Genomic DNA, 243,793 nt, shown 5'->3' with positions numbered 1-243,793 from the left:
GCAAGGCAGTGGTCATCTTGGAGGTGTGTTTGGGATCGTTATCATGTTGGAATACTGCCCTGTGGCCCAGTCTCCAAAGGGAGGGGATCATGCTCTGCTTCAGTATCTCTCAGTACATGTTGGCATTCATGGTTCCCTCAATGAACTGTAGCTCCCCAGTGCCGGCAGCACTCATGCAGCCCCAGACCATGACACTCCCACCACCATGCTTGACTGTAGGCAATACACACTTGCCTTTGTACTCCTCACCTGGTTGCTACCACACACGCTTGACACCATCTGAACCAAATAAGTTTATCTTGGTCTCATCAGACAACAGGACATGGTTCCAGTAATCCATGTCCTTATTATTCTGCTTGTCTTTAGCAAACTGTTTGCAGGCTTTCTTGTGCATCATGTTTAGAAGAGGCTTCCTTCTGGGACGACAGCCATGCAGACCAATTTGATGCAGTGTTTGTCGTATGGTCTGAGCACTGACAGGCTGACCTCCCACCCCTTCAAACCCTGCAGCAATGCTGGCAGCACTCATACTCATTTTTTAGCATTGATCACTGTATTAGTGTCAGTGGTCCCCAAAAAGTGTCAGTTAGTGTCAGAATGTACGCTGCAATATCGCAGTTCTGCTATAAGTCACTGATCGCCGCCATTACTAGTAAAAAAAAAGGCAAATCCACTTTGCACTACAAGTGAAAGGTGCACTTTAAATTGCACTGAAAGTGCACTTGGAAGTGCAGTCGCTGTAAATCTGAGGGGTAGATCTGAAATCAGGGGAAGCTCTGCTGATTTTATTATCCAATCATGTGCAAGCTAAAATGCTGTTTTTTATTTTCCTTGCATGCCCCCCCGAATCTACAGCGACTGCACTTCCAAGTGCACTTTCAGTGCAATTTCAAGTGCGCTTTGCATCAATATACGCCTATTGGGATTTTTTTCTTTACCAAAAATATGTAGCAGAATTTAGATTTTTTACTTTTTTTTATTGGATATGTTTTATAGCAGAAAGTAAAAAAATATTGTTTTTATTTTTGCAAAATTGTCGGTCTTTTTTATTTTAACGCAGAGGTGATCAAATACCACCAAAGAAAAGGACATACATTTTATATGGGTACAGTGTTGCATGACCGCGCAATTTTCAGTTAAAATAATGCAGCGTTGTATAAAAAAAAATAGCCTGATCATGAGGGGGGGGGGGTAAATCTTCTGGAGGTCAAGTGGTTAATGTAGCAACAGAGTTGCTTCATGTCTTTAAAATGTTAATTGTTTTCCTTACACTAGGTGGAGACAAAGTTCTCTTTTTTACACTCCTGTATAGTTGAAGATATTTTTGATCACATTAAAGATGTTTTTCACTTTCATCAACATCCCAACCAATCAGCTGTTTTACAGTTACTTATTTCCGAGTAATAATTATAACTCTTAGACCCCTTTCACACTGGGGCCACGGCGCGTTAGCAGTAAAGCGCCGCTTTAGTTTTAGCGGCGCTTTACCCCGTTTCAGTGACGCTTTTCACCCGCTAACGGGGCGCTTTTAACCCCTCGCTAGCAGCCGAAGAAAGGGTTAAAACCACCCACGTAGCGGTGCTTCCAAAACGCTTTGGAAGCGCTGCCCATGCATTCCAATGGGCAGCGGCGGTTTCCTAAACCGCCCCAAAGATGCTGCTCACAGGAGTTTATATAACGTCCGCCAAGCGCACTGCCACAGTGTGAAAACACTCGGGCTTCCACACTGGGGTGGCATGGGAGGCGTTTTTCACTCGCTATTTTTAGCACTAAAAGGCCTTCAGTGTGAAAGGGGTCTTAAGACTCTCTTCACACTGGTGTGATTTCAGATGTGACTTGAGTCGCAGAGAATAACATGACAATGGAAATTACTTTGTTTTCCATGGTGTCTGTTGCCATCAATGCGACTCAGCACAGTGCGATCATGGAAAAGGTTCCTGTACTACTTTGCTGAGATTCCAGCATGATTTTGGCCCCATAGAATATACAAACCTTATCCAAGTAGCACTATGTAATCGCACTGAAAGCCGGATCAAAATTGAATCACAGCAGTGTGATCCTGGCCTAAAATGTATGTTACTGCAACAAACACTAATGAGCTTGTCAACAACAGTATTTCGGTACATGCAAAGCGAGGTACTGGCCGTGGCCGGAGATATCATGGAGCTTTTTAAATATCTTTGATGTAATCATCCATTCGTCTTGAATAAATAATCGCTTGTTTTAATGTACTTCACCATGGGAGGCAATTTTATTTTATTTCCTATTTGAACCGGAGCCTTGGGTTGGTATATTAACCACTTCAGCCCCAGAAGATTTTACCCCCTTCCTGACCAGAGCACTTTTTGCGATACGGCACTGCGTCGCTTGAACTGACAATTGTGTGGTCATGCAACGTTGCACCCAAACAAAATTGACATTCTTTTTTCCCCCACAAATAGAGCTTTCTTTTGGTGGTATTTGATCACCTCTGCGGTTTTTATTTTTTTGCGCTATAAACAAAAAAAAGAGCGACAATTTTGAAAAAAAAGCAATATTTTTACTTTTTGCTATAATAAATATCCCCCAAAAACATATTTAAAAAAAAATTTTTTCTTCAGTTTAGGCCGATATGTATTCTTCTACATATTTTTGGTAAAAAAAAAAAAAAAATCGCAATAAGCGTATATTGATTTTTTTGCGCAAAAGTTATAGCGTCTACAAAATAGGGGATAGTTTTATGGCATTTTTATTATAATTTTTTTTATTAGTAATGGTGGCGATCTGTGATTTTTATTGTGACTGCGACATTATGGCGGACACATCAGACACTTTTGACACTATTTTGGAACCATTGTCAGTGCTATAAAAATGCACTGATTGCTGTGTAAATGACACTGGCAGTGAAGGGGTTAACCACTAGGGGGCGATCAAGGGGTTAAGTGTGTCCTAGAGGGATGGGCTTCAAGTCACATAGCAGCGATTACCGCTCCCGATTACAGGGAGCAGTGATCTCTGTCAGGTCACTAGGCAGAACAGGGAAATGCCTTGTTTACACTTCCCCGTTCTGAGGCTCCGTGACACGATTGCCAGGAGACTGGCGGACATCGAGTCCGCCGGTCCCGCGGGCATGGTCACGCTGCATGTGGCGGGCGCGCGCGCCTGCTATCCCCGACTCTTATAGGGGACGTACAGGTACGCCCATTTGCCCATCGCTGCCATTACTTCACCATGGGAGGCAACTTTATTTTATTGCTTATGTGAACCGGTGCCTTGGGTTGGTACATTAAGAGAATATTAAGAGAATATAGTCTGGAGATTGGATATCGTTATTCCCTGCATGTGTCCTAGAGGCTGATCATTCACGGCAGAGTCTGTAATTTGGAGCCTGGAAGTTGGATATCGTCACCACTTTGGATCCTAAAGGCTGTTTATTCACTATATAGAGGTGAGAGTTCTGTGAGCATTGAGCAGTTGTGTGAAGGCACAGGATTTATTTTGTGGATGGAAGTTCATTAACAAGGACTTTTTTCATTCACTGACACTAGGACAATTGATTGGGATTCAGTTTATTGAGATCACCATTGCACTTTTTTATTACTTGATTTATTCATTCACAGACATTTGGACATTTGCTTTTGTATCATATATTATTGTTTTATACTTTATATCATATTGTGAGGAACTGCACAGATCACTATTTATTTCAACTGGTACTTCGCTGCCTGTTTCTGGGTTTAGGGCGTGCACAGCCCCGCCTACATCCACTGTGATTGTACACAGCAGGAGTCTGCCAGCAGGCCCTGGCCAATCACAGCCACTCTGTACAGAGAGAACGGTCTCTCCGTATATTATCCCTGCAAGGCAGGGATAAGAAACAAAGAGATCTTTAGTAAAAAGCAGCATGCACTACACACATTAAACATTGTTAGGCACACATTTAACTCCTTGATCACCCTAGATGTTAACCCCTTCCCAGCCAGTGTCATTAGTACAGTAAGGTTAGGTTCACACGTATGCTAATTGGATGCGCTTTAAACAGCATCCAATTCGAATGACATGTGAAAGAACATTTTTATGAGCTTGAAAGAGCTTTTTATTGTGCCTGTTCACCTATGTCCGGTGAAGCTGGAGTGTAGATTCAGTGTGAATTGAAAAAAAGTCCTGACCTGATCCTGATCAAAAACTGACCTGAAACACTGAACAACTACTTTGTCAATTAGCTGTGAAAATGGAGATTCAATTCGCACTGCACTGTGTGAACCCAGCTGGACAGTGTATAGTATTAGAGCTAGTTAGTTAGTTGTCAGTTAGTGTCAGATTTCCTGCCGCACTCATTTCCTAGCACACTCATTATAAGTCACTGATCACCACCATTAGTAGTATAAAAAAATCCACTACATATACCATATTTTGTAGACGCTATAATTTTCATACAAATCAATTAATTTACACTTATTGGGATTTTTTTTTTACCAAAGACAAGTAGCAGAATACAGTTTGGCCAACTTGCAGAAGGCACATGAGATGTGCAACATGCATACTCTATAGTGGAAGGTGAACAGGACTGGAGAGAGAGGACTGAGCAGCGAAGAATCAGCAAAGTTAAGGAACTGGAGCTGGAGAAACTAGCAGAAGTCACACGTGGTGCACAGCATTAGAGCAATATAGCAGGAGGTGAGCGAGGACCGAAGAGAGAGGAGGATCAGAAAAACAGAGGATCAGCAGAGCTGGGGCTACTACTGAGTGGGGGATCAGCAGAGCTGGGAATACTACCAAGTGGGGGATCAGCAGAGCTGGGAATACTACCGAGTGGGGGATCAGCAGAGCTGGGAATACTACCGAGTGGGGGATCAGCAGAGCTGGGAATACTACAGAGTGGGGGATCAGCAGAGCTGGGAATACTACTGAGTAGAAAAAGCATCACAGAAGCATCAAAAACACATCAAAAAAGCATGCTGAAGTGGTAGGCACTTTAATGTATGCTAAAATCGAAGTAACTGTAAACAAGCACTTAGGATGAAGATCCGCTTTATCCCTGAAAATCCTCCTCTCCAGAGAAGCCTACCCTATCCACACCTAACAACTGTATTTTTATTTTCTTCATCAGCTCATCCCCCACAGATATTACCTTTTGTATCACTTGATCCTCACTTCTAGACTGTAAGTTCTAATGAGCAGGGTCCTCTGATTCCTCTTGTATTGAAGTGTATTGTAAGTGTAATGTCTGCCCTCATGTTGTAAAAAAGCTGCGCAAACTGTTGGCGCTATATAAATCTTGTATAATAATAATAATAATGTTACTTCAGTACCATGCGATTTGGTGTTGTGTGTTTTTAAAAAGAAGTGCATGCACTACTTTTACTGCATTCTGGGGCACCGCACAGGAACACAGTGTGCGTTGCTGTGCAATTTAGGTGTGAACCGGCCCTCACATATTATTTAGTTAACATGCGTTCACAGATACTATAGTTCAATACTAACAGACTCATAGCACTGTTTTTTTTAACCTTGTAATCACAGAATTCCCAAATAAAAATACATCTGCCATGATTGTAATGTTTGCATAGTTTATTGATTTGTTACAATGAAAAAAAAAGTATTTTTTTAAGGAAAATACTAAAAAGACATTGTAAAAAATGGACGATAATGACATAAAGCATGTTTGTAATTCGATGTATAATTAACGACATTAGGTGCCTGATCCAACTCGTAAGATTACATATATCAGCTTATTTTGTAAGGCAAAGTACAATCTGCAAAGTGCTGTAACCTTTTGCAACCCAGCAGAATTGATCTTTCACTGGTAAGCTGAGATCTGATTGGTTGCTGTGGGTTGCTGCATTTTGTACATTATTGCTGCTCTTTGCTTTGTTTAAAGAGACTCTACCACCAGACCATTCATCTCAACATGCATATTTAATGCATGGTATTTACCTGTAAATGCCACCCTTGTGTAGACATCTAAAAGCCATGAGATTGCTGCTGGGTGATGCCATCTTGGGTGAGAAGTCAGCAGCCCCAGCAGACTCATAGCTATCACTCAAGTGACACTCTCTAAAAGCAGCTACTTATGCTTACTATTAGATCACCACTTCTGGGTCTGAGTGGCAGCCGGGTTCTTCATAGAGGCAAAAGCACTGATTGGTTGTTTCTGTTGGAACAGCCAGTCGGTGCTTCTGTCTGCACTTGAGGCAGGGTTCACACTATTGCGAATTGTATGTGGCTTTCCCCGCATCCAATTCGCATGTCAAGAACCCCAGATTGGCTCTCAATGGAGCCAGTTTACACCGCTCCGGGAAGGCTGCGGAGCAAATTGCACAGGAGTTCTGTGCGCCTTCTGTTCCGTTTCAGGTCCGAATTCAGCCAAAAATTCGGCCCGAAATCAGACCCGAAACAGTAAAGAGGGACGCACCGGATCCCTGCTGTGAGCCACTCAGCACAGTGATGTGAACCCACCCTAAATCCATCAGTCAAAAGAATCCAAAAAATAGTGACCCACCAGTACTCAAAAGAAGTTGGAAGCACCTAATAGACAAAAATTCATGAACATTCAGGTGAGCCTAGTGTTAGCTTTGGTTAGGGGCCAACAGAGGGTAAGGGCATACCTATAGAGTAAGGAAATAGTGTGCAGCACAAGGTGCATGGGAGGACCTTCAGTTTAATGGAAACCCAATAAATGGACAGCACAGCATGAATCTTGTGATACAACCTAAATGGGTATGGGGGGAAAGTCATGGCTTCTTTCCCTTATAACAATACATCAGCAAACTACTGGCAAGACTAAATATGGTTGGGGCGCCGATGTGCAAATGTTGACTTTCAGAAAAAGTGTGCACCATAAGATGTACAAGAGGACCTTCAGTTTACTGAAAACTACAGTATGAGCCTTGCGATACAACCCGGATGGGTATTTGGAAGAAAGTCATGCCTTCTTTCCTATCTAATGACGCCTCAGCAACCTATTGACAGATTCAAATTTGGTTTGGTTGGTATTGACTTTCACAAAGTCAATATTTGCATAGGATATTTGGGGTGTTCTGCCTGTGCGTTGAAGAGGCTTCCAGGAGAATGCTCACACACTTTGAATAATAAACAGGTTCAGTTTTCTGAGCCATCTTGTTCTGCTTGGGCCTGATCCATGTCTGTACGTTGGAATTTGCGTGCAGGCACTAACTGGCTGTTTTGATAGAGGCAGTTAGGCTATTCCTCCACTAGAACACATATTTCAGCAGCAGCTCAGACCCTGAAATAGTGTTATTTCTGTAAGATAAAAATTCCAGAAAGGTATTTTTGCAGCTTCCAGTGAGCTTCTCACTAGGTTGGATACCAGGGGGAAGGGAAATCAATATAGCTGTAGGGACCGACTTTACATGCATACTACATAACAGCTCAGTTTTGATCTCAAGTACAGGTTTACTTTGAAGCAGTCGGAATACTAATTAAAATGTTGAGTTGCTTGGTTTATAGCCACACACAGAATTTAATTAGTCAGGTCAACCTATGTTACCAACAGCCATGTAATAAGAATGCCATGCCTGTTACATTTAATAAACAAAGTTGCGCACAAAATACTAAACTAGTAACACTTGTCAGGCAACAATGCAACTGTGCTTAAAGTGTATCTAAAATCAAAACTTTTTGGGAGGATAACGAAGGATGATCATGCTCTTTGAGTTCATCCTAGTAATCATTCTCATCAGAAAAGTATAATGTGATGGGAAATCCAAAATTTTGAGTTGCTATCAGATCAGGAGAAGATGGGAGATCTTCATATAGGAAAGTCTCTTCTCAGAGGGCATTTTCCTCAATTTGAATACATTTCCTCTAGCTTCATGTTGCACCCATAGGCCAGTAGGTGAAGGGAAGTCTTTCCAAAGTGATTAAACACAAAACATTTTTTTTATTTGTTTATTTTTATTCTCTTTAGGTCCGAAGGTCCAAAAAATTCACCTTTGTTTAGCAGTTTATAATCCATATGCAACCAGATTTTCTGACTCGTTCACAGAGTCCCTAGATGGCAAGTGGTGAGGTGGGGCATACCTGGCCTATGTATTCACCTTACTCAGATTACTAGCAATAAAAAGATGTCAAAAGCAGAGAGGCCTTGTTCTTCATTGGACCTTGTCTCTGATACTTCATGGCAGAGCTAGGAGCTTTAGATCCCCTGGGATGGCATTCTTGCAATGGCCTGGAGTTGATTGGCATGGGATTTTGAGCTCCCAGCGCTTGCAGAAGGCATGATAAAATCACCCAGAGGTTGGGTCAAGGTAAGCATATATTTTTTTCCTGGTGAATGATTTGATAAAAATGGCTTTTTAAAGCTATTTGTGTCGAGGGACAGGGGCCTGGCCAAAAAATGGACCCTAAGTTTAACATGAAAGGTCCTCTTTAAACCAGCAACTGCGAGTAAACTGGTGAAACGTATCCATCAAAAATTATAGAGCATGACAAGTCTCTCAAAGCCTTCTTCCTGACTAAACACTAGATTGTACCGCTAACTTATACGTATGTGTGTATTGTGAGAACAGAGCAAATTTTAAGGGTATGTCAGGAGCATATGCGCTCCTGCTCCATCATTGCTGCTGGTTCCAGCATCCTGGTTTTGGCTATGGCATTCTCCTTGTCTGTTTGTCCACCAGCAATGTGGTTAATTGTGGCCAGACACTGGGTGGAGACCAGATCTGATATAAGTCAGCCAAACTGTCAGTCTCATGCTTGTGATATTGCATTTGTAACACGTTGTCCAAGCGCCATGTCTGTCTGCTTTGCTAGATTTGATTTCCCTGTGTATTACCTTGGACTGGATAATGACAATTCTCTGAACTCTGCCTGCCTTTTACCTGGACTGTCGTTGAACCACTCTGCCTGTCTGCCAACAGCAAGTACCTGTTTGCTTTGCTCAGTTCGTGGCTGCCCTGGCTTGGTGGCCAGGCACTATAGGATTGTGTATAAGTCCTGGGGGTAACTGGGTACCTGTAGGCCTGCTTGCCTTATGGGAAAAGGGGCCGCTATGGGTGAAGAACAAAGAAGCTAGCTATAGCGTCTGACTCTCTGCGTTTAGGGTAGGTGTGACAGGGTACAAAAAACATTTCCATTTATTGTTTAAAGAATATGCTCTGTAAACACGATGGACTATAGTATGTCAAAACACTAAGTTGTACCGCTAACCTATACGTATGTGTGTATTGTGAGAACAAAGCAAATTTTAAGGGTATGTCAGGAGCATATGCGCTCCTGCTCCATCATTGCTGCTGGTTCCAGCATCCTGGTTTTGGCTATGGCATTCTCCTTGTCTGTTTGTCCACCAGCAATGTGGTTAATTGTGGCCAGACACTGGGTGGAGGCCAGATCTGATATAAGTCAGCCAAACTGTCAGTCTCATGCTTGTGATATTGCATTTGTAACACGTTGTCCAAGCGCCATGTCTGTCTGCTTTGCTAGATTTGATTTCCCTGTGTATTATCTTGGACTGGATAATGACAATTCTCTGAACTCTGCCTGCCTTTTACCTGGACTGTCGTTGAACCACTCTGCCTGTCTGCCAACAGCAAGTACCTGTTTGCTTTGCTCAGTTCGTGGCTGCCCTGGCTTGGTGGCCAGGCACTATAGGATTGTGTATAAGTCCTGGGGGTAACTGGGTACCTGTAGGCCTGCTTGCCTTATGGGAAAAGGGGCCGCTATGGGTGAAGAACAAAGAAGCTAGCTATAGCGTCTGACTCTCTGCGTTTAGGGTAGGTGTGACAGGGTACAAAAAACATTTCCATTTATTGTTTAAAGAATATGCTCTGTAAACACGATGGACTATAGTATGTCAAAACACTAAGTTGTACCGCTAACCTATACGTATGTGTGTATTGTGAGAACAAAGCAAATTTTAAGGGTATGTCGGGAGCATATGCACTCCTGCTCCGTCATAGCTGCTGGGTCTAGAATCCTGGTTTTGGCTATGGCATTCCCCCTTGTCTGTCTGTTCACCTGCAAGGTGATTATGGCCAGACTCTGGGTGGAGACCAGATCTGTTTTAGGTTAGCCAAACGTTCAGCCGCATGCTTGAGATATTGCATGTTATCCAAGCCCCGGTTTGTCTGCTCTGCTAGGTTGGATTTCCCTGTGTATGACTTCGGACCGGATAATGACTATTCTCTGAACACTGCCTGCCTTTTAGTTGGACTGACATTGAACCACTCTGCCTGTCTGCCAACTGCAAGTACCTGTTTGCTTTGCTCAGTTCGTGCCTGCCCCGGCATTGTGTATAAGTCCTGGGGGCAACCGAGTATCGGTAGACCTGCTTGCCTTATGAGAAAGGGGGCTGCAGGAACACAGTAGCCAGCTATAGTGTCTGACCACCTGCGTTTGGGGCAAGTGTAGCAGGGTAAAAAAATTCTATTTTTTAAAATGTATGCTCTGTGGACAAGATAGAATATAGTATGTTGGTTTTTAAAACGGACAATCTTGAAATGACATAACAGACCTCTCTAGAACTATAGCCTCTGACACTCAAACACCACCCCATCCACGAGGGCCATAGCCATGAAAAGGCTTCTCAAATACTGTAGAAATCCTATTCATTCCTATGTGACTAGTTCACATCTCTGCAGTGCAGTTTGGTACGTTTTTAAATGTTTTTATATTTTTGTGCATTTATTTGTGTTAAGCGGGTCTAGCGGAATGAATGGTGAATACATTAAATGCATGCTTACAAAATAGAGACAGGAAAAAGCACAGGCTTTTTGTAGGGTGACCAATTAAATTGCAGCTGTCATTTTCTAGTATAGGTTACAAAATGAAATCTGAAATTTGACTAGTCGCTGTGAATAGAACGCTTTTCTGTCTGACTGTTATTACAATTCTGTCCTTTTACTGTTTTGCTAGTCCAAACCTATAGTGGCCCATCACATGTTAGTTTAATTTTCCAACCCATATTACAAAAAAAACGACATAGGAAACAAGAAGTTTATAGTTTATAGTTATAATGGAGATACTTTGGCTCAAGTTCAGGTGAAACAAGTTAGTTTCCAACAATTCTTTGGGACACAAACTCTGGAGTTAAATTTGGTTATCATGTAATACAATTTGTAAATCAAGGGTTTAGGTTTTTGTTCACAATGTCTGCTGGTTGTCTTTTTTTTAGTTACAGTACCTCCTGTTGCTGCATAGAACAGTTGAGAGCTGTCCAAAAAGATTAGAGGATGACCATAGTCTTTATACCTATCACTAAAGTTTTGTCTACAGTGATCTTCAGTCAAGCTGTTATGTTCCCTCTCACCCTTCCGGTGTCGTGGCAGCCCTACTTGGGGGTATTGTCATCTATTTTTGTGGGTAAACCATGTCTGAGTCAGTAATCAGGTGGACTACTGTAGTACAACTATATTTTTTTGATTGTCTCTTTCAAAGGTTAAAATTGAATTTAAATCATTTTAACGCATTCCCAACAAGGGGCCAGAGCCATGTTTTGCCACATCTATGGTGGCATGTGTCTTATTATTGTCTATTATGGTTTATATTTAATGGTGTTGGGTCGGTGTATCATGGGGTTCTACATTCCTATGTGTAAGAAGAAAGCAACATTGGTCAGCGACCCATTTATCGTTGCGTCTGACTGTTTTGCCTTGTTAACGGTAACCAATCAGATTTCGACTATCCATCCTAATTTTGATATGTGAAAGATTAGACAGTACACATTTTCTTTTTACTAAAACATCTTTTTCAACACACTACAATAAACAGGACATAGGTGATATAATAAGGGTATCATGGAATTGTGGTCATTTTTGTGACATCACGGTCAAAGTACCAAAGGACAAGGAAAAGTACAGATCTAGCCATGGGCCCAGTCTAACACTGCCTCAAGATCAGGATGAATGGCATAAAAGGACATATATACAAGGCACGTTATGTATCTACATATATACAGCGCGTACCAAAAAAGGACACAGGGGAGGCCTAGACAATAGAAATGGTGAGGAGGGCATACAAGGAATGATAGGACAACATGGAGCAAATTATTGATTATTGGTGTGAAATTCTAGCTATGAAATATCTACAGTCACAAACAAATGTTTTTGTACGGATCGAGAGTCCTGTCCAAGATGTTTGGACCTTGGCTGTTGCCCAACTCACACGTATCTTTTCATGCAATATGGCTTATTGGCGGTGGGGAGGCCATATTGCGGCCGCATGATCTGGAGACTGGACCCCGATCTGATTGTCGGATACATCACAGCGTCTTCTTGCAGTATCAGGAGCTTTAAAATGGAACCACAGTCTTAACAATTTTTTTTGTTGCTGGTGGCCATAGGCTCAACTGTGGCGTGTCCAGCACACCCCTCGCCTCGTGGCTTGGAAATAGTCTCCCATCTATCCTGCCAGGCTTCAGTTAACAGTGGAAACCTGGCTGTGGTGCAGACTGAACTCCTTGGCTTTAAGGCGAAGGCTGGCGATGCTGTCGGCCATGTTGACTCCCTGGGTGGGCAGTGTGGTTGGTGCAGAGGTGGTGTTTGGATTGTAAGGCGGCAAAGCGGCACTGTAGGAATGAACAAAGAGGACACAGTTTAGTCAGGAATGTGAAATACAAAATCCCTTTTAAAAGAAATTTGCTGGGAAAAATATAGAGGATGCCATTGCTGATCTCTTCTAGTTACTTGGCAGTTACACTGAACCAGCGGCTTTAGTACTTTCTGAGCTGCTGACCAAGTATGCAGATCAGAAGTTCTGGCTACAATTGCTCCATGCTTGCTCCAGGTCATTCACTCAGAAAGTAATCAATCCAGGGACAGCAGCCAATAAATTAGAATTTCCAATAGGATAGCACCAATGACACCCAATAGAGATATGCCTGTAAAAAAGGCTGTAAATATTTAATGCCAATCATAGGTGTGCGCAGCCTATTGCATTAGGTGTGCACCTCAAAGCTCCATGTGACATATTTACCGGCCTCTTCCCAGCTCTCCATCCTGAAACAATGGGGTGGGGGGAGCAAGGGAGCTCACAGGGGGACCCGGGCAGCAGAAGGGAAGGAGGGGTGGCATATATTGGTACCAATCCCCTGTATTTTCCCCCTGTGGCAGCTGAATGTCGGAGAGAGAGGAGGAGAAGCCTACTTTCAGCTGCTGCAGGAGGAAAATGCAGATCAGTTCCACAAAATTCCACCCCTGCCGCCCCTCCTGTCCAGGTTCTGGGGGTCAGCAAGGAAGGATTGCAGTTTACCTGTCACCTGCCCTCGATCACTGGGGAGATCGCGATTGAAGGGTTGCCAACCCCAGGATTAGGGTGTGCCCAGGCACACTTGGCACACCTCTTGCACACGCCTATGATGCCAATCTCCCTGCAATGCTCGGTGGTTCCTCGTTTCGACCTCCACGTCACAACTGTATTGTGTACTGCATCCTGTAGTGATGTAGGGGTCAGCAGAAAGAGTCCTGCTGGGGAAACAGGAGATCTCCTTCAAATATACCAACAACTAGGTTTCTGACCAATTTAAAGGAGTGTACATAAGGTATACAATTGTAATGTGTGTGGCCAGCTGTGTTTCATATTAGAAGTGTCTAGGCAAGTCCACCAACTGTATTAAAAACTGCTCTGGTACATGATATTTGGAGAAAATGCTTGAATCTGGTTAATTGCTGGTTGGCAATAAATTGCGTTAACCTATTTTAGTTCATATTTTAAATGTAACCCATTGCAGTTCATTACAGATATACTTTTTTTTTTAACCATAATCCATTCTGGATTGTTCAATAGACAGTGAAAACAGCAAAATGCACAACAACAACTGATTGAAACCTAGATCATAGATAAGTACAGTGGCATCTGTGTATTTCACTGCTCTGTGATTTATTTTTTTCTTTTTTTTTTTCTTTTACATGAACCAGAAAGTGCAATCTTATGTCACCTGTAGCTGTTAGAATTCCAGGACAGAAATTCTGGGGCCAGACTGGTTGGTCGAGGGGTGATCTGCTGCTCTACAAGGGGGTCTTGGCTGTACGATTTTAGCAGAGAAGACGATCGGCTGGCCAGCATGGCCCGCTCATTCCTTCTGAACTTGGCTCGCCTGTTCTGAAACCAGACCTAAAAAAGGACAAACTGTTAGAAGGTGTTTTTTAGATCTTCTACTATGCAACATGTAAATATACACTGAACTCAAGGCTACACTTTGAGCAACATTATCCACGTAATGGCTCAGGAGCCACATGCTACCTCTGATATGCATCCCAGTAACTCAGATGAGTTAAAGGCTGAGAATCTCTGAACTAGAGACTAATGTGCATAACCTATAACACTAGGAAAAGTCAACCTAACATCATCCAAGCTGTTCTTTTCGAACTGCGGAGAGGTTACTGCAGATATATTAGTGGATGACATGGGTTTTTGTATATTCAATTAAGAGGGCTGGTGGTAGACCTCGGAGGGCTTCAAGGGCAATGAAGACCCCTAATGCAATATATAAGACATGGCTCTAAGTGTCAATCCGAACACACGATTAGTACTCATCTTTCTCAGCCCCTATAATTCCTCTTGCAGCTAACATGTCCACCCCATTATTTCCTGTGCATAAAACTCACAACTCCTATATCCCCTTCTTCACTTTGCACGGTAGGTTTCTTCTCCTCCAGGCAAAGTAATTTAGGTGCACACTTGCTCTAGGGCAGTGGTCTTCAAACTGCGGCCCTTTGCTTGCCTTTTAACTGGCCATTGGGGTACTTTTTCTTTCACTGATACAAGACACCATTCCTCCCACTGAAACCAACAATGGGGCAATATTGTTGCTACTAACAAACAATGGGGCACTATGCCTACCATTGATGCCAACAATGGGCCACTCCTCCTCCCACTGACACCAGCGTTGGGGCACTCTTCATCCTCCTAATGCCAACCATGCATTGTTTATTACATGGACGCCGGGACAATATCTGCTCCCAATGGACACAGTCTGGCCTGCCTAAAGGCTGGAGGACAGCAAACTGGCCCTTTGGTTAGAAAGCATGGAGACCCCTGCTCTAGGGTAATAGGAACATTGGGGGTGTTTGGATATGACTAGGTAGGCACAACAGGCTTGCATAGGTTAGCCTAGTTGCAACAGCAATCGCCACTATCCCCATTCCAAATCCACTGAAGCAAACTATATAGGGGCTACCTGTATTGTCCTTCAATTGGCGTCATTAATTAGGACATCAGCTGTGCTTACAACTTCTCCTCAAACATAGTAAAACTTTTTCCAGCTTTATTGGATCCTTGTACTAATAAATATATATAAATAAATATATATATATATATATATATATATATATATATATATATATATATATATATATATATATATTGTGTATGTATATATGTGTTACAAATGCCCATTTCTATATAAACTGCTGCACTCATCTTTTGACCAGAAAATAGTCTTATTCATTACTGCACTAAGCAACTTAACTCATAAATTCTGCCCCTAGTAGCTTGATGCTGAAGACCACTCTGCTCTTGATATGCATTGTTCTATCTAGAAGTTGAGCTTTCTGAATGCATGAGACAAATCACCACATGAAGATGTAATAGGGTGAGAAACTGGGCATGCATCTTCTGCACAGTTTAAAGCCTAAGTGCAACCCTAATCACAAACCGAAACATTAACACAAGGGACATACAGTCAGTAGGATGTGTCCCTTGTGCTGATTCCTCTTCTGTTAGGGAAAATCTTCCTCTGTCCTGCCCTAGCCCAGCCATGCTGCTGTAATCTTCTGGTGTGGCGGGGTTTAATACAAGCAACAGGCTATCCCATGCTGTCATTGAAAGCCTGAGTATGCCATCACCTTCCACCCTACTGCTCCATTCATAGAAGCCATACAACAGTTTCTGTGAATGAAACAGGATCTCAGAATGGACATGACAGACCTATCAATCATCCACCCATCTGCCATGCTTGGATTGTTTTAGTTTTATAGAAGCTTTAGTACAGCTTTTATGAATAGAGAAGCTGGGCAGATAAGGTGGGCATGTATTACCCCCCCCCCCCCCAGTTCACCAGAAGATTACGGCAACTGGGTGCGGAGTTGGGGAGGAGGGTTTTCCCTAACAGTCAGTAGGATTTGTTCCTTGCGCCAATTCATCTTCTAAGTTTATGTCCCTTGTGCTGATTTTTCTGTTCTTGGCTATACTTGGGCTTTAACTGTCACACCCCAGTTCTAGGAGGTAAATGAACCCAATGTTTGCAAGAGCAATGAGGATAATCAAATGAAACAACCACTGATAAGAGAAGGACCACTCCAACAGGGACAAGACTTTTTTTTTATAGAAGTCCCTCTTGGCTTGATGTATTAAATTGTATTAGGAGAGGTATGGACTCCATAAAAAGAAATATAATTTTGCCCCTGTACAAATCATTAGTAAGACCTCATCTGGAATGTTTTGGGCACCAGTTCTCAAAAAGGATATTGGGGAACTGGAGAAAGTGCAGAGAAGGGCAACCAAACTGATAAGAGGCATGGAGGAGCTCAGCTATGAGGCAAGATTGGAGGAACTGAATTCTCTTGAAGAGGAGATTAAGGGGGATATGATCAACATGTACAAATACATAAGTGATCCATATAGTGAACCTGATGTTGAGTTATTCACTTTAAGGTCATCACAGAGGACAAGGCGGCACACTTTGTCTAGAGGAAAAGAGATTTAATCTCCAAATACGCAAAGGTTTCTTCACAGTAAGAGCTGTGAAAATGTAGAATAGACTCCCTCCAGAGGTGGTTCTGGGTAGCTCAGTAGATTGCTTTAACCACTTTAGCCCCGGAAGATTTGGCTGTTCAATGACCAGGCCATTTTTTACGATACGGCACTGTCGCTTTAACTGACAATTGCGCGGTTGCGCGACGCTTTACCCAAACAAAATTGATGTCCTTTTTTCCCCACAAATAAAGCTTTCTTTTGGTGGTATTTGTTCACCTGTGGGGTTTTTATTTTTTGCACTATAAATAGAAGAGCAACAATTTTGAAAAAAAGCACTATCTTTTACTTTTTGCTATAATAAATATCCCAAATTTTTTCAAAACAAAACTTTTTTTCCTCAGTTTAGGCCGATATGTATTCTTCTACATATTTTTGGTAAAAAAAAATCATAATAGGCGTATATTGATTGGTTTGCGCAAAAGTTATAGCGTCTACAAAATGCGGGATAGATTTACGGCATTTTTATTATTATTATTTTTTTTTATTAGTAATGGTGGCGATCAGCACTTTTTATCGGGATTGCGATATTGCTGCAGACAAATCGGACACTGTTGACACATTTTTGGGACAAGTGATATTTATACAGCGATCAGTGCTAAAAAAAATGCACCGATTACTGTATAAATGACACTGGCAGGGAAGGGGTTAACAGGGGTTAACAGGGGGAATCAAGGGGTTAACTGTGTTCCCTCACTGTGTTCTAACTGTAGGGGGGGATGGGACTGACTAGGGCAAGAGAGAGATCGGTGTTCATACTTAGTTATGAACACACGATCTGTCTCCTCTCCCCTGAGAGAACCGGGATTTGTGTGTTTACACACACACACACACACACACACATTCTCGTTCTGTAATGAGCAATCGCGGGTGCCCGGTGGTTATAGCGCCCGCCGGGCACTTGCATCAGCTCTGGGGGACACGCGCCGCCGGAGGCGTCTTAAAGAGCCGACGTACAGCTACGACGGCTCGCGCAGGGGAGCCAACCTGCCGCAGTAGAAGAGGTTAAAAAAGGTCTGGATTCTTTCCTAAACGTACACAATATAACTGGGTACTAACATTTATAGGTAAAGTTGATCCAGGGAAAATCCGATTGCCTTTCATGGGATCAGGAAGGAATTTTTTCCCCTGCTGTAGCAAAATGGATCATGCTTTCCTGGGGTTTTTTGCCTTCCTCTGGATCAACTGTGGGTGTAGGATTTTATTTATTATGTATATGGGATTGTATAATTTATCTTTTTTTTTTTTGGTTTAACTAGATGGACTGTTCTTTTTTCAACCTAGCTATGCAACTATGTAATGAGAGATGCTCGCATTATTTTATGTTACTCTTTAAAGATATGAAATTCTTACCTGTACTCTGGCCTCACTCAGATTAACCCTTCTTGCCAAATCTTCCCTTACGAAAGCATCTGGGTAGTGGGTTCTCTCGAACACTCTCTCCAAGGCTTGAAGCTGGCTGCTGTTAAAGGTAGTCCTGTTCCTCCTCTGCTTCTTCTTAATCCGCGCACTTTTTGCACAACCAGAAATAGAGCTCTCACCTAGAACAAAAAATATAAACTGCATTAGAGAGTGCAGAAGCTGACTACAGAGCCATTCTTCCCACCACAATAGTACATTAGAGTTTGCCACAGCGCCACCATCAATTAAGGTCAAAATCTTGGAGACTTTGTATTAGGACCACACAAGTACCAGCTTTTTTTTCTCTTTATTTTTTTAGTGTTGATAAATATAATGTATAAGGAAGCTGACTATATCGAGGATGCACTCAGCGTAAAGCACCAAAGAAAGTTAGTGTGTGTAAATCCAATCAACTTCTCTTATTTTGTACTATTTGGTCTGTTTAATATAGAGTTAAAAGGTTTGTTATATCTGATAAGAATAAAAAATACTTATATTTTGCCAGAAAACCTTTGTGCCAACACCCCATTCACCCTTGTGCGACTTGTCATACGACTTCGGACATCAAAGTCGTATAACCAGTCGTACCCCATGTTTTCCAATGATAACCATTCATAATACTGTAAGTGCGACTTAAAGTGTTACTAAACCCAGGACCCTGCATTCACTATATCTGGTTTCCCACAGTACACAGAACATGGAAATGTAATTATATTAGTAAATATAAACTGCTAAATAATAGTTAATGAATTACTTTTGGTCTGACTTTCATGCAACTTGAGAGCCATAGACCTCAATGTTAACCCTCAAAGGTTGCATGAAAGTCATACCTGAATGTTTTACATGCAACAGTGGGTCCAACTTTGCAAAGGGACAAGTCGCACCCATCCAAAGTTGCATCAAAGTTGCACTCCAAAGTCAGTAGAGCATTGCTGCTTTTCAACCATGAGTATAAAGAAAAGTGGAGATTAAGGGACATATAGTTACATAGTAGGTGAGGTTGAAAAAAGACACAAGTCCATCAAGTCCAGCCTATGTGTGTGATTTTATGTCAGTATTACATTGTATATCCCTGTATGTTGTGGTAGTTCAGGTGCTTATCTAATCATTTTTTTTTTTAATGATCGATGCTCCCCGCTGAGACCACCGCCTGTGGAAGGGAATTCCACATCCTTACCGCTCTTACAGTAAAGAACCCTCTACGTAGTTTAAGGTTAAACCTCTTTTCTTCTTACATCTACATCAAAATCGAAAGTCTTTAATTTTTTTTTTTTCTTTATATAAAAAAAGTGTGATATTTACCAGATTCAACCTCTAATAGTATATACAGAATATCCCTTCTGTCTGTTATTCTCAGAGTGAATTAGAAATTTAGCTCCCTTACCATATATATTTTTTTTACCACTGCATATAGATATTGAAGAATACATTTTTTTAACTTTACATAATAACTAAATTATAAACCATATTATTATTTTTTTTTTTATTATTATCGAAACAATAATCGGCCAACTAATTGATTATGAAAATGTTAGTCGCAGCTCTAAATTGCTTCATACAGCTAATTCACTGAGTTCACCTTTTGTTTGCTGCAAAAGACCTGATGGAACTCTTTTGTATTTGGAGGAACTTCACTTTAACCTATGCATGCAGAAAGGGTTCTTTACTGTAGAAGCCATGAAAATGTGGCATTGACTTCCGCAGAAGTTTAGGTTGCTTAAAAGTACTGGATGTGATTCTAAATGCACAAAATGTAACTGGCTACTGATATTTATGAGAAATAGTATTGTGGAATGTTGATCTAGGCATTAGCCGATTTTTTTTTTTTTTTTTTTCTTTTCTTTTTTTTTATTGGGGGCCAGGAAGGACTTTTACTACTAATACAAATACTTTAAATTATTTTTTGCCTTTCTCTGAGTCAACAGTGTTCGGAGGATGTAACTCGATGGATCTGCGTCTTCTTTTTAACCTGGGTAAGTAACTTTACATAGAACTCAGTCCAATGTTTGGCAAAGGTAATCACTCTATACATAATAAGCTATGCCCTATCTGTACAGTTTGTTTTTTTGTAAAATGAATTTTTTTTGCTAATCGTGACAACTGTGTGTTTCGCCTGGCACTAATAGTGTCCTACTTTATTATTTAAAAAATGTCAAGGGACCTTTACATAACTAGATCATAAAGTCTTGTTTACTGAAATCAGTACAGAAGTATACTTTATTTCTACCAGTAGAGGGCAGTAGACCTAGCTCACGGAATGCCACATTTTTCTATAACAAAAAGGTTTGGTTTTCTTTGTTTCCCAAAAAGACAAGAAAATTAAGATGAAATTTGAGCTGTAGCCAGAGCGCATTCATTTCCTGTACCACGTTATATCCTGGCTTGAAACATAAATGCATTTAAAGGCACTGTAAAAACACAAACTGCAATCATTTTGTGCTCTACGTGTCTTTCAAGGGCCAATAAACCTGAAACACAAGTTGGCGTATATAAAAGAACTATTAATAACATGTAGACCTAGCTAATAAACACATCATGATGACGATTCAATCTGGGCAATAAAGGCTGAAGAGACAAGTATTCTCGAATCAAGGTCAGAATGCGGTCCCCAGGGGCCATGAACCAAGTTGAGATATCTGTAGTTAGCAAAGCCCCAACAAAACTTTCAGCAATTTTAAAGTGAATCCTCCAGCCCTTTTAAACATCAAAGTCCTCTTTGGAGCAGGCACTTTAAGCAGCCAGATAAGCTGCCTTTATTGACCAGAAAACCTTCCGATATTTTTTTTATGAAGATCCCAAATTCTCCTACTTCAAGGCAAAGCTCTGCCACCTGACTTGACTGGCCATTGAGGCACTCTCAGGGGAAATGGCAGTTCTGGAGTCAGGTTCTTGACTATGGTATAGCCTATGCAAACCCCTCTTTACCTCTTAAATGCATGACCCCCCAACTTAACCTAAGTAACCAAACCACACCTGTTTTTGGAGTAAATTGGCCGCATCGGTCATTTTATTAAAAGTTTCAACCATAACCTTTTATTACAGAACACAATAATCCTTCAGATACATTTTAAACTAGTGTTGAGGATCCTTGGATAAAAGAGCCTTCAAACCACACATACACTATATTATCAAAAGTATTTGGACGCCTGCCTTTACACGCACATGAACTTTATCCCAATCTTAGTCCATAAGGTTCAATATTGAGCTGGCCCACTCATAAATAAATGGACACTAAATTCTAAAACATTCCAGTAACCCCACATATGGCAAAATAGCACAAGCACATTGTGAAGCACAAAAACCGTGGACAAAAACTTTTTTTTGGGTTTGTTTTCTTTGCACAAGAACAGGGCCAGGATAGTTGAGGAGATTTCCAATGCACTGCTAAAACCACCAAAAAAAATTTTTTTTTCCCATTGGGGAAAATTTTGTCAATCTTTCAAAAGTGTTATGTATTGTATGAAGACTTTTAACTTGGCCTCCTAATCCTAACCCTGATCTTCATCATTATGACTTGTACTTCCGTCGTATTATTCACTATCAGTACATGTGAAATAATGCTGTTCTTCACACAACCACAGAAAAACTGATCATTTCAAATATTTTTGCAGCTATTCAACTTCCGTTAACCATATACTGTATGTCCTAATGAAAAGTGTTGAATAATAGGGAAAAATGGACTTTAACGGCACATATAGAAAAATAGCAAATTTTTAATGGTTCACATAAATTACAATACAGTACACATTTAATAAAACACATAGTTTATACAAAGAAAAGGACCCCATTGATTGGCCCAAGGGGAATACCACTTGTATACTTCCTGTGGGGCTATACTATTTGTATAAAAAAAAAAGCCTGCACTGAGATACGGCATTGACTGTTGGGTATTCAAAGGTCCTTGAAGAGTTCAAAATTGCTCTACATGTTTCGCGACTGTAGTTGTCGCTTCTTCAGGAGTTTCTGTATTTCACGAATGGTGCTAACCAGGATTTCAATGCTCACTCATACCGGTAAGACACAGCAGATGAACAACCACCTTTCCAGGAGGAGAGGGAGACCACGGGACCAGGCACCGAAACAGCAGGAGACCAGCACATAAATTGGGATATGGGGGTGCACCAGATAAATAACTAGCCTTAGAACTGTCCATAAGCACTTAGGGAGCCTTATGTAGGGAACAGGCCTGTCTTTAATTTATCACAAAGTTTTAGGGCTATCTGCCTAGGGGGAAAAACAGCTTAAACGGCCATGTGCTGGATTCGCAATGTTGGTAACGTATCCTGAGAAGAAAAGTGTTGCTGCTGGTAATGCCACATAAGGGGTAACTGGTCGGTTTGTATGCAAGGTAAAGCTGGATGCCTCCATCCCACAGAGCCTAATGAAAAGTGTGATAAAATGAGGAACTGTTGAACAGATTAAATATAACCAAACTGCCATTTTGACCTTCATCACATGTCATATGGCATTTAAAAAAAAAAGTAAAATAATTGCTCTCTGTTGCTCACCATCTCAAACCTTTTCTGTACCCACCTACCTCCAATACATGTTATGTAACTGAGAACACTGCTCAGGCAGCTTTGGACAAGGAAAACCTTCTATATTGCACCATAGGAACTGAATTTCTTTGCAGGTTCAGGCTGGCTCCACTATCATATACTGAAGAGGAGGTATGTACACGCATGTGGGATAAAGCTCTAATTTGTTCTCTTTACATCATGGGTTGCGAGTTTCTGTACTGATAAGAATGGGTTTTTTATGGAGCCATTTTAGATACAATCAATGCTGGCGGGCCATACGCTGGTAGAACTTCTTTAGAAAATGTTCATTTTTAGAATATTCGTTCAACTTTCGAATGGTTAACGGGGTCAAATTGCAACTTGTTTTTGACCACAGTGACAAGAAAATTTGCAGGATGGAAAAGTATTTAAGAATGAACAAATTTTTAACAGTGAATGTGGTTTTCATCCAGGAAAGTCCATCTACTCAAAAATCGATTGTTAAAAGCAAGCTTTTTCTGATGTTTTTTTGAACGTCATTCATATATATCAAATATACTGAACGAATGAATGTTCGGGCAAAAATCTACGAGTGTATGACCAGCTTTAGTCATTACTTAGGAACTGATGTTATATTATTGAGGGTGCTAAAACGCTTGTACGCGGTGTAGGGGATGCTTAGGGAGTGATTTATTACAACAAATTGGACTGTGTAGTCTTTATTTTGCTTTTTTAAACTTTATTAAGTGTCAGAAAATGTCACTTCCTTTAACTATATGCAGTGACGTGGTATGGTGAGGTGCACTGCATAAAAATGCATACATGCTGCATTACACAAATGCACATGTATGGTGTAAAAAGTGAATAGAAAAACCATGGTTTTCTATGTGCTATTGTGTTAAAATAGTTCTAAAGTCAATTTTTTGTTACCTTAATGCGTTTATGCATTAAGGTAAAAAAATCTTCCAGTTCCTGTCCCCCCCCCCCCCAATACTTGCCCGAGTCCTACATCGATCCAGTACTGTGCCCACCTGCAGGCCTTCTCTCTCCATTCTTACAAGCTTGGCTAAGAGCAGTGGGAGCCATTGGCTCCTGCCACTGTTAGTCAAATCCAGTGAGGGGGGAGCATGGGGGAGGGGGGGCGGTGTGGCTGAGCTGCTGTGTGTGTCTACGGAGGCACACAGCCATTCGGAAGTGCGTGTGACCCTATAGTAAGCGGGTTCCTATGGCGGCGCACAAAGAGGTGAAGCAGACAGCACCGGTGGGGGAACCCCAGAAGTGGAGGTTCAGGGCTGCTCTGCAAGTGCAATGCTCTTGCACAGAGCAGGTAAGTAGAAGATCTTTATTTTAGTTTTGAAAAATGTACTTTACCGCCTCTTTACGCTTTGCCTTGATCTATGCAGGTCAATGCAGCTTAACAGACATGGTGAGGATGAGCCCTGAATCTCTCCCTTTCCAGCAACATATACTGCTCTTCTCTCACTCTTCTCCTGCTCTGTTTAGTTTGAGAAGAAAATATCAGGTACTTCCAGGTATGGAGGAGCATGTTCATCATTCCACGTGACAGCTTTGGGCCAATCAACATGAGCTCTGTGCATACTACAACATAAACTACTCATAGCTCACACAGGGTGGATCCATCTGCTCCCAGGAACCAAACCATGGGATAGAATGGTGAGTATGTGTGGCTAGAATTTAAGTAAATCTATCTTTACCATGCACAGGCACAACATAGTACTTTTTTATCCTCAGCAATGCCTGAACTGCCACACAGTTATATGAATCCTTGTGAATTGTCTCCTTGCACTGTGCCTCAGGGATCTGGGGATATAAAGCAGGGCTGCACAGACTCCCCTCTCATCTTCTTATCTCGCTACACAGGAGGTTTGTGCAAAGCTGTGTCAGATGTCTGCACTTAACATGTGCTATGTATTATTCACAGCCAGGATGCAGAGAGGAATGACAAGGGGCCTCCCTTAAAAGTGTCTGAAATATATGAATTACCTATAGCAACCAGCCACATCCCAATTGTCTTGCAAGTTAGATGAGGGGAAAAAAAAGCAGAATCTTAGTTTATGCTAATGCACTGGTCTGGATCTGATAGAGCATGAGTGGGAACTGGTGCCTGCCACCACTACAAATTTCCTCTGGTTGCTACTGCCAATATCTCCTATTCCCATCCAGTTTTCATAAATGAGGCCCAGCATGTCACCCAGAGCTTTCTCACCTGGGGTAATAAACAGAATAGAGATTCCTACTGAAGGGCTAAAAACCTTTCCATGGAGCCCAAAGCTGCCCACTGTAAGGCCAACCGTGAGATCCCATGAGGAAATCCCGTTGCTTTATGACGATTCTGTAAAACAATCATGGCATTAATACGCACATATCTGATGTGTGTGTGTGTGTGTGTGTCATAATGCTGGACAGATAAAAGTGAGCATTGGGTGTTACTGTGGGAGGGATGGGGTTTCTGGAGGGGGTTAGGGAACTCTACAGTAGACTTGGTGACCCTGTAGAGGATAAGGTTTCTGATGGGGTTGGGTGGTTTTGCAGGGACACTGTTGGAGACTGAAGGGGCTAGGAGGCACACTAATTGGGAAGCACTGTGGGACACCGTTCGAGGTTGGTGGCAATATAGGGTCTGAAGGCTCTGCAGCAGTGTGGGGTCGAGGAGGAAGGGGGGGGCATAGGACAGTGAGGGAAAGGAAGGAAGTGCTATGGGAGCTGGGACTGGGAGGCACTGTGGTAGGTTAGGGGAACAGAAGATGGCAGGAAATGGGGGGCCAAAGTTTGGGAGTGGGCCATGGCCTGTGGTTGAGAACCACTGCATTAGGAGATCTTTGGTAAGGCTTGATAAAGACTAGTGTCTCCAAACCGCACTAAGAACAGCCAACTGTTTTTGGTGCTGTTAAGGGACTCTGTTCTTTATCAAGTCTTAACATAGGTACTCTAGTGTAGTCCATAGTCATTCCAATAACGTCCACTGCTCAAACCCTAAAGACGGGGAAGGCATTGACTGTATAACTTTTTTAACCACTTCCGGACCGACTCACAATGATATACGTCGGTATTTTGAAGAGGAATGTCAATGATATGGCAGCAGCTAGCTGCCATAACCCCAGTATCTTCTTCAACGAGCGGTCCGGTTTCGGATAAAAGTAGTCTCTGTGGCGGATTCTCTGCAAGATCACTTTTAATCGGGGGTGGGAGAGGGCAACCCCCCCACCCCACTCCGGTCGTCTCCGCCACTTACCGAAGCCACCGGTAGCGTCGGAGGCGATTGGGTCCTCTTCCCTGCTTGGCTGGCTGCCGAGTGAGGAAAAGATGGCCCAATGCTCTTAAAGGAGAAATTTTTAAATTTTTTTTCAAATGACTTTTTTATTTTTTTATTACATTTTAGTGTAAATATGAGATCTGAGGTCTCTTTGACCCCAGATCTCATATTTAAGAGGTTCTGTCATGCTTTTTTATATTCCAAGGGATGTTTACATTCCTTGTAATAGAAATAAAAGTGACCCAAATTTTTTTTTTTTAAAGGGCAGTGTCAAAATAAAAAATAAAAAGTAAAATAAATAAGAAAAAAAACCCACATATGAAAACTGTGTTCAAACCACACATGTGAGATATCGCCACGATCGTTAGAGCGAGAGCAATAATTCTAGCCCTAGACCTCCTCTGTAACTCAAAACTAGTAACCTGTAGAAATTTTTAAATGTCGCCTATGCATATTTTCTAAGGGTAAAGGTTTGTTGCCATTTTACGAGCCGACGCAATTTTAAAGCGTGACATGTTGGGTATCAGTTTACTCGGTGTAACATTATCTTGCACAATATAAAAACATTGGGCTAACTGTCTTATTTTTTTTTAAGGTCACAAAAGTGTTATTTCTTCCAAAAAATTTGCGCTTGTAAGAGCGCTGCACAAATACAGTGTGATAGAAAGTATTGCAACAACCGCCATTGTATTCTCTAGGGTGTTAGAAAAAAAAAACAATATATAATGTTTGGGGGTTCTAAGTAATTTTCTAGCAAAAAAAAGGGGCTCAGGGCTGAAGTGGTTAACCAATAAACATCTCAAACACCTCTGAGTAATATGAATATTTGTACTGGGCATTCCTCACTACACATACATACAATGTACAGTCATTTTGGACTAGCATGCATATTTAAGCACCAAACATACACCCATGGCCTTATTTTGGAGGAATAATGTTTTAGTAATCTTTCCTTTTCTCCCCAACGTCAGCTGGACACTGGGGAGAGGTATTTACTAAAACTGGAGCACTCAGAATCTGGTGAAGTGGAACTTTGTAGCCAATTAGCTGGTAACTTCAGCTTGCTCAATTGAGTTTTGACAATAAAACCTGGAAGCTGATTGGTTTCTATGCACAGCTGCACCAGATTTTGCACTCTCCACTTTTAGTAATTCTCCCCCAAAATGTCTGCAAAGGTTTCAGAGTGGAAGTAGACAGTACTGTTTTCCAATTTGACTCTAGTTTGCAAGATGAAGTAAGTCATCTCATGTCTATGACTGGCCTAATCGAGAGCAACCATCTATTCTTGCATTAAGCTGGAATCTTGGGCTTTGAGTGCTTAGGTCAAGCAATTAGCCACTAGACCCGAGAACTGTCACAGCAGAGGATGTCTTGAACTCCTTCAAATCTAGAAGTACTGGATAGTGTTTCCAGCTGTGAGAAAGAAACCAGGTGTGTAGAAGGGCAGTTAAGGTTAGTATAAGGAGGTCAGGGGATGAACAGATTCTTTACACCAGAGGCCTCTACATTTTCTAAACAAAGGAACAGTTTACTGTTCATTTAGCCTTTCGATGGGCTGGACTGTGGCCAGTGGAAGTAGAAGATACCCTATTGCGGGAGAAAACAATGCCTCAGGCTTGGTGGTCAGCAGGAGTAAAAGAAAAAAATACTACTTCTGGTCAGTAGGAGGAGGAATAGTGGCCCACCAATGGCATTGGTGTCAGCGGGAAAAATAGTACCCCAGCGGCCAGATAAAGTCAAACAAAGAGCCACATCTGGCCTGAGGGCCATAGTTTGGAGACCACTGCCATAAACCATCACTTTTTCCTGTATGGGCAAAGTAACAGTGTCTACTTAAAGTGATTTTCACAGTTTAAGGCATTTTGTGAGATATCAGCCAATTGGAGTGCATTGTTTTCATAAATTTAGCTGATGCAAAGTCACACTGTGAGAAAAATAAGTCAATCTTGTAGCACTGCAAAGCAACCATCAGCCTACAGAATGTGAAATGTACTTTATAACAGGTAAGTTATATGGTTACAGTTAAAATGTAGCTTTAAAGTGTTACTAAACCCACAACAGTAAAATCAGTCTGTATTCGCAGTAAAGCGTGCTTGTTATACTCACTGTGGAACCTAAGGGGTTAATCCTGTGCATAGTGTAAAGAGGCTGTTGGATCATGTCTTCTCTGATCCTCAACTTCCATTGTCCCAAATCCATCTACTGATAGTACGGAGCCTTGGGAGTCCTCTGCACATGCTCAGTTTGGAGTGTATTGCTAGGTTTTTTTGGGAGGGTGCATGTGATCAGCACAGGGCCAATCAACACTGTCCAGGCAAAGTCAGGAGTCATGCAGCCTCATAGGATTGTCAGAGGGGAATGAAAACTTCTCTTACAAGCTTTACCAGTGCTCAGTCGGAAAATGATAGAAGTCACAAGACTGCTAAATATTGCTGATGAGAAAAGGTATTTGACAGTTTACTAAAATAATTGCATTTCCATGTTCTGTGTACTGTGGGAGACCAGATATAGTGAATGCAGGGTCCTGGGTTTAGTAGCACTTTAAGCAACACTATATTAAAGATGATTTTCACTGTCAAACATCAAAGTGGAAGATCTGTCGCCACCAGTCCTCCATGGCTGACAAGCAGAGGTTCTACTTCTATCTGGAATAACAGTTGTTTGGATAGAACCATCAGCTAGGTCAAAGGCCACCAGTGCTTGAATGCCAATAGGATTCCAAGGTAGGGCAGAATCATTCTGAAAGAAGACTACCATCTATAGATAGCAAGAAGTAGAACCCCCCGCTAATCATTCTTTTTGCTAGCAGTGTCACCTTACCTTTTAATTTGTTGTCTGTTACAGTGGTAAACTTTGAATGCTTATTTTGTAAATGTAAAGTGCTATGCTGATACCATACACGTTGTAATAATGCTAATGTAATTGAAAATAAAAGGTCAAATTACAATAGAATGCTAAAAATGTTTTCTATTTTTGGATAGATAGGGAAGGGTTAAAACCTGTCAGTTTATTTTTGGTAGCTGTGCCTAGGGTTGCCACTTGTCCATGACTCACCCAGACATTCTGGGTTTTGAATCATGTGTCCAGGTTTCTGGCGGACTGAAACCCGGACACATTATTCAGACCGGATTGTGGCTCCCCAAGTAACCAAGATAGTCACACACAAATCTGTTACCGTCCAGGAGCTGTGGGCAACATCACTGGGGGGGGGGGGGGGGCAGGGCGATGATGTCAGCAAGAGCAATTTGACCACACCCACTTTTCACTGCAGCATGCTATGCCCAGCGCATTACTACTTTCCTTGGGGCACCCAAAGTTTTCCCAGGTCACTAAAGTTTTCGGGTTTGGCTTGAAGAAAAGGTGGCAATCCTAGCTGTGCCCTGTTGTGGGAATTTCCCTTCGATTTTTTTTTTTTCTGGTACAAAGTTTTTATTGATATGTAAATTCCCTTCACTTTTTGTTCTGAAGATGCAACAGGAAGTGAGAAAATCTGCCAAAGGTAGCGGAATCACCCTCTAAAGATGACTTTAGAATTATGGATTTCACATCAATATCTGTCTCACCAAGACAAATAGAGTGGGTGACTCCCCCTAGTGGGGACAAAGCTGTACAGCAACACAAATCTGAAATGGGTTCTTGTTTTTATAGTTTATCCAAAACCTGGAAAAAAAAGTTCTGGCGATATACAGTATACACTTTAAGAAGGCTGGTGCTGATTTACAGTATAATACAGAAAAGGTACCCACAGATCATCACATATTTTGTTCAGAATAGATATATATATATATATATATATATTTATATATTTCTATATTTCGGGAGCCTTTTGATGCTATTGGCTAACACTTCATAGGGTATTACATGATTGGACAAATTAAAAATGCTCTTCTACTGTTTACTCTGGGATAAGCCAGCTCCAGGGGTATCCGCGTGTATGCCTCTCCATATGCACCTTAGTGTATGTGGCCAAGTGATTTCCCTATGGTTGGTTGGATCATGTTTGCTCATATGACTTCATTCTTAAGTTTCTCTAAAGCTTAGCCTTTAGCAGCCTGTAAGATTTCACCTTAAATTGGAATATACAGGATAATGAGAGAAGGTTGCAGACTGGTTGCCATGGTTTGCTTCAGTTTGGAATACAGCAATGTCTGGAGCCCATTTTGGGGGACTCATTTGACTGTATGCAGTGCTATATTCTTTGTCATTACTCTAAAGCCTCATACACACGATCGGATTGTTGGCCAACAAAACCGTGGACCTTTGTCCGAAGGACATTGGCCCAAACTTGTCTTGTATACACACGGCCACACAATTGTTGGCCAACAATTTAGCACCACCCTTTGGGCTCCTTCTGCTAATTTTGTGTTAGTAGAAGTTTGGCGAGTGTTGATTCACACTTTTCAGTTCATTTCTGAACGGCCGTTCGTCAACCAGACATGTTGCGGAATCGGAGGAGATAACGTGTTATTTATTATTGGCCTTGGAGTTATTGCTTTGATATTATTTTTTTGGTTGAATAATGATTTGATTTGGTATATTTTCTATAATTTTGGATGAACAGAACGCACTTTTTGGTTAATTTCTATTGGCAGATAGCATGTCTAATTTTATTTGTTTTCTTTTTTTAATGCACAATAAAACAATTGTGTAGAATAATACTTGGCTATGTGTTTTACTTCAAATGACAGTTTGGGAGTAGGCAGTTACAGTAAAAAAAATACAAAGTAAAATTGACAAGGGACACCAACATAGTTGAATCTTTGATCTTATAAACTACGGGATAATGGTGTTGTGGTAACTTGCCCAAAAAAAAAAAAAAAAAAGCATAATAATATTATTCTTGATATCACTAGAAAAAAAAGCCTTTGAAAATTTGTTTGCAATAACTCCATCAATATCACCAGCAAAGCAGCTTCATTTTTATCCCATTAAAGAAGAAGAGAATGTGCACTGCATTTGGAGATTTCATAATTTGCCACGTCACGAATGTTAATTCTCCATTATGAACGCTAGTTTACAAGACCGACCGCCTCTGGCTCGTCCTTGCTTCCGAGCATGCGTGTTTGTACTTTGGACTTTTGTTCGACGGACTTGTGTACACACGCTCGGAAAATCCAACAACACACATTTGTTGGCGGAAAATTTGAAAACCTGCCATCCAACATTTGTCTGTGGAAAATCCGACAACAATTGTCCGATGAAGCATACAAACGGTCAGAATTACTGCCAACAGCCTGTCATCACACATTTCCTATCGGAAAGTCCAATCGTGTGTACGAGGCTTTAATGCTGTTAGTTGCAAGCGTCACATTTCTGTTCCTTTCTATACTTATTGGTCAGCAGCTCTATCCCCCACTGTAGAATACTTCCCCCATGATAACGCATTGACTGACTGATTAAGCAAAAGTTTGAGACACCCTTGAAATTCTGGGTCCTGGCTTCCAATCCCACCTTGGATACTAACTACATGGAATTTTTTTCTCTTTTGTTTGAATGGGTTTCTTACCGTAGTCCAAAAACTTACTGGACATGTTGCATAAGTTACTTTTCTTTCTCCAATATTGGTTGTAGTTTGTGTGGGACAATGGTAGGGACATTAGACTGTAAGCTCCTTTAAGGGACAGGGGCACGTTTGAAAGGATTTATGTACTCTCTCTCTCTATTTTGGTGCTATATAAATACTGGAAATAAATCAATAAAATAGACAGAGAAGAAAAATGGTCTCCGCCCAGGAGAGACACCTTGGCTCAGTCTTTGAATGGCAGTAGTACTGACAGCTTGGCATTGATATAGGAAGATGGCAATATTATATTCGAGTTTCCTGGAAGCCCTTCGCAAGTACCATGCTGCAATTAGTAAAAGCAACAAGACCCACAAGTATCAATTTTAAAAATGTATACAGAAGATGAATACTAACTTGTTGGTTGTAGTTCTACCTTGGCAGCATTAACTATGGGAATAACAGTCTCTAGTATTTGCCTGTATGCGGTTCACGGAGTTGGAATGGCTAGAAAGTCATAAAAAAAAGAAACCTGTAGGAGTGTGATTGGAATGACTACTATGTAGAATAACAGACTACCTGATTAGATACAAATTGAAAAGATTGTTTAGGTAGGTCTCCGTATTATATTCTATGGTCAACTTTTAAACCTAAGTAGCCAATTACAGTTCTCAGTTGAATTAAAGCAGGCCTGCTATATAACTAAGATACACCCCCATGCTAAGATTTACACAGTTCTTCAACCAACAAAGAAAACAAAAAATGGAAAACCATCATATATACAACCCTTATTCAGGGTTGTATATATGAAAGTATTGGGACGCCTGCCTTTACACGCACATGAACTTTAATGGCATCCCAGTCTTAGTCCGTAGGGTTTAATATTGGGTTGGCCCACCCTTTGCAGCTATAACAGCTTCAACTCTTCTGGGAAGGCTGTCCACAAGGTTTAGGAGTGTGTCTTTTGGGAATGTTCGACCATTCTTCCAAAAGCACATTTGTGAGGTCAGGCACTGATGTGGACAAGAAGGCCTGGCTCGCAGTCTCTGCTTCAATTCATCGCAAAGGTGTTCTGTAGGGATGAGGTCAGGACTCTGTGTAGGCCAGTCAAGTTCCTCCACCCCAAACTCGTTCATGTCTTTATAGACCTTGCTTTGTGCACTGGTTTGCAGTCATGTTGGAACAGGGGCCATCCCCAAACTGTTCCCACAAAGTTGGGAGCATGAAATTGTCCAAAATGTCTTGGTATGCGGATGCCTTAGGAGTTCCCATCACTGGAACTAAGCCCTGAAAAACAACCTCACACCATAATCCCCCCTCCACCAAATGATTTGGACCAGTGTACAAAGCAAGGTCCATAAAGACATGGATGAGCGAGTTTGGGATGGAGGAACTTGACTGGCCTGCACAGAGTCCTGACCTCAACCCGATAGAACACCTTTGGGATGAATTTGAGCGGAAACTGCGAGCCAGGCCTTCTTGTCCACATCAATGCCTGACCTCTCAAATGCGCTTTTGGAAGAATGGTCAAACATTCCCATAGATGCACTCCTAAACCTTGTGGACAGCCCTCCCAGAATTGTTGAAGCTGTTATAGCTGCAAAGGGTGGGCCAACTCAATATTGAACCCTACGGACTAAGACTGGGATGTCATTACAGTTCATGTGCGTGTAAAGACAGTTTTCCCAATATGTTTGCTTACTGATGGAGAGCACATATATCATTTTTCCCAAATAGGCTGACAAATCTAGAATTAATGCAAAAAGCCCTAAACACACGAGCCAAGAAAAGTGATATTAATTAATCCATATTAACAAATCTTCCATGTGATAAACTTTTCTTTAGGGCCAAATCCAATGTCCTCAATGTATGTCTAAATAGCAAGAATGTTCACATCAAGGATCTATCCTGTGCATTAATTTGTATCCTATACATTTACCTGGAGTTCAGCTTGAAATGTTTGTACGGTTTTTCTGCCATATATTTAGCCTGGTAGTAGGCTACAGTGGACACAGTGAATAGTAAGAGAGGAAGGTGGTCTAGAGACCCAGAGAGTAAAAGATGTAACAGATGTAACATGTTGCAATGTAAACTCCAAGGTCCTGTCACATGGGTTGGAAAAGCACCTATTAATCAGAATGTCAGGAGCATGTTGAAAGTTTTCAAAGGCCTGTTGTTTTAATTGGTATCCTCAGCCCTGAAATGACCCATATGACACCAGCCTACTATGCACGTGGTTTTCAGAACCTCCAGCACATCTACTACATGCTCTTTCACAAAGTCCAACATTGTTGAGCTGAAATATGTCTACTGGGCTGCAAGTCAACAAGACCCATCACAACTCACAGATCCTTTGACAGAAAGATTAGAAAAATATATGAACCTTAATAAGATTAAAGCCCCGTACACACAATCGGACTTTCCGACAGGAAGTGTTCGATGACAGGCTGTTGGCGGTAAATCCGACCGTGTATACGCTCCATTGGACAATTGTTGTTGGACTTTCCACGAACAAATGTTGGATGGCAGGTTTTCAAATTTTCTGCCAACAAATGTGTGTTGTCGGATTTTCCAAGAGTGTGTACATAAATCCGTTGGACAAAAGTCCAAAGTACAAACACGCATGCTCGGAAGCAGAAGCGGTCAGTCTTGTAAACCAGCGTTCGTAATGGAGTATTAACATTCGTGACGTGGCAAATTATGAAATCTCCAAATGCAGCGCATAATTCTCCTCTTCTTTAATGGGATAATAATGAAGATGCTTTGCTGGTGATACTGATGGAGTTGTTGCAAACTAATTTTCAAAGGCTTTTTTTTTCTAGTGATATCAAGAATAATATTATTATGCTTTTCTTTTTTTATTTGTGCAAGTTACCACAACACTATTATTCTGTAGTTTTTAAGATCAAAGATACAGCTATGTTGGTGTCCCTTGTCAATTTTACATTGTATTTTTTTAAATGTAACTGCCTACTCCTAAACTGTCATTTGAAGTAAAACACATAGTGAAATATTATTCTACACATTTTTTTATTGTGCATTAAAAGAAATAAAATTAGACATGCTATCTGCCAATAGAACTTAAGCAAAAGGTGCATTCTATACATCCAAAAATATAAAAAATATACCAAATCAAATCATTATTATTCAGCCGAAAAATAATGTCAAAGCAATAACTCCAAGGCCAATAATAAATAACACGTTATCTCCTCCGATTCCGCAACATGTCTGGTTGACGAACGGCCGTTCAGAAGCAAACTGAAAACCACGAAATGAAAAGTGCGACTCAACACTCACCAAACTTCTACTAACACGAAATTAGCAGAAGGAGCCCAAAGGGTGGCGCTAAATAGCTGAAAAACCACGTAGTATGTCACTACGTTTGTAATTGTTGGCCAACAACTGTGTGCCGTGTGTATGCAAGATAAGTTTGGGCCAACACCCTTTGGACAAAATTCCACGGTTTTGTTGGCGGAAAGTCCGATCGTATTTATGAGGTATAAGAGGTGCAGAACAGAATCTTTATTCGTGTATTTGAAGGAAGCTAATTACAGACCATTATATAAAAAAAATGAAATGACATGGCCTTTGAAAGTTGAGAACAAACTAATAGATCTTTGGAAACACCATGCTAATAGATAAGTAAATTATAAAGGTTTACATTTTAATGGAATATAGGAAAAAATGCCAAATTACCAAATGAAAACGGTAAAATAGGTTGAAATTTGACATGAGAAAAAACACCAAACCAACCATCTCAGACCTTTAAAATAGACTCCAGTTATTTGCTTTGGTTTCTTACTAACCCCTCACTTCAAATGTGAGTTTTGGCGAATTCAAATAAGCAGCAAGATACAACAACGATGTGTTCACCATAAAACTCCAAAAGGAAATATCCAGATGACTTCCTCCAATGAGATGCAGAAATGCAAAATCCACGGTATGTTACATGGCGGGTATAAAAGGATTGTTTGGCAATATTGGCATAAGAAAAAACAAAAAATTCAGTGTGTGTGGCCTCGGAGCTTTGGGTTAACAAATAATATTGGTTTAAAGCAAGAGCCGACAGGGCTGTCCTTAAAAAAACATCTCATTAAAGCGATACGTTTCCTAACTATACCCATTAGCCTATGTGCGGAAGTATAACATGTATACACACCACACAATAAAATCAAACCCACAAAGCGATAATATGCACTTTCCCGGCTAGGGTCAGATAAACATAGATCTGATCTATACAGATTGACGAAATGGGAAGTTGAGTTCAACTTTAAATTGTCATTTTTCTAGTACAGGTTAGAGTAAATTAAAGCTCATTTTGGATTGGTTAATTTGGTAATCTCCTTACTATTTCCTTTGCTTTAGCATTTTGCAACAGATTTAGGAATTCATATGTAAAAATAAAAAAAAAACAAAAACTAGATGGTAGAAAAAGAGGTGCCTAAGAGGTAAATCAAGGATTAGAGATAATTATGTAATCTGCTAATGACCGATAGATCCTAAATGGTTGCTACAGGCATCCAGGAGCATACAGTGCCTTGAAAAGGTATTCATACCCCTTGAAATTTTCCACATTTTCTCATGTTACAACAAAAAACATGTATTTTAACAGGGATTTTATGTGATAGACCAACAAAGTGGCACATAATTGTGAAGAGGAAGGAAAATCATAAATGGTTTTCCAAATTTTTTACAAATATGTGAAAAGTGTGGGGTACATTTGTATTCAGCCCCTCTGAGTCAATACTTTGTAGTACCACCTTTCACTGCAATTACAGCTGCAAGTCTTTTTGGGGATGTCTCTACCAGCTTTGCACATCTAGAGAGTGACATTTTTGCCCATTCTTCTTTGCAACATAGCTCAAGCTCTGTCAGATCGGATGGAGAACTTCTGTGAACAGCAATTTTCAAGTCTTGCCACAGATTCTTAATTGGATTTAGGTCTGGACTAACACGTGAATATGCTTTGATCTAAACCAGGGGTAGTGAATTAAAATTCGAGGAGGTCCAGTAACTACATTTTTCGGGCCGAGGTCCAAATCACAAGTCTGTGCCATTAAAGACTGTACGTGTCTTCTTTCATTTTTTGGCGCAAGCCGCACTCTGGCGATTTCTTACTGTTTCCTCCACACATTCTGGTAATACTCTGTAAATGTAAATGTTACCCCTTACAGGTTCCCCTACCAGCATAATTCATTACATTGGGTGCCCCCATCAGACTACCCCCATAAATCAGTTGCCCCATCAAAGTGCCCCCTTGCGTCAGGTGTCTCCATCACATCAGGTGCCTCCACAAATATATGTGCCAATCAGTGTGCCCCCTTAACATAAAATGTGCCCATCAGCGGGCCCCTTAAATTATGCCCCACATATGCGGGGTGAGCACGTGACATCACGGCTGGCCGGGAATGAGAGCCGCGGTCAGGAGCAGGAGGTGATGTGCACACACGTGATGTCACGGGTTGCTGGGCAACCCGTGGTCCCAGCAAACCAATGACTTCTACTACATTGGAGGTCTGGGCAGGCCACCATTTAGTGATGGCTGATCTACACCATTCCATTGTAGCTCTGGCTGTATGTTTAGGGTCATTGTTCTGCTGGAAGGTTAAACTTTTGTTTCAACAGTGGTTTACTTCTTGCCACACTTCCATAAAGGCCAGATTTGTGGAGTGCACGACTAATAGTTGTCCTGTGGACAGATTCTCCCACCTGAGCTGTGGATCTCTGCAGCTCCTCCAGAGTTACCATGGGCTGCTTCTCTGATTAATGCTCTCTCTGCCCGACCTGTCAGTTTAGGTGGACGGCCATGTCTTGGTAGGTTTCCGGTTGTGCCATACTCTTTCCATTTTCGGAATATAGATTGAACAGTGCTCCGTGAGAAGTTTAAAGCTTGGGATATTTTTTTTATACCTTAACAATGCTTTAAATTTCTCCAACTGTATCCCTGACCTGTCTGGTGTGTTCCTTGGCCTTCATGATGCTGTTTGTTCACTAAGGTCCTCTAGCAAACCTCCTGAGGGCTTCACAGAACAGCAGTATTTATACTGAGATATAATTACACACAGGTGGACTCTATTCACAAATTAGGTGACTTCTGAAGGCAATTGGTTCCACTAGATTTCAGTTAGGGGTGTCAGAGTAAAGGGCTGAATGCAAATGCACGCCACACTTTTCAGATTCTTATTTGTAAAAATTTGAAAACCATTTATCATTTTCCTTCCACTTCACAATTATGTACCACTTTGTGTTGGTCCATCACATAAAATCCCAATAAAAATACAATTATAAACACAAAGGAGGAAAACAACCCTATAACCCAAACACACTCCCTCAATCTCAGCGCTATGTGTAAACAGGTCTTATAATACTACAGTCAATAATTGTTGATATAACCTAGAATGTAAAGTGATATGTGCAGTAAACACCATCATAGAAATGAGTACATTATAGAGGAGGTTTCCCTCAGCAGCCACTAAAATCAATAAAATAGTAGAAAAAATGTTAAAATTAAAACCTCAACAGAGATAAAAATAAAAACATCAAAGCGGCGCTTCTATCAGGCAGCAAGAGTAAATCTGATAGATTGGTTTGTATAAAAAATACAAAACTATAATAAATAAAGAGTCTCTGATGAGTATAGATGGTATATCAGGCAGTATATTGATGGGTGCACCGTTCACCAAACACTTCACCGCCGTGTGTTCCACACACACGCAAGGGGTTTGTACTCACCAGAACCTAGAGGTAAATAGGCACAGACCAGCATCCCATGGACTATATATCTGGATATCCCAATGGGGAAGTTCAGCCTTATCTCCGGAATCCTCATATATAAAAGAGACTCACATAGTCTAGTTCCGTTTTGAAAATGTATTCACACACAGTAAAAATCCAATAGCACATTGAAGTGGCAGTCCGACTGTGGTAATGTAGCTTAAGATCTTTAAGGTAGAGAGCTAAAATCATCCACTAGCCCTGTGTTTATCCCGGGAGGAGTGGGATGTACATCAGTGAGGACAGTGAAGCTCTACATCCACCACGTCTTCCTTCCTCCTACCTGGTTGTAATACTAGGGCTTTGGAGCGCACAACGTAGTGACGTAGTTTCCAGTCGCTGTAAGGTCACGCCCTAGGGCGTGACTTTACGGCGGAAGGAAGAAGTGGTGGATGATTCTAACATTACAAAATGTGGAAAATTTCAAGGGGTGTGAATACTTTTTCAAGGCACTGTATATTCAGATATTCTATCTTCCATAACAATGTTTCATCACTCTGTTAACAGAAATCTGGAAAAAAAATTATAGTATGCTTTCGATTGTCATAATGATGTGATTACTTATAGTAATTCCAGATATGAAAACAAGGACAAATATGAGGGCCATACCTAAAGTAACTATTATATTAACTTACATAGGTCATTCAAATTTCACATTGGTATGGTAACTCCTCCTTTTTCATTGCAGGTAAATAATGGATTCCAAGCAGAAGCAATGTGCCATCACTGAGTTTGTGATGAAGGAATGGTGCAGGCTGTCCAACATCCACATAATGCTACGGAATGTTTTATGGAGCTGACACCATTGACAGTTGAGCATTGTATTCCTCAAGAACTCAATGACACCACATTGCATCTGCTTGATGTTCATTATTTACCTGCAATGAAAAAGAAGCGTTATTAGAGAGGAAAAGTTACCAACATGTGACATTTGAATGACCTAAGTAAGTTAATACAAAACGTATGCCCGAGTGTGTGGGCAATAGGAGACCAACAAGCTCTAGTCTTTATGGTTACTTGGGTTCAGTATATTTTGTATAGTTTCTAATATTTTTTTCACAAGTGTATTGACTTCCACAATCAAACTACACAATCTGAAATACACTATATTGTCAAAAGTATTGGGACGCCTGCCTTTACACACACCTGAACTTTAATAGCATCCCAATCTTAGTCCGTAGGGTTCATTATTGAGTTGGCCCTCCCTTTGCAGCTATAACAGCTTCAACTCTTCTGGCAATGGTGCTCAGACTGGATGCCCCACATAGATGTACACTCACCCTGGGTGTTGTCCAACTATCGCTAGTATGGTCTCTTAAGCATGTGAGGATAACCCTGGTGAGCCTGTTGGGATGACTTCTCGTGCAAGAATGTACCTCATAGGGATGGATGGAAATGACAAAGGAAAACCTTGATTGTGTACTCAATAAACCCATTTATTGCGCAAATTAAAATAATTCCACTCACATTTATAAGGGGCTTATAGCCGTGGACCACTTTCTGATGATGGCTTCAAAGGTTACACCGCGTCATTGCGTCACTTCCACCCATACGAAACTACCTGGGAATCAAGCAGAACGCAGCGAGCGGCGGCTTCCCTTGTCAGGGCCGATTACCCTCAATAATTGCCTGCTTTGCATGCCGGGTGCCAGGACTATAAGGCACTTATAAATGTGAGTGGAATTATTTTAATCTGTGTACACAATAAACCAGTTTTAATGGCATTGCGCAATAAAGGTTTTCCTTTGTCATTTCCATCCATCCCTATGAGGTACATTCTTGCATGAGAAGTCATCCCAACAGGTTCCTTACATGCTTAAGAGACCATACTAGTGATAGTTGGTCAACATCCAGGGAGAGTGTACATCTATGTGGGGCATCCAGTCTGAGCACCATTGCACAGGAGATGTTAATTCAAGCACCAGCACTTTGTTTTATCACCTAATGGGACTTTATTAATGTTTGTGTGTTCTGCATGTTTATATGAATTTGATAAACCCTAAGCGCAGCAAACTGTTGTTTACAAAATAGCGTATCTGATTATTACCCAATCGTATATTGTTCAACAGTATTTGCACGGGCTCTCTTGTTTTTATACATTAAATGAAATCAAATCTAATAAACATTGGAAATTAAATGAAAAAATGTAGGCCCACTTTTGCATTACTTCCAGTACTACCCTCTTATATTTAAAGCGGTTGTAAACCCTACTTTATTTTTACCTACAAGTAAGCCTATAATAAAGCTTACCTGTAGGTAAAATGAATATCTCCTAAACCTACACCCTGCATGCTGACATGAGTGGCGCATGCGCTCTGAAGGTCTAATGTACCGTGCCGGTGTTCTGTCAGAATAGTGAACCCGTCAGATTAGGTAACAGAAGTGACATTCCATCAGCTTGCGCATGCATTCCACTGCTACCAGGTTTGCTTATATGACAGAACACTTGCCTGTAGTCAGAAGAAGGCAGCGGACATCTTACTACACCCAGCTACGTATTGAATTTCAGAGTAATTTTAGCAATAAAGTGAGTGTATATAAATAAATATAGTATATTATATTATAATATATAATTTTGAAAGCCTAAAGGTTTAGCGCTGAGCAGTGCGGGGTGCACCAACATGGCGTCCACCACCTTCCTGTTGCTGGCGTCCAGCTTCTTTAAAAAAAAAAAAAATCTAAAGTAGAGCTGGAACTAGTGAATCACTCACTAGATTATTATATATTATATAGGCTTCAATGGCTAGATGTCCGCATATCCACATAAGTTGTCACCCTTGTCACAGCCACACTTTGCAGTTATTTGCTTATTTATTAAATTACTCCATCAGGTGTGACGATATTATTTGGCTGGTTTGACTTGTCTGCATACAAATAATAAAAAAAATATTTCAGTTGGACGAAGTTTTGATTTTTTTTTTTTAAAAAAGGTTACAGCTATTACACCAACAAATACTGTACATTCTACTTCTGCCCTTGGGCAAAAATATATATGGTTATATATAACATGTCAAATAAAAAATGAACAGTAAACAAAACATTTTACATTCTACCACCAGGGAATACTATACATTTTAAATTGTTTACGTGTAAAAATATATTTGATGTACCAAAATACATTTTACAGAACTTAATAAAATGGAATGGAAAATAAAATGTGAAAAAAAAAAAATATATATAAAGAAAAGTAATTGTAGCTTTCTAACACCAGAGAATATTGTACATTGTGCTATTAAAATATTTAGCAAATTTATAGATTAACCAAGCTACCTTTCACATTGCTCCACTTCCTGACCACACCTGTATTAAACAAGTCCCCCACTATACAGCAATGCAGCTGTAAGGAAAACAGAAATACCACAGCCTAATTTTACCTCCGCAGGCTATTTGTCAAATTTTTAAAAAGGGAGAAAATGGCCTGAAAATAAAGGCTAATGTACTTTAAATCAATACATTTGTTAGCAATTTCTCTAGCATGACGTAATGATATAATTGCAAGAGCTTTTAAAATGAGCAATTTTTTTTTGTAACTTTACGTTTTTTTTTTTTAATGACAGCTGCTCTTTATAACCAGATAATTGGGTCTCACACCAAATAAAAAAAATTCCTTGTACTTAAAAAAGTCTTTAAGTGTTGGTGGCCATTCTTTTACTATTTATTTATTTTTTTTATTTAAAGCAAGATGCTAGATAATTGGGTCTTACATCTTTTTTTTTTCCATGTAGAAAAAATAAAGTTGCATTTGGATAATGGGTATTCATTTTTCTATTCTTTACCTGGTTCATTAAATAAAATTTAAAAAAAAAGCAAATGTTGGTGGCCTCTTTTACTATTTGTATTTTATTTTAAGCAAGATGCTAGATAATTGGGTCTTTCTTTTTTTTTTTTTCATGCTTAAATAAAGAATTAAACGTAACCTTTGGAAAATAAGTATTAATTTGCTACTGTTATTTAGCTGGCTCTTTAAATGTAAAAAGTTTAATGTAGTTTATAAATGTAAAAAAAATAGGAAACATTTTGAAAGTCAGAGGTTGAAAGGGTTTAAATAAAGGTGTAAAATTTTCTGTACCTATAGAATGTTATGGGGAAACAGCGTATGAGAGATTTTGGTGTATAAACCGGTAATACCTTGAAAGTGTAGCTATTCGAGGCGGCTATGTTAACACTTGAACTCAATAAATAATAGCTAATCCTTAGGAATTATCACTTCAGTACAACACTCTAGCGAGGCAGCCTGTGGAATAACTGTGACATGGAGTCCCCGTACAGGGGCTTAGGGCAATACAATATGGAAGAAGGGGTTACACATACCATTTACAGCTCTTTAAGGCATACTTTTTGTCCTGGGAGAGAGAGCAAAAAGGAAAAAAAGAAAAAAAAAAAAAGATAAATCTTCTCCAAATATATAAATAAACATAGGCCTCGCTGAGCCATGGGAGTGTATTTCATTGTTTATTATTCTGTCAGAGGTGATGAGGGTATAATGCGTCCTTTCGGTAGCCCCCCCACCTCTTTCCCCGTCACCAGATCAGCCATTTAATTAATTAACAGCTCTGCTGGAAAATAAACTGGAAATTCGATCGGGGACGATGACAGGTGAGGAAAAATAAGCTAATTCAAATCCTTCCCTCCGTGGATTTTACAAATTAACGCTGCAGAGCTCGGAGGTGAGGAAAGAATAAGAGCAGGGAGGTGACCACGTCACCGAACGTCGGTGACCAGCAGCAACAAGGCGAGGGGCGATCTGTCTCACGGCAGTGTGTAAATAATTAAAGCTGAGAAATGGATGTGGGTGCTCCTGAAAAAAAAAAAATCTTATTAGACTGTCTGGCACCCAAGGGTGCCCCAATATGCCAATCCACAGCAGCTGGAAGATATGGAGAAACAATAAATGAAAAGGCTCATGTGATCTCTCTCAACATCTGTCAAACATAGCTGGGTCATGTGTCTTCTAATCAACTGTCACTAAGTCCTGGTTTACACAGAAGGCTAAACAGGATGATTGATGGATATCTGTAGGGGTGTAGTGAGGACATGTGTGTGCAGAGTTGACAACTTGTGGTGTCCCAGCTTGAATGCTTAATGCAGCATTTGGACGGTGGTGGCCCATTCCCTAAACTGGACGGTGCTGACCCATTCCCTAAATTGGACGGCGGTGGCCCATTTCCTAAATTGGGCGGCAGTGGCCCGTTTACAAAATTGGACAGCGGTGGCCCATTCCCTAAATTGGACAGCGGTGGCCCATTTCCTAAATTGGACTGTGGTGGCCCATTTCCTAAATTGGACAGCGGTGGCCCATTTCCTAAATTGGACGGCGGTGGCCCATTTCCTAAATTGGACAGCGGTGGCCCATTTCCTAAATTGGGCAGTGGTGGCCCATTCATTAGACTTTTTTTATACAGAGCAGTTTGACCATGTACAGAATGCCACGAAATGCAACACAGAGTTGGATGCTCCTCTGTACTTACTGCCTATGTGAACCTATCCCATCCTCAAAAAATGGGGTTGGCTTACCAAAGGAGTAGCAACTGTTCACTACTGCAAAGTGAGCTTTTACTGAGCTCAGTAAATAAGGTGAAGCTTTGTCCACTGTAGCACTGAGGTCACCAGTTTGAATCCCAATCATGACACTACCTGCATGCAGTTTGTATGTTCTTGTGCATGTGTGGGTTTCCTCCAGGTACTCCGGTTTCCTCCCACACTCCAAAGACATGCTGGTAAGTAAATTTGGCTCCTGTTTAATATGGCCCTAGTATGAGTATATATGAATGTGGGTTGGGGACCTTAGATTGTAAGCTCCTTGAAGGCAGGGGCTCATGTGAATGTACAATATATATATATATATATATATATATATATATATATAAAATTTGTGTGTGTGTAAAGCACTGGGTAAATTGTCAGCAATATACAAAATACCAAAAATAAATAAAAATAAATGGTGTAAGGGAAATAAAAAACAGGATTTTTGCTTGCATATGATTGAAGTGAATACACTTCATGTGACAATGCCTAGATAAGGCCTTAATGCGCTGGGCTTTGGTTTGTGGGATGTGATGCTGGACACCCCTAATTTCTTCTACCTTCAGAAGTTGCAAGAGAACCCCAGGGGGCAACACCGAGTTGCAGGTTTTGAATCTGCTTCTGCTAGCAACAAGGCCGCTTTTAAGCTAAACTCCAAACAAACAACTAAATACATAAATGTCAACTGTTTTATCTACAAAAAATGTGAAACTTTATTGAGCCAGTCAAGTTATTTCGATCCCCCCTATCATAATGCACAGCCAGATCTTGCTCCCTCTGCAGAATACACTCCAGTTTGTCAATACATCCTGGTCCAGGACCTTCTCTAACCTGTTATTGGGCCATGAAGGAGCAAAAGCAAACTGATGAGGTCATCCCTCCTTCACACCTCCCAACTTTTTGAGAAGAGAACGAGGGACACCTACGGTATTAGCAAAAGTATGTATGCATAGGACACACCCCCTGTCACGCCCCCTTAAAGGAGAATTGTACAAAAAAAAATGATTAGTTAAACCCACAAGTGCTCTTTTTAACCATTACTATTCCTTTATATTGGCTTTTGAAATGTACAAATGCAGCAATTTAGAAATTGGATTAAATGTTTAGCACTGGGAAACACTTTTTGAAAAGGTAAAAAAAGTGCATTTTATATACAGCTATATAGATCAAACTAAAATGAGGGGGAAAGAGGGACAGAGGGACTTTGCTCCAAATCAGGGACAGTCCCTCAAAATCAGGGACAGTTGGGAGCTATGCTCCTTTCATCTGGTAAACATTTTCACAAACATGACTGATAGCACAAAGCAAAGCAATAACATCCAGATTGGTTGTGACCCTCCTTTTCCTAGTCTGATTGAAAAAGACTGATAATAAAACATATCCAGGTCTATATAAAGTAAATGTAACAGGGATTTAAAAGAATAGCCGTATGTATAGTTCACGTCCCAAATGTACACAGTCTATAAAAACTCACCATGCATAATCAACAAACTCGGTTCCAGTTTTTTCCCAGAAGCCCGGCTATTCCCCAAATGGTTTACCGCCATCTTGCCTAGCACATAGCATAGAGAAGTCATGACGTTTATCAAAGCCCCACATTACAGACACCCCCCATACCTTCCAGTGACAGTCAGGCTTTTTTGCCTGAATCAGCTGCCAGGGGTGTGGTTAGAGAAAAAGATGAGGTCTTACCCAAAGACAAACATTTATTATATTGCAGCTTACCAATCATTAGATGTGGTGGCTGCATTCGTTTACATTTTAAGGCTTTCTTTCCATTATTTTTTACCTGGTGATCTGGCCAGTAAGTCTGTTGCTTTTCAAAAGAACAAGCTATCCTGCAGATGTAGCAGTTAAATGGCTGAAACCATTTCGTACTTACAGGGGTGCTTACAATGAATTTATTTATATATAACCTTTTTTTTAAAAGGAGAGAAAAAATGGTTGCTGTAATCGATTATGCGGTGCGATCTGGAGTTTGGCTTCAGTTTGTTAGTGTATCTAAATCTGTTAGTGCATCTAACACTCCCCTCCCCTGAGATGAACAATGCTACTGTCCAAGGGTGCCCCTGTGATCCTTCATCCAGAGTGGGGACATTTAAATACAAGCGGTGTTACTGACAGGATCTCCAGGTGAAAATAGCAGTTAAAAAGCCTGAAAAAGAAAACTAATGCTGCCACCACGTTAGTGCTGGTAAGCTGCAATAAATGACATTTTTTTCTTCGGTACAGATGGACATAGATTTAGCGGCTGTTGAATTTGTCTAACATATAGGATTTTACTTTGTATTTCCCTAAATATAAAAATAATGTAAAAAAAAAACCTATTCAGAATATTATTTTAATAAGTTTTGCTTTCTTTAGACACAAAAAAAAAAAAATCTAAAGTCTTAATAATATTCAACACTCACTGTTTCAATATGCTGTCAGTCATTGGAATACATTTTGTGAGCTTACAAGCTTGCTGGCAGACTTGGGATTTTTTTATGCATTCCATTAAGAGATGTATGTCACTCATTGCTTTCGTTCTACGGCATCCATATATGTTTAGTGTCGCTTTTTTTCATACATATGTATTCTCCTAGATATTTAAACCCCAAATAAAGTATCTTCCAGCTTAAAGTGGATGTAAACCACATTCATGAAATTTGACCTGGGCACATAAATCTGTAGTGTTTACTGATCTCTCTTTAAAGCTCTGAGTGTTGTGATTTTTTTTGGGTGAAAAGCCGTGTCTTGTGAAATGCACCCAAAAACTCCACCCGGTGCCAAAAAAAGAGTGAAACAGAAAACGTGCAATGGGTGTTACACTGGTCCTCCCTAGGAAGGACCTTACCCTGATCCCCCAGGGTGTTAGGCTCCTGACGGGGACTGAGGTACTTCAATAGGTCCATCTGGCCGAAACCAGACGGACCCCTTTCTCTGGAGGGTCTGCCGAAACAGACCCACCCACTTACTCGGTGGGACTCCCTCAAAGGGAGACCCGATGAGAGAGGGCGAACCAAGCCAAAAGGCCTATGTCCCCACCTTCCAAGACTTTCAGGGTAGGCCCGAGGACCCGATCCCTACTCATCACACAGTGACAAAAAGTGTACACACCAAACAAAAGAATACAAAAGTGACAAACACAGGGTTCGAAATAAATAGGAAAGTGGGGAGAAGGAAGTAGGAGAAGTGAAAGAGTGACCATTGTGCAATACAATGGCCAGGCCCTTCAGCCAGGAATAAAAATTTCCCCTGGTCCTAGCCAAAAGGCTCGGCCCTAGAGGCAGGTGTGAAAAACGTGTGTATGGTGAAGTGACCGTGGTGCCATAAATCAAAGTGACCGTCACTCACAGTGATTGTACGGCACCCCTGAACTGCCACTTCAGGGGCACATTCACCACAGGCTTTTCGTCCCAACCCTGACCAACAACCCAGACCAGTGCAGCTCCCACCCCAGGCAGAAAGGCATGAAGTTCTGAGAGCTTAGGGAGAGCCCTTGCCATCAGGCTCAAACGTCGCTCCCATCACTCCTACCTAATTACATTCAGGAAATACTAACCGCCCCCCCGGTGGGAAAGGGGAGCCAGTATTCCCTCCCAAAAAACTGATCAGAGCTAGAACTACCCCAATCTAGGACAGAAGGCCAGACCCAATGCAGCACCCATCCTCACCAGGAGCACCCTTCCGGACGGCTCAGACTCGATCCTGACTGACGTCTCTTAGGGCGCCCAGTCACAAGTCCCTACCGAAACTGCCCTTCCAGGTGCAATAACACCATTGGATTTGCATCCGCCCTCCCCACACTTGGGAGCAGCATAGCACCTCCTCTGGCAACTAAGAACAGATGCTACACTTGATCTTAGCCAAAAGGCTGAGACGCTCTGAGTGTCGTGTCTTTCTGCTGCTCCGTTCCTCTGTTATCAGCAGAATCACTTCCGACACGTTCACCGACACAGGAGATAACCGTAGCTGGAAATTTTGTCAGGGAGAGAGCTTAGGGAGAGATGAGCAGAGAGCTTGTCTATTCACAGTACAGGTCTGCATGTTCCTTTCTTTCTCTGCCTATTTGAGATAGGGGTGTGTCCCTTTCCTCCAATCAGCTCTCACACAGTGTAATCCCAGTCTCCCCTCCCACTGCTGGAAGAGGAAAAAAGATGTGTTACACGACCTTCACTTTCTAAAGAGTGTAGAAAGGGAAAGACCACAGATATACAAGTAAAACTTGTGTAGGGATATTTGTTTTATCTGTGTATAATCTGAGGCTATTCACTTCACTGGGTTTATGAGAGGGTTACAATCCACTTTAATTAAGAAGACCTCTTAGTAAACCTTTAAAAGACTCTCCGAGGTGCACATATTCCTGGAGCAGCTTACAGCAGACTTTAAAGTGATTGTAAAGGCTTGTTTTTTATTTTTTTAAATAACAAGGGCACGCTCGAGTCCAGCATGTGCGTCCATAAACACGAATGCTGGACTCGGCCCCGCCTCCCCCGGTGCAGGCAAAATTGGATTTGATTGACAGCAGTGGAAGCCAGTGGCTGTGCTGCTATCGATCTATCCAATCAAGAGATGGGACCCTGTGGAGAGAGGGACAGCGCATCCTCGCCGAGGGAAATACGAGGCTCAGGTAAGTAAAAAGAGGGGGCTGGGGGGCCCGTCACTGGCAGGTGTTTTTTCCCCTTAATGCATAGGATGCATTAAGGGGAAAAAAAGTGAGGGTTTACAACACCTTTAACTTTGTAACTTTTTAGCACGCCACAAGGTGCGAGTCTGCAGCTTGAACAACTATGGAGCTGTCCTACTGATGGGAAAAGCAAAACTATGGAGCCGTCCTACTGATGAGAAAAGCAAAACTATCGAGCTGTCCTACTCATGGGGGAAAAGCAGAACAAATATGGAGCCGTCCTACTGAGGGGGGGGGAAAGCAGAACAAATATGGAGCCGTCCTACTCATGGGGAAAAGCAGATTCAGGAGCATTGTCTGGGGGGAACATTGTGATCTTTGAGAGGCTATCAATGTTTGAAAGTATTGCACATATCACACAGCATGTGTGCACGCTTCTAAGGAGGAACCAAAGATGATAGATCCTCTTCTCTCTAACAGTCCAGGTCCCTCACCCCCAAAATAATCTTCTCCCCGGGTGCCAATCTTCAGACATCTACATTGGCTTTCACAGGATGACGTCACTTAGGAATTATTCATCCTAGTGCGCAGGGATTTTGCTTACAATCTAAGCTGAGCTGTACATGCACAGCTCAGTTTACATGCTACAGAAAACTGTGGGCAGGTAGGTGTATTTTATTACAGAACAGATATTGCAGTCTCTGCTGCGATAATGGTCTGCCTGCTCACAGTCTGTTCTAAAAAGTCTTCAGTTCTACTTTAACATGAGAAATTATTTTTGACACTAGGTCTACTTTAATGGGTCAGTCCTTCCAGTCCACTTTCAGTTGGAGGCGCAGACCCCTTCCAGTAGATGGCTATAATAGGTTCTCCCAGCCACATACACCAGTTCTGTTGCCACCAGTGTTGCAGTTTCCTCCATTTCTTACATCAAGGGTGTTTGCCCACTGACAAAGGAATGATCAGGCTATAATTTTAATGATAGGCTTATTTTAACAGTGAGCGACAGAATAACAAAAATATCCAGAAAAACGCATTTCAAAAAAGTTATAAATTGATTTGCATTTTAATGAGTGAAATAAGCACTTGACCCCTTTGCAAAACATGACTTAGTACTTGGTGGCAAATCCCTTGTTGGCAATCAGAGGTCAGATGTTTCTTGTAGTTGGCCACCAGGTTTTGCACACATCTCAGGAGGGATTTTGTTACACTCCTGTTTACAGATCCTCTCCAAGTCATTAAGGTTTCGAAGATGACGTTTGGTAACTCAAAACTTCAGCTCCCTCCACATTTTGTATGGGATTAAGGTCTGGAGACTGGCTAGTCCACTCCAGGACCTTAATGTGCTACTTGAGCCACTTCTTTGCTGCCTTGGACGTGTGTTTTGGGTCGGTCATACCGGAAGACCCATCCACGACCCATTTTCAATGCCCTGGCTGAGGGAAGGAGGTTCTCACCCAAGATTTAATGGTACATGGCCCCATCCATCATCCCTTTAATGCGGTGAAGTTGTCCTGTCCCCTTAGCAGAAAAACATCCCCAAATCATAATGTTTCCACCTCCATGTTTGTGGTGGGGATGGTGTTCTTGGGGTCATAGGCAGCATTCCTCCTCCTTCAAACATGGCTAGTTGAGTTGATGCCAAAACTTGATTTTGTTCTTATCTGACCAACATTTTCACCCAGTTCTCCCCTGAAACATTCAGATGTTCATTAGCAAACTTCAGATGTCCCTGTACATGTGCTTTCTTGAGCAGGGGGACCTTGCGGGCCCTGCAGGATTTCAGTCCTTCACGGCATAGTGTTACCAATTGTTTTCTTGGTGACTATGGTCCCAGCTACCATGAGATCATTGACAAGATTGTCCCGTGTAGTTCTGGGCTGTTTTCTCAACGTTCTCATGATCATTGAAACTTCACGAGGTGAGATCTTGCATGGAGCCCCAGACCGAGGAGATTGACAGTTATTTAATTTTTTTTCATTTGCGAATAATCACACTAACTGTTGTCACCCTCTCACCAAGCTGCTTGGCGATGCTCTTGTAGCCCATTCCAGCCTTGTGCAGGTCTACAACCTTGTCCCTGACATCCTTGGACAGCTATTTGGTCTTGGCCATGGTGAAGAGATTGGAATCTGTTTGTTACCTGTATAAAAGACACAGAAGCAAACTGAGCACTCCCTTTAAGAGTGTTTCCAATCTCAGCTCATTACCTGTATAGAAGACACCTGGGAGCCAGAAATCTTGTTGATTGATAGGGTATCAAATACTAATTTCACTCATTAAAATGCAAATCAATTTATAACTTTTTTAAATGTGTTTTTCTGGGTTTTCTTTGTTGTTATTATGTCTCTCATTGTTAAAATTAACCTACCATTAAAATTATAGACTGATTATTTCTTTGTCAGTGGGCAAATGTACAAAATCAGCTGGGGATCAAATACTTTTTTCCCTTACTGTAACTGCAAAACTGGGTTTTGTCAGCGTTTAAAGGATTTTATCTTACAATGTAAATAAAAAGCAGGACATCCTACAAAGCTCAGCCCTTAATAGGGGGCCTGCATGAAGTCGGTCTTACTGCATACCAAGCTTGGGCGCTACTGCTGATGTCATTGTTTGCCCCTAATGCTGATCTCACATGCACACAGCAATTTTCAGACCATTTCCACCACATTCAATAAATCTTCCACTGCAAAAACCATAAAACCGAGGAATGCAATCTTACTGCTACACAGTTTCTACTGAAGCCATACAATAAAATTGTTGCGAGGTTTCTTCAATCTATTTGGTCATTTTTGTGATTGAAATTAGAGTATTTCAAAAGAGACAGAGGTGGGTTGACATTTTTTGAATATTTTAATATGTTATTAATAAACTTATAACTTTATAATACAGTAATATCTGTCCTGTGCTAAAATGTCAGTTCTTTGTCCCCTACAAGAGTTTGGTTAAAAACACATTAAAATTGCTTGAAAGCTGTCATGGGCATAAGCCCAAAATAAAAAGTGCAAAAAAGCCTGCCCCCAGGCAAAAAATAAAATATATATATATATATATATATATATTTCTGCAATACAAGCATAATTTTTACAGGTTTTTGCTTTTTAAAAATGATGCAAGTGCAAAAAAAATGCACATTGATCCTGCCAGAAATTAAGTGAGTTCCTAACTTTCTGTGGTGAGCTGAAAATGCTGCTTCTGCTGCTCTGAAATGCAAGGCAGGGTTATACACCCAGGTTCTCCTTTGCAGGACTACAGGCCACCTCCCTTATGTTAATGAAATGTGGCGAGAGAGAGGGAGCAGCGTTCTGTAGATCAGCTGACAACACTGCTTAGGATTTCAGTGCACAAAATTCAAAAATTTTGGGTTGTCCCTAAAAAAGTAATAGAGGGGAAATCTTCCAATGGGGACACTAGTTCTAAAGACCTGGGAGGGGGGGTCCCCAAGGAATTCCTTCAATTTCCTCTCACTTCCTGTTTGGCTATGGGACAGGAAGTGAAGGGAAATCTCCCCAATGCAAAATAGATGGTGAAGAAAAACCTTTCAGGGGCTATAACCCTCCCTTACTCTATCCAAAATAAAAATAAGTTTTGCCTATAGTTCTACTTTAAACGCATTTAAATTGAATTACATTTTAAGCTAGTTTGCTAGTTATTAAGCTGACCTTTTGACATCACATCTTTTTTTAGGCAGGCCAGGAAATTCAAAGGATAGTCCAAAATTCTTATCAGCATATTTGCTCTGGGTCACAGACTCAGGGTATGAAAACGAGAGGACCAGAATGGCAGCAGGAGAGCCCGGCACCCTCTGCGCTTCTCCCATGACATAGCTCCCAACTGTCCCTGATTTGGAGCAATGTCCCTCTTTCCTCCTCATTTGTCCCTCATTTTGGTCTGATCTATATAGATGTATACAAAATGCACTTTTTATCTATTAAAAAGTGTTTTCTAGTGCTAAACCTTTCATCTGATTTCTAAATTGCAACATTTGTAAATTCCAAAAGCCAATATAAAGGAATAGTAGTGGTAAAAAAAGCACGTGTGGGTTTAACCAATCTTGCTTTTTTTTTTTTTTTGTACAATTCTCCTTTAAGGGGGCGTGGCAAGGGGTGTGTCCTATGCCTACATACTTTTGCTGATAGGTGTCCCTCATTCCCATCTCAAAAAGTTGGGAGGTATGCTATGAGATGTTTGCTTTCAACATACGTATAAAATCCTTTGATGGCATACCCCATTTTTGCTTTGTATGTATACTTATGTGTATAAAATTCTGCTAATGATTAAAAATGTCACACCAGGAAAAGTAACTGATTCTTCTATTTGACATCTTGAAGAAACAATCCATAATTTTTGTGATGTAGATATTAAAGATATTAAAGCGGAGTTCCACCCAAAAATGGAACTTCCGCTTTAAGTTTTGGTGACCCCCTGACTACCCACATTTGGCATGACATTTTTTTTTGGGGAGGGGGTGGGTAGCCTATTTTTACGGGCACCAAGCTCCCACTTCCTCCCCTGGCTCCGCAGTGCCAGAAGGAAGATCATCTCACCCCCCTGCAATCTTCTGGGACACGTCACAGATCCCAGAAGATTGCCCGGCCAATCACAGCGCGGCTCGCCCACAGTTTGAATGCCGGCGCCTCGGAGAGGAGGGGGAGAGGGGCGGGGCTTCGTACGCCCGCATCGCTGGACCGTGGGAAAGGTAAGCGTCACTATTAAAAGTCAGCAGCTACACTTTGTAGCCGCTGACTTTTAAATGGGTGGAACTCCGCTTTAATAGCCAGTAAGTTTCTCGTAAAGTAAATCACTTGTGTGACTTTGTTCTGAATGAAGCAAGCAGTCAGTTGGTTCCCACTATAGCGCACACATTAGCGGACACTTAACATGGGATTTTAGGATGCACTGCAATGCGTTTTTTACACGTCTTGCTGTGGATTTTTAAACCTTTTTCTTTTTTTATTTTTTAACTTTATGGTATAAACTGCAGTGTCTAGCAAGGTGTTAGGCTAGGTTCACATCTATGCATTTTTTTTAGTGCGTTTGCTGAACTGCAGAAATGCTCACAAATGTATTATTTCCTATGGGATCTGTTATCTATGCAGTTTCCTGCAGTGTGTTTCATGGAAAGTTGTAGGGACTTTTTACACACAGAATGGTGCTTTTTGGGTCCATAGACTTCAATGGAAAAATAGATGTACATGCATTTTTGGTGAGGTTTTGTGTTTAACAACCAGTCTCCTACAAAAAAAAAAAACACATGAAGCAAGAAAACACATAAAAACAAGCTTCAGAACCCCCCCAAAAAAACGCAGCAATAAATGCATCAACTGCACACGCACAGATGTGAACCTAGCCTTATGCCCCGTACACACGGTCGGATTTTCCAAAGAAAAATGTTCGTTGGGAGCTTGTTGTCGGAAATTCCGACCGTGTGTAGGCTCCATCGGACATTTTCCATCAGAATTTCCGTCACACAAAATTTGAGATCTGCATCTGAAATTTTCCGACAACAAAATCTGTTGTCGTAAATTCCGATCGTGTGTACACAATTCCGACGCACAAAGTTCCACGCATGCTCGGAATCAAGCAGAAGAGCCGCACTGGCTAATGAAAATTTTTCTCGGCTCGTCGTACGTAATGTACGTCACCGCGTTCCTGGCGATCGGAATTTCTGACAAGATTTGTGTGACCGTGTGTATGCAAGACAAGTATGAGCCAACATCCGTCGGAAAAAAACATGGAATTTGTTGGAATGTCCGATCGTGTATACGCGGCATAAGAGTGCATAGGAATGTGCTACACAAAAATGCAACATTTGTTTTTTTTTCAGCACACACCTACATGTTGGTGTGAACTGAAGCCATAGGATAGAAGGGAAACTGCCTTGTTCTTGTGTTGTGACTGTATCCACTTCAGCTTTGGAAGGTTTTACCCCCTTCATGACCAGGCCATTTTTTGCTACTTAACACTGTGCTACTAACTGGCATTTGCACAGTCATGCAACGCTGTGCGCAAATTAAATTTATGTAACTTTTTTCACACAAATTGAGCTTTCTTTTGGCAGTATCCCACTGAATCACCACTGGGTTTTTCATTTTTTATTCTATAAATGATAAGAGACAAAATTTTGAAAAAAATATTTATTACTTTCTGCTAGAAAACCTATTCAATAAAGAAATCTTAGAATTTCAAATTTCTTCAGAAATTTTCTGTCTCTGATAAAGAAAAAAAAAAAAAAAAAAAGAATCCCAATATTTGTATAATGGTTTGGTGAAAGTTAGTGTCTACAAATGATGGTGTGTATACATACTGGAATTTTTTAATTTTTATTTTTATACTAGTGATATATGGCGGAGATCAGCGATTTTATAGTGGGACTGTGATCCTGCGCTAACTGACACTTTGTGCGAACTGACTGATACTGACATCACCAGTGACATTAATATAGTGATCAGTGCTAATAATATATACTGTCACTGTACTAATAGCACTGGCTGGTAAGGGGTGAACATTTAGGGGGCAATCAAAGGGTTAACTCTGTACTCTCTTTACTAAGCAATGTTCCGGCTTTTACTACCTGCTTTGCAGGGAAGAAAAAAATGTTACATCGCTGCTGTCTGTAGAGAGCTTTGTGTTGATCACTAACACAGAGCTCACTTTTGTTATGCGCTCAGCCGATCAGTGGGTTTTCGACCATAGATTATTGGCTGGGACGTACTGATCGGCTTGTGCTGTAGCGCATGGACCTAATGGATCGCATACATGAGCATGATCCAACGCAGGCAGGCTGCCCTGTAGCCGTACATCTACAGTGAGTGGTCCGGACGTGGGTCAATGCTGCCCAAGGCTGATGGTATAAATGAGCCCAGACTTGTGTACTGCATGCTAAACATGAGTCAGTCAAGCTAGGCCTATTTATTATCCCAGTAAAATTTATTGTGGCAGATAATACTGCAAGACAGAGGAGCTGACTTTATCAAATACCTTCAAGCAGCTGCTTGAATATATTTATAATCCTCAGAACTGCTTAGGAAATTTTTATCTGAGGCCAAAACTCCACAGGAAAAATAAAGTTTTGCTAATTGAAAGTGAAATTCTACCCAAAACTTTTTTTTTTTTTAGTTTAACATTTTTGGTGCAGTGATGAACGGTTTGATCACCTGCCCAGTCTTTATTGCCGTCTGTTACCCTGGCAGGAAGATCTTCCCCCATCCCAGGGCTGGACATAACAGCCAGGGCTCTTTGATGCGAGCTGAATTTCCAGATCCTTCACTCTGGAGTAAATTTTATGTATAATGTACACAGCTATGCACAATCTACCAGGGACACTGGTTAGCATTCTGCTGGTTTCTCCATTGTAGTGTGCAATGAAGGCTTGAGTACTACGGAGATTTGGGTTACAACTGATCAGGTGAGGCTGGGAGTAGGTCTGATCACCCTACACAGGAGTTTCTAGGCTCGAAGATTGGCTACAGAAGACATACCTCCCAACTTTTTGAGATGGGAATGAGGGACACCTATCAGCAAAAGTATGCAGGCATAGGGCACACCCCCTGCCACGCCTGCTTAAAGGAGAACTGTACAAAAAAAAACAAGATTGGTTAAACCCACAAGTGCTTTTTTACCACTACTCTTCCTTTATATTGGCTTTTGGAATTTACAAGTGCAGCAATTTAGAAATGGGATGAGAGGTTTAGCTCTGGGAAAACACTTTTTGATAGATAAAAAGTGCATTTTATATACATCTATATAGATCAGACCAAAATGAGGGACAAATGAGGAGGAATGAGGGACAGAGGGACATTGCTCCAAATCAGAGACAGTTGGGAGCTATGCAGAAGGGTCTTCTCACACTCCCTGCAAGTTTTTTTTTTTTTCATCTAAAAGCATGATGTTTTAATGGCAAGTGAGACTTGGCAGTGGTGGATACTTTGAGAGAGACACCTCACAGAAGCATATGATGTAGGTAAGTTATCTTCTACATCGAACATTATTAGCTTTGGCCCTTGAAACCAATTGCGTGCTATAGAATAAATAAACTGACCGTATCAGCCTGCCCAAGCTTCAAATAAATGTTGGTACTTTTTGAAATAGCAAGGTTCAGTGTGTTACAGAGCCATTCAGACATCAGGAGTCATAACTCGAATTAAATTCATTTAGCCATTTTGGACATCCACGGAATATGAAAATGATAAGCAGGAATATCCAGCCGCCTTCAAATTTGGCTGCACTTTGTGGATTTTCCTAAGACTAGGTTTCACAAACTCACAATAGATTAAAAATGTTATCCGAATGATTCTTGTTTGGGAACCTACCTGCTTATGGTTCCATTACAAAGTTAGTCACTGAACAACAACCTATTATGATCTTCCTTAGATGTCCATGGAACAACCATAAACCCAATGGACAGTCTTTTTCAACCTCAGCATGATTGTTAAACTATACTATTTTTTTAACACCACAACCAACCTACTCTGCTCTCGTTTGAACTTTCTAGGACAGCTGTTATTTTACTTAGACATTTAAGAACCCTCTGGAGAAGGCATTGCCTTCAATTTGACAGTTTAGACCACTAAGGAATGCTAAGCATAATGAACTGAATGGATGAGCCAACTTTAGCCTCATTGGGTTGTTTGGGTCTTCACAATATGCTTATTCTCCAACTATAATACATACACATCCACTACTTAAAGTGGAACTAAAGGGAAGCGTTGCGGCCTCCTTCCGCTCCAACGTCTGGACTTTGTTTGGGGGGGACCTGGTTTCTGCTCCCCCCTTTGCCCGCAGCCTTCCGTGACATGTCACAGGGCCCAGGAGGCTGCAGGATCATTAAAGCGGAGTTCCACTCAAAAATGGCAATTCCGCTTTAAGAGTTGGTGACCCCCTGACATTCCACATTTGACATGTAATTTTTTTGGGGGGGGGCGGGTACCCTGTTTTTTACAGGCACCCAGCTCCCACTTCCTCCCTTGGCACCGTGCCGCCGGAAGGAAGATCACCTCTCCCCCCTCCCTCCCTGCAATCTTCTGGGACATGTCACAGGTCCCAGAAGATTGCCCAGCCAATCGCAGTGCGCGCCCACAGAATATCGGCGCCGCGGAGAGAAGGGGGAGAGGAGTGGGAGTGGGAGAGGACCGTGGGACAGGTGAGTGTCTGATTATTACAAGTCAGCAGCTACACTTTTTGTAGCTGCTGACTTTTAAATAGGTGGAACTCCACTTTAACAGGGCGCAGCGTGAAGGAGTCACAGCCGACTTCCCACATTTACGATGACACTAGATGCAAGATCAACATTAGCAAAAAAAATGGAATTTGGAGCTTTGGAGGATGCTGAGAGCAATGGAAGAGTTTACTGAAACTTTAAAAGCAAAGAATGTAACATTCATTTTTTGTCCATACTAACCAATCACATTCTCTGTTTCATTCTTCCAGTGCAGTATAGAAATCAAAATGAACCTGAATTGATTGGCTCTAGGTGAGAACAGTGGAGCCATAATTGTTAGATAAAAGTGTCAATATGTGCTTATGTCAGCTGGGCAGTGTGGACCTCTCTGGGGTCGAAGACGTCATAAAGCAACTGAAATAGTTTCCTAAAACTCCAATTCTTACTGGGAGAGAAGGAGTTACGTTGGGGCTTTCAGACTAGTGAATCAGAGAGGAAGGGGATGTGGGTTAGTGATCATGTTGCATAAAAATGTTCTCATGGATTTTTCACCTCCTTAGCTGTGAAGGGAATGGAGCCGCTGACAGGAATGACTGCCCTCCCCACTAAAACCTTTGCTGCCACCACAGCTGCTCTAAGGGAAACACAGCTTTTATTATACCTGGACCACAACTGATGCCTGTAATACACTTGATGATAATTGCTTTTGCTGGAACTAGTCTCCAATTAGCAAAAGCAACATTTACAGACCTCTTTTTTTTCTTTTTAAATAAAAAGTTGCCAGCCATGAACCGTGGCGGAAGTGGCAGCCGCCAAGGCTGTAGTAACACTAAGTTTCTGTACTAGGCCGTGCATATGTGCAAAGCTCAGAAAGGTAGCGGCTATTTTTAAGCCAAAACCATACTATGGTCTCAAAAGGGCTTTCTCCAAAATGTATGTGCTTCTATTGATTGGTTTAGAGGTCAGCAGGGACCCTTAAATCTCATTAGGCATGTACGTAGGCCAGATTTATCCGACAGCAACAAAATCGATCGTGGCTAGAGGGGAAACCTTCCAATTTTCCAGGCCCATTTTGTTCTACCACCTAGGACCATCCACTTTCACCTACCAAATCCGGAACACTTGGTAACTATTGGTCAACACAGAGTTTAAATGGAAACAAATGGCCTAAGGCTAGGTTCACACCACTGCATGTCAGAAATGGGCGCAAAATTGTGACATACAGAGAAATGCGCTTCCATAGCAGACCTGCAGCAGTGCCATTAATTGCCCAACCTCGGTGCAGCATGTTTTTGAAAGAGTCTGGGACCTTTTTTTCTTGCATGTAGTGTAGTCCATTGATATGAATGCACCTGCTCTTGGTCGCATTTGTAGGTAAGCACTATGCCCTACAAATAGAAATGTATGTAACTGCTGATGGTCTCAGACTCACAGCAACAACCCGCCAGATCAAAGACTGGGATATGATGGTATAAAATTATTTTATGTAAGGTAAACAGCTCTATCTTGGTCATATGCCTAATTACATGTGGAATTCAGCAGTTGGTATTGCTGCTGAGAGCTCTTCAGACTAGTGGTGGGGGGGGGGGGCAGTTAAACCCCATCACTGAACTGCACTTTTAGGCCTCCTGCACCCTTAACCACTTCAATACCGGCCACTTATACACCTTCCTGCCCAGACCAATTTTCAGCTTTCAGCGCTGTCGCACTTTGAATGACAATTGCGTGATCATACAACACTGTACCCAAACTACATTTTAATCATTTTGTTCCCACAAATAGAGCTTTCTTTTGGTGGTATTTGATCACCTCTGGGATTGTTATTTAAAAAAAAAAAAAAAAAAAGTTTTGTTTTTTTTGTTTCTGTTACAAAACTTTGTAAATCAGTAAGTTTTCTCCTTCACTGATGGGCACCGATAAGGCGGCACTGATGGGCACCGATGAGATGGCATCGATGAGGTGGCACTGATGATGAGCACTAATATGGGGCACTGATAGGCAGCACTGATGGGCACTGAAAGCCGGCACGGATGGGCACTGATAGGCAGCACAGATGGGCACTGATAGGCAGCACAGATGGGCACTGATAGGCAGCACAGATGGGTACTGATAGGCGGCACTGATGTACACTCATTGATGGTACGGATGGATGCCAATCAGTGCCAAACAATGCCTGCCAATCAGTGATGCCCATTGTGGGCACTGATTGGCATCCATTGTGGGCACTGATTGGCATCCCTGGTGGTCTAGGGTGGCATACCTGGTGGTGACATCCCTGGTGGTCCTAGTGGCATCCCTGGTGGTCCAGTGTGGGCATCCTCGGGGGGGGGCTGTGTTGATAATCAACACAGACCCCCCTGTCAGAGGAGCAGCCAATCGGCTCTGACAGAACGAGTGGGGAAAAGCCGATCACCGGCTCTTCCTGTTTACACTGTGATCAGCCGTGATTGGATATGGCTGATCACGTGGTAAAGAGTCTCCGTCCTTACCTCGATTGGCCACTGCATGCCCCCGAGGCGTGCAGCAGCTTGATATCCTGGTGACGTCATATGACATCCGGTTAGGATATTGAAACCACTTTGCTGCCGTCATTTTGCTATATGGCGGGCGGCAAGTGGTTAAAGAGATACTAAAGTCTTGTTTTGTTTTTATTGTTTAAAAATAACAAATATGTTATACTTACCTGCTCTGTGCAGTGGTTTTGCACAGAGCAGCCCCAATTCTTCTCTTTTTGGATCCCTTGCTGGAACTCCTGGCCCCTTCTGAGTGCCCCTATAGCAAGCAGCTTGCTACGGGGGGCAGCTGAGCCACTCTGTGTGTCCATTCAGACACGGAACCGCAGCTCGGCCCCACCCCTTCTATCTCCTCATTGGCTCCCTGACTTTGATTGACACCAGTGGGAGCCTATGGGGCCACACTGCTGTCTCTGCCAATGAGGAGGGAGAGTCCGGGACAGCCAAGACTCTTCTACAACATCGCTGGATCGAGATGGGGCTCAGGTAAGTATTAGAGGGGCTGCTGGACATAGAATGCCTTAAGAATGCCTTAACCTTCTGAATTTGGAACCACTTTGCTCAAAGACATCTGTTGTTCAGGCATTTAGAGGCAGAAAAAAATGTAAAACGTCCCTCCATCTTAGCCTATGTGTCCATGCACATATAAATGTTTACAGGAGTTTGTAGGCAGAAAAAAAACATTACTTGTGCATTCAATAAATAGATTAAAAAAAAGCCAAAATGCACCTTAACCGCTTCAGCCTTGGAAGATTTTAACCCCTTCCTGACCAGAGCACTTTTTGCGCTTCGGCACTGCGGCGATTTTACTGACAATTGCGCGGTCGTGCGACGTTGCAGCCAAACAAAATTTACGTCTTGTTTTTCCCACAAATAGAGCTTTCTTTTGGGGGTATTTGATCACCTCTGCGGTTTTTAATTTTTGCGGTATGAACAAAAAAAGAGCGACAATTTTGAAAAAAATTCAATATTTTTTACTTTTTTGTTATAATGAATATCCCCCAAGAATGTATAAAAAAACATTTTTTTTCCTCAGTTTAGGCCCATATGTATTCTTCTACATATTTTTGGTAAAAAAAAAAATTGCAATTAGCATATATTGATTGGTTTGCTCAAAAGTTATAGCGTCTACAAAATAGGGGATAGTTTTATGGCATTTTTATTATTTTAAAATTTTAAAATAAATATAATTTTTTTTGTTACTAGTAATGGCGGCGATCTGCAATTTATATTACTGTAAAAATGTCACTGTCAGTGAAGAGGTTAACACTAGGGGGGCGATCAAGGGGTTAACTGTGTTCCCTAGAGTGTGTTCTAACTGAAGGGGGGGAGGGGACTGTGTAGGGGAGATGACAGATCGTCTGTTCATACTCTGTATGAACAGACGATCTGTCTTTTCTTGCCTCAGAGAACCGGTTCTCGGTGTGCCCCGAGCGATCGCGGGAGCCCGGCGGTGATCGTGACCGCTGGGCACTCGCATCGGCGCAGTGGGCGCACGCCCCTAGTTGCCAAACTAAGCAATGTAACATGACGCCGATTCGCGCAGCCGAGCCATGTTGCCGCCGTATAACTGCGGCGGCTGGTCGGCATGCGGTTAATATGTGCAAACGTCCCTAAGTTCTAGGCGTGTTTATTCATTTCAATGGGCAGAATATATTTTGACCAGTGAAATGAATGAACACCCAAGAGCTGGACAAGCCTAAATGCACTGACAAAGTACCAGGAGAAAAGTTTAGACGAGTCCCAGTCTGCATTGGGCCTTACTGCCCCCATCCACTACTACTTTTAGCTACAGTGGCATCGGCTGGGGGTGTACGCATGCAACAGTTGCAATGCTTTTGCAGCTGCAGCAAAAATTGTAACCCCTGTCATTTTTGGCGGGCATAGTGCCCACCAAATGCAACCCATTCAAATGAATGCAGTTGCGGCATGCTGGTGCAGGGGTTCAGGAGATCAAGCTCTTCAGAGAGCACCATTAGTGTGAGCGAGACCTAACAGAGCCCCGTTTTGCAGTACAACCCAGCAGAGGTTCTAATTATTCTTAATTCCTCCATTCATGTTACAGCATGGATGGGGAACCAAGAGATATCTGTTAGTCCACGGGCTGAACAAGAGAACTGCAAGAACCGTGATGTCTAAAACACATTCTGGAGATAAACCTATAGCTCCTATAGCTGCTGCTCTTATGTTACTGACAACTGACACATCTCCATACCTCCCAACATTTTGAGATGAGAATGAGGGACACCTACTTGCAAATGTATGTAGGCATAGGACACGCCCCCTGCCACACCCCCTTAGAGGTGAGTTAACCAAAAAAAGGTCAATTAAATCCACAAGGACTTTTTTTTACCACTTCTATTCCTTTATATTGGCTTTTAAATTTACAAATGCAGCCATTTAGAAATTGGATGAAAGGTTTAGCATTGGGAAACTATTTTGAAAGATAAAAAGTGCATCTTAGAAGCAACTATATGGATCAGACCAAAATGAGGGACAAATGAGGGACAAAAGAGGGACAAAGAGGGACATTGCTCCAAATCAGGGACATCTCCTTTTCTTTTTATAGGTGCTGACAGGCATGCGCCCAAAGACCGAACTATTACAAATTCTTATTCAGCTTGAGAGGGCTCATAAAAAGATCCTTTCAGCAGATACTCCGAGAACATTCTACGAAGGTAAAACATAATTCAACTCTTTATTAAATTGATGCTGTTTACCGATTTAAAAAAAAAAAAAAAAAAGACAAACATCGGGTCTATCTAGAGGTAAGTGATTCAGGGAAATTCCCGGTGGAGTCAAGAACCAGAGGGTTATGACTACATTGAACAAAATTAAAGACCCCGAGGGCTCCATCAAATATGAAATACTGGACATTCTAAAAGGATTCTCTATATTCAGCAGCAGGCTGTAGAACCCAGTTTTTAATAAAAAAAATCAATTGCATATTCAGAACTTTCTGAACCAGATTCAAACTCCAGTTGTACATTCCACCATTCGTGGCCAGTTATAAAAGTTGCTTACGCAAGAAAAGTTAAGTCTAGCCGAAGCCAAAACCTTTTCCCACAAGGTAGTCAGTAATGGCAGCCCTCGTATTTCAGTCTTGACAGGTCCTGTTCCAGCCAATACTTTTTTTTTTTTTTTGGTTTAGAGGGGGAAGAGAAGAAGAGACCTCTTTTAGGTTTTTATGTTTGGACTTTATCTGGAAATTTCCCTTTACTTCCTGTCAGGACAGGATGAGAACTCTCTCCAGTAGGGACACAAACTGTAATAAAACTTTTTAGTTAAGTTTATTATTACCGTCCTTGCCTTCTTGGTTAAGGGAGAACCACTCCCCTCATTTCTTCTTCTGCTTTCACAAGGACAAGAAGTGAGGTGAAATCACTGTGGTGAGGAGACAAATCGCAATAGAAACTTGACCGAGATATTCAGGACCGTCTTTAATATTGATTGGACCCTGAGCAAACATTTTCTTGGGCCCTCCCGAATCCTCTTATCAACTATGTGAGGGTTGTGCGGGCTCAAGGGGCAACTGTTTTGGGCCCCACAACAATGACTGGGCCGGGGGCAGCTGCCCCTTTTGCCCTGTGTTCAAAACGGCCCTGGAGATATTTCATAGTTATATAAGGTTATCATAGATTATAAGGTTGAAAAAAGACACAGGTCCATCTGTCCATCCACCTATGTGTTTTTATATGTGATTTTTATTCTCTAACAATTCCCAAAGCTCTGTATATTCTGTTTCCTGAGGAAAACAGTTTTTTTGAAGCTGTTGACACCATGGGTGTGCCAGGTGTGCATCACTATGTGTAATCACTACATGCGGTGCCAATTTCCCCTACTGCCCAGGCTCCCCCCCCCACGGCAGTGCTGCTGGCTTCACTCCCCCCCCCCCCCCCCCGCTGCTGCAGGGGATGTTTTAGGATGGAGAGCAGGGGAAGGCTAGACAATATGTCATTTACCAGCCCCTTCCTTTTCTAAATGAACATAGTGAACACACTGCGTTGATTCATAGCTAAAGCATAGTAAACTGTGTTTACTATGCTTCAATTTGTGAATGACCAGGAAGCTGCTCAGCTCAGAGTACTTTCCATTCGTTCACGGTCCAGTGAGGCTGCAGAAAAAAGCGTGCGTTTGACCTTTGGGGTGCACACCCTAATGCAATAGTCTGCGCACACTTATGGTCGACACTATCAGCTAGCGCCACTTCCTGGGGGAGGAAGTTCTACATTTTTACTGCTCTAACAGTAAAGAGCCCTTTCTTCAATCTAAAGTTAAACCCCCTTTCTTCAGGGACCTCGGAGTAAACAGTTCATTACACTTACTGGAGTTAGAGTTGATATAGTTGTATACTGTAATGATCTCCTTTTAAAGTGGTTGTAAACCCTAGCAAAAAAAAACCTGCAAGACAAAGGCATAATGAGCTAGTATTCATAGCATACTAGCTCATTATGTATTACTTACCTTAGATCGAAGCTCCCTCAGCGGTCCTCGTTCACTGCCCCGGCCAGCGACATCGCTCCCAAAGTTACTTCCGGGTATCTGCGGGCCCTTGGCCGGAGCCGCAATGACGTCGCCGGTAATGGCACGGTCTAATTGAAGCGACGGCACGTACGTGCTTCAGTGCGCATGTGCCGATGATGTCGGCACATGCAAATACAGGGATATCTCCTAAGGTGCAGGTTTAGGAGATATCCAGGGTAGCTTCAGGTAAGTCTTATTATAGGCTTACCTGTAGCAAAATGTGTGTTGTAAGGGTTTACAACCACTTTAAGCACCTCTTTTCCATAGCAAATAACTGTAATCGATCCTCATAACTGAGATCCTCCATCCCCATTCATTAAATTTGTTATTCTTTGTTGAACTCTTTCTAATTCAACAACATCTTTCTTGAGGATTGGTGACCAAATCTGAACAGAATACTCAAGATAAGGCTGGACCAGTGTTTTGTAAAGGAGTAGAATTCTTTACCTTGGAATGTATGTTTTAGGCTCGGTCCACACTGTGCGATGTGGGGAAACCCTGCAAACCGCTGGAAGTGTCAATACAAAGTTAATGACACCCCCAGACTGGTTTGCAGATCGCAGTGCGAACCGTGAATTCGGACAGCAATCAGATCGCATTGGGTGTGAACAACTATGCGATGTGATTATAGTACAGACAAAAAAAAAAAACGGGTCCTGTACAAGTTTGGCCTGAATGCGATGCAAATTCAGCCATAAAGTTTGTATGGCTGAATTCACAACGCACAGACATCGCATGTGATTTGCACAGCATTGTGGTGCGAATCACATGCGATGTTTGGCATCACACCAGTGTGAACCGAGCCAAAATGCATGACGGTATTTTAGCTGCTGTGTGGCATTATGCTATTGGTAAGAGACTCGCCTGATCAAAGATCGGAATAAGGGGTTGATTCCGACCCCTAACCACGTGATCAGCTGTCAGCCAATGACAGCTGATTATGTGATGTAAGCAGAGCCGGTAATTGGCTATTTTTCCTTCTCACGCTGATAGCGTGAGGAGGAAAAAAAAAGCTGATCAACGGCGGCTGCGAGAGGGACATGAGTCCCGATCCTGGAGGTACCATACCAGTGCCACAGTACCACCAATCAGTGCCCACAGTGTCACCTCACAGTGCCACCTATCAGTGCCCACAGTGCTGCCTATAAATTAATCAGTGTGTCATTACCAGTGCTGCTTATCAATACCACCTACCAGTGCCACCTATCAGTGCCATCTGTCAGTGCCACCCATCAGGGCCCATCAGTGTCATCTTATCTGTGGCTATCAGTGTCGCCTTATCATCAGCGAATATCTATGTTGGAGAAAAATTACCCGTTTGCAAAATTTTATAACAAACGATGACACTTTTTTTTTTTTTTCAATTTCTGTCTTCTTTTGTTTGTTTAGCAAAAAATAAAAACCCAAGTAGTGATTAAATACCACCAAAAGAAAGCTCCATTTGTGTGAAAAAAATTATAAAAATTGAATTTGAGTACAGTGCAGCATGACCGCGCAATTGTCATTCAAAGTGCGACATCGCTGAAAGCTGAAACTTGGTCTGGGCAGGTGGGGGGTTTAAGTGCCTGGTAAGCAAGAGGTTAAACAAACCTGTGTACATGTACACATAAGATAACATTGGATGAGTTCAGGAACAGCTGAAAAAATCATCCAACTACCTCCGAACGTCCGTTTACCAGCAGCCGTGTACATGAGGCCTTATTAAGGTTAATTTCCCACATTTGTGGCTTTTTAAACTCACAATTAGTGTCTGTGTAAGTCGTGGCTGAAATCTTTCTTGATCTACCTGACCACGGCTTGGTATCAAGAGATCCCCCAATTTTCCACTTCTTATTAAATGACTGAACAGTACTGACTGGCATATTCAAGGCTTTGGATATCTTTTTATATCCTTTCCATCTTTGGTCTTTTGACTGTTCTTTTCTACCTTCTTCTGGCTCAGTGTCTAGCCTGCTCAGTACATCCATGAGAGAGGCTGAGAGCTAACAAACTCATTGACTATTTATACACAGACACTAATTGTGATTTTAAAAAGCCACAAATGTGGGAAATGAACCTTAATTGCCATTCTAACCTGTGTATGCCACCTTCTGTGTCTGTATCAAGGCCAAACATTCCAGGCCAGGGTATGTAAACTTTTTATAAGAGCCATTTGGGTGATTTCTGTTTTTTTTTTAACCTTTTTAAATAAAAATGATATGTGATAATAAATGGCTTCATGTGATTACTAGCCTTAAATAAAAGACAGTTTTTTGGCGTGATCATATTTTCAATATTAATGCCAAGATTTCTCAATTTTTGCCAGGGTATGCAAACTTTTGAGCACAACTGTAAGTACTTGTAATAAAAGTTAAGTTCCACTTTGTCATCTTCCTGCCCTCCTCTAATGCCACGTACACACGGTCGGATTTTCCAACGGAAAATGTTCGATGGGAGCTTGTCGGACATTCCGACCGTGTGTAGGCTCCATCGGAATTTCCGACAAACAAAATTTGAGATCTGGATCTCAAATTTTCTGACAACAAAATCCGTTGTCGTAAATTCCGATTGTGCGTACACAATTCCGATGCACAAAGTTCCACGCATGCTCGGAATCAAGTAGAAGAGCAACACTGGCTACTGAACTTAATTTTTCTCGGCACGTCGTACGTGTTGTACATCACCGCGTTCTTGACGTTCAGAATTTCCAACAAGACTTGTGTGACCGTGTGTATGCAAGACAAGTTTGAGCCAACATCCGTCGGAAAAAAAATCATGAATTTTGTTGTCGGAATGTGCGATCATGTGTATGCGGTATTACACTTTTGGATTTTTTTTTTGGGGGGGGGGGGGGAGTTGGTACCTACCACTGGATGTTCAGTCTCCCCCCCATCCCTACCTACAGCCTTCTGGGATACTTCACAGGTCTCAGCAGGCTGCAGGTCCGTTCACACTGTGTAAGGTGGCTCACGTGTGAACAGTGGGAAGTCGGCTGTGAAGATACATAATTAAGCTCCATGCACACTAGCGTTTTTTTTAAAGCTCCTAGAAGCGGTTATTAGCATCTTTTTTTTTTTTTCTTTCTGCTCCTAAAAGATAAATAGTGTTATCCTATGTGTTCATGCATACTACTTTAGGCTTTTAGCATTTTGTGAGCTTCAGTGTCTAGCAGCAGAAAAAAAATGTTTTTGTAGAGTTTCCTGGAGCGTTTATCCAGCAGAAACGCTCCTAATGGAATTTTTTGAGCTTTCTTTATACTACAAAAATGCCAATAAAATGCTAATGCTCCTAAACGCTCATAAAACGCTACTACAAAAAGCTATTACCAGCGTTTTTTTATCCAGTAAATTTTCCAGCTTTTTTTAGCGTAACCACTTCCTGACCGCCTCTCGCAGATATACTGCGGCAGAGGGGCACGTACAGGCAGATTAACATACCTGTACGTGGCCCTTTAAGAGGCAGCCGCGATCGCGATCGCCTCACGGTGAGGAAGAACGGGGAAATGCTGATGAAAACAAGCATTTCCCCGTTCTGCCTAGTAACAGGACACTGATCACCGCTCCCTGTAATCGGGAGCGGTGATCAGTGTCGTGTCACACGTAGCCCCTCCCCCACAGTTAGAACCACTCCCTAGGACACACTTAACCCCTACAGCGCCACCTAGTGTTTAACCCCTTCACTGCCTGTCACATTTACACAGTAATCAATGCATTTTTAATTGCACTGATCACTGTATAAATGTGAATGGTCCCAAAATCACGCCAAAATTGTCCAATGTGTCCGCCATAATGTTGCAGTCACGATAAAAATTGCTGATAGCCGCCATTACTAGTAAAAATAAAATTATCAATAAAAATGCTATAAAACTATCCCCTATTTTGTAGACGCTATAACTTTTGCGCAAACCAATAAACGCTTATTGCGATTTTTTTTTTTTTTTTACCAAAAATATGTAGAAGAATACATATCAGCCTAAACTGAGGAAAAAAAAAATGTATATATTTTCGGGGGATATTTATTATAACAAAAAGTAAAAAATAATGTTTTTTTTTTTTTTTTTTAAACTGTCGCTTTTTTTTTTGTTTATAGCGCAAAAAATAAAAACCGCAGAGGTGATCAAATACCACCAAAAGAAAGTTCTATTTGTGGGAAAAATAAAGGACGTCAATTTTGTTTGGGAGCAATGTTGCACAGCCGCGCAATTGTCAGTTAAAGTGACGCAGTGCCAAATCGCAAAAAGTGCTCTGGTCTTTGGCTAGCCAAATTGTCCGGGGCTGAAGTGGTTAAAGGGGTTGTAAAGGTTCGTGTTTTTTCACCTTAATGCATCCTATGCATTAAGGCGAAAAAACACCTGGCAATGACCCCCCCCCCCCAGCCCCTTACTGACCTGAGCCCGTTCACTTGCTGTGCGCGTCCCCCCGTGTCCTCTTTTCCACGGAGTCTGGTCATTGATAGGATAGATTGATAGCAGCGCAGCCATTGGCTCGCGCTGCTGTCAATCACATCCAATGACGTGGCCGCCGGGGGGGGGGGCGCCGAGTGATACACTCTGTGTTTATGGACGCAGCATGTATGACAGGGAACGTGCCTGCAAGCTAACCCAGAGCTTCCCAGAGGGAGGGTTAGCTATTGTGGGGAGGAGCCGAGACAGCCACCGAGGGACCCCAGAAGAGGAGGATCGGAGCCACTCTGTTCAAAACGAACTGCACAGTGGAGGCAAGTATGATTGTTGTTTAAAAAACAAAAAAAAAAACAAAAACAAACCCATACAAAAAAAAACGCTAGTGTGCATGGAGCCTAAGCTGGATACACACTATACAACTTTTGTTCGATTTCCTTTAGATTTACCTTGAACTATGTAGTGCAAGGGCATGTCTGATTGCATACAAATTGAAAGTGCTTCGGTTTGACCTCATATTATAGGGTTTTGGTAAATCTAAAAAGAAAAAATCTAAAGAGGATTATAAAGTGTGTATCCAGCTTAAGGCAGGTTGGAAAAAAAAAAAAAAAGGGCCATCTAGTTCAACCAATAAGAAAAAAAAAATAGAAAAGTTGCAAGGAGTCACAGCCAGCTTCCCACAGTAAAACATGGCAGCGCCGGGAACCTGAAGACCAGTAAAGAACCGGCTCAGGTGAGGACGGCGCTGGATCCTTGGATAGGTCAATTTCCTTAGCTACGATGCTTGTGTTTTTTTTTTTTTTGTTTTTTTACAAAAAGGCTGAAGAACTTCTTTAGTTCTCCCCAAAACTAAAATAAAAAAGCAGATATAAAAACCTGGATGCGATGACTTTAATACAGAATTCTATTTCATTTTTACTGTGAATTGGGCACTGTATAACTGTATATGGTAACATTTTTAGCACAATTTACAAAACTTTTTTAAATGATATGAATGCGTCTTATTTTACTTTTATTTATTTTATTTTAGAAAACTACAGAAAGAAGACAGGGACTCTACTGAATGAAAGCCACATAATTCCCATGCCAATGAAACATCCTCTCAGCATTCCATTTCATGCATCATTGCAAAGAAAACAAAAAATTTGACACAGGGGCAATTTTACTGCTCCTGCAGATCTTGAAAATCCTTTGACAGGCTGGTCTGGACTTTTTTTTTAACTATCTGCTTGTCAAATACGGCCTATTGGACCTTATCTGAAAAACGTATACTTTTTTTGATAATCCTTGATACGTGTCTACCCTGCTTTTATATTTTGCATCTTGAAGTTTTAATAAATGCACTCCTGCAGAAACTTCCAAAAAAAGAAAATGAATTGGTTTTATCTTATGCAGACGTTTTATTGTTTACTTTGTAGTCTTCTAAGATAACCAATGCTAATGAATTTAGCAGATCCATTTGGTGCTGTTAAAGTGTATCTAAAACCAAGAAAAATAAATATTTATTGCAGGTTATCAGTTCTTAGATGTGTTTTAGCCTAGGTTCACATTGGAGCGATTTGTGATGTTAATTGAGAGATCAGATTGCATGACAAGTTGCAGCCTATTGGAGGCAATGGCACTGTTCCAATCAGTGCGACAGTGATTTTGGGGCGCCACACCAATTTGCAAAAGTAGTTTCTGTACTACTTTTGCCCCCCCCCCTCTTCTGATACCGAATCTGGGTTTGAGATTTAAGCCTTGTACACACGAATGGATTGTTGGCCAACAAAACCGTGGACCTTTGTCCGAAGGGCGTTGGCCCAAACTTGTCTTGCGTACACACGGTCACACAATTGTTGGCCAACAATCATGAACCTATCAACGTACTACATGGTTTTTCAGCTCTTTAGCGCCACCCTTTAGGCTCCTTCTGCTAATTTTGTGTTAGTAGAAGTTTGGTGAGTGTTGATTCACGCTTTTCATTTCAGTCTTTTCATTTAGCTCTTTTCATTTCGTGCTTCTCAGTTTTCTGAACAGCCGTTCGTCAATCAGACATGTTGCGGAATCGGAGGAGATAACGTGTTATTTATTATTGGCCTTGGAGTTATTGCTTTGACATTATTTTTTTGGTTGAATAATGATTTGATTTGGTATATTTTCTATATTTTTGGATGCATAGAATGCACTTTTTTGGTTAAGTTCTATTGGCAGATAACATGTCTAATTTTATTTGTTTTCTTTTTTTTAATGCACAATAAAAAAATTGTAGAGAATAATACCTGGCTATGTGTTTTACTTCAAATGACAGTTTGGGAGTAGGCAGTTACATTAAAAAAATACAATGTAAAATTAACAAGGGACACCAACATAGTTGTATCTTTGATCTTAAAATTTAAGGGATAATGGTGTTGTGGTAACTTGCCCCAAAAAAATAAAAAATAAAAAATAATATTATTCTTGATATCACTAGAAAACAAAAGCCTTTGAAAATTAGTTTGCAATAACTCCATCAATATCACCAGCAAAGCAGCTTCATTATTATCCCATTAAAGAAGAGGAGAATTGTGCGCTGTATTTGGAGGTTTCATAATTTGCCGCGTCACGAATGTTAACTCTCCATTATGAACGCTAGTTTACAAGACCGACCGCTTCCGAGCATGTGTGTTTGTACTTTGGACTTTTGTCCGACGGACTTGTGTACACACGCTTGGAAAATCCGACAACAGACATTTGTCCGTGGAAAATTTTAAAACCTGCCATCCAACATTTGTCTGTGGAAAATCCAACAAAAATTGTCCGATGGAGCGTACAAACGGTTGGATTTTCCGCGAACAGCCTATCATCACACAATTCCCGTCTGAAAATCCGATCGTGTGTACGAGGCTTTAGAGTTTTATTTCAAGCAGGGACGATGTGGATGGGATGGCGGAGTGACTCCATGTGACAGGGTCTTTCTCATTTTTGAAATGGATTTGGACGATTTTATGTATGTGCAATTGAATAATGTAAGTCAATAGCATTTTTCCTTATGGGTAATGCGATTTGGGTTAAATATGTTAAATTGATTGTTGACTATTTGTATCTCATAGATTACATATTTCCTGTTAAACCCTGATAAAGGCGACTACACTCATCTCAGAAACGCGTTGGGTACAGGATCTCTGTATCATCAATTTGCACAATTTTGATGTCTCCATGTCCAAATTTTGTCTAATATTACATGTATTTTTCTATATAGTTATTAAATAAAATTATTATTATTTTTTTATATAACTTGTGTTGGTAGTGCCTTAAAAATCCCACCCCTAGGGGTTCCTCTCTATTGCATTTGCCGATTTCAGGTGCAACTTCAACAGACATCTGTGTATGAAGCCCCACAGATGTCTTATCAAGTAGCACCTGAAATCGCGATGACCTTGCTACTCTGAAATCGCGCTACTTCAAGTGAAGTAGCGCGATTTCAAAGTAGCATCAATGTGAACCAGGGCTTACTGCATTTGTTTATTTCAGACTTTTTTTGTTTTCTTTTATTTCAACCTGATGGTTCTGCAATCTACTAAAACAAGTGGTTAACTTGTAGGATAAGTGGTTACTTTACATCAGGAGTAGCCACTCCTTTGTTTTGCCTAGAGTGCAAAATCTGGTGCAGCTCTGCATAGAAACCAATCAGCTTCCAGGTTTTTTGCCAAAGCTTAATTGAACAAGCCGATTGGATACAATGTACAGCTGCACCAGATTTTGCACTCTCCAGTTTAAACTATATTCACACTGAACACAGCTTTGAAACCGTGCGAGTTTATCTAGACTGTTGTCTATTGAAATTGCCCCCCAAGTCGCCAAAAGTAGTGCAGGAACTACTTCTGGAAAACGGTGTGGCATCGCACTGATTTGGACGTTTTAATCAGTAAAATCGCGCCAATGAAAATGGAGAGTGGAGAGGAGATCAGGGAGCCGCAGCAGGCATACCGGTTCTTCACACATGGCAGGAGATCCGAGGTGCACTGGAGTGAGGGAGAAGACGGGAGATGGAGGACATGGGGCCACCTACTGACCCTAGTCAGTCAGCCCTGGCCGGGGAAACATCTTGCAGGCAGGGTGATTATGGGCTCCATTACATTGATAGGACCCTGGGCAGCCCCCCCCACCAATGTGTGGCACATGGGGTGATTAGAACACCTGTCAGTTTACTAGTTCTGGTGACCTGGGAGTCCCCAAGAAATTGCCTTAAATACAGGTATTTTGCTCCCATTTCCGGGCTTAGATACCCGAGCCACCCACGGTATCTACGCCATTTCAGCACCCCCCCTCGCTATCTTTATAGGAGACACAGGTCCCAGAAGACAGCAGAGACCAGTGGGATAGCGCAGCACAAGACAGTGCAGTAGGGAACCAGCAAGGCTTCACTTCCTGATTCCCTTACCGAAGATGCCGGCGGCAGCACCCGACAGCCGAGGGATAAATCTACTTCGGGTGCCGACATCGCGGGAGCCCTGGACAGGTAAGTGTCCATATTTTAAAAGTCAGCAGCTGCAGTATTTGTAGCTGCTGACTTAAAAAAAAAAAAAAAAAAACATCGGCGGACCTCCGCTTTAATTTGCAGGGATTTTTGGGACAGGAAGTGAAGAGAAATCTCTGCAATGGGACACAGATGGAGGAAAAAAATTGACAGGGGTTAACCCTCCCTGGCTCTAGCTAAAATGAAAAAAAAAGTTTTGCCTATAGTTCTACTTTAAGTAAATCAACCCCTCAACCCCTAAGGCCGGCTATAGACGGTGCAAATTTTTTTCCTGCAACTATGTGTTGCAGTAAAGAAATTTGCAGGATTCCCCCATCAACACACAGTGCTGAGAGTCATTTGAAAGTGCAAAGCACTTGTCTGCTGGTGGGTGGCGGGCTGGGGAGGACGTCCCTACCTGGAGAAGACAGTGATTATTTCTAGCGGCTATAGCAGCTGCTAGCAATAATCCCAAGTGAATCCAGCAGGCTGGTTGTGACCAAGTTGATCTATCAACTTGGCACATTCAGCCTGCCCTAGCCTAAAGCTAGGGTTGCCACCTCATCCCTTTAAAAGCGAACACATATCTAGATAGCAAGAATAACTTGCCACAAATTTGTGGCAGTGTTGAATTGTAAGTCTTGTTAACTTGCTGCAACATTTTCAGTGGCAAGTTGTACACTTGCAGAGCACTTGAAGCACAAGTTCCAGTTGACACTTTTCCAATTTGTTGCAAATTTGTGTGGAAGAGTAAAGTTGCAGTAGTGAGTCTACAGCAAGAGCACTGCAAGTCAGTGACCCCTGTGGTGGGATGACTATTGTACAACATAACTGAACCAGAACTTGTAGAATGTTTGCAAAGAAAGTTGATCGGGAGTCATGCAATTGTGCAACAAACTTGTGAGGCCTGGAAAATCTAGCAATAGCTTAGCAAGTCATTTTTACACATTAAACAGCAGAATCGGTTTAATATGTGTTCGGTTTTAAAGGGGTGAGGAGACAACCCTACCTAAAGCTTAGTATACATGGTCCGAATGTTGGCTGACTCAATAGAAACCGGCCGCTATTCAGCCCGTGCATATGGCAGCCGGTCCTTCGTTGAACCCGCTGGTGTGTACGAGGCTTCAGTGTACTATGACCATAGAACACCCCACCTACAGTTATGTAGGGCTGATAAGAATGCTTGAGATTATGCTGCACTAGGAGTCCCCAACTCACTAAATTTGTGGCAGGATTACCAGTTGGAATGACAGTTGCGCGGTCATGCAATGCTGTACCCAAAGTAAATTTTTAATCATTTTCTTCATACAGATAGAGCTTTCTTTGGGTGGCATTTAATCAGTGCTGAGTTTTTTTATTTTTTACTAAAAAAAAAAAAAAAAAAAAAAAAGAAAAAAGGCCGAAAATGTTGAAAGAAAGAAAAAAGTTTTTCTTAGTTTGTCAGTAAATTTTGTAAATAAGTAATTTTTCTCCTTCCCTGATGTGCGCTGATGAGGAGGCACTAATATGCCACACTGCTGATAGGCGGCAGTGGTGGACGGGCACTGACTGGCATCACTTATGGGTACTGCTGGGGCTTTCCTGTAATCAGGGCACTGATGATCAATGCCCTGGTCTCCCCCTGCGAGGAGATACCACTGATCGGCACTCCCCGCCACATACTCTGTGAGAGACGATTCACGGCACTTCCGCATTTACATATGATTGGACACAGCTGATCACATGGTTAAAGAGCCGTGTCATCGGCTCTTTACAGAGTTTGGGGTAGGCGCTGCAGGCACAGGACAGCAGATGTTCTGGGGCGTCGTCAGATGACGTCCACCCACCAACGAGAGCCGCACCACTCCTCCGTCATTTGACAGTGGGCAGGCGGCAAGTGGTTAATCAAAAGTTTTTAAAAGTACATGGGATGAAAGGTACGTTAACAAATCATGATTGAAATTCCATGTACCATGACTTCTAGAAAACTATATTCAATTTATAACCAAAAACAAGACCAAGGGTGGGGAGGTTACAGTTGGAAAAAAGTAGGGAGGAGAAAGCAAAAGGTAAAGGGAAGGTAACCATTGAAAACAGAAGAGACTTACAGAAAGGTTGATGTTCCTAATCAGGAAATGTATAGAGAAACCAAACAAAACCTCCAAAGAGGGTATTGTATATGTGAACATACATTCAGGGGGGAATGAGCTCATATTAAAAAAACAAATAGCAGTTAAGATTGTTAATGAGTGAAGGAAGAGGAACTCATGCATAGATAAAGTATGGAAGCTATCAGAATCTCTATGGGCTCACCAACACATCCATATAGTGCAGGTTTCATGATCGCTTCTTCCAATTTTTGATAGTACTACCTGATCAGCAATTTACTTGTCTCTAGAATAGTAATAGGGCATAGACATTATTATAATAAGAAAAACAATATTATTTCCACAAAAAATGTAATGCCCAAATGGTACTAAAGAATTTATCAGCACCTCTCACAGCTACAGCTATTTAAGGATCTATTGACTTACAGATGGTACCACCCACCCAACAGCAGTAATAAAGGATTCAGCAACACAAACCTTTTCAAAATGAATTACCACATGGTACCACCCATTATCGAGGGTTTGGGTATAGGAAGCACCTGTCTAAGGCTTCACAGTGTGGGCACAAAACTAATCATAAAGACACTCTTGCAAAAAAAAAAAAAAAAATGCAGTGCCACTTCTAAAGCTGCAAACTGGCCAAAGCACAGAACCAACTTTATTATAGGTTTTAACATTTAAATTGGCCCACATTTGAGTTTCCAGATTGAAAGTACAGTCAGCAGTTTGGGAAAAGACTATATCTCTTTGTTGTGATGAACAGCAGGAAGAACGATCCCAGCACTACTTCCTGAATATTTTTATATCATTATTATTCTCTGAAAAGCGTATTTTCCATATTGAATCAAAAAGAAAATTATAATTATCCAATATCCATTGCAAATCAATTTTTTTGCAATTTTATTAAGTTTTATGGTGATTAAGATGATCAAAATAGATCAAATGAAAATGTTTGCTGCATTTTGAAAAAGTTGGAAAGGAAAAGGTTACAAAATTAGAAAGAAAGTGATGAAAGCATTTTGAGACCAGAAACCAGTAATAGAAAATCTGCATGATGTAGGAGATACCTTCTTGTTTCTTTGTTAAATAAATGGTTTAATGAGACAGATCAAAAACAAACTAGTGAGAGCCTCTAAAACTCTGGATAAAATTAAGGGTAGTAGCATTACCAGTCATTTGTTTGTTTCCATTTTTTAACCTATAGTGAAAAATGGCAACTGAGTGGTTATTGTGGGGAACATCTTTATGCTTAATGAACTACTCATTTATTTTGTATGTATGTTAAATTTATAGAGATGCCTCCTTAACATGAGTGAGTTAACTCTCCATTAGCGAATAAGCTCTGTACTCATGAAGAAAGGCCTGGAGTAAAAAATTAAAAATAGGCGAAGGGCAGGCATGACTAGGCTAGTAGGGTAGTTTGGCCATTAGAAGGTTAATAGATTGTCAGGAGTGGTACAACATGTGGAGACAGTGATTGGTTGAAAGTAAGGTAGGGAGGGGTAACATAGATGGGGGTCGTGAAGTTGGAGGGGCAACAGATGAAGAAGCTTCCCACCCGTGTGGATGGTGGACTTGTTGGGTGGTTTAGTGGTATGGCGGTTGGGGTCCTTGGAGGTGTCCAAATGTTTTTGTGTAATATCAGAGTAAGGACATGTCTATGGTATGGTGTCCTATGGTTAATCCCAGTGGTGGTTTAACAGGAATTTGTGAAAATGGAGGTGTCAGCGGAAAATTTGGTATTGTCCTCGAGCCGGTGTTCTGCGTCTGAGGACCTTTAAGTGATTCCACAGATACAATTTTTGTGTTGGTTTGGTAGTGCCTCCAAGGATCGGCAACCTGGGAGAGTCATTATTATTCTATATTTCTGTTCTAAAGAATATTTATGTGTTAGGGTTAATAAATGGCCGCTAGGGTCAATTTTACTCCAACAGGTGTGTCGATCGTATCATTTTAGTTATAAGTTGTAAGTGAGGTCAGAGGGCTATAGCGGTCTACGGGAGCACATTTGGCACTACCTCTGGTATGCCTTAGTCATGTCAAAATTAGGCATTTAATGTGTGTTCTTGACACCTACCCAGTGCTCCCTACCCGCTCAAGGCTCCCTACAAAAGCATAGAGCAAAGCATTTGCTTTGTTGTAGTGAACTAAATGCTGGTTGCAGCTTTCTGGGCTTTGATATTGCTGAATACCCTCTCATAAATGCCCTCAACAAAAGGGTGCCACTGCTTGCTATGTTCAGGAGGATTACAAAATAAATCAAGCCACTCCAGCCCATGTAATTTAATCTATTCAGGTTTATTCACAGCGAAGAGCTGAGTGAGTCAGATGAAGGACACATCCCCTCCCTGCCTGCTTATACAGACCTGCATGGTTTTCAGTTAGACAGAGGCAGTCAGTAAGTGAGCAGACAATGCAGAGCTTTCTTAGCATGCTCTGTGATTAAACTGTCATGGGTGAACCCTGTATGAAATGTTTCTTGCTAAATATCCTATGCATCTATTGAAAAAAAAAAAAGATCAATTTAGACATTTTTTAAATGTTCATTTTGTTTTTAAATAAAATTGTCCAAAATCAAAGTTTTTTGTTTACAAACTATTTTTATTGGGTACAAATAAGTGGTACAAAAAGCTTTTGCCATATGCCATAAAAAGTACAATACAGGTAGTTTACACATAAAGATTATCAAAATATATTGTGTGATTGTTGATAGAAATATATATTATTATTTTTTAAAATTTTTTTTTTTTTTTTGGTATGTCAACAAGTTAACAATAAATGCTACGATTTATTTATTTATATATATATATATATATATATATATATATATATATATATATATATATATACACACACATATATTCGATTGTTCTTTGTACTTCGATACTTGGTAAAGTCAATCAGGGTTGAAAAAGAGATTGGCATGGTTAAGCCATGGGTCCCATTTTTTAATTGTAAAAATGGTTAGTATTCTGTAGTATATTTTTTTCCATAAGATTGATATGGTTGATTCTGGTTTTCAAATGTGTTAGAGGGACTGAAGAGGATTTCCAATGGTATGCTATCAACCAGTGTATTGCTACACATATTGTGTGTATCAGTCTCATATTATGGGTGGTGAGTCCAATGATAGGGGAAAATAAGAGACAGTTGTGGAGAGTGAGGTTTATAAAACTATCTGAAATTTTGGATGCAAAATCAAAGTTTTAAGTGCTTGAAGCGGATACATGTTATTTATTAATAAACATATTAACCATACATAACACAGCTTGGAAATAATTATTAGTGCCCCAAGCTATTAAATTAGTGCCCTAAGAAAATTCATAGCAACGTGCACCTCCCAGATACTGACCTTTACTTCTTCTTCTCTAACAATGCCATTTTATAGCTCGGGAAATGTATTCTCCTGAAAAAGGCACAAAGTGCAGCTAATAATTCAGGTCAGTGGGCATTCAGGGAGTATCCATGTGCCATTTGTTCGCAGTCCAGTTTGTCATTCAGAGTTGGGTTGGCACTGCACAAAGTGTTCCCTAAACTCTACAGGGAGCACATGTGCGTATGAGATATAGAATTATATTAGTCAATAAAATATGTCCTATGGATTGATATCAGCTAACCCATAGCTCCCACGGAACACAGCAAACAGGCACATAATCGCTCTGTAAGGTAAATACATAACCAGACTTCACTGACACTTTGCCAACTGCCTAAATAAAGCACACTATATGGCTAACAATTTGTGGGCACCTAATACTTAAGCCCCGTACACACTTCTAGTTTTGTCGTTCAACCCAGTGTGTTGAACAAACAAAAAAAAACCTGATAGCTAATGTCAGAGCCGCTGTACTAGCAATCCAATGTTAGGACAGCGATCTCCCCTGCTGTGCTATTGTGTTCTGATAGGGGGATGGACCCCCCCGCTAGAACACTCGGGAGTCCTTTTTAGGTCATGAGCCTTCAACAGAACTGGCCGAATGGCTGTCAGACCGGCTGCCATACACACGGGCTGAATGTCAGCAAGTTTCTATTGAACCAGCTGACCTTCGTCCCGTGTGTACTAGGCTTTACACGTACTCTATATGGGCAAAGGTATGTAGACACCCCTCCATTTTACTGGTTCAGGTGTTTTCATCAAAGGTTACAACAGCAACAGTTGGGGGAAGGCTTCTTTCTGTTCCAGCATGACCGTTGGCCTGTACAGAAAGCCAGCTCTATAAAGACAAGGTCTGATGAGTTGGTCTGGCAGAACTTTACGTGGCCTGCACAGAGCCCAAATCTCAAGTCTACCTTTGAGCCTAGGTTTACATTGGAGCGATTTGATCTCTCAAAAGTCGCAGCCTATTGGAGGCAATGGCACTGTTCCAGTCGGTGCGACACCGATCTTGCGGCGCCACACCGATTTTGAAAAGTAGTTCCTGCACTACTTTTGCCGATTTCAGGTGTGACTTCAATAGACATTTGTACATGAAGCCGCACAGATGTCTATCAAGTAGCACCTGAAATCGTGCTGACCTTGCTACTTTGAAATCGCGCGACTTCAAGTGAAGTCGCATCAACGTGAACCAGGGCTGAAATCAATTGGTATGCAAATTGTGAGCCAGATCTTCTCATCCAACACCAGTACCTGACCTCACAAATGAGGTCAGTACCTGACCCAAAAGTCTTCTCAGAACTAAAAAGATCCAGGGGCAACTCCATTTTAGTACCCATGGTTTTTCAATGGGATGCCCAACTAGCTCACATAGGTGTAATGGTCAGGTGTCCACAAGCTTTTAGCTTTATAGTGTGTTTTAGATTCTTCAAACAAACAGCAAGGTGTCAATGGGTACCAACAACGGCTTTCAACTGAGAGCCGTTATCTCTACAATGTAATATTTGGGTACTGGTCACATTATAAGTAAGGAACCCTCAGACTTTGAATATAAGCATGTCCAAGAAACAAGTAACATCCATTGATGAACTTCTAATGCCATCAAGAGATCACTGCAACAGTATTTGTTATCTCATCTGAGTTGTATATAATACATTGCAGCCATATTCAGTGTTTTTTTTTATTCTTTCATTTTTCTTCTGGAGTTACTTCAGTGTTAGGATGTGCATTTATTGCTTCTGAGCGCCTAGGAACATAATGGCTTTCAATTTTTCAGAAAATAAAGAAAATGGTGAAACCAGCTTAGCAAAATAAATGCCAGGACAAAATTCCATTATACTCAGCAGGCAGGCTGGAAGATCCCCCCCCCCCCTTTCATTTTTGTGATGCGGCACTGTGTTGCTTAAACTGACAATTGCACAGTCATGCAACGCTGTACCCAAATACATAGCTCCCAACTGTCCCTGATTTGGAGCAATGTCCCTCTGTCCCTCGTTCCTCCTCATTTGTTCCTCATTTTAGTCTGATCTATATAGTTATATATAAAATGCACTATTTCTCTTTTCTATTTGAAGTTTTCTTTTACTTTTCACTTTTGGAGATAACAGTAAACATGACAAATAGGATGAATCTCCCTGACGGGGACACAGACAGCAATAAATCCCTGTCAGGTATTCTAATCCCTCTCCACTCTATCCAAAACGTACAAAAACAAAAATGCCTTTTGTTTCACTTTTAGCCCTCATTGACATTGACTGCGGCTTTAAAATCATGTGATTTCATCTGAAATTGCACGATTTCAACGCTGAAAGTCAGTGCGACTTTGATGTGATTTGGAAGACATCTGTGCGGCTGTCTAGGCAAGTCGGACCCTAAATCGCCAAATGCAGTGCAGGAACTACTATTTCAAATCAATGTGGCACTGCAAAGTCAGTGTCACATCAATTTGAACAAAGCGATCGCTGGCGATAGGGTGCGACTTGTCATGCGATTTGACCTGTCGATCCAATGTGAACGAGGGCTAAACCTTAAACATGTACACCATTGTATCAAAGCACCTACAGGGCAAACCACACAACCCAGAAGTATGCTCACAGTATTTACTATGCACATTGCATAGTAAATGGCCCCGATCATCGTCTTCTGGGGTCCCCCGGCGGCTCTCGCGGCTCCTCCCCACATCAGATAACCCCCTAGGAAAAGCGCTCTCCCGAGGGGGTTACCTTGCAGGCACGCTCCCCGAGTCCAGCATTTGCGTCCATAGACATGAATGCCGGACTCGGCCCCGGCGCCCGCGTCATTGGATTTGATCGACAGCAGCGGGAGCCAATGACTGCGCTGCTCTCAATCTATCCAATCAAGACCCGAGGCAACGGGCAGAGAGGGACAGCGCGTCTACGCCGAGGGAATTACAGGGCTCAGGTAAGTAAAACTGGGGGGGCTGGGGGCCGATCTCTGCCAGAAGTTCTTTTACCTTAGTGCATAGGATGCATTAAGGTGAAAAAACACAAGGGTTTACAACCCCTTTAAGAGGGGATAATATCACACTATACAAATTTTCAATCACTTCAGCTCCCCCTTACCACCTTACCCCCCTTCACGACAAGCCCATTTTTTGCAATTCAGCACTGTGCTACTTTAACTGGTAATTGCGCAGTCATGCAACGTTGTACCCAAACAAAATTTATGTCATTTTTTTCCCCCACAAATAGAGCTTTCTTTTGGTGGTATTTGATCACCTCTGGGTTTTTTATTTTTTTGCGCTATAAACAAAAAACAAGACTGACAATTTTGAAAAAAAAAGAAAAAATTTTATTTTCTGCTCTAAAACATAATCAATAAAAAAATGTAAAAAATCTAATTTCTTCATACATTTAGGCCAATATGTAGTCTGCTACATATTTTTGGTAAAAAAAAAAAAAAAAAATCCCAATAAGCGCCTATTGATTGGTTTGAGCAAAAGTTATAGCGTCTACAAACTATGGGATATATATATATAGATATATATATATATCTATATATATATATAATATATAATATAACCAGTGACAGTAATACAGTGACCAGTGCTAAAAATATACACTGTCACTGTACTCATGACATTGGCTGAGAAGGGGTTAAACATCTAACGCAGGGGTCTCCAAACTGCGGCCTGAGGGGGGGGGGGGCTTTGCTTGTTTTTATCCAGCCCTTTGGGCACTATTTCATCCACTGATACCAATAATGGGGCATAATTCCCATCAATGACACCAATGAAGGGTGTACATTTCCTCCCAATGACACCAATGATGGGACACAATTCCTCCCAATGACACCAATGAAGGGTGTACATTTCCTCCCAATGACACCAAAGATGGGACACAATTCCTCCCAATGACACCAACAATGGGGCCCAATGACATCAATGATGGGACACAATTCCTCCCACTTACACCAATAATGGGGCGCAATTACTTTCACTGAAACAAACAATGGGACATTTTTTCCCACTGATGCCTGGACCTTTTCTACTATGGCTACAGTCCGGCCCTCCTAAAGTCTGAAGGACAGTAAACTGGCTCTTTGTTTAGAAAATTTGGAGACCCCTGATCTAGGGCGATCAAGGGGTTAAATGTGTGTCTAACATGTTAATGTGTGTTCTGTGTACTGTTTTTACTAAGCAATGTGCCATTTTTTACTCCCTGCGTTGCTGATGTCAGAAGAGAGCCCTGTGTTTGTTTACAAACACAGGGCTTTCTTCGGTAATTACCAGAGTCGATCGCCGGGTGCCGGTCGCTGGCACCCGCCGGTCGGCTCTGGCACTCGCTGACTGGCTTGTGCTGCAGAAAATCACAGAACAGTTGGGGTGCGCAAGATCACGTACTAGATATGTAATCCAGCACAGAGCGGCCGCCCTGCCGCAGTACATGTACGGTGGGCGGTCCGCAAGCAGTTAAATGGCGACGATATCTTTGGGAGGAAACGGTTACACAAAAGGTCTCTAAAGAAGCCACACAATGAAATTGTAGCAGAAGTGGTTCAATCCTAAAGAGCGTAAGGGGTTCTTTACTGTTATGCCCCGTACACACGATCGGACATTCCTGGATTTTTTTCCCGACGGATATTGGCTCAAACTTGTCTTGCATACACACGGTCACACAAATCTTGTCGGAAATTCCGAACGTCAAGAACGCGGTGATGTACAATATGTACAACGAGCCGAGAAAAATGAAGCTCAATAGCCAGTGCCGCTCTTCTGCTTGATTCCGAGCATGCGTGGAATTTTGTGCGTCGGAATTGTGTACACGGATTTTGTTGTCGGAAAATTTGAGATCCGGCTCTCAAATTTTTGTTGTCGGAAATTCCGACAGCAAATATCCGATGGAGCCTACACACGGTCGGAATTTCCGACAACAAGCTCACATCGAACATTTGATGTCAGAAATACCGAGCGTGTGTACGAGGCATTAGAGTAGTAAGGATGTGAAACTGCCTTCCACAATTGGTGGTTTCAGTTGGGAGTGTAGATTAATTTTAAAACAACATTTAGATGTGTTTCTTAGAGAACGTAATGCACAGGGGTATATGGGAAATGGTAGTGATATAAACACACACACTCAGGTTAAACTGGATGGAGTGGTGTCTTTATTCTCCTTACCAACTATGTAACTATTTAAAGGTAAAAATGTCATTATCCACACTGCATGGAAGGAAGGCATCAACAGTGTGCATGCATGCAACATAGTACACACCTGCATTAGTGCAGGCTTGGACAGCACGTGCACGACTTCTTAGGCGGCTGCTTGGGAAAGGAGCTTTCAATGATAAATAGCTGTAATGGGTACAGGAAATAGAGACATAGAAAAGTAGCCCATCTATTCTGCCCATTATTTATTTATTTAGTTTTTTGGGGTTTTTTTGGGGTTTTTTTGTTTGTTCTTTTGTTTTTTTGGGGGGTTCTTGTTTTGTTTTTTTTGTTTGTTCTTTTGTTTTTTTGGGGTTTTTTTGTTTTTTCTTTGTTCCTTTGTTTTTTGCGGGGGTGTTTTTGTTTTGTTTTTGGTTTGTTCTTTTGTTTTTTTGGGGGGGTTTGGTTTTTTTTGTTTGTTCTCTTGTTTTTTTGGGGGGGGGTTGTTTTGTTTTTTTTGTTTGTTCTTTTGTTTTTTTGGGGTTTTTTTGGTTTTGTTTTTTTGTTTGTTCCTTTGTTTTTTTGGGGTTTTTTTGTTCTTTTTTTTGGGGGGGGGATTTTTTTTTGTTTTGTTTTTTTGTTTATTCTTTTTTTTTTTAGGGTTTTTTGTTTTTTTGTGGGTTCTTTCTTTTTGTCTTGTTTTTTGTTTGTTCTTTTGGTTGTTTTTAGGGGTTTTTTTTTTGCGTGTTTGCGTATTTTGTAGGATCATTCAATTATCTGAGGATAGTAAAACAGATGTACAAAAAGATTGTTAGTCCAATGGAAAAAAAAATAGAATAAGTCCAGCTCTACCAATTTTGTTGGTGACGTATTCTAAATAAAATCTTATATGGAGACCTACAAAAACATACATTACATGAACTGGCGTCCAACCACGGGGCACACACACGCTCTCTATGTTCCCAAACCAGTAAGCCAGGGTGTGAACCAACCTGCCAACATTCACCCCCCAAACTGAAATACGAGTTCTGTGAGAACCGATCCTTTAATAATAGGATCGGTATTGTTCTCTGTTTCCCAGGTCCGTTCTTTCACCACAAAGCTTGTTAGTGCCATTCGCTATTTAGTAGAACAGGCCCTGTGGTTTTTAGGCGTCTATATAGTTTGTGGTGAAGCAATTTTTTTTTTTTCCCAGTAATGGAAATTATGTTGTTAACTTATTCTGAAGAATTTTTTCTCCTCTAACCATGCGGTTATCCTTTCATACCACATGCTGGCCTAGCTGGACTTTCTCAAAAGCTTTTCTCAGTCTCATTTGGTGATCATCATAACATTCCCTGACCTCATATCACCGTCTCCTTCATCCTCTTACCAACACTTAAATGTGGTTACAATTAGTGCTTCTCTAATCCGCCTTTTTTTTTTTTTTCCCCCTTCTTGTTTGAAACGCAGAGTCCACCTTTTTTAAGCTGTCCGTACATTTCATATCTTCAGATGTACTTGATAAGAGCGAACCTCATAATCAGTATGTCTAAAAAAGCGCAATGCTTATTGCCCATAGCAACCAACATTATACTAGAAAAAAAGGAAGGGTCTGGATGGTTTCTATGGGCAACAAAACTCCAAGCGTCCTTAAGAGAACCTGCTGTTTTTACCCATAGCAACCAACATTATACTAGAAAAAAGGAAGAGTGTTTTCTATGGGCAACCAAAACTCCAAAGACTACAGTTGTAGGCAAACTGTTGCTGTTGACCATAGCAACCAGTTAGATTTAGCTTTTCTAACTTTCATCTAGGGTTGCCCTGATACTAGTATTGGTATCAGTGCCGATACCGAATATTTGCGCAAGTCTCGGTACTCGTGTAAATGCACTGATACTTTCAGGCTCGGTTCTTTGAGCTGTCAGTGGGTCTCCCCAGTGTTAAAGAAGTCCGGTAACTGGAGCTGTCCAAAAAAAAAAATAGCAGCCGGAAATGTTTATTAACAACATTGCTCAGCCACTGAAACACTAAAACAAAAAGAAACATTGTTTCTTTTTGTATCTTTCTGTTTCTTCATCTGCAGATCAAAGGGATGAACAAATGCCTTAATTAACTCCCTATTCTCCTCCATTTAATTATTATTTTCTTGCTTTTTTTTTTTTTTTTGTTCACGTCTATTTTATAAACGATAAACAATGAAAACTTTTTTTTGTTTGCTTTGTTAGTGAATATTTTTACACTTTTTACACATATATATTAACATATATTTACGCATTTCACAGTGAAAAAGCGCAAAATTAAAAAAAAAAAATCTATTTTGTTTGTAAATAACTTTTCAATGCTTTGTACCATTGCTGACAGCTGAAGTGAAAACAAAACAGTTGCGGTTGGTATCGTAATTGGTATCGGCGAGTACTAAAAAAAAAGTATCGGTACTCGTACTCGTTCTCCGGTATCGGTGCATCCAGGGGCGTAACTACCACCATAGCGACCCATGCGGGCGCTATGGGGCCCGCAGCCAAGTGGGGCCCAGTGAGGGTGAGAGCACCGCCGGCACAGTCTCCCAGCCAGAGGAAGAGAGAGGAGAGGAAGAGGCAAGCTGTGACCTGTGCCCAATGCAGCGTTGCCTGTGCCCAATACAGCCTGGTCTGCCTGTGCCGCATACAGCCTCACCTGTGCAGAGGAAGAGGCAAGCCACCCGGATCAACAGAGAGCTGAATTGCCCGATGTAAGAGCTTTCATTAGAACTTCCAGTGTTCCCGGGGCTCACGTCACATAGCTCCACCTCTTGGTTAGGCACCTTTGATAGACAGAACGCCAATCCAATGCGGGACATGTGACGTCATCAAAGGCGTCAGGCCAAGAGGTGGGGCTATGTGACGATGAGCCCCGGGAAGACGGGAAATTCAAATGAAAGCTTTTACAGTGGGCAATCCCACTCTCTGCTGATCCGGGTGGCTTGCCTCTTCCTCTGCACAGGTGAGGCTGTATGGGGCACAGGCAACGCTGTAATAGGCACAGGTCACGCTGTATGGGGCACAGGTCACGGTGTATGGGGCACAGGTCACGCTGTATGGGGCACAGGTCACGGTGTATGGGGCACAGGTCACGCTGTATGGGGCACAGGTCACGGTGTATGGGGCACAGGTCACGCTGCATTGGGCACAGGTCATGCTGCATTGGGCACAGGTCACGCTGCATTCGGCACAGGTCATGCTGTATGGGGCACAGGTCATGCTGTATGGGGCACAGGTCACGCTGCATTGTGCACAGGTCACGCTATATGTGGCACAGGTCACGCTGCATTGACACTAGGGCAGCTGTAGGGGGGGGGCTGTTTGCAGGGGGGCCCCATACAACATTTTGCTATGGGGCCCTGCTATTTCTAGTTACGCCCCTGGGTGCATCCCTACTTTCATTCTGCCACAGAAATCTAAGTCATGATTGAGTTCCTACTATGGAGGAGGCCTTACTCTTACTTACTTAGCTACCAATCAGATTCTCCCTTTCCTATGCTGCTTTAAAATATAACAAAAAAGGACAATCTGTCTGCTTGGTGTAGTCACTCATGCCAGCCATACACATATCAATTTATTTCAACACATTTCAACCATATTTGTTTGGGCATACGAAGGCAACCTACTACCAACATAGCTACCTAAAACCTACCTTCATTTCTGCAGAACAGTCCCTCCCATTTAGCAAATGTCCCCGGCCACCCCATGTGCTTTGAAATGTGCCCCAGGCAGGGGTGGTAATTAAACTATATTGCCAAAAGTATTGGGACACCTGCCTTTACACGCACATGAACTTTAATGGCATCCCAGTCTTAAGCCTCGTACACACGATCAGATTGTTGGCCAACAGAGCATCAGACTTTTGTCTGAAGGGCGTGTGCCAGGAACTTGTCTTGCATACTAACGGCACAAAATTGTCGGCCAACAAACACGAACATAGTGACGTACTACGTGGAATTTCAGCTCTTGAGCGCCACCCTTTGGGCACCTTCTGCTAATGTCGTGTTTGGGGAGCATTGATTCTGAGCATGCGTGTTTGTACTTTGGACTTTTGTGTGTTGGATTTCTGTACACATGATAGGCAAATCTGACAACAGACTGTTGTCCACCGAAAATGTACTTACCTGCCATCCAACATTTGTTGGCCGAAAGTTGGACAACAATTGTCTGATGGAGCATACGGTCCGATTTTAGGCAAACCGTCTATCATCACACAATTCCCTGCCAAAAATCCCATCGTGTGTACGAGGCTTAAGACCCCATACACACTATTAGATTTTCTGCAGATTTTTGTCTTCAGATTTACCAAAGCCATGTAATATGAGGTCAAACCTTAAGAGTTTTGATTTGTATGCAATCAGGCAGGCCTTTGCACTACATGGTTTTGGTAAATCTGAAGACAAAAATCTGCAGAAAATCTAATAGTGTGTATGAGGTTTTAGACCATAGGGTTCAATATTGAGTTGGCCCACCCTTTGCAGCCATAACAGCTTCAACTCTTCTGGGAAGGCTGTCCACAAGTTTTAGGAGTGTGTCTATGGGAATGTTTGACCATTCTTCCAGAAGAGCATTTGTGAGATCAGACACTGATGTTGGACGAGAAGGGCTGGCTCGCAGTCTCCACTCTTATTCATACCAAAGGTGTTCTATCGGGTTGAGTTCAGGACTCTGTGCAGGCCAGTCAAGTTCCTCCACCCCAAACTTGCTCATCCATGTCTTTATGGACCTTGCTTTGTGCACTGGTCCAAATCATTTGGTGGAGGGGGGATTATGGAGTGGGGTTGTTTTTCAGGGAATGGGCTTGGCCCCTTAGTTCCAGTGAAGGGAACTCTTAAGCAGTCAACATACCAAGACATTCTGGACAATTTCATGCTCCCAACTTTATGGGAAAAATTTGGGGATGGTCCCTTCCTGTTCCAAAATGACTATGGACCTTGCTTTGTGTACTGGTGTGCAGTCATGTTGGAACAAGAAGGGGTCATCCCCAAACTGTTCCCACAAAGTTGGAAGCATGAAATGGTCACAAATGTCTTGGTATGCTGACGCCTTAAGAGTTCCCTTCATTGGAACTAAAGGACCAAGCCCAACCCCTGAAAAACAACCCCACACCATAACCCCCCTCCACCAAATGATTTGGACCAGTGCATAAAGCAAGATCCATAAAGTCATGGATAAGAGAGTTTGGGGTGGAGGAACTTGACTGGCCTGCACAGAGTCCAGACCTCAACTCTGGGATGAGTTGGAGCAGAGACTGCGAGCCAGGCCTTCTCCTCACAAATGTGTTTCTGGAAGAATGGGTGGGCCAACACAATATTGAACCCTAAGGACTAAGACTGGGATGCCATTAAAGTTCATGTGCATGCATGTAAAGGCAGGTGTCCCAATCCGCTCAAGGTTTCCTAGAACCTTGGCAACGATGCAATAATTGGTGGCAGGTTATCCTGATATGTTTGGTCATTTTCTCAGTCGCAAGCTGAATGAAAACAACTGAAATTGGCGGACAATTTTTTCCAGGTATTCCATTGGTTTACTATTATCTTCCATCATGGTTAAGGTGATTGTTGCCAAATTAGACTACATTCACATGGCTGCACAGGGGCGACCAGGGTGGCCATCAACAAGAATCAGTAGATACTCTGCTGTTCGCATGTAACCATTTATCTGAGTGATTTCGTGCTAGTAAGGCCTCCAGTCAACTTTGGGTGCAGATAGTGTGTGTCTAGGGCCAGTGTTTCTGTGGAGTTCTGGATGCCACAGCTAATCAGTTAGTTTGTATGTGGCCTTAGTAGTCTTGCTGCATCCAGAAGTAGCATTTAGTTGCCTCTGAACTAGAGCTGTACGATTAATCGATTAATCGTAAAAGAATCAGATCGCCAGTCTTCCCTGTCTAAAAAAAAAAAAAAAAACAGGCAGCCTGCCAAGTAAATGACAACATCGGAGATAAGGAGACATTGTAACACTTCATCCTTTTAGATCAAAGGAATGAACTTCGGTCTGTAAATGAGGTCAGTTTAACCACTTAAAGACTAAACCTTTTTCTGACACTTGTTGTTTACAAGTTAAAATCAGTATTTTTTTGCTACAAAATTACTTAGAACCCCCAAACATTATATATTTTTTTTAAGCAGAGACCCTAGAGAAAAAATGGCGGTTGTTGCAATATTTTATGTCACGCTGTATTTGCGCAGCGTTCTTTCAAAAGCAATTTTTGGGAAAAAACACACTTTAATGAATTAATAAAAAACTAAACGGTAAAGTTAGCCCATTCTTTTTGTATAATGTGAAAGATGATGTTACGCTGCAAGAATTGTGATCTTTATTCTAAGCAAAAAAAATAGTGATACTCATTTTTGGCAGAACCGTGTAGCTCTACTCTGAACACAGAAAACTTTCTATTTGGCTATGTAAATGCATATTTTTACTATTTGCGCTAAGCACTAGCGCACTTTTACCTCTCCCAACCGCTACCCCCTTTAGCTGCAGAGGCAGCGACCAGGAACGTACACATGCTGTGGCTGTAATACTTTGTGGCAACAGTAGAAATGATACCCCCTGTCAATTTGGCACCGACCGCAATCCATTCACGTGAAAATGTTCACTGGGTTTGCACGTGCTAGTGCGGCGTTCAAGTGGTTAAAACAGGGGGTGAGCATACAACCATACAACACCTCCTCGCTGCCAGTTAAATGCTCTCCGAAGCACGATCTGAACGCAGATTGCTTTTCAGAGACCAAAGCTTTTGTGAAGGAGCCCTAATGCCGCATACACACGACCGGACTTTTCGGCATCAAAAATCTGACGGAACAAATCCGTCGGACAATTCCATCGTGTGTGGGCTTCATCGGACCTTTTCTGTCGAAAATTCCAACAGACCTAGAAATAGAACATGTTTCAAATCTCCGAAGGAGTCAATTCCTATCGCAAAAAACGTTTGTCTGTATGCTAGTCCGACGGACTGAAAACGACGCAAGGGCAGCTATTGGCTACTGGCTATTGAACTTCCTTTTTTAGTCCGGTCGTACGTCATCACATTCGAAACGATCGGACTTTGGTGTGATCGTGTGTAGGCAAGTCCGTTTCGCTGGAACTCCGTCAGAACTCTGTCGAAAAGTCCTTCGGAGTTCAGTCTGAGGAGAAGTCCGCTCGTGTGTACGCGGCATAACAGTTATATTTCTGAGCTAGTGTTTCGGAGCATACCCCCTCTTTCAAAGGTCCAAGCAGAACTGCTTTGACCATAGAAGAAAGAGGGGGGTACACCTCACCACCCCAAAAGTTTGTCCTAATACTTAAACTGTAAAGGGCAAATAAAATGAAAAAAACCTTGATGGTACTCACCTATAAAGCAGAAACTGTTGTTAATGCTCATGGCACAAATGTGATTCTCTGCAAACATTTGAAAGAAAGAATGTGATTTTTTTTATTTTTTTTATTTTGGTAAGCAATGACAACAAATTCTGAACAGCAAAGTGTAGGCAGACAATTATTTTGCATTAGATGCTCTGATTTATTGAACATCAGTGTGCTATGAAAAATGAATCAAGGGTCATACAAGAAAAAAAAAATCAATATTGTCTTTTTATCGACCAATCAAAATATTCTATTCTGCAGTGGTTGCTATTGGCAATATACGTTTATTCCATCCTTTTAAGAAAAACATTGGAATAGGAGGCTGCAGGTTATTAACTACAGCCTCCTGCTTCCCTCTAAACTTCCATCCAGCTCTTAAATAACATTTGCCAGCTCCCCACGTCTCCTTCACTATTTAAAAGGTATTTTTTCACTTTTTAAGACCTTTTTTTTTTTTTCTTTTTCTTTTTTTTCACGATCCAACCCCCTTCCTTCCTTTATGCTTATTTTAGATCCCCCCAATTTAAAATCCTGGTGCCGCTTCTCTTGTTACGGCTCCCCTCTCGGTATTCCTGCCCGAAGGCAGACTCCATACAAGCCCCTCCTGTGTCGTTCGCATGCCCATGTGGCTGCATTTTCCTTGCGTGTGAGCGGCACCTCCCAACATCTGTTTTAATGTCAGATGCTGGCGCCTCGCTCAGCCACAGGCTCCATCGTAGACAAAGGCTGTAAGAGCCTCTCTCCCCCTGCCTAGACAGAAGGAGAAATTGATGCAACATCTCAGCAATGGCAAAAGACAAGGGGGGGAAAAAGAAAAAAAAAAAAATCCCCTTTTGAACCCCATTTCAAAACAAAATTCCCTAAAACAACAGGATATTACGATGATTCAGTGATGGAACTGGGAGCATGGAGGACGAGGCATGACAGGGCTGGAAACCGCACAGACGCAAACGCTTGCCATGTCGCTCTGGGAGGCATAATACCTGGCACTCGGTGTTGGCTAGCTGCCCCTCGCCTTTAATTTATTTATGTATATTTAAAAACGTGGATACAATGTACATTTCCATGTTCAGGAGAGCAGCCAGAGCGGACAGGGTGGGAACTGTGCTCGGATTTACTTTTTTGGCTGGCTTGCTTGGTTTAACCTCTTTGTTCCCGTGCGGCCTGCAGTCGCCTACGCCCAACAAAGGGTTACAATGCCATGCTGAATTTTTCTGGATTCAATCAAATCTTACGTATTTGATCTTTTTTTTTTTTTTTTGAAAATCAACACTCCCTCATTTTCTGCCTTTGGCCTCCTCTGGTAATTGTCATAATGTGAGTAGGTACATGTCAGCTTTGAAATGTTTGTTAGTGGGAAAGGAGACTTTATATTTGGTTCTCAAAAGCACATATGTACCATAGGACTCTATGTTTAAAATTATGCCGGCGATTATATATGCACACCCCAAAAATATATTACATATATAGTGTATCTAAACCCAAACGATTACACAAAATATATTACATATATAGTGTATCTAAACCCAAACGATTACACAAAATATATTACATGTATAGTGTATCTAAACCCAAACGATTAAACAAAATATGTTGCTCATTTCAGAAAGTTTAGTCCTTGTGCATTCAACAGTGATATCATACCAACAATGGTATATCCACAGACACTCTATTTTCCAGGGTGACAACACGTACTCAGATTAGCTGCAGTGTTGTCACCCACACTCTAAAGCTGGGCCTCCCCCAGAGGCTCCTTTCACACCTGAGTGATGCGGGAGCATTGCACATTTTTTTTTTTTTTGCATGCTTTAGAAACGTCACTAATTATTTTATTTATTTATTACAGGTACTTATATAGCGCCTTCAGTTCACGCAGCGCTTTACACATACTCAGTGGTGGCCCCTATATACATGCGCCCGACCCCAGGGTTGCCACCTGTCCGGGATTCACCCAGACAGTCCAGGTTTTGAATCATGTGTCCGGCTTTCAGTCCACCTGAAACCCGGACACAATATTCAGACAGGAATGTGGCTCAGAACAGGGCTTGGCAGGAGGGTGAGGGGGCACTATGTGCACTGCATTACTATTCTCTTTGAAGCGCCCAAAGGTGTTCCAGGTCTGTCACAATCCTATAGGGCAGGGATATGCAATTAGTGGACCTCCAGCTGTTGCAAAAAGTCCCATCATGCCTCTGCCTCTGGGTGTCATGCTTGTGGCTGTCAGAGTCTTGCTATGCCTCATGGGACTTGTAGTTCTGCAACAGCTGGAGGTCCGCTAATTGCATATCCCTGCTATAGTGTATACTAAAACAAAAAAAAAGTGTACTGTGCGCCGCTAAAGTGTTTGGGTTTGGCTAGAAAAAAAAGTGGCAACCATACCCTAATCTACACGCAGGGCACCGGATGCATGGAATTCATTGTGTTTTGGTTTTTTTTTGGAAGCACATGATTAGAGCCTGGGTGGACTTGGGGGAGTCCTAGGACTCCCGGCTAATTGGGTCTCAAGACCAACTTCCTATACCTGTTCAGCCAGGAGAACCAACATCTGTTCGGGTAAGAGGAGAAGCCCCGGCTCTTCCCTAGGTTCAAGTGAGGAGCAGCAGCCATACCCCTCGTCCTCAATCCTCGTAGGTAAGGCCGCTTTCCCATCCGTCTCCCGCAGGGGGGGTGTTGGTGGTTTGTTTGCCCCCCCCCCCAAATAATGAGCACCAGCCGCCACTGTACATACTGTATATTGTACAATCACATCAGTCCTCGCCCTCAAGGAGCTTACAATCTAAGGTCCCTACCTCACATTCATACATACACATACCAGGGCCAATTACCTAATAGCATATCTTTGGAGTGTGGGAGGAAACCCACGCGCTAAAGAAGCTCCTGTACCGTTTTTTGGAGCGAACGTTGACACATTTTTGAAGCTTTTTGCATTTCTTTAGCACGTTTAGGGTGCTATTAACAACAAAAGGCACCTAAACATGCATTTAGTGCATTTTTAGAAAGTATTTTACCTACAGATCTTTACTAAGTTAAAGTGGAACTTTAGTCTTCCTACCAGGTGGCTCCCCACCTTGGGCACCACCATTATGGTGTATGCTCAGATGTACCCATGGGCTCTGCAAATCGGCACACAGGCCAGTGATTTACTGCTAATGCGCAAAGTCACACAAGGTTCTGGACTTCACTGTTAGCAGCCTTTGAACGCACACGGTAAACCCCACACGCATGAAGATGCCCGGGAAACCTGGCCACAGACTCTCTCTGTACCCGAGTCGTTCAGCACATCTGCGCACATGCACAGCTTTTGAGAGCCGATCACGGCAGTTCATCGGAAATTATCCAAAGGGACAAACACGACATTTTTTCTCATCGATAACAGAACAAATGTATTCATCCAAAAATAATTGCAAGAGCAAGATCATGCATGTTCGGAAACGAAAGAATACTTTACAATACAATACAACACATTACATTACTTCCAAAGTTGTATTCTGTCGTATGAGAGCTTTCATAAGTTAAGCAGACTTTATATTTTCGATATGAGACTAGCAAGCAAAAAAAAAAAAAAAAGGACAATCATTCATCCAATATTCTCATCATGTGTGTGAGGCTTAAAGAGGAACTGCAGCCTGCTCACATAATTTGTAATAAAAACATCTTTACCATTCTGAAGCTTCCCTTCAACCACTTTGCATATTATTTTATATATACTGTGATTCTGTACTTGCCAAATATGCTGCAGAAATCTCCCTCCACTGAGTCTGGCTGCATCCATTTTAACTGTGGGCAGCTGAAGCTGCTGCCTGTTCACTTCCTGGATTTACACAGAGGCACACCTCCAGCTCTGCAGCTCTCATTGGCCCTCTTATGACTCATCCCCCCTCCCTTCCTGGCAAACTCTCAGGAGAGTGAGAGAGAGAGCTGTGCATGATGTCATAAGCCTAGGCTAATGACCAGACAAGAAACAGGTAATGGGCTGTATAAGGTATTTACTGGCAGAAAAAAAAATGTTTTACTATTCAAAGTTAAATAGATGGAAAGTTGAAAAAATAAATGAAGATCCCCTATAAGTCTTGTAGGTTGACAACAGTTTTGCAGACTGAGGGGTGTCAGCCCTGCCTAGTTGTTATTTGCTAAACTCAAACCCTCTTAAGTTCCTTATCTCTGCAACATAGACACCAATGTTTCTGTAGTTTAAGATAAGAACTAGGGGGGCTAGAGAGACTTCTTAAGACAGCACAAGAAGTGTGCACAGGACACAGGACAGCTCTGATTTTCTAACACGTAACTGCTACAAAAACCTATAAGGAAGGTATTTCTTATGCCGTGTACACATGGGCGGACTTTTCGACCAGACTGGTCCGACGGAACGAATCCGTCGGACAATCCGACCGTGTGTGGGCTTCATCAGACCTGCAGTGGAATTTTTTGGTTGAAAATCAGACGGACTTTAGATTTGGAACATGTTTCAAATCTTTCCGCCGGAACTCCACCGGACCCAGTTCCTATCGAAAAGTCCACTCGTCTGTATTCTAGTCCAACGGACGAAAAACCGACGCTACGGCAGCTATTGGCTACTGGCTATGAACTTCCTTATTTTAGTCCGGTCGTACATCATTACGTACGAATCCGGCGGACTTTGGTGTGTAGCCAAGTCCGTTCGTTCAAAAGTCTGTTGGAAGTCCATCGAAAGTCCGTCGGAAAGACCGTCGGACCTTTGATGCCAAAAAATTCCGCCCGTGTGTACACGGCATTAGGTGTTTTTTACACAGAATGGTTTACCTTGGTTAAGATTTTACAGCTTAGGTTCACATCTTCTTTAAAGTGACACTGTCACTAAAATTAAAATGGAGATAGGAGTTCCCTGCAAAGAAGAAAGTAAATACTTTCCTTTCCAGCTGCATGCAACCCTGAATAGAACTCTTATGCAGAAAAAATGCTTGATGAAATATCTTCAGGAATTGACATTTATGGGAGTACTGACCTCCTGTGTCCTCCACTTAGTGGGTTCTTCCATCGACCTCCACTGACTACAGTAGTGACATGGACATCAACAGGGGGAAAACACTGAGCCAGAAGCTAGAAGTGTTGATTTCTGCAGATACTTCATTGGACGATTTCCCTGGATCAGGTTGGCATTTGGTGGTGCCGGCAGCAGATAAGTTATTTGCTTATTTTAAATATTTACTTTCTTCTTTACGGAGAACTTAGTTATTGCCATTTAACTTGAAGCACTTAGGACCCATTCACACCCTCGCACTGCCATTCTGAATGGCACTCCATTGTACCCCAACGAAAGTGCATTTCGGTACGCTGCTGAAGAAATTGGTTTATTGTGGTGCACTGGGCCAGAACAAATGGGTTGCCTTAATGCATTGCGCAGTAAATCGCAAACCGTTTAACATGCCACAGATGACTGGGGTGGTATGAACAGGCCTAAATTCTTGTTTCTTACATTCTGTACAAGTAATTTGTTTGCTGTGCATTCTTCATGATCTTCACTTTGAATTTTTTTCCCCTTGTTTTGATCCTTCCCCTTGCAGTCTCCTTGTGGCCATGCCCACCTTGTCAAAAGCAAAAGCAGCCATTGTGAACATTGGAATACGTGTACATAATAAAATGGCCCCAGCTTGACCGCAATTTGTTTATCTCCCTCCACGGTCCACCAGAATGCTAAGAAATTGTAGATACTGGATTATATATCAAAGCGTTTGTATCGGAATTTTACCAACACATGGAAATCACCAAACTTTTTTTCTTCACTTTCTGGGATGTAAAAGTGGAGAATCACTTCGAAAGAGTGAAACAGCGGAGGGAGCCATCCTGTGGTCTGAACCTATCAGTTCACTATCAACTAGTGATGATACAACCTGGCCCAATAACATCACTAGTTCCTAGAGATTTGATTGGTTCTCAAAATGGCTGCCTACAGCTTGTTTAGGTAAGCTTGCTGGAAAATCCCTGAGCAACCTGGGTGATCGACCCCTATTCACATTGAGTAGAGGTACTACACCACTTCTCATCATAGGAACTTCAAGAAGAAGACTAACAGGGCCTGTTGTGATCCAGTAAGGAGAGGTCTTTGCACCCATCATCCTCACTGAGTCACCTACCTGTCTATAGTTGGTTAACTTCAACCTATTATTTTCCAGATTATATTCTATATAAACTGCCGTCTTTCCTTCACATCAATTTTTCTACTTTTTTGTTATGTGTTGGCTGAACTTACAGTATGCTTTTTATAAAAAATTATTATATAAAGATAACAAAAATACTTATACTTTTCCCTGTGTCCCCAGTCCAGGGAGAAGTCTATGGGCCAGCAGAAAGGTTTGCCTCTCTGCTTCTGGCCAAAATTAGTTATGGGACATTAACGTTTTAATGTTCATTTTTTCTTCTTTTTCTGTTACGCATTTGTAAATTATTTAAAATGAATAAAAAGATTTAAACACAAAATTAGTTATGGGTTCCATGGATGTCTACGGGGATGGCTTTGACAACCGGCCATCATTACATTCTTCCCAATGTAGGGAACTTGTGGTCCTAAAGTTCTTAAATGCTTTGTCTTGTAGAATTTTATTAATTGTATTAATAGAATATAGAAGCTGCCTTTCTGGACCTCACCTAAAAATGTTAGTTGCCTGGTTGTCATTCTGATTTATAGGCTTCAGTATTTTCTGAGTGCCTAACCCAGACATCCTCCATATTTCATTCAATACAGGTTTCCTTGAATGTGTGAGAGCTTTGGTCAGTGACTAAGCACTTAATTATTTAATACGTGGCACCGAACAGTGGTGGACCTCACGGCAACCAATCACAGACAAGACTGGCTTTAGTAAAACATTCGGAGAACAAAAAATATTTGACTGCTCTGGGTAAACTATTAAACCCAAGTCTCCCCTGAATACAGGGCTTTAATTCCTGGATACAAGGGTGTAGCTATAACCTTTAGAGGCCATGCAACTGCTATGGGGCCCAAGCACTAGAGACCAAGAACTGTCAGACTCTATGGTGATTTAAGGAAAAAATTTGACAACCACATTTGGATCGAATTCATGCATAAATAATTTGGAAATTATTATACAATTGCTATGAAGGGCATAAATATTCCTAAGTAAATGCCTTGAAGGTGGTGTTTGGAGAGGCAGGAGGCCTCTTAATAGTTTTTCTATGGGCTCTATAACACACAGGTATGGCCCTTCCTAGATAACAGTCAATATAACTAGATAGTACAATGTTTCCTATGCAATATGCCACCATAACATTAAGAAAAAGACCAGCTTCTGGGGTATGGGGTAAGTTCAACTGCCTTTCCTACTGACTATGCTCTTTCTGAGTAGCCTATTGGTGCACCAAAACACTTTTACTTGGGGGAGTATTAGAAAGTCTTTACTTTCCTTAACTTCAACTGAGTGTACCTAAAGATACATTAAAGTACCTAGTATTTGGGGTAACTCAGTTTATCTGGCTTAGGTAGAATACAGGTTGGAACTACCACTGCCATATTCTCTTGAAGGTGCACACTTCCTTCGTTACTTGGTGAGCCACTGATCTTGAACAAAGAAGTGGACATCAGATCTTTGAACATCTAGTACGTACATGTTTGTTCTAGGTCAGTGGCTCTCTAAATGCCCCGTACACACGATCGGACTTTCCGACAACCAAACCGTGGATTTTTGTTCGAAGGTTGTTGGCTCCAACTTGTCTTGCATACACACGGTCACACAAATGTTGGCCAACAATTACGAACGTAGTGGTGTACAAAATGTACGTGATATCTCCATTAAGAGCACTAGTTTTACAAGACCGAGCGCTTCCGGCTCGCACTTGATTCTGAGCATGCATGAACTTTTGTGCGACGGACTCATGTGCACACGATCGGAAAGTCCGACAACAAAGTTTTGTTGGCGGAAAATTTAAGTTTTGTTTGTGGAAAATTTGAGAACCTGCTAGCCAACATTTGTTGGCGGAAAGTCCAACAACACATGCTCGATGGAGCATACACAGGGTCGGACTTTCCGCCAACAAGCTCACATCCAACATTTGTTGTCGGAAAATCCGATCGTGTGTACGGGGCATAGGAAGGAAAAATTTTTTTTTTTTTTTGATCAGCCAGCGAGCTGATCAGAAAAAATAGATTCTGCCATTCACACAAGTGAGGTGGATGGAGAGAAAGAAGAGAAATTTTCCAACAAGGCAGTTTGAGAGAAGTCAATCATTGGAACGACTTCGCTAGAATGGGAATGGCCATAGATGAATCAAAATTCAATCCAACTATGGCCAGCTTAAGTATGATAGCTCTGGAAAATGTACTCTAAGAAAGAAGCCAGCATATTTCTTTTTTGGAAGATTCCCTTTAAGAGCCAAAATGGCACCTAGGGTAATCGTATACAAAAAAAAATAAGAATTAAAAAAAAAAATGATTTAATAATGTTTATACACAACACAGCAATGATCATATAAAGAAAAGGAAATTGCTCTCCAAGAAACTATCCACCACTTGGGGTTTTTTTCCAAGATGCTGAACAACCTGCCTGAGCTCCTCCCACTAACGCATTTCCCTTGCAGTGAGCTTCATAGAGACAGCTGCCAGAAAGGATATTACAATTTCACCCACAACCAGGCAAAGTAAACCTTAAAAATACCACAAATACCACTATAAATTGCAGATAATTAGATGAATACAATCAAAGGAAAAATTATTTGGAGTGCTTTCAGATGTGATTGGACATAGAAAGAGAGAATGTGCAACGCAATTGGCACCAGAACACCACGGGTCATATAGAAGAATGAAGCAGCCCCGTATACAATTGTTTCACAATTCCAGTTTATCGGATGTTATAATTCTATGAACTAATCGTCCCCATGAACGTCGGTCATTGTCCCAATTTACTGATCTACACCACACATCTGCTGAAGAGCAGAGCGTTTTCCCTGCAGGTCAAGGAACTTGTGCGATATAAGAGACCACAAATTAATATATGTATCCAATAAAGTGGTTGTAAAGGCTGAAGGTTTTTTTTTACCTTCATGCATTCTGTGCATGAAGGTAAAAAACATTTGGTGTGAAGCTCCCCCCTCAGTCCCCCTAATACTTACCTGATCCGGAGATGTGCAAGAGAGCAGTGGCTCTCCTGGGTCTCTCCCTCCTCGTTGGCTATTGGCCACTGGCTTCCATTGCTGTCAATCACAGCCAGTGAGGAGGGAGTGTGGAGCGCGGCCGAGGCCATGATCTGTGTGTCTTTATACAGAGGTGGCTCATGAGCGAGCACGTATGAGTGCGCTCAAGCATGCAGCTTGCTCTAGGGCAGGGGTATCAAACTGGCGGCCCTCCAGCTGTTGCAAAACTACAAGTCCCATGAGCATAGGCTCCCAACTGTCCCTGATTTCGAGGGACTGACCTTTATTCCTCCTTATTTGTCCCTCAATTTGGTCTGATCTATATAGTTGTATATAAAATGCACTTTTTATCTATCAAAACGTGTCTCTCAGTGCTAAACCTTTCATCTGATTTATAAATTGCTGCATTTGTAAATTCCAAAAGCCAACATAAAGGAATAGTAGTGGTTAATAAAAGCACTTATGGGTTTAATCTTGTTTTTTTTTTTTTTTTTTTGTACAATTCTCTTCTAAGGGGGCGTGGCAAGGGGTGTGTCCTATGCCTGCATACTTTTGCTGATAGGTGTCCCTCATTCCCATCTCAAAAAGTTGGGAGGTGTGCACGAGGCAATGCAAGGCTGACAATTACAAGCATGACTCCCACAGGCAGAGGGAGTTCTGCAACAGCTGGAGGGCCGCCAGTTTGGGACCCCTGCTCTAGGGACACTCAGCAGGAGGGAGGAGCCAGGAGGGGAACCGAGAAGAGGATGATCGGGGCTGCTCTGTGCAAAACCATTACACAAAGCAGGTAAGTATGACATGTTTGTTTTTTTAAAAGCTGAACCTGTAGCATCATTTAAACATCATTGGATGTCTTTTTTTTAAGCAAGCAGTATAAGTACTTGAATTTGACTTGGCATTATTCTTTTGCAAACCCTGAAGACTGGGAGAGGGAGAAGCAGCACAAGGAGCCAGTCAGCTGTACTGAAGTGCTTATGTGCTGACAAGGAACACGCTGATAGGAGGAGAGAGCAGAGTGACATAGGGATGAGCTCATCAGTCTGCTGCTTCTCCTTTCACTGTCCAGTTACAGGCTGGGGGTGAGACTAGACCTGTAAGTGTTATCCAACTGCAGCTAAGAAAAATCAGGTCTTCTGCTTTGCCAGAAAGGGCTTTGCAGTGTGGCAGAGCTGTTTGCATCTCAGGACTGGATGGACAGAAATACCAATACTTTGGCAGGCAAAGCAGCTCCCTTATGTGTAATTCATTTGTGTATTTAGCGGTTTGCCTGGAGTTCAGCTTCATCAGCACTTTTTTTTGTTCCTTTTCTACAGATCACATCGTAAGCTTGGCCAGGCATATTATCAACGTTATATTATTATTCATGATATTTTCCTCTATCCGGTCTCAGTCTCTTGAAGAACCCATTTTACCCCAATGGAAAATATTCAGAATTTAGTTTTTTGGTACAATATGTGACCTGGAATGTCATTCTGTGATTAAGTCCAGTTCTGTTTAAGGCACATCAGTGGTTTTGTGTTTACCAATGACTGCATGTGGTGTGTATTACTTTACTACTACAGATCCCAAATCAGCAGTGTACCCAGAGGGGGAGATTTGTACCCAGAGGGGGAGATTTGTACCCAGAGGGGGAGATTTGTACACAGAGGGGGAGATTTGTACCCAGAGGGGGAGATTTGTACCCAGAGGTGGAGATTTGGACCCAGAGGCGGAGATTTGTACCCAGAGGGGGAGATTTGTACACAGAGGTGGAGATTTGTACCCAGAGGGGGAGATTTGTACCCAGAGGCAGAGATTTGTACCCAGAGGCAGAGATTTGTACCCAGAGGCGGAGATTTGTACCCAGAGGTGGAGATTTGTACCCAGAGGCAGAGATTTGTACCCAGAGGCGGAGATTTGTACCCAGAGGCGGAGATTTGTACCCAGAGGCGGAGATTTGTACCCAGAGGCGGAGATTTGTACCCAGAGGCAGAGATTTGTACCCAGAGGCAGAGATTTGTACCCAGAGGCAGAGATTTGTACCCAGAGGGGGAGATTTGTACCCAGAGGTAGAGATTTGTACCCAGAGGGGGAGATTTGTACCCAGAGGCGGAGATTTGTACCCAGAGGCGGAGATTTGTACCCAGAGGCGGAGATTTGTACCCAGAGGCGGAGATTTGGACCCAGAGGGGGAGATTTGTACCCAGAGGTGGAGATTTGTACCCAGAGGGGGAGATTTGTACCCAGAGGTGGAGATTTGTACCCAGAGGGGGAGATTTGTACCCAGAGGGGGAGATTTGTACACAGAGGGGGAGATTTGTACCCAGAGGGGGAGATTTGTACCCAGAGGGGGAGATTTGTACCCAGAGGTGGAGATTTGTACCCAGAGGGGGAGATTTGTACCCAGAGGTGGAGATTTGGACCCAGAGGTGGAGATTTGTACACAGAGGCGGAGATTTGTACCCAGAGGGGGAGATTTGTACCCAGAGGTGGAGATTTGGACCCAGAGGTGGAGATTTGTACACAGAGGCGGAGATTTGTACACAGAGGTGGAGATTTGTACACAGAGGTGGAGATTTGTACCCAGAGGGGGAGATTTGTACACAGAGGCGGAGATTTGTACACAGAGGCGGAGATTTGTACCCAGAGGCGGAGATTTGTACCCAGAGGCGGAGATTTGTACCCAGAGGGGGAGATTTGTACACAGAGGTGGAGATTTGTACCCAGAGGGGGAGATTTGTACCCAGAGGCAGAGATTTGTACCCAGAGGCAGAGATTTGTACCCAGAGGCGGAGATTTGTACCCAGAGGTGGAGATTTGTACCCAGAGGCAGAGATTTGTACCCAGAGGCAGAGATTTGTACCCAGAGGCAGAGATTTGTACCCAGAGGGGGAGATTTGTACCCAGAGGTAGAGATTTGTACCCAGAGGGGGAGATTTGTACCCAGAGGCAGAGATTTGTACCCAGAGGCGGAGATTTGTACCCAGAGGCGGAGATTTGTACCCAGAGGCAGAGATTTGTACCCAGAGGCAGAGATTTGTACCCAGAGGCAGAGATTTGTACCCAGAGGCAGAGATTTGTACCCAGAGGGGGAGATTTGTACCCAGAGGTAGAGATTTGTACCCAGAGGGGGAGATTTGTACCCAGAGGCGGAGATTTGTACCCAGAGGCGGAGATTTGTACCCAGAGGCGGAGATTTGTACCCAGAGGCGGAGATTTGGACCCAGAGGTGGAGATTTGTACCCAGAGGGGGAGATTTGTACCCAGAGGTGGAGATTTGTACCCAGAGGGGGAGATTTGTACCCAGAGGCGGAGATTTGTACCCAGAGGGGGAGATTTGTACCCAGAGGCGGAGATTTGTACCCAGAGGGGGAGATTTGTACACAGAGGTGGAGATTTGTACCCAGAGGGGGAGATTTGTACCCAGAGGTGGAGATTTGTACCCAGAGGGGGAGATTTGTACCCAGAGGCGGAGATTTGTACCCAGAGGCGGAGATTTGTACCCAGAGGCGGAGATTTGTACCCAGAGGGGGAGATTTGTACCCAGAGGGGGAGATTTGTACCCAGAGGTGGAGATTTGTACCCAGAGGGGGAGATTTGTACCCAGAGGGGGAGATTTGGACCCAGAGGGGGAGATTTGTACACAGAGGTGGAGATTTGTACACAGAGGTGGAGATTTGTACCCAGAGGCAGAGATTTGTACCCAGAGGCGGAGATTTGTACCCAGAGGTAGAGATTTGTACCCAGAGGCGGAGATTTGTACCCAGAGGCGGAGATTTGTACCCAGAGGCGGAGATTTGTACCCAGAGGCGGAGATTTGTACACAGAGGTGGAGATTTGTACCCAGAGGTAGAGATTTGTACCCAGAGGCAGAGATTTGTACCCAGAGGCGGAGATTTGTACCCAGAGGCGGAGATTTGTACCCAGAGGCGGAGATTTGTACCCAGATGGGGAGATTTGTACTCAGATGGGGAGATTTGTACCCAGAGGGGGAGATTTGTACACAGAGGTGGAGATTTGTACCCAGAGGCGGAGATTTGTACCCAGAGGCGGAGATTTGTACCCAGAGGCGGAGATTGGTACCCAGAGGTGGAGATTGGTACCCAGAGGTGGAGATTTGTACCCAGAGGTGGAGATTTGGACCCAGAGGCGGAGATTTGTACACAGAGGCGGAGATTTGTACACAGAGGCGGAGATTTGTACACAGAGGTGGAGATTTGTACACAGAGGTGGAGATTTGTACCCAGAGGTGGAGATTTGTACACAGAGGTGGAGATTTGTACCCAGAGGGGGAGATTTGTACCCAGAGGCAGAGATTTGTACCCAGAGGCAGAGATTTGTACCCAGAGGCGGAGATTTGTACCCAGAGGTGGAGATTTGTACCCAGAGTTGGAGATTTGTACCCAGAGGTGGAGATTTGTACCCAGAGGTGGAGATTTGTACCCAGAGTTGGAGATTTGTACCCAGAGGCAGAGATTTGTACCCAGAGGCAGAGATTTGTACCCAGAGGCAGAGATTTGTACCCAGAGGGGGAGATTTGTACCCAGAGGTAGAGATTTGTACCCAGAGGGGGAGATTTGTACCCAGAGGCGGAGATTTGTACCCAGAGGCGGAGATTTGTACCCAGAGGCGGAGATTTGGACCCAGAGGGGGAGATTTGTACCCAGAGGGGGAGATTTGTACCCAGAGGTGGAGATTTGTACCCAGAGGGGGAGATTTGGACCCAGAGGGGGAGATTTGGACCCAGAGGGGGAGATTTGTACACAGAGGTGGAGATTTGTACACAGAGGTGGAGATTTGTACCCAGAGGCAGAGATTTGTACCCAGAGGCGGAGATTTGTACACAGAGGTGGAGATTTGTACCCAGAGGTAGAGATTTGTACCCAGAGGCGGAGATTTGTACCCAGAGGCGGAGATTTGTACACAGAGGTGGAGATTTGTACCCAGAGGTAGAGATTTGTACCCAGAGGCAGAGATTTGTACCCAGAGGCGGAGATTTGTACCCAGAGGCAGAGATTTGTACCCAGAGGCGGAGATTTGTACCCAGATGGGGAGATTTGTACTCAGATGGGGAGATTTGTACCCAGAGGGGGAGATTTGTACACAGAGGTGGAGATTTGTACCCAGAGGCGGAGATTTGTACCCAGAGGCGGAGATTTGTACCCAGAGGCGGAGATTTGTACCCAGAGTTGGAGATTTGTACCCAGAGTTGGAGATTGGTACCCAGAGGTGGAGATTTGTACCCAGAGGCGGAGATTTGTACCCAGAGTTGGAGATTGGTACCCAGAGGCGGAGATTTGTACCCAGAGGTGGAGATTTGTACCCAGAGGCGGAGATTTGTACCCAGAGGCGGAGATTTGTACCCAGAGGCGGAGATTTGTACCCAGAGTTGGAGATTTGTACCCAGAGTTGGAGATTGGTACCCAGAGGCGGAGATTTGTACCCAGAGGCGGAGATTTGTACCCAGAGTTGGAGATTGGTACCCAGAGGCGGAGATTTGTACCCAGAGGTGGAGATTTGTACCCAGATGGGGAGATTTGTACCCAGAGTTGGAGATTGGTACCCAGAGGTGGAGATTTGTACCCAGATGGGGAGATTTGTACCCAGAGGTGGAGATTTGTACCCAGATGGGGAGATTTGTACCCAGAGGTGGAGATTTGTACCCAGATGGGGAGATTTGTACCCAGAGGTGGAGAATGGTACCCAGATGTGGAGATTTGTACCCAGAGGTAGAGATTTGTACCCAGATTGGGAGATTTGTACCCAGAGGGGGAGATTTGTACCCAGAGGTGGAGATTTGTACCCAGAGGTGGAGATTTGTACCCAGAGGGGGAGATTTGTACCCAGAGGTGGAGATTTGTACCCAGAGGCGGAGATTTGTACCCAGAGGCGGAGATTTGTACCCAGAGGTGGAGATTTGGACCCAGATGGGGAGATTTGTACCCAGAGAGCGGAGATTTGGACCCAGAGGGGGAGATTTGGACCAAGATGGGGAGATTTGTACCCAGAGGGGGAGATTTGTACCCAGAGGCGGAAATTTGTACCCAGAGGTGGAGATTTGTACCCAGAGGGGGAGATTTGTACCCAGATGGGGAGATTTGTACCCAGAGGTAGAGATTTGTACCCAGATTGGGAGATTTGTACCCAGATTGGGAGATTTGTACCCAGAGGGGGAGATTTGTACCCAGATTGGGAGATTTGTACCCAGAGGTAGAGATTTGTACCCAGAGGGGGAGATTTGTACCCAGATGGGGAGATTTGTACCCAGAGGTAGAGATTTGTACCCAGAGGTAGAGATTTGTACCCAGATGGGGAGATTTGTACTCAGATGGGGAGATTTGTACCCAGAGGGGGAGATTTGTACCCAGATGGGGAGATTTGTACCCAGAGGTAGAGATTTGTACCCAGATTGGGAGATTTGTACCCGTAGTGTCATCATGATCAGTTCTGTCATCCCCATGGAATTGCAGACATTTGATTCAACTGAAACACTGCCTGCTGGGGACCGAGGACAAGTGAAAACACTGAGCAAGTATAACATTACACATCAGGAAGACGATTCACAAACTTTATTACTGCCACGTGTTGCAGTGTCAGATAAATAAAGAGGGGAAGTTTGGCTTTAAAAAATGTGAAAGACAGAGCTACAACCATCGTATAAAGAGGACCAGAAACCCTATAAATAAACAAAAATGACATTATGTTAACAAAAAAAAAAACTAGTAAATGGTAGTTTTGGAAAAAGAGACACAACTGCAAAAACAACAAAAAAAAAAACAAAAAAAAGAGACAGTTTGCATTTTTTAATATACACTATAGTATAGTAAAAGTATTAGGACACCTGCCTTTACACGCACATGAACTTTAATGACATCCCAGTCTTCGTCCATAGGGTTCAATATTGATTTGGCCCACCCTTTGCAGCTATAACAGCTTCAACTCTTCTGGGAAGGCTGTCCACAAGGTTTAGGAGTGTGTCTATGGGAATGTTTGACCATTCTTCCAGAAGAGCATTTGTGAGGTTAGGTACTGATGTTGGACGAGAAGGCCTGGCTCACAGTCTCCGCTCTAATTCATCCCAAAAGTTTTCTATCGGGTTGAAGTCAGGACTCTGTGCAGGCCAGTCAAGTTCCTCCACCCCAAACTCGCTCATCCAGGTCTTTATGGAACTTGCTTTGAGCACTGGTGCACAGTCATGTTGGAACAGGAAGGGACCATCCACCAACTGTTCCCACAAAGTTGGGAGTATGAAATTATCCAAAATGTCTTGTTATACTGACGCCTTATAAGTTCTCTTCACTGGAACTAAGGGGCCAAACCCAACCCCTGAAGAACAACCGCACACCATAATCCTCCTCCACCAAATGATGTGGACCAGTGTACAAACCAAGGTCCATAATCACATGGATGAACGAGTTTGGGGTGGAAGAACTTGCATCAGTGCCTGACCTCACAAATGTGCTTCTGGAAGAATGGTCAAACATTCCCATAGACACACTCCTAAACCTTGTGGAAAGCCTTCCCAGAAGAGTTGAAGCTGTTATAGCTGTAAAGGGTGGGCCAACTCAATATTGAACCCTACGGACTAAGACTGGGATGCCATTAAAGTTCATGTGTGTGTAAAGGCAGGTGTCCCAATACTTTTGGTAATATAGTGTATCAATGTTCAATTTATAGATTTAAAGCATTAGAATGTTGTTTAAAAATATGTTCTATTTTTCTAATAAGTAAAGTTAAACCCTCAATTTTTCTTTTTAGCTTAAAGCAGTAGTAAGACAAACAAAAAAAAAAACTAAAAAACTTTTCCTCCTGCAAGGCAAAGTTATAATGTACTAGAATACAGCACATACTAGCACATTATATGAAACTTACCTTAAAATGAAGCCCTCCAGTGGGACGCTATCACCACTGGCAGGGCTTCCATCTTCACTCGGTCTTCTTTCCGGGTTCGTGAGCTCCGGTCCTTTGAATGGGCAAGCCGCGATGACATCACACCCACGCATGCGCGTGGGAGTCACCGTTTACGGCACAGGGCTTTGACGGAATGGCACGGGTACACCGTTCCTTCAGAGCGCAGTCACTAGTGACGTCACCAGCGCCTTCACAATGAAATATCTCCTAAATGGTTCATGTTTACTGTACCTGCATGTAAGCCTTATTATAAGCTTACCTGTAGGTAAAACATAAACAAAAGGCATTTACTACCATCTTCAACACATTGGCCACAATAAAACAAATACAATTAACATTCTCCAGGAAACTATTGGTTAACATTCTTTTTCCCAGCACTTGCAATTTAAAACGTTCAATGCTGCGGGCTCCTGCTCTCTAAGTGCTGCTTCCCTGAACTTTTGGTCTTCACAGGAAATAGCTGACAGTGGTCTTTCTCTGCTGTCACTTTTCTATGTTTCTATGTTAGCCTGGAGAAGGGATGGGGGCTAGGAGGGAGAATCAGGGGAGTGCCATGCCATCCTAGGCTATGGGGCTGTGTGTTTCTATTGATGCACACAGTGTAGGGAAACTCTAGTCCCTGCATGTAAGGGTGGCTCCATAAGAGGCTGCAATAGAAAGCAAGCAGTAAACCTGGGGCAGAAAAAACTTGAATTTGAAGGAACAGGGTGAAAACATTTTCTCAAATGAACAATTTTCTAACAGTGAATGAGGTTTTCGTTCAGGAAAGTTCAGTTACTCCCAAATGCTGATTTTGAATGACATTCAATACAATGGCACAAAAATTATTTTCAAGTAAAAGAAATTCTAACTCTGTACATGCGTTTTACACAAGTATTTGGTGTTTTTTCATTGAAGTCTATAGGGCCAGAATCACGTGGCAACTGCAGCAAAGTAGCACCTGTATCTTTTCCAAAAACGTGCCGTGCTGCATTGATGTGAACGGGAACCATTGAAAATACAGTGGAACCTTGGATTACGAGCATAATCCGTACCAGGAGAATGCTTGTAATCCAAAGCACTCGCATATCAAAGCGAGTTTCCCCATAGAAGTCAATGGAAACTAATATAATTCGTTCTGCATGGATTTCTATTGCATGCAATACCACATGTGGCCAGAGGTGGGGGGGGGCACCAGAGAGCCTCGGAAATACTCGGGGACAGCTCGGCTGAACTTGGAAACCCTCGGAAACACTCGGGAACTGAGTATTTCTGAGTGTTTCTGAGCATTTCCGAGTGATTCCGAGTATTTCTGAACGGCTCTGAACTGTTCTGAGTGTCACCAGCGCCCCCGCACCTCTTGCCAAATGCGGTACTGCACACCCCATTAGCTTGAATTCTGCTCATTTTGTGAGACAACACTCGCACACCGAGTCAGAATTTTTTTTTAAAAAAGTTGCTCGCCTTTCAAAACGCTCGTTAACCGCGTTACTCGTTAACCGCGGTTCCACTGTAATGTGATTTCCATTGTCATGTGATTCTGTGCGACTGAATTAGCATCTAAAATCACACTAGTGTGAATCAGGCCTTATAAACGGCATTGTATACAAGCAGTTAAAGCAAGCTCATGGCGTGTGCTGGTGGTATGAAATTTTTGGGTACCATCATTTTTTTTCGATGGGGCTGCAATGGACTGGCCAAGGGCCAGGCTGTGAAAGAAGCCCGTGGTGTATGTCCCCATGGAGTGGCAGTCAAGGGGTGCCATAACTCTCACGGTGGGGGAGCTCACCCTGGGTTTTTTGGCACCATGGCCACTGCACCCTGTACATGTTTTTTTTTCGCACCTGCCTCTAGGGCTGGGCCTTTTGGCTAGGACCTGAGAAATTTTTTATTCCTGGCCGAAGGGCCTGCTATGGTATTTCTCTATGGCACAATACACTTATCCACTTCCCTTTTCCCTTACTTCCCTGGGGTGTAAGTCCTAGGGTGTCTGCCCTGAAAGTTTTTTTGGGGGGGGCATGTGGCTCTTTGTTCTCCCCCTCCCATGGGGTCATTCTTCGGGGGGAGCCCCAACTAGTACTTAGGGTTGCTCTGTTTTGGCAGACCTCCCCAAAAAAAAGGGGTGCCTCTGGTTTCGGCCAGGTGGACCAGTGAGTACCCAAGTCCATGTCAGGAGCCTTGTGCCCCGGGGAATCAGGGCAAGGTGGACCAGTGAGTACCCAAGTCCATGTCAGGAGCCTTGTGCCCCGGGGAATCAGGGCAAGGTGGACCAGTGAGTACCCAAGTCCATGTCAGGAGCCTTGTGCCCCGGAGAATCAGGGCAAGGTGGACCAGTGAGTACCCAAGTCCATGTCAGGAGCCTTGTGCCCTGGAGAATCATGGTCCTCCTCTTCGGAGGAGGACCATGTGTACACCCTGCGCACTTTTTTGTGTGTACAGTTTTTTTTTGTTTTTTTTTTGCACCGGTTGTTAAGTTTTTGAGAGTGTGTGTGTTTCACTACACCGCGGGACTATAGAATAAAATGTTTTTTTCGACTTCACGGGGCGCAACCCCATCTTTTATATTTTACCAAAAATTGTGTATACTAATGTGTTTGTTTGCACTTAAAATGAATTTTGGTGTTTTAATGTTTGATGGATAGCTTGCCTAAATATCGCCCAACCTAAAAAATTGAGACTATGATCATTTTATTCTCCAGGGTCTCTGCTTTCAGAAAATATACTTTTTTTTTTTGGGGTGGGGGTAAAGTACCGTATTTATGGGAGTATAACACACACTTTTTCCCCCTTAAAATAGGGGGGAAATCGCGTGTGCGTGTTATACGCCGATATAGGCTGCCACCGAGGGGAAGGAGGGGGCGAGCTCTGCCTAAATAGAGCCGGATCTCCTGTGTACTCGGCTCCCAGTCACGCTCAGTCCCACCCCCTGGACATCTCCTAGCATTGATGTCCCGGCATTGGACCGGCGTTATGTCCATCATAGGATCCGGGCCAAGGGGCGGGACTGGGCGTGACGCCGAGCCGAGTACACCGGAGATCCGGTGTTCTGCCGAGAAAGTTCCGCTCGGCGGATAAGGACCCCCCCTCTACTGCGCAGCGCCTGCGCAGTAGGATCCGGCGGAAACAGCCGAAGGTGAATAGTTGAAAATCAGCTGTACACGGCGCCTGTAAGAGGGCCCCTCGTGGACTCGCTTCACTCGCCACGCTTCGAGCACGGCCTCGCTTCGCTCGGCTCTTTTTTATTCCCCCTCTAGGTCCACTTGGATGGTGGGGCTTGAACCTGGACCTAGGGCGCAGGCGCCGTGTACAGCTGATTGAAGATTTTGAGCTTCGGCTATCTTCGGCGGCTCATAGTAGTTCGTACTGCGCAGTACAGGGGGGGTCCTTATCCGCCGAGGGAACTTTCTCGGCAAGACACCGGCTCTGTTTCGGCAGCGCTCTTCCCCTCCTTCCCCTCGGCAAGGCTGCAGATGGACACTGATCCAGCTGCAGTGAGGAGCAATGCTGCAGGTGGGTACTGATAAGACTGCAGATGGGCACTTATTAGACTGCAGATGGGAACTGATTAGACTACAGATGGGCACTGATTAGACTACAGATGGGCACTGATTAGACTACAGATGGGCACTGATTAGACTACAGATGGGCACTGATTAGACTACAGATGGGCACTGATAAGACTGCAGATGGGCACTGATAAGACTGCAGATGGGCACTTATTAGACTGCAGATGGGAACTGATTAGACTACAGATGGGCACTGATTAGACTACAGATGGGCACTGATTAGACTACAGATGGACACTGATTAGACTACAGATGGGCACTGATTAGACTACAGATGGGCACTGATTAGGCTGCAGATGGGCACTTATTAGACTACAGATGGTCACTGATTAGACTGCATATGGGCGCTGATTAGGCTGCAGGTGGTCACTGATTAGACTGCATATGGGCACTGATTAGACTGCATATGGGCACTGATTACGCTGCAGATGGGCACTGATTAGACCACAGATGGGCACTGATTAGGCTGCAGATGGGCACTGATTAGACCACAGATGGGCACTGATTAGGCTGCAGATGGGCACTGATTAGACTACAGATGGTCACTGATTAGACTGCACATGGGCGCCGATTAGGCTGCAGGTGGTCACTGATTAGACTGCATATGGGCACTGATTAGACTGCATATGGGCACTGATTAGACTACAGATGGTCACTGATTAGACTGCATATGGGCGCTGATTAGGCTGCAGGTGGTCACTGATTAGACTGCATATGGGCACTGATTAGACTGCAGGTGGTCACTGATTAGACTACAGATGGGCACTGATTAGACTACAGATGGGCACTGATTGGGCTGCATATGGGCACTGCTTAGTCTGCAGAAAGGCACTGATTAGACTGCATATGGGCACTGATTAGACTACAGATGGGCACTGATTAGACTGCATATGGGCACTGATTAGACTGCATATGGGCACTGATTACGCTGCAGATGGGCACTGATTAGACTACAGATGGGCACTGATTAGGCTGCATATGGGCACTGATTAGGCTGCATATGGGCACTGATTAGACTACAGATGGGCACTGATTAGACTACAGATGGGCACTGATTAGACTACAGATGGGCACTGATTAGACTGCATATGGGCGCTGATTAGGCTGCAGGTGGTCACTGATTAGACTGCATATGGGCACTGATTAGACTGCATATGGGCACTGATTAGACAACAGATGGGCACTGATTAGACTACAGATGGGCACTGATTGGGCTGCATATGGGCACTGCTTAGTCTGCAGAAAGGCACTGATTAGACTGCATATGGGCACTGATTAGACTACAGATGGGCACTGATTAGACTGCATATGGGCACTGATTAGACTGCATATGGGCACTGATTACGCTGCAGATGGGCACTGATTAGACTACAGATGGGCACTGATTAGGCTGCATATGGGCACTGATTAGGCTGCATATGGGCACTGATTAGACTACAGATGGGCACTGATTAGACTACAGATGGGCACTGATTAGACTACAGATGGTCACTGATTAGGCTGCATATGGGCACTGATTAGGCTGCAGATGGGCACTGATTAGACTACAGATGGGCACTGATTAGACTACAGATGGACACTGATTAGGCTGCATATGGGCACTGATTAGGCTGCATATGGGCACTGATTAGACTACAGATGGGCACTGATTTGACTACAGATGGGCACTGATTAGACTACAGATGGGCACTGATTAGACTACAGATGGTCAGTGATTACTTCCCTCTTAAATTGGGGTGCGTGTTATATGCCGATAAATACGGTAATTTCTAGCAAAAAAATGTAGATTATTCTTGTGTGTTAAACATGAAAAAAAATTGCTGAAGTAGAGAAGTGGTTAAGCTCTTTGTGATCCGGCGTCCAGAACCCTGGCTATCAGTTTTGAGCCCGTCCCGTATCTCTCACCCCCTCGGCGGGAGATGTGTGCCCTGCAATGAGCTGGGTGGAGATGCAAAAACAACATCAAGAGCAGCCAGAGAAAATAGTAGCCGAAGAGGAGCTACAAAGAAGAAAATAAGTCCAAAAGACAGTTACAAAGCCCAGGCCCGGGGCCTCTAGTGTTCCTTTCTGGCATTATAAAAGCAATATAGGAAAGGGGAGACATAGCCAGGAAACAGAGTTGGCTTTAATTAGCCCTAAGTAACGTGTCATTCCACCAACTAACCCCACTCCTCTTTGATGTGCATGACTGCAGACCTGTAGGTCACTGCTTGCTTGTAACGTGTTGTATAAACAGGGAAATAGGGGAAACCTAATCTCTTTTATGATAACATGGCTTGTGTGATGTGTTTTATAAACAGGCACATCAATTATATCGACTATTTCCCTGTTTATGCGCCACTCTGAAATTAACGAGCTGCCTCTATTGAGGTCTGCAGTCAAACAAGATGTCAGCTCTCTCTATCAAATATATGGAAAAAAAAATTAACCTTTATTTACCCAAAACCCATATCTAAACCCTAAATCTATGTTTCAGTATGTTTGCATACAGCGAGCCATGATGCCTGTTTTTTTGACTACTTACCTCCCGCCCACAGTAGTTATACTGATCACCTACCTGTATGTCGACGGGGCTCTTCCGGGTTTGTTACTGCCCGCTGTCTTTGGACATTTGTCAGCAGGTCCCGGTCCAATGATTCATGGCTCAGACCTGCTGATTGGTTGTGTCCAATCACAGTACAAAGCCTATGTATTTACAAAAACACAGGGCTCTGTACACTGATCTGGCAGTTTCTTTTCCCTGCAAAGCAGGGAGAAAAAACAGCCAGATAGAAAAGTAAAAGCAGCACACATTACCAGGGCTTTTTTTTCAGCGGGAACGCATTCTAGCACTGAATGTATGTAATAGCAAGGGGTGTGCTGGAGGGTCTATTGATGCTGGCTGCTGGGGGATCTATTGTCATTGGTGGAGGTCTGTGTTTGTCTGAAGGTGTATTTTTGCTGGTGGTAGATCTATTGTTGCTGGGGGGTCTTATACTGCTGGTAAGATCTACTGTTGAGGGAGAGGTCTATGGTTGCTGGCTGCTGGAGGGTCTATTTATGCTGGCTGCTGGGAGATCTGTTGTCATTGGTGGGGATCTATTTTTGCTGGTGGGAGATCTATTGTTGCTGGGGGGGTCTTATGGTGCTAGTAGGGATCTACTGTTGAGGGAGAGGGCTATTGATACTGGGAGATCTGTTGTTCCTGCTGGGGGGTCTAATGTTGCTGGGGTGGATCTTTTGCTGCTGGGTGTGGTATGTTGTTGTGGGTGTGGTCCATTGTTGGTATATGGGGGAGTCTATTGTTCTGTGGGGGATCTATTGTTTCTGGGGTGGAGCCTATTGTTGCTGGGGGAGTCTATTGTTGTGTGGGGATCTGTTGTTGATGGAGGGTCTATTGTTGCTGGCTGCAAGGGATCTATTTTACTGCTTTTCTTGTTATCATTAACAAATTCCGTACAAATTATTTTGCACCACAAAATGATACTTGGTTCTGTTTTCTCTAAAAGGGACGGTGCTCAGAGGTGGGTACGGGGTGGAACCAAGGGACGGTGCTCAGAGGTGGGTAGGGGGTGGAACCAAGGGACAGTGCTCAGAGGTGGGTAGGGGGTGGAACCAAGGGACGGTGCTCAGAGGTGGGTAGGGGGTGGAACCAAGGGACGGTGCTCAGAGGTGGGTAGGGGGTGGAACCAAGGGACAGTGCTCAGAGGTGGGTAGGGGGAGGAGACAATATGTGACTCAGAAGGGGGGAATTTCTGCACCTATTCTCTGAGAAAAAAAGCCCTGCACATTACACATTGTTAGGTGCAGATTGCCCCTAGATGTTAACCCCTTCCCAGCCAGTGTTATTAGTACAGTGTCGATGTACAATAATTTCACTGATCACTGCATTAGTGTCACTAGCGACGTCAGTGTCAGTTAGTGACCCTCCCAGATAGTGTCTATTAATGTTAGATTGTCCACTACCATATCACAGTCACACTATAGGTCGCTGATCATCGTCATTACAGTATAGTGTCTATAGCTGTGTAAATTCCAATATATATATATATATATATATATATATACCATAGTTTGTAGATACTATAACTTTCGCACAAACCAATTCATATTTTTTCCGAAGACACATAGCAGAATAAAATTTGGCCTAAATTTATGAAGAAATTTGATTTTTGTCTTTTTTTTTTTATATGTTTTATAACATATAAAAAACATAATTATTAATAAAAATGCCATAAAACGAATCCCTATTTTGTAGACACTATAACTTTTGCGCAAACCAATCAATAAACGCTTATTGTGATTTTTTTTTTACCAAAAATATGTAGAAGAATACATATCGGCCTAAACTGAGAAAAATTTATATATATATATATATATTTTTTTTTTTTTTTTTTTGGGGGGGGGGATATTTATTATAGCAAAAAGTAACAGAGAAAATTGAGTACTGTCCGTGAGCAGTACTGATTCACAAAATTTTAAGCAGAATGTTACAGAAAAAAAAAAAAAAGAGAAAAACAAACACATACAAATCAATGGTAATAAAGATAGCAGCAGAGTTAGTGCTATCTTTATTACCATTGATTTGTATGTGTTTGTTTTCTCTCTTTTTTTTTTTTCTTTAACATTCTGCTTAAAAATTTGTGAATCAGTACTGCTTGGACCTTGAAGAAGGGGACATACCCCGAAAGCTTGTCCTGAAAAATTGTATGTTAATGCAAATAAAAAAAGTATCATGGACAGTACTCAATTTTCTCTGTCACAATTGCACTAATACGGCTACAATCAAATCAAGCAAAAAGTAAAAAATAATGCGTTTTTTTCAAAATTGTTGATCTATTTTTGTTTATAGCGCAAAAAATAAAAACCGCAGAGGCGATCAAATACCACCAAAAGAAAGCTCTATTTTTGGGGAAAAAAGCAGTTGAGTTTGTTTGGGAGCCACGTTGCAGGACGGCGCAATTGTCAGTTAAAGCGATGCAGTGCCGAATTGCAAAAAGTGCTCTGGTCTTTGGCCAGCCAAACGGTCTGGGGCTTAAGTGGTTTAAAGTGTGCCCTATGGCTCTAAAGGCCAAACTTTTTATAAGAAATTTGGGATAGGATAGAGCGGTCTTAGCACCCCTGTCAAGGTCTAATTGCTGTGTCCCTGCCAAGGAGATTCTCTTCTCTATTTCTCCTGGTCATCACAATTGGAATTTTGAGTTGTCACCAGAACAGGAAAAAAGGGGAATTTTTCAAACAGCAACGGTCTTGCTTCATGTTGTGTCTTTTAGCGATTTAAAATCTCGCCAGTAGGACACATACAAAATAATCAGTTCTGTCTTTAACCACCTCATTACCACGCCATAGCCGAAAGATGAGATCTACAGCACATCTCTCTTGTTCTAGGAGGGTATCCATGGACATCCTTCCAGAACACTCCTCCCTTGGGGTGCGCATCGGGCGCAGTGTGTGACCGCTGTGTCCTTTTGACACAGCTGATCACAGATCATGGTAAAGGGCCAATCACAGCAGCCCTTTGCCCTTTGTATCCAATCACAGCTGATCACATGTAAACAAACTTGCTGGTTATTGGCATTCCTTTCCTCATGGGCTGTCACAGGGTGAGGAAAGTGCCCATTAGTGCAGTCTCATCAGTGCCCATCAGTGCCCTTCAGTGTAGTCTTATCATCGCACATCAGTGAATAAGAAACATTACTGATAAAAGTTTCATATGGGTACACTGCTGCATGAACCCGCAATTGCCATGCAAACTGCAACAGTGTTGAAAACTGAAAATTGGCCTGGGCAGGAAGGGGTAAAAAAAAGTGTCTTTAGTTACACTTTAAATATCTAAAAAACCTAGTTAATGCATTTACACAATGGAAGCCCCCCTATTCTTTTTTTATCAATTTTTTTTAATGAATTTTATTTTCAGGTAACAAAAAGAAAACAATTTGTTTTCAAGAGCCGATAGAACACAATGGGGCTGATTTACTAAAGACACAGAATCTGGTGCAGCTTCCCATAGTAGCCAATCAGCTTCCAGGTTTTATCGTCAATCTGGTGCAGCTTCCCATAGTAGCCAATCAGCTTCCAGGTTTTATTGTCAATGCTTAATTGAACAAGCTGAAGTTAGAAGCTGATTGGCTATCATATACAGCTGCACTAAATTCTGTGTGCTCGAGTTTTAGTAAATATCCAGCTTCCAATGTTTGACATATTTCTTTTCAAAGCACAAATATATATAAAATGAAATTAAAGAAAAGCGCTTGTTCGTGATCATACAGCCCAATCTTTAAATGACAGAATAGGAGCATCAAAACATATAAAAGGTCCACACCAATCTACAAAACATCATGTGAAAATCCAGTAATATGCAGAGAAAATATGTGAAAAATCCTTAAATGAACAGTTAAATGATAAGAGTGAGATGTCCTTGTAGAGGAGAATTTAGGAACCCAGAAGAAGGCCTCTCCTATTTGAGTTCCAATACTCTGATATCCACCCAAATATAACATTAGACTTTTGGGTGGACTTCACTTTTACACTGAAAGCAAAAACTGCCTTAATGTTGGACTCTGGGCACAAAAACATTCATCTAAATATATTCCTCAATATAAATCCACTTCCTGTGCACAAATTGCCTTTACAAAACCAGATTTTACCATGTAAATGTAGCTGTGGCATCATCACTGTGCTGTACATAACCTGTGCAGAGAGCAGAGCTGTGGGAGGGACCCAGCAGGCCCCACCCACTACAGGCTGCCTGAAGAAAACTACAGGAGGGGGCGGAGACAAGACCAGTCACCCTGCACAAGAAGAGCAAAGCAGCAGTGGGCAGTCTTCATTACAGGAAGCTCCTACACAGATCTGCAAGAAATACACAAAGCACACCAAGATTCAAGGAAGAATACACAGGATGAATGTATTTTGAGAACATTTGCTTATTAGTAGTGCTATACGGCTAAAGCCTTACAATTGTAAGCACAGGTTGACCAGAAGACAATAGGTGCTTACGGAAAGAAAACTTTAGAAACACCTTCAATTTGTCATCTTCACAATAGCAACCTCTGAATTCCTGCTCGCCCCCTTTCAAGGAACGCGTACTCATCACTTTCTAGGAATCCCCCCTGACCCCCACACCTCGGGACTACATGCCCCATGGTTCCAAGCACCACCATGCATGAGTCCATCTGTAGTCCTCCCTGGCAGCCTGTGCATGTCAGAGCAAGCAGCATCATAATGTCTGAGGCTCCATTGGACACTGTGTGGCAGTAGAGCCAACCAACAGCCATGAACCTGGAGCAACTAACTTTGGACTTGATCAACTGAGTGGAAGGAGCAGCATGCATGGTAAATATTGAGGTCAACTGCATTCATTGATACTAAAATGTTAGTGTCAGAAAACACATTCAACTTAAACTATTGTATACTATAGTAATTACTGTAGCCAGTGCTATAATAAAATATCCAAGGGGGCTTTTCCAGCTAAGCACACCCTACTGCCTGTATGCCTGAGCTAAGGGCAGATAGATTCCAGGAAGTAAATGCTGTATGAATAATCTGCCCTTACTCAAGATGGCTGCAGCTAGAAATGATCAGGGGTATTTTTTTCAAAGTGATTTATCTATAAAATAAAGCATGGAGACATGGATGGGAAGTGGAGGGGGGGGGTTGCTTTGAATATTAAAAAAAATAATTAAATTGTGTTTTCGGTTTGTGGTGGTCAGATACAGTTTAGTTCTGCTTTAAGTTCCCTTTGAAGTACTTTAATCGGGTTGATTTTAGCATCTCCATAGATTTCAATGTCTGAAAGGGAAATAAATGGGGCTGCACTCAGCTAAACTTATATCTTGATATAATCTGTATCAATTAATATATGAAATTAATAAACACGTTTCCACCTTTACAGTACATTTGATATTAAAGTGTTACTAAACCCAGGACCCTGCATTCACAATATCTGGTCTCCCACAGTACACAGAACATGGAAATGCAATTGTTTTAGTAAATATAAACTGCTAAATACCTTTTCTCATCAGCAGTATATAGTCTTGAGGCTCCTATCAGTGTCTGGGTAAAGCTTGTAGGAGGAGTTTTCATTCTCTTCTGACTTCCCTATGAGGCTGCATGACTCCTGACTTTTTGTCTGGACAGTGCTGATTGGCCCTGCGCCAATCACATTGCACCCTCCCAAAAAAAAAAACTCTCCAGCAATACATACCAAACTGAGCATGTGCAGAGTGCTTCCAAGGCCCTGTACTATCAGCAGATAAGATTGGGGACAGTGGAAGAAGGAGAGGGTCAGAGAAGACAGGATCAAACAGCCTTTTTACACAATTTAGAGGATTAACCCCAAGAAAAAAAAAACTCTCTAGCAATACACACCAAACTGAGCATGTGCAGCCTGACTCCAGTAACTCTGTGTTATCCGGACCTGTTTTGGAGACAATGCAAGAAGAGGAGGATCTGGGCATACAGGATCAAACAGCCTTTTTACACAATGTGGAGGATTAACCCCTTAGGTCCCACAGTGAGTATAACAAGCCTTTACTGCATATATACACTGATTTTTCTGTTGTGGGTTTAGTAACACTTTAAAGTGGTATTAAACCCAAAAGCAAACATTTATTATATTGCAGATTGCCAATTCTTAGATGTGATGGCTGTGTTAGTATTTGTTTTTTAGGCCTTCTTTCTTTTAGACCCCTTTTACACTGGGGCTGTGGCTGCGTTGGCAGTAAAGCGCTGCTCGTTTTCGCGGCGCTTTACCGCTGTTTAAGTAGCCTTTTTTTGGCTGCCAGTAGGGAGCTTTTAACCCCAAGAAGGGGTTAAAAACTCCCAAGTTGCGGCACTTCTGAAGCGCTGTCCATTCATTCCAATGGGCAGGGCATTTTGGTAGCGCTAAATACAGCGCTCCCAACTCACCTCAAAGATGATGCTTGCAGGACTTTTCGGTATGTCCCACAAGCGCAACGCTCCAGTGTCAAAAGTCACACTTGAATGAATGGTAGGTGGTTTTTAGGCACTTAGCAGAAGCTATTTTCAGTGCTAAAGTGCCTGAAAACTGCCCCAGTGTGAAAAGGGTCTTATTTTCACCTGGGGATCTGGCCAGTAAGGCTCTATTCACATTAATGCGTCTCCAAAGTCGCATGATTTCCAGTGCCACTTTTGGACGTGACTTTGGCCCAACTTTACATTCTCTGAACCAAAGTTGCATCAAAAGTCGCACCAAAGTAGTGCAGGCATCTATTCAAAGTCACTGGGAATGGGTTGGGTCTTGTCATGTGATGTCCAAAGTCACATGACAAGTGTGAATAGAGCATAAAACCTCGTACACACGATCGGATTTTCGGCAGGGAATTGTGTGATGACAGATGCCTAAAATCCGACCGTTAGTACGCTCTATCAGACAATTGTTGTCCAACTTTCCGCCAACAAATGTTGGATGGCAGGCTAGTAACTTTTTGGTGGACAACGGTCTGTTGTCAGATTTTCATATCGTCTGTACACAAGTCCGTCAAACAAAAGTCCAAAGTACAAACACGCATGCTCGGAATCGATGCTCACCAAACACGACATTAGCAGAAGGTGCCCTAAGGGTGGCGCTCAAGGGCTGAAATTCCACGTAGTATGTCACTACGTTCGTGTTTGTTGGCCAACAATTGTGTGCCGTTTGTATGCAACACAAGTTCCTGGCACACGCCCTTCAGACAAAAGTCTGACGCTCTGTTAGGAAACAATCCGATCGTGTGTACGAGGCTGTAAGCTGTCGTTTTTTCAAAACAACAAGCTATCCTGCAGATGTAGCAGGATAGTTACAGAGTTTTGGCAAACTGTTTACTCTTGACAGGTACATACAATGATCATCTTTTGTTTATTTATGTAAAACCGATCCCAAAAGGAAAAAAAAAATACTGCTGGAACCGCGTATAGAGTATTAGCTGGAGTTTGACTTCAATTTGTTAGTGCATCTAAATCTGCCAGTCCATCTAGCAGGCCCCATCCCCCAAACTGACAATGCTGCTGTCTGCTGTATTCAATGTGAACCGGAATTTGCTTTTTTTTTTATTTGATCTTTGAAATAAATATTTTTGAGTAAAGATTGTAAACTCCTTTAGTGATGCATCCTCAGTGCCTCTCCTAGACTAATCTTTTTAGGAATCAGCCCTGCCCAGATTACCTCTGTGGACTACAGTTCACCTCCTCACTAGGTTATGGAGCAGAGAAGGGGGAGGTGTTCTATACGCCTGTCCCAGGGAGACAACGCTGCTCCTCCATAGATACAGTGATTGAGCGTTGTCAACCTAAGACAGAAAGTATATTACTGGTAGGATCACCAGGTGAAAACATGGGGGGAATAAGGCTGAAAAAAGAAAGTAATATAATACATCTAAGGACTGGTAGGACGCAGCTGTGTAATTCTCAGGACTGTATGGAGAGAAATCTTCGGCAGGTAAAATGGCTCTCATATACTGTATGTATTTCACCTCTGGTTTGTCTGGAGTTAAAGTGCTACTAAACCCAGGACCCTGCATTCACAATATCTGGTCTCCCACAGTACACAGAACATGGAAATGCAATTATTTTAGTAAATACCTTTTCTCATCAGCAGTTTATAGCAGTCTTAAGACTTCTATCAGTGTCTGGTTAAAGCTTGTAGGAGGAGTTTTCATACTGCACTGGCTGACCTATCAGGATGCAGGACCCCTGACGCTCTGTCTGGACAGTGCTGATTGGCCCTGTGCTGATCACATGCGTTCTCCCAAGGAAAAAAAAAACTAGCAACACACACCAAATTGAGCATGTGCAGCCTTACTCCAGTAACTCTGTCTTATCCGGACCTGTTTTGAAGACAATGCAAGAAGAGGAGGATCTGTGCATACAGGATCAAACAGCCTTTTTACACAAGGCACAGGATTAACCCCTTAGGTTCCACTGTGAGTATAACAAGCATGCTTTACTGCATATACACACTGATTTTACTGTTGTAGGTTTAGTAACACTTTAAAGTGTTAAAAATCATTCCTGTGCAGGAAATAATATAAAAAAAAACATTTGGAGAATTTTTTTTTTTACTTACCTTTTCTTGCCTGTTGCTATGTGGTCCCTTGAAATCTTCCCCTTTCTTACCTCGGCTCCTTACGTCACTTCCCTCGGCGCTTCCGCTCGCTACTGCTCCTGGGAGATGTGTGTCATCATTTCCCAGGAGTCAGTGGGCTGCGCTGAGGGCTAGGTTGCCATAACAACGGGGCGGGCACTTCCGACGCCGACGCCCGTAGATATGGCAACCTGTATACTTTATAGCGCCGCTACGGCGCATTACTGCGCATGCACAAGAACAGGGCGGTGCATGCTGGTCGCTCAGCTGCACCGTATCGCGGAAATAAATGCTTGTGGGCTTTACATGCCCACAAGCAATATGACAACGGCCAGCAAGCAGTTATATATGTTTTTTTTTCTTTCTATTAAATGTGACATCGGGGGACGAATTGCTCAAAAAACGTGAGTGTTAAATGGCAATGTTATTAACTTATGAAATGTTTACAAAAAAATATATATATACATACCGTATATATTAAATGTCGTTGGAACTCCGCTTTAAGCTTTAAATTGTCATCTTAATATTGTAGGTAAAGGGCCCAAAATTGCAGGCTTGGATTGGCAATATGGCCGTTTCTTTTTGCTAGGAGATCTGGGCTGATCTCCTGTAGGCTGCTTAATCACATGAAAATACATCAGAGGCCCCTGCAGTGTATGGTCTATGTATGGCTGATAATATTACATATTCAGAGCGTGACACCACTAATCCAAATCTGCAGCTTTGCATCATCCCGCACCACCTCCACACTTCCCAATGTGAATGTGCTCTTCTCCTGCTACAGACTACCTATTCACCTCCCCTTTTAGCTCCCAGCGCATGAAGCAGGGTGGCAAAGCACCTTAATAGGAGCTTCCTGAACGTGAACTCAGGCAGGATTGCCAGGTATCATTTTAATAAACCTGCAGTGGTAAAATTAATAAAAACAACTTTTGGAATTATTACCATAATAAAGCCTATGGGAGATATCATTGATTGGGTTTAAAGTAGAATTCCAGGTTTATTCTGACTTTTTTGATTGTTGGTTTTGGCCAAGCTGGCCCAAATTAATACTTCCATGCCAGAGCAGTCTGGCCGCAGTTGGCTGAGATGGAGAGGCGGTTGGATGACCTCACAATCTTTACCTTGGCCTATCAGAGGAAACCTTATATAGACTGATACAAGTACAAGGCTTCAAGGCTTCCCCTGACTGGTGCCGATGCGCTAAGACTGACTCAATCAATACCGGGTGGCAGAGAGAAAGGCAGAGCACAGTGCTGCTTACTGTATAAAGCTAATCCTACCACAGTCTATTACAGCAGCCCCAGCGCCCAAAATGTTCTGGCATGGAAGGAATTCAAGAAACATTTTCTAGAACGCACGTAGTTCTAATGAATGGGTTTTTCTTTCAGGAAGTTCTATTTATCCCAAAATCGGTTGTTACAAGTAAATGACATTTTGAAGTACTTTTGAACTGCATTTGTTAAGTCTAAATTATTGAATACACTGACGAGATTATACAGACTTTTGTATGAAAACCTACCAGTGTATTGATAGCTTTATACAGTACCATGGCAGTCCATTTGTGATCCAGGATTAGGGATCAGGTTAGTCGGAACGAACACAAAAATTTTGTGCACAGGTCCATTTTTACTGACCGGATCGGATATGGGCGGATATAGGCAGAACCACGTCCATTGACATTCAGCTACCCATAGTGATTACAGGGTAAATAGGAAGAGGTCAACAGGCCCATCGTGGTCCGATAAACTAATGCTCGGCAATTTTGTTGCTTTGCCCAAGTGGGTCCATGCAAAAGCAGAGAGTTGACAAACACACTGGTGCAAAGCAATAAAACCAGGAAAAGCTAAACATCAGTATCACCCCGAAGTAAAGAAGTGGCAGTTTATAACCACAAAATGTGTTTTTTGGTAAAAAATAAAGTAATTTGATGTTCATTAAACCTGGTGACTCTGAGCCCTCATTAGAATCATGACAATGGGCACCTCTGCTGTTCAAACCACTGATGGATCTTTTGACCTCTTTCTATGTACGTAGTTTAACATTCACCTGAGAACCCTGCAGAGGATCCAGGATTGGGACTCCCTTGGCATCGAGAGTGACGTAGTTAATCCTGCATGGAGACAGGATTTTTTTTCACCCGCGTCTACAGAAGGTTGCGTGTTTTTACACCACAGGGTTACTTACCGCAACCTCAACAGATGTAAATTATGTATTTATTTTCCTATCCTACCGATTAACCTTTTTCGACTGAATAATCACATTAGAAGTACACTAGAAGCGCTCTCCCACCTCCCCCCTCTTTTTTTTCCAGTGGACACCCCAAGCCTTCACATGGGTCTATAACAGGGTTTCTCAACCAGGGATCCATGGAACCCCCCAAAGCGGGTTCCTGGAATTTCTGCCTCTCAGATAAGTTCCCACTGACATCACTAATACTTTTAGCTATCTGTATTCTTCCCAATGACCAAACGTGTAAGGCGCATTCGTCCCACTGACCATCACACTAACATATCGTGTACGTTGTAGATTAGTAGTAGTAATTTTTAGCAGGGGTTGAGATCGGAAAGATATTTCAAGGGTTCCTCTGTGTTGAAAAGGTTGAGAAAGGCTGCTCTATAATCTGCCATTGCAGCCAAACGCTTCAATCCTCAGTGGACCACCACACCCTAAACCCCATGGGGATCACATGGGTCCCTTTCTCCCCCATCACAAGATAGTTGAAATATTGGAACGGACACCAAAGTCACATATGTGACATCTGTTTCCGCTCTGATCCGACTCAGTGGGGGCTCAGTCTAGGATCCCCTGCTGAGACGGAATGGAGGGTGCTCATGTGAAAGGGGTCTTACGCTGCGTAGTATTTGCACTTTACTTTCAGTGTATATGTGTTAGACTGCTTCAAGTGGACAGATCTGCTTTAAGTGACTGAACAAAATATCATATTATCAAGTTACTGATTTCCTCCCAGTGGTTAATCAGCAGGGATGGTGAATGGAATGGCTGATGTACTACAAACATGTACATGAAACAGAATTGGGAACATATGGCACAGCAAGCAAGTATAAATGGGAAAGTTAAAACAAAAATTACTGTCCGCTTAATATAACAATAATAACTCAAAAAGTGCAATGAGTCGTTTAATGTAGAGACCGCTAAGCCCTTTATTGGGCAGAATTCTTCATGCGGCCGAGCCTATATTCATAACTATTAAAGTGAAAGAGGATTTCCGCTTAAAAATATTATGTTATTACTAGCCTCAAGGAGGCAAATGTTGCAACTAAGCCTTCCAGTCTAATTAAGAAAATACTGAGCAAGAGTAATAAAAGAGTGCATGGATTCCCCCGCTCATTGGATGAACTCTGAAAGACGCCAATGTTAACAGGCTGCATGATGAAAACACCATGTTATGGTGGGAAGGTGGACTTCACATTCGCTAGTACTGCTGATGACAACCAGGCCAAGCAGGGGGGGGGTTGGCTATATTCTTAAGACACATCCACACTACTGATAAAAAAAAAATGAAGTAAAAAAATATATTTATGATAAAAAAAAAATAGAATCAAAGTGTGTATGACCACCATGACAGCTAGGTCAAGCTGGCTATATTCAGGACTTCTTAGGACTCATCCACACCACAGTCCTTATGTCAATGCGTGTAAAACACATGTGCGTTAATGTGTTGATGTTGCATTTTTTAATGCCTTCATGTTTTGCATTGATTTTTTTCGGCACTCTACCATAGAATTTGATGAATTTCCAGCACAGACCAGGGCAGAGATTGGTGTGAACAGGCACCATTGAAAACAAAGCTATTTGCCTTGTCCTTGCGTAGGAACTGTGATGAGCAATGAAGCCCAAAGTCAGTGAACAGGTCCTTTACATTTCAGCAGAGACATGCTTTTAAGTTTATGAAAACTCGAACAATACATTTTTATCTTATTTGCTCCCCCTTTTTCCCTTCAATATAACACTGAAAGGGCTTTTTTATATCGATTTGAAAAGTGCAATAAAAGTAGCTGTCCATCCAGCCAGAGATCTTGTGAGCTGATAATTTCCTCTAATTTCTGCGGCTGTGCTGTTAGCAGTGTCCTTGTTATCTCTGTAAACTACAAACTGCCTCCACTTATATATAGGAGATGAGAGGAAAGTGTTATGTAGTGCTGTCACCCTGTCCTAGGATGACAACGCTGTTCAGCATGCTTGTCACCCTAATGCCCCGTACACACGATCGGACTTTCCGCCAACAAAACTGTGGATTTTTGTTCGAAGGTTGTTGGCTCCAACTTGTCTTGCAGACACACGGTCACACAAATGTTGGCCGACAATTACGAACAATTACGAACGTGGGAATGCGGTGACGTACAAGACATACGACAAGCCGAGAAAAAGGAAGTTCAATAGCCAGTGCGGCTCCTTCTGCTTGATTCCGAGCATGAGTGAACTGCGTCGGACTTGTGTACACACGACCGGACTTTCCAACAACAAAGTTTTGTTGGCGGAAAATTTGAGAACCTGCTAGCCAACATTTGTTGGCGGAAAGTCCGACAGCAAATGTTCGATGGAGCATACACACAGTTGGACTTTCCGACAACAAGCTCACATCCAACATTTTCCGTCGGAAAATCCGATCGGGTGTTCGCGGCATAAGACAGGAAGTATGTTGATGGCAGCATTACCAACCCAATAAATGCAGCCCCCCCACACCTAAGGACTGGTAAGCTGCAACACTACACATTTTTGCTCTTGAGTTTAGATTTTTGCTGTTACACTTTGCACCCTGTTTGGTTTTCCTTATTACAATATAATGTGTTTGTATCTGTGTGCTGACCATTTTGTTCCTCTTATTAGCCTTGTATGGCTCACTGGGATTCATTCATTAAAATTGTGCCAGGGACAACATTGTGGTGTTGTCCATTGCAACCAATCAGATGGTCCTTTTCATTCTCAAATCTATAGTGACATGAAAAATGTCAAGAGGAATCCAACTGGCTGTTGTGAGTAACTCTTTTATTTATGTCCTCTTCAGCTTATCCAGTCATACTATGGGGTTATTTACTAAAGGCAAATAGGCTGTTCACTTTGCATGGGCATTTTCACTTTGCAAGGGAATTTTCTCTTAGTTTAGTGAATGAGGTGAAGTTCTCCTGATTTCCCCTGTCCAAATCATGTTCAAGCAAAAACATTTTTTTGAAATTTTCTTGCATATGATTGGTTATTCTCTGCAAAGTGAATTTTCACTATGTTTACAAAGCAAAGGGAAAATCCTCTTGCAAAGCAAACAGTCCGCTTGCCTTTAGTAAATTCTACTCTGAATTTCATGTGTTCATTATAACACAGTCACATTTCTAAGTGAACAGCCCAAACACTTTAAGTAGATGAACCCCCAATGAATCGCAAATTTTCACTTCATCCCTTTGTAGGACAATTTGTTACACATTGTAACAAATAGAATGCATTTGATGAACCGGTTTGCCCGAAGGTGTGTATGAAGTTTTGCATAAATCCGGATATAGAAACTGCATGATACTCTTGAACAGATCTTGCATATATTGATGCATGTACAAAGAAAATCACAACAAAATATTAAATCTATTAAAACAATTCACTCTTCTCTAAAAAGGATTTTATTTATTCTATAAGCTGAACTTTACTAGATGGACTTGTGTCTTTTTTTATCCTAACTATGTAACTATGGATATTTACAGATTATAGGAAGTAAATTTTATATCAGTCATATACAACTACATTCATCCTAAAGACTCAAACACAATCTTCTTGCACCCTTCTCTCAGTGCTGAATTAAATGGACTCCTTCTACGAAGACCCAGACAGAGCGGAAAGCTACAACCGACGGCAACCTTTATGGTACAATGCAATTTTTACCTTCCTGAGCAAACTTTTATGATCATTGACGGAAAACAGTATACAGTGTTTGGTAACCTTTGGATGGGCATAACTTGCAATATTCCATTAGTAAATAGGTAAGAAACAAAATGGAATATTGTGGATCCATGAAATTCTATAAAGACTGTCCTAATAAATTGCTTCTTTTTGAATTATGGAGTTGTTTTCCAAAAAACGGAGCTTGCAAAATCGAATGCAGATGTGCAAAGAAACCAATCAGCTTCCAGGTTTTCTTGTGTCAAAGCTTAATTGAACAAGCTGAAATTAGAAGCTGATTGGCTACCACGCAGAGCTGCACCACATTTTGAACTCTCCAATTTTAGTAAATCAACCCCTTAGTGTCTTTCTAAACAGCTATGATGTTCCAAGAGAAGGTTTTGCTTCTCTTATATCCTAATGCTATAAAGTCTGAACTGGAAAGAGTCCATGACTAATGAAAAATGGGGATTTGTAAGTCCACCTTGATGAAAGACACTCCAACATCACTACAATGGGTCCTAGTAGCCCTGGGTTTGAATCCCAACATGGACAATATCTACACTGAATTTGTATGTTTGCCTCCTCACCTGGTCATCCTCAAACTTCTACACTATGAAGACCACGACAACATTCCCATCATGGCTTGCACAAAAGGAGCAGTTGAAATAAACGTTTCTTTCTTCCTGGATTTTTCATTGGAAATTCAAACAAATTTTAATTGTTTATGGCGCTGGTCTAGAAATTAGATTGTAAGCTCTTCTGGTGCAAAGGACCGATGTGAAGGGTTTAACTTTTTTCTGTAAAGAGCTGCAGAAGACGTGCCAGTGCAATGTAAAAAATGTATGCATGATAAAAAAGGAATTTGAGATATATATATATATATATATATATATATACATATTCTCCAAAGACATGCTAATTGGCTCCTGTCTAAATTGGCCCTGGTGTGTGTATATGTATGCATGTGGGATAGGAACCTTAGATTGTAAGCGTCTTGAAGCAGGGACTGATGAGAATGTACAATATATATGTAAAATGTTGTGTAAATTGTCTACACCATATAAATAATAATTTAAAAAAAAGAAAGAAAAAATAAAATAATAATAACAATAATTATATATATATATCTATATATAGATAGATATATCTATATATAGATATATAGATATATATCTATATTTTTTAAAATTTTGTTTCGCTTTGGTAGCACTAACAATAACGCGCTTTCGGGTTCAGGCGGAAACGTAAAAACAACAACATCCAACTGCTACAGTAGCCTTGCTAGGCATCAAAATTGCAATGACAGCTCAAGGCTCACATATCTTTGTACAGCCACTTTCTAACTGTTAATGACTGGTAATTGGAAAAAGAGACACACACACACTAATGGAATCCATGCAAGGAACACGACATATGTACAGCCGGCCCACATGTTTACAAACCGATATACCTGCTTGGCTTGACATGCAATCATTCAGAGTAATGTTCCTGCAGTCTTGTAACCTATAGAATTTCGGGGCAGGCTTCTCAAGATAATAAGTGACTAGATTGATTGACAGTGAAGGCAGATCTGCTGTGCTATTGGCCACAAATTTTATGATGTCAAGCCCAGAGATTGCCTCTAGCTGCTGGTCGTTTTTCAGCAAATAAAAAAAGTGTCACACGCACCATGCAGATAAACGGCCAACATCAATCTTTGAGTCTAATATTAATTCCCTAAAAATTCTTCCCCATGGTTTATTATTGCAAGACTTGGTTTACATGTATTATTATCTCTCGATAGGTAATTTCTGTCTGTATAAATACCCTAAATAATTACATATTAGATCTTACTCTTCAAACCACTTTCCTGGCTTATCATTCAGGTACAATTTGAAGCTGATTTACGAAGGAGTTGAAAATATTCACACAACAAACTGTGTGAATATTAACTTCAATTATCCAAACATGTGAAACGCAAATTCTCTATTTTATCTGCATGTGATTGAATAACTAAAGTGAATATTCAGGCCCTTTATTGCGTGTAGATTCTCAACCAGCCCAATTGCATATACCAGACTTTGATAGGTACCTCTAGGGATACGGCCAAAGGTTCCAGGGGGACTTCTCACAGACAAATTACATTTTAGGAAATAATAGAATGTGTACAGCCCAGACTGGAGAGGGATATTGGATAAGATTGCTTGAAATGGTTTACACACATTTAGGAGGTGCTGACATTAAATATACAGTATAAGTACTGGTAATAAAGGCACACTTTAGGAGACACTTATTATAAACACACACATATCATGGCTACTCTTTAAGTACATTTTTGCAGTTTCAGAGCACATAATATAACATGGTAGGGAATCACTGGCCTATGACTCATTTTCAAATTCATCGGACCTTACACTGGTCATAAAAAAATAAAAATAAAAAAATAGATAAAGTTATTGATGTTTAAAATGTACTAAAAATGCCATTTAACTATACATTTCAAGGCTTTTATTACCTTCCAATGGGCACCTATTTTAACTTACAGCTAAACTTCACTTAATTACACTTACTGCTTTTGAATATATGTGATTAGATTATTTTATGTAAAAATGATTTACTTGCCTAAAAAAAAATCTTGAAGCAACAGAAGCTTGCATTATTAGTTTTTGCAAATACAATGAAATGTTATACACATGCAAACAAGTTATTGCCTATTATATACCGTAGACACAAAATATAGAATGAGAAATGGATGACAGTCTCTTCAAAGGTAAATCACTCGGAAGTTACTTATTAATACTTTTTTTTTTTTTTTACTTTAAGGTCCAAACTGTATAAGTATTATCATAATAGAAAAACAACAATTTAACAAGTTTGCTAGGTTGACCCAAACTTACACTTGACCTATCATAATAGCAATCATTAAAAACATAAAAAAATGTAAAAAAAAATGATTATATATATATATATATATATATATATATATATATATATATATATATATATAGAGAGAGAGAGAGAGAGAGAGAGAGAGAGAGAGAGAGAGAGAGAGAGAGAGAGAGAGATTATGAATATATATATATATATATATATATATATATATATATATATATATATATATATATATATATATATATATATATATATATATATATATATGAGAGAGAGTGTATAAATAATAATAATAATAGATAGATAGATAGATAGATAGATAGATAGATAGATAGATAGATAGATAGATAGATAGATAGATAATAGAGGTAGAGAGAGAGGGATATCTATATATATTCTAATTTTTTTAACACTATGCTGTCACTTTTATTTTATTATATATAAGTGTATGTAAAGGTGCATATGGTTTATGTTGTATAAGGAGTAAGACATACAAAACCCAGGATCTATCCTGTGTCTCTGCAACTTATTTGTTAATTATACGTTGATGAGCCAGGCAATCAAAGTCTGCGCTGACCATAATTACCTTCCTCCAACATATAATGGCTCTGTACAAAAGCCTAGGACAATTTCACATACATGGTGGGGGAATTTACAACACTGAAAAATACTCCCCCATCTGCCCCCCAAGGGTCTCCAAAAACAAGAGATAGTAAAAAGAAAGATTGCATAATGTTTTGTTGTTCTGAAGAGTCATAAAATATTGACAGCAGAATAAAAAAAAATGATGTTTTACTAAAAGAGTCATTTTTATGGCCAACTGGGAACTTATTTTATGTTCAAATATCCAATCAGATGCAGGGAATTTTTCTTTATTTTTTTTATTTCCTATATGTGGAATAGGTGTTTAAAACATCATCAGGTCTGTTGGATAAATTTAAAAAAAAATCCTACATGGCTTATTTCAAGGCTGTCTATCTTGTATGTTGTAAATACCCTGCTGAGGAACTAAAAAAAGAAAAATGAAGTAAATGTAGAAAAAATATAGTAAATACCGTTATTATGTAATAATCTGTTTATCTATATCTATGTTTTTACCAGGTATCTATCTATCTATCTATCTATCTATCTATCTATCTATCTATCTATCTATCTATCTATCTATTATCTTTCTAGCTATCTATGACGTTATTAATCTATCTTCTATACATATATGTATGAAAAGACATATACATACAGAATTTATTTTTTAATCATGTGCAAATACCATTTTTATATTTTCCTCAGGAGAAACCTTATAGATGAAAAAAATGTTTTTTTTTAATGATTAAAAAAATGTAAGGATGTTAAAAAAAACAGGATGCTTCCTGTTAAGAATGCCACTAAATTGAAAACTTCATCCTGCATAATGAAAAGAAAATACAAAAATAGGCTATTGAAAGAAAAACCTTCAGAATTCATTTTTTTCAATCACGTGCACAAAAATAATTGGATTATTGGATATGCAACACAATAAGCCAATTCACCCTATCGGGCTTATGTAAAATAATACCACTCTTTAAAGTAAGCATTGAGGAATTACTGTTTCATTTCAATGTCAAACTCTCTGATTTATTAAAATATATGAAGTCTAAACCCATTGGAATCTTTTGATTTCTGGGTACCACTACTAGGTAATAACCACCACCTCAGTTCCTGCCTGGATTCAGACTTCTGGAACAATGTTACTTTATAGAACAAACTTTTACCCAGTTTAGAGGTTGATGTCAAGATTCCCTGTGCAGTTATTTAAGTTTTACCAAATTGTGATTATTTCAGAGTCCTTGGACAAAAAAAAAATGAATTACAAATTTATTGAGTTTTAGGTTTGTCTTTTAGTTGCACAATTGTCAACCTACCCTAGAAAGTTTATACCTCAATTTTCATTTTTTTTTTTTTTTTATTGATGATGAAACTAGACGACTGACAGCTGTCTCCATTTTGGAAAAGGAAAATTGTTTACAGTTTTCATTAACCTCTTTTATGCCGCAGAGGCCTGAGGCATACCAACTAGATCTTTTTCATGAGTGAGCAAAAACAATTTATATATAGATAGATACACACTGTATATAACACACACACGCACACACACACGCACACACACACACATATATATCTATAGATATAGATATATATCTATATCTATAGATATATACGGTATCTATATCTACAGATATATATATAGATATCTATAGATCTATAGATAGATCTATATATATATATATCTATATCTATAGATATATAGATATCAATATATTATATATATCTATATATCTATAGATATATCTATAGATATATATATATATATATATATATAGAGAGAGAGAGAGAGAGAGATAGAGAGAGAAATCTTGAAAAAAAAATAAAAAAGTTTCAACAATGTATGCAGAAGTGTATGCAACAACTATTTATTTACAATTATTAAAACAATTAATTTTTATTAAAACAATTAATTTAATTTTTTTGAGCTGACTAGCTGGAAAAATTTATTATTGTTATGGGGAAATTTTGCATTGCTTAGATATGTATCACTGTCCACTTAAACATATTTTGTGTTGCTTGCATTTCTGCTCAGGGTAGAAATCTTATCTATGTATTTTTACCATCAAACGCCTGCGCAAGTGAAAGTTCGAACATTAAAGTGATATACATTTTCCAGCATGCTGGAAATATAACCATCAATGGCTTTGATTTTTGGAGCGTTGTATTAGTAATCATCCTATGCATCTGTAAAGATTGTTTCATGTGGCACTTAAAAAGATCAGACAAGAGTCAGCATTCTAGAAGTGACTTCATTTGTAAGCATCATAAATTATATTTTGCATGGCCTATAAAACAGAGCCCTAAGAAGGGTGCAGTGGCAGTGTGTTTAAACTAGGGGATCATCTAGAGGAGATTTACTGCCTAGGTATATCAGATTCTGTATCCAGCAAGCCTTGGAACCTTTAGCTTAACTGCTGGCGCATTAAGGAGCTGATTTATTAAAGGATTCATTTTAACGCTGGGACGGCGAATCTGCGGTCATTTCAAACGTCCAGGGTGAATCCTAAAAGAAATCCTCTGTAGATTGTAATTTTGTCATAAATGTTACATTTAGACAATTCATATATAAAAAATTTATATTAAAAAAATTGGGCACCCCTCAAACGTTTAATATGTCCAGATATATATCAGAGATAAAATGTGTGTGTTCATACCATTACCTGATTGGGTAGTGTATAAGCGGTCTGTAATGGTAAATGCAGACGTTGTCCAGTATGTTGGGCATTTTGTATAAACCACTTTTATAATATAGTCAAAAAATAGCGTTCGTTATAAATCAGAATGGAAATACTTAGCTAGGTAATCATTTGGAGAACAAGCATCTATTGGATCTATGCCAATGCCAGCAATGCCCAATTTCTGCCCCCTAATGAATAGAGTTAAGTTGGTTTATGTCAATGACAAAGCACCCCAATTTCTGCCCCCTAATGAACAGCGTTCAGTTGGTATCTGTCAACGACAAAGCACCCCAATTTCTGCCCCTTAATGAACAACGTTCAGTTGGTATCTGTCAATGACAAAGCACCCAACCTTTACTAAACACATGTGGTTACTTGTGTAGGCATTGTGCAATGTGAAAAGCTCGCAATCGTATTGTCTCCGGCATGCAAGTAAACCGTTATTCAGTCTACATCAGCCTCTGGAGCCTTGCCAAGTTTACTTATCTCTACTGTGATGAGACACAAAATATTTCTTAATTTGAACAATTATCCGGACATCAGACTCACACACCCCCTTACCAGAACTGACCCCTCCCCATCTCTGAGAAGCATCTCTTGGGTGCAGCCCAGATGGTCCCAAAAAGCCGGTTACAGTATGGGGGGGGGGGGAGAACCTACCTTCCTGTACCGTCACTTCGCTGTCACTGCTGCCCCCTGTCATCGGGTCCTTGTCCTCTTCCTCGTTCGGTGGCCGCAGATCTCGGGAGCCCTGCATCCCTGCGGCCGCTGCTTCCTCCAGGTCCAAGAGGTGGCTGACACTGAAGTTCTTCCTGCTGTGGGGAAGTTCTGGGGTTTCCAAAATCCGCATCGTGTTAGGGGGTCCTGACTTGTCCAGGCCAAGATCCCTATCCATACCCCTTGCCCTGGTCACTTTGCTGCTTCTTTCTCCCCCCAGCCCCCCTCCCCCCTTTCCTCAGATCAGACTTTTAGAAAACTTGACTTCCCTTGTTCTGCAAACTTTCCGGAAAAAAAAAACCTTCCCTTCTCCTCTTTGAACTTTTCCAGTAACTTTTTCCCTGCTGCTTCTCCTTCTGCTCCTCTCTCCAACCGCCTTGAATCTCTTCTCTCCCTCAACTGACTTGACTTCCCCCTCTGTCTGCTTTTCTTTTAGTGTGTGCTATCTGCTTTTCTCCTCTTCCTCTTCTCCTCTTCACTCTCCCTGTCTTCTCTCCCCCTCTAGGGCAGGGACCAACTCTCACTCACATGCACTTTCAGCCAAGTGACCAAAAAACGCCTTTTCTGACGTCTAGAAGAAAACACAACCTTTTTTTTTTTTCTCCCTCTCTCTCTCTCTCTCTTCCCTTTTTCTTTTCTCTCTGGTTCTTGGATAAATCTTTCCACACGCCCCCTCCTTCTCTCAACGGTGACCCTTGACCCCCCTTCCCTTTTTTTTTTTTTTTTCTCCCTAGTAGAGAAAGGAAAGGAAAATGAGATGGTCAGAGTGTTTTTCTTTCAGCTCTTCAAGATGTGTCCTAGTGGTTCAAAACGTGAGGTTAAGTGCTTCTATCAACAAGTGTCCCTAGGAAGCGGGGCTTTCCCAGCTCTAAGGGGTTACTTTGGGGAACCTGGGGGTGGATCTGAAAAATTCCTGGGCTCCGATGGATGACCCTATAATAAGATCACAACACCCAAAGGACTTTTCAAACAAGGGTTAAATATATATTATATATATTATGTGCACTCGCGGGGCATCAATCTTTGGCGTGTTCAAATTCAGAGACTTTTTGTTATCTGATTATTGAATATTTCAAATGTCGTATGGAACCGTCAAACCCTTTTCGGAACGCTGTGCAGTGCATTTCATAGTTTCTGGACAATTATAGGTAGGGGCTTTTAGGTGTTGTCGAAAATGTAGTTGTGCAGTGACAGTCAAAGTATACCATATATATTTCACAGGTTGGAGCAGTATTTCATATATCCACAAAGTATTCCGCATGGCAAAAAAGACAGTTGTACCATTGTTTTTAATACAAAAACTCATGGTTGACTATTTGAAATAGTAATTTCTTAGGCATATAAAGACAAACCAATTTCTCATTATTATTATTATTTATTATTATTATTATTATTATACAAGTTTTATATAGCGCCAACAGTTTGCGCAGCGCTTTACAACATGAGGGTAGACATTACAGAGTTACATTACACTTTGGTACAAGAGGAATCAGAGGGCCCCGTACTTATATAGCACCGTCAATTTACGCAGCGCTTTACATATACATTGGACATTGACATCGGTCCCTACCCTCAAGGAGCTTACAATCTAAGGTCCCTAACTCACATTCATATACTAGGGCCAATTTAGACAGCAGCCAATTAACCTACCAGCATGTCTTTGGAGTATGGGAGGAAACCGGAGTACCCGGAGGAAACCCACGCAGGCACAGGGAGAACATGCAAACTCCAGGCAGGTAGTGTCGTGGTTGGGATTCGAATCAGCGACCCTTCTTACTGCTAAGCGAGAGTGCTACCACTACACCTCATGTACACTTGCGCTCAAAAACGCTTGTTTTATAGGCAGTTGATGTTTTTTTTTTTTTTTTTCTGCCTCCATGTTACCCTACGGGGGAGATTTACTAAAACAAAATCTGGTGCAGCTGTGCACCTATCAGCTTCTAACTTCAGCTTGTTCAATTAAGCTTTGACACTAATGTCGCGTACACACAATCGGAAATTCGGCCAGCAAAAGACCGATGAGAGCTTTTGGTCGGAAAATGCGACCGTGTGTATGCTCCATCGGACTTTTGCTGGCTGAAGATTGGGAGCAGGTTCTCAATTTTTCGGTCGGAAAAAGTTCCTATCCAAAAATGCGATCGTCTGTAGCAATACTGACGCGCAAAATTCCTAGGCATGCTCGGAAACAATTTGACGCATGCTCGGGAGCATTGAACTTCATTTTCTCGGCTCGTCGTAGTGTTGTACGTCACCGCGTTCTTGACGGTCGAAAGTTCAGAGAACTTTTGTGTGGCCATGTGTATGCAAGGCAAGCTTGAGCGGAATTCCGTTGGAAAAGCCATCATATCTTTTTCCGACCAAAATCCCGATCGTGTGTACACGGCATAAGGCTCCATGCACACTGGAGCTCAAAAAAGCTTTTTCTGGACGCCAAATTGCTGGCAGAAAACGCTGGTTGAAAAACACGCTTCTAACAGCGTTTTGTACTAGTGTTTATGCGAGTTTATGAGCGTTTTTTAGCGTTAGCGTTTATGGGTGTTTTTAATAAAAATACACAGAGGACACTCCAAAAATCCCACAATGCATTCCCAAACTCCCACAATGCATTGAAAAAATAGAACGCCGAACACTATGTGCGTTTATGAGCGCTTAACGGCGTTTAGCATTTTTTAGCTTTTTTTGTGGTCAGAAAAACGGCACATTGAATGTGATTTTATGGCGTTCAGAGAACAGCCCATAAACTCCACTACTGATAAAAGCTAAAAAACGTCCATTTGTGCATGGACACATAGGATAACAAAGTGGAGTTTATGGGCTGTTAACAAAAACGCCCAAACTCCAATAAATGGCCGTTTATGAGCTCCAGTGTGCGTGGAGCCTTAGGGGTTGATTTACTAAAGGCAAATAGACTGTGCACTTTGCAAAGTGAAGTTGCATTCTGTAAGAGCAGTTGCTCCACAGCTTAGTAAATTAGCAGAAGCTCAGCTGGTTTCCATCATCCAATCATGTGCAAGTAAAAAAGCATTTTTTTTTTTCATTTTCCTTGCACGCATGGGTATTCTTTGCAAAGTGACGTTTTACCTCATTTACTAAGCTCTTGAGCAACTGCCCTTGCAGAGGGCGACTTTGCAAAGTGCACAGTCTATTTGCCTTTAGTAAATCAACCCCTTAGGGTACTTTCACACTGGGGCAGCGCTGGTGTTAGTTGTAAAGCGTCCCTAGTTTTAGCGGGGCTTTACCATCACCATTGGCTCCTACTGCTGTCAATCACAGCAGGAGCCAATGGCAATCTCCTCTTCTCGGCCCCTCCCCTGGTGCTCCTGGCCCCTCCCCCTTGTTGAGTGCCCCCATAGCAAGCCGCTGGTTGGGGGGGCACTCATAAAAGCTCACTCCCAGAGCAAGGCTTGGCCCTGCCCTACCCACTGGCTGTTTTTGACCACTGCTGTGTCTGAGCCAATGAAGGGAGAGGGTGCTGAGATGACTGCTGCTCTCATGCACATTGCTGGATCGAGATGGGGCTCAGGTAAGTATAAGAGGAAGCTGCACCAAGAAGGTTATTTACCTTATTGCAGAGAATGCACTAAGGTAAAAAAAAACAAAAAAAAACAAAAAAAAACCCTTCTGCCTTTAGAACGACTTTAACATAAATTTGATTTGACTGACAGCAGCAGGAACAGTGTTGGTTTGACCAGGTAAGTGTTTTGGGGGGGGAGAGGGGGACACCAGTATTGGGGGGGGTTTACCTTAATGCAGGGATTGCATTAAAGGAGTTGTAAAGGCAGAAGGTTTTTTTTTATCTTAATGCATTTAATGCATAAAGATAAAAAGCCTTCTGTGTGCAGCAGCCTCCCCAGCATCCCCTAACACTTACCTGAGCCCCCTCTCTCTCCAACGATGTCTTCCCCAATCCGGGACTCCCCTCCTGATTGGCTGAGACACAGCAGCAGCACCATTGGCTCCCGCGGCTGTCAATCAAAGTCATTTAGCCAATCAGGAGAGAGAGGGGGCGGAGCCGGGAAGCAGCTCTGCTTGCTGTGGGGGCACTCGACAGGAGGGAGGGGCCAGAAGCAGTGAAGAGGGACCCGAGAAGAGGAGGATCCGGGCTGCTCTGTGCAAAAACCAACTGCACAGAAGAGGTAAGTATAACATGTTTGTTTTTTTGGGGTTTTTTTTAAACGATCACTTTAAAGTAAAAATAATTTTGACTTCAGAACCAGTTTAAACTCTAAACTCTGGTTTGAAAAAAATGTTTTATTCAAATATGTATTTTAAACTCAAGAAAGTCCCTTCTATTTCTCTCAGCCTTCTCCTGCTGCTGTACGTTTGTTCTCCATGATCGCAGTGTATGTAGGAACGCAGCCACCCTCTCTTGCTTGCTCATGAGACATGACCACAACTAATGTGCCCTGCTTGTTCCAAACAAATGAAACTGAGGGGGAAAAGGAAAGGCTTGGGAGCTCACTGAGCACTACAGGAAGGCAGAAAAACACAATAGGAAGCAAATTATTGAAAAATAGATTACAGAGCTATTACGTAGTGGATGTGTAAGGATTGTTTTTGGAGAATAAGGATATTGTTTAATGTCACTTTAAAATGGTTATAAAGTGAATGCGTTCCCTGCATTAAGGTAAAAAAACTCTCCACTGTTTGTTCCTCTCTTCCTTCCCAAACAAACACCTGAGTTCTTACATGATCCAGCACTGTCCTCGTCTGCAGCACCCCTCTTCTCTCTTTCTGGATTCACAGGCTACACAGAGACAAGCGAGAGCCATTGGAGGAACCGGATAAGCAGAAGTTCCATTTTCGGGTGGAACTCCGCTTTAACTCAGAGCCACTGAATGGCTATGCTTTCAAAATGCCATTCTCCTACATGTGTTTAACCACTTGCCTACTGGGTATTTATATCCCCTTGCTAACCAGGCCAATTTTCAGCTTTCGGTGCACTCACAATTTGAATGACAATTACTTAGTCATGCAAAATGGGCAGAGGCGTTGCTAGGGGGGTGCGGGGGGTGCGGTCTGCACCCGGGTGACACCCTGCAGAGGGTGACACCAAACTCAGACAAGTACCGGTACCGCGGCTCCCTCCTTCCCTTCTGGAACCTGTTTAGCTGCACGCGATGTGCAGTTAGAGTGGGGGAGGAGGGAGTGAGGCAGAGAGACAAGGTGCCCGGGATCCCACCGTCCCGCACGCTACAGTCATCTCTCCCCGCTGGCTGCACTCACTGCAGACTGGACTATAGCCACCTCCTCCTCCTCCTTACAAGTACACAGACCGGGAGGAGGAGGGACACTGCTCTACAGCATCTGCCCGGGGCTAAGGTACTGTAAGTAACAGGAATATTGCAGGGGAGGGGAACATGGTGATTGGGAGGCGGGGCATTGACAGGTAACATCTATGCTGCTAGGAGTGATTTTAGGGAGGGGGGGGTTATAGGATATGTGCTAGGGGGCTTTGATTTGGGTTAGAACTTGTGCTAGAAATAGAAGGAGGGGGCAGATTTGAAGTTTGACCCCCCAGCACAATTCCTCTTCCTTCCCAAAGCACCCCCTAGTACATATCCTCTAATCCCATCCCGGCTCCATCCACCTCTCCCGATCCCATCCCGGCTCCATCCACCCCCTCCGATCCCATCCCGGCTCCATCCACCTCTTCCGATCCCATCCCGGCTACATCTATCCCCTCCGATCCCATCCATCCCTTCCGATCCTATCCTGGCTCCATCCACCCCCTCCAATCCCATCCCGGCTCCATCCACCTCCTCCGATCCCATCCTGGCTCCATCCACCCCCTCCAATCCCATCCCGGCTCCATCCACCTCCTCCGATCCCATCCCGGCTCCATCCATCCCCTCTGATCCCAACCTAGCTCCATCCATCCCCTCCGATCCCATCCCGGCTCCATCCATCCTCTCAGATCCTATCCCGGCTCCATCCATCCCCTCCAATCCCAACCTAGCTCCATCCATCCCCTCCGATCCCATCCCGGCTCCATCCATCCTCTCAGATCCTATCCCGGCTCCATCCATCCCCTCCAATCCCAACCTAGCTCCATCCATCCCCTCTGATCCCATCCCGGCTCCATCCATTCCCCTCCAATTCCATCCCGGCTCCATCCATCCCCCAATCCCTCACATCCCGGTTCCATCCATTGTGGCAGGTTAAGGGGGGAGAGCCACATCGATGCACTAGCCTGACTTAATGCTGGAGGGGGGGGGTGACACCATATTTTACCGCACCAGGTGACACCAACCTTAGTGACGCCACTGAACATGGGTATGGGTACCTTAAATTAAAATAGGGATAATAGGGGATAATAAAAATAGGGATAATTGTAGACACGCACCCACACTTACTCAGGTTGAACTGGATGGACTGGTGTCTTTATTCAACCTTACTATGTAACATTGTACCCATATGAAATGTGTCTCATTTTTTTCACACAAAGAGCTTTCTTTTGATGGTATTTAATCACCATCACCATTAATCACCATTTAATCACCATCCACCACCAATGGGTTTTTTTATTTTTTACACTATAAATGAAAAAAGAACGAAAAGTTTGTTAAAAAATGCATTTTTCTTTGTTTCTGTTATAAAATTTTGCAAATTAGTAATTGAGTATTGGCGATACCACATGTGTGAGACTTTTACACAGCCTGGCCCCATACAGAGGCCCAACATGCAAGGAGCACCGTCAGGTGTTCTAGGGACATAAATTACACATCTAATTTCTTGAAACCATTCACATTTTTGAAGGCCCTTCATATTTCTAACACATAGCATGTACTGTACATTCTGCTCAGCAGGGTAAACATAAGATTACCTGTGGTTTTAGTAGTTCAGTTATCCAGAGGAGAGCATTGGTCCAGGCAGCAGGCAATCCTCCGGTCTCCAGACCCTAACCTGGGAATGAGAACACCCAAAAATTAGTTTTCTTCACCCAGAAAACAATTCTAAAGCCCCTCACATATGTGGGATCCCACTACTTCAGTAGCAAAGTAAAAGATCAGTCCAAGAGGCAGGCAAAAAACATGGTCAAACAGTCCAGGGTCAGTTCCAGAGCAGAGGTATGTACAGTTTAGCGTTTGGTAAAAGCGTGGTCAAATAGCAGGCCAATGTCAGTTCCGGAGAAGGCAGAGGTATGTACAGTTTAGTGAAGTGGCATAAGGGGTGTGGAGGTAAATGAAAGGACTTGAGAATTACGTTTACCATACTTCACTAATATTGTAGAGAAGTATGCCAACGGCGGAAACAGTCACCTATACAGAGACCTGGTTGGGAAGGACACTGGGGACAATTATATGTGGTGTCTTTTCTGACTCCTCCTCTGGAGCACACTCGGCCTTTCTTTTGACGTCTTTGGCCTGTTTCATGGGGGGGGGGGAGTGTTTTTGTACTGTAGTGCCACAGGTGGCACTGATGGCACTGTAGGGCACAGATTAGCACTGTAGTGGCACTGATGGGCACTGCAAATCACAGAAAAAGGAAAGAGACTCACGCTGCTGCACTCAATTTCTCTCCTCTCCACACTCGCTGTATCAGTGTGAGGAGTGGAGAGAGCTGAACCCCGGCATGACCCCCGTTTGATTATATAGTGATCGCTCCGTCATTGGACGGAGCGATCACATGGTAAAGAACGGCTGTCATTGGCCCTTTACCCCAATCCTGAGGACACGCGAGCACGGACACTTCTGGCATACCTCCCAACTTTTTGAGATGGGAATGAGGGACACCTATCAGCAAAAGTATGCAGGCATAGGACACACCCCCTTAAAGGAGAATTGTGCAAAAAAACAAGATTGGTTAAACTCACAAGTGCTTTTTTTACCACTACTATTCCTTTATATTTATATTGGCTTTTGGAATTTACAAATGCAGCAATTTGGAAATCAGATGAAATGTTTAGCACTGGAAAACGCTTTTTGATAGATAAAAAGTGCATTTTATATACAACTATATAGATCAGACCAAAATGAGGGATAAATGAGGAGGAATGAGGGACAGAGGGACATTGCTCCAAATCAGGGACAGTTGGGAGCTATGCTTCTGGGTGCGCGCCCCAGGGGGCACACAAGAAGCGTGTGTTCAGGAGAACATCGTAGTATGCCCTCCCAGAACTAGCTGACCACTCTGTAGCCCTCATTTGACTAGGGCCTGGTCGGCAAATGGTTAAATTGAGATCATGTGACTACACTGGAAGTAGATCAGAGCAGCCATCTCTGCAGAATAAGTCTTTTTGGGGTTGATTTACTAAGACTAGAGAGTGCAAAATCTGGTGCAGCTCTGCATAGAAACCAATCAGCTTCTAACGTCAGCTTGTTCAATTAAAAACCTGGAAGTTTATGGGCATCTATGCACAGCTGCACCTGATGTTGCACTTTCCAGTTTTAGTAAATCAACCCCTTTGCGTCTTTATTTATTAAATGTGGTAGACTGAACATTTTGGAAAAAGAAAACAATATTTTCTTGTTTCTGATATAAAACATATCTAATAATTAAAAAAAAATTAAATCTAATTTCTTCATAAATTGAGGCCAAGATGTATTCTGCTACTGTACATGTCTTTAGTTAAAAAAATATCCTAATAAGTATATATTATTTGATTGGTATGAAAGTTATAGCATCTACAAACTATATAAATATATATATATATATATATATATATTGGAATATACGGCGCTATAGACACTATACTGTAATGGCAGTATAGCGACTTACAGTAGGTCTGTGATAGGGTGGTGGATAATCTGATGCAGATTATCAGGATTTAATATAATATAAAATAAAATTTAATATCATTAACCTCCCTGGCGGTATGATTATTTTGGATTTTAGGTGCTGAAAGCGGTACAATTATTTTGCATGGAAATTTGGCGTTTTATATTGTTACATAGTTACATAGTAGGTGAGGTTGAAAAAAGACCATCAAGTCCAACCTATGTGTGTGATTATGTGTCAGTATTACATTACTTATCCCTGTATGTTGCGGTCATTCAGGTGATTATCTAATAGTTTCTTGAAGCTATCAATGCTCCCCGCTGAGACCACCGCCTGTGGAAGGGAATTCCACATCCTTGCCGCTCTTACAGTAAAGAACCCTCTACGTAGTTTAAGGTTAAACCTCTTTTCTTCTAATTGTAATGAGTGGCCACGAGTCTTATTAAACTCTCTTCTGCGAAAAAGTTTTATCCCTATTGTGGGGTCACCAGTACAGTATTTGTAAACTGAAATCATATCCACGCTCAAGCGTCTCTTCTCCAGAGAGAATAAGTTCAGTGCTCGCAACCTTTCCTCATAACTAAGATCCTCCAGACCCTTTATTAGCTTTGTTGCCCTTCTTTGTACTCGCTCCATTTCCAGTACATCCTTCCTGAGGACTGGTGCCCAGAACTGGACAGCATACTCTAGGTGAGGCCGGACCAGAGCCTTGTAGAGTGGGAGAATTATCGTTTTATCTCTGGCGTTGATCCCCCTTTTAATGCATGCCAATATTCTGTTTGCTTTGTTAGCAGCAGCTTGGCATTGCATGCCATTGCTGAGCCTATCATCTACTAGGACCCCCAGGTCCTTTTCCATCCTAGATTCCCCCAGAGGTTCTCCCCCCAGTGTATAGATTGCATTCATATTTTTGCCACCCAAATGCATTATTTTACATTTTTCTACATTGAACCTCATTTGCCATGTAGTCGCCCACCCCATTAATTTGTTCAGGTCTTTTTGCAAGGTTTCCACATCCTGCGGAGAAGTTATTGCCCTGCTTAGCTTAGTATCGTCTGCAAATACAGAGATTGAACTGTTTATCCCATCCTCCAGGTCGTTTATGAACAAATTAAATAGGATTGGTCCCAGCACAGAACCCTGGGGAACCCCACTACCCACATCTGACCATTCCGAGTACTCCCCATTTATCACCACAATCTGAACCCTTGTAGCCAGTTTTCAATCCATGTACTCACCCTATGGTCCATGCCAACGGACCTTATTTTGTACAGTAAACGTTTATGGGGAACTGTGTCAAATGCTTTTGTAAAATCCAGATACACCACGTCTAAGGGCCTTCCTTTATCTAGATGGCAACTCACCTCCTCATAGAAGGTTAATAGATTGGTTTGGCAAGAACGATTCTTCATGAATCCATGCTGATTACTGCTAATGATACCGTTCTTATTACTAAAATCTTGTATATAGTCCCTTATCATCCCCTCCAAGAGTTTACATACTATTGATGTTAGGCGAACTGGTCTGTAATTTCCAGGGATGTATTTTGGGCCCTTTTTAAATATTGGTGCTACATTGGCTTTTCTCCAATCAGCTGGTACCATTCCAGTCAGTAGACTATCTGTAAAAATTAGGAACAATGGTCTGGCAATCACTTGACTGAGTTCCCTAAGTACCCTCGGATGCAAGCCATCTGGTCCCGGTGATTTATTAATGTTAAGTTTCTCAAGTCTAATTTTAATTCTGTCCTCTGTTAACCATGGAGGTGCTTCCTGTGATGTGTCATGAGAATAAACACTGCAGTTTTGGTTACTGAAGCCCCCCGATTCACTCGTGAAGACTGAGGAGAAGAATAAATTCAATACTTTCGCCATCTCCCCATCCTTTGTAACCAGATGTCCTTCCTCATTCTTTATGGGGCCAATATGGTCTGTCCTCCCTTTTTTACTGTTTACATACTTAAAGAATTTCTTGGGATTTTTTTGCTCTCTTCCGCTATGTGTCTTTCATGTTCTATCTTAGCTTTTCTAATTGCACCCTTACATTTCTTGTTGCATTCTTTATAAAGTCTGAATGCTGAGGATGATCCCTCAACCTTGTATTTTTTGAAGGCCTTCTCCTTTGCTTTTTATATGCATTTTTACATTGGAGTTAAACCATCCAGGATTTTTGTTCGCTCTTTTAAATTTATTACCCAATGGGATACATTGGCTAATGCCCTTATTTAATATGCTCTTAAAGCAAACCCATATCTCCTCCGTATTCTTTGTTCCTAATATTTTATCCCAATTTATGCCTTTTAGCAAGGTTTGTAGTTTAGGGAAGTTGGCTCTTTTGAAATTCAATGTCTTTGTATTCCCTTTATGTTTCCTATTTGTGTGATTTATACTGAAACTAATTGACCTGTGATCGCTGTTACCTAAATTGCCCCGTATTTCCACATCCGTGATCAGGTCTGTATTGTTGGTAAGCAGTAGATCCAGTAATGTTTTATTTCTAGTTGGTGCGTCTACCATCTGACCCATAAAAATGTCCTGCAAGACATTAAGGAACTGGCGAGCCTTAAATGAATGCGCGGTTCCCTCCGCCCAGTCTATGTCTGGATAATTAAAATCCCCCATTATGATAACACTTCCCATCCTTGCTGCTAATCCAATTTGTGATAGGAGATCTGTCTCCACTTCCTCCCTCAGGTTAGGGGGGCTATAGCATACTCCCAGTATTATTTTCCCCTTAGCTTCATCCCTTTGGAGCTCTACCCATAAGGATTCCACCTCCTCTCTAGCTCCCTCAGTGATGTCATCTCTCACATTCACTTGTACATTATTCTTGATATATAGGCATACCCCTCCCCCTTTTTTACCCTCTCTATCCTTGCGGTATAGGGTATACCCTTGAATGTTTGCCAGCCAATCATGAGAGCTGTTGAACCAGGTCTCTGAAATTCACACAAAATCCAAATCCTCCTTGTACAACAGTATCTCTAGTTCACCCATCTTGTCCGCCATGCTCCTGGCATTGGTGAACATGCCACATAGTTTAGACCGGTCGCATATTGTCCTCGTATTGGGTGTTTCGAGATTGCAACTAGGACTTGCTACTATACTCACCTTGTGTTTTTGTGCTTTGGTTAACCTACCACTAATGCCCCCAATACTACCCTCTGGAATATCTTCCAGGCTGGCTATCTCTACCTCTGGACCCTCCCCCCCCCATCGCCTAGTTTAAAAACCCCTCTAACTTTTTGGCCATCTTCATTCCCAGCAGATCTGCACCCTCCTCATTTAGGTGCAGTCCGTCTCTTCTATAGTACCGGTTACCGACTGAGAAGTCGGCCCAGTCCTCCAGGAACCCAAACCCCTCCTTACTACACCAGCTCTTCAGCCACATGTTTACTTCACTAATCTCCCTCTGCCTTTCTGGTGTGGCTCGATGTACCGGTAGTATTCCTGAGAATACTACCTTGGAGGTCCTTTTCCTCAATTTAGCTCCTAAGTCCCTAAAATCGTTCTTTAGGACACTCCATCTGCCTCTGACTTTGTCATTGGTGCCAACGTGCACCATGACAGCCGGGTCTTCCCCAGCCCCTCCCAGTAATCTGTCCACAAGATCCGTGATGTGCCGAACCCAAGCGTCCGGTAGACAACATACTGTTCGGCGCTTCAGGTCTTCGTTACAGATTGCCCTCTCTGTCCTTCTAAGAATTGAGTCCCCTACCACCAGCATCTGTCTTTCCTTTCCCTTTGCTGCCCCCCCACTCTCACTGGAGGAGTTCTTCCCCCAGCAGCTAGGAGAGTCCCTCAGCTCCAGCAGTGCTGGTCCCTGACTGGTTTCACCAATGTCACTCAATGGAGCGTACTTATTGGGATGCTCCAGTCCTGGATCGGCCTCCCTGGCACTTCCCCCTCTACCCTTCCTGACTGTCACCCATCTACTCTTTGCTAGTGCCTGCACCTCTTTGTCTCCACCCCCTCTGTGCTGGCCCCTGCCGGCACCTGCCGTGTACGTTCCTGGCTCTCTCCTTTAGTATGGAGGGACTTCTCAGTGCTGACAGTTGCTTCCCCAGATTCATAACCTGGGCTTCCAGGGAAACAATGTGCTTGCATTTTGCACAGCAGTATTCGCCCTCGATCGGATGATCAAGGAACGCATACATGCAGCAAGATGTACAAAGAGTCGCCTCCCCACACCCGCCGGGCATCGTACCTATTAAATTTAGTGAGGATTTGGGGATTTTACCCTGTCCAAATTACCTAACAGCTAGCTTCCTGGCACTAATACTCAAGACAATACACAGGTACACAACAAGACAATACACAGGTACTCACAGACCTACGTGCAATCGCAGAACAGTCGCAGACCTACGTGCACTCGCAATACTCAAGTATACAGTACACAGTACACAAGTACTAACGATCCACACACACTACTCAGACAACACTCAGGTATATTGTAGGCCTGTAATTCTTAACAACAACACACTTAAATCTGTTGAAACAAGAGTCTAGTAGATATCCCGGGTATGATGAAGTTTGAAACACAAAAACATAAATTATAATATATTAAATAAATATAAATAATTAAAAAAAAAAAAAATATAATAATAATAAAATAAATTTCCCCACGATTCACTATCGCTCAATTCTGCAAGTGTTCTAATTTATTATCGCTGTTTTCTAGCTGATCTAAAGCCACTTTTGACATAAAGGGACACTTTTTGGTTGCCATTGACAATCTCCAGTTTCCAGGCAGAAAGAACAGTATATATCATATAAAACTGCATGCAGGGCATGGGCCAAAGCACTGGGCACAAAAGGGATGTGAAATAATTTCATACAGTACTGTAATCTGTAAGATTACAGTACTGTATGTGTTATGATTTTTACATTTTTTGAATTTGCCGCCAGGCTCCGCCCCCGTGCGTCGCGCCGCTCGCAGAGAATGGAGCCTGGCACAGAGAGGCTTCGGAGGAGACAGAGCCCGCAGACACAGCGGGGGACATCGCAGGATCCTGGGGACAAGGTAAGTAAAGCCGCACCAGGATCTTGCAATGTAATCCCGAGTGTGGCTCGGGGTTACCGCTAATGGTGCTGAAATTTAACCCCGAGCCACACTCGGGATTACCGTCAGGGAGGCTACCAGTAGGGTCTCTAACTGAAACTGACATCACTATTGATACTAATACAGTGATCAATGATAATACTGTACACCGACACTGTACTAATGAGACTGGCTGGGAAGGGTTTAACATCTAGGGGCAATCAAGGGGTTAACTGTGTACCTAACAATGTTTAATGTGTGCTGCTTTTACTTTACTATCTGGCTGTTTTTGCTCCCTGCTTTGCTCAGTTTGGTGTGTTTTGCTAGAGAGTTTTTTTTTTTTGGTAGGGTGTATGTGATCAGCACAGGGCCAATCAGCACTGTCCAGACAGAGGGCCAGGGGCCCTGCAGCCTCATAGGACAGTCAGAGGAGAATGAAAACTCCTCTTACAAGCTTTAACCAGTGCTCAGTCGGACACTGATAGAAGTCACAAGACTTCTGCTGATGCAAACAAGACTGCTGATGAAGGTATTTAGCAGATTTTATTTTACTAAAATAATTACATTTCCATGTTCTGTGTACTGTGGGAGACCAGATATAGTGAATGCAGGGTCCTGGGTTTAGTAACACTTAAAAGTGGCTGTAAACGATCACCTTGTAAAACAATCCATTCAGTTTAAAATGGAAATGAAAGGCAAAATATTTGTGTAAAGATATAAAAAAAAACATTATAAATACTCCCCCCCCCCTTTTTTATAAGTGATCATATTCCCTGTTGTAAGAGCTGGGGAGGAGAAACAGCAGAACACTGAGTTTCCCACTGAAAGGTTGTACATGGGAGGCTTGTCAGGACAAGTCTGACCATTGGAGGAGAGCACAGCTAGAGAACTGACAACGGTGTGTTCTCCTGCCTAGTGTGGTCAGTTTTTAATAGTAAAGCAGAGGGACTGGCACGCACACCACTTTACGTTTGTTGTAAAATCTTTTGCATCAGCCACTTTTGGGTGTGTCAGATCCCTGGTCTCACACTCTTCTGTCACTACTATTTGTTATTTGCTGTCTGTTTTCCGTTGGGGAGATTTCCCTTTACTTCCTATCTCAGAGATGTAAGAGAAAGTTAAAGGAAATTTCTCCAAGGTAAAGAAAAATCACCTCTTAGCTGTCGCAGAATGGATGTCCTCATTGATGGCTTTTCCATCACTTTCTGTCTCATTGGCAATGGTCAACAAGACAAGTGGAGAGGGGGAATCTACCTAATGGGGACACAGACCGCAATACAAATTTCATGAGGATATAATAATTCTCTAATTAATTCAATACTATACACACACTTTATTACAATAGAGGTCCCCCATACATTCTTGAGGTCTGGGCCAGGATTCTAAATCTTTTTATTGCTGGGTGAACAAACCCTGAATATTCCTGAACTTGTGTGTTTCAATGAACAATCAAATTATATTGACAGATATTGTCAAGTCTCACATGGCATGAAAAGGAAAAAATATTAACTTCTAAGTCTAAGAACTGTGACAATGATACATGGAGAGCCAGGATAGTAATCATCAGGTCATCAAGTGTATCAATTTCCGCCAAATAACATATATATATTAAGGTATAACTAAGGGCAAACAATAGTGAAATAGAAAGCTCTAACACAGTCGTTTGACTGAATGTATAACTAAGGGCGAAACTTTTTTTTCAGTTTTGAATGGCATAGGTATGGGTTTGAAACACCTGTCAGGTTTTTATTGCTGTCTGTGTTCCCGTTAGATTCACCCATTTGTCCTGTTTACTCTTATCACCAACAATAAAAAGTGAAGCAAAATCTCAAATATTGGGTCGTCCCCAGAATAGAGGGGAAAGCTTCAAATGGGGACACTAGTTCTGTTGACAACCAGGGATTTCCTCACTTTGGAGGGATTTTCTCTAACTTCCTGTTTTGTCTATGGGATAGAAAGTGAGAGTGAAGGGAAATCTCCCCAATGGGAAATAGATGGCAAAAAAAAAAAAAAAAACTGACGGGTTACAGCTCTCTTACTCTGTCCAAAATTTTTAAAAATTCCCTTTGGTTCCACTTTAATTGCCTTATCTTGCCCTCATCTCACCATCAGACACAAATACACAGTCCTTAGTAGTTAAAGTAGTTATCTGAAACAACTGGAATGTTTTCTTGAACCTGAAAAGTTGTCTTGGTCACCTTATGCTGTACACAGCAAATTAAAATAATTAGTACTTACCTGGCCCACTGCCTATGTTACCGATCTACACTCTTGATGCTTGCTAAATAATCTTCCATTTCCAACACTTTTGGGTGTCAAATATTACAAAATCTCATACTAAATGAAAAGGAAAAATATCTTCTAACCATAAAAAAATGTTGAACCATAAAATGTATATATAGGTTAATTGTGTGTGCCAGATGCCTGGTTATGTTCCTTACACCAGCCCCGTGTAACTATTTATTTTTCTCTATGTTCCAATGGAGATTTCCTATCACTTCCTGTCCCAAGAACACAACGGGAAGTAAGATAAATTTTCTTCTAAGCAATCAAAAGTCTCTCCTTAGTTGTCACCAAAACAGGTGTCCTCATTGGAGCATGTACCCTCACCACTTATACCAATATTTTCTTGAACCTGAAAATGTGTTCTTGACATTTTTAATACTATATACTTAGGAAATGCTGATGCAATTTTAGCTAATTCCAAGCAGTTTTCAGTCATACCCTCTATGAAGACAAGGCATAACTCCCAACTGTTCCTCATTTGGAGAAACCAAACCCCTGTGTCCCTCGTGCAGCCTGAGTTGTTCCTTTTTTGTCTGATTTGTTTGTTGTGTATGGGGCTGTATAGCCACAGACCTGTCAGGGTGCCCATGCTGATCTGTGTCCACAGCCAAAAGAGCCTACAATGGGCATGTGAGCATCAGACCTGGACCACAGAGCAATGGAAGAAGGTGGCCTGGTTTGATGAAGCACATTTTTTTATATCTTGTGGATAGCTGGGTATGTGTGCTTCATTTACCTGGTGCAGCATTCACCAGGATGCAGTATGGGAAAAAAGGCAAGCCAGCGAAGGCCAAGTAATGCTTTGGGCATAATTCTGCTGGGAAACCTTGGGTCCTATTCATGTGGGTGTTATTTTGACACAGACCACCTACCTAAATATTGTTGCTGGCCAAGTACACCCCTGCATGGAAACGGTATTCCCTGATGGCAGTGGCCTCTTTCAGCAAGATAATGCACCCTGCCACACTGCAAAAATGGTTCAAGAATGGTTTGGGGAACACAAGAATGAGTTTGAGTTGACTTGGTCTCCAAATTCTCCAGGTCTCAATCTAATCAAGGATCTGTGGGATGTGCTGGAAAAACAAGTCCAATCCATGGAGGCCCCACCTCACAACTTAGGCCCATTTCATATGGGGAGGACGGTGTTCAGGTCAGTAGGAGATCTGCTCACAGAACCCCTGCTGATCAAAGCAGAGCAGGGCGGATGACATGTCTGTGTCTGCTCAGTTTCTGCAGGGTGGACACGAACAGAGGCTGCATTACTCTATGGGTGTCTCTGCTGTCCGTTTACAACGACTACCTCCAATCTGATCCATCTACATGGAGCGGGATTGATCCCCTTCTGTATGTTTTCAGTGCACCAGATAGGAGGTGGGCAGGTGTAAAAAGTCCATTTACACCCACATGTCAATAGGGATGAACGAACCATCAGATCAGGTCCTGATCAGAAGGGTCGTGTGAAGGGGTCCTTACAGGACTTAAAGGATCTGCTACAGACAGCTTGGTGCCAAATACCACAGCATACCTTCAGAGGTCTAGTGGCATCCCATGCCTCGACTGGTTACGGCTCTTTTGGTGGCAAAAGGGGAACCCACTCAATATTAGGTGGGTGGTCATATAATTATGGTGTACAGCTCTACATAAAAAGAAAAAACCCGTAGCAAAATACGCAGGAATAGGCACAGGGCTGGCATGATAGGGTAGCAGGGTCAGCTTTCCAATTAAGGGTTAACTGGGTATTTTAGTTGGTCAGAGTATAGGGGGTGGCCAGAATAGTATGCAACATAGTTAGGGAGGGACCAGTGTCTGGTGGTCAGTTGGAGGTCATCGGACGAAGAAACATCTCCTGTTGTCTGTATTATATCTGGAAAGTTTGGCATATATTGTTGTAAGTTATAGCAGTTGAGATCTTTGGAGGCCTTCTAAAATTAAGACCAGTATGGCATAGTGGGGAACCATCTTGGTATGGGATCCTCGGGAAGATGGCAGTTAACCGAGGTTTAACTGGGCATTTGGATATGGGTTTTAGCATTGGAAGTTGAAGAGTTGGTATTGTCCCAGAGTCGGCGTGCTGCGACTGGGGACCTGGTGTGTCACGCTGATACAATATGAATTTGGGGTCTTTTCAGTGCCTTCAAAGATCTACAACATGGTTATGATTGATCTGAAAAAGTATGCTTTGTAAATAATATGTTTATGGTTTATTGTACGGCCAAGTTTACTCCAAAAGGGTGTCGTCTGGTTATTTAAGTGGTAAACATAATAGTAGGGTATGTGCAAAGGTATTAGGCCAGCTTGCATCTGTCTTACCTTACCATGTACAATTTTACTACTTAAAGAAATATGCTGCACTAAACATTTCAAATAAACTCTGTATTACTGTATTTGTCATTTTGGAAAGCCAATATAATAGAAAAGTAGAGGGCACACAAGGACTGGTGCGGTTTAGCCAATTATTTTCTATATATTAGATCTTTGTGGTCTTTGTAACCAGAGCAGTGACAGAGACCTTTGCCTACATACTGTGCGCTAAGTGGTGTCCCTCTTTATGATTTCAGAAAGTTGGGAGGTTTGGATAAGTTAGCAGACCACAACGATTTTGACAAGTTCAGGTTTCGACAGATACAGTTGGTGGTAACTTGCCCTATATCTGTTCAGTCATTTTTGTACATGAAAGCTGGATGAAAATCCACTACAAACACTAAATTTATTTTCGCTGAAGAAGTGACGCTTGAGAGGGGATATGATAGCGATTTACAAATACCTCAATGGTGATCCCAGCGTAAGGAAAAAAAATGATTCAGTCTCACAGAGTCTAAGAAGACGCACAATGAGATTGGAAGAGAAGCGGTTTAACTTTAAAGTGATTGTAAAGGCTTTTTTTTGTTTTGTTTTTTTTAAATAACAAACATGTTATACTTACCTCCTCTGTGCAAGGGTTTTGCACAGAGCAGCCCCGATCTTCTTCTTTTAGGGTGCCCCGGCGGCACTCTTGGCTCCTCCTCTTTATCAGGTGCCCCCCACGGAGAGCCGCTTTCCATGGGGGCACCTGTGCAGGCACGCTCACGAGTCCCACTGCTGCGTCCATTGACACAGACAGCAGGACTCGGCCCCACCCCCCGCTCCCGTGTCACAAGAGTTGATTGACAGCTGTGGAAGCCAATGGCTCATCAATCTATCCAATGAGGACAGAGACAGCAGCTGGGCAGCTGCAGCACAGAAGGTGAAAAACCTAGAGACTTTACAACCCCTTTAAGCTGCGCAGGGGTTTTTTTCCCTGTCAAGGCAATAAGGATTTGGAACTCTCTTCCACAATTGGTGGTGTCAGCGGGGAGTATTGATGTGTTTAAAAGACTCTTGGACAAGCATCTTAAAGAACACAACATACAGGGATATGGGAAGTGATTATTGACACTGACAAACGTACACCTGCACAGGTTGCATTGGATGGACTATTGTCTTTATTCAACCTTACCTACTATGCAACTATAAAAAAAAAAAAAAAATTAAAAATGGTCGAAAGCATTGCCATGTGCATGATCTGCAGGAGAAGCCTGTACTGTTCAAAGGAATTCAAGCTGGGAAATCCTACCCAGAAAAGCTCAATGTTTAAAAGGACCCTGCAATGATAGAAAGATGAGAGCTGCAATTTCTGACTTGGTATTGGTGTGGGGGAATCATTCTCATCCTTCATGTACTGCTTGGTGAGTCATTGACCCAAAACAAGCATGTGCACATCATGTGTTCCTTTGAACACATTTGGCGGTACACACATTTGGCCATATCTGTGTGATCTGAACAGTTGGCTCTTCCACTAAATACCCAGAACAAGCAGGAAACAATGGAAAGAGTCGCATGATGATAGCATGCACATGCAGACGCAGTCACTGTGCAACAAGAATTTTCATTCTGCGTTTTCCCTATCTGAGTGTTTACTGATGTAGTGAGACATCTGTACCCCATCTGTACCCCTGACACAGCCCAATGATATGTGCCTCCCAACTGTCTGAGATGGAAAGGAAGAACCTTTTTAAGCACAATTTTTTTAGGCAAGGACACAGCCGAGCCACACCATGGACCGTAAAGAATTACAAGCGCTCGGTCTTGTAAAACTAGTGTTTGTAATGGAGATATCACATGACTAGTGAACTTCCTTTTTATTGGCTCGCCGTATGTCTTGTGTGTCACTACGTTCGTAATTGCTGACCAACATTTGTGTGACCGTGTGTATGCAAGACAAGTTGGAGCCAACAACCTTCAAACAAAATGTCATGGTTTTGTCAGACAATCCGATCGTGTGTACAGGGCATAAGAGTTTAGAAAAAGGGGGCAGATGCGGAGATGTATGAACCATCTTCATAAAGAGCCTGTCACAATCTCCTGCTATGTGAATTGGATGCAAGAAACCCGCATCCAATTTGCAATAGTGTGAACCCAGCCTAAGGCTAATTTCAAACTGGGGCGTTGTGGGCGTTGGCGGTAGAGCGGCGCTATATTTAGCGCTGCTTTACCGTCGTTTTAGCGTCCCCCACTAGCGGCCAAAAAAAGGTTAAAACCGACCGCAAAGCACCGCTGCAGCGACGCTTTGCCGGCTGGTTTGCGGCGCTGCCCCATTATTTTCAATGAGAAAGGGCGCTTTAGGAGCGGTGAATACACCACTCCTATAGCGCTGCAAAGATGCGCTTGCAGGACTTTTTTTTACCATCCTGCAAGTGCACCTCTCCAATGTGAAAGCCCTTGGGCTTTCACACTGGAGACACAGGAGAGGCGCTTTACAGGCGCTACACAGGCACTATTTTTAGTGCTGTATCGCCTGTAAAGCGCCTCAAGGTGAAAGTAGACTAAAGCAGAACTTCACCCTTAACGGGAAGTTTGTTGTTTTTTAGAAAGTTTATGCTGTGACCATAGATCTTTAGTATTTATTTAACAATATAGATTAAGGTTAATCTATATTGTTAAATAAATACTTTTGTTATACTCTAAACACTTTTCAATACTTTTTTTTATAGATATTAATGCCTTTAAAGTCCGCTTAGGGGTACTATCTTTGTTTGCAATATTTTTTGGATGTGGCATTATATCTATGAGAACACAGTCACCGCCCTACCGTTTTTTCATAGATCTACTTTAAGACATGGCAGTTTTCTTAAAGTGGATGTAAATTAAGGAGGCTGGCACCTTGTACAGTATAGGATTTCATGTAATCTGTGCTCAGTCTTGCCACGAAGAGTTAATCCTGCTCTGAGCAATTATATCTTTTTTCAGTAAGATAGAAACTGACACACAGAGAAATAGGAGTCAGTTCTCCCCCCTTGCTGTGAGTGACAGGTGATTTACATATCTCATGCACAAGCCTGAGAGAGACATTCTGTGTACTTCAGATCCCCTCCTCCTTTCTTCTCCAGCTCTCCCAGGATTGGCTGCTCCACACTTCAGCATGATTGGGCATGTGGTGACTTTTCTCAGTTTTGACTGGATGTTAGTGATCATAGCAGAAGTTCAGTGTAAGAAATACACAGGAGAAAATGCATATTGACAAGGGGAGTGTAGAGGTGGGCGGGGAGTCTACTGACATCACGACTCCACCCACCGAGCTCCAGACAACAGACCCACCCAGAGAATCTGCAGTTTTTCCTGGTCTCATAATAGACAGAGTTGGAGACATTTGACAGGTAAGGAGACATAGATAACCACTATGGCAGTAGTTTAGAAAGGATGACATCCACTTTAACTGAGAATCATGTTGCTTATGTCCTATTCCAAGCAACAATCCCCTTTTTCCTGTTATATGGATATGATGTTCAATGATCTACTCCAAAAAAGTAAAAATGCTATTTTCACATTTTTTGTGACAATGGAAATGAACTTCCCATCCTATTTAAACTCCACTCAAAACTGCTATATCACCTTTATGCAGTTACTGGAAAGGTGAAACATACTGTATGTTGCCTGGTATATTTTAGGAAATCTAGTGGCAAAATGTCCCCACTGAAATCCTTATATCTGCCTAACTGTTACAGCCCTGATTAATTCAGAGTATAGGCCATGCTCTCCTAAAGGGTTCCTTACCCCGAGGCGAAATATCAATTTGGTGGTGATGTCACCTTTAGAAGATATGCTGAGCTGATGTCAGTATGGCAGGTGCACCATGTGACTTGATTAAGAAAATCACGGTGTATCAGGCTGCTAGGCAGCCCAACGCCCAATTGAAGGAGCTTGCACGCAGGGGCGGATCCAGGGGGGCAACTAGGCAGTTGCCCCCCCCCGGAGAAATTAGGTGAGTGAGCGGGCGGGCAGCTCGGCAGATGGGTGAGTGAGCGGGCGGGCAGCTCGGCGGATGAGTGAGTGAGCCGGCGGGCAGCTCAGTGGGTGAGCGGGCAGCTGGCCAATCAGCGGGCAGGTGACGTGAAACTCCGCAACGCATGGCAGGTGACGTGACTATCCGCAACTGTGTCAGGTGATGTGGCAAGTGACAATACGCATCTGGTGACAGGTGACGTGGCAAGTGACAATCCGCAACTTCTGGTGGCAGGCGACAGTGGCAAGTGACACACTCAGGGCTCCCACTGATTCTACATTATGGCGAGTTGAACTATTTCATTTTATATAACAATGTAAAAATAGAAATAATGCGCTTCAACCATCCTGACACCATAATAACCCTGGTGAAGAAAAACACCCTTCACAACAGTTGGCCAGATCAAGAACACTCTCCAGGAGGTAGGTGTATGCATGTCAAAGTCAACAATCAAGAGAAGACTTCACCAGAGTGAATACAGAGGGTTCATCACAAGATGTAAACCATTGGTGAGCCTCAAAAACAGGAAGGACAGATTGACAAACAACATAAAAAAAAGCCTTCACAGTTCTGGAACAACATCCTATGGACAGATGAGACTAAGATCAACTTGTAACAGAGTGATGGGAAGAGAAGAGTATGGAGAAGGAAAGGAACTGCTCATGATCCAAAGCATACCACCTCATCAGTGAAGCATGGTGGTGGTAGTGTCATGGCGTGATGTATTTATTGATGATGTGACTGCTGACAAAAGCAGCAGGATGAATTCTGAAGTGTTTCGGGCAAAATTATCTGCTCATATTCAGCAAAATGCTTCAGAACTCATTGGACGGCGCTTCACAGTGCAGATGGACAATGACCCGAAGCATACTGCGAAAGCAACCAAAGAGTTTTTTAAGGGAAAGAAGTGGAATGTTATGCAATGGCCAAATCAATCACCTGACCTGAATCCAACTGAGCATGCATTTCACTTGCCAAAGACAAAATTGAAGGGAAAATGCCCCAAGAACAAGCAGGAACTGAAGACAGTTGCAGTAGAGGCCTGGCAGAGCATCACCAGGGATGAAACCCAGCATCTGGTGATGTCTATGCGTTCCAGACTGCAGGCTGTAATTGACTGCAAAGGATTTGCAACCAAGTATTAAAAAGTGAAAGTTTGATGGATGATTGTTAATCTGTCCCATTACTTTTGGTCCCTTAAAAAGTGGGAGGCACATATACAAACTGTTGTAATTCCTACACCGTTCACCTAATTTGGATGTAAATACTCTCAAATTAAAGCTGAAAGTCTGCAGTTAAAGCACATCTTGTTTGTTTCATTTCAAATCCATTGTGGTGGTGTATAGAGCAAAAAAGATTAGAATTGTGTCGATGTCCAAATATTTATGGACCTGACTGTAGACTGATTTTACTGTTGTGGGTTTAGCACACCTCCCAACTTTTTGAGATGGGAGTGAGGGACACTTATTAGCAAATGTATGTCGGCATAGGACACACACCCTGCCACAACCCCTTAAATGAGAATTATACAAAAAAAAAATTTTGGTTAAACCCACAAGTGCTTTATTTTTACCACTACTATTCCTTTATATTGGCTTTTGGAATTTACAAATGCAACAATTTAGTAATTGGATGAAAGATTTAGCACCCGGGAACACTTTTTGAAAGCTAAATAGTGCATTTTTTATACAACTATATAGATCAGACCAAAATGAGGGACAAATGAGGAGGAAAGAGGGACAGAGGGACTTTATTCCAAATTAGGGACAGTCCCTTCGAAATCAGGGACAGTTGGGAGGCATGGGTTTAGTAACACTTTAATCAGAAATGAGCATGAAACTGAACTTTTGCTGGGACAAAACCAGAAAAGACGAAGTGAGTATGGGTAATGAGGCATCAGCTAGACAATATATGATCTCCTGTATAGCACTGTGTAAGTGTCCATCAAAGAGAAAAAAGTTCTCTATGAAGGACAGAGGGCCTAATCTACTATTGCTTATGCACATACACTAGCACAGCCATTCTCAACTAGGGTTCCTCCAGAGGTGGCTAGGGGTTCCTTGAGCTGTGGCTGATTTACCTCCTGTTTGAAGGTGCTTACATAGTTCTGAGTCAATGCCACTTGGAGGAGCCAGTGGTATGACACCAATGATATTTAAAGCTCTCTGTAAGGGGGCCATTCTTCCCACCACTGTAAAAAAGTGCATTCTTCTCACTGACCAAAGTAAGGGGCATTGTTCCCACTGACCCCCCCCCCCCAATTAATGCGTTTTATCAGGGGTTCCCCGAGACCTGAAAATTAATTTAGGGGTTCCCCTGGGGTAAAATGGTTGAGAAAGGCTGCACTAGCGCATGGATTGTGTGCAGACAACCATATTGCAGCATTGCAGGTTTTACTGTGTGCCCACGCACAGGCTACAGCATACAAGTATGTTTTCCTAGGGAGTGTACACTGTAGCATGCAAACATACACTAAAAGGTGGTGTGCCTAAAATTTAAAATTAGATTTTTCTGTCATTCTTTTGGGTCTATTTAACCACTGGTGGGGATTTTACATGCGCTTCTCTGGTGGCACAAAAAAAAATAAACTTTTTTATTTTGTACGCCCTTACGCCCTAAGTATGCTTGTGTGCAATAGCCCTAAAGGTAACCACAGAAAACGACTAAAAGGTAAAAAAAAAAAACAGATGTGCAGTGCTTGTCACATTTGGCCAATTCCATTTTTTTTATTCTCTAGTAAAAAGTTGGAAATCACATGTTGGATGTTTAATGCACACTGCGGTCCGGGACCACACCATATGCAGAGAACATCATTTGTGATTTGTAGATATAGGCTCAAAGTTAATATTCAGTATGTACATATATATACACACACTCAATACCACAATGCAAGCGCATCATAGCGGTTTATGCCTGCTCTTGTTCCATTTTCCTTTATTTAATTAGGTCCATGGTGTCTATTCTAGAGCTGCATGATTCTGGATAAAATGGGAATCCCAATTTTTTTGCTTAGAATAAAGATCACGATTCTCTTATGATTCTCAGCGTAACTCATCTTTCACATTATACAAAAAAATTGGACTAACATTACTGTTTTTTTTTTTTTTTAATTCATTGAAGTGTATTTTTCCTCCCCCAAAAAATGATTCTCTAGGGTCTCTGCTAAAAAAATATATAAAATGATTGGGGGTTCTAAGTAATTTTCTAGCAAAAATACTGATTTTAACTTGTAAGCAACACTTTTAAAAGGTTTAGTCTTTAAGTGGTTAAACTGACCTCATTTGCAGACTGAAGTTCATCGCTTTCATCTAAAAGAACCAAATGATACAATGTTTCTTTTTGTATCTCAGAGCTGAGCAATGTTGTGATAAACTTTGCTGGCTTTTTTTTTTTTTTTTTGACAGCTGAGAGTGAGCAGAGAAGGCTTTGCACTTGTTACATGAATCATGGAAATGCTGGATTAAGATCGTGAGGGGGTTGAATAGAGATTTTTTAATGCTTAATCGTGAAGCTCTAGTCTATTCTCATGAATCCTTTGGACAGTGTAGCATAAGTAATGCACAGCAGCACTATAAGAGTTAATGAGTAATGGTATTCTTATAGCCACCACAATAGGTGGTCACTTACGCACAACATACCCAAAACACTACATGCAGGAGTCCAGTCACAACCAAATATCATGTAAAAAATTGGTTGGTATAACCCTCTAGTGCCCATCTTACACACTGCAAGGTGTCCAATAGTGTGCCTGCAGGCATCATATATTGATGCCACCCATACTGCACTGCCCTAGTACCACATGCTGTCATCAGCTGTAACACCCCTACACTGACTATACCTGGTTTGGAATTACATTAGGCCTCCTTTTGCTGCCAATGCTGAGCAATGCTTGGAACATCACACTTGCCGAATAGGGAGTTAAGACAAGCAACTTAGCAAATAACCATTCCCATTTATTCACAGGGTGGCCGAGAACAGATCTGACTACCTAAGCTATAAATATTTTTGGCTTATCTGGCCATCTTCATTTTTACATCACATGCGTGGAGCATCAGTTTTTTTAGGGGATTGTGGGGAACATGAATGTGAGATCGTTGCTTCATAAAAAGGCTGTATATAAAGTAATAGCAGTCGTCTGTATCTTGACCTCAGTCTGATTTCTGTACCAGATCTGCAGTCACTGATCACTTCCAACAAATCTTCATTCTCTGGCCACCTCCACAATCTCTTGCAAGTCTCATGCAGCATATCCACAGTCTCTGTAGCATGTCCACAGTCTCTGACAGTTTCTATAAGCACATTCACAGTCTATAAAAGTGCCAGACTTAAAATTTTAAATAATACATTTCATAGAAAATGAGGACTGAATGAGTGCAGTCCTTTGTTGATAATATGGGCTGTATTTGAAAAGCTGACCTTGACCGGTAGATCTTCTTGTAGATGAAACAAAGAACATATACACTGAAGAAGAATCTTTATAGCCCATTTAGTCGAACTACATGTGCAGGCAATGAGTACAATCTTGTATTTTACTTTTCCTATGGGGCTTCCCTTTACTGCGATACTCCTTCTTAAGATTCCAGTCACCTGGCTGTTATGGTAACCCAGCGGTCGCCAAACTGTGGCCCACCGGCCAGATGTAGCTCTTTGCTTGTCTTTATCCAGCCTTTGGAGCTTTATTTCCCCTACTGGCATGATGCACTATTCCACCAACGATGGGACACTCTTCCTACCACTGAAATCGATGATGAGGAACTCTTGCTATTATTGACATCAGTGATGGGGCACTATTTCTCCCACTAATACCAATAATGGAACATTGTTTATGCCAAATGACGCAAGGGCATTTTCTACTCCAATTGGCCACAGTCTGGCCCCCCTAAAGTCTGAAGGCCAGTAAAATAGTCCTTCATTTAGAAATACTAGAGATCCCTGTGCTAATCCACTGGTTTTGGCACAAGCATGCACAGTAGTAAAGTCCGAATTCCTCATCTGTATACTTGTTCCAGGTTTGTGTGGTACCATGTAGTAGTAATGCAAGGCATAGCCAATAGAAGGCCATCAGTTCACGCGATCACTAATAGAGATTTTAGCAGGGTGGCTGAGCTACAAAAAAGAAAAAAAAAAAAAAAAAAGGAAACCTGAGCCTAACAAAGGAAGGCTTCACAGCATAGAATCAAGTCCACACTCCTTATCAAAAGCACCAAGTAATGCCTGTTGAATCCAGAGGCCCCAGATTATATAAAACATAGATGACAGTGCTTGACTTTACTTAGTGCTTGAAAATGCTCTTTAAGAAACTCGCTTCCATGGCACACCGCTGAACCTTTTCTTATTTTTTTGAAGAATAACGTCATGCAAAAATGCAATGGCACATTAAGTGAATGTAAATTGTAGACAGTTGAAAGGTTACTCAGAAAATTCCATCCCTGATTGCTGTAATATAGATCTTTTGGTATAGGTGCAGAGGACGCCAGAGATCAGACCGGGGAAGGGGTCTGCAGTGTTTAAGGTTTGGTGGAAGGCTTGTGCAACAGGCACTGGGCTTCAGAGGCACAATCAGATCCTAGCCGCCTAAGTGACTCCTCCACTGAGCTCCAGGTCAGGACCCTTGGGAAAACAGATCTCCTCTTAATGAGGTAATTAGGCCACTCTCTGCAGTTACAAACGCCACGGTATGCATCCAGTGTGGAGACTTCTTAATGAAAACCAGCCCTGCACAGGGGGGGAAAAAACAGGAGCCTTCAATCTTGTGTCAGACTGTGTAGGTGAAGGAATGGATGAGTTTGGCTTAGGGATCAGCTTGAATAAGTTAGATTATGATTCTTGTGGTAGTCTAGCTGTGCAGGCAATTATGGCAGCGCTCTCTAATTTAATTTTACCGCCAGTTAATTCTGCTGGACATGTAGCTTGAGCGGCATCTATACTTTTTCCAACCCTTGCTGTTTGTGAAGATGTGCCTCAATCAAGAAAATAAACATAAGTAATATAAATACCTTCAACCTAAAAATTTTTTTACCTCTAAACCTTTCCTTATTTAGATGGACTGTCTCTCTTTTGGATTCAAATCCCTCTTTCCTTATTAGTTGTCCCTCTTTTGGTCTCCTGTATATTCCTCTATTTAAACAATGTACTATATAACTATCAAGAGTGTTACACCACACTAAACCTTTCATTCAACCACTAAATAGTTGTATTTGTTGTTTGGAGCTGCTATTAAAGGAACAAATAATGGTGAAAAGGGTTCTTGTGGGTTTTTTTCTGTAATAATTCTTCACGATCCATGTTATTGGGTTATGGCAGGGTTTAGTCCTTTATATACATTATGCTAAAACATCTCCCTCTTTCTCATCTCAGATAGTTGGTAGGTATGGTGTTCCACATTAGGGTCTATCAACACTGGTATTTTTAACTGTACCTGGGAATGGTTCACCCCTTGGTCAGGTTCTTTTGTGTAGTATGAGTTATCAAAACCGTGCCCAGGTATGGTTATATGTACCATACCAGGGACCACTTGGAAGTGGTGGTCTGGGGCACGGTTAACTTGAGATTTAATATGGTTTGTTTCAGTGTGAGCACAAACTGTGCCTAAACACAGAACTCTCTATAGATCACAAAGCACAGAAGAGGGATCTCTATGGACTGGCTGATAGAGGTGATGGCATAAGCAAACTCGATAAAGTAATCGCATGAATAATACAGTTCTCTAAGCGATCGTGCACTAATCTGATTGTTAGTACACAGCTTTCGAGAGCCGAACACGACAAATCATGCAAAATTATCTGATGGGACAAGCACAAACACTTTTCTCATACGATACCAGATCGTATTAGTTTAATCAGAACAGTTGTGGTTCGAAAATACAATACAATACAAATGCAATACAACACATTACATCACTCCTTCTGTCCTATGAGAATTTTCCTAACTTTAGTAAACTCTTAATTTTCGATACGAGACTAGCATGCAAAAAAAAAAGTACTATCATTTGTCCGATAATCTCATCGTGTGTACCAGGCATAATGCTGCTTTTCAAGCACAGTGTGAGCGCAGGCCAGCTGGGGAGTGGGACAACTGAATTCAGGCATGGTTTGGTTCAACCATCCCTAGTATAAGAATGAAATGGACCCTTAAAATGCATACAGCGAACAAAGACCATATGTTCAGCTTGTTTGTTTTTCATTTAAGTATTGCTAAAAAAAAAAAAAAAGTCTACACCAATCACTTTTGTTATAATCTGGTGATCCATTAACCTCTTTTGCTTGCATGTATGTGTGTAATGCAGGAGAGGTATACCTAAACATACCATCTGATTCAAGGCATTTTCCACCTACAGAATGCCTGATGTAGGAAAGTATAAGTCAGGGATATCCAAACAAAGGGCCCTCCAGCTGTTGTAGAACTACACGTCCCATGAGGCATTGTAAAACTCTGACATTCACAGACATGACGTCTGGCATAGGCATGATGGGAATTGTAGTTCCTGAACAACTGGAGGGCCGTAGTTTAGAGACCCCTGGTATAGGTGGAAAAAGCCTTTGGAGATATTAGATATTGATAGCAAATGCTCAATCCAACCACCCAATTAAAGCAGAACCATGGACATAACCTACCTTCATAATTGTTCATGTGAATGCAGAGAGGCAGGAGCTCATTGGTTGGACGTGAATGACCGTCTCAGTCATTTATAACATTGCAGAGAAAAAGGAGTTGACTGGTTGGACTTGAATGATCTTCTCAATCATTCATGTAAATGCATAGAGAGAGATGGTGACCAGTTGGACATGAATTATCTTCTCAATCGTTTATGTGAATGCAAAGAGAGGAGATGACCAGTTGGGCATGAATGATTTTCTCAATTATTTATGTGAATGCAGGGAGGGAGGAGATCACCTGTGCTGGCAGATGCAGCTGAAGGATTAGAGCAAAGTTACAAGAACAATTTTAAAAAGACCCTTTAACTTGAAAATAAAGTTCCAATAAAAGTAGCCTGTAATAGAATATTAATAATTATATTTCCCTGACCACCTCACCTGACTTTAATCTTTGCTCTCTTGCAAAGGTACGTCTGCTACTGGGATCTGGAAACTTTAAGGTATCTTGTATGCCTGCAGCCCCACTGTACTTTGTGGTTCTACTCGCTGGCTGGCATGCCACTAGTGTGTCCCTGTCTAATAAAAGGTCACTTGCTGTTAGTCCCTTCATTTTGCTAGAGTTACAAAATGAAGGCACTAACTACTAGCTCGGTCATGCAACTAAAATTGGCAGGATTAGCAACTGATCAGCAAATTGATAAAATGGCACCTTATGGAGTAAGGAGCTTCAGCAACAAGGTCAAAAGAAAACAACAGTGATCACATTGGTTTGTAACCTGTCCAATCAACCCCTCTACTAACACAGCTGCCATTTGGTCAGAGGCTCCCCACAGATATCACCTCATTAAATCCAACAGAAAATGGCCAAACTGGATGACTTTCATCTCATGTCTTTGGATATCCAAAAAAATGTTTGGAGTCACATAAAGGCTCACCCGGCCCACTTTTCCTCACCTTCACCATGCTTCCTCATGGCTCTGTACCTACATCAGAGCCAGGAGGAGTCCAACCCTGTTTAACCTCTGTGTCATATGTTTTCCCTTAAACAGAGGCACCAGACATTTGCAGAAAGAGAAGAAACAGAAGAAAGAAGTGTAGCACACCCCCTAAGGAGCCGCTGGTGAATTTGGCCCTATTTCCCCCTTAGAGCACACACAGCCAGGCACACTGCATTTTCGGCACTCTTCCACTTGCCCCAAAGAACAGTCTAGGGATTTCTTTTTGTTTTTTATTGGGAACAATGAACTTGGATAGGGATAGGGAGCTTGGGATACCCCGATAAACTGTAAAACTGAACAACTTGAAGACTCCTCAACTTATGGCTGTGCTGCTCAAAAATGGATGTCCCACAGGATCTCTTTGCTGTTGGTGACCTGTACTTCTTTCAGAGTCAAAAGCTACACACAGTCACTATTCCTCAGCAATGGGGTCATCTACTCAGATAGCCACAGGATCATCAGTTGCCTCCTGCCGATATCCACCAGACTCTTCCTAGTGAGGAAGATGCAGACTCACACCACCATAGGATAGCTGGACTCTTTCCCACCAACTTCCTCCTGGCTCTCTCCAGTGAGCTTCTCCAGACGCAACTTGTTCTCCAGACACATATTTGAAAATAGGTCCCTAACAAAGCCTAACTGGGACCTCGGTGTCTTCATGAACACTTCCTCTTGAATCCTGCACCAGACACTCCTCCTGCAGGACTGGACCCAGGAACCCTGCACACTGCTGCCCAGGCCTCAGACTATATATGGGCTCTCTCACCACCTACTGGGCACACCTCTCCAGGGATTGGCTAGAGTTCCATAAATATTCAGGCTGCATGCCCCATCCTTCCTCTCATAATGTTTTTGGAATCCTCTAGAAGACAGGGGGAAGTAACAGAGCCATAGCCTGTGAAACACTAAGCAGCCCTAAATAATCAACCACTGCTCCACTGATAACAGGGGAGCCAAACTAATTTACTTAGCAGCCTACTCTACACTAGGAGGGTGCTACAGAAGAAAGATAATAGGTTACCCAGGCGAGGAGCTATGTGGAATCTGGCTGCACCAGAATACATACAATTCTGTAAATGAAAAGACCTTCTAACTTTATTGTGGCACTGATGTTTCCTGGCTAGCACTGCCAGTTCACCGAATTACTCCACTTTTTACTTGGAATTGTTCTTTGAGGCATATCTCCTAGTGTGTCATAACACAAACTGCATTTTTCTATCTTCGATAATCTCACTCCTACGCTTTCTTACATCAGTTTATTGCAAGATTTGGTCCAAAGATCTTTTCTATGATTTGGCAAACAGGCCATGCTTTCTATGAGTTGGAATAAATATTCACATCTGACATTAAAGTGTATCTAAACCCAAGAACAAAAATGTAATATATTGCAGCTTACCAGTCCTTAGATGTGGTGACTGCATTCATTTTCTATTTATATGGCTTTTTTTCCCCCTTCGTTTTCAATTGGTGATCTTTCCAGTAACACACTTTCTGTACTGAGATGACAATGTTCACTCGCTGTACATTATCTATGGGGGAAATATGTTAAAACACCTCCCCTTATCTTATTTCTATAACATAAGGGGGGGGGGTGTTCTGTAGTCCACATAGAGATCTGGGAATAATGCTGAGGCCAGTGCAGTAGAGGCAGAGAGCACAGGTAATAAGTGTTTTGTTAATTGTAAATGTGTTCCATAACTGCAAACAAAAAAACTGTTTATTCTACCAGAAATCCAGTGCTATCCTGTATCCTGTGCATTTTGCAGTACTAGCTCAAGCAGCGTTGTCAGCCTTTGCCCAGTTCTTTCTGTGGGCTACAGATCCCCCCATGCTTTAGATATGAAGAGAGGGGAAGGTGTTCTATAGTCCTAACAAATTTCCCATCCTAAGCTGACAATGCTACTTCTCCATAGATAGTGACATCTATCACCCTAGGATAGGAAATTTATTAATGGAAAAAAGGGAAAGGGCCTAAAAAAACGAGGAATAAGGCAGCGATCACATCTAAGTACTGGTAAGTTGAAATTTATTCGATTTTTGTTTTTTGATTTAGATATACTTTATATATATATGTTTTTAAATATTTATACAACACTTCTGTTTCCAAATGAAGTATATACTATGCAGTCACCCTTGGTTTAGTTTCAAATTGCTGACTGAAGTAGACTAGCCGCATATTGTGATGATGCCATCATCCTGTACATATTGCACCATCTCCACCTATGTTTATCTAAACTTTCACACATGTTTTGGTCCCTGTATGGGAGTTTTAGAATTTCTGCTCTTCGTGCATGCCATCAAAGGCTTTCTTAGCCAGTCATGTGTGGAAGCTCCTGGGCTCCCTATAGCAGCCACAAGAGTTATGTATGGAAGTCCCCAGGCTCCCTACAGATGCCACAAGAGTCATGTTTTGAAGTCTCCAGGCTTCCAACTGCAGACACAAGGTTAATGCTTTGAAGTCCCCAGGCTTTCTACAGCAGCCACAAGAGTCATGTTTGGAAGTCCCCAGGCTCCTTACAGCAGCCACAAGAGTCATGTGTGGAAGCCCCCAGGCTCCCTACAGCAGCTGCAAAAGGCAAGTTTGGAAGTTCCTTGGCTCTCTACAGAAGCCACAAGAGTCATATACGGCAGTCTCCAGGCTTCCTACAGAAGCCACAAGTCAAGCTTGGAAGTCCCCAAGTTCCCTACAGCAGCCATAGAAGTCATATATGGAAGTCCCCCCCTCCCTACAGCGGTAATAAGAGGCATGTATGGAAGTCTTCCTGCACCCTATGGGAGCCAAATAGGGTCATATATCAAAGTTCCCTACAGAATTCACATGAGTCACATATGGAAATACCTGAGCTTCCTACAACAGCTATAATAGAGTAGTTATCTGTGGAAGTCCCCAGGCTCCCTACAGCAGCCACACAAGTCCTATATAAAAGTCCCTAGGCTCCCTATAGCAGCCATAAGAGTCATGTTTAGAAGTCCCCATGCTCCATATATTAACATAGCAGGAGTGCCCACTTGTTTCAACCACTAGTTTCATCCAGTGCCCAGGTGAGGGAAAAGTTACACATCCAAAAACACTTTAAGGATTACTATAATTTATTTGGTTGCAATGAGACCCACAGAAGCCATGGCCAATCACCAGGCCCTGGCACTGCCACATGGAAACAGAGGGGGAATATGCATAGCGTGTATGTTTCCATTTGTTTAGAAACTACAGAATGGCTGGTCGCGGAATGAGCAGTGGTGGAATAAGTGGAGGGTAAGTACATGTTCTGTAAGCTCCATACAGTATCGAGAACCTGCTAATTTACTCAATGCACAGATTCACTTTGATGCTCTCAGACATGCAATAAATGAATGAGTATGGGGCAACTTTCTGGATACAGACAAATCATTTAACATAAAAAACCTAGACAATGGTCTATTTATAAATGTTTTGACAGAGTTTGCTCCCATAATTCACTTCACACATTGTTCCAATTCAATCCAATTAGAAAAATGTGTGAATTTTGGGAGAAAGCTGCATGAAAACATTTATAAATAGACCCAAATGTGTTTAGTACTTTCTGAAAATGGAATAAACCTATGACCCAACAAGATCAGGTATCGGCTTTTGCATAATCTATACACAAACAAATATCTGTACACCCCTTGCATCCCAAAGTAGTCCCTATGAGCCTATGCAAAAAGTGACTTCTTCAAAGCCAATATTTACACCCCCAGTGTGGCAATGCCCAATTCTCCATATAGGTCACTCAGACCTACGAAAGTGGAGCTATTTTAGGAGAACTCAGGATGGTGCTGGACCAACATATAATATTAAGATGATGAGCCTAGGCTTGTAGCTGCCTGTTCATACTACCAGTTTACTTTTCTGTTTAATTATGATTATTATTATTATTTTAGCCACAGATTCACTTTAATAACTCACAATCCCTTTACTAGGCATTTATTAAGATAATAATAAGATAAAATAGTCACGTTTCACTCATAACATAGCATTGTAATGCATTAACAATCCAGGTGTGAATTTAGGCATTTGTAAGACATGAGCATATTTTGGGAAGAAAAACAAAATTCACAGCTAAAATATATATATTACTTACATATAATATATTAAAGAGGAGCTCTAGGCTCCTACAGAAAAAAAAAATAAAAGTCAGCAGCTACAAATCCTGTAGCTGCTGACTTTTAATATTAGGACACTTACCTGTCCAGACATCCAGCGGTGTCTTCACCCGAGTAGATTTTTCAATCGGATATCCAATGCTGCCATCACCATGTCCACTAAGGGAAACTGGCAGTGAATCATGCTGCGCTCTGTGAATGGACCGGATGCGGGGGAAGGAGGGCGGGGGACGAACTCCCAGCTGAGTGTGTCTCGGCAGGTACCCGCTGCCCCTCAAAAAAGTGCCAAATGTGGCAGCAGAGGAGGGAGGAGGCAGATAAGCTGAGTTTCCCCTTTTGGGTGGAGCTCCACTTTAAATACAGCTGCAAATAAGAAGAAATCATAGTTTGTGCTAAGTTTCCACCATTCAGGTACCATAATGCCCTGTGCACTTTTCCTTTTTTGTGTGATTTTTCAAGCCTTTACCCTTCTGCCGCGTACACACGATCGCACATTCCGACAATAAAATCCATGTTTTTTTCCGACGGATGTTGGCTCAAACTTGTCTTGCATACACACGGTCACACAAATCTTGTTGGTAATTCCGAACTTCAAGAACCTTGTTGACGTACAACACGTACGACGAGCCAAGAAAAATGAAGTTCAATTGTCAGTGCAGCTCTTCGGCTTGATCCCGAGAATGCGTGGCACTTTGAAAGACCCCATTGGGAAGACATCCCAACTAAGAACACTCACGGGTCCCAACAAAGTGTAGAGCAGGTTCAGCCGAACTGGCAGCACCTGTTAGGAGGGGCAGAATGCGGCCTGGTCATCTAGTTCCCAAGAGGAAGATGTCCAGAGAAGTTGGGAACCCTACGCTTTTCCTCCTCATCTGGAACCTATCCCAGAAGCTGGTTCTGTCCCTAACAAACATTGTACCTGTCCCTACAATACCTGCTCACAAATGCACCACCAGCTTGGCAGCCAGGGCCTTACTCAGGCTCTGCCTGAACCTCCTTGGGCAGAAATGACTTCAAGCAAGTGCATTTGGTAGCTCTGGATCAGACCTATACAACAATCTTGAGGAATTTTTGATCATTCCTCTTTACAAAACTGTTTCAGCTCAGACACATTTGTGGGATGTCTGGTGTGAATGGTTGTACTGAGGTCATTTTACAGCATTTCTATTGGTTAAGGTCTGGGCTTTACTATAAGGCACATTTTCTTTTTCTGAAGTCAGTCTGTGGTGGATTGACTTTGATTCTTGGGGTCATTGTCCTGCTACACCACCCAACTTCTGCTAAGCTTCAGCTGATGGACAGCCACCCTGATATTACCCTGTAGGATTTTTTGGTAAACTTTAAATCCATTTTCCCCTTGATCATTGCAAGTGGCCCAGACCCTGATGCAGCGAAACAAGTCCAAATCATGATATTTCCTCCACCATACTGGGATGGCGTTGGGATGATGTTTCAATGTTGGTAAGCTGTTCCCTTTTTTGTGCCATACACAGTGCTAAGCATTCTTTCCAAACAATTCAACATCTGTTTCATCAGTGCACAATACATTTTCCCAGTAGCCTGCCAAAGTGCTCTTTGGCAAACTTCAGACACACAGCAATGTTTTTTTTTGCAGAGTTTCCTCTGTGGTGTTCTGCCATGGACACCCTGCCTGTTCAAAGACTTATCTGTTCTAGACTCATGAACAAGGATATTTACCAGTTCCAGTGATTTCTTCAAGCATTTAGCTGTTTGTGGGTTCTTCTTTACCGCATTGAGAATTCTGAATACACTGAACAGCAGCTGCAGCTGCTGATCGAGAAAAATTGTTTAGCAAGCGGACTTCTGTCAAACAGGAGCAGCCACACATGGATCAAAATTGGGCTGGTCCCTGCTGATTTTCGATCCATCTCTGGCCAGCTTGAGAGTAAAGTCGTGTAACTCAGAAAGTACTGAAGCCACTTGATTAGCATTATTGCCAGGAAATTAGAATTTTCAGAAGAAAAGTTCAGCCTTTGGATTCTGCAAATTCTCTTAGCACTCATTTTTTTGGTAGATGTTGAGGAGGTAAACAGCCTAACAGTATGTTATGTCTACTGGATCTGCGCACCTGCTATGCCCCCTATTAGGGACTTCCACCATCCCTGCTAGACCTTTTTTTTAAATTTTATGGAGGAAGTAAATGGAGGAGCTGGGACACACAATGGTGGGCGGTGGACAGCAAAACTCCAAGGTGGCCAGGAACAGAGTTGGGAGTTCTGGGAAGGAAATACTTGATTTGATTGTAACTGTATTAGTACAATTGTGACAGAGAAAATTGAGTACTGTCCGTGATACTTCTTTTATTTGCACTAACATACAATTTTTCAGGACAAACTTTCGGGGTATGTCCCCGGGGAAGGAAATCTCACTGTTGTAGCACCCAAGACACATAAAAAGCCAGGTGCTGACTCCAGGACCTACCTAAAAGCAAGCATTACATTTGGTTGGACTGAACCTTTAAAGTTTCCAGCTTTCCAAATTTTCTAAACTCTTTAAACAGAAAGAAAGTTAATTAGAGAAAGAAAAAACCTTAACAACAAAAGAAGTCAGCACTGTATGTTACTGTCAACAGATGCTGAAAAATGTTCCTGTAAAAAACTAACGAGAACACAGTAGAAGTTAAAGAACATGATGTATTTTGTGGGCAACTGGACCTTACGCTGAGAAAATGGGAACTTCATATTTATTTTGTGAGAACCAATTGTTCAGTATCATGGCAAGCCCTGAAGAAACTGTATGGACTCTCCCAGGAGGATCTGACTCTGCTGATGCCAAGTGACAACTCACCCATTCTGGAATGCCAGGAAACCCTGGGGACTAACTTGTGCTAGCAACCATCTTTTTATGGACGTCAAGGGGAGGTGGGAGTGTCAGATCAGAGAAACATACGTGACTCACATGTGTCTCTCAGCTAATTGGCTGGGAAGCTACAGATCACTGAACTACAACAGTTATTTAAGCGTTGTTCCACTTTTAGGAAGGTTTCCCATAATAACTGCAGGAAAATAAATTTCACCAGTGTTATTTTGAAGGGGACCTTGCTGTTTGCAGCAACTTAAAGCTCTATAGTAGTCCATCATCCTAAATTACTAGGCCTACCAAAAAAAGTTAAAAAAAGGAAAATTGGTTAACAGCCCATTTGCCTAGGTGATGTCTTCTCGCAAGGTCCCCTAGGGAAGCTGAGGATTCCAAATCTTGAGAATGCGCTCCTGCACTGTGCAAGAGGTGAACGGGCCTGTAGCTAAAGTCTAAGGAAAGTACTATCGTGACTACCTGAAAGGTCTTAGTTGCTGCAGATTGCAAGGTCCACTGTAACCTTCCTTATACAATTGTGCCATGCTTTAACAATATGTGTGTTAACTTTAACCTTATTTTTGCTCTTTGTACATGTACTGTATATAGATTAAAGTAGAACTGCAAACAAAACTTTTTTTTACTTTTCAGTAGTTCAGGAAATTTCTGTCCGTTTTTTAGCGCTGTCTCTGTGTCTCTATTCGCGAGATTTCCTGTACCAGGGACAAGAAGTAAGAGGACTTAGACAAAATGACAGATTCTAATTTGGAAAATCATAGTATAGGTTCCTCAACCTTGTTCTATTTTCAGTTTTGAAGCTTATGCTCACTGCAAGGACTCTTTCACATGGGTGGTAGTGTGTGCCGTCCTCTGAAAAGCTATCTGCGGTTGGTCATTTTTGAGGGGGTGGTAGAGTAGTGGCTGCCAGGTATTCAGGAGGGGTTCCTGCCGCCTACTGAATGTCTGCTTCTTGGGGTAGGAGAGGTGGCTTTTTTTTAAATCCTCTGGAGTATTTTTTAATTGAAATTCCCATGGACCTTAATGGCCTATTTTTTGGCTGGCGGTGCGTGCTTGGCAAACCGAGTTAAAATTAAAAACAGCCATATTTCTGTACACAGGATTCACAGATGTTGTGTACAGCCACCTTTACAAATCAATGACAGGATTTGGTTGTACTTTGGTAAATGCAGATCTGAGTTTATACATTCGTACATGGGATGTATGCCCCTAGAAGTAGACAGTGTATGTCCAGGGGCGTACATCTGTATCTGTATGCATATATACAACACCTGTGGCATTAAGGTAAAAAACCTTCTGCAAGCAGCTCCCCCCCAGACCCCCCTTATGCTTACCTGAGCCCCATTTCGATCCAGCAATGTGCACAAGAGCCAAGAATCTTTTGGCTCTTCACCTCCTCATTGGCTCAGACACAGCAGCTGAAGCCAGTGTCAATCACAGCCAGTGAGGTGGAGGCGGGGGCGGGACCTTATGAACACACAGAGGCGGCTTGGTAGTGAGCACACGCGAATGCTCCCCATAGCTATGGGCTTGCTATAGGGCACTGAGCATAGGGGGGAGCCTGAGCACTGCCGGAGGACCCCAGAAGAGGAAGATCTGGGCTGCTCTGTGCAAAGCTATTGCACAGAGCAGGGAGGCATAACATGTTTGTTATTTTAATTTTTTTAAATGATGCCTTTACAATCATTTTAAGGGTGTTGGTCTGCAGCTTTAGAATTGACATTATTGTATGCGGTGAAACATACAGTATAATGATATATTAACAACTGTCGCATTTTCTTAGTTGTGGACAGATTGTGAAAGGAATAGAACCTGTGCCAGGTTTTTATTTGTAGTCTGTGTTCACATTAAGCACATTTACTGAGACAGTAATAGAAAATTTGTTCAGTGGGAACACAAACTACACAAAATATTTTTTCAGTAAAGAAGGAGGGGATAGAACCTCTGTTATTACTACTATATCCTTCTGTTCCAGTGTAACAGCTCCCCTCATTTCTAGCATTACTTGATATAGGCTATATACTATTTCCAAGTCTATCCAAAACTTAAAAAATAATGGATGGAGCTGAGATTTTTTTTTATTTTCTCACATTTTGGCCTCATGTGTAGTGGACATTTTAGCTGTCTCTCCTAGGCACCTTTCCTCCTAGCATTGGCGTTTTGGCAGAAAAACATTTAGTAGTGTCAAGCACTTGGGCGTTAATTAATTTCAGTGGGATCCTCCCACTGTCCCAGAAGTAATGTGATTGATGACGCAACGCGTTGGATGGAGCAGGGTGGCGTTCCTTCCGAAATTGAAACCAAAAGTGGTTGAGAAACGACAACTGTGTGTATTACTGCTGAGCCTGTTACATATCTTTTAATGTCAATGCATTTTTTATATAAAAAAAAGCCTATTTTAAGATTTACTGCACTATTGGCAATATTTGCTTTCCTTTGAGTATTGCCCCCAGCCGCTGTGACTTGAGCTCATCCCTTAAAGGGACCTACACACCCACCTCCTGGGTCCAGGGATTCCATTTATGTGGAAGGGATACCGCACTTACGGACTGGTAGAGGATAAAGTGCATAAGACCTATATAACATATGAGTCAAACCTTGAGGTGAGAATGTGATCTGTACAGACACAGGGCAGGCGTACTAACTTGTTTGGAGTTTAGTGGGGCATGCTCAAGACATCACATGTGATTATAAATTTAGCACAGGTTGAACAATATATGGATTGGTATTTACAGTGCCTTGAAAAAGTATTTATACCCCTTGAAATGTTCTACATTTTGTCATGTTACAACCAAAAACATAAATGTATTATTATACAGTATTTATATAGCGCCAACAGTTTGTACAGCGCTTTACATTAGGGCAGACAGTACAGTTATAATAAAATTCAATGCAGGAGGAACCAGAGGGCTCTGCTCTTTAGAGCTTACAATTTTAGAGGGTGGGTCAAGTGATACAAAAGGTAATAACTGTGGAGGATAAATATATTTTGTTGGGATTTTATGTGATAGACCAACAGAAAGTGGCACATAATTGTGAAGTGGAAGGAAAATAATAGATGGTTTTCAAATTTTTTAACAAATAAATATCTGAAAAGTGTGGCGTGCATTTGTATTCAGCCCCCTTTACTCTCATACCCCTAACTTAAAGCTAGTGGAACCAATTGCCTTCAGAAATCACCTAATTAGTAAATAAGTCCACCTGTGCATAATTTAATCTCAGTATAAAACAGCTGTTCTGTGAAGCCCTCAGAGGTTTGTTAGAGAACCTTAGTGAACAAACAGCACCATGAAGGCCAAGGAACACACCAGACAGGTCAGGAATAAAGTTATGGAGAAGTTTAAAGTAGAGTTAGGTTATAAAAAAATATCCCAAGTTTTGAACATCTCAGGGAGCACTGTTCAATCCATGGAAAGAGTATGGCACAACTGCAAACCTACCAAGACATGGCTGTCCATTTAAACTGACCGGCCAGGCAAGGCGATCATTAATCAGAGAAGCAGCCAAGAGGCCCATGGTAACTCTGGAGGAGCTGCAGAGATCCACAGGTAGGATAATCTGTCCACAAGACAACTATTAGTTGTGCACTCCACAAATCTGGCCTTTGTGGAAGAGTGGCAAGAAGAAAGCCATTGTTGAAAGAAAGCCATTAGAAGTTCTGTTTGCAATTTGTGAGAAGCCATGTGGGGGAACACAGCAAACATGCAGAAGAAGGTGCTCTGGTCAGATGAGAACAAAATTGAATTTTTTGGCCTAAAAGCAAAACGCTATGTGTGGAGGAAAACTAACACTGCACATCACCCTGAACACACCATCCCCACCATGGTGGTGGCAGATTCATGTTGTGGGGATGCTCATGGTCAGAGTTGATGGGAAGATGGATGGAGCCAAATACAGGGCAATCTTAGAAGAAAACCTGTTAAAGTCTGCAAAAGACTTAAGGTTGGGGCGGGGGTTCATCTTCCAGCAGGACAACGACCTTAAACATATAGCCAGAGCTACAATGGAATAGTTTAGATCAAAGCATATTCATGTGTTAGAATGGCCCAGTCAAAGTCCAGACCTAAATCCAATTGAGAATCTGTGGCAAGACTTGAAAATTACTGTTCACAGACGCTCTCCATCCAATCTGACAGAGGTTGAGCTATTTTGCAAAAAAATATGGGCAAAAATGTCCCTCTCTAGATGTGCAAAGCTGGTAGAGACATCGCCAAAAAGACTTGCAGCTGTAATTGCAGTGAACGTTGATTCTACAAAGTATTGACTCAGGAGGACTGAATACAAATGCACGCCACACTTTTCACATATTTATTTGTAAAAAAAAATTAAAACCATTTATAATTTTCCTTCCACTTCACAATTATGTGCCACTTTGTGTTGGTCTATCACATAAAATCCCAATAAAATACATTAACATTTTTGGTTGTAACATGACAAAATGTGGAAAATTTCAAGGGGTATGAATACTTCAAGGCACTGTATGTGTATCTTTTATTTTCCTAATTACCCACATTTATTTTTTCACTGTAATGGATACATTTAGTAAGTTTTTTTTACTAATATTGGAGCTGTAGCATGGGAATCTTGCTATCACTGCCATAAGAGATGGCTTGAGTGTATATTTTGGAGATTGACAGTTTGTTGTTGGATTTTAAATATAGATCAGACTTATTTATTATTGAACAAGCCCTAAATGTAACCACCAAACGCATTCACCTGCTTTACATGCATTGGGAAACAGCTGACATACAGCCTTGTAGTAGCTCATACCCTAATAAATTATGTGTTTCCTCCCCTCCCCCATTTCATCCTGCAGCATAAGTAGAAAAACAAACATTCCCAATGCATCATCCAGTTTTCCTAGTCCTGGTGTGTTCACCTTTGAAGTGGAGGAAGAATGGGCACAAAAAGTAACAAAGTTTCAAAATGTTATATGTTCACTTGAGATGGAAGACACCACAATAGACTTGTCTGCACCAGAGTTTTTGTAACTTATTTGTAACTTTAGCCCTGGTAATATACAGTTGAATGCATTTTGTTACATCTGATTAACCACTTGCTTACTGGGCACCTAAACCCCCCTCCTGCCCAGACCAATTTTCAGCTTTTAGCGCTGTCACTTTTTGAATGCCAATTGAGCAGTCATACAACACTGTACTCAAATGACATTTTTGTCATTTTCTTCCCACAAATAGAGCTTTCTTTTGGTGGTATTTGATCACCTCTGGGTTTTTATTTTCTGTTAAAAAAAATGTAAAAAGCCCAAAATTAAAAAAAAAAAAAAAAAAAAAATTATATTTTGTTAATAAATTTTGCGAACAGGTAATTTTTCTCCTTCATTGATGTACGCTGATGAGGCTATACTGATGGGCACTGATAGGCTGCACTGATGGGCGCTGATGAGGCTGCACTGATGGGCACCGATAGGCTGCATTGATGGGCACTGATAAGGCAGCACTGATGGGCACTGATGAGGTGACATTGGTGGGCACTGATAGCTGGCATTGGTGGGCACTGGGAGGTGGCACTGATGGGCGGCACTGAAGGGCACTGATAGGTGGCACTGATGGGTGGCAGTGATGGGCACTGATCGGCACTGAGACACTGATTGGTGGCACTTGTGGTCACTGATAGGTGGCACTGATTGCTGGCACTGGCAGGCGGTACTGGTGGGCACAGATGAGGCGGCTAAGCCTCTTCCTCTTCGGGACCGATGATCAGCTTTTTTTCTCCTCACGCTGTCAGCGTGAGAAGAAGAAAAAAACATTACCGATCCTCTGTTTACATCATGTGATCAGCTGTCATTGGCTGACAGCGGCTGACAGCTGACCACGTGGTAAGGGGCCAGGATTGGCCCGTTACTCGGATTTGTGATCACCCGAGTCTCATTGGCGCGCGCCCTTCGGGGGGGGGGCGTGGTGAGCCTGCAAAGGGGAGGACGTCAATAGACGCGCTCCCGGCAAAGCAGATCCGTGCTGTAACCGTCATTTGGCTATAGCGCAGATCTGAAGCAGTTAATAAGTGATTAAAAAGTACCTGTTGATCTTGCCAGATATATTGTCAGCAGATAACTAAAGCTGGCTATAGATGATCTTTTTTTTCCATTTAGCCAGCGTACAAAACGAATAGAAACAAGCAGGGTGGATGGAGGTATCCCCAAAACAACTAGGACAGGAAGTGAGTTACTGGCAGGATCACCAGGTGAAAATAAAGGAGAATAGGCTTAAACATTAATACAACCACCACATCTAAAGACTGATAAGCTGCAATATACAGTAAAACCTTGGATTGCGAGCATAATTCATTCCGGAAGCATGCTTGTAATGCAAAGTACTTGTATATAAAAGGAAATTTCCCCATAAGAAATAATGGAAACTCAATTGATTTGTTCCACAACTATCTATTCATAAGTCCTTCAGTTTATAGTTCATTTAAAAAGATTATAGCAATGTGATAGGTTGTGTAACCATAAAATGTCCATCCACAAATGGAAGCCTCCACAAGGGGATTAGAAGCAAACTCCAGCAGGAGCTGCAGAGTATAAAAGAGAAGAGAGGCGCCTCTAAGTGTAGCAATATGGTTACATTTAAAGACGGTAGAACATTTAGCAACTCACATGGTTGATGATAAAAAGAGGCACATCTAAGTATGGAGGGATCCGGGGTAAAGCTGTCCACATAGACCATCCTCCGCACTGCCGACGCTCACCGCTGTTAGTCTGCAATCGTGACCGAGAAGACCACCCTGCAGTAGAGCGATCTGAAAGCGAGGCTTGAAGTGCTCGTGGAGCGCAGCGTAGAAGGGACGACGTCGATGGCAGTGTGGAGGATGATCTATGTGGACAGTAAGGATGGGCTCAGGCGTGTTCGCACACCACACGTGTAGAGCACGCCAGGAAGTCGACACTGCGCTGTGTTAATCACAGGCAGTGAGACATTGTCCCGATGCGCGGCAGCAGAGATCAGGAAATGTCTCACTGCCTGTGATTAGCGCAGTGCTGACTTCCTGGCGGGCTCTACACGTGGGGTGTACGAACACGCCGGAGCTCATCCTTAGTGGACAGCTTTACCCCAGATGCCTGCATGCTTAGATGTGCCTGTGTTTCGTCACATATGGAGACCCATCACATTTGGCTACCCGCTGGAGTGTGCATGCGCGACGCCGCCATATGCGTTCCAACACTTATAAAACTTTTGTCACTTTTAACACTTTTTTAAAAGTGTTTAAAAAAAATAAAAATAAAAAGTGTTAAAAGTGTTTTTGTAACTTTAACCACTTTTAAAACGTAAAGTTTTAAAAGTGTTGGAACGCATATGGCAGTGTCGCGCATACGCACTCCAGCGGGTAGCCAAATGTGATGGGTTGCCATATGTGACGAAACACCTGTTTTAATCATCAACCATGGGAGTTTAGAAATGTTTCTAAATGTTGTATCTTCATCAAATGTAACCATATTGCTACACTTAGAGGCGCCTCTCTTCTCTTTTATACACACTTGTAACATGACACTACTTGTATATCAAGTCAAAATGTATTAAAAAATGTAGCTGGTCTTGTAAAACGCTCTCAAACCAAAAACCAAGGTTTTACTGTATTCTTTAAATATTGAAATGTTGATTTAAAATATACCTCCACCTTTGCGTAAGTCTTCAGTAATAAACACAATACAGTTCTTTAACAACGCTATCCTACTTTGTTTTATTTTATGTTTATTTATTACAAGTACCTATATAGCACCATCAATTTAAGCAGTGCTATATGTGCAGTATATATTATATATTCACATTAGTCCCTGCCCCCATGGAGCTTACAATCTAAGGTCCCTAACTCACAGTCCTAAATACATATACAAGGGCCAATTTAGACAGGATCCAATTAACCTACCAGCATGTCTTTGGAGTGTGGGAGGAAACCGGAGTACCCGGAGGAAACCCACGCAGGCACAGAGAGAACATGCAAACTCCAAGCAGGTAGTGTCATGGGTGGGATTCGAACCGACATCCATAGTGCTGCTACGGTCCACGTTGACACGGTGGCAGGATTTGGTTTTTTTTCAGTCCCTTATTGCTTTTCACCTTCCTGCCCTAGGGTTTACTTACTGTATGAAGGAACATCATTGTCACCCTAGAACAAAAAGTGTATTGTACTATGATATTATGTTTCCTTTTTTTATGTTGGTTGAGCTGGATAGACTTGTATCTTTTTTCAACCAGACTATGTAACTAATAACTATGTATGTAACCTCCCATTCTTCTCTCATCCTCAACATAGGCGGGAGATGTTCTATAGTTCTAACTTCTAACACACTTCCTGATAATATAGCTTTAGATAAGACTGCAGAGAACACAGGACCTCGATGGATTCTGGGCAGGATCTGCTGGTATTTAGTAAACAATTTCATCAAAATACTTTCAGTGATTTATTTAAGAGGCCCGAAAGGCAGCAATTTAGAAAAGTTAATTACAAAGATTTACATACACTTTAAGAAATATAGTTATACTAGTGTCTCTGACCACAGCCTGTTGATTGGACTGTGAAGAAGAAGAAACACATAGACAAGTCATCACCTCTGCTCTCTCCCCTATCAGCACATGTGCATGTAGCAGACCCCGATTGGCTCCTCGTGCTTCCCCTCCCTCTGAGTGCTGGCGATTGCAGCAGGCTGATATCCTTATAGTATCAATTTGTATCTACTAGTTGCATTTGCAATACATTTAGTTATTCTTAAAAGAACGAAAAAGTGTTTCTTTTACATCTGTCCGAAGTTCAGCTTTAGGCTCGGTTCACTATGCCGCGACTTGGGATCTGCCTTGTGAGACCCCAAGTCGCGTGACATGTGAAATCCTATTTTAGTCAATGAGAGCTGTCTTAACCGCTGCAGCCCCGGAAGATTTGGCTGCTGAATGACCAGGCCATTTTTTGCGATTCGGCACTGCGTCGCTTTAACTGACAAGTGCGCGGCTGTGCGGCATTGCACCCAAACAAAATTGACGGCCTTTTTTCCCCACAAATAGAGCTTTCTTTTGGTGGTATTTGATCATCTCTGTGATTTTTATTTTTTGCGCTATAAACAAAAAAAGAGTGACAATTTTGAAAAACAAACACAATATTTTGTACTTTTTGCCTAATAAATATCCCCCTTTTTATTTTTTTTTTTAAAAAGCTACATTTTTTTTCTCAGTTTAGGCCGATATGTATTCTTCTACATATTTTTGGTAATAAAAATTGCAATAAGCATATATTGATTGGTTTGCATAAAAGTTATAGCGTCTACAAAACAGAGGATAGATTTATAGCATTTTTATTATTATTATTTTTTTTTTACTAGTAATAGCGGCGATCTGCGATTTTTATCAGGACTGCAACATTATGGTGGACACATTGGAAACTTTTGACACATTTTTGGGACCATTGGCATTTATACAGCGATCAGTGCTATAAAAATGCACTGATTATTGTAAAAATCTCACTGGCAGGGAAGGGGTTAACACTAGGGGGCGATCAAGGGGTTAACTGTGTTCCCTCTCTGTGTTCTAACTGAAGGGGGGAGGGGACTGTCTAGGGGAGATGACAGATCGCTGTTCATACTTTTGTATGAACACACAATCAGTCCCTTTTCTCCTCAGAGAACCGGGATCTGTGTGTGTAAACACGGTGTGTCACGAGCGATCGCGGGAGCCAGCCGGACACTTGCATCAGCTCGGGGGGGCTAGCAGCAGGCAGCCACAGGGCGAACAACTAGTGGCCACAGGGCGAAGCGATGTAACATAATGTCCTTTCGCCCAGCCGTGCCATTCTGCCGCAGTAAAACTGCGGTGGCTGGTCGGCAAGTGGTTAATTAGCACTACTCAATTCGCTTCGACTTTAGAAAAGGTTCCTGTACTACTTCAAGGTGACTTCTATCCAACTTGTGCCCATAGACTTTAATGGAAGTCACCTCCAAGTCGGATCTTCATCTTAATTGATGTGATTTGGATCCAATATTACAGGAAGATTACCCAGGCATTCCCTGAAGTTGCTTCCAGTGGCATTGAAGTTGCCTGTCAAAGTCGCACTGCAGGTCACAGCAGTGTGAACGGAGCCTAAAAGTGACATTTGAACAACTGAACATTACAAGGCAGCAGAGACTCAGCCGAAGAGAACGGGTGGAAATCTTTGGCTATAACCAAAATCTTTCAGTAACCAAGATTTTGGAAAGGGTAGGAGAAAGATTATGGAAAACAGGGTTAATGCTGGAGTCTTCCTATAATAAACTCCTCTTTCAGCCTAAGAACAATGCCTCCTGCCTAGTATGACTCCATTAGGGCCACAGCTCTCTCACCCTATAAAAGCAGAGAAGGGGCGAAGGTTAGTGTTATGATTCCACTGCAAGGACTTGCTCCAGCCATATGATGGTATGTATACACAGAGCTTCACAAAACAGACATTGCACGGCGGGGAGTCGTAACAGGAAAGCACACTATGGCAAAAGGAATTCCTGCCCAGAAGAGCTTATAAAATATCTTCAAAGTGGCTTTTAAGAGCAGCAGAGCCCATGTAGAGAATGGCTCAGCCTGTCCAGGTGACAAATGGACAGAACATTACATGGTTTTCCTTCTGAAATCCGATTCCCTACTGGAAATCTTGCTCTCTTCCGCGGGCCCAGCACATAAAATGAATTTAACAGCCAGCTTACGGCTGACAGAATCCCCAGCGCCAGAGCTTTGCATGAGGCCCGGGTCACACAAAGGCGTAAGCAGCGGCGAGGACAGCAGGCTACTGTAACCACGGTATATTATTAAAGAATTAGACGTCATCGTAAAAGGAAAATGTTAATCAATCATTTGTATAATTATCCTAATTTTGGGTGGATGGAGATTTGCAAGAAATAAAGTTAAATACACCAGAGGTTCTAAACCTTTTTATGATTACAGACCCCCAATAGATGGCCTAATATGTCCTCATACCCCCCTTCACCAGACTGTCCAAATCATCATCATCACCAGTCTTATTAGGAACCAGAATGACTTCAAAAGGATGTTGATTTCTTTTATTACAGTTTTTTCCACTCGGTGACAAAAAAAGTGCACACACATAGAGAGTGAGGCTGGGTTCACACTGGTCCGACAAACGCTCCACCATTGGGAGCTCATGTCGCATGACGTGTGAAAATCAATGTTTCCCTATGGGAGCCGTCTTAACTGGTCCGACACAAGTCGGTCCGACTTTGAAAATGCTCCCTGTATTACTTTGGTCCGACTTTGATCCTACTTCAGCCCATTGACTATCATTGAAGTAGGATCAAAGTCGGATCCTTGTCCTAACCATCCGACTTTGGCATCCGACATTGTGTTATTTCCTACCCCCTGCTGTAGCTCCTCCCATTGTATGTTAGTTTTGATTGGTCAAAGGACAAGTGTACTATCTGAAAAGTCGGATCAAAGTAGTATCGTGTTCATGAAAGTTGGATGGATGTAGGACCAATGTAGGACTGATGTCGCAGAGCAAAGTAGGATGAAAGTCGTACTACTGTCGTGTAGTACAGTGTGAACCCAGCTTGAAACACAAAAACGTGCAACGGGTGTTACACTGGTCCACCACTAGGGAAGGACCTTACCCTGATCCCCAGGGGTGTTAGGCTCCAGACAGGGACTGAGATACTTCACTTGGGTCCATCTGGCTGAAACCAGACGGATCCCCATTCTCTGGAAGGTCTGCCGAAACAGACCCACCCAAGTACTAGGTGGGACTCCCCCGAAGGGAGACCCCATGAGAGAGGGCGAAACAAGTCAGAAGGCCTTTGTCCACCCCCTCCCAAGACTTTCAGAGTAGGTCCGAGGACCCACACCCTACTCATCACACAGTGACAAACGTGTATACACATCAAACAAAAAAGTACAAAAAAGTAACAAACACGGGGATAAATAAAAAGAAAGTGGGGAGAAGGAAGGTGGGAAAATGAAAAGTGACCATTGTGTAATACAATGGCCGGCCCTCCAGCCAGGAATAAAAATTTCCCCTGGTCCTAGCCAAAAGACTCGGCCCTAGAGGCAGGTGCGAAAAATGTGTGTTGTGGTGAAGTGACCATGGTGCCATAAATCAAGTGCCGAAACACTGTGACTGTACGGCACCCCTGAACTACCACTTCAGGGGCACATTCACCACCGGCTTTTCATGCAACCCTGACTCCCAGCCCAGACAACAGCAGCCCCCACCCCAGTCAGGAAGGCCTGGAGTTCTGGAAGCTTGGTGAGAGCCCTTTACCATCAGGCCCCACCATCGCTCCCATCCCTCCTACCTAATTACATTCGGGAAATAATAACCACTCCCCCCCCACCCGAAGGAGGAGTAAGTGCTCTCTCCCGAAAAACTGACCGGAGCTAGAGCTACCCCAATCTAGGCCAGAAGGCCAGGGACCTGACCTTCTGGTTCTCCATCCTTTATTACAGGTACTACATGTGTATTGTACATTCACATCAGTCTCTGCCATCAAGGAGCTTACAAGGAGGAAACCCACGTAGGCACAGGGAAAACATTCAAACTCCAAGTGGATTCGAACAGATGACCCTAGTTGCTGCTAGGCAGAAGTGCTAACCACTTAGCCACGGTGCAGTTTTAGTTTTGCTTTACATATGAATAGCCAGGTAACAAAGTCATAAGGATGTTATTTGATATTTATGTATATAATTGCATTCAACTAGTGAGATTTTTGACATTGTGCTTGAACAATCAAGGTTCAGTTACTGGCAATGTTATTTCCATGTTATCTGAAACATCACGTTAATTCCTCAACGTTTGACTTCAGGTTCAATAACAAAAAGAATGCTGTTTTGATGTTTTAATTAATTAGAGATCCAGTCACATACCTCCAACATTAGGTTCCCCTAGCCCTAAGAGGTGTAGATGCCCCCAGTTAGGAACCCCCTGGATTAGATGAGGCAAGGCTAGGCCAAGGCAGAGTAAAGCAGATGTCTCCCTACAGGGGTAAATGATTCAGGGTCTTGTGTCAAAAAGACTTTCTGCATCATAGGATACCTGGGGCAGCAAGTTCCGATTTTGCATGGTTGTTGGTAGCTAATCAGGTGGTATATCAGAGACATTGAACAGCACTGGGGTTCCCAGAGCTCACCAGTTCACCCGTGCAAGCGGTGTTACATAAATGTAGTTTGCCTTGGAAATATTGGGGTTTTAAGGACAGCTGAAGAAAAATATGCAACCTGGAGGTTCAGAAGCACTATCACTACCTGGCATCTCTGTTAAAAAAGCTGAAGGTTTTCAAGTGGGACATCCCCATTAATCAACATAGATGTGTGGTAGCCCCTTAGCTGCCGGCACCTTAATTAAAACAGGCAATTAGAAGGGTTTCAGGTGAGACAATTAATTTGGTAAAACAGCTTATTAGAATATTTTTACTCAGGACATCGCCACCAATAAACTCGGAGGTGTTGTAGCTCCTTAGTTACCTGGCACCTTCAATAAAATAGCTAATTAGAAGAGTGTCAAGTGGCACATCCCTACCAATCAATATTAGGGGGAAGAGGAAGAGTAAAGGTTTTCTATTTTCACAAGTGAAATGCTCTTTAAATAAAACTCAATCTAAGGAAAATGTAGGCTCCCATTTCTGACCTTCTCTTTTGAAAACACAAATTCCCTCATTGCCATGTTAATCCAATGACTTCCCTGTTGTCTGAGGAGCTAAGACTTCAAACTGACCTTCCAAATCCATGTCAGTTCTAAATCTTCTAAGCTGGCCATAGACATTTTTTTTTCAGCCAGTGGGCTGAACCAAAAAAATAATGAACACATTCTTCCATCCACACAAACAAGGTGATAGAGGAATCCACCACCCCGTCCCAACCAAAACATTGTAATCTGACTGTGGGACTCTCCACTGCAACCGCAATTTAAGAAGTTTTCCAACATTTCTGTTTGACAGAAGTTGATCTGACAATCGACTTCTGTTAAGTGGGGTTGCCCTCGCATGTATCAAATTTTATTTAGTTTCTTCTGAACCAGCCAAATTTCGGTCCATCGGTCTGCTTAAGAAAATGTTAAAGTCAGGTAATTAGTGTTTTCTGAGGGATTATCAACAAATGCAGCCTCTGTATTTCTCCTAGTGCTGTTCCTCCATGTAATTCCAGTACCACTTTGGGTGAGGCCATAGGTAATAATTTTCGGCAGACTCTAGTCCTAGATCTTCACTGAGATTGGATATTTCTAAAAATGCTTGGGTTTTGCATACCTATTGTGGCTGATTTTGCTTCTGAGGTTGCCCCCAATCCTATCTGTGCAAATGTTCTTATGTTGTCGAAAATACAAGAAGGATACCATTTTTTTCTATGGTGACCTTTCCCCTCTATGCAATATTCTTCTTCCATTTTTGAAAATGTTGTATGTACTTTTGGTGTGACTTGGTGTGTTTTTGGCCTCAAAGGCTTTAATAGATCTACAACAAAAAAGTATGTACATGCATTTTAGATGCCTTTTAATGCGCTTTTTGCCATAGATGGCAGCAAGCATCAAATTGCAGGGGAGGAAATTGCCCATGATGTGTTTATGGATAAGAAGGTTTTACCCTCTCCACAAATTCATAGGGAAACTCAAAAGAAGATATTTGTTGTCATTAGCCAAAATGTATGAAAACACATGAAAAATGTATACAAAAATCAAAAAACATGCGTGCTGACAAGTAGAAATTCAGGCTAAACGTAGTTTGTGTCCAGTTTGTATATGCTTGACTTTTGGTTTGTATGCATTTTTCTTCAAATTTGCATGCATTTTGCTTCCAGTTTGTATCTACTTTCCTTCTGATTTGCACGGTTTGCTTCCTGTTTGTAAGATTTTTGATTCCAGTTTGTATTAGTTTTTCTTCTGATTAAAGCCAGCCATAGACAGAGTGATTTTCTTTCCATCAACCATGGTTTGGTGGACCGTTCGCCAGTAGAGGGTGATTAGACGACATGTCCAGAGAATATGATATAACGTAACCACGTCTGCATTACAGCGCCAGCATCAGTGATCGGCAGAGGGATATATGGAATGGAGCAGGTCCGGGGTTTGATATCAATGGGAGAGCATTTTATATTGATTCTCTTTGTACAAGGTACAGATAGAGCTCTTGGAGGCCTGTGACCAAATAATTTGCCACGTTTTCAACGGTATCTCCTCGCCCAGGGCCTGCTCCCATTTACGCATATAGGCATGCTGTGGCCTAAAAGGTGATAGGTCCGTAATTAAAAGTTGGTAAATTTGTGAAATCATACCCCTAGGGGACGAGCCCTCCAAGCAGACTTTCTCGAATTCCATCAGGGGGAGAACTGGAGGCCTGTTACTAAGGACTGTGCAAAGTTTCGTGTTTGCAAGAAACTATAGAAGGCCTGTCTAGGCAGACCATAGGCCTTTTGCAAATCTTGAAAAGTATGTAACTTTCTGGTTCTAAGAGCCACCATCGACCAAAGTGAAATAGGCCCCTATCCTTCCAAAAATGAGACATCTGTGAGATCAAACTGTCCAGGACACTAGGTGTGAACAAGAATGAGGTTGCCAATGAGGCTGGAGAGGTAAGAGGGTACACTGATTTGGCACGATGCCATAGTGTCCGCACAAGTGACATAGGTCCCAACAGTCGTAAGTTTTAAAGCGAGACATCAGTGCTCCATAGTATAGAATTCGGATGGACAGGGGCTAATCACAACTTCTCAATCTGTGTCCACCGATTGTATGCATGAAGGGTATACCAGGAAGCAAGGGGGTATAGTTGGGTCGCTACCAGAAGGTTTTTGTATCTTAATACATTATATGCATAAAGATATAAAGCCTTCTGTGTGCAGCAGGCCCCCAGCACCCCCTAATACTTACCTGAGCCCCACCTCTGTCCAGCGATGTCCACAAGTGTCTCAACCATCCAGGACTCTTCCTGCTGATTGACTGAGACACAGCAGCGGCGCCATTGGCTCCTGCTGCTGTCAATAAAAGTCAATTATCCAATCAGGAGAGGGGGTTGCAAACCGCAGCTCTGTATCTGAATGGACACAGAGAGCTGCAGCTTGGCTCGAGTGACCTCATAGCAAGCTGTTTGCTGTGGGGGAACTCAACAGGATGGAGGGGCCAGGAGCACCTAAGAGGGACCCGAGAAGAGGAGGATCCAGGTTGATCTGTGCAAATCCACTGCACAGGGCAGGTAAGTATAACAAGTTTGTTTTTTTTATAGAGAAAAATGAGATTTACAAGAAGGCATTTCCCCGTTCTGCCTTGTGACATGACAGAGATCACCACTGTGGAAGGGGATGATTAATGCGCTACCCAAAAGAAATGAAAACAGCTGCTACAAAACCATATGACAAAAAGGGAAAACAAATTAAAGAATAAATTGTAGCGCTAGAAACATACAAAAAATAATAATAATAAATAAAGTTCAAAATGCATATAGACGTAATGTCCCAGGGAAAACAGATATGTGATCCAAAGGAACAAAAAAGTCCACAATAAAAAGGGATAATCCGTATATCAATCCTGTCCGCTTCTCAACCTTCAGCTGGTATAACATCAATTTGAGCTAGTAGATAGAATACGCTTACCAGAGAAGTTGGATTCCACTGCCATGAGCATAGAATCAATGGAGCTTAATGCCACCCAGGGCGAAGTGGTGAAGAGTTGGAGGCAAGGGTAGAGCCTCTACCGGGCCGGGACGTCCCCTCTCTACCAACAGAAGCGGAGCCGGAAAATGGGTTCCAGAAAACGTAGTGGTTTCTCAGTTCCCCAGGGTATGTGGAAAAAAGAAGAGATGCTCCCACATAGTGTAACTTCTGGGTATTTTTATTCATAAAAAACCACGATACATATAAAATTGTGATCACAAGAATAAAATAACAAGCAGTGTATAGGGTCTATAAAAAGCCGCCCTACGCGTTTCGGTCCAATGACCTTCAACAGGCCCCTGTTGAAGGTCATTGGACCGAAACGCGTAGGACGGCTTTTTATAGACCCTATACACTGCTTGTTATTTTATTCTTGTGATCACAATTTTATATGTATCGTGGTTTTTTATGAATAAAAATACCCAGAAGTTACACTATGTGGGAGCATCTCTTCTTTTTTCCACATACGCTAGGGAACTGAGAAACCACAACGTTTTCTGGAACCCATTTTCCAGCTCCGCTTCTGTTGGTAGAGAGGGGACGTCCCGGCCCGGTAGAGGCTCTACCCTTGCCTCCAACTCTTCACCACTTCACCCTGGGTGGCATTAAGCTCCATTGATTCTATGCTCATGGCAGTAGAATCCAACTTCTCTGGTAAGCGTATTCTATCTACTCGCTCAAATTGATGTTATACCAGCTGAAGGTTGAGAAGCGGACAGGATTGATATACGGATTATCCCTTTTTATTGTGGACTTTTTTGTTCCTTTGGATCACATATCTGTTTTCCCTGGGACATTACGTCTATATGCATTTTGAACTTTATTTATTATTAATATTTTTTGTGTGTTTCTAGCGCTACAATTTATTCTTTAATTTGTTTTCCAGAGATCACCACTCCCTGTCATAGGGAGCAGTGATCGCAACATGTGACTAGTAGCCCATCCCCCCCCACAGTTAGAATCACTCCCTAGGACACATTTAACCGCTTGATCGCTCCGTAGTGTTTAACCCCTTCCCTGCCAGTGTCATTTACACAGTTATCAGTGCATTTTTATAGCACTGATCACTGTATAAATGACAATGGTCCCAAAATACTGGCAAAAGTGTCCAATGTGTCCGTCATAATGTCGCAGTCACGATAAAAATCGCAGCTCGCCGCCATTACTAATAAAAAAATATTAATAATAAAAATGCCATAAAACTATCCCCTATTTTGTAGACGATATAACTTTTGCACAAACCAATCAATATACGCTTATTGCGTTTTTTTTACCAAAAATATGTAGAAGAATACATATCGGCCTAAACTGAGGAAAAAATGTGTTTTTTTTTATATATTTTGGGGGATATTTATTATAGCAAAAAGTAAAAAATATTGCTTTTTTTTCAAAATTGTCGCTTTTTTTTTGTTTAGTTTATAGCGCAAAAAAAAAAAATCACAGAGGTGATCAAATACCACCAAAAGAAAGCTCTATTTGTGGGGGGGGGGGGGGGGGGGAATGTCAATTTTGTTTGGGTGCAACGTTGCACGATCACGCAATTGTCAGTTAAAGCGACAGAGTGCCGAATCGCAAAAAGTGCTCTGGTCAGGAAGGGGGTAAAATCTTCTGGGGCTGAAGCGGTTAAGCTGGGAATTTTGTTTGGTTTTATTTTTCATGCGTTATCCTTCCATGTGCTCCTTGCTGTGAAGGCCAGTTATCAGTGGGGGCAGTGGCCATTTGTTTGTCACAAAGAAACCCTGACACAGACAGATTTTGCAAAAGTGTCTATTGTGCATTCTAAAAGTGCCATAGGGTGCGCCAAATTCAACTACACATTCTAGATAGGTACATGAATTTGGCGCTCTGTGTCATTTTTATAACGCAGGCGAGACACTTTCACATAATCTATCTGCGCCATTCTTTATGCATTAAAGATGTATGAGTTGTCCAAAAACCAGAGAAAAAAAAAAGCTGCAAGCTGCATTTTCTTGCAACTGCAACCCCCTCAGAAATTCTGCACGGATCGAGGACACCTCCTCTCTGTTTTTGTACGGTTTGGTTTCTTTGCAAAGAGCAACCAAACCAGAACATGGAATTTTTCTTTTAGAACTTCAGCTGTTAAGTAGAATCTTAAATAGAAGGTACAAAAACTGAAGACTTTCCACTGCTGATCAGTCTGTCTGTGTTGTTAATTCAGCAGTTTGCTTTAATCCAGTCTTAGCTATCTAGCAACCAGTGGCAGAAGTTAAAAAAAAAGCAATAAAAGCGAAAGAAAAGAGAAGTATCCAGAGAAAAACATGTCCAGTTTGAGCCCCTTTGAGGATGCCCCTTTCCTCTTAAAACTCACTGTTCTTCCAGAGTTCCAGCTAAACATCTAAAGACCCCAGAGGGTTCTGAAATGCATTTCAAAGCAAAGCAGGCCAAGCGGGATGAAGAGGCCACATATGTATCAGCTAAAAAGGGACCATTATAAATGAGGCTATGCACATAATACATTACCTCTTCAACACCTTGCCAGTGCAGCCGGCACTCAGGTTTCCTGTCGGTTGTGTAGAGCGTGGAATGTGTGTGCATTTGTCTTTTTATCTATTAGGTCCATTTATTGAGGAAAAAAGCAGCTTGCAGTGTGGTGGCTCATTGCAACCGACCGGACACTCAGTTTCATTGTTCTAGTTGCTGTTAACTGATGAATGGTGAGATCTAGTTGCCATAGGTTACTGCATTTGTATAGCTTTTCATGCAGTAGAATAACGTCCTTACAGGATGTCTCGAACTTACAAGCCGACCTCAATCCACTGATTGATTGGGCAACTATGTGGCAAATGAGGTTTAATGTTGATAAATGTAAAGTTATGCACTTGGGGACTAAAAACATGCACACATCATACATTCTAGGAGAACAGCTGGGGGAATCAATGGTGGAGAAGGATCTGGGTGTTTTGGTAGATCATAGACTTAAGCCCCGTACACACGATCAAAAAATCGTACAGAAAATACCACTTTCGAAGCGATCGTACGATAATCGGATCATTAGTAGAGAGCTTTCGAGAGCCGATCAGGACAGTTCATCCGATAGTATTTTGACATGCGGGAAAAATTTTTTTGTACAATGCCAGATCGTACGATTTTTGTTTAATCAGTACAGCTATCGTTTTGAAAATGCAATACAGATGCATTACAACACATGACATCACTTCCGAATTTTATTTCTGTCGTGCAAGAATTTTCGTGATTTTAGCAAACTCATCAGATTCGATCTGAGATCAGCATGCAATAAAAAACGGATGATCATCTCATCGTGTGTATGGGGCATTAGTGCCCCCCGTTCACACTGAATGCGGCTTTGAAATCGCACTACTTCAGCATGATTTAAAAAAAAAAAAACATCTGTGCGATTTTATGTACACATGTCAATGAAAGTTGCACATGTAATCGCCAATAATAGCGCTGGAGTTTTTTTTCAAGGCGGAGTTGCACCGATTTAAAGGGTTCCATAGGCACAAATAGGGTGTGACTTGCAATGCGATTTTGAACTGTCAAATCGCATAACAAGTCGCACCAATTTGAATGGGGGCTAGAAATTATAACTAAAAGGAAAAACTTTTTTTTAGTTTTGGACAGCTTGGATAGGGATTAGACCACCTATTTCATTCCTATTGCTGCCTGTGCCACCATTAGGGAGATTCACCCTCTCTATTTGTTCTATTTACAATTATCTTTGAAAGGGAAAGTAAATCCCAAATGTTGGGTTTTCCCCAGAAAAGTAATAAAGTGGAAATCTTCCAATGGAGACACTAGTTCTGGTGACAGGGTGGGAGTGGGGGGGGGGGGCGGTCAAACGGATTCCCTTATTTTGCAGGGATTTCCTCTCACTTCCTCTTTTGGCTCTGGGACAAGAAGTCTCCCCAATGGGACACAGATAGTGAAAAAAAAACCTTTTGCCTATAGTTCTACTTTAATAATAGCATGCAATGCCAAGCTGCAGTTTCTAAAGCAAGCCAAATCCTTTCTTGTGTTAAAATAAGTAAAGACTCCTGAGGGAGTGACATAAATTGCATAATGTATAGTCGTGGCCAAAGGTTTTGAGAATGACACAAATATTAATTTGCACAAAGTCTGCTGCCTCAGTTTTTATGATGGCAATTTGCATATACTCCAGAATGTTATGAAGAGTAATCAGATGAATTGCAATTAATTGCAAAGTCCCTTTTTGCCATCAAAATGAACTTAATCCCATAAAAAACATTTCCACTGCATTAGTGAAGAAGGCTTCAGGGCGCCCAAGAAAGTTCAGCAAGTGCCAGGACCATCTCCGACAGTTGATTCAGCCGCGGGATCGGGGCACCACCAGTGCAGGAATGGCAGCAGGCAGGTGTGAGTGATCTGCACGCACAGTGAGGAGAAGACTTCTGGAGGATGGCCTGGTGTCAAGAAGGGCAGCAAAGAAGCCACTTCTCTCCAGGAAAATCATCAGAGACAGACTGATATTCTGCAAAAGGCACAAGGATGGAAATGCTGAGGTAGGGGTAAAGTCATTTTCTCTGATGAATCCCCTTTCTGATTGTTTGGGACATCCGGAAAATACCTTATCCGGAGAAGAAAAGGTGAGAGCTACCATCAGCCCTGTGTTATGCCAACAGCAAAGCATCCTGAGACCATTCATGTGTGGGGTTGCTTCTCAGCCAAGGGAGTGGGCTCACTCACAATTTTGCCTAAGAACACAGCCATGAATAAAGAATGGTACAAAAACATCCTCCAAGAGCAACTTCTCCCAACCATCCAAGAACAGTTTGGTGAGGAGCAATGCCTTTTCCAGCATGATGGAGCACCTTGCCATAAGGCAAAATGTAATAACTAAGTGGCTTGGGGAACAAAACATACAAATTTTGGGTCCATAGCCAGGAAAATCCCCAGACCTTAATCCCAGTCCTCAAGAGGCGGGTGAACAAACCACCGCCCCCCCATAAATTCTGACAAACTCCAAGCATTGATTATGCAAGAATGGGTTGCCATCAGTCAGGATGTGGCCCAGAAGTAGATTGACAGTATGCCCGGGCAAATTGCAGAGGTCTTGAAAAAGAAGGGTCAAAACTGCAAATATTGACTTTTTGCATAAACTTATAATTATCAATAAAAGCCTTTGACACTTCTGAAATGCTTGTAATTATACTTCAGTATACCAAAGTAACATCTGAGAAAAAGATCTAAAAAAACATTGAAGCAGCAGACTTTGTGAAAATTAATATTTATGTCGTTCTGTCTAATATTTGTGTCGTCGGGCTGTACAAGTTATCAGTAGGGCCCATTCACACCTGAGCATTTTGTAGCATGAAGCTTGAAGCTCCAAAGCACTCAGGGAGAAAAAACAGTGAATTTCTATGGTGGATGTTCACATCTCCACTCCAGGGCCAAGCGCCTGAAGCTCCAAAAAGTTCCTGAGCTACTTTTATTTTTCCTGCATTTTTGAAGCATTTTTTCCCCATAGAAATGTATTGAAATGCTCAAATCATTTATGTGTGTTTTTGCACGTTTTGTTGGGCATTTTTCTGCACATATGTACAGTTACAGTACCTCCCCACGAGGAAATTACCAAATATTGCCATAAAAACAACAAAAATCCATTTTGGTAAGCAATATGATGGATGGTCCAGATGGTGAGGGAGTACCCCTATCTGTACAATCCTCAGGACTCCCATTACAAATCCCGAGTGAGCAAGAGGAGGGCATGGGAGCAGATTGGCCTGCAAGTTTTTTCTAGTTGGGAAGATTTTACTGGCATAGTGAAGGATGATAAAGGTAAGCTCAATGTTTTGCAACTGTTTAGCAATGACTCTTTATGGCAGGGGTGCTCAATCTTTTGAAAAGCATGGGCCACTTAAAGCGTTTCTAAAGGTTAAGTTATTTTTCTTAAAATAATAAACACATTATACTTACCTGCCTTGTGCAATGGTTTTGCACAGAGCAGCCCCGATCCTCCTCTTTTCGGGTCCCCCGCCGATGCTTCTGGCCCCTCCCCCAATGCCGAGTGCCCCCACAGCAAGCAGCTTGCTCCTAAGCCACCTCTGTGTGTCTCAGTCCCGCCCCCCCTGCTCCCTCCTCACTGGCTGTGATTGACAGCAGCAGGAGCCAATGGCTGTGTCTCAGCCAATGAGGAGTGAGAGACCTGGGAGAGCCACTGCTCTTGTGCACATTGGTAGAATGGGATCAGGTAAGTATTAGGGGGGCTGCGGAGGGGAGCTGCACACTAAAAGCTTTTTACCTTCCTGCATAGAATGTATGAAGGTATAAAAACCTTCAGCCTTTACAACCATGTTAAGTGATTTGTTAATCAGTCACAGGCCACAATGAAGATAAAGTGATTGTAAAGTCTCATTTTTTTTTTCTGTAAAAATAACAAACATGCCATACTTACCTGCTTTTTTGCAGTGGATTTTATATCTTAAAAGTAAACCTTCAACCAAAACTGTGTGGAAGGGTTGGAAGTTAGAAGCCTTGTCTGGTTTTATTGCGGTTTATGTCCCATTATGGGAAAATCCCATCTCGTTATTTGTCATCATGACCATTGCCAGGTAGATAGCGATGGGAAATATCAAACCTTATATTTGTTAATAAAATAAGAGGAGAGAGGAAATCTTAAAACCAATAAGGGAAACGTGTGCTGTCATCTTGAGAAGATTTGTACTCACTTCCTGTTGTTTGTCTGGGGACAGGAAGTGCAGGGAACTCTCTCCAATGGGGACACAGACAGCAAAAAATATAAAATCCTGAGAGAGGTTGTAACCCTTCTCACACAATCCAAATTTTGGCTGGGGTTACATATCACAGAATAACTGTACTGAGCCAAGATGAGGGTTTACATCACTGTCTCCTGATAAAAAACAAAACAAAATAATGCCTGATTCTAATGCTTTAATATTATTGGAGCCAAACTTAGCATAAGTATACAGATCAGGAATTCTGATCTCACTCTGACTTTTTAATCTGCATTCCTGATGACCAACGCTTCCTGATGACGTTGTAAAACTAAACGTATGTCGAGGTGCATCCCGGTCATGTCACTTCCGGTGACCCACTTCCGGTTTACCAACACCACGGCGGTGGAACGCACGCCAGATACCGAACGGAGGCTGGGAGGCTGCAGACTTACATATGGTGTTTATATGCTGATACCCTCAGTGCCGGGAAAAGTCACCTTAAAATGTAAGCAGCCAATTTGTACTTGTTTTATATTTTTTTTTAAATAAACTGTATTACGCTATGGTCCGCTTTTTGTTCATTTCAATGGTTTACCTGTAGTGGAGAGGAGGATCTTATTGAAAAAGGATTTCAGCTACATCTCCATTGGTTACCAGCAAGCCCACTGGTATATCCAAACTGCCTGTTGTGACCTTCTTTTTAGCTAAAGAGGTCATGTCCATTTGGTGAGTAGGCATTTTACTCACACTCATCGGGTGATATTCATAAAGATTTGCCTTGGCGACGGTGTATGGATAAGAATCACAACAAGAAGAATTTATAAGGACTTTATTTTTTTGATTGGCGATAAATTCATTAATCTGATAATCAATGTTCTTAACTGTTTATTTTTTATTATGTTTGTCTAATCACAAATTGTATATTGTGAATTTTGAAGTATTTCTGTACAGCACTTAAAGCGGAGGTTGACACAAAATTTGAACCTCGGCTTTTCGGAACCCTCCCCCCCTCCGGTGTCACATTTGGGACCTTTCAGGGGGGAGGGGGGTGCAGATACCTGTCTAATACAGGTATTTGCACTCACTTCCAGGCATAGACTCCCGTGGGAGTCTACACCTCTTCTTGCCTCCCACCCCGGTGTCTGCTGGGAAACACACAGGTCCCAGAGACAGCTGGGACCATTCGGATTGCGCAGCGCGTCTTGCGCATGTGCAGTAGGGAACCAGGCTGTGAAGCCGCAAGGCTTCATTTCCTGATTCCCTTACTGAAGATGGCGGTGGCAGCACCAGAGAGCCAAGCGACAGATCGGCTTCAGGTGCCGACATAGTGGGCGCCCTGGACAGGTAAGTGTCCATATTTTAAAAGTCAGCAGCTGCAGTATTTGTAGCTGCTGACTTTTAAAAAAAAAATTTCGGCGGACCTCCGCTTTAAACTAGCGCCCCCTATCACATACCATTTCAACACTAAAGTCAGCACATTGCACTTTAAGGTTAGCAGCTTTGATTTAATTAAATTTGCACCTACTATTTTTCTGTAGCACAAGAAAAATAGTACTATTTACCTATTTACCTATGCAAATAAATATGCATGAGGCGTATATTAGTGACCAAAAATGCTGATTTTTCTTTTTTTTTTTTAACTGAACTTTTTTTTTACTGAACACGGCGCTTGTTTGCGCGCTTGTGTGCATAGACACATTACAATTAATGGGCTGTTTTTTAGCTCAGTAAAAAAAAAAAAAGCTGTACTGAGCTTCTTCAAGCTGCAGTGTGCAAGAGGCCTAAGGGGTTAATCCTTTGCAGTGTGTATAAAGGCTGTTTGATCTCGTCTCTCTGATCCTCCTCTTCTTCCACTGTTTCCAAAAAATATCCTGATATTTACAGAACCAAGGGATGGGTTGTACATGCTCAGTTTGGTGTGTATTGCTAGAGAGTTTTTATTTTTTCTTGGGAGAGTGCATGTGATCAGCACAGGGCCAATCAGTACTGTCATGACAGAGGACCAGGGGAGGGTGAAAACTCCTCCTACTCGGTGAAAATTACAGTTTTACCGAAACTCTTGTATTATTTCCGCACCCTACCTGTGCGAGCCCCTCAGCATTTTCTCCGCCTTCTCCAGAGCAGGATCTTATGCTTTATCTGGGCTAATAAACGCCCTAGAATCGCCAAGACCACCCTCTTCATATATAGGTTGCAAGGTCGCTTGGAGGTTCCCCATGTTGCCAATTACTACCTGGCGGCCCAGATCTGCCAACTGACGCTACTCCATGCTTCTCTTGGAGCTTCCTAATTGTGCCCCTCTTTCTATATAGGCGCTTCTATGGCTTCCTCAGAAACTCCACCCAATGTTACTAAGCCCTCTCATGCAACACAGCTTAAAGCTGTGTAACTCGGTGAGGTACTCAGGCTCACTTATGTCTCTCTATCTGCCCCTGCTACCCATTACTAATAACCCATTGTTCCCCCCTGGTCTCGACCAGCCTCAGGCATTCGCATGGTGGACTTCCCGAGGCTTATTCAGGTACGCCATCTGCTGACCACACGTACCGCACCAACTTGGTCTGCATTTTGCAAGTCCCATGATGCTCCCCAGTCAGAATTCTTTCGTTTTCTCCAGCTCCAACACTGGATAGCTTCACTGCGGCGTACCTCCTCCTATCCGTTTCAGACAACCACTTTCGATCACATCTGTCCACATTCCCTGGACTCTCCGAGCCTTATTTCCACTCTCTATGCATCTTTGAATGGCTGATCATCTTTCACCTCGCTTTCCTATGTGTCCCAGTGGGAACCAGATCTGGGTACTGAGATCAACCCAGCGGATTGGAGCAGGGCCTGGTCTTCTCTAGCTATATGCTCCTTCAATACTGCCATCTTGGAAGCAGCATACAAAGTGCTGTTGTGGTTTTATTGGGCTCCAGCTCATATTGCCCATGCCAACCCAGCCTCTAGTGATCACTATTTCTGGGGATGTTATACACATGTGGTGGACCTGCACACGAGTGTTTGACTTGTACGCTCTGTTCCATTTAAACATTCAAAAGGAGGCTAAATTTGCACTATTACATTGCCCTATCCTGGGTTTACTTGCTCGCCAACAAAAATTGGCAACCTATCTGTTTATAGCGGCTAAAAAGATGATCACTTAGGCATGGAAGAAACCCAGGACCCCTTTTCAGGAAGTGAAAAAATGTTTGACAGCCATGATGGTCAATGAACAAATGTCTAGTATTCTTAAAGATACACATGCTAAGTTCCTTAAAGTCTGAGAGCCATGGTAGACATATGCTTACCCTGAACTCCCTCTGACTAGTGTGGGTCAGTGCTGACTGGTATCCTGGGTGATCCCGGGTCCCTTTCTCCTCTTTTTTCCCCTTTACTCCAGCTCTACTTTCCTCTCCTGACTTTTCTTACCGTTTCTGGGGCTTTTAGCCCTCTTTATATATCGATGGAAGCCCAGTACTATGAGTTATTATATATTTGTCCTGGTTACTCTTGCACTCTATGGGGTTAACCACAAATATACTAATGTTGCATTCAGGTTTTCTGTGATCTTTCAATTAGGAAGCTTCCCTCCTCTGTTTATATTGAATGTTCCATGTTTTTTATGTGCCACTCCTAGCCCCTGTGTGGGTAGCCTAAGTGCCTCCGACATTATTGTATGTTTCAATGCTATATCTGCAATAAAAATTATTGAACCAGAAAACTCCTCCTACCAGCTTTACTAGGAATTAATACAAGTCACAAGACTGTTATATACTTCTTATGACAAAAGGAATTTATCCGTTTATATTTACTAAAATAATTGCATTTCCATGTTTTGTGTACTGTGGGAGATCAGATATAGTGGATGCAGGTTCTGGGTTTAGTAACACTTAAAGAAGACCCTGTATGATGTGGGACTGGCTAGAAGACATCTGAATGTATTTAAAAAGTGTACCTGTGTTTTGCCAATGCAGAGGAAAGCTACAGGTTCACTTGACTTCCCCTTTCCCTAGTTGAAGGATTTCCTTTGGGTTTACGCACACATTTTAGCATTTAAAAATGGAACATTATATTCTATAACTGCTGGTAACATGTTTCTGTTTGCACAATGCATTACAATGTCTCCTGCTGGAAACTTTTCTTTACCTATTTCTAGGGGTGAGCATCAGCAAACCCGCTTCACCTAATTGAGGCAGAAATTATCTCTGGACAATGGACTTTCATAATCCTCCTACTGCGTTTATATCTTCAAATTCACCCTGAGCTACACCCCCCCAATAATTCCTAATACTGGAAGGTTTGTTGCTCCACTCACTGATACCAATGCTGGGGGTTTATTGCTCCACTCACTAATACCAATGCTGGGGGTTTATTGCTGCCCCTACTAATACCAATGCTGGGGGTTTATTGCTCCACTCACTGATACCAATGGTTGCTACACCCACTGAACACTAATAATGGGGTTTCGTTGTTTATTGTATCAACACCAACAGAGTTTTATTTTACACCTACTGATATTGATGACATTTATTTTTTACACCCATTAACACAGACAATGGGATTTATTTTTAATGGAAAGTAGTTAGCCTCAGGCAGCAAAAGATTATTATACATACTTTTACATTTTTATTTCTTTTAGAATTTAAAATTTTTTTACTATAATAAATATCCCATTTAAAAAAGAAAAAAAAAACATTTCTTCATCAGTTTAGGCCAATATATATTTATATATATATATTGGCCTAAACTGGTATTGGTATATATATATATATATATATATATATATATATACACACAGGAGCCAGTCGGGAAGCGGTTAAAGTGTCATTAAAACCAGAATATGAAAAACTCTCATTACATGCTATATAACAAAGTGTTCATACTCACAACGCCACTAAAGCATTCATTTTGTGTAGAGTAAAATATACTGGGTTAATTCTGCCTTGAGCTGTCCCTCCCATCTTTTCTGTGTCCCCACTGCAGGTTGAAATTTTGTAGACCAGCTGTTGCCATCTACTGAGCATGCTCTGTTTTAGTTCCTTCTAAGAGCTTCATTTCCTCCTTTTTCCTATCTGTGCAGCCGACATGACTATAGAGTCACACATGTGGGAAAATACACAAGGGTAAATGACACCCCCCTCCCTCCCCCTCCATTCCCTCGTATTGCTGAACTCTATGGAGGTGGGATATAGTAGGCTGGCTAATTACATTCAACAAGAAACTCACAATGAAGCTTAGGTTTAATATACATCAGTATTAAATATAATAAATGTAATTGCTAATACCTGTAAAGAAAAGGAGCCTTGGATGTAGATGCCGACTGAACAAAATGAAAGCTAGTGTCAGTCATCTCTGACACCACCTACACCATATTAAAGTGGTTCTAAAAAACCTAAAAAACCTTAAAAACCTTCTGTGTGCAACAGCCCCCCCCCCCCACCAATACTTACTTGAGGTTCCTCTCAATCCAGCGAGTATCGGCACTTTAGGGACTCTCCCTCCTCATTGGCTGAGACAATGGCTCCCGTGGCTGTCAATCACAGCCAGTAAGCCAATGAGGAGAGAGAGGGGGGTGGGGCCAAGCCACTGCTCCGTGTCTGAATAGACACGCAGAGCAGCGGCTCAGGAGCGTGCCTGCTTGCATGCCCCCATTGCAAGCTGCTTGCACTTGAGGGAGGGGCCAGGAGTGCTGGTGGGGGACCCGAGAAGAGGAGGATCGGGGCTGTCCTGAGCAAAACTGCTGCACAGAGGAGGTAAGTATAACCCTCAATATCACTTGAATGCACAAAAAATACACATCTGATGTTCAATAAAGATTTATAGGGATCTGTAAAACAGTTATTTGATATTTGTGATCTAATTTGTATTGCTCTTATAAAACAGTTTTTTTTTTTCAATCATGTGTCTGGCAGAGCACCAATCAGGGCTGGCCAGACACAGACTCCACTGTAAAGAACATACATCAGCAGAGTAATAGAAGCCCCTCCCAATGATCTTTCCCTGCAAATAGTGAAGAACAGGGAAAGACCACGTGACCACACAACAGTGCTGCAGGTATAAGCTACTTAGAAGATTTACAAAAAAACAAACAAAATATAGTGGCATTATATATATATATATATATATATATATATATATATATATATATATATATATATATATATATATATATATATATATATATATATATAATGTGAATGAATTATGGAAATGAACACTTCTTTGTTTAGTATCACTTTAAGTGTTTTACAGAACCTTACTAAACCTCTGAGGTTTTTATACCTGTTATTCAGTCTTTGTCCTGACTGCTCATATTTTACTACACTTTTTTACCCTAGCTAAGCAGAATCCTTTGGCATCACCCAGCTGTAATTTTCTGTCACTTTTTTCTTTTTTTATTCATTGACTCACCATCTCCTATACGGATGTATTCCATGGAACTGCACACTGGCAAAAATCTGCCTTTAACAAGCAAGGTGACCACAAGTGAGACAAGTCTAAGAATTTGTCTTCAGGCTAAAAAATTCCTGGCGCATTAATCTACTGATGGTCTCGGACTCGTCCTCAATACAGCCAATAAGCATAATTTGAGAATCAAGGATTAAGATATAAAAATAATTCACATTTATAATAAAGTAGACATGTCTTGGAATAATAAAAGGCTTCAATTGAACCTCAACTTCACTATAAACAAACAAAAAAACATAAGTAGCCCAGCATTGCTTAAAATTAAAAAGCAACTTTCAGTGCAATGCTCACCTTCTTTCTGACACTGTCATCTGAAGGCTCCCTCTTACTGCAACTTTTGAACTGGGTTGATTATTTTTTATTCTTAATCCTCGATGGTGCTAAAAAAAAAAAACAGTAAGTGAACCAAAAACGTGAATGTGAGGCAACACTAATAAGTGCACTTAAGGGTGTGCTTTGTCCACTCCACGAAGGGGTAAGGACCTTTACCTAATCCCCTGGGGTGCAAAGCTCAAGACAGGGACAAAGGCAGTGGCGGCCCGTCCATTAAGGACGCACAGGTGCCGCCCCCTCTCTCCAGCCACCCCCCTCTATATATAATGGATAGATTCATGCACAGCATGAATCTATCCATGGCCGTCGTTGCCACCCCCTATTCAGGTGCCTGAATTCCAGCAGCAGGGGTGTTTTTTCTGAAGCACCTGATTAGAGCCATAGGCTCTAATAGGCTTTAAAGAAGGTGGACTCGTGGCGCAGAGTATTGCGCTTGGAGTCCACCCAGATGTGTTAGAAAAGCGAATGAATATGATCCAGTATATGATCCAGTATTGGTAACTTCAACATTAAATAAAGTGGCAGGGATTGATAGGAGTTCTTTGCTGGTAAAGAAACCTCCTCGGGAACAAGATAATTTTTTTAAATGTTCCATGCTTACCACATTTTCAGTCCAACATAGAGAAATTAAAAACATCATCCGTCATCATTGGGATATACTCAGAAATGATCATGTACTGAAAACTGTACTTCCGGAACAACCGAAAGTCATTTTTAGAGGAGTGCCTTCATTGCAAAGAAAAATTGCCCCAATACTATAAATCCTTCGACACAACCTTCATTCTTTCACAATCTAGATTGCTATTTTCCTTGTAAAAAATGTACAGTATGCCAATATAATTCTTGTGGGAGAAGTAAAAGTCTTGACCCCAAGTCTAATGTCACTAATCGAGTATATGCTATCAAAACATTTTGTACCTGTGCCACTACACGTCGTTTATTTGATCACTCACCCTTGCGGCAAACAATATGTGGGTCATACAATCTGTGCGTTTTCCGTCAGGGTAGGTGAGCATATTGCTAAAATTAAGAGTGGTGATGTCAAACATAATGTAACCTGACATTATAGAGAACACCATAGTCGAGACCCCAGGGGTTCCCAATTTCTTATCATTGACAAATATATCCCCCCTTGGAGGGAAGGAGCCATGACACGTGGGGTCTCACATCTGGAGACTTATTGGATTCACCAATTACAGACTTATTCGCCTTTTGGATTAAATATCGAATGGGACATCAATGCTTTTATCAGCCAGGCATGATGTTATGCTAGATGATGTGGGATCCTCCGCTCAAACAGGGGCTTAAACCAGAGTGCTTGTGTTTCATTACCTCCAGGAAGAGAAGAGCCCCAGGTGCTGGCTAAATGCTGATGCAAGTAGAAGAGAACAAGAAGACCTGGACAGCCGCACACCGGAATGGATAAATCCATCTTTTTATTCAAAATACAGGATTATGGAGTACACAACACGACTGTGGGGTGGTACAAAAATAGCTGACACGTTTCGCACTTACACCAAGTGCTTACTCATAGCCCTCATGCTATTGGGTGCAATCGGTACATATGGAATCATTCGTGTATACATATGCTCTATGTATATTTCAAATCAGTTTCTGTACATCCAATATTTGATGTGTCGTTATTATACCAGTTTCCATTATGAATATCAGCTCTATGATATTAATTGTTTCCCTATACATGGAGTAGTTCAGAATATGTATGAAATTATCATTTTTACAATTTTTTATATTCCATGGTTTTGATGAGGGAATGTGAATGTGCGGTACATGGCCTGACTGTTTATATGATCATTATGAAAACCATTGAATATAGTGTGTCCCCACCTTAGTTGTTGATAACGCTGTTTGCGGCGTAAGACTCTCTCCCGAGAGTGGCATCTAATTGACGACCGCGTTACGTTTTCATCCCACTGACAGCGGCGACAGTTTTTTGGTTGTCAACGCCTGATTTGGTGTAGTCTGACGTCATATCCGCTTCCGCATGTCAGAACGAGGCTTGGGATGCACGCTATGGCGCCATCTTGGCCGAACCAGGAAGTAACCTTAGAATTGCGTTACCAATGAGACGGAGCTGCTATTCATTATTGGGGTACTTAGCATATATAAAAACACAGTGACCACAGTGGATCTGCACCCCAGATGATGACTCATAAGTCGAAACGTGTCGGGAAGCCATGCCGAGATCACTGTCACTTTTTATTCAAGCGCTTTTTTACTACTTAAATGTGAGTGTATTTCCTTTTTTTTTTTATACATTAAATTTTCTTAGCGGAATTACGCTATATGCCTTTCTTCTTTTAATGGTGGGGCTGAATGCCCGATCCAACTGAACCTACTTACATCCAATATCCAACTGGAGGTTATATCCGGATCGTGAACCTGATATTTCCTGGGTATATTATACCACAAAGTTTGATTGACTCACTAGGTGTACACCTACCGGAGTTCAATCCCTCCGGTAAGCATTTGATGTTTCTGGTGGTGAATCTACTATCAAACTATCAAATTAGTACCATATTTGATGTTCACATATGAAATTAAAGTGTGTCACTGATCTTTTTGGACTTTGAAGTTTCTCTTTCTCTTTAAAGACATTTTGTGCTTCATTTACAAATTGTTGGACATTTTTTCACTAAGTTCACATTACCAGTTTACCTATATTATTTGTAGTGGTTTATTGACCTTTCACTTGTTAGCAGTGCACTTTTTTACCTTTTTGTCACTTTTTGCAACTTGATCTACTGCTGTGCTGGCTGCTATTTTCCTTGTTGTTTAGACAGCGCAGTATATGTGCATTTATAGTTCACAGTGTTCGGTATTTTGATTTGTTTATACTGCTGCAGTCAATTTATAGTTTCAACACTTATTATTTCACGTTTTTCTAACAATGGATGTATTTGAGTACAGAGCAGCAGGCACGGTTAATACCGAGGGCATGTTCACTGTTATGGGTAATGACACAGAGATAGACTTAAAAATGCTATGGTTTCTGAGTTACACCTCCAATGGGATACTGTCTTCTTGGAGCAATATATATCAGAGCATATGGTCCCAAGAAGCTTGAGATGGGATGTCCTTCCTCAACAAGGTGACCCAGACCTTGAGTCTTGGTACAAATATTTTAACAAAGCAGGTACCAAATTTCTGGGATTTCTCAAATCCAGAAAGAAAAATAGACTTCAGGTTCTGAAAAGAGAGATAAAGGAATTAAAAGATAAACTTTTATTGTTTAAAAACTCCCCAGAGTAACATTCTCTCTCCTCCAATCTCCAATCTTTTCTTTAGAAAGAAGAAAGAGACCAAAAAAGTAAAAAACATAAAAAATATCCCAGAGATGTGGGGGATTATAAGTCAGGGATGGTCTATGGATGGCAAAAAGCAATGTTGGCAACCACCACCCCTGAAGCTTTTGCCATGGTTGATATAAGTGGTTCACATACTGTTAATAGTTTGGCTGGTACTAACCATTCCAGCCATACACAACCAAAACCCTCTTTTACACCTAAGGGGTACACATATGAACCTAGAGGTCATCCAGGTCCACAGAGAGGCAGGCACTCCAGTTACCATACCCCACCACAGTCACATAGGGAAGGAGGTAATAATCGGAACAGAGGTGGCAGAGGTCGCTCTAGAGGTAATCAACACGACTATAGGACCCCCCCCCCCCCCCACCATGTTGAACATAGGAACTATGGATACAACAGGTCTCCTGAGAGGACCAGAGACTATCCAACTCCCTTTGAATCTGATCCCCGTTACTATGATCATCCGTTGATCCCTGTGTATAACAGATTCTCCCCACTTTACAACACACATAATGGAGAGGACCAATCATATGGTAGGAATGAATATAATCGTCCTTCATTGAGTCAAAGCCGACATGATCATAGTTCCTACGGAAATCAGGATTTTCATCGGGATACACAGGGAAGAAAAAGGTCTTTGGACCCAAGAGAGGTTCCAGAGAGGGGAGGAGAACCCAGAGAAGAAAAAAAGAAGGACCTGATAGGCAAAGGAGTATTTAATTTAAGTACTAAGGAATTGACCACACAAGAATTGATGATACTTGATAAAGGCTTAAAATCCCCCCCCCCCCCCAAAAATAGATAAATTTGTTAGAAAGATTAACATTCAAGGGTACATCGCTTCTAACACTTCTCATCATTATCAACGAGCCGCCACTTCAGGTACAGTACATTCTGGGCTGTCCAACCTTTCTTTGTTCACCCCTTCAGTACCGGCAGCTCCAGCCGTTTCTATTTTTAGGGATCTGGTTTTGAAATATCTAGCTAAAATTCCCCCCAAGAAAATATATAACTAGTCCTTTCCTGTGGCAGGAAGGACCTTGTAGTTCGTCCTGCCGACCAGGGCGGAGACACAGTCTGTGCAGGACAGACTAGATCATGTAAATGAACTGTACAGGATACTCAGTGACCATGATAAATATAGGGAACTTTCCAGTAATCCTACTGTTCAATATAAAAGAGAGTTGGATAAATTGATTCTAAAAGGATTTAATGAGCAGATTTTGAACAAGAAAGGGCCTATTTGGTACCGATTGCACCCAGGATTCCGATTATATACCATCTACCCAAGATCCATAAGGATTCCACCCACCCCCTGGCTGACCAATTATAAGTGGGATAGGCTCAGTAACATCCCGTATTGATAGATACATAGATTTCTATCTTCAACCATTGGCAGACCGTACTCCATTGTACCTTAAAGATACGACTGATATCATCAAGTTACTTGAAAATGTGGAGACTAAGGGGGATCTTCTAATGGCCACTGCAGATGTGGCGTCCTTGTATACCTGTATTCCCCATACTAGAGTTATTGAGGAGGTCACAGATTTTCTTAATAGGGATCACTCCCTTACGAACAAAGTGGGTATATTATCGAGTTATTAGAATTCGCTACCAAGCACAATTACTTTTGTTTTTAACAGAAGTTTTTTTGCAGCAGAAAGGTGTAGCCATGGGGGCAAAATTTGCCTCCAGTCTCGCCAATCGTCTATTCTGAACACAGACCTTCATTAGTGTTGTTGGCCAGATATATAGAGGATATCCTCCTCCTATGGGAGGGCACTCCTGAGTCTCTCAAAGACTTTTTTGTGCTTTTAAATGACAATGATCGTTGCATTTCATTGTCATATGAATTTAGTTCTTCTAGAATTAATTTCTGGATCTCGAGATTGAGATTGTTTCACGTCAATTTAAGTTCCAAACATACTTCAAAAATACTGATCATAACAGCTTCATACCCATTGACAGCTGCCACCACTACGATTGGGTAAGTGCTGGGCAGACAGCGAGCAAGCGGGTGGGTGGGTGTCATAGTGGCTGCATATGATGAGCACAGTGGCTGCATTTGATGGGCACAGTTGGCTACATATGATGGGCACAGTGACTGCATATGATGGGCACAGTGGCTGCATATGATGGGCACAGTGGCTGCATATGATGGGCACAGTGGCTGCATACAGTATTTCACAAAAGTGAGTACACTCTTCACATTTGTGTAAATATTTTCTTCTGTGACAACACTGAAGGAATTACACTTTGCTACAATGTAAAGTAGTGACTGTACAGCTTGTATAACAGTATAAATTTGTTGTCCCCTCAAAATAACTCAACACACAGCCATTAATGTCTAAACCGCTGGCAACAAAAGTGAGTACACCCCTAAGTGAAAATGTCCAAATTGGGCCCAAAGTGACAACGTTTTGTGTGGCCACCATTATTTTGCAGCACTGCCTTAACCCTCTTGGGCATGGGGTTCACCAGAGCTTCACAGGTTGCTACTGGAGTCCTTTTTCACTCCTCCATGACGACATCACGGAGATGGTGGATGTTAAAGCTCCTCCACCTTCCGTTTGAGGATGCCCCACAGACGCTCAATAGGGTTTAGGTCTGGAGACATGCTTGGCCAGTCCATCACCTTTACCCTCAGCTTCTTTAGCAAGGCAGTGGTCATCTTGGAGGTGTGTTTGGGGTCGTTATCATGTTGGAATACTGCCCTGCGGCCCAGTCTCCAAAGGGAGGGAATCATGCTCTGCTTCAGTATGTCACAGTACATGTTTACATTCATGGTTCCCTCAATGAACTGTAGCTCCCCAGTGCCGGCAGCACTCATGCAGCCCCAGACCATGACACTCCCACCACCATGCTTGACTGTAGGCAAGACACGCTTGTCTTTGTACTTCTCACCTGGTTGCCGCCAAACACGCTTGATACCATCTTAATCAAATAAGTTTATCTTGGTCTCATCAGACCACAGGACATGGTTCCAGTAATCCATGTCCTTAGTCTGCTTGTCTTCAGCAAACTGTTTGCGAGATTTCTTGTGCATCATCTTTAAAAGATGCTTCCTTCTGGGATGACAGCCATGCAGACCAATTTGATGCAGTGTGCGGCGCATGGTCTGAGCACTGACAGGCTGACCCCCTGATCCCTTCAACCTCTGCGCCAATGCTGGCAGCACTCATATGTCTATTTCCCAAAGACAACCTCTGGATATGACGCTGAGCACATGCACTCAACTTCTTTGGTTGACCATGGCGAGACCTGTTCTGAGTGGAACCTGTCCTGTTAAACCGCTGTATGGTCTTGGCCACCGTGCTGCAGCTCAGTTTCAGGGTCTTGGCAATCTTCTTATAGCCTAGGCCATCTTTATGTAGAGCAACAATTCTTTTTTTCAGATCCTCATCTGAGAGTTATTTGCCATGAGGTGCCATGTTGAACTTCCAGTGACCAGTATGAGAGAGTGAGAGCGATAACACCAAATTTAATACACCTGCTCCCCCATTCCCACCTGAGACCTTGAAACACTAATGAGTCACATGACACCGGGGAGGGAAAATGGCTAGTGCCACATATTAGTGCCAACTGTCATCAGTGCCACATCAGTGTCACGTGCCATCAGTGCCACGTATCAGTGCCATCTGTCATCAGTGCCACATCAGTGTCACGTGTCATTGTCCTGGTGCTCCAGGGCCTTCAAAAGTGTAATAGGTAGTCAACAAGTTAGATGGGTAATTTATGCTCCTAGAACACGTGATGGTGCTCCCTGCACGTTGGGGCTCTCTATGTGGCCAGGCTGTGAAAAAGTCCCACACATATGGTATCGTAATACTCAGGAGGAGTAGCAGAATGTATTTTGGGGCATCATTTGTGGTATGCACTTTCCATGTGAGAGAAATAACCTATTACAATGACAATTTTATGGAAAAAAACAAAAAACAAAAAGTAATTTTGCAAAGAATTGTGGGAAAAAAAATGACAACATCAAAAATCTCACCATGCATCTTACTAAATACCTTGGAATGTCTACTTTCAAAAAAGGGGTCATTTGGGGGGTATTTGTACTTTCCTGGCTTGTTAGGGTCGCAAGAAATGAGGCCACCAGTACATCAGGTGTGATAATTTTTTTTTGTGGTTTGCACCACATCTTGTAGACTTTCTAACTTTCACAAAGACCAAATAATATCCACTAATTTGGGTTATTTTTACCAAAGATATGTAGCAGTATAAATTGTGACCAAAATTTATAAAGAAAAATTAATAATTTGCAAAATGTTGTCACAGAAACTAAGAAAAATTCATTTTTTTTCGTAGTGGGAAAAAAACACACACAAAAGTCAAAGTCTAGGTTGATCAATGCGCTGTATAATTCAACCAACTTCTATTGAGCCCAGGGTGTCATGGACACACCTCCAGGGGCTTTATCTTTCCACTACCCTGGGCTCATAGTGACAAACCCATTACAAAGCTGATCTAGTTTAATAGCAAGGTAACAGGTTCACTTTACAGTACAAATACCGTACTGGTGACCTCACAATAAGAATAAAACTTTTTTTCAGAAGAGAGTTTAACAAGAATCGTGGTCACTCATTAAAATTAGAAGAAAAGAGGTTTAACCTTAAACTACGCAGAGAGTTCTTTACTGTAAGAGCAGTAAGGATATGGAATTCCCTTCCACAGGCAGTGGTCTCAGCGGGGGGGCATTGATAGTTTCAAGAAACTATTGGATAAGCACCTGAATGACCGCAACATACAGGGATATACAATGTAATACTGAAATATAATCACACACATAGGTTGGACTTGATGGACTTGTGTCTTTTTTCAACCTCACCTACTATGTAACTATGAGAGACCGTAAGCAGGTTCACGTTACAGGAGAGACCGTAAGCAATGTGTATTTATTTTGCCCACGCTCTAGTGCTACAATAATCTGCCTGCAGAACTCCTAAACCAGCTTTTCTCAAACTTTTACCCCAGAGGAGCCCTTGAAATATTTTTCAGGTCTCAAGGAATCCCTCCTTAAATTAATCTGGGGTCAGTGGGAAGGATGCCTTTTACATCGGTGGTCAGTGGGAAAAATGCCCCCCTTTCCAGTGGTGGTCAGAATGCCACTCTTACAAACAATTAAAAAAGATAATTGGCTTGAGTTTGCCAAGTAGTTTTGGTTCTGGAACTATACAGGCACCATCAAATGGGAGGTCAATTATCCATAATTCAAGGAACCCTTAGCAACCTGTGGAGGGACCCTAAGGTTTCGTGCAACCCTGGATGAGAAGAGCTGTCTTAGATTCTAGAAAAGCAAGTCAAATCCTACACAAGGCTTTGTCAATGTGTGCTCAGATCTGATGGTTGGTCACTGAAGCACTGAGTGCTGCATTGTGAAAAGGTCATACATGCAAGTACCAGGTGTTTTCCCATGCAATCAATTAGTAGATCAGAGCATCAGGGGAGAGATAAGTACTGACTTCTTAAGGTACTGCTACAACCCCCTAGTACGGGCATATTTTAGATTTACCACAAAAAGAAATTGTAATCTAAATTTAAAAAATATATATAAAATGAGATTAGCATGATGTAAACAATGTTTCCAATGTGTGTGAAGGTTTTTCAAATTGATTACATATACAGCCTTTGCTTCCTGCTTTTCAGTACTACACAATGATTTGGCTTCATTGCTCCTCCTCATAATGTCTGTGACTAAGCCTACACAATGCAAACAATGTGAAGCATACTGTATCTTATCTCAACAGTCTTTTAGGATCCATTCACACTTCACAATTCACAATTTGGGATCATGGGCAGAACGGCCGTGATTCTGCCCACGATTCCAAACCATGTGGCATCCACTGCACAATGTGCAATGCGCATTTGGGTGCCATTATCCTTTAATGCAGCAACTGTTGTGTGCCAATCGCGGCAAACTGTGGCTTTAAAAATTGCCTGAGACTTGTCGTCTGAAAAGGAGCAGTAGCTTCTTTTTTCGGCATCAAATGCACATAGGGCAGCCAATATAAGTGAATGGGCTGGCCCCATATATCACACAAAATGCTTGCAAACCGCTCAACCAAAAGCTACCCTTCAAGTAAACCTGCTCTTAATTTATCCACTGCTATATGTGCTCCAACTTAGAGACTCCGGAAACTATAGCGTTACGACCACAGTATACAGAGGAACCTTGGCGAGGCACCACTGCAAATGTTTGCAACTAAAACCTGTTTTAATGTGAATTGTTAGACTTAAAAGTGCTAGGAAATTTTTGCCCATTTGTGTTGAGCTGGCTGGTATCAGCAAGGCTATCCACAATGCAAATTTTGGCCAGTTAAGTAGGCATGCCCAACTATAAGTCTGCATTCACACTTTCGGGTAGCTTGAAAATTGAGAGATCAGCCCAGAACTACACGGGAGGAGCTTGTGAATGATTTCAAGGAAGTTGGGACCACAGTCACCAAACAAACCATTGGCAACACAATACTCTGCCATGGATTGAAATACTGCAGCGCCTGCAAGGTCCCCCTCCTCGAGAAGGCACACTTACAGACCCGTCTGAAGTTTGCCAATGAACATCTAAACGATTCCGAGAAGGATTGGGAGAAAGTGTTGTGGTCAGATAAGACCAAAATTGAGCTCTTTGGCATTAAGTTGACTCACTGTGTTTGGAGTAAGAAAATTGCTGACTATGACCCTAAGAACACCATCCCCAGCCAGTCAAGCATGGAGGTGGAAACATTATGCTTTGGGGCTGTTACTCTGCTAAAGGCACAGGCCGAATTTGCCGCACTGAGAGCCAATGGCCATGTATTGTAAAATCTTGGATGAGAACCTCCTTCCCTCAGCCTGAACACTGAAGATGGGTTGTGGATGGTTCTTCCAGCATGAAAATGACCCAAAACATACCACCAAGGCAACAAAGGAGTGGCTCAAGAAGAAGCACATTAAGGTCATGGAGTGGCCTAGCCAGTCTCCACACCTTAATTCTATAAAAGATTATGGTGGGGTGGAAACTTCGATTTGCCAAGCGCCAAGAAACCTTAAAGCGTTAGTAAGCTCTGATAGTGATGCTATATGTAAATCCAACTAGTTGTTTGCAATCAACAAGCCACAAACAGTATGCTCCAAAATCTTTCTTACTGTCATAAATAAGTCGTTTGTGAACGCTCCCACTTGCTGTTAGCCACCGCCACTGCAACTCAGGTCTTCCGCGTCTGTTCAGTACTTTATTTCCGCCCTCAGTAGGTTTCCCTAGCCATAATCCCATGCATGCGCATTGCTCGCCATATCCATGCCTCATCTTCATTTCCAGTTGCTATGTAAACCTTGTGCAGTGAATTGTAGCCAATCCTCTGCCTCTCAATGAGGATCGTCATTGAGAGGAGCATCTGTTTAGTACTTTATTTCCGCCCTCAGTAGGTTTCCCTGGCCATAATCCCATGCATGCGCATTGCTCGCCATATCCAAGCCTCATCTTCATTTCCAGTTGCTATGCAAACCTTGTGCAGTGAATCGTAGCCAATCCTCAGCTTCTCAATGAAGAAGGAGTAGGAAGGAGTATCGTGGATCTTGGGGCTGACGCCGACAGTAGGGAATGACGCAGCCCCGGCATAGACCCAGCATTTTTCCGGCAGCATAAGCTTGCCAGAAAATTAGGGCTAATGGCGCATGCACCGGTGACGTCATTTAAAAGAAAATGAATACTCGGAAAACAAGCAGGTAAGAAGAGATTAAACATTTGAAAACAATACTATAGCCGGAAAATGCTCTGAATGGGTATTTAAGGATTTAGAGAAGATCTGCAAAAAAGAGTGGACCAAAATCACTCCTGAGATGTGTGCAAACCTGGTCACCAACTACAAGAAACGTCTTTCCTCTGTGTCTGCCAACAAGGGTTTCTCCACCAAGTACTAAGTCATGTTTTGCTTGGGGATCAAATACTTATTTTACTCACTGAACTGCAACTCATTTTATAACATTTGTATCATGTGTTTTTTCTAGATTTTTGGTTGATATTCTGTCTCTATCATTTAAAATACACCTATGATAAAAATGATAGATCCTAATTTCTTTGTAAGTGGGCAAACTTACAAAATCTACGAAACGCGTAGAGCTGTTATATGCCGTGTCTTAATTTATTACATGCCTTATCAGATTATGTTCAGTATTATGTGATTAACTGTTTGTTATTATGTGGCTTCCTTGCCTCCATTGTATGTATATATGTATATGCATTAATTGTTATTTATTATGTGACATGATTACCATTATGTATTATATTACCAGTATATACTAATACTTTTTAATTTTTATACCTAGGTTCTTCATTCAAAGTCCCACTTCCTCATCCCATCCCTTTTTAAAATACACCTATGGTAACAAATATAGACCTTTCATTTCTTTGTAAGTGGGAGGGGTCAAACAATTATTGTCCCCACTGTTTAGGTAATGCTTATCATAGGATTACCTATAGGTAAAAATCATACATGGGAGTTTAGTACAGTACAGTGCAATGATAGGTCAAAATATGCACTCATTGCAAAATACACTATAGTGAACTTCCCCTGTAATAAACAGATGTTCAAACCAGGCCAGTATTCAGCAACACCCAATCAGTGGGGTTGGAAAAGTACAGCAGATCCTGCAATATTGGAAGGTATAGATCACTGACACACAGACATGAACTGGCAATCTGCTAACATTTATGGTGTATGGGACGACTGTTGGCCAATACAAGCTCAGGTGAGCCCAATGGCCTTATCGATCACAAGCCAGGAAAGGTGATAGTGGTTATGTGTTGCATGGGACTAAAAAACATCTATTTGTGCCAGAACTGCATTTTAGTCACTCTGATGAGGCACACTGTGCCTCCAGCCTCAGTGATGTTAATTCAGTGATGTTAATTAATGTTTAGCTTGTAACATAGATACCATCAGAGCTCATAAATGACTGGTACATGGTGACAAATAGGGATGAGCTTGATGTTCGGGTCGAATATAAATTTGACTCGAACATCGGGTGTTCGCCCGTTCGAAGAGCGAACATTATGGGGCATTCGCGGCAAATTCAAGCGCCGCGGAACGCCCCTGTGAGATCGCAGTGCATTGCTGTATGATGATTGGCCAAAGCATACACCTGACCTGCATGCTTTGGCCAATCCCAGCGCCCTGTGCTAAGAGAGCCATAATTGGCCAAAGGCAGGGTGCCTTTGGCTAATCATGGCTCAGGGGGACTAAGTCTACGCCCCACACTATATAAGGCTGCTTACACGGCGGCCCTGTTTAGTGTTGTTGGTGTGGACGGAGAGATACTGTAGCTTGATTTAGATTAAGCAGGCAGGTTATTCAGTTAGTGGCAGTGTATTTGTGTATATATATATATATATATATATATATATATATATTGTCTAATATATATATATATATATATATATATATATATATATATATATATATATACACATACACTCTGCATCCAGTGTAGCCTATATATACAGTACATTCCGTGGTGTACTATTTCTACTACACTTCTGGTGGTGTACACAGTACACAATACAGTGCAGCCGTAGTGCAGTTACTACTACTTTTCTGGTGGTGTATACAGTACACAATAAAGTGCAGCCGTAGTGCAGTTGCCTTTAACACTTTTGGTGGTGTACACTGTACACAATACAGTGTAGTGTGGTGTTGCAAAACAAAATATACATCATGTCCAGAAGGCCACCAAGGAGAGACAGATGCTCACAGGCCACTAAAAGAGGGCGAGCAGCCTCTGTGTCTACAGTCAACAGTGCTGGTCGTGGACACTGTGCATCCTCTGCAGGTGGCTGTGGGGCACCTGAGGCAGAACAGCGTGAGGAAGAGGAGGACTTCCTTACCTCTCAAGGCCCCCTTTATCCAGATAGTATTCCTGTGGGCCTGCCAAACACATGGGAAGAAGAGGAAGAGGTGGTTTGTGTCAGCATGGACATGGAGGATAAGACTCAGCAGCAGTCTTCAAGGGATGGTTTTCAGTCCCCAGAAACCCGAGGAGTTGTACGTGGCTGGGAGGAGGTTGTTATGGATCATGTGATCCTTAGTGACCCAGAGGACTCAGAATCAAATGCTTCTGCAAACTTATGCTGCATAGCCTCCCTGATTCTGCAAAGCCTGCGAGAGGACTTTAGGATTTGTGGTATTAAGGAGAGGGATCATTACTGGCTGCAACCCTTCTTGAGCCACGTTACAAGGGTAAGGTTGCAGAACTCATCCTGCCTTCGCAGAGGGAGCAGAAGATGAAACATCTACAGGAGGCCTTGAAGAAAGGTTTGTGCAATGCATTTCCAGACCCTGGGAGGTTTACAATTTCCTGGTGCTGGACGTGTTGCTGAGGCTTTGTTCAGTCAGAGGAAGAGCGGTGGAGAAGGTGGCTGGCTGACCTATGCCTTTAGACAATTTTTCAGTCCTCAGTGCCAAGGTCTGATCAGTTCAAGCAACCATCGCCAGCATCTGCATTACATGGTGCAGGAATATCTAGGGACAAGAGTAGACTTGGAGACTTTTCCAACAGAGCATCCACTGGGTTACTTGGGTCTTGAGGATGGACCACAGGCAAGAACTTGCACAATATGCAATTGAGCTACTGACCTGTCCTACATCCTGCATTCTTTCTGAACGCACATTCAGTGCTGCTGGAGGGTTTGTAATGGATCATTGAGTGTCCACAGACTCCGTTGATAGGCTCACATTCATAAAAATGAATCAGTCTTGGATCAGCAGCTATCAAGCACGTGATGCTGATGTAACTGATTGATTTTTCTATGGATATTCCTCCTCAATCTTGATGATGCTAGCTTCCAACAATATTTTGGTTTAGGGCACCACCACCATCACCACCAAAGGCCCAATTTTTCTGCCCCTGTTTAACAGGGGCATGTAATTACAATTCTTGATCTAATATTTCACAGCAAGGCCTGTTCCTGTGCCCACCGAGAGTAACTGTGAAGGCTTACAGTGTTGTGGCACCACCACCATCACCAAAGGCCCAATTTTTCTGCCCCTGTTTAACAGGGGCATGTAACTACAATTTTTGATATATTTTTGATATAGTATTTCACAACAGGGCCTGTTCCTGCACTCACCAAGAGTAACTGTGAGGGCTTACGGTGTTTTTTTCTGCAGAGTATATAGAGCAGGCTGTATAGTATATATACTTCTGTTCAGAGTATATAGTGCCTGGGGGCCCCCCACACCATTTTTAAAAAATATTTGGTTCCTTAATATCCATACCAGACCCAAAGGGCTTGGTAATGGGCTGGGGGGGGGGGGGGACCCATGCCGTTTTTCATCTATATTGCCGGGACCCGAAAATACATTACAGCCACAAGCAGTTTTAAATGACTTTTTTTCCTTTAGAAATGTCATTTTGCTGTGGTATTGCTCTAAACACGGAAAAACTGTGCCACTTTACAGACATACAGACATTACAGACACCCTCCAGGCACGATATTTAAAGCAATATTTAATTTTTATTGTTCCACTTTAAGTATTACTAAAATCACTGCTCCCAAAAAAAACCGTCAGTTTTACAACTTTTTTTTGCATTGATACATTACCCCTGGGGCAGGACCCGGGTCCCCAAACACTTTTTATGGCAATAACTTGCATATAAGCTTTAAAAATTAGCACTTTTAATTTTTAACGTTCGTGTCCCATAGACTTTAACGGTGTTCGTGTGTTCGAACAAACTTCCTCATCCCTAGTGACAAATAATCGGAATTTGTATTGGTCTTGCAGCCAGGAGGACTATTCTCATTCTGGAGACAGGGCCTCAGACTAAAAAACATGGCAGGCTTTGTGAATTTGCTGGCCTTGCAAGCATTGCGTCTTAAGTGATTGTATTTATTTACATCTGTAAGTGAATGCATAACTGTCTCCGTAACCACACAGTTCTACCAGTAAGTGGTGGCTCAGTTTCACCAGACAGACCCACACTGCTTGTTTATTATGTATGGGGTGCAGCCAACACAGGACACAAACAGACAAAACTTCAAATCACGGAATTTGGAGTGGAACACAAACTTAGAGCTGCCCTATGGCAACTGTGGCCAGTGGCAGACGTAGTGGAAAATTCAGGGACAAGAATACGCTGACCCTCACGAAGACGCCTGAAAGAGCTGTATCCTAGATGATCTGGGAAGGATTCTGGAAAACAATGAGTTTATTTTCTGCAAACTGGTCTCATAAAAATATTATAAATACTACATAATAGGACTGTATTCATTTAAAGAGCATTTCATTGGCAAACAGCTAAATACACAGGAAAATATGAATACCTAAATTGTCTTGCCAGAGGATTTGTAATTCTTTCCAGCTACACACACCCCTGCCAGACAGCATAGCCAGGAGGGTGACACTGCACACTCACATTTCAGTGCACCACAGTTGCTGTGCAAAGAGTATCATTTCGATCTTGCACCCTCCTAGGTAGGTGCTGGGAGAGAGTATAGTTTTGGGTCTTTCTGCCTAACAGGAGGATCATTAGGCAAATTTAGAATGATCTCTGCCTACCAGGGAGCACCATCTATTAGTGAGGTCTGCTCATGGTGCCCAGGTGCAGCTAAGCTTGTCTGAATGTTTCACAATGCTCCAATAGGGAGGGATATTGGACAGGGGGAGGAAACCTGAGTGAGGGCACAGGCATTGTTACACCCCTGGCTATTGGCAGAGGAAAGTGCCTCGTTGCATGCTGGGTGACTGTATAAATGCCAAGGGCACATGTGCTCGGGGTCTACAGCTAGAGAGCGGGGTCCTGTGTAGAAGTTGCCATGCGGCCTTGGGTAGTCAACCTAAGGGCCTGAAAGCCAGAGAGAAGCTGAACCCAGAGGTCCTGCAGTGCTGACTGGAAGGGAGGCACCAGAAAGCATCTGATTCTGCCTACTGTGACTACAGATCTGTGTCACGGGGCCTGTCCTTTGAGGGCCACCCATTTAGCTAGAAGAGCCAGTGGACAGCTGTCAGTCAAGTGGATGCTAAAATATGTCCTGAAGATAAAGTAGTTGCATCAAGTCTGCTGCCAGAGAGAGCAAGAAGACTTAATTCTTCCATACATGTGGCAGTATGGTAAAAGCAGTGTGTATGCTTCCACAAGTATTCTGGTGAGGCCAAGTGAGAGTTGTCCTTATCTACTGTGAATAGTTCAGTTGGAGTATCCCACTATTCCCTTCTCTCATCCAATTTCACAATAGATATTAAAAAACCCAAATACCCTGGACTGTTTATTGAGTGCTGAGTAGTTAGAATGGCAGGTTTGTATTGCTGTCTGTGTCTTGATTAAGGACATAGGTGTGCACAGCCTATTGCATTAGGGTGTGCACCTCAAAGCTCAAATACATATAGGTGTGCATGTGTATACATACTGACAGTGTCAGTAGAGCAGTGGCGGGTGCCAGTAAGGCAGAGATTGGTGTCAGTAAGGCAGTGGATGGTGTCAGTAGGTTTTATTGGTATTATTATTTTATTTTTATTCATATCAGGGGTTTAAACAGGGAGAATCTGCACCACACAGGGTGATTAGGGTGTGCCCAGGCACACCTGGCACACCCTGTGCGCACGCCTATGATTAAGGAGATATACTCTCATGATTTGTCCTGGTGGCCAGAAAGTGAGGGAGAAATTGAAATTTTGAGTTGTCACCAGAACTGGAATAGAGGGGAGCTCTTCCAATGGGGACACCAGTTCTGGTGACAACTGCCTAAAGGAGCAATTCCCTCACCTGACGGAATTTCCTTTTCTACAGAAAATTAAATTAAGTAAAAATAGTGGGAAACAGATGGGAAAAAAACTGACGGGTTTCACGTTTCACCATGTCCTACTCTATCCAAAAATAAATAAAAATGTTTTGGTTTTTTTTTTTTATACTTATAGGAAAATTCTAGGCATGGTATATTTTTACATAGTTACCAATGTAAATATGTACTGTATATATCATATCTCTCTGACCCCCCTTGAAGTTGGAAATCACTGAAGCAGATGCTGCTACTCCACAGTGATCTCATACATAGTTACATAGTTAGTCTGGTTGAAGAATGACACAAGTCCATCCAGTTAAACCCACAGATGAAAAAAAAACACAGCCCTCCATATACACAATCCTATACCCACAGTTGATCCAGAGGAAGGCAAACTAATAATAAACCCAATAAAGCATGATCCAGTTTGCGCCAGTGGGAAAAAAAAAACTTCCTGATTCTCCAATAGGCAATCGGATATTCTATATCTAGCTATATTTTGCACATTTAGAAAATAATCTTACCTGGCCAGAATCAGTTCTTGAGGGAGTCTATTCCATATTTTCACAGCTCTTACTGTGAAGAAGCCTTGCCGTATTTGGAGGTTAAATGTATTTTCCTCTAGAAATAAAGAGTCCTCTGTGATGACCTTAAAGTGAATAACAACACCAAGTTCACTATATGAACCCCTTATATATTTGTACATGTTGATCATATCCCCCCTTAATCTCCTCTTCTCAACAGAGAATAAATTGAGTTCCTCTAATCTTTCCCCATAGCTGAGCTCCTCCATGCCTCTTATCAGTTTGGCTGCCCTTCTCTGCACTTTCTCCAGTTCCCCGATATCCTTTTTGAGAACTGGTGTCCAAAAATGAACTGCACATTCCAGATGAGGTAGGTGTTAGAGTTAGGACTTTTGTGAGAGCAGGTACATTTAAGAAGGCCTAGCTGGAAGCTAGGCCTGTTTGTTTTGATTTGTGTGGGCTGGGAGTAGCCTAGAGTAGGCTGGTGACGATGGAGAACTAGACTGTCGGGGCCTTTGAGGGCGCTCCCCATTCTGGGAGGGGGGGTGACCTTGGGCCTGGAACTTGGGTGCAAGACGGATCCCTTCAAGAAAGCATGAAGGATATGAACAGGAAGCATAGAGAGGAGCCAGAGAGGACAGCAGGAGCTAGTACTTCCAGGCAAGTCTTCAGGAGGGAACCACCGGTGTGTGCAGCCAGGAGGGTTGGTGAATGACATGTGCTATCGGGAGGACCAGAGAGAATGAGAGGAAACAGTCAAAGCTGAGTGTGGAGCCAGTGAGGATTGCATTGTCACGGGCAGTGAAGTCGGCGAGCTGCAGCCAGGAGGGCTGGCAGGGCCTGAAGAGGGATTGCTGGGAGCAGTAGTCCATAGGACAGCTAGCACTAAAAGACTTCATATTTCTGTTTTTGCTACATCAAAGGGACCTGCGGTCCCTGCCTGTAAAGGCACCTGCGGTCCCTGCCCTGCCTGTAAATGGCAATTTCTATGGCTTGACTGAGTTATTGTTGGGCCTAACCATGTGCTAGCTGTACCTGGAAGTGAAGTGTTGTGCAGGAGAGAGAGAACCGTCTGCAAGCAAGTGTTGTGCTGGAGGAGCCTGGAGTTGTAAAGTGTATATAGTGTCCCAACTGATTGAAAATACAATCAACCAATTGTTAGTTCTACTGGGCATCCCATATATTCCTATCCCTCTATAAAAATACAAAACAACCACATGGACTGTTCATTGTCTCAAAAGTGAATAGGAAGTGAATGCCGGGTAGGGTGACAGGTGGGCCACAGTTTTCAGCAGCCCCTACGGGGGTACCGCTACACTAATGATTTGTACAGGGGCAAAACAATATCTCTCTTTCTGGAGTCCATACCTGTCTTATTACAAGAAAGGACTTTGCTTGCTTTGAAAACTGCAGTTTTGCATTGCATGCTATTATTGAGTTTATGATCAACCAGTAGCTTGTGGGTCCCGTACTGAGAGGCTTTCCTGCACTGTGAACACAAGAGTTCGGCCACTTGGCATAGGTGCTAATTAATAGTCCTGTGAGCCTCCAGGTGGTTGACCAAATCAGGTCTCCAAAGTAGTGTATCTTACAAATGATCAGCTGCTAACGTTACGCATGTCTCATATACCATGCAAGATAATCATATCAAGTTTTAAAACGCTGCGCTATCAAAATGATAAATATAAATATATAATTAATAAAGTGGTATTGTGCTCTCTCGTGACATGTAAAAAATTAAAAATACTATACATTAATGTGCAATAAACTTCAATAAATAAATGAATTAATAAGAGTGCTTCAATAAACCTGTGAAAAATATATATAAATATTCCAAAATATTTGTGCAATATTCAAACAAATAATAAATAAATAATAAATATTTCAAGATAAAAATCATCCATGCGATTCAGTGTTGTATCCATGCAATGCAGTGCTGTATCTCTGTAATTCAGTGATAGTGCAATGTTCAAACAATATTAGATAAAAAATTCCAAAGAAATATCATCCATGCAATTCAGTGCTACATTCATGTAATTCAGTGTTGCATCTGTGCGATTTGGTGCTGTGTAGCTTAGTGCTATGATCAAATTAACAGTCCATAAACATTCCTAAATCCATCCATGTGTTTCAGTGAACACAAACTAAAGTGCTGTGTGCTCATATAAGTGCTCCCCCCCAGTTGATAGCCCCTCACCTTAGGGCGTGTGACCTTGCGATTAAGCTTGGTCAAAACGCGCCTTAGAACCTCTATGGGTTCGGTATTGTATGCTGGATCCTGGATAGGTTACACTTGTGCCTCTGTTCCTCACAGCAGTCCAGTTTATACCTCGGTATATCAATATAAAGAGAACTTTATGGTGCAGTATGTATTACCTTTATTTAAAATCACAATAAAAACCCACAATGGGTACTCACAATGTCAAGGCACTTACAGTGCGCCACTCTAAAACAGCGGTAACGATCGGGTGACGGCGGCCGGTAATGGGGTGGCGTACTAACCGTTCCCAACAAATGGTGTGTGTAGCATTCCGTCGTGTCACCTTCCCCTACGCGTGTCGATACAAGGGGTATTTCGTATCTTCATCAGGGGGCATAGGAGCCATTCAGAGAACACTTTCTATCTTCTGAAAGGATGCAGAGTGTTTTCTGATTGGATGAGGTATAGAGGCGGGGTGGTGATGTGATGCTGAATTCCAGGTAGGGCAATTTTTACCTAGTTACATTGATCCAGTTTGGAACAATGTAAGTATGTATGTGCCATACCTGGCCGATCCCCATGATAGCTGGAAATCATTGTAGTAGGCACTGTTTCTACAGTGATCTACACTAGCTTTGGTGTCCTGTGCTGAATGGCTTCCCTGCTGCTTACTGAACACAGAAGATGACTTGCTTGGCACGGGCCCCATTAAGGGCACACTTAAGGAATGCAAAGTCTTCTCTGATTGGACGAGGTGAAGAGGCGGGGAGGTGGGTTACCATCTCAACTTTGTGTAGTCAAAAAAACTATTTGTATTGATTGAAAAAATGCTACCTGTTCCCTGAATGTTGCCCGCTGTTGAGTGAATGGTCTCCTGTGTTCACAATGTGGAATGGGAACCGAAGGCTAGTGGAGATCTTTGAAGTAGCAGTGTCTACTACAGTGATTTCCAGCCACAGGTATGATACATACATACTTGCATTGGACCTAGTTGGACCAATGTAACTATGTACATTGCCATACCTGGAATTCATCCTACCCTTTGGCTCTGTCTCTATTGTCTATAATATCACATGTTCTCTTTAAGAAAATCATTCCTGTCTGGACATAGTCATTTGAAAAGAAAAGACTTCTGGCTGGGATTACAGAGAGCCCAAAACACACAACACTGACCTCACTCCACTTATACATCATGATATCAAATGTACTTGGGGGTCTTAACAAGCACTATTTACAGCCTGAGCACTTGAGCCTGGTTGGTATCATACATCAAACGGCTTAATCCTTGTACAGCCGGCGTACTGCTCAAGCACACGGCAGTGAATACCCCGGCCTCAATTATAATGAGGGGGATAAAATACAAGTATACAGATCAGTTCCCCTGGGACCCCCATCAATTCTCTGCTAGTCAAATTATCTGGGAAGAACTATTATGTTACCGACACCATCAGAATTAACATTGCTTGACAGCTCGGTCGCCGATGCCTAGAGCAATGGCACAAAGTTTCTACCTTCTCCACTATGCTTCCTCAACCCTTAGTGACCAGCTACTGACTATCTGTTGGTTAAGAAGTATTTAAGACTATTTTTTCACATGGGATTATTTAATAAGAGCAAAGATAACATGCAAAAGGCTCAAATCACAAAGATGTAATACAAGGATAAGGATCTTTATTTTAGCCATGTGACTGTAATTTTTAAATCTCATTGGACTCCACTGAAAATAACCGTCACTTTTTTTAAAACGTGTTATCATTGTGAATTGAGCCAAAAGTGTGGTAACCCATAGTATTAGTAAGCAATCAAAGTGTACAGCTTGTATAACAGTGTAAATTTTGCTGTCCCCTGAAAATAACTCAACACACAGCCATTAATGTCTAACCCACTGGCAACAAAAGTGAGTACACCCCTGAGTGATTTCCCTTAACTTCCTGTCTCATAGCTAAACAGGAAGTAAGAGGAAATACCTGCAAATTAAGGGAATTCCTTGAGGACCCCCGGGTCACCAGAACTAGTGTCCCCATTGGAAGATTTCCCATCTATTACTTTTCTGGGTACACCCTAAAATTTCAGGTTTTCTTTTACTTTCACTTTCAACGATAATGGTAAACAAGACAAATAGAGAGGGTAAATCTCCTTAACAGGGGGCACAGACAGCAATAAAAACCTAATAGGTGTTCTAATCCCTCTCCACTCTATCCAAAACTATACAAAAAGTTTTGCCTTTAGTTATACTTTAACATGTATGTAAGCCAGTGGAGGCACCGCCCCCCTAATCCATGCGCCCGGCCCCTAATCTACATGCAGGACACTGGACACATGGATTTCAATGGGGTTTTTTTTGGGGGGGGGGGGGTTAAGCACATGATTAGAGCTAGAGGCTCTAATTGTCTTCAAAAAATGGTGGGCTCGGGGTGCAGAGCACTGGGCCCTGAGCCCACCCAGTTGTGTGACAATAGCGAATTAGTATTCACTATTGTCTTCCTGATTCTCCTACCGGACAATCAGGAAGCGGGTCCTGAGACCCGATTGGCCAGGGAGTCTTAGGACTCCTGATCAATCGGGTCTCAGGACCCACTTCCTGTTCCTGTTTGGCTGGGAGGAGAAGCCCTGGCTCTTCCTTCGGTTGGAGTGAGGAGCAGCAGCCCTACCCCTCGTCCTCGATCCTTGTAGCTAAGGCCGCCTTCCAGTCCATCTCCCAGGGTAACCAATCAGGTCTGGGGACCCACTTACTGTTTGGCCGGGAAGAGAAGCACAGGCCCCGGAGCGAGTAGCTGGAGTGAGGACCAGCAGCAAGCCGCAGCAGCCCTACCCCAGATCCCTGTCATCTGGCTCCTAAGGTAGGGAGGCCTCTGATCGCCGCCTTCCCATCCATCTCCCCCAAAATATTGAGCACCAGCTGCCACTGATGTAAGCCCTAACAATGTTAGGGCCCTTTGTTCTCTTAAAAAAACATGCAATGCATTTTGTTATACAGATGGTCCCCCAGTTACAAACATCCGGCTTACAAATGACTCCTACTTCTAAACGGAGGGAGACAACAAGAAGTGAGAGGAAATCTACCCCTAGAAAGGGAAATTCACTCCTGTAATAGTTATTATGGGAAAAAGGCGTCTCCACTGATGCTTTATCACCAAGGCTTGTTTCCACAACAACCCCAAATTTTCAAAATCCAATTGTATTTGGGACAGACAGAGAGGGGCACAGACAGCAAAACAAATGTTACAGAGGTGTTAACCCTTACCTGTGCTATCCAAAAAACGTAAAAAAAAATTTTTTTTGGCTGGAGCTACACTTCAAAAATGTACCTGTTCCGACTTACAAACAGATTCGACTTAAGAACAAACCTACAGACCCGATCTTGTTTGTAACCCGGGGACCACCTGTACCTGTCAACTTTGCTCTTGCTGGAGACTTGCCATGGAAATTTGCTACAAATAGGAAAAGTGTCAACTATAACTTGTGCTTCAAGTGTTCTGCAAGTGTACAACATGCCAGTGAAAAAGTGCAGAAAGTTAACAGACTTACAATTCAACACTGCCACAAATTTGTGGCTCATTATCCTGGCTATTTGGGTCACTACGCACTTTAATGCATTCTCTGTATTATTGTAAAAAAAACTTTCAAAAGCTTCCACCTCCAGCCCCCTTAGATACTTTATCCTAGTACACACTAGCAGCTTTCTCTTAACCCAAGAGGCTTGTAAGGAGATTCTGATGTTAGTTCAGCAATCTCCCACGCCGAGCTATTGTGTTCAGCACAATATACCATAAAACAAAGCGGCCTACTGAAGAAGCCCAATCGGAGGGTGTAACGAGTATGGGTGGGAGGACCTGAAGCCCGTGACGTCACGTAGTTACTACCAGTATCAGCGTGGTGAGCTGATGATTTTATACACATGTTATCCAGATTTTCTTTTGAGTGTTTTTATCCCTTATTGGTTTATAATAAATGTGTGAAAACAGAGAGCACTGTGGTTTTTCCGTTTGTTTTTTTGGTATATTATGCTGATGACTGAGGAGTGAAGAGGGAAAGGTAGCTATACCCCTGGATGGGAAGAAAAGGAGTCCTTGCTGCACCTCCTGTAGGAGGAATCGGTCTAATTTGCACAGATCAGTAGGTGCAGAGGTATTTCCCCAAAATGGGTATGGGCGGTAGATGATGGAGCAAATTCGGTCATGCTTTATTGGTTTTTTTTTGCCTTTCTCTGGATCAACTGTGTATGTTGGATGGTATAGAAAATTATGTGGTCAGAGCCCAGTATCAATAATTACAATATGTATGGCACCAACATCCCTTGTATGTTATACAGATAACAAGAATTTAGGGGATATGGGACTTTATAGGTGCACTGTAATGTAAAAAGTAATTATAAAAATATCATGTTTTATTTATATGAACAATATCATAAAACCAATGCATACAATACAACAATATCCACAGGCCTACGAAAACACCTTGTTGGTAATATTGATTCACTGTATCCACGTTCATATTTCTACATGTTTCGGCATATGGCTTCTTCAGGAAAAAACTTGGAATTTCATCTACTAAAGGTAAAGACATACGTATCAATCAAGCTTTGCAAAAAAGATTAAAAAAAAAAAAATAGCAATATATACATACAATGTAAAGAAGAATCATATATAAACTATACGATATACACAAAAGATTGCAATTAGACACATAGCGAGCATCCCCAAATGTTGGTTTCTACCTCATTGATTGAGCGTGGAAGCCAGATTGAAATAAAAAAATGAATAAGGAGTGAGATCCAATGGTGCTGTGCAACCGATCAGCCACAGTCGCCCAAATATGCCGGGTCTCCCGTAGGGAGGGGTATGGGTGGATGAAATCAAACACAGCTCAATATGTGATTTGTCAATCCAAACATAACATATCTATGTGAATTCGCTTTAACTCATCCCAATAGGCATGGTAAAGACAAAGAAAAAGAAATCATCCTCAAGGGTTAAACTTACTCAAACCGAGCTTTCCTTAGGTTTAAATGAATTGGGAGTCTTAAAATCCATCAGACGACATCAGTGGTCTAGCTATATAGGAGACCGATTCCAAAAATTCACAGTAAAGCGCAATCTGCCAATTTACAGGGATTTCATACTGAATTTACTTGCCAACGTTTTAAAGTAAATTAAAACCCGTCCGTGGGTCGAATCGACTGCAAAAAAAGGAAGAGAAAGGGGCCCTTTCAACCATACACAGGCTTAAAGAAAGCCATCTACAAGAGATAGAACAAAAATTTGCCAAAATTGTATTCACTGTGATGGCTATATGGCATCCAAAGCAAGTATACTTGATGTCCGTCCTGGTGGTTTGAGGCTCCCAGGGATCCCAGCAACATGGCTACCGCCACGTGGGTCTTTATATACCCCTCCCTGTTGCGTCAGGAGCGAAGCTGAGCCATAATGATGCCACGCGCCCGTAAAGGGGAGGGGCCGCCTGACGAGAAGGATGTCCCAGATCCCAAGCTGTGCCACGGACTGTGGAAAACGCCATCCAGCAAAGAGGGAGCCAAGTGTAGCCACACCCCTGGGGGCGGGATCTGCAGAGAGACACCCTCACGCCCAAAGGTCAATATGCCACAGAACGTGACACAGCAGGAAGCCGGAGCCCCCAAGCCAAATGCGGTTATTCAAGGCAGGCGTGCACGGGTGCCCCCCATGAATTGAAGGAGAGCCTAAGAACCTATCCCCACATGGTGGGGATGGCCTCATGGATGCCCTTGGGTGTCTGTGCGGGGACCCACATGGCAAATGGGCAAATGGGCCAAGTGGGGCGGAGCTCCACAGGTGTAACTCCTATTGAGAAAAAAAAAAAAACCTCTGAAAAATGGTGTATCCAACCCTATGCAGGTTTATGAAACGAGACAGACCTCGCCAAGTGCATGGGTGCAACCATGAATAATTACATATCCAAACAAAGCCCCAACGTACAACAACATAAAAATAAATAACATCAAAAATGCTATATAATATATACATTTCCCTCTGCACAAAGGGAAAGCATATTAAAAAAATAGTAGTAATTGTACAGTCTGGAAATTGACGGACGCACTCCAAAAAGGCAACCAAAGAAGGAGAGAGTGATGGCATATAGAGAGCCCATACAGGGCCCATGGAAGGGTCCAGTGTGATAGAGGCATAGGTGTGCGGAACCTGTTGCATTAGGGTGTGCACCCCAAAGCACAAACACACATGCGCGTATATGTATGTATGTGTATATGTATATTACATACACACACTCTTATGGCAGAGCCAATGCAGTGAAAGAGAGGTATGGTAGCACTTTATTAATGGCAGAACTGGTCAGAGGGAGATATTTCCCATCTCCCCGCCGACACACAGAGTGATAATGCTAAAGCGCTTGAGGTGATTAGGGTGTGCCCAGGCACACCTGGCACACCCCCTGCGCACGCCTATGGATAGAGGTCAAGTATTGGTGATTACAGGAACGGTTTGTAACTGATTACCTCGTTCAATCCTGTGTATGTCGGATAGTGTATATAGAGGTTTTCTATTTGAGTGTTTTGGTTTTCTTTTTTTTCTCTGTTGGTTGAACTTGATGGACTTTTTTCAATCAGATGAACTACGTAACTATGTATTAGAAAGCTGAGAAATGTTCTAACCTTTGGTCCCCCTCTCCTTTCCAGCCTGAACCAAAGAAAAGTTTTGTTTAATGTTCACCTTTAAAAGGGAACTTGTTTTAGACTTTTTACCAAATTTGTGGTACTTTTTGTAGCTCCAGCTCTCTTCCTAGCAGCTCCTTAGCTTTTTAAGCCTACCCCTTTAAGAACCTAACCTCCTAGCATTACAATAGGGACACATACAGACTTGGGTGATGTCCTTGTGAACTTTGGGCTGCCTATGAAGCTGTCCTGATTTGACATTTTAAAACACTGGGAGGAAGGCTTCAAGGGTAGGTATATGCCAACCCACCTATGAAATCATGATTTAGCTGGGCAGTCGCTAGTGAAGGCGGATCAGGAATCAAATAAAACAATGAAAACACAGACTGCTGACTGTCTGTATTCTACAAATATTTATTTTAGGCTAAGGATCCATCTTCTCTTCCAACATAATAGCCGTGCATAAACACAGAACAAAGACTTTTCTTCTAAGTCTCTAAAGACGCTAATTATGTTGGCCCAACAAACGTTCCGCAATTACAATCAGGCCATTCTTTACAAGATCCGTTGAGCGAGCGCTGAGCGGGGTTTGGGTCAGATGGCATTAAACCCTGAGGGCTGTGACATATAATTGGGCATATGAAGTCAGACGCTGATTTGTGTTGAGATGCTGATTTGAAACAGAGATATGTATCTGCATTACAGATAAGCCAATGTTGCAGCTTCCAACAGTCATGAGCCATGGCGTCATGGATCCCAACAAGCTACGCTGATGATTAATACTGCCTGCATGCAGAAACTTGGCCGGGAAGAACTCATGTATCTGTGCTTCCAAACTAAAGTCTATTGCCCATCTTACTGTCTTTGATGCTCTGGCCAAATAAAAGGAACAGCTCCAGGTAAATAGATAGAAGCACCAATCAGTTCTTTTTTTTAATTTACATTTATGTGTGTACACACACACACACACACACATACACAGTATATATATTTTTATTTTTTTCTTTACATATACTGTGTATATATATATATATATATATATATATATAATATATATATATATATATATATATATATATAGACACACACACACACATACACAGTATATGCACATTTATTGTGTGTGTGTGTATATATATATATATATATATATATATATATATATATATATATATATATATATATATATATATGTACACATACATACACACACACACATTTATATATATATTGCAAATCAGTTGTGCTCTTAAAGCGCAACTCCACTTTTGTTGAGAAAAAACCATTCCCCCGGGTGATCTATATACATTGCAAGGATTTTGACAAACTTTGTTGCAGATTGCTACAGTGCCTTGAAAAAGTATTCATACCCCTTGAAATTTTCCACATTCTGTCATGTTACAACCAAAAACGTAAATGTGTTTTATTAGGGATTTATGTGATAGACCAACACAAATGCCCCGTACACACGGTCGGATTTTCTGATAGAAAATGTCCGATCGGAGCGTGTTGTTGGAAATTCCGACCGTGTGTGGGCTCCATCGGACATTTTCCATCGGATTTTCCGACACACAAAGTTGGAGAGCAGGAGATAAAATTTTCCGACAACAAAATCCGTTGTCGGAAATTCCGATCGTGTGTACACAAATCCGACGGACAAAGTGCCACGCATGCTCAGAATAAATAAAGAGATGAAAGCTATTGGCCACTGCCCCGTTTATAGTCCCGACGTACGTGTTTTACGTCACCGCGTTCAGAACGATCGGATTTTCCGACAACTTTGTGCGACCGTGTGTAGACAAAACAAGTTTGAGCCAACATCCGTCGGAAAAAATCCTAGGATTTTGTTGTCGGAATGTCCGAACAAAGTCCGACTGTGTGTACGGGGCAAAAGAGTCGCATAATTGTGAAGTGAAAGGAAAATGATAAATGGTTTTCAACATTTTATACAAATAAATATGTGAAAAGTGTGGTGTACATTTGTATTCAGCCCCCCCAGTCAATACTTTGTAGAACCACCTTTCACTGCAATTACAGCTGCAAGTCTTTTTGGGGATTTCTCTACCGGCTTTGCACATCTAGAGAGTGAGATTTTTGTCCATTCTGCTTTGCAACATAGCTCAAGCTCTGTCAGATTGGATGGAGAGCATCTGTGAACTGCAATTTTCAAGTCTTGCCATAGATTCTCAATTAGATTTAGGTCTGGACTTTGGCTGGGTCATTAAAACACATGAATATGCTTTGATCTAAACCATTCCATTGTAGCTCTGGCTGTATGTTTAGGGTCGTTGTCCTGCTGGAAGGTGAACCTCCACCCCAGTCTCAAGTCTTTTGCAAACTCTAACAGGTTTTCTTCTAAGATTGCCCTGTATTTGGCTCCATCCATCTTCCCATCAACTCTGATCAGCTTCCCTGTCCCTGCTGAAGAAAAGCATCCCCACAACATGATGCTGCCACCACCATGTTTCACGGTGGGGATGGTGTGTTCAGGGGGATGTGCAGTGTTAGTTTTCCTCCACACATAGCGTAACCTTGTGTTATTCTGAAGAAATTACGGTTTGTTCCTATGTGCCCCTGTTGAGTGAGTCCAATGGGAGTGGTTTCATAATTATCAACCAGCTGCTGCAACTGCATGGGTCTAATGAGGAAAACTTCAGGGTCTGCATCTCTTTAGACGTGATTTCCTATTGGGAGCATCTTACCAAAAATTACATTTTTGTTGCAGGGAATGCCAAAAGTTTGTATCTTAGTGCAGACTTCTGGGAAAATCAGTGAGCCAATCACACAAGCAGGAAATTATGTTTCTGGGGGGCGTTCTGTACACATTCTGTAGCCATATTGCATTTTACAGAAATTACAGCGGTTGCAAATTAAAAAGGAAAGGTAATTTTTAATAACATTCAATTACAATATGACTTGTGTCACAACTGTATATTCAATATTATTATTTTTTTTATTTGCTATTTTTTTTTTTCATGAAAGTGGAGTTACCCTTCAAATATATCACCAACAATGAATAATAATGCATTATAAAGTGATTTCACAACACCTGTTCATATCAATATATAACTATATCAATATATAACAAAAAACGCAGCACAATATTAATAATCAATAAATAAATTAACTGTGTTAGCAATAATGCAAATAAAAAATGATAATAAAAGTCCAGAATAATAGAGTGCTATTGCACCACTTTGTTCAAAGTGTAGAATAATTCAGCATAAAACTCTTGTGCCATTTGTGTTCCACCACCAATAATGAAATGGTCGCTCACCTTCAGCATATGACCCCTGAATTAATAGATAGGTCAGAAAGGCATATGTCCCCTTCCTGGGGTAATCCTGCTTAAAATCTCTCGCTCTTCACCACAGAAGACTATAGTGTTCTGTATCAATCCCCATGCATGATAAAATTGCACTTACAGGATGAGATGTAGGCAAAGCGCATGTAAATACACTCTGGTCTGCTGACAGAAAGATGGCTGCGGGATGACGTCACAGATAAGGCTTTGCCTCCCGTATATGTGTTACGTCCCGGGATGGGACTTCTTCAGTAGGATAGATTTATGTATATGTAATATATATATATATATATATATTTTTTTTTTTTAATTATTTTTTACACACATAATAACTAAAACCTCATATAGGCTTTAACATGGTTTTATATTTTTAAATAGTTTTTTTATATATATGTTTTTATATTTAATATACATTTAAGAAGTTATTTATATTATTTTTACATGAGCAATATTCATTAAATAATAACAGGTTATCCTTCCATGAAGGTCCACGTTCAGGGACTTCCTGTTTTAGAGTGACAACCTCTGTCCCTGGCTCCCAACTGTGCTCCTGGGTTGTCACCCTGTCCAATGAGTGATGGAGGCTACAAGTAGACCTTTCAAAACAAATTGGACCGGCCTGGTCCACTGTTGTTACCATCAGGAAACCCAACCATGAAAAAGCAATGGAGCCATTGCTGGATTATATCAAGAAGGCTGCAGAGATCAGCAGCACTGACATATAAGGAAGGATGAAAACAAGTAATTTGTTAAAAATAAAAGTAGTGATATTTACCATACCTCTTTTTTTTTAAAACATCTTTTTCCCCCCTTCTATGTATGTATATATATATATATATATATATATAAATATATATAGAGAGAGATATAGATATAGATATAGATATATATAGAGAGAGAGAGAGAGAGAGAGAGAGAGAGAGAGAGAGAGAGGGGGGTATAATAAATACCACTACTTTTATGTAATTATATTATATAAATAAATTATATATAATTTTTAAAAATTATTATTATTAGTATATTTTTTTAAAAGCAGGTCTTAAACATACACAGTGCTTAAACAAACTAAATGCCATTCAGTTTGGAGTTTCATCCACTTTAAAGTACTCCACCAGCCACCTTTTATTTTTTTTTTCGTGTCAGAAAATGGGGGAAAGAGTTAAAATACATACAGCTTTCAATTTCTGTTACCCCACTGGGGAGAGTTTCCCACACTTGATGTCTTTGTAATACCGTTAACAAAAACTTAGAGGAACAGTCCATAAAATGTCAAAAAATGTGAAAACAAAAATGTCAATAGTTTTAACCTTTTTTGCACTAAAAATGTGTTTGTTTTTTGCCTGTGTCCCCCTGGAAATTTCCCAGCGATTCATGTTCTGGAAATCTCAGGATACAGATGGCAATAAAAACCTGACAGAGGCTCTAAGCCTTTCCTGCTCTATCCAATCAAGAACAAAGTTTATACTAGATTTGGGCAACAAAATCATTTTTAGCCAGTCCAGCAGGGACAGCAATAAAATATAACAGAGGTTCTAACCCTTCCCAACTTACCAGTCCCGATGGACACACAGTAAGTGAATATTAAATTGAACAGAGGTGCTAATCACTCCATCTAAAAGAAAGGGCTGGACCCTTTTAAGAAAGATTTAGGCAACAATTAAAGTATACCAGTGAACGGCTAATACAATCTACTGCACGTGATATAAAGTAATACAAGTCCACGTACTTTTATTCTGAACTTTGTTAGTGCTACTGCATCCAGATATTATATCCTTCCTGCAGGACTGCAGCATCTTGTCACATGATTCTGGGCTGTAGATCTTTCTTCCGGAGAGGATAGTCACCTGCACATGATGACTTACAATTTTAGTGTGCATAGTACAGACTTTATCCATGATTCCAGATGTTTTATTGCTCCCTACTAATTTGTGCCATTTGTTAATGTTTATTATGGCTTGATCACTGACTCAAACTACCTGATTACTGCATGGCATCTGTTGGTTACGTCGTTTTTCCAGCCAAATATTTTCACTTTATCCAACGATAAATAAAAGACACTAAAAGTATTCCTATCTGGCTCCTGAACAGGACTGACCCAGGCAATAGGCAATTGTTTACTGTAACCTAATTTAGCCAATCGCAAATTAGGTTTTCAGTTTTGCGATTATGCTAAACGTCTGAAAACTGGTGGGTTGTAAAAACACCTAGATCGAATGTTTAAGGGCTCATTCACACCAGCCTACATGCTAAAACGCTAGGTGTATGTTGTACAGGGGCAGTAAGGATGCATTATTACAACACAACGCATGGTTTGCGTTGTTTTTTAAACTTTATTGAAACGTTACAAAATGACAGTTATTGCAACTGTATGTACTGCAGCGTGTTGCATTCAGGTGCAGTGCGTACGCACCACCACCCACCTCAAAACATCACTATGGTTTGAACAGGACACATAGAAAACAATCGTTTTTTACATGATCTACATGCAGGGAGCTGGATGCATGGAATTCAATCAGGGTTTTTTTTTTTTAAGCACATGATTAGAGCCAGAGGCTCTTATAGGCTTCAAAAATGGGTGGGCTTGGGGCGCAGAGGACTGCGCCCCAAGCCCACCCAGTTGTGTGACAATAGCAAATGAATATTCACTATTGTAACACCGATTCTCCTCCCGGCCAGTCAGGAAGCTGGTCCTGAGACCCGTCACCCAATTAGCCAAAAGGAGATCTGATCGGATTGGCCGTCAGGGGGAGGAGGGAGGAGACACAGGGGAAGCGAGGAAGAAGCCGCCCGGAGCAATGCCCCGAGGTGGTGGTAAGTGCGGGGCCCGACTACTGACAGCCCCCCCCCCCAAAAAAAACACCAGCCGCCACTGCCAAACATAGTTGAAGTACAAAGAGAAATGTAACATATGGCAGGGGTCTTTAAGGGCACCATATCAAACAAAAAAACTTTTAAAATGTTTAACACAGCTTTATTTATCAACAGATAAAGGCCATTAGCACAGGCCCTTTCCTGCCTTCACCTTAGTCAAACATATCTGGAGACTCTCTGCTGTGTTCCTGTTGAAGACTTGCCTGGCTGACGTCCTTTCTGGTTCCTGATCCTATTCTGCTGCCTCCAACTACGCTGATCTCTGGCTTCCTGATTTACTGGCTTGTCTGACTACCAACTTTGGCTTCCAAACCCTGGCTATATTTTGACTACGTTTACTGTTCTTTACCATTTTTACCATTATATTAAAAGGTGTGATTTTTACAGCATTTTCTATCTGAGTCTGATTCGTGGTTCCTGACAAGAGGGCACAGCAATACTTCTTATACAGATGGTTTCATGCACAAATTCCCAACGCATTTTCGAGACTCTCTCTTCTTCAGGGAAAATCCGATGGACAATGGCAAGATGACTATACATATATACAAACTCCCACATCATTGTCTAGTGGATGTAACTACTTATAAAGTAATAAAGTAAGCAATGACCAACCACCTACCAGCTCCCGATTTGTCAGTAGTTGGCTGTGAGCTGATGGTTATAGCTTCATCGTAGTTCTAGAGGCACGGATTGAGCATGCCCAAGAACAACACAGTGATGCAGATATGTGACAGCTGGGCATTAATACCCATCCTCTGTACCCCTATTCTGATGCCTCTATTTCTCATTGGTGGCTTAGGTTGGCCATAGACAGGCAGACAGGGAAACGTTGGCCTTGCCGCAAACCCGCTGGGACCTCTGCAGTTCAAAAAAATGACTGAACACTTCAATTGTTTTTTCAGTGTGGAGAGGAACGATCTGATGCCATTGTTCATTGACTTCCAACAAGCTGGAAAACCCCTCTTTTTCAGGGCCATTTGCCTATCCAGTGTAAAGACACTGCCTACTGTATTTCTGGTGCCTAGGCCGTCCTACAGCTGCGTATAGCTACCCATATATTTGAATGAGCAAAGGTGGTTACATGTCACTATTTGCATAAAGTAGCACATGTGCACGGATGTACCCTAGGTGCGTCTGATACATACGTCTGTGCGCATGCGCTAATTTCCGCAAATAGCTGCATAGAGCTGCCTGCACAAATTCATGTCCATGGTCAGTTGCCTACAGCTCTAGGACATCCCGAACACCAGAGATACACAGTGTCTTTATATTGCGTAGGCAAATGTGCCCATGTGCATGTCGCCTTAGAGCACTGTACCCTTATATAATTATTATCCTGCCAGGGTTATTTTATAATAATAAGAAGTGGGTCATTTCCAAACTACAACAACTTATCATAACCAGTCAGATCTTAGTGGACTGAAGTGAGATCAGCAAAAAAGCTTCTTTTTCATTGGTTCACATCAGACTGCCTAGTGGGTTTAGCATATGTAAAAACAAAAGTTAAGCTCTTCAGTCAGAGATGAGCTAGCCGTGTGATGCGCCACGTTTCCATTCCATATGCCACCCCTGCCAAGGAGACCCCAACCCCTGTCCTCCTTGTCTGACATGTCTCTTCTTCCCCTCTTCCTGGAATGTCTCTCTCTGTCGATATCCTGATACCTTCCCTCCCTCCCCAGCAGCGAAACAGGAAAAAGTACAAGGAAGAAGAAAAAAAAAAATATCAAAGTCACACATATTGATTCCAGATGTTGTGCTCGCTGCACCCCCCACCCCCCTTCCTTGCAATTTAATTAAATTCCCCCAGACAGCCAGGAGGAATTTTTTTTAATGATCAAATTTCCCTGGCTCCACTCCTAAAGTGCCCCCTCTCCCCGCCCTTCTGATAAATGGCCAACTACATTCTTCCTGAAATCACCAAAGCCAAAGACCAGGGAGGGCAGCTCCATCCCAGAATCCTCTCTAACAAAAGTTCTGGAGTCTGACAGCATCGCTTTTTCCCAGCAGACACTATTCCCTTTACCATTAACCATTTCACCCCTCTCGTTAAATCGTTTCCATCGGAAAGCAGAATCCGGTGGTCTGAGTCACTATCCTGTCACCAGAAAACTATTCCAAAAAAAAAAAAGACAGACGGAGACCGTGCGTTTTTTTTAATTTAATGCGTCGGACGGACGACCCAGGCCCAAACGCTGCGCGGGACGTCACTTCCTTAGGTCTGCGCTTTGAAGTCGCAAGAGCTTGTTAAACGCTCAGCAGGCAAGACCTCCGCTCACCTGGATAAGTCGTTAGAAAGGAGTTTTAAGCAATCAAAAATAACGAACAAGATCATTAGAACCTTGACACGTATAACACTTACACGTTCCTAAATTGCCTAAGGTTCACTGAAGGGTCAGACGCGCAATCCGTTGGCAGATAGAAAACACCTGACCGTAATGGTCTAGAACGTCTAATTAACGCTTGTGCCGCCAGGGTGAGATGGCTTTGAATACATTTCGGAAAAACAACTTAGAAGCGGCGTCACTGTCTTATTTGTCAGCGAGAAACCTAATCCTTTCCCTAATAGCGGCACACGGTAGACATTACACAAGCCTGACATCACCGGCATTTTTATTTGAATTTAAAATATCGGCTGAGGGGGTAGTGACAACGGGCATTTGTTGAAAGGCCCAGGCGGTGGAATATCTAATGTTTTGCTGGTCAGGTACAACTCCTGGCATGCTCTGGTGGAGCAAAATTTTTCGAGAGGCCACCGCGACTTGCCGATCCTTGTTCTCTCGGCAGGTCATAAACAAATCTTTCCGATCTTCAGAGCCTCGCATAAAACTCCCAACTCCCCCCCCCCCCCCCCACTCCCAATCTGGCGCCTTTACCCTCTTTGCTCAGAAATGACTTTGTGGGTTACAGAATTTAGTCGTTGGCTTATACTCTTTCAACAATTAATCATTGAGTTGTTATTTGCTGAGGCAGGGGGAAGTAGCTTCGGCTTCTTAGACCTGGCCGGAGCGTGCGGTGAAAAATGGTAAAATCTTTCATTCGGTCTTTACTGGAGAGGGGGGGTGGGGTGGGGAGATCTCTCTCGTTTTGCCCTGGAGTTGGCTCTGTTAGACATGCAGACATGTGACTGACCCCCTGGGACTCGAAACAAAAAAAAAAATCATATCACACCTCGATTTCTAAGCAGAACTCAGACGTTCCCTCTCTGCCATTTCCGCTGCTGTCTCCTCATTTCCATTTCATGGGATAGTGCCGGCTGGACAAGCCATCTCCGCCTGAGATTATATGAGGTTACAGTGGATTACTGGGGGTTTCTGCAATCACCAGAACCCCCGCCACACTCTGTATAAACCTTGTAGTATTTTCTTACAACCAGCTGACGAGGATGGAAAGCTGTCAGAGCGAGGTCCTGCCATTCTACAGAGACGGGCAAAGGGACTCAACACACATTTGAGAAGCGTTACTGTAGCTTTAAATGATTGGTTGTCAAGTCAGTGCCAAACAGATTTTGAACCGCCATTTGCGGTTAAAAACAAAACTGCACTCTGGCACTTTTTGGGCTCTTTTACACATGCGTCTTGAACAGAGATCAGCGGTGGGTTGCTTATCAAAGAGCGGTGTAGGCGATACTGCCGCCTCCTGAATGCCCGGAAAGGGCTGTTTGTATTGGTATACCGTATGGCCCCTTCACTTGAATATGTTGTGTTCAGCGGCGGTACGGCAAAGCATCGCGGGCCATGGCATGTGTACACCCCCATCTGGCTGCCTTTGCAACTTAAAGCGCTCCAGCGATCTCCCTATCTTCGGGCAGCTGGCTTCCAGGTCTCGATCACCGGCTGCTGTCAGGGATGACGCATGTTTGGGAGTACAATCAGATTCGGCATTGCCGAATTTGTACAGTGAGCTGTGTGTGTGAGGTTCACTGTACAAGGGCAGGCAGGTAAGTAGCTTTAATGCAGAAGAGTAAGTAGGTATGCGGTGCATACTAGTACATTATGACTTAAAGCGGTGTTCTGCCCAAAAAAATTAAAAGCCAGCAGCTACACATACTGCAGATGCTGGCTTTTAACAATAGGATACTTACCTGTCCTGGAGTCCCTGCGATGTCGGCACCGCAGCTGTCGGGTGCTGCCGCCGCCATTGCGGGTAAGGGAACCCGGCAGTGTAGCCTTACGGCTTCATGCCGGGAACCCTACTGCGCATGTGCGAGGCCCCGCTCCTCTCTCCTACTGGCCCGGCAACAGAGGAGGAGGGAGGAGGGGGGAGCCCCGGGGTCATGTTACGGGCCACGGCTGGACTCCCGGAAGTGGGAACCCCTCCCTCCCCCCGAAAGGTGCCAATTGTGGCACCGGAGGGGGAGAGGAGACAAATGAGCGGAAGTTCCACTTTTGGGTGGAACTCCGCTTTAAACCTGCAGGGGGGCCCATTGTTTTTTACTTTTCTGGCAGTTTACAACCGCTTCCTGCCTGTGCACCAGTTTTAATTATATAGCCTAAAGTTCCACTTTAAAGCAGAACTAAACTGAAAGAAATACTCACCTTCTCATTCCAGCAGTTAAATCCCTCCTTGGCTGTGTGCGTTCAATAGAGGACTATGAGCAGGCAGGTAAGTGTCTGTTATTGCAGAAGAGACATTGCTGGGGTTCCATGTGTCTTCTGCAATAATGAACTGCCCGCTCGCAGTTTTTTATTAGTTATCTTAAAGCCCAATACACACGATCGGAAATCCCACCAGCAAAAGTCCGATATGAGCTTTTAGTTGGATATTCCGACCGTGTGTATGCTCCATCGGACTTTTGCTGGCAGGATTCCCGCCAGCAAAAGATTGAGAGCATGTTCTCTATTTTTTGGTCGGAAAAAGTTCCGATCGGAAATTCCGATTGTCTGTAGCAATTCCGACGCGCAAAATTCCTACGCATGCTTGGAAACAATTCGACGCATGCTCGGAAGCATTGAACTTCATTTTCTCGGCTCGTCGTAATGTTGTACGTCACTGCGTTCTTGACGGTCGAAAGTTCAGAGAACTTTTGTGTGACCGTGTGTATGCAAGCCAAGCTTGAGCGGAATTCCGTCAGAAAAACCATCCAGGATTTTTCTGACGGAAATTCCGCTCGTGTGTACGGGGCATTAGTTCTGCTTTGGGGGTGTTAAAAATGCTCCCCAACCACCTATTTTACCCCTCCCCCAACTGCAAGTGTAAATTAAGCCTTAGGGAAAACAAAATCATTTTTGTACACTTCTAACACACCAAAGAAAAATGCCAAAAAATATAGTGGTCATACATGTTTTTAATTTTTTTTTGTGATAGATGTGCGAATCGATCCAATCCACAAACAATCGAATGGCCATAACTTCCCTACCGATCAATTTAGACTCCATAATTTGATCAAACTGAGTTGATTGACCAGGGCAAAAAATTATCAATCATTTTGCATTGATCGGAAGCTCTGAGATGCTTTTTTCATGAACATGATCATATTTAGACACCAGCCAATGAGGAGGCATTATGTCACCTCCTTACTGCCTGTTTTAACCTCTAAAAACCTATGGTATTGTAGCAAGGTCCCGGGAGCCCTAAAGGCCTAATAGTGACCTCAAGGTCACATCCTTCCATGTAGAGTGGGTTACCAGGCATGGTGGGTGTGATGCAAAAAGAAATGATGGGTGCCAGCAGTGGCGTCACTAGGGTTGGTGTCACCCGGTGTGGAAAAAATTTGTGTCACCCCCCTCCACCAACTATAGTCCCCCCTCAGTACAGACCCCCCTCTCTCAGTATAGACCCCCCCACCCACTAAGCACAGATCTTCCTCCCACAATATAGACCCCCCTCCCTCAGTACAGACCCCCCACTAAGTACAGACCCCCCCATGAGTATAGACCTCCCCCTCAGTACAGACCCCCCTCCATAAGTATAGACCCACCCCTCAGTACAGATCCCCCTCACTAAGTACAGACCCCCCATCAGTATAGACAACCCCCTCAGTGCAGACCCCCATCATATAGACACCCCCCTCAGTGCAGACCTCCCATCCCTATAGACCCCCTTAGTGCAGACCTCCCCCCATCAGTATATCCCCCCTCATCTCAGTGCAGACCTCCCTCCATCAGTATACACCCCCCATCTCAGTTCAGACCCCCTCCATTAGTATAGACACCCCCCCTCAGTGCAGACTCCCCCATAAGTATAGACCCCCTTAGTGCAGACCCCCCAATTAGTATAAACACCCACCCTTAATGCAGACCTACCCATCAGTATAAACATCCCCCTCAATGCAGACCCCCCTCAGTATAAACACCCCCCTCAATGCAGACCCCCCCATCAGTATAGACACCCCCTCCCCCTCAATGCAGACCCCCCCATCAGTATAGACACCCCCTCCTCCTCAGTGCAGACCCCCTATCAGTATAGACACCCCCTCCCCCTCAATGCAGACCCCCCATCAGTATAGACACCCCCTCTGCCCTCCCATAGCGCCCCCCCATGTCCATCTAGACTACACATAGTAAAGTGTACAGACCTCAGAACAGTCAGTTCGGACGGATACACACAGCGGTGTCCCTCGGTCTCCTCCTCCTGTGTGGATGTGGGAGGAGGAGGCGGCTTCAGTCCGCAGGGACATGAGAGCTCTGAGAGGAGCAGATCAGTGTAGGGCAGCGGGCAGTGTTAGCGGTGCCACTACGCGTGGACCGCACCCCCCCAGCAACGCCTCTGGGCACCAGTCACTTTTTGAATGCAAACAAGAGACTTATTGTCTCTTAACAGAACTGGGGGAGAAAGAGTTAGGGCCAGGACACCCTTGAGTAGATGCAACGGTAATTGGCAGACTCTGAGACTTCTATAGGTAGACAGCTATACAGTGGAAGACCTCCAGCCAAATAACACTTCTGTATAGGTAGGACCACTGTCTCCTATGGCAACTAATCTTGCAGCTGTCACTAACTGTAGTTGTATGTAACTCTTGGTAACACAGAACATTCCTTTTACTTATCTCACAGTATCCCACTGTAGATCTTCACTCACTGAGCTCCTGGTCTCTCACTAGACTTCCAGATCCCAGTCGTCATTGGATCCCCTGAGCTCTTACACTTCTCAAGCGTCACCCCCGCTATCCAGCTGGGTCCCTGGCTTGGCACTTGCTGATGCTTTCCCACTTCTTCACCGTCCCTGGCTGTTGAGAAGACTCAGGTACTTGCTTCAGCTTCCTCACAGTTGTCTCTGGTAACAAGGTGGATGGTCCCTTAGTAGCGACAGCTTCCCCTCTACCTCCAACCACAACTGGTTCCCCGTCCGGCTGAACCTTCTCAACTCGGTTGGACACCAATCCTGCAGTCCCAACCCTACGCTGCTTCTCCTGTTCCTGGATAGGCCTCAGGCAGCCTAGCTGGCAGGTGTCCCCTTGGATAGGCCTTCTGGCCTAGCAGCCCGGGGCGACATAACACACATCCACCCAGACAGCTGTCCAGGTGGCACAGAACCCCGATCACCTGACTCCACCAAAATAGTGGCGTAAGCTCTCCCAGCAGGACAAGGGGCTTAAAGAAACCCTTGCCCATTGGCCGAGACACCCCATCCATTCATAATCTGTCCTTGCTATGCCCTTATCTGTCTAATGTCAC

At 42.3% G+C, this 243,793-nt stretch overlaps 1 protein-coding gene and 1 pseudogene across 2 annotated transcripts; both read right to left on the bottom strand.

Moving 5' to 3' along the window:
* Positions 1-5,532: 5,532 nt before the first annotated feature.
* PRRX2 (paired related homeobox 2) lies at positions 5,533-136,533 on the bottom strand. Of its 2 annotated transcripts, none has more exons than XM_073600140.1 (4): positions 135,520-136,525; positions 18,043-18,230; positions 13,874-14,049; positions 5,533-12,505 (listed from the first exon to the last, which is right to left on the bottom strand). In XM_073600140.1, exons 1-4 carry the CDS (start codon positions 135,752-135,754, stop codon positions 12,355-12,357), a joined length of 750 nt encoding a protein of 249 aa, XP_073456241.1. In that variant the 5' UTR covers positions 135,755-136,525; the 3' UTR covers positions 5,533-12,354. The 2 variants fall into 2 exon arrangements, with proteins under 2 accessions (XP_073456241.1, XP_073456240.1); XM_073600139.1 differs by lacking the exon at positions 5,533-12,505 and adding an exon at positions 13,232-13,400 and having other exon boundaries at positions 135,520-136,533.
* LOC141109105 (U2 spliceosomal RNA) lies at positions 47,422-47,528 on the bottom strand (annotated as a pseudogene).
* Positions 136,534-243,793: the final 107,260 nt, after the last annotated feature.

The sequence above is a fragment of the Aquarana catesbeiana genome, linkage group LG09, assembly GCF_042186555.1.
Source record: "Aquarana catesbeiana isolate 2022-GZ linkage group LG09, ASM4218655v1, whole genome shotgun sequence".
In the NCBI taxonomy this organism is placed as follows: Eukaryota; Metazoa; Chordata; class Amphibia; order Anura; family Ranidae; genus Aquarana; species Aquarana catesbeiana.
Note: the sequence above shows the minus strand (reverse complement) of the source record. Positions and strands in the feature narration are given on the sequence as shown.

Excerpts from the sequence above, each read along its gene's own strand:
- PRRX2 (XM_073600139.1), bottom strand. The coding sequence starts at position 135,754 with ATGGATAGGGATCTTGGCCTGGACAAGTCAGGACCCCCTAACACGATG. Across the intron at positions 18,231-135,519 it reads CGAAGTGACGGTACAGGAAG|GTGAGAGCTCTATTTCTGGT; the intron begins GTAGGTTCTCCC and ends TTTTTGTTCTAG. Across the intron at positions 14,050-18,042 it reads TGAGTGAGGCCAGAGTACAG|GTCTGGTTTCAGAACAGGCG; the intron begins GTAAGAATTTCA and ends GTCCTTTTTTAG.